Source organism: Anabas testudineus, chromosome 14, assembly GCF_900324465.2.
Source record: "Anabas testudineus chromosome 14, fAnaTes1.2, whole genome shotgun sequence".
Taxonomy (NCBI): Eukaryota; Metazoa; Chordata; class Actinopteri; order Anabantiformes; family Anabantidae; genus Anabas; species Anabas testudineus.
The window spans coordinates 4,320,710-4,557,772 of NC_046623.1; the positions used below are offsets into that span (position 1 = coordinate 4,320,710).

General features: G+C 42.4%; 10 protein-coding genes across 16 annotated transcripts; 7 read left to right on the plus strand and 3 right to left on the minus strand.

The window, feature by feature from the left end:
- The first annotated feature begins 7,791 nt into the window (after window positions 1-7,791).
- Window positions 7,792-49,560, plus strand: atp2a3 (ATPase sarcoplasmic/endoplasmic reticulum Ca2+ transporting 3). Its single transcript, XM_026370418.1, has 21 exons — window positions 7,792-8,186; window positions 19,737-19,754; window positions 20,110-20,192; window positions 24,853-24,957; window positions 25,930-26,068; window positions 30,367-30,447; window positions 30,647-30,732; window positions 30,880-31,344; window positions 36,800-36,888; window positions 37,625-37,727; window positions 38,762-38,893; window positions 40,429-40,545; window positions 40,647-40,865; window positions 41,349-41,684; window positions 42,584-42,804; window positions 42,896-43,098; window positions 43,270-43,355; window positions 43,686-43,819; window positions 44,291-44,408; window positions 45,330-45,447; window positions 45,769-49,560. Exons 1-21 carry the CDS (start codon window positions 8,069-8,071, stop codon window positions 45,810-45,812), a joined length of 3,015 nt encoding a protein of 1,004 aa, XP_026226203.1. The 5' UTR covers window positions 7,792-8,068; the 3' UTR covers window positions 45,813-49,560.
- Window positions 49,561-53,688: 4,128 nt separating this feature from the next.
- camkk1a (calcium/calmodulin-dependent protein kinase kinase 1, alpha a) lies at window positions 53,689-96,537 on the plus strand. Its single transcript, XM_026372514.1, has 16 exons — window positions 53,689-53,950; window positions 68,654-69,102; window positions 73,305-73,352; window positions 74,875-74,928; window positions 78,200-78,251; window positions 79,586-79,719; window positions 81,639-81,675; window positions 82,072-82,093; window positions 84,992-85,080; window positions 86,699-86,898; window positions 88,104-88,157; window positions 88,475-88,548; window positions 89,482-89,569; window positions 90,511-90,639; window positions 91,384-91,487; window positions 93,225-96,537. Exons 2-16 carry the CDS (start codon window positions 68,773-68,775, stop codon window positions 93,295-93,297), a joined length of 1,488 nt encoding a protein of 495 aa, XP_026228299.1. The 5' UTR covers window positions 53,689-53,950; window positions 68,654-68,772; the 3' UTR covers window positions 93,298-96,537.
- Window positions 96,538-97,293: 756 nt separating this feature from the next.
- Window positions 97,294-108,082, minus strand: p2rx1 (purinergic receptor P2X, ligand-gated ion channel, 1). 5 transcript variants are annotated; one of them, XM_026372518.1, is made up of 14 exons: window positions 106,916-108,082; window positions 104,361-104,505; window positions 103,022-103,093; window positions 102,647-102,704; window positions 101,356-101,443; window positions 101,128-101,208; window positions 100,550-100,691; window positions 100,217-100,362; window positions 98,927-99,017; window positions 98,772-98,837; window positions 98,574-98,669; window positions 98,096-98,185; window positions 97,910-97,954; window positions 97,294-97,817 (listed from the first exon to the last, which is right to left on the minus strand). In XM_026372518.1, the coding sequence occupies exons 1-14, from the start codon at window positions 107,053-107,055 to the stop codon at window positions 97,812-97,814; spliced, it is 1,266 nt and encodes a 421-aa protein (XP_026228303.1). In that variant the 5' UTR covers window positions 107,056-108,082; the 3' UTR covers window positions 97,294-97,811. The 5 variants fall into 5 exon arrangements, with proteins under 5 accessions (XP_026228303.1, XP_026228301.1, XP_026228300.1 ...); XM_026372516.1 differs by having other exon boundaries at window positions 97,919-97,954; window positions 102,635-102,704; XM_026372515.1 differs by having other exon boundaries at window positions 102,635-102,704; window positions 106,916-108,081.
- Window positions 108,083-109,744: 1,662 nt separating this feature from the next.
- Window positions 109,745-115,807, plus strand: dhx33 (DEAH (Asp-Glu-Ala-His) box polypeptide 33). The gene is made up of 12 exons (XM_026373030.1): window positions 109,745-110,208; window positions 110,468-110,628; window positions 110,745-110,972; window positions 111,123-111,293; window positions 111,566-111,751; window positions 111,919-112,030; window positions 112,501-112,660; window positions 112,892-112,980; window positions 113,060-113,187; window positions 113,294-113,497; window positions 113,612-113,698; window positions 114,149-115,807. Exons 1-12 carry the CDS (start codon window positions 109,998-110,000, stop codon window positions 114,455-114,457), a joined length of 2,046 nt encoding a protein of 681 aa, XP_026228815.1. The 5' UTR covers window positions 109,745-109,997; the 3' UTR covers window positions 114,458-115,807.
- Window positions 115,808-116,730: 923 nt separating this feature from the next.
- Window positions 116,731-119,457, plus strand: c1qbp (complement component 1, q subcomponent binding protein). Its single transcript, XM_026373510.1, has 6 exons — window positions 116,731-117,114; window positions 117,675-117,825; window positions 118,059-118,149; window positions 118,301-118,396; window positions 118,529-118,654; window positions 118,771-119,457. The coding sequence occupies exons 1-6, from the start codon at window positions 116,862-116,864 to the stop codon at window positions 118,918-118,920; spliced, it is 867 nt and encodes a 288-aa protein (XP_026229295.1). The 5' UTR covers window positions 116,731-116,861; the 3' UTR covers window positions 118,921-119,457.
- A 1,679-nt stretch (window positions 119,458-121,136) lies between these two features.
- Window positions 121,137-137,040, plus strand: LOC113170650 (carbohydrate-responsive element-binding protein). Of its 3 annotated transcripts, XM_026372829.1 has the most exons (18): window positions 121,137-121,698; window positions 122,974-123,080; window positions 123,193-123,275; window positions 123,354-123,443; window positions 123,775-123,816; window positions 127,922-128,096; window positions 129,390-129,470; window positions 131,867-132,024; window positions 132,102-132,183; window positions 132,265-132,714; window positions 132,835-132,908; window positions 133,292-133,544; window positions 133,910-134,004; window positions 134,101-134,223; window positions 134,446-134,573; window positions 134,915-135,038; window positions 135,821-135,950; window positions 136,080-137,040. In XM_026372829.1, exons 1-18 carry the CDS (start codon window positions 121,364-121,366, stop codon window positions 136,241-136,243), a joined length of 2,694 nt encoding a protein of 897 aa, XP_026228614.1. In that variant the 5' UTR covers window positions 121,137-121,363; the 3' UTR covers window positions 136,244-137,040. The 3 variants fall into 3 exon arrangements, with proteins under 3 accessions (XP_026228614.1, XP_026228612.1, XP_026228613.1); XM_026372827.1 differs by having other exon boundaries at window positions 121,138-121,698; window positions 132,102-132,714; XM_026372828.1 differs by having other exon boundaries at window positions 121,138-121,698; window positions 132,102-132,714; window positions 133,931-134,004.
- Window positions 137,041-137,282: 242 nt separating this feature from the next.
- On the plus strand, window positions 137,283-202,304 carry srrm3 (serine/arginine repetitive matrix 3). The gene is made up of 14 exons (XM_026372359.1): window positions 137,283-137,451; window positions 168,185-168,480; window positions 177,612-177,713; window positions 182,283-182,384; window positions 182,863-182,943; window positions 183,451-183,519; window positions 186,717-186,752; window positions 187,015-187,065; window positions 187,678-187,785; window positions 189,186-189,348; window positions 198,199-198,494; window positions 198,594-198,845; window positions 198,923-199,048; window positions 201,108-202,304. The coding sequence occupies exons 2-14, from the start codon at window positions 168,197-168,199 to the stop codon at window positions 201,367-201,369; spliced, it is 1,932 nt and encodes a 643-aa protein (XP_026228144.1). The 5' UTR covers window positions 137,283-137,451; window positions 168,185-168,196; the 3' UTR covers window positions 201,370-202,304.
- A 1,977-nt stretch (window positions 202,305-204,281) lies between these two features.
- hspb1 (heat shock protein, alpha-crystallin-related, 1) lies at window positions 204,282-207,183 on the plus strand. The gene is made up of 3 exons (XM_026370189.1): window positions 204,282-204,766; window positions 205,963-206,026; window positions 206,498-207,183. The coding sequence occupies exons 1-3, from the start codon at window positions 204,376-204,378 to the stop codon at window positions 206,652-206,654; spliced, it is 612 nt and encodes a 203-aa protein (XP_026225974.1). The 5' UTR covers window positions 204,282-204,375; the 3' UTR covers window positions 206,655-207,183.
- A 3,561-nt stretch (window positions 207,184-210,744) lies between these two features.
- On the minus strand, window positions 210,745-222,573 carry ywhag1 (3-monooxygenase/tryptophan 5-monooxygenase activation protein, gamma polypeptide 1). The gene is made up of 2 exons (XM_026373284.1): window positions 222,339-222,573; window positions 210,745-212,942 (listed from the first exon to the last, which is right to left on the minus strand). The coding sequence occupies exons 1-2, from the start codon at window positions 222,423-222,425 to the stop codon at window positions 212,286-212,288; spliced, it is 744 nt and encodes a 247-aa protein (XP_026229069.1). The 5' UTR covers window positions 222,426-222,573; the 3' UTR covers window positions 210,745-212,285.
- A 2,853-nt stretch (window positions 222,574-225,426) lies between these two features.
- On the minus strand, window positions 225,427-231,751 carry LOC113170699 (scavenger receptor cysteine-rich domain-containing group B protein). The gene is made up of 11 exons (XM_026372898.1): window positions 231,616-231,751; window positions 230,936-230,968; window positions 230,022-230,060; window positions 229,218-229,520; window positions 229,056-229,121; window positions 227,920-228,234; window positions 227,419-227,487; window positions 227,069-227,137; window positions 226,653-226,967; window positions 225,842-225,925; window positions 225,427-225,754 (listed from the first exon to the last, which is right to left on the minus strand). The coding sequence occupies exons 1-11, from the start codon at window positions 231,749-231,751 to the stop codon at window positions 225,438-225,440; spliced, it is 1,746 nt and encodes a 581-aa protein (XP_026228683.1). The 3' UTR covers window positions 225,427-225,437.
- Window positions 231,752-237,063: the final 5,312 nt, after the last annotated feature.

Below are 237,063 nucleotides of genomic sequence, written 5' to 3' on the forward strand. Positions count from 1 at the left end.
TACTGGACGCAGACAGGAATACACGCAGCCACACACACACATACACACACAGTGTGAGAGAACAATCTCTCCCGGGATGCCGGATCAAGGATGACTCCCTGTCTGCCATGGTAACTTTGAATTGCTTCCTTGTTAGGAACATCTCCTGCATGTCAAGAGATGTGTTCAAAAACCCTGGGTTCTGTCTTAAAGGCTGAGTGTGTGTGACTTGCATCCTGCGTAGATTCCATCTGCTCAGTATCCCACCTGTAGGGTGATATTGCAGGTGTTTACTCAGTCTAATCCCAGTTGCTTTTAATGTGTTCTGATCTACAGCTAATCTAAAGTACTTTAAATGAGAATGAGTTTCTGTGCTTGACAGAGACTCTTAACCTTCACTGTTCACTTCATGCCCAACGTCACCTGAAAAATAGAACAACCTGGCAACTAGCTGGTGGAGTGGAGTATTTTGCTGCACTCTGAAATAGCCAATCAATGCTAACTAACCAAGCAGAAGAACCAGAAGAAGTCAACATTTGCTTCTCTGAACTCGTTTCTCATTTAAATGAATCCTGGTTGCAGGGTGTCACATGCAGGGACAGCGCGGAGAGTAAACAAACCCAGGCCACGTTTACCCCCTGTCGTAGAATCTGATGTGAAAATATGAGCAGCGGCTCCTCCCGCTCTTATTTATTTGGATTCTTACATTACTGCTTTATGCATCACCTGCTCTTCTCTAACGGCCCCCTCCTTCCATCACGCCGTCTATTTCCCAGGTCACTGATTGGTAATTGGAACTGTCTGACAGCAAATGACAGTCGCCGTTGTTGTTGTGCTCTGTCTGTTGTGATGTGGACAAATGTGTTCATTGGTAATTTACATAAAAACTCTTGGGGGAATGAGCGACCCGGCATTTGATCCTCTTTAATGGCCCAGTCTGTCATTGGCGATGATTATTGTGGAGAAATGATTTGAAGTGGCAGGGGACCCACACTGCAGCAGAACTGACTTTCGACAACAATTATTATTGCATGAAAGGAGTCTAATTCTTTGAACCATCACTACGTGAATTTGTGGCCATAGTGTTCATCCTTTATTCCTGTAACCACAGATAAGTGGGAATTCTCTCCATTTTGGTCGCAGCATCATTTCTGAACCTTTGAAGGACACAGACTTATTCGTGGACGTGCCCATCGCTGCTCTGTCTGTATATTTCTATCAGCAGCTGTAATGTCACGTCAGAGTCCAAAGTTCTGACACCTCTGCACTTGTTGACAGGATTTCATGCTGGAGTTAATTGGTGTAGATGACCTGTCAAACGAGCAGCCTCTGGCTAATGCTGAGGAGCATGGGGGTTTATAGGAGATTTCAGAGGTTGATTATTACTGCTATTAATAGCATTAGCATGCCTGATCCTGAGATAGGATTGACAAACTAGGACAACAAATTCTGAGTGCAAAATTCAATCCACCATTTATTATAAGGAAAATGTCTTTACCTAAAAAAAACGTATGAATATTTGGTATTCATGAACCTCAGTCTCCAACAGTCCATTTGTTGTGTACACACACACACGCACACACACACGCACACATCATTATAACAAGTAAATAAACTGACTGTGTGAAATTTAACAGCGATGGGCTGTATGACTTTCAATTTGTAGATCTTGGTTACATAAAAAAACATATTGTATGATGTTTTGTTTCCAACTAAAAGCAGAAGTTGCTCAGATGCGTAGTCATTGATTAAACTGTTGGGATCCAGTTAATCATTTCTACAATGTCTAAAGTACTTTAGTAAAAACAGGGGCTTTTAATCAGTAAAATGTCTGGGTGTCATTAGGTGCCAGGTGTGCTGAGAGGAGTGCTGTGCCCTCAGGGGAGGATCTTGATTGGCATTGTTGAAGACACTTGGCCAATCTGATATGCTCCATGTTTCTGTGGGTCATCCAAACATAGAAGGGCTGCTTGGCTGCATCCAGTGCCAATTTACCACACCTCCCATTAGAAACCTAACTGCTCTGTCTATGTGAGACACACAGAGGGTGACTAGTTAGTATGTGCAGTTCCAACCATGAAGCGTGGAGGAGGAGGTGTGTTTAGGTGTGTTTAGGTGCACAGGTGGTAATTTGTTCAGAATTTAAAGCACATATAACCAAGATAGCTACCACAACATTCAGCAGTAACACGCTATCCCATCCAGTTTGTGCTTAGTGGAACCATGATTTGTTTTTCCACCAGATAATGACCATAAACACACCTCCAGGCTAAGTTTGGTCTATTCGGCCAAGACGACTCATAAAGTGTTGCGTGAGAAATAACCTAGCCTTCTCAGTCAAACATGGTTTGGGATGAGTTGGACTGCAGTGAGAAGGGAAAGCAGCCAACGAGTGCTCAGCACAGGTGAATCTGCCAAGAGGGCTCAAAGCTCGATCAAGGAAAAAGTGGATATTGTTAATAGTGGAAAATGTAAATTGTTGGATGTTTTCTGTAATAAATGACTTCAATCATCATGTTATCATGAGTTGACTTTCAGTTCCTGATCAATTACCTGATGATTAGTAATATGTCTCAGCATCAGATGGGACAAACAAGTGATCAGTATCAATAATGATCAATCATAAGCATAGTTTCCACCTTGTCCATCTGATCTGTTTACATGTGTGGGGGGACAGTGTCTTCGGCACAGGTCGGCACTGGCCTGTCAATTATGAACGCACCTCATCAGTGACTTGGGTAACTGCTTCATATGCAGCATTTGATTCCATTACAGACAGACTGATTGACAGGATGAGTCTCGTCAGCGCCGGGTGACTCATCCTGCCCCAAAATGACGAGTAACAAACACTCTGCCTGCCTGAATGTGTGTGCATGTGGAGCCCGGCTAGCCTATTTCAAGTTAATATGTTGGCTTTGAGGAGAATAGAAAATGAATAGTGACAAATGTAGAAAGTGAGCTGTCAAAGGTTGGGCAGTTTAATCACATCACACGCAAATATCAGCACTGATCAAGACCAATAAAATACATCCGATTAATTCAAGTGGTTTAAGTTGAGTAATGTTGGTGGAAGAATGAATGACAGAGGCTAAGGAAAGACTCACTTAAACAACCCAAACGGTTCATGTTAATATGTACTTTGAGTTGAATAATTTACACTTTGAGCAGACTTAGCCCCAAACAGATCAGATTAATGTGTCATTACAACTCTATCAAGTGATCGAGTGAAAAAAAAACAGCTCTTTAAAACTCAGAGTGAGCAGTGGGAAGTCGCTTGAGACATCTGAAGTGTAAAAATGAGAAACTTCTGGGGGTGTGGTGTTAAGAAGAAGTGACCGTAGCAGACACAGCCTCTACGTGGGGCTAAAGGCTAGCCAGATACTGTACGTTATCATTTACTAGCACAAAACACAGACATCGACTACATCCAACTCTGTCTGCTGACAGCAATTGAAATGCCTTGTGGGTAATGTAGGCATCAAATAATAAGAAAGTTTGAGAATAATAACGTCCAGAAAAAAGAAACGTTAAACAGACCCCAGCTCTATATTTCTTATGTAAAGGAACAATGCTATAGCCACTTTAAATTATGGCCTTTTAAGATGTAAAATCACATTAAAAACCAAGGCTTTAGTGCCACATTAACATAATTAAAGTAGCATTGTAGCTGCAAAAGCCCTGCTCCTCCACCCTTACAGTGCACACAAGGTCAGAAGATCCCATTTCTTTCATGCATTTGATTTCTTCACAGCACCAAACAGAAGGTGGGTGACGTTTCTCCATCTTCCTGCAACAGGACGCTCTTCCTGATATGCCTCTCTTCATCCATAGATATACAGATGCAAGCAAAGATACACTGTGAATGCTTAGGTACTTCTGTATCAAGCACAGTTCAGGAACTGAACTATATGTCACTACTGAATATTGTTATAATTGGTAGTAAGACGGCGTCAAAGCCGACAGTTCCTCCCTGATATTAAACGTTTCCCTTTTGTGCCTGAGGCTGACAGGCTGTGTGGCTTCCTGCTGCACCACACTGAAATGATGACTTGCTCACAGATGTGCGGAGCCCCCAAACAGCGAAGAGGCGAAGGAGAAAGGGGAAAAGAGGGGAGACGTTTGTTAATGGTGAAGCAGATGGGCGGAGTAGACTTGCCACTTGGGCTTCCTGTCAGGTACAGCTGCTCCAGACAGTTTTTCTTGACTTACGTCACATCTCCTTGATTCAAAGTCAATGGCAGCAGCAGCTGTTTGTGCCCAACATGATGCTCTTTTATGCCGACAGCAGAGACAGAGGAAAAATACCACAGGTGGCTTGTAGTCAAATTCAAGAGAGTCTTAATTTTTATATTAAAACCTGAAGTCAGGTTCAGGTGCACGGAGAATAGCGTGTCTTGTCTCAGACAGGGTGCAATTGGTTTATGATCACGTCACTTGCAAGGTGGATGAACGTGTCTCTTTTTCATACTTCAGAGGCCACGGCTCATTTCCTTATGCAAATGAAAGCAGCAAGAGAAAAGGGAAAGCAAATTCTATTGGAAGGGCGACGGTGCTGTGTGGAAAATGTTGTGTGCCTGGCGCTGAGACCAGCACAGTCCCACAATGTGTGCCACTGATGGGAAAGAGGGAGCGGGCCGGAGATTGGGTAGAAGAGGGGGCTCTGGGTGGGGATTTCCTTTTCATGAGAGCTTTGGCACCAAAGGGGCCCTCTTGAAATTCATGCCACCTGATGATGCCTGGTGTAAAGCCTTTAGCTCGCACATATAGACGCACATGTTTAAAGAGGACCGACGGCGCTGATGACTAACGATAATCGCACTGTGTGTGTGTGTGTGTGTGTGTGTGTGTGTGTGTGTGTGTGGGCAGCGAGTAGAATATGTGGAGCCTGTGACTGTAGCCTGAGTGTCTGCTGGGGATCTGTGGATAGCTGTAGTGAGGTCTGGTTTTTAAAATAGAAATCTTTGGATCTGAATATTGATGCAGAGGCAAAGACAGAACCTCCAAAGCAAGTGAGAGGGCACTTGTAGGCACTTAGCATCTGAGAACCTCATGTAGCCGGCTACCGTCCTTCAGACAGCAGTTCTGGAAGTTACGTAAGCTCCAGATATAAATACACATTTTTTTCACTGTGAGAGAGGAGGCCAGCTGTAAGTGAGGACAGAATTGGAGCACCTTGTTCCTTTTATACTTTGTGCCCAAAGAGGTCCCAGTCCAGCACCAGTGATCTCCCGTTTCAGCGTCTGCATTCTGTGGGGAGATTGTGCTGCAGTAACCTTACACTGAGGATAAGTGATGGGAGGAAAATCTGGAGCACTGATTTCTTTACTTGCTTTTAGTTGGCTGATTCTTTCCCAGTTGACAACGAGCGTCGAACGTCCGCCATCCCCATAGGAAGTTGGTTTCTCTACTAAATGCAGCGTGCAGCCACACAGCAGGACAAGACAAAGGCAGAGACCATTCAGTAACATAATGGTTAGAAAAAGTGAAAGGACATTTGACAAGATGGCAATCATAAAAGGGCGGTGTTGTTTACAAATGTGTGCTGGTCTTACTGGGTGGAAGTTTGGGTGTCACCTACAGAACATGTTGCACGAGGTCATCTTTACTGTTTTCCAGTAAGTTCAATAGGATCCCAGTAAATGACATACAAAATAATGTTTTGTCTACACTGAGAGTAGTGTTGCACTTGAGCGTGATGCTGTGAATCATCAGTGTGAATGTGAGCGACCAGGATGCTTAGAATCACGTGATGTAATGATGATGGGATGCTCCTTTAAATTAATTTCTTAGATGGCCCCAAATGCGTGTGTTGGTCCACAATTAATAAGGGAAGAAAACATAGGATCCATCAGTGACCAGGATGCAACCATGATGTCTTTGGAAAGGAGACATTAAGGCCCATAACAGAGGCCAATGTTCCACACTACACTACCTGTAAATGACAGCTGTAGTTCACATAATAATATCATGTTAAGCTCATAAAATAAGCCCTGGAGGCGTCGGGTTGGAACCATCATGATGCAGATGTCTACAAGATGTTTCCCTCTGAAGTAAATGTAAACTCTTCAAGACCCAAAGAGGTCAAATTACTCAGTTCTTCCACAATAAACAATAATATTAGAGATGATTTCCCCAAAATGACTACAAAGTGAGGTACCAGAATTTGTTTTTCTTTCCCCAACTGTTAAATGTCATCTCATGACCCCTCCAAACTGTTTTGTAAACCCTTGGAGGAGTTCAGTCCTTAGACTGGAAACTAACTGAACCCAGGTCAGCTACAAAGTGAAATGCAACTTATGCAACACTTGTATTTGTCTTTGTTACAGTATAACAACTGTACATATGTGAATAGACTATGCTTTGATGAAAAAACTACTGTATATGGTGTATTTATATAACACTGAATATCATGTTGGATTTTACTGTGACTTAAAATGGACTATTCTGGGGTCAGATCACGCGTCTGCATTCAGCCTTGATCCAGGACTCTGAGGCTGTTTCTCAACACCAGGACAACCAAGAATGGAAGAAGGCCACTGTTTCCAATCCTCCTTGAGAGAACAGTCTGGCCAGGCTGCAAGGACAAGAGCGCAGCTGCCAGTCGGAGACGTTCTGTTGCTGCACAAATAACGTCCAGTGACAGGACGATGTCACCACCATCACGTCTTGTGTTTGTATTACCTTTACATTGTTGTTTTTTTTCCATTTCCTCTTCCACTGCTTTCATTTTGTGTGCACGATAATTGTTTGACATGAGCGCTGAATCTTTTTTTCTGTGTACAACAAAACCACAGTCAGTACCTAAGTACTTGCAAGTGTTTGTGATGCCTCTGCCCTGCATGAGCCAATCTCAAGGAAACTCTTAGCTAGAAAACAGAACAGAAAATGTTACTTCCTCTGATCTTCGCAGCTAACACGGCCTCTCCACAAACGTCTGAGCCCTCCTTCTAACAAGCTGCCACTCGGAGAATTACAAGGCAATTACTGCTTGATGTTCATTTCTTTGTTTCATTAGACAATTGTATTAATATTGTGAAATAACACAATAACCTTGCAATTGCTATTTTATATTAGGGGCAGTGTACATAAATATGGATTTAGATCTAACAAGATATAAAGTACATTTGCTGGCTGCACACAGCTTTAATTCCTTGCTTTGGATGCGTTTCAGTGTATGCAAATGATTGCGAAACACAACACATACAGGCAGAGCGATGAGTTCATGCTGCACACCTCTCTTCTCTTGAACACTGTGGATGAACTGAACAAGTTTACAATTTATTTAGACAACAACAAATGCACACACTCCCAAATGTACATAATACTTGCTGACTCTACACCTCAAACCACAAATTACAAGTCACCTTTTCCACTTGTGTGTCAACAGTGTTGACTTTGTAAAAAAGCCAGGAGGTGGAGAGTTGTTTTTACTTAAAATGCCTTAGCACCTCAGTTTATTTGACTAGTTTGAGAACCACACTTAAGCCGACCTAATTGACTAGATTAAGGTAATCTTTGCGCAACTGGCCCCAGGGCTGATTTGGGGATTGACACGCTGACTGGTGTGTCAATCCCCATATGGAGCGATGCCTATGGACGCATTATAACCTTTATTCATCTGCACTGTAACAACACACGAGGACTAACTGATCATTACGTAGCCTGTGTGTGTTTTGTTTGTTTTTTTTTTTTGTGAGCAGAAGTTTGAAATGTTTGCATGAGGCAGCAGGACCCTCCGCGCAGGTACGCGCAGCCAATGGGAGCGCAGGAGGCAGTGCTCAGCAGCGGAGAGGCGGTTCCGCCCCGGCACAGACACAGCACACCTTCAGATGGAGATGAAGTAACAGCGGCAGTCGATCAGCAGAGCGACGACAGCGACTGTACCGAGGATCCGGAGGTTTTCTCGTCGGGGGGAGCAGGTGACAGAACGAACCGACCGAACCTCAGCCGTCCATCGGTGGAAGCTACTGCTGTTTCACCACCACCACCACCACCACCACCCCCCGCGCCGCGCACCATCCGATTACCACAATAGATGTTACTCAACTACATGCATTTCTGTCTGATCATTTAAGCCCAGTCGTCCAAGATGGAAAATGCGCACACTAAATCGGCGACTGAAGTTTTAGACAACTTCGGCGTGAACGAAAACACTGGGCTGACTCTGGAGCAGGTCAAAGTCAGTGTGGAGAAATATGGAGCGAACGGTGAGTACTTCTGTGTCTTATTACAAAGTGTATTTGCCAGGAAACTCAGCATCTGTCGTTGTAGTTGCTGCCGATCGTGCGCGTAAAAAAACCCCACAATCCCCTTTGGCGCACAGTCAGTGGAAACGTATGCGGCACATGCATTGGTGCACATGTATGTAAGTCAGCCAGCGCACATCGCACTGGGGAAAGTTAACGCACGCACACGCATCTGGAAGAGGAAGATATCAATGAAAAAAAAAAAACAAAAAAACTCTAGTGGATTAATTCATCCACTGCGACTTGTTTCATTCAGGTCCACAAGTCAGGTTGGATTTGAAAGTGTGTCAGGTACAGTTTCTCCAGACAGGTTTAGTCCTAAAGAGAACAAAACCTGCAGCCCAGCATCCACAGTGTGTGTGTGTGTGTGTGTGTGTGTGTGTGTGTGTGTGTGTGTGTGTGTGTGTGTGTGTGTGGAGGCAGACATCCCTTGCTGTCATGCAGGGATCAGGAAGTGCAGAACGGGCAAGGCTCAGGCTACTGGGAGTGAAAGGAGATAAGGTGGTGGATATAATGAAACAGAAAATCTTGAACAACCTGTTTTCACTTTCAACAGTTGTTCTTCACATGCCTGTATACTTTGCAGGTCAAGTTACGAGGTCGCCCAGGGGGAAGCGGATATCTATAAAGTCATTTAAAGTAGATTTTAGGAAGATAAAGACTGAAAAGACAGTCCTCTGGTGAAGATATCATTCTGGAGAACGCAGCAGCTCTCACACACACACGAGCGCCCCGCTGAAAGCCTTTATCTTCTAATACACTCGGCTTGTGTTTGATGAGTATTTTCATGCGGAGCTCAGACCTGACATCACCACACCTTTCCCCTCCTGGCTTGTCATTTGCATGTGTGGCCAAGCTGCGGAGTAGAGCGGCACATTGTGCCAGTCAGACAGTGGCTCTTTTGTTGCAGCCAGCCACTCTGCTCAGGGTCTTGTGATGACTTCATGGAAAAAAAGCAACGTCTTGCCACAGATAACATCTCTTTCGCTTTTAGCTGTGAACTTCCTGCCTTGTGTGAGCATGCTACAGATAATGCTGGAGGGAGGGAATACCCTTTTGCCTTTTTGGGGCTGTGTGCACACGGGTTATCCCACTCCTTCTGCTCTTCCACATGCCAAAAAAGGGGAACAAAACAGCATCAAGTTGGCTTTGGTCTGTATACTTTTTTAGTGAATGTCACTGTAGAATGACGTATGACTGCTGAGCAACTCCTTCCCCTCAGCTCACAAACCACAGACTTTGTAGTTTGACTGCAAGGACTGTGTGTAAGCCTCTGTGTTTTGTTCCTGGAAGCGTCCGTTCAAAGCTGTTTGCGGGTGGTACAATCCCCTCACGCTCGCTTACGTGCATGTGCTGCAACGGTGAGCAAGGTCTGATTGTCAGAAGGATCATTAACCTAAGTCAACGTGTCCACAAACAAAGATGTGCACTGTGTAACCGAGCTCACACGGTCCTCTGTTTGGGAATGAGAGGGTGAACAGGATAAAAATGGCATGACCTGCTGTCATTTCACCATCAACCCACATCTTCGAGTGTCCCCTCGAGGAGGCAGTGACCCGCGGTCTCTGGGGAGGGATGGGGGAGTTTAACCACTGCCGGTTTCGGTTTCCTGTAACCTCTGATAACTGCGTGCTAGCTGTCCCCTCATCATTCATTACACACTGGATTAAACCACACAGAGGTTTATTATTTGGCCTGGTTGTATTTTTTTTTATTCCTGTTACATCATATAGACAGACTGAAACCTGTGATGTTCCATTAATTGAATGAGTTAAGGACAGAATGGGTCAAATGTTTGAATTATTGTCAAATAATTCATTTGAGCTTGTTTTTTTACACAGTAGATTAATACCTTTTGTGATGTTTTAGAAAAGCACTGTGCCACACTGTAGGTGAAGACGGCTGAGACTAGTTTTATGTCAGCACTTTAAAGTGTTCTGACAGAGAAAGCAGCATCACAGTTCCTGATCCTTCTCTGAGATGCTGGAAAAGCGGCTCGGCCGCCACATCTGGATGGCCTTTTGTTACAAAGCAGCCTGTGCTGCAGGAAGAAGGCAGCTGACCTTTTATTCACACCTTCCATTTATGGTCCACTAACTGCTCCATTACTTGCAACTCGGACACACACACACACCGGAATCTCGCTAATTTATTGTTGAGAACATCAAGTACCTCCATTTACAAGACAATTTATTACATTCATTGTGAAATACTTGGTTTTGATGTAGTAGAGGAAGTCACAAGTCCCTCTCTCTCTCCCTGTCTCTCTCTTTCAGACACACACACACGCGCGCACACGCTCTGTGTGTGGGTGCACAAAGAATGTCTGTGCTGTTACATCTTGCGGTGCTCGATGATTATGTTCTGTGCACTCACAACCCCGATTTCAAAGGCGCGCTGCGTTCGTTTTTAGAAAGTGTCAGTAAAAGGGCATATTGTCCCCATGAGCAATCAACTTTTTTTTAAGCAGGGCGACTGACCTAGACACCAATTTTCACAGGAGCTGACACTCAGGTGAAGGAGTGTCAGGGGAACAAGGGCTTATTCCACATTTATTGATTCCCTATTCTTCCTAACAGAATTTTATGCTTTATAATCTCACTAATTCTAACGTCAAGTCAATCAGACTGTAAGATGTTAAAGTATAGTTGAATGAAAAAGCATTTTTAATCAAAGCAAGTTAAATAAATGACTATTTAAATTCCCTTGCACAACTGAAGAGCCCCTTGACACTCCCCGTAGGACGAGAGTACAGTTGCGCAACATATTCAGGTTAAACAACCTAGCAGCGCATACTTTTGCACTATCGCGTTATTGTGTATGTTAGATACACATGTTGCCAGAATATTATTAAAAAAAGCTTTCAGCAGTGTCAGACACATCTTCCTAACATCGACTGATGGCAGTGGACGTCAGCTTTTAAGAAGATGCTCCAGTCAACAGTTTGAATTCTTGCCATTCATTCATTTCGTGCACAAGTTAGTTTTTCCAAAAATAAAAATGCAGCTGTCTGTCACTGATGCAATCTGGAGCCTGTCAGATGTTGCTGCTATCTTTAAAATAGACAATGTTACTACACGTTTCTCACACTTTATTCTGCCACAAATACTAATTACAACTTCCTTTAGTGGGATCTCACTCTGAGTATTGTTTCTCTTCCTGTTTTGCAACCCAACATAAAAGCAGCCTGACTTACTCGCTGCTGCGTTTGAAATACGAGAGAGACGTTGGACTGTTTCCTGCTCCTCCTCCTCCTTCACACCGATGCACTCGTGGTGCCACTTTTCACCACGCTAGTTAATCGGGGGGGTTGGCGGCTTCCACTTCGCTGTCACTTGTTCTGAAACTTTTCCAGTTGAGAGTTGAATTGTGGCAACCGTGTTGGCGTTATGTGGCCAGAGAATGCAAGAGTTAAGTTGCAGAAAAGTCATTTGAAGTCCTTGGTGTGTTGACTCACTTACTTCCCTGTTCCAGTGAGCTCTGTGTGTGCCTGCTCAACTGCCTGCAAAGGAGCTGTGATCCTGTTCTAGCTTGTCACTTGTCTTGCCTCCCACCTCTGCATCTTTCAGTCACCATCGTTCCATTATGGGAAGATGATGTTGAGTCACTGGGCTCTTAATGCGTCTGCTGCCCGGACGCTCTGGTACCTGTCCTGTCGGCCCTGTCCACCGAGTGTACTCAGTGTTGTTTGCATTTCAAGGAGTGGGCTGTGTGTACACTGAACATATGGTGTGCGGTATGTGTGTGCCTTCAGGATATACCATTAAGGGAAAAGGAGGTCATCTAAAGGCACTTAGAGATAAGCTGTGTGCACAGTATAATAACCTGCATGTAATGAAATTGTGTAGCTTTTTAGCTACAATTTAGAAATAGTAAATAAAAGTAAATAGTAGAAAAGTTTGGATTGGATGCTTGTTGCCTGGATAAACCTTTTTCATTTTACAGGGACAGGTGTGTTCAGTCCTTTTAAGTCACCCACCTCTGTGCTTTTTATTCAGCTTAAAAAAAAAAACAGAATCTGTGATATGTTAAGATCATTTTTGGGCAAATACGTCATTAACGTGCTGTTAAATTGGGCCTTTAGCTTCAAAGATTTATTTCCAAGAACTGTACCTGCTGGGAGTTTCTAATAGAGTTAGAGATTACTTCCACTTTTTTGGACTAACATTCAAGATATCGGGCTTCCAAATATTCATTAGATAAGCCTGAAAATATTCACTATTGTCAACAAATTCCATAAATATGCCAGGCCTGTCTTTCCAACCTCCCTATGTTCGTGGCAGTCGACCCTAAGTTCTGCGGTCCCACCTGAAGGTCGGGTCATAAAATATATATATATATATACATATATACATATGTATACAATTATGCTTTTTTGGGCTATTTTCAGCTAACAGTGTATTTGAACAGTAAGACTGTGTATGTGGAACTGACTCAGAATAAACTACAGTGCCTAGGTTTGCTCCAGTTAAGGTGCCTGATACCCTGTGAAACAGTGTTGCTCTTTGGTGTGCTTTTAGTTTTCGGAGAACAATGGAGCTCGGTGACAGCTTTAGGTTCAGGGGTCAGCTGCAAAGGCAGGACAGTTTTAGATGATTGTTGCATTGGTCTTTGTATGGGACATTCTTGATTCCCTCTGGGAAAAACTCACCCAGCTCAGTAAGTCAGTGGATCATAACATCACAGAGAGGAAGCAGCAGATGAGACTGGGAAAACTCGTATCCAGCCCATGGACAGAGCAGAGGTGCTCCACAGGGATGTGTGCTCTCCCCACTGTTCTTCGTCTTCTACACAAATGGGTGCACCTAATCTGAGACGGTCTGCATACAGGTTGAGTGCCTCGCTCTCTGGTGCAGTCAGAACAATCTGGAGCTGAACACGTTCAAGAATGTGAAGAGGACTGTGGCTTTCTAGATGAACCCCCAGCAGTGGTTTCCCTCACTGTACATGACGGTGCCGTGTCAGCAAGGAGGATCCAAAGTGACTCAGAACACAGAACATTGTACAACAAAATGTTTCTATGCAGATGCCATCACTGTTAATGAGTCCGTGTGCCTTTAAATGATATCAGTATAGTAATAAACCTGTGAAATAACCCAATATTTCATTCATAAGTTGAAAATACAAACTATACACTGTATATAACACACCTCCACACCTCCACACGCAGTATAAATGCTGCAGTTTGTATATGATGTTTTTTTAAGGCCGCCTCTGCTTCTCACCCACCTACTTGTACACTCTGCCTTAGTGTTGAGTGATGTTTGTCCAGCCCTGCATATGCTTGTGTGTGTCAATGTGCATCTTTCTTGTTACTGTGTGTTAGTATGAAGAGCCACTACAAAACCAGAGCAAGATTCCTCGTATGCGTAGATACACTTGGCCAATACATTTCATTCTGATAATGAGTTAAATGATTCAGACTTCATAGTCTAGGAACATCATAGGAATATAAAAACTATAATTAAGTTTTAAGTTGGGTATGTATATATATATATATATATATATATATATATTTTTTTTTTAACTATTACAAAACATTTCCAGCTTTCGAAACTTTGACTGGTTTGATCGGCCTCCATTGCTTCAGGGCATAGATGAGTAAAGTTGTTCTGTAGCAGGCGTTTGATTGGATAGAAGTGCCGCTCTGGTTTCTAAACCTAGAATAAACCCTATAAATAGCATGGTGTTAGCACAGATATTTCAGTCAGCCATTGGAGGGATTACTGACTATTTCTCACAGCATTCAGCTTCTGCATTTGGCTACCGGGAGGCTGGACGCCATCATCCTCAGTAGCCTGTTGGGATGTTCAAAAAATGGTTCTTTGCACAGCTGTGACCTTAAAGAGGAAGCTTCAAGCCCCGATGATATATTGGCACAGTGCTAATCACCTCATGCATGTCCTTCACAGTTGACAGGCCCTTTTCCTTTTCCTCTGTCACTTGCTAGTAGAGCTCACCATAGAGTATTGTGAGTAGTAGACTGCCACGTATTTATGGTGTTTCACCATGTTCAAACAAACCTGAATCTAATGTGCAGCAGTATGTGTGCATAGGGACCAGATGTATGTACAGTCAACAATGCATAAACACAGATGTCTTATCTTTAGTAATCAGCACAGCCCCGATCCTCTATGTGTGTGCAAATGGACTTCCTTATGAGACTGATCTAAATGTGTTGGCCAGTCAGTTTGTGTTTATATTGTATTTTTACTAAATGTAGTTTGTACTATTTGTGAAAACATTAAGAATATACTTGGTTGCACCACTATGCCGTGCAACAAGAGAAAGTCAGTCTCTTTTTCCCTGACCACAGCTCGATGATGTCAGAAACAAATCTGCCAATGGGCAGCTGCAGCAGCGACTGGGCTGAATCTTAATTTGTATCTGCCTTAACTGGTTATAAAATATAAAACCTGCACTTTGAAACAAATTCTCCCTTTCTGACATGGCTGTCTTTCAGACATTATCTTAACAAGGGAATTTATTTCAGTTCAGTTTTGACAGTTGATGATCATTTAGGTTTATTAGTTTAGCAGAGTGGTTTAATTTCTGGTTATATGTCAAGGTGTCTTTGGACAAGACACCCACACCCCACAGTAGCACTGCATCCAAGTGTCCATGTCCAAATAACAATTTCCCCAAGGGGATCAATAAAGAATGTTATTATACATGCATCCCATTTTTCTCCACTGTTGTTCTTTTCCTCTCCTGTGCACATTAATGGAATTTGTCTCTCACTGAAATGAAACCACTATTTTCTTCCTTAGTTCAGTGTAGGGAGTCTCGATGTGTCAGCAGGTTGGTTAATGTTAGTTTAGAAAATGTCACTGCAGCAGTTACAGCAGAGACTAATGTTGGTGAACTGATTCAAGAAAGTCTACTGTGGTTTAAAACAGCTTTTTTAACCTGTTGCCATGAAATTGAGACACATTCATATTTGCATCAGGATGAACACATTAACTTTCCATGTAGCACAATTGTCAGGCCAAGATTTTACTTTGATTTGTTTGCAAATAGCATGCATTCCTGTCAGTCTCTCATGTGAATGAATGAACGATGTTGTTTGCTCTACTGCCTATATAATGTACACTAAGTGGTGCACAAGACTCTCAATAATCAGCATCATATCACAGATAACAGTTTGAGCCACGCAATGGTAGATTTATCTTGAAATCGGGGAGCAGTGCATTGTGGGATACTTTCAGTGCACTATCTTGGGTATGAGAATTCTCACTCAACATTCAGACACCTCTACAAAATGGCTGTACAGTGACCAGATATGAATACTGCAGCTTAACCCAGTATCAAACACTTATGGACTGAGAATGACAAAACTATAGTTGCACGTCGGGGCTCCGTGTCTTTGTATCATTATGCTGACGAGAACTCATTAGTGACTTGGTACCAAATCATCCTCTGCTCCCATTCTCATCATGGGGATGGCTTCTCGGAGGTTGGGTTAATCTTTATTTAGTCAAGAAATCCCACTGGGATCAAGCTGTCTATTGAGAGAGAGAGGGAATTTAGTTTGATGCTTAAAGATAGCTGCTGAAACTCACCCACTTCGAATGCTTGTGTAGGACTTTCTTAGAGAATGCAGGGCCTACATCCACATCTGGGTAAATGAAGGAGACTGTGGACGTCTCTTTCTTGTAATGCCCTCTGTGTAGCAAAGATAATAGGGTTAGAGAGGAGAATGGGGTACATCTATATTTCACATTTGATATGGTTAATGCATTCAGACCTTTTCCGGTGGGAGAATACATTAGGAGAGTGAACGGATATAGGAAGCTATAATAGACTATGTCATTAGGGGTTACCATCATGGTATTTATAGGCCTTTTTCACTTTCTCACGGTTAGTGCATGGAGTGGAATCGTGCCCCCTCTTCTTACAGTATGCCTCATAGCTGGATGCGGGTTGTTTATTTGGAGTTGCGTCTGCTTGTCTGCATGCTGCTACTCATGCTCACTGTGTATTAGCAGCCTGCAGAAGCCAGAAATGAGCTTGTTCACATCATCAGAACGTGTGGGCTTTTTGATGCCTGCAGTCAGAGCATGCCGTATCAAGGCCCCGCTGATTGCATAACAGCTATTCTTGGTAAATTTTGACAGACCCTGGCACATTACCTCGTGAAACACTCGTTTTCAAGGAACGTTTCGTGAGCCAAGTTGCTATGGTAACTGCTGAAAACGTTCTCGTGTTTGTAGTTTACACAAGACAGACTGAACTCTCGCTTGTTAATGCTGCTTAACCACACTCAGATGTGATGTTCGGCGGGGGTCCTAATAATCCGAGCTGTAATTTGCCAGACTAGAAAGAGAAGAGGATCGTGCAGTGAGCACTCCTTTATCTGCACATGGCTTGCAGTGCAGATAGATACATGACCAGTTTCCTGCTTTGCTTCCTGACAGTCTTGACATAGAAACCAGCTCCCCACTGTTGTTGGCAACTGTCTCCAGGAAGTGTCTCCCCTCTGCTCGGCACTGCTCGCTTTTCTGCTGTGTGTAAACAAGCTCTTTTATTCATTGTCTGGGCCTGGAGGGAGGAGGGTGGAGGTGGGTAGGTGCTGTGGGGACATGGAGAGAGGGAGCGGGAGAGGGAGGTGAAGTCAGTATTCAGGAATGCGCCTGGGCAAGCCTCGGGCTCGACACAGCCCAGATGACTGGGAGGGAATCCTTGGCTGAGGGAATCCGGGGAACCCCATTCAACACCTCCAGCTCTTTCCCTCCCTCCCGTCTCTCTCTTTTCCCCTTCGGTTTGCCTCATCCTTTCAGTCTGTGTGTCTTTGTCTCCGGCCCTCAACTTGCAGCCAGCGTGTCTGCCATAAAAACATTATACAACCAGGGAGGCTCAGTAATGGGGGGAACAGGCTTATGCAGACAGCAGAACCCACTTCTCCACATTTCTGCTGCTGCTGGCAGAGTTCAGCCAAAAGTCCACTGTGAGTCTAGCTGTGTCCAACCTGCAAATCCTTCACACAGCAGATGAACTCACACGGACTCCTCAGCTGTTATTGCACAAGGCCAGCGATTGTCATTCAAGGAGCAATCAGAGAGACAGAACCTTTGCTTGGGGGTCAGTTCCCAGGATGGGTGTTTTCTAACAGTATCACATTTTTCCCTTGGACCAACAAAGTCAGTATAAAATCAGATGATTTCTCGTTCTTCCAGTGGCCAAGTCTTTTTTTGTTGTCGTTGTTTTTGGAGGAGTTTTAGGAGACTGTGGGCACACGTCTTTCCAATCCCACTCTCCTCAGGGTCACGTTTGCTCCTCGTGTAGCGTGGTCTGGTGAAAACACGCAGAGAAACACGAGGTTTCCACTGCTCGAAGGAGAATGCTGTCATTTCGGGTTACAGCCCACTGCCTTCTAAATATAGCTGCTTTTCCCGGTCGTTTTTATAATAATATTAAACTGTTCATTCCTTAAAGAATAATAATACATTGTAGGGACATTTTCTGTAGCTGAGAATATTTCCTCATGTGTCAGTCAGACAAATTGAACAGATAATAAGCTCTCATCACGTTATGATATCATCTCTTATCCACTGGATGGATGCTGTTGGTTACACTGGCCCTGTTCGATCCTACCGTTGTGATGGACGTGATGAGGACCGGACAAATGCAGTGACTAAGCACACCGCTGTTGCATTGTGGTGACACTGATCAACGGGACTTGTCAATAGGAATGTTTTTAGAAGATGACTGATGTGTTTTCTACTCACACCAGTGACTCATGTGTGTGGTGGGTGTTTGCGTTCTGCTAATCAGTGTGGTTCAAACTCAGCTCAGCTTGTCTCTAAATGCAAAAAAAGGAGCTTTCAACACGATCATGTGAGAGAGCAACACGATTTTATTCTTGGCTTTGTTTTCGTGGGAGCTTACCCACATACTGATGCTAAAATGAAGGGAGTTAGTCCAGGAAGCAGCCTGTGCACTGACCGCTGGGACTGGGAAATAAACACAAGCAGTCTGAGGCTGCAGCATGAATGTCAATGACATCACCACAGTCCTGATTAAGGAAAAGTGTTGCCTGGGCTGGCTAACAAAGGTGACCTTTATTCTGAAAGCCGTTTCAGATAGGATTCCAAACGCTGATTATTTTCATAATTTCTTCATCTTTTATAATTTTTGAATAAACACTAAATTAATTGACATTCGTTAACGGTCCAAACAAGATAAATTCAATATATCTCTACTGATAGACAAACATTGAAAAACAATGTCACGTTTGAGAAGTTTTTGTTGGAATATAAATGACTTACAACTCAATTTTCAGAGTATTTGCTGATTCATTAGCTTTTTCCTATTATAATCCTTTTGATCTGTATGAATATAGTGTTGAGTACAAATCTGGTGTATCAACCATGTGATAAAAACCTTTAGCAGCACAGCCAGTTTGGAATCAGATTCGTATTTCTTCTAGATAAAGTTCTTTAGATAAACCACTCAGACCCTTACTTAAAGCTACAATATGAAACATAAGCTAGTGTTATCATGGAACTCATGTTCGATCCACTCTGCTGGGCCCAGTCGAGACAATATTGTCTGGATTATTGCCCTATGCTCTAAGTACCAAATGCAAAGTGCAGTATGTTTTATTTAGAGTCATATATATGCTGTGTGCACATCACTTCAGTGTTGCAGCTAACAATGGGGCTGCCAAGTATCTTGGAAATTTCCGAGATCAATATTTTTTATTTTCTGCTTATCATAAGCTGTGATGATACATCATCATTCAGTTGTTGATTCTAAATATTACAGTGTAGTAAGCTATAAAATTAATGTAGTGGACTTAAAAGTAGAATATTTGCCTGTAGAAGGAGGATATAAAGTAGACAGGTCACTACTGAATTGAACAACCTAATGATGAAACGATTGATGATTGAGTTATAATAAAATTAGCAGGATCTAGGGGCTGCGCATGTAAAAAACAGAATTTGTGTTTGAAAGATATATTTTGTTCTATTGACAAACCTGAGGCAGTTTAAATTTTCATTTCACAGGATGACCCACTTCATCAAAGTCCAGTCTCACTGGTGATTTGAAACCATCTGCACGCAGGCAGACCATCAGTTAGCCTTTACAAGAGCGGAAAATGAACAGTCAAGTTGGTATCAGTGGCCTTGTTTGGTTTTATAAAGCTGTTTGTTATTACAATACAATGTTTTCTGACAGTCATTATGCAACTGAGTTGACACTGGAGGATTATTTTTCTCAGTAGAACATCCTGGAGTTGGATTGGTAGTTATTAATACAACTGCTGACAATGATCCGCAACTCGAAAAAACAAGTGTTACTGTGCAGCATTTAATCATCAGAACCACGCTGAACCATTCTGCAGAGTAATTCTTATGTGCCTGTGCATCTCAAAGTCAGACTGAATTTATCAAATGTATTAACTGCTCTTTGTCTTTCTTTTCCAATCCCCCGCTCCCGCCCTCTCCCCGCTCTCTCCGACTCGACCAATTTGATTCCCTTACAACCGCCGTGGTGTGACATCCACAGAGCTCCCAGCTGAAGAAGGTAAATATTGATTTTTCCAGAGAGCTGCGATCCTCCTCCCTTTTTACTACCTGATTAAGTGTCTTGAGCCAGGATCTTTTTCTTTTCTGTACACTGAGGGGTAAACTTAGGGAGTGTACACTGCGGCAGCTTTTCCACCCATGAACACACACCACTGCTCTCCTGTAAATACAGGGATTGCCTTGCCTTACAGCTGCTCTTTGATAGTAAAAACCTAGTCACAATACAGTAAATCATGCAGATCCTTTCCAACATTAAGTATACGGACACACTTTAAGCCCTCTACACTGGAAACTTGAAATCAAGAGTGATGCATTAAGGTGTGTGATGTATTTGTGTATTATGCGTATTTCAGGCAAGTCCCTGTGGGAACTGGTGGTGGAGCAGTTTGAAGACCTCCTGGTCAGGATCCTGCTGTTAGCTGCCTGTGTCTCATTTGTAAGTATAACCCAGCTAATGTCAGCTAAAATGCCAGTGGCGTTCAATGTATTTGTTCTCAATCCTGATTCTCACATGTACCCTTATGGGATTCAAGAGCCACATTGGACGCCGGCCAGGAAATTGCCACCTAATAGACTGCTCTATTAGCTTACGGCAGCTTTATTCCCCTGTTAGAACGCTGCTCAGCCTAGTTTGTGGTCCCTTTTCATGTGGAAACTTGTGTATTACAGGCGTTTCCATCCAGTGCTCATATGGTTTCAGTGAGGGGAACAGGCAGCGCACTTCAGCCTGAACTGGAAACAAAACTATTAATCAAAACTCCCTCTGCCGCAACGCCTCTAACTGTGACCCCTGGTTGCAGTCAGAGGGTGGTGAAGGTTGACGAGGGGTGGAGTGGGGGAATCCTGACTGCATAATCACTTTTTTCCATCTATTACAGCATGTCCTCGGTGTCTTGGGATGGAATTGCTGTTTCTATTTCTGAAAATAGGAAAATTGCTCTAAAAATGTATGTGACACAATATATCTCCTCTAACTGTTCCCCGTGTTGGTGAGACGCTTGGAGAGCAGGCGTGGGCTGTAACTGCGGGACTGCGGAGTGCAGGCTCACTTTTCCCCATGTAAATAAGGGTTTCCTTATTTTGAAAAGATTGTTTATAGTGGAACGCAACCCCGTGTTCCACTGCTGCAAAGACCCTAATGCGTTTCGGTGTCATCGTTGCCTGGAGGAGTTTCAGTAACAAAAAGCCCAGTTCATTGTAACTCGATCTGACTTAAAATTAAAAATACATTACACTGCAGTTGTTTAATCACACCACTTCTAGTTACATAAACTTATTCTATGAACTTTTAACACTTCTCCTTGCTTGCTGCTTTTTCACAGCAGAATCAGGGAGTGGCTGGAGCTTCGTGAGTGGGAGCGGAGTAGTCATTTGGTTGTTATTTGGAAAATATTCAAATTAAGATTATTAGCCTCCTGTATCCTTTGCATGACTCCATGATCATATATAATGATCAAACCAAATAGACTACTTTATAATATATGTTGACAACACATTTCAAGCAAAAGTGGGAAGTTTAATTTCCAATATTATATATTTTCATTTTGAAGCAACATGCACATGTCAGTCAACTCGGTGCAGCTTAACAGAGCAGAGCCACAGAAAAGGCCACACTAGTCGCTTGAAACAATCAGTGCACTTCCTCCCTTTGAGTTTAAGGAAGAATGAGAGCTGGTGTTTTATTTGTTTTTCCGCATCAGTACAGTTTATCAAGTTGAGTTAATGCTGGGGAGTTCAGGAGAATACAGGAAAGGACGTAAAAACTGAAGTGACTGTTGAATTAGCTTTCAGACCTCCTTTGTTTTCCTGCTGTTTTTCAATAGCTGACCTTATGATGATGATGACCAATTTGATGTGACGGGGTTTTCCATTTTGCTGGGCACCGTTGATGAAGTTCCAAAACTCTGCAGACAGAGAAATATAATGGGCCATCGGTTGGCATGAGAGGTGTGAAAAGAGCAGCGCATAGAGGCTGTAAGAGAGAGCTTTATATTGGTGATAAAGCTTTAAAATCCCATCACTGAACCTGAGCCGCACTTCGTCTCAGACTGACTTGCAAACTAGACTCCCTCAATAAATTGCTGCACCTAAAAGAAATCCTACTTATCTCTGCATTTGAACTTCAATTCGGCGTAAAAGTAGTAGTTAGGTGTTCAGAGGGCTCACTGAAGGTGTGCTGACTGCGTGTAGTGTCTTTTTTTGAATCATCCTCGCTGAGAGGACTGCCATTGTTGCCCTCCAATCTCAGCTCAGCCAGAGAGAGATTTACCGTCCCAAATGATGAATGATGAGCTATCGACCAGGCTCAGGCTTCTGTGACGTACACTTTTGTGCTCAATACTTTGCAGAGAATAGACTCTCTTATTATTTGATAATCCCCATCAGATCATTGAGAGGTAGATCCACTTCATTTCTCCTTCTCTCCCTGCTGATGCCTTTGTTGTGTCATTTTTGCTTCAGTACTTCCTATTGATAAAATGATAGAAGCATAAGTGGAAAGCAATTTTAGTGTTGCAACGGGGAACTTCTTCTATTATGATCTCCTAAAAATATATGTTGCATGTTATTACAGCTTTGCAGTTGTTGTTCAACTGTCATCTTCCTGCATCTGACTACAGAGAAGCATTAAGGATAGTAACAAGAGTGGTTGCATAGTTATTTATGGTCTCTTTGGATAAATCATTGTAGCCAGTTCTTTAAATTTGAATGGTTTTTGAGTTTACAATTTTTATTGTAGGCTTTTTTATGTATGAAATTACCACTGGCAATGTTAGATTCAGGGCTTTTAAGCAGCTATAACTAATAGTTTGCACAAGTATTAGGATCAGGACCCTGCTTCTCCATCTTTCATCTCACTGTTTTGGTTTTGCCGGCCCGTACCTTTCCTGTTATGGTTCTGCCTTACTGCTGTCCTCAGCACCGACCAGCTGTTTTAACAACAAATCTATACAAGCAGATCAGCTGGCCAGCAGCTAACCAGTAAAGAGAGTGAAAATGATGTGCAAGGAGTGCATCTTCTTTATGTCTGCTTGAAGTATAAATAGATAATGTTTTGCTAACAACTTTGCCATATCGACTTAAAAGGTGATAATATATTAGTGTTGTTGTTTCTGCTGCCTCCAGATGGCTTCGAGATTTGCTCATGCAGGTTTTAGTCATGGTCAGTTTTGCTCTCATTGCTTGTATTATTAGTGTATATGTGTGTGTGTTGGTCCTGAAACTGAGACTGTGACACAACCCAACCAGCTGCCACCGCGTTGCAGTCATCCCACTTCTCTCGCAGTCTCCCACGCATTAATATCCTGGAACTCTCAGTATGTCTTGTCATAAGAAGACCTATTGCTCGACTTTGTGCGCAGGCTTTATGTTAAAGAAGTAACCACGTTTTCAGCAGAGCGCGAGCTGTCTGTCGCGAGCTGCTCTCGTGTGCTGTGTTCAGGGGCAGCGCAGGTGGTGATTCAAAGGACTCCAAATAAAAAGAGAATTAGAGAATTGTTGCAGCCCCGTTAGTTAGCATGGCCCCACCACATGACTGATATCTCTATTAAATATAAAAATAAAAAATGTGAAAATAAAACAAAATGTAAAAAGGAAGGCGTTGCTGCACTTTTACATATAAATGAAACTATCTGGGTCAAGAGCTGAACAGAGTAAGATAATTATGACAAAGGAATATGTTACTAATGCATGATGGGGAGGTGAATTATAGACATTAATTTGGATGATTTTTCAATCACTTGAACTGACTGATGCTAAAAACACCCTGTGCAAGGTCAGACAGCAATTAGCCTTCAGTATCTCAACATTTAGACAGTGACTCTGCACACACACACACACACACACACACAGAGGTTTCGCACCATCAGATATCAACTGCATCTCATCTTATCTCTCAAGACAGTGATGTTAACTCCATCATTATGTCAAGGTCTCTTACTAAGTTATTTTAAATATGCAGGAATATTTGACTAGAAAGTAATTTCATCTTTGGCAGACGTTGTAAATGCTTGTCTTCGTCCTGCAGGTAAATGAACACACTGTATGTTGCCATTAAAACACGTCAGTCATTCTCCATTCAAACTACCCATGGCTAAGGGTCGGGTACACAGACATCCTAACACCACACTGCGCCACCGAAAGATGTAGATCTCACAAAATCCTTATGTAAATGATAATTTGTGTGTGATTTTCCTACCGTCAGGAGCTGTGGATGGGTCTGCTCTGTGCTACACAGCGCTCCTGCAAAACTGGGCTTCCTAAGAATGGCAGTGTTTTAAATTAGCCCAGTTTGTTCTGTGTAATTTCAATGGTGTTATTTCCCCAATGATCTAATTTCCTGCAGGATGTAATTTCTTTTTAGGCATCATCTTGCTGCTCTAGGGATCTTGTCATTACCATTTTTGTGTGATTTTTATTCTGAAAAGTTTTTTTTTAAACATACAGAATTTTAGTTTCACCTGTGACTATGAGTGAACTAACTTACAGACTTAACATTAACTAACACTAACATAACTACTATTAAAAACGGTTTCATTTGTTTTTGCTGTGCTCTGTTGTATCTTGCCCTTGTAGCTATTTTGGAATTGTTTTTAACCTCTAACTGTAGTTAATGAGGAGAATAGGCCTGTAGCTTTACACTTAAAGGAAATGAATTAACTGCAATATTTTGCTGAAAGGCACGGGTTATTGGTTTTAATGTCCCCTTTCTGTCATAGTACTGCACACTTAACTATTATGTCCTCTTCTATATAATAAATGCTATTAAACAACACCCAGCTTTAACTGAACGTATTTGGAGCACTGCAGGTACTTGAAGGGTACTTGGGTTCATCCGGCAGGCCTGTGGCGCCACATCCCAACAAAAGAAGTTGGAACCATAGCAACACACTGACTGGAACTGAGTAGCCAAATTTCAAGCACCGTTTTTCTTTTCTTTTACCAGATTTCTCTGCAACACCATTCAGACATTTTCCCCTCTCAAACACATTTTAGAGAAACATGTCTTTAGAAAATGTTTTTGAGCTACCATGAAGCTGAAGATGTTGCAGTACAGTATGTTTGCCTGCTGACGTCATGTGTTCTACATACCCATACAGGTGCTGGCTCTGTTTGAGGAGGGAGAGGAGACAACCACCGCCTTCGTCGAGCCTATTGTTATTCTTCTTATCCTCATTGCCAACGCTGTTATCGGGGTCTGGCAGGTGAGATCCACTCTCCGTCTTGTGTCTTTGTGTTGTGTTCGTGTAGGACCTTCACGTTGGTTGTGTTTTTGCCGTATTCAAACTGACATCATGTGTTTATACACTGCCCGTCCAAAAAAACTAGAAAGTCACACACACTAATATTTTGTTGTACCTCCTTTAGCTTTCATTACAGCACTCATCCGCTGTGGCCTCACTTCAATAAGCTTCTGCAATGTCACAACATTTATTCCCGTCCAGAGTTGCATTCATTTTTCTCCAACATCTTGTATTGATGATGAGAGTCACATCCCAAAGATTCTCATTAGCGTTAAGGTCTGGACTTGTCTGGAACTGTGTTAGCCAATCCATGTGTGGAAATGATGTGTCATGCTCCCTGAACCACCCTTTCACAATTTTAGCGCGATGAATCCTGACATTGTCATCTTGGAATATGCTTGTGTCGTCAGGGAAGAAAAAACCTACCGCAGCAACCAGATTAACATCTTTCAGGATCCAGGATGTGTCTTTCAACATGGTTGTTTGAGAAACGAAAAGCTACTCACTGCATCAGTTAGAGTTAAATAACTTGTTGTCAGCTGAAACATAATCATCCACGCAGTAAATATCCAATGAGAAGCTCCTACCTATGATTAGTTAAATCTAAGTGGTGACTTGGACGGGCAGTGTTCGAACATACACAAACTACAAAGCTCATGCAAAACACCCTCTTGGCTCATTTATGTGTAACATTACGCAGGAAATTGTGATGTGCCTATCAAAAATAGAGACAGAGCGTCTATCAACTCGTTGGGAAAGAAGATGTTTTGCATCGCTGTACATTTGCACTTGTTTGATAGTATTGTTTAAACCATGTCCAAAATTCCACAAGTAATATTCAAATGAATGGAAAACACTGACAGAGCAAATACTGTGAGCTTGGTTCATTTGAATGAATATAAAAAAAATTTACTTGTCAATCTCCCTACATAGGAGCGTAATGCTGAGAATGCCATTGAGGCTCTGAAGGAGTATGAACCTGAGATGGGAAAGGTGTACCGCATGAACCGCAAGGCTGTCCAGAGAATCAAAGCCAGAGACATCGTCCCAGGAGACATAGTGGAGGTGGCAGGTAAGCTGCGGCTACACCCGGCCAAACTCTTCCTGTCACTCACTGAGACTAATTTATGGTTTGTCTACCTCCAGAGGCCTCTTACTGCTGTCACATAGCTGCACGCTGCTGCCGCCACTGACACACACACAAACACTCACATGCTTCCTTTACCAGCCATTCATGAGTCTGGAAACACTGTTGGAATATCTCAAACTGAATTACATAAGGGTTTTTTTTTACTGTATGTGCAGGTTCCAGAGCAGCTATACAGTTGTGTCTGTTTGTTTGTGTGTGGATGTTCAGTTCTGTGAAAGTGGTTGTGGTCACCCCCTTGTATTTAGTCCAGTTTAATTTTCCACAGCTTTCCCCTTCCCTCTGCTTTCCATGCTCTCAGTCTCACCACCTGGACACTGCTGGGTGTTTGTCAGCTCCTCACTCACACTCCCCCACGATACATGCACAGACACACGGTTCCCCTGCTGTAAACTCGCCCATGTGTGGGCAGCCTTAGCTAAAAATAGTCTTGTTGTCACTGTGGTTCCAGAACATCTGTGTATGCCAGAGTTAATACAGTACACACACACACACACACACATGCTGCACCGAGGAGGTCACTACACCATCAACTTGACCGGTTTTGGGAGTGTAATCCTTGGCTTTGCATGGCTAGAGGTTCGTCTCAGACGGCTAGGAGAGGTGTGTGGGAACGGAGGCAGAGCTACGGATGTGTGTGAGAGATCAGAGAACTCATTCATAATCACAGCACGGAGAGCCACAGAGAGGGATTATACTGTATGTGCTGCACCGGCCACAGTGAAGCCTCAGGTTTCAAAAATGAAAATGAGATTATCCATCTGAATAACTCACAAATCACTCAGGGGTTCTCACACTGGCCCCAACTATCAAGTTAAGTGTGTGTGTTTATGTGTGTGTGTGCTCCCTTTGGAATTTGGGCTTGTTACAGCCGGTGTCCTTGGTCATACATGCGTGCGCACACAGCCAGATGCAGACAAGCCCACACAGGTAGCAAGCACCAGAATGACTTCACTCAGCCCCCGTCTAGCAGCGCCGTCACAGTCGGCACCGACGGCGTCGCCATGACAACACTCCACGCTCAGCTCGTGTTCGTGTTGCTGAAGGTCACAAGGGGTCGAGGTTTAGCGACACCTGCGATGACGGATATGGATCTAAATGAACCATTGGCTGCGTCGATATCACTGCTGGCTGGTCAGCAGCTGCTAGTGGATCCATGTTGGGGGGCAGAGCACTGACGTTTCTGCTCAGTGTTGTTTATCTTATTTTTAGGGTGTTTTAACAGTGTTCATGAACAGTGCAGAAAAGTATTTTAAGGCCTCTGTAAGCATTAAACCATAGTATAGTTACTGCTACTTAACAACTTCAATTTGTTTTCTTTGTGGAGTGCAAGGTGACGTGAAACTGCACTCATCCAAACTGGAATTCCACTTTAATTACAAATTGCATTCGCCGTCAGAATTGACTTTGAGAGGAGGTATGGTATTAGTGTTAAGTGCCCTGCTGCATTTTTGTGAAATATACACAGTCATATATTGAGCATGTTGTTGCTAAGCAGCTTTAAACAGTGGTAAACAGTTGCGGCGCATACTGCAGCACATGCTCGTCTCACTTGAGAAATGTCTGTGTCAGGGATCTTTAAAAACAGCCTCCTCACTAAAATATGTAGGAATATTGCAAGAAAGGGAACAAATCAATATTTTCCTTTCCTTTCCCAGGATTCCCCGTACTTTAGATTAACTGTTTGGGTGTAAAATAAACAGTTTGAAGGCTTCGGAAAAGGACACTCTTGACCACCTTTGAAGAGAGAAAAGAATATATTTACTCAAGTTTCCACCAGAGCTGTCCGCTTGCCTTCTTGTAGGACGGCCTGAGTGATGCCAGCTATGATTACGACACAGTTGTGATTTGCGCCTCCACTGGAACTTTCCTTATTTTATTTTTTTTATTTTTATTTTTTTTAAATAGAGTGACTGCAGTGGAACTCTTAGTGGGTTTACACAGGGCCTGAAGAGAGATGGAAACCTACCTCGAGCCATTCCCACTAACAAGTCACGGTTATCCTGCACGTGTATGAGGACCTCTCTGCCAGTCTGTTATGCAACACGTTCAGATTTAGTTTAAAGTCCAGTTTTACCAAATGGAAATAGAAGTCCAGCTGTCCAAATCACTTGAGATCCTTATTTGTTTTGATCCAATGTGCATGAGTTCATCCATAAATTCTGGGCTGCAATGATTATTTAAAATCTTTTTTTTTTTTTTTACTTACAGAGACAGTCTGACGAATTTATCATATTTATAACGTGTAAAAGAGAGCTTATCTAAACTCAGCGTGTCTGTATTAGGATTTAAATTTCTCCTCTAGCAGATGGAGAGTGTCTGTGGGAGGCCGTGGCAGAAAGCGAAGGTCTGATAGGGGAGCAGGCGTCTGTGGGTAGGCGTTTGAAGAGCCTCTCTTTTCCTGTCCTCGACCAGTCCTGCTAAAGTGTACCTTTAGCCCCCAGCCATCTCCCACACGAACACAATGCACGCTTCTCTCTCCCACTGTTCTTCTCTCGCAGCCCATGAGCATCAGACAGAGAAATGTAGAGAAATACAAAAATGGATGTACAGGCTATTCATCTCTCTCTCTCTCTCTCTCTCTCTCTCTCTCTCTCTGTCTCTCTCTGTCTCTCTGTCTCACCATCTTTGTCCCCACAGGGAAAAAAGTGAAAAATTCCCTCAGCACATTGAGCAAATGTTAAGAGGAGATGATGGAGCTTAGAGAGAACTAGAGAAAGATGAAGAAATGAGAAACACTCAGAAACCTATCAGCATGAGACCACTTTGAAAAGTTTTCACAGTGATGATGTCCGGGTCAGATTTAGTCTTAGTCCATGTTCATTTTGGTCCGATTTGGCCTTCATCTTTTTCACTTTGAGTCTGTTTTGGTCGACAGTTCATAAGAAGATTAGTTGACAAAGCTGACACCTTTAATTAGCATTTATGTCAGACTCCCGCCAACGACTTTCAAAAACGGCGACGTCTGGAAAGACGCAACCACATTCAACAGCAGTGGATTTCCCACAGAGGAACCAGCACGGGGTAATTTGAAAGGTTAACATAGTAACAGCAGGAAATTCAGAATAGTACAAAGAGACTTAGCAAGAAATGCAGCACAAACCAGAAGTCAGATGAATAATCACCCCAGCTTCACCAGCTCTAGTTAACAGAATTAACACCATGATTAATGGTGAGAAGCTCTGACGGCTGAGGACTCTGAGTTGGCATTAATTAGATGCTTATTACACAGAGTAATGCTCGAGTCTGTTGCCTTGTCTATCAGGCTGGAAAGAAACAAGTGAAGACTGTTACATCTGTCTGCAGTGTTGGGAGCAATTTCCCACTCTTCTGCTGTGAGATTGGTGTCACTGACTACATCAAATGATCCACCCTGCTCTGACCCACTATTATGAAAATGTTTTCATTAAATGTTCATTGTCAAACTCTGACAAAGCGCAGGCAATAATAATTTTGTTTTGAGGCATGAGATACTTGGCTCGGGCTAAGAAATACGAGTTTAATATGCAGGCTTTAATAGGCAGCCCATCCTGTGGTGGTGGTGGAGAAGATGAAATGCGTTTTGTAAATTTAATGCGGGATTCATCTGTAGTTTATGCCTGATGTATGTGAGGAAGTGGTGTGTGTGTGTGTGTGAGAGAGGAACAGAAGGAATCATGGAGAATGAACAGACCTCTGTAGTTGTCCTGCGGCTGCAGCCTGAGCCCGGGCTGAACCCACAGATTTTTAAGAATTCAGTATTTGAACACGGAAACACAGATAAGGTGAGTGATCACCTGCAGCTACGCTTGCAGGCACAAGTGGTCAACACAAACCAAATCTAAAACTTCTTATTACTCTACTTATATTCTACACTTTATCCCCTGTTTGATGGTCTGATTTGTCTGAAATGTCTCAAAAACTACTGGCTGGATTACATTCATGGTTCTCGGAGGATGCCATCTAATTACTTTGGTGATCACCTGACCTTTCCTGTCGTCGCTGTGAGCAGCTTGACATTTGTGGTTCAGTTTGACGTGTACACAAGTGCAGACACGCTTTGCTCTGATTTTGGTTGTCACCTAGTTTTACTTTGACTGAATTGTCTGTTGCATGCATCACTGTGAAATTTGCAGTATTTAAGGAAAAAAAATATAAAAATATATATATATATAAGGCCACCACGTTAGAGGTGCCGCTGTGGGCTGCAGATTAAAATATTTGACTGTTGTGTTTCACATTAGTTGGAGACAAGGTGCCTGCTGACATCAGAGTAACATCCATCAAGTCCACCACCCTGCGAGTGGACCAGTCCATCCTCACAGGTAATCCTGCTTCAAGGCATTTCTGTAATCCCTCACTTCCTTTATTGTTTGATCTTTGGGTCCCTCAGCCTCTAAGCATTCTGCAGTGTAGCTTTCTGTGATAGTATTCTTTATCCCTTTAGGCTCCATGTGTAGCTTTGATCTCTCTGTCTTGCAAATCTAATTGTGCCTAATTGTCTTGTTTTCCTTTTTCTTTAAGGGGAATCTGTATCCGTCATCAAACACACTGACCCTGTTCCTGATCCCAGAGCTGTCAACCAGGACAAAAAGAACATGCTATTTTCTGTAAGCACACCCTACCTGCAGCTACTCGGTCAATGTGTATCTTCTGCCTTCTTCTCAGGAATGAATCTCTTTTAACCATTTAGGTCAGATGGGAATATTAGTTTTTATAAATTCACCTCCTCCCATTTATTTCTCGTTTTTCCTCAGGGCACCAACATTGCTGCAGGCCGCGCCATAGGTGTTGTCGTCGCTACAGGTGTCTCCACGGAGATCGGTAAAATCCGCAATCAGATGGCGTCTACAGAGCAAGAGAAGACGCCGCTGCAGCAGAAGCTGGATGAATTTGGCCAGCAGTTGTCCAAGGTCATCTCCCTGATTTGCGTGGCTGTGTGGGTTATAAACATCGGCCACTTCGGAGACCCCGTCCATGGAGGCTCTTGGTTCCGTGGTGCTATCTACTACTTTAAGATCGCCGTGGCCCTGGCTGTGGCTGCCATCCCCGAGGGCCTGCCTGCTGTCATCACCACATGCCTGGCCCTCGGCACTCGTCGCATGGCCAAGAAGAACGCCATTGTCCGCAGCCTACCGTCTGTCGAGACCTTGGGCTGTACCTCTGTTATCTGCTCTGACAAGACAGGCACGCTCACCACCAACCAGATGTCTGTTTGCAGAGTAAGTGGCAACCAGCACACTAATGGTTGTTGGCCTGTTGGCAGCACACTTTAACCCACAGTGTATTGTTGCACTTCTGCATTCATTTCTCTGACACAGTTCAATTAGTTTCTTAACAAAAACTAAGGCTAAGGCTAATACCTTCATTTCCATACTTTGACATTTGACTGACACATCTAAAACAGCTCCTGGGAGTTCATCTAAAACGTGTCATGGAGGTGAATTCTACAGGGGTTTGCTGTTCATTATTGATGCTAATCCTCGCAGTTCAATCATCTTTGACATTTTTCTTTTTTCCCCATGTGTGTTGTGCATGGTGCTGAGAAAAGGAAAATCTTTATGATGTTGTAATGTTTACCTCCACTTGGCAGGTGTGAGGTAGCTGCTGGTGGAGCAGAACCACCTAACATGACCCAGCAAGCACCCATAGCTCCACAGATCTGTTCACACACGCACAGCGAAGGTTTCCAAAATGTCAAGTCACCTGAAAAAACACAATAAGGTTGCACATTTCTGTCCTGTCTCCACAATAGTTTTCAAATGGTGTGTATATGTAATTACATAAGACAACAAACATGGAAAGATATTATGCACAGCTCTTCATGAGTATTCTGTAGCACATAGCCTCACCCTTCCCTTTGTGTCTGTCAGTATGTGTGTGTGTTGCTCTCTTGTCGTCTTTGCTCCAAGCAAAGAGTAAATGCCAGCGCTGCTGTTTGTCTTGGCTCCTTTTAAGTGCACACACACGCACACGCACACACACATGCACACACAAACACACACCTAATCTCAGTTAACACTTCTTGTCCTTACATCCTCCATCTCTCCAGCCTCTCACCTCAGAGCTAATGACCTCAGAGTTACTGGCACGTATGAGTGTGGCAGTAGTCGAGCTGAGTCCAGACAAACCTGGCATCATAGGACGGTGTTGGCAGCTCATTTCCTGATTTCCACTAGAAAAACTGGCTGTTGTGTTTTAGTTTGCTAATTAGTCATAGGAGCGTCACAGGTGTTGGAATCTGTATGTTTAACTCATCGGTCCTTACAATACACTCGAGAAAAGATTTCAGGCTCACCTGGTTTTATGTTCAATATTAAAATGAGAGAGAGAACACCCCACCAGCATGAAGCACTAAACAACTAGCTGTATTGGCAAAGGGCACTATTTAAATAATACTGAATATATATGTATAGTAGATAATAGTCATTTAGTCATTTACTCACATCCATTTGGATGCACAGGTACATCAGCTGTGGCAGTATAGTTAGAACCTAACCAGCCTAATTAGTGTCATTTGGATGTGGACAGACTTTCTGGTCTGATCTCAGCTCCATGTGTCTGGAGACGATTTTACTTCTCCACGGCTTTTTGTCGTTTGTTTTTTTTTTTTTTTTTTTTTTTTTTTTTTTTTTTGAAGAAAAACAGGATTTGAACAGTTGGATGGAGCCTGATTGAGCTCAAGTGGGCTGACTGAGTATTCTAGCCAGAGACAACTGTCAATCAAGTGTGGACACCCCCAACCATACCACTCTTTTTGGTATGTATTGAGCTATTCACTACATGTGACAGTTACAGACAATGATTTATGCCAAAATGCACTGCAGAAGCTGATTGTTCTGCAGACTGAATGTTGGCCTTTGGCTGTGCTTAGACGGTACTTGCTGTAGTCAGTAAGTCCAATTGGAAAAAATAAATACATTGACTACTACTTGGGCACTCTTGCTCTTGCTGTAGAAACACCCCCCCCCCCCCCCCCCCCCCCCCGTCTCCCTGAGATGACATGGAGTATCTGTGATTTGAATTCGTAGCGGCAGGGTGTTCCCACTAGTAGGAGGAACACGGAGGGGTGATCTCACCCAGACAGAAAAAGAGTGAGCCAGGCTGACGTTGGTGAAAATCGACCTTCTGCTTCCACCTATACTCCCCATCCTGCTGCTCTCAGCTCTCTGGTGGGAGGTAACGGGGCACATGCACACTCATTCTCTCACAAAGACAAACTTCCTTTTTTTTTTTTTTTTCTTGGTCACGGTGTTTCCTGGAGATTTGGTCATTTTTATGGTTCTTTAGCTTGTCTTTCCACACACTCTTATATGCACAGACTGCTGTGTTTTTTTTTTTTAATGGATCTGAGAGTGAAAGTTAAGTGTTGCCCAGGCCCGTCCATCTGTGCGCGACAGGGATCGTCATATTGTCAGGATTTCCAGGGATTCCCCTCCTGACACATTCTGACACAGTATTTCCCTTTTCTTTGCAGCTCGCACACACACACACACACACGCACACACACGCAAAGACAGCCACACATATAAAGATTTACTCACCATTCATCCCCACACAAACTCAGAGGAAGTGTGTAGATGAATATAAACTTGTGCCACTATCACTGATTCACATGGATAACACTGTGCCTTGTTACCTTGGAGACCATAGCAGATGAGACAGTGAGGAAAACTGACTGTGGATGGAAGAATCGAGCCTTATTTCATTCTTCTGGCTCTACTTTGTGTGTTCTCGGTGCTCTGTGGATGTTACTGGGTCTCCGAATAGACATTTTCTATTTGTTGTAGAATTGTGGAACAGCGCCGTGAGCCTGCTGACCTTTGTAAAATTAGGAAGCAGTAACTTTAAAAGTTACTTAAAGGAATAGTGCATTTTAATATGAAATGATAAATGATGGATAAAAAATAGTTACTTTAAACATTACACTACAGTAATAAAAGAAGTAATATAGCAAAAAACTAAAAAAATATAGAAAACCTGTACCTATTATGACTTTTTATTTCTTTCCAATGTGCATTTATTAGAGAAAATGTATAAATGTAGAAGCATGTAATGTAAAACAAGTATTTTCCCCACTGCAGGCTGACACGATGCACACAGTTTAAACTTCCACACACGGCAGTGGTCAAAAAAAAAAAAAAAAAAAACAATGTGAAAGTTACAGGAAATACATAATGAATATAACAAGATCTATAAAAGTAGAATAAAAGCAAGGAATCAGTCAACTTCAAATGCAAATCTAATTAAGTCTAATTTCATGCTTCACACGGTGCGAGGAGTTTTCCCCACAACAGCAGGGAACAGCAGTTGGCAACCGCGCTGAGGAGAAGGTGCACAGCCTGTTATTGCTCGCTGCAATATTTAAAAGGCAACCATCTTGTTTTGTAGACAACGTTTTGATGAATCATCACTGTAGGTGCTAAGATGAGACAGATACATCACATGTTGTGAAGGTCACCTTGTGCTTCACCTGTTGAAAGCCTTTAATGTGTGTAGCAGCTCCGGACTCTGGGGGCCCTATTGAGCATGCTGTATCACCTAAACATACTCACCTTGTGTCAGTAGCATGACATCAGAAATAAATAAAAGTATTGCAAATGCAGACATTACCTGTTTGTCTCACAGCGAAGCCTGGACCCAGCTGGTTTTCCAGACTTGGCTAGCAGCATGAGGAGATGTTTATATTCTCAGTAACTTAATAGAGCTCTGACAGTGTGTTAGTACAGCGAATGGTAAACCGTGAGGCTGATCTGAACGAGATGAGCAGCAACAGTTGCGGTTCGGTAGGTGCAGGTTGAATTCTGTGTTAGGAAGGACGACTCCACCACCGGCATTTAAAATGACTATTTATAGAAGTCATCACTAGCCATACTGTAAATGGATTGAATAGCTATTCAATCCAGAGAAAGTGCAGAGCATGAGTACTATTAAAAACACACACATAACCTCAGACCTCCCTGCGTCCCTCCTGTTTATCAGAGTGAAACAAGGAAAATATCAACCCCGCTGATGTCAAAAATTACTAATGCTTAATTGCATGTTCCCACAAACGCTATAATCTCATAAAGGCTATAATCATGATTCACTGTGACAGTTATTTATATCTGTGTTTCATCTTGTCCAGGCTAGACGACATCAGTAGACCAAATGTTGTTAAAGAATAATTACTCCATTAAGTGGCTCAAACGTACCTTTTAGGCTCATTCGCTGGAGGGACTGCAGCTACCTCACATCTCAAGAGTACCATTGATTTAGTGTTCCCTTTTAAATTGATGGGCTCTGACACACTCGCGCTCACACACACACACACACAGACACACAGAGTTTAACTAAATAGCTGCTTCATTAATTCTTCAATCAGTTGGACTTAATGGAGTCTCAAACAGAGATAGACTAAGTTCTGAAGGTGCTTTGTCTCCACGCGTGTCTGTGTGTTTACTGTTTGCTAGAATACATGGAAGATTATTAGCAAAAATGGAATAATAATGAAGGACTGGAGATCAAGGGCGTCTGTTAACCCTGTTTTGACTCGTGTGTTTCGATAAGAGATGCCTTGCAAATTGTTGCGTATCTCATCCTTATTAACCATCAGCCACAGTGTATTAGTATTATCGTCACAGCGTGGACCGCCCTTCCTGGGGGAATTTTAGGAAGAACATTTGCCAACAAAGCAAATTCTTGGGCCGTTCTGGGACTCCAGCTCTCTCTTCCACGTTCTCTGACTCGGGCTTTGTTTTCTCGCGGTTAACTGGTGCGTGTATGGAAGTGCGAATGACTGATGATGCTTTACGTCAAGACGTGAGCAGCGCAAGTCCTGCGTTTGCCTGCGTGTTTGGAAACCGTAAGGATGTGGGGAAGATGGGACAGTGGTGGAAAAGCATGGAGTCCTGGGGATTTCTTAAATGTGGTTTTTGGTTCCCAGCTCTATCTTTCCAGGCAGTCATCCAGTCAAGACAGACTTTACAGCCACTATCTGTTCAGAGAAAGTCAAGCAGCCAGATAAGAATCATTAGTTTTGTAAGCAGCATCCTGCTTCTTAGTATTTAACCACGATGCGACCTTCACTGTTGATTTTCAGGGTGTGTTTGACGCCACGTGTGAATTGGAGGCCGATGCTCAAGGCACTAAATCACTTGGCAGTCGAGCTGCTCAACATCACCACTACAATAGAGCTGTCAGTCTTGTGACAACCAAGGACCAAACAATACAAGGACACACTTCCACATTAAGAGCAGTTTTCACAAAATGAAGAATTAAATCATGATTTTCAGCTGCCTTTGAAGCAAGTTATGAACGTTTTTTTATTTTTACATACATATTATTTGTGGAGATCTTCACACATATAATGGCTGACAGCCTAGGAAACATACTGATGCATTCACTGGAGGGTCAAGTGAGGTTGTGGAGAATAAAGGAGTTTTAGTGTGACTGCTTACTGCTGTTGTTTTCAAATCCATATTTGAGTCCACAAGACACGGTCAGTGGGTTCAATTTAACGTCCTCATTAGCTGTTAAAACAGAAAAGACTGATAGGGATTACTTCATATGTCCAGACCTAAGTGTTCAACAGCAGTCTGCACTCACAGCACATGCCTGAATCGCGGTGCTGACTAATTAGTCGACTAATTAGCTGACTGCACTGCCTCTGTCTTGTTTGCCTTGTCTCCTCTCCAGATGTTCATCGCGGACAAGGTGGAAGATTCGAGCTGCTACCTTCATGAGTTCTCCATAACTGGTTCTACATACGCCCCAGAGGGACAAATGTGAGTATTGCTGTTAATATATTGGGTGCATGTATGTGTGTCTGCACTTTTTAATGTTACTAAAGTGTTTCACGCTGGATTCAAGCGCTGTGAATTGTTACCTGGATGAAAGCTGGATGTTTAACACCCTTGAGCCTCAGCTGGACTGTATTTTTATTGAGTTTCACACCTTCAGTGAGTTCTGCCAGCGTCAGATTTATAGTTGTGTGGTCATTTTGCTCTCCGCTGTGTCGGGGTGATTTGTTATTTTTTTTATTTCAGTAAGTATGTGTTTGTGGGGGAATATAAGTAGGAGGCTAGTCATTATGTAGGAGCAGGATTTCTTCAGTTCATTGTGTTGTTTATTTCACTGTTTGGTGACTACAGCATTGTGACTCCGCATGAACCTGTTGATTTCATAACAGCAGAGTGTGGGTTATTGTGTGGGAGCTTCGCTAGCAACGGTTGCAGTCTCTACTGGGAAAGGATCCATGGTTGTCATGCAATCAGCACTGCTCGTCAGGAACACGTGCACACATAAATGTGCACGCACGCACACACACACACACACAAACAACTATACAGTGTTTACTACTGTACAACCGCTGTTTCTCCAGTCGACTGTGGAATGCTAAACAACTTCCCCACACATAAATACGGATGAGTTCACCGTGTCATTGAGGTGTAGCTATCTGTGAAGTACTTCTCTCCTGTTGCTGTTGAGTGACATTCGTGCGTGTGTTCATTTTCCTTCTAGACTGAAAGGAGACAGGCCCGTGCAGTGTGGAGACTATGATGGACTTTTGGAGTTGGCCACCGTGTGCTCTATGTGCAACGACTCTTCACTGGACTATAATGAGGTCATTACACACACTGCTGCACTCTCACACAGTTACATTTGTGAGGATGTTCACTGACAGAATGCATTAACTAAACTGCTCACTCACACCAACGTGCACACATGGAGCTATCATCTGTAAGTTGATATGCAAAGGATGTAACATATACAGCATTGTGCAAGTCGGGTTTCTTGCAAATGTCCACATACAAGTACACATACAAGGCTTATACTGTGAACACAATGACTCTATGAAAGGTAGCCCTGAAGCACACACATGCACTACAGAAAGTCTTCTCTTTCCTTATTCAGCTGTGCTAATTTTACTCTGTACAGTCGTTTTCTGTGCTTCGGATTGCTTTTCTCACCTCTTTGTTATCACCATGTTATCATGGTAACCATGCTAAAGAGAGAGGCCAGGGATACGGCACTTCCTCAGCTCCCATGTATCCTCCCTAGATTAGCCTGTTTCTGTTCCGCTAAAGTAAATGGTCTTTAGCCACCTAAATGGATTCATCTAAAATTGAGTGCGCCACCGCTTTTGTGCTTTTCTGAATAAGGAGGCTGAGTGTGAAATCAAGGAATGTTAAATCAGTAGAGAGTGAGAGACGGTGGGGGGCAGAGCAGCCTAGTGCTGGAGGGGAGCGAGGTGTTTTATTGCTGTCTGTGCCCGGTCAAACACAAACAAATGATGTGTGGTACACCATTACTGCTTCATCTCACCTACTCCACTTCTCAGCCAGTAAGGACACACATTAAACCACTTGGCATGTACAGTATGACTCAAAGTTTGCGGAGGCAGAGGTGAATGATCTACAGATTCGTACACAGCAGGTGTGCTCTGGAGGCATTCTTGTGTCAGTTTGAAGAGGAGTGTTCATATTCAACAGCTGATACAATGTATAAAGCTGTGCCTCCTCAAATTTGATGAAAAGGGCCTGAATTGAACAACTTAAATACTTTCTACATTTCGACTGTATCGCTTTGCTTGTATAAAACACTTTGTAAATCCCAGAAACACCTCAGCAGCAAGTTTTTCATTCTACTCTCCTGCAGGCCAAAGGGGTTTATGAGAAGGTGGGTGAAGCCACAGAGACGGCACTCACCACCCTGGTGGAGAAGATGAACGTCTTCAAGACAAACCTGTCAGGATTGAGCAAGGTGGAACGTGCTGGGGCCTGCAACTCGGTAAGCTACGCGTGGAGACGTGTGTGTGTTTGTGTGACCTTGTGGTGGTAAGAATGCTGTGTATATGGAAAAATAAAGACTGCCTGGGTAAAGTCTCATGAAGTCCCTGATGTTCTCTGGCTCAGTGTCAGTTTGGACTGAAGACCTCAGGTTTGAAATAGAACACCAACTGCACAGGAGATGACTTGATCTAGTGTGGCCCTTTACACTCATATGTAAAGGATGATATTTAGCATTTGAGCACTGTGGTATCCACAGTGACTTACAATGAGTCAACATCTCACTGTTCAGGGTTCATTGTGAAAGACTATTAAATGAAACGCACGGTTGTTGATGCACGCACATGTTTGACTTCAGGGTGTGAGCCTGTGATTGTTTGGTTATGCGTTAAACATGTCACCCCTATTGTAAATTTAAAAGGTAATTGCTGTAAAGACTGCTGCAAACCTACCTGCTGCACTAGTTTTGGTCAATTCTGCAACGTATCACAAATGAAGTGCTTGTTCTGCTTTGACGAGTTTCCAGGTCCAAGTTGAAAGTTTGGAGTCTGACCTGTGCGTGAGTGTAGCACAGGTGTCTGAAGACCTAATGAGATCACTAAGCTAATGCTGGTGTTTCTGTGCCGAGAGGCCCGTCACCTCTGGTTCTGAGCTTTTCACTCCACTGTAGATAAAGGTCATCGAAATCCCTGTTGGTCTCACTTTCAGGAAGAACAAAGCTTGTCAGTGAGCCTCAGATGAGACGAGCCTCGCGGTGACGGCACTGAATGTTCTTCTGGTTTTAATTCAAACCTCTGAATAGGCCCGGTGCACCTGTTCAGTGGGTAAATGGATTGATAATAAGGAGCATCACCACAATTTAAACGAGCTGACCTTTCCAAATCCTCCGGATCTCAACAGGAAAAAAGTGGAAGTGGATAATTTCCCAGCATGCCATGCCAAACAAACACCCATTGTTACTCTCTGCCTGATGGATAGGAGAAGTTTGCCTCACTGACACCTCTGTTTTAAGTCCCCTGATGGGGCGTGTACATCATAGCCATCTGTTGGACAGACGGCATCGAATCTAAATCTTTCAACAGCACAGACTGAGCCAGAGAGACACCTACTGGTAGAACAAGACCTGACATTACAGGCAGCACATCAGATGCAGATGATATACAGTGTTGAAGGAACAGGGATGTTTTTAGGCTGAGCTTTGTGTTTCTAAATTAAAACCTCAGTGTTTTCTTCTGCAATTCTGGTTACTGTGCAGCTGTTGTTTCCCGTTTTAATTCCTCAGGGATGTTGCTGACCTACAATGACATCAAATCCACTTACACAAAGACTGGTTGCAGCCAGACATCCTGTCAAGCCAGCTCAGTGCTTGATCTGAGGTGTTATCCTTCAGCTGTCAGTATCTCAGTAAAAACTCGCAGTCAACCACCACCTGACAACCTGACATCTGGGCACGAATACAGCTACTTAGCTCTATCTCCTCTTTCTTCTTCTCTCCCGTCATTCTCACTCTTTTCTCGCCCCCTTTTGAACCACCAGGTGATCAGGCAGTTGATGAAGAAGGAGTTCACCTTGGAGTTCTCCCGTGACCGCAAGTCCATGTCTGTCTACTGCACCTCTGTCAGTCCGGGCTCCCAGAGCAAGATGTTCGTCAAGGCATGGAAGAATAATACAGTCAAACAATATCCTCTTCATCACTTCAGTTTGAAGTGATTCATTCACTGATTTCTTCTGTTAATTGCAATCTGTCCCCTTAGGGTGCTCCTGAGAGTGTGATTGAGCGGTGTCAGTACCTGCGGGTGGGAAAAGGGAAGGTGCCGCTGACAACTGCCCTGCGTGACCAGCTGATGTCTAAGATCAGGGACTGGGGCACAGGCAGAGACACCCTGCGCTGCCTGGCTCTGGCTACTCACGACACCCCGCCACGCAAAGAGGAAATGGACTTGGAGAATTCCAGCAAGTTTGTAGAGTATGAGGTAGAGGACCTTGGTAACTTCTGGTCATTTTGAGGCTCTTGTGTACTTTAGCTCCACAATAAGAAAACATGCCTGCTCCATACCAACTGTTTAAATGCTGCAGCGTTTGATGACCTGAGGCAACAGAGGCAAGTGGGGAGGTGCTAAACCATGCAGGACCTTTTAAAGTAGTAATAAACCTTTAAAACCAATTCTCTTACAAGATAAATCAAGCTATCCCTTTAATGTCCTCTTTTTGCCATTAAGCCTTTATCCACTTAAAGAATGAAGCTTCTACACTTGCTTATTTTTTAATGGAACAGAAAGTAATCTGTTTGATGTTTTTTTTTAATGGCAATACAACAAAAGAAGTTGGTAAAATCAATCTCAGAGGAATTGAAGTGAGATTCTGTTTTCAGATAATGTCCTGTGCAAACTAATCCCCCCCTCCCGTCCACCCCCCTCTCCTCTTCTTTCTTTTCCATTTATTTTTTCTCCTTTCAGTTGGGTCTCACGTTTGTCGGATGCGTGGGCATGCTGGACCCACCCAGGAAGGAGGTGATCGGCTCAATTAAACTGTGCAACGAGGCAGGTATCCGTGTCATTATGATCACAGGAGACAACAAGGGCACAGCTGTGGCCATCTGCAGGCGAATCGGCATCTTCGGGGAGGACGAGGACGTGATGGGAAAGGCCTACACGGGCCGCGAGTTTGATGATCTCTCGTCTGAGGCGCAGAGGGAGGCCGTCAAACGGGCGAGGTGCTTCGCCCGCGTTGAGCCGGCTCACAAGTCTAAGATCGTCGGGTACCTGCAGTCATTCGATGAGATTACTGCCATGGTGAGGAGAGAGGATAGAGCAACTTGCTAAGCTCTTACTGGCACTGGCCCCACCCACTTTAAGCATCTTTCCTTCTTGTCAATATGCACATTATATATGTAGTTTGTCCCATATTTTTAAAGCCTGTAGAAAGGCAAAAAGGCACTTTTCTCCCTCCTCCGACAGTATGTTATGTGAATGACTTGTCGAGGATGCATGAGGAGAGGCCAGTGAGGCGTGACATGTTTCAGGTCTCTCCGAGGCTGCTCTCTCAGACAGCGCTATCTAAAGCTGTCATCTCTGGCCCGCTCTGCTGCTTCCTATCTGACACACGTCTCCGCAGAGGGGTAGATCCGAGGGGAAGATGGGAGTGAGGGAGACAACAATATCACCATTTGTCTTTTAGTCCGACTCCACTGTTCACCTCAGTATAAAGCTGCCTTAGGCCCGGCTATGACAGATAAATATCTCACTTGCTCAGATTTAACTTAATCCTGTCTGGATCCGAAACGATAATGAGATTTTGCATAATGAGACTTCAGTTTGTTTTCGATCATAGTTTGTGAGCCGTCACTATTTAAACTATAATCATCTGTAAAAGTGTAATGTCTTCTGAATATTTAAAGTGATGAACTCACATCCCAAGTAAGGCTAATGATATTTTCAATTTGGCTTTGTTGTCTTTACGTCACATGACACTGCTATGTGAAGATATAAGGGCTTTTATCTTCAGAGGTTTATCCAGCTCTTTCATTCTGAATTGATTCCTCCCCCTGTCACAGTTAATTAAAATGATTATCTTCAGTCATTTGTGTAAATATCATCATGTTTTGGGTTGTTTACTGAGCAGAAATCCAAATGTGATCTTGCATGGCAAGCGTTTTGATGCATTAATTCAAGTAAATCTGTTCTTGTCCCAGACAGGAGATGGTGTGAATGATGCCCCTGCCCTAAAGAAAGCTGAGATTGGCATTGCCATGGGCTCTGGGACTGCAGTGGCCAAGTCTGCGTCTGAGATGGTGCTGTCTGATGATAACTTCTCCACCATAGTGGCTGCTGTGGAGGAGGGCAGAGCAATCTACAACAACATGAAGCAGTTCATCAGATACCTCATTTCCTCTAATGTGGGAGAAGTCGTCTGGTGAGGAGCGACACACTATATAACCAACACGTGCTGCATGTTCTTCCATCATGCTCAGCTGATGTTTGTGCGTCTCTCTGTTTGTCTGCAGCATCTTCCTGACAGCCATCCTAGGTCTCCCCGAGGCTTTGATTCCAGTCCAGCTGCTGTGGGTTAATCTGGTGACCGATGGTCTACCTGCCACCGCCCTGGGCTTTAATCCCCCAGACCTGGACATTATGGACAAACCACCACGTAACCCCAAAGAGCCTCTCATCTCTGGCTGGCTCTTTTTCAGATACCTGGCCATTGGAGGTAGTATATTAGCTCTGAGCTGAATTCCTGTTAGTGTTTCCACATATTTTGTCCATGCACTCCTCACAATCCCTCTACCAGGTTATATAGCTGTCTGTCTACTTATAGTAATGTTAGATTTTAAACTAGCATCTTGTGTACACATATGTCTATGACTGTCTTTCTCTTTAGGATATGTGGGTCTCGGAACAGTCAGTGCTGCCACATGGTGGTACCTGTTTGATGAAGAAGGCCCACAAGTGACTTTCTATCAGCTGGTAAGTTACAAAACAGTGTCCTGGTCATTCTGCCTTCTTTTGGTTTCTGCTGCACCCTCCCATCCTTAGAGGAGAGGGTTTTATTACTGTTACATTTCGATGTGCATCACCCTCCATGCCTTCTTTTGGTGATCCCATCACTGTACACAAATAGAAAAGGAAGTAAGACCCATGTGGTTTGACTGCGCACAGGGTAGGAATGAGGCCAGTGTTCTGCAGCTGTCCCCACATCAGCACTGAACTCTATCACAACAGGTCACAAGGGTTCTGGTGACAGGGCCAGACTCACAAACACAAACACTGAGTGCCTGTCTGTCTCTCTCTCTGCAGAGGCACTTCATGCAGTGTACTGAGGACAACCCCATGTTCCAGGGCATAGACTGTGAAGTGTTTGAATCACGCTACCCCACGACCATGGCACTGTCTGTGCTGGTCACTATTGAAATGTTCAACGCACTCAACAGGTCAGTCATACAAGACGCACAACAACACAAACATCCACTCTCTTTGTTGCTGCAGAACATGTTTGTCTTTTTTCATGTTATTGTTGATAACGGTTGTATTTTCATTCTTCTGCATTTTGTTGAAAGTGGCAAATAAATCCAGCGTAGCCGCACATCTTAAGAACAGAAATGAAGCAGAAAATAAAAGGAACAGTGGTACGAAGGGAAAACTCCCTGTGTTTTTGCCAGGATTGCTCATGGAGCAAGTCTTTCAGTAGCTCCCTATAGAAACAAATACTAATGTCTCGTTTAGGAAAGAATCTGTCAAAGGGAAGGTTGAAATAAACGAGAGTGAAAGTGCATGAGGGGACACATGATAGCACCCATATATGGAAGGAGATTTATTGTTATGCATCATTTCATCTTTGCTACATGATAGAATTACTTCCATGTAAGTCTCTAATGTCAGTTTGATTTGTTAAAACTTACCAGTTTGTCTGAGAACCAGTCCCTGGTCAGGATGCCTCCTTGGGTCAATATTTGGCTGCTGGGAGCAATCATCCTCTCTCTCTCCCTCCACTTCCTAATCCTCTACGTTGAGCCTCTGCCGGTGAGTATTCAAGAGGGTTGTTTGGGTGGGTGAGGGCGGAGACTGCTGCTGTCGGTGAGCCGGCATATTATGACAAAGTTACACAAAAATGGCAAAAAGCATCTAAGAATATAGTGGCCCCCCCTTTTTTTCCACTTCTAGAAACTCCAGACTACACAAGACTTTACTTGGAAAATTACCCAAAGAGAGATATAACACAATAACACGGTTCTTATTTTGTTCTTGTTGCATTAGTTTATCTACACAGGAAGTTTTCATAAACCGGAGGTTAGATCATAGGATCATTTGTCATCATCTGCTCAACTAAGTGAATAACAGAATGTTTTTCAAGCTGGGAAATTTAAAATTTTCTGTTTATATGTTATTGGGACCATGTTGTACAGCAGAGTTTACATGATCAGCACTGTTACACAATCAGAAATCGCAGTTCAACTCCACAGAAACACCTGAGGTCCTGTAAGTGGCATCTTGCACTGCATGTCCTCCTCTTGTGGTCCAGCACCCTCACAGAGTTGACTTGAAGACAACAGTGTCTCTCTAACAGTAGTGTGTAAGGCTCATCCTTAGGTCCAGCTTGGACAATTTGGATTTAGCCCAAACAACGGAACTTTACAGGACTCACTAGATGTGTTTGGTGTGTTTATCAATTTCCCTGGAAATGTGAGTCATTTCCACTGTAATGTGCAGCTGCAGGATTTCTGTATTTGGTCGTGTTTTCCCAGTTTGAGCCGTGTTTCTGTGTTTAGGGTTGTTGAGGAATTCCTCTTCCTCCTCTTCAATTCATGTACACGTAGTCCTCAGACTAGAACCATAGGAAGGAAGTAGAAAACCATTTAAATCGCAGTGTGTTGAGCTTCCAGGACCACTGGCTTCATTGTGTCTGCTGAATTATTATTATTAAGAGTGCCCTCTGTGCTGCAGTTGATCTTCCAGGTGACCCCTCTCTGCTGGTCTCAGTGGATCGTGGTCTTTAAGATTTCCATCCCAGTCATCCTCCTGGATGAGGCATTGAAATATATCTCCAGGAATCATCTAGAAGGTATGCCAAGGCCTTTTGTGTTCCACACACTTAATGAACTAGCCCATAAAAATCAGGCTTTGTAAGTGTGGTGAAGCTCATTGAAATCAGTGAATGTTTGTGTTGTAACGCTGAACATCAGATTTCACTAACAACACTCTTCTGCTCTTTTTTCTCTCTCCTGTATTTCTAATTCAGCTTAAATTCTTTTTGTCTCACCTTCTGTGAAAAGGTACACTTTTTCCAACCTTGTCACGTCTTCCCTCTGCACTAGAAACCTGTAGCTGTAGACTCATCACACCAGTCTCTGTGTTTCCTAAATCCTGTTTGTTTCTTTGATAGGTGATGAGGAGAAGAAATATCGGAGGAGATGGCAGCTGAACTGAGACCTCTCCCTCAACACACGCATACAGTTTGACACATGCCTACCCTCTGCCCCTTTTTGAGCTAGGAACCTTCTGTCTCCACTTGTCCTCATTCCCCACTCCTGCATGTCACACAAACCACCACTAGAAATAAGCAGGCCTTGCATGAGAACGAGCGTGCAAGGAAGAGAGCCACGCGGCTTTGCACGAGTGCGTGAGTAAATGGACGCTGAGAGTGTCTGTGTGTGTGTGTGTGTGAGTGTGTGTGTGTCTGTGTGTGTGTGGACAGGCAGATGCAGGCCTGTCTTTATAGCTGCAAGAGCGAGAAACAACAGCAGGAGAGAAAAAAAAAGATGAAACTGCCCGGGCTCTGCTTTTTATAGATATCTGCTTGTTTGTTTGATTAGTTTTTTTTTTTGTTACTTTGAGTGTATAATACAGTACGAACATAGTGGTGCAGTAACTGGACTTCGGGGAAAGGAAGGGAAGGGAGGACAGGAGAATGGAGGTGGTGGGTTTGAAATGATCACAGAGACCAAAAGAGAGACTGAGAGGTGACGCCTGCAGTGGAGGAGAGAGACCGCAGCGAGAATATGGAGGGTGAAGAGTGCCAGCTGTCGACCAGCACACCTGTACCTGAGTGTGTGTCCACAAAACCATGATCTCAAGGTACTGCCCAGGCTTCTGCCATCCACACTACTTTCAGTGAAGTCCAGCCAGCCCCTGCAGGAGCACGGCCTTATCAGCACAACGCAGTCGTATCTCTGGCCAGTTTGTCACAGCGCTGCGCCTTCATCGCTCTTTGTCTTTGCTCTCACCACATCCAGACTCCCGCTGGTCGTACTTTACTCTCCTCTTTTCCCGTCTTGCTCTCTCTCCGTCTCTCTTTCTTGCTCTCTGTCGAGGAGGCAGCTGCAGGGGCTCCTGATTTTGGGGTTGTGGGGTGGTTTGTGCATGTTTGTGTGCGTGTGTGCGCGCGTGTGTGTGTGTGTGTGTGGAGATGTCACTCCACCTAAAGTGTGAATAGCTTTACGTTGCTTGGCCGCTTCCCTCAGCTCTTAATTCGAGGGGCTGAGGTCAGCTCACAGACTTCAAAACAATGACAAGAAATAAAAATGTCAGACAGCAACCGAACCAGCAAACCGAGTAGTGTAGTCGTCAGCCTGTCCACCCAGCTGCGTCCTGTTTAATGTCCATCTGCTGTGTTGCCATCGAAGTTTTAGCTGATAGGTATCAAAATTAAAGGTAGATCTGAACAAGAAAATGATGCTCTGAGACATTTTATGTAGCAAAGTGTCTTGGATCTTCATGCTTTTGTTCCACTTTTCAATTTATTCAATTATTTCTAACCCTGCACCAGCCGAATGTGTTTGAGTGTGGGTGTGTGCGCGCGCATATAGCCTTACTTGAATGAATTCATCTAATTTGACTCAATAGGCTTGTCAGTGATGAAATCGCGCCGCAGATGTAGTTAAAGTAAGTTAAGGAACTGCTTGATTATCTTACCTGCTCATGAATTATTTACATATTTAGCACATTTAACATCCATGCCTTATATAGCCCACTGCACTTCCACATTAAATATGTGGTCCAAATGAATGTGTTTCTGCTAGCCTTTAATGACCCCCCTCTTTTGTTTTTTTTTTACCCACCACCACTCTCAGTCATACGTGCCCTATTCTGATCACTTGAGGTCTTACAGACTCTGAATGTCCACCTGGTCTGAGGCATGTTTAATAGGAAACTCTTTTTGTTGTGCTTCGTGTGCTGCTCCCTCAGCTCCTCCCGCTCTCTCAGTGCTTTAGCGACTCACTTGGGTATTGTTTTATAACGACTAAATAATAATGTATTTGACTGAATGAACTCTCTGGGTTTTGGATTTTTGTCTTTAAGTCTTAATTATATGGGGGTTTGTTTTGGGGCCCTGGTGCTCTGCAGACCAGAGCAGGTGTCTCTTGGAGAGGGAAGTGTGCACATTCAAAAGCCAACTCTGTAAAGGTGCTGGGTCAAACATAGCACTGTATCTCCACACTGTATCAACAGCTTTTAATGAACGCAATCAAACATTTGGTCAAAAATCGTCAAGGTTGAGCTGCAGCGATTCATCAAAGGAAGAACAATTACCAATTAATCCTCCTTTTCAAGCAAATATGCTAAATATTGGACAGCTCCTGGATTCAAATTGCTAATTTTGTGACAATTGTCTTGGTCTTATATTACAGTCGGTTGAATCTCTTTAGGTTTTAGTATTCTAGTCAGACAAATCACCATTTAAAGTGGTCTTTACTGTATGTGGTTAAGGATATTTAGATGTTCGGTGAATCTGTCTGATGCAGGTCTGTACAGTTGTTTTAGCTGGGAGCTATTGCCACAGTGTGCAGATCTTTATTCTGTTTCCTCCCCTTTTCTTTCTTCCAGTGTGTTGCTGTTGTTGTGTTCATCTAGTTTGTTGCCTGGTGATGTTTTTTTTTTTTTGTTTTTTGTTTTTTTTAATCTTACCCTGTAGGGGATAACTAACCAAACTTAGATGAAATGACCTCATCCAATCCGGATATTTCCAGTTTCATGTGCTCTCTGGGCTTGTTCTTGGAAATGTACAGTAGGAAATCACTCACCCGAGCAGACGCTGACGAAGACAATGAATGGGGGAGTGCACTTATTAAAAAAAAATAAAAAAACAACAGCTTGTCATTAGAAAGGAAAGGACGTCATGGTGAAATGCTTTGAACACCACAAAACAACCTGTGATAATGTGGGAGGATTAGAAGGTTGATAGTTTCTTTAAACTACAAACTGGTCTCCACAGTTTTATATACAGCTTTTTTTTTTTTCATGACCATGACAATGTGGCACTTCTCTCCAGACCAGCAGACCCCCTGTCCCTGTCCCAGGTCTCCGTGGCCCTGTAACATGCTGGCACTCTGGCCACCAGGCACTATAGGCCTTGTTATTTACTACTGAATCCTCGACTCTGTACAGAGATTATGATCGCATGGAACCTTGTTACTGTAATAATAACCTATACAGTATATAATATTTAATTTTTTGATAACTTGCATCAACGAAATCTACTTACCAACAAGACAAACTTGCAAGAATAGTTTTTTCTCTCATTTGAGCACAAGGTATCTAAGGACTTTCTTTTTCTTTTCTTTTCTTTTCTTTTCTTTTTTTTTTTTTGTAGAAAAAGAAGTTTGTTTCTTCCTTGTTCCTGTTTGGTTTTTACAGTTGCTGGGGTTTATTTTGTGTCTTTTACTGTAGGGAAAAAGAATATGACGTTATCATGTTAAAGCTAGACAAGAATCATGCTTACGCTAATTATTGATGATGATGATGAGTTATCCAGTGTGAGAATGTTCCAAGAATTTGTGAATGAACTGTGTCTGGTTTACACTGAGTGGTAAACAGTGATGAATCCTGTCTGGTTTATGAAGTTTTCTGACTGTACATTGAAGGGTTCGGTGTGGATGCAGGTTCTAGAGACCTATGACAATCCTTTTGGCATTTAGGATGTTACACAACTCTTCCAGCACAGTACTCCATGTACTTTTCCATTTGTAAAATCTCCCTTATTAACAGTGATGGGGCAATCAGGTTCATATCGATAACATCTGACCAGCTGTCCCCCCTTTTGTTTTTTCTTAATTGTCTCTAGAGCCTGAGTTCCACCTCTGAGAAAAGGATTCTCTGTATTGCCTTGTTAATATTAATTGTGGACACATAATTTTATAAATGACAGACGTGGAAATAAAGATTATTTATCTTGTTATTTATTCATAGGTTGTGTTCTTTCTTATATAGTGGTCAATGAAAACTGTTGATGGTGATTATCCCTATTAGACTCGTGCTTCACCTTCATCACAGCATATCAAACTCCTGTCTAATCCACATTTTTGTATCTTTATTGATCTATTATCTAATATTGTGAACATTACTACTGTAGTGAAATCATTTGTTTTTTAAATGTGAAGCACAGTGATTTATATTTAGGTGATTTATAAAGCAAGACTAGTTCAACCTGCCTTCTTTCTGTAGGTCAGGTTCTTTTCAGGAAATTTGGTTTCCACAGAAACTTATTCAACCAGCTTCACCTCAGGCTTAACTGATTTTATTGTCAATCTGCCAGGATAAGACTGCAAATGTTCTTCTTCAGTGTTATTTTATACACTGACAGTTTATTATAGGCAGATTTTTTGTAGTCCTCAGTATCTGCAAAGGATTTTAATCAAATATGAGTTTAAACAGAGTTAAATAAAGTCTATCTCCTGGATGTAGCCTCACGGGTAGAAACCTTACCAATGGTATTTTCTTGCTATAAAGTAATTTGATGTCTGATGGTTGTTTAATAATTACAATTATCAATTACTATACAACAACTCATGCTCAACCAGGTTCAGCTTGTTGTGTCGAGTTGAGACAGACTTTTCACAATAGGTTTTATGAATTACAGCATAGCTGTAGACCAGTCAAAAGGGCCGCGCGGACCACTGTCCACTACCACATTAAAAGCACCAGGCGGATTGTGGGGTAGAGTAGAAAACTTGAATTCACTGTCTGCACTTGTGAATCAGAGAGCATTTGTGGTATTAGAGCAAAAGTTGGCAAAAGTGCATTATATTAATATCAGGTGTGTATTAAACGTTTTGGACCAGCAGGGGGAGATACACACCACAATTCCTGTGTGTATGAAGCATCAGTACAGGACTATTTCTCCTTCATACTAGAACAGGTCAGTTGATGAAGGATTTTACCTGTGATACCTGATAAACCTGTGTCTACCTGACATTAAACATGTTTACACACACCTGCACCTGCCTGTCTGTACGCCAGTTACTATACATGCTATGTTTTTGCTCATTCTATTTTAGGGCTTCCTCAGATCTCACATGTGACAACTACACACACACACACACACACACACATGCTCTCCAGGGGAAGTTCCCGGGGTGCAGGTAGAATCCCAAGGGCGGCGGGGAGAATAGAAGGGGATCTCATTAGTATTAGGGCGTTATTTCCACCTCAGAGGCCTCAGAGGGACGCAGGATAGGAAAAGTCAGCAGGGCCACTGTCCCAGTGAAACACACACACACACAAACACACAGGCCAGAGGTAGCAGCTGAGAAAGCTTGACGCAATAATAAAAGCAACGGTACCTACACACAGGGACAATGTTGTTGAAATAGATTGATAACAATAATGACATAATGATAATAGACTGATAAAATTCTCACTGCATAAATCACAAGCACTTAACTGAGCTGGATGATTAAAGCATGGCCGCGACACTAATTATTGCTACGACTGATTATGAACCGTTCACCTTTGCAAAAGACAGTGTGCACATGTGTAAAAACTTTCTTCCACTCGACACTTCCAAAAAGATACTATCACTGCTGTGGAACCGGCACAAAGTCCTAACACAAGCTGGAGCTGCAGAGCTTCGATAATGATCTGGTCACGCATGATATGGCCGGTGCTGCCATGAACACAACACAAGTGCTGTACTGTGGCTGACTTGCACGATGACTCATGCGGGAACAGGCAGGGAGCTCTGTGAGAAAACACTTCTAGAGAAGCGCCTTGAGACAGAAGAGGCTGGGAGAGATTTGAAATTTGTGGGGTGATTGTTCTGTGAGGGAGGACATTCTGCCCCTTATCCCATGGTGTCAAACTGTGTTGTGCTGTGAGGCTGAAGCTGTTGCCAAGAAACTAAATGAACTTGCTATGAACTTCCCCCACGGCTGCGACAGGGAAGAGAAAGCACTCTCAAAGGCTTGATCCACCAGTTGCTGCTGGTTTGATATACTGTGCAGCGTTGACAGTGAACTGTGGGATAAAACCAGTGGTGAAGTGCACTCAAACGACTGCGTGGACTCGCTCCGGATGTACACATACAAGTAGGAGGTATTTGCACTTCACTTTGGTGCTTTCTTGTCATGTCACTTTGTCATCAGTTATATTTCTTCACTTCACAGATGCAGGAGAATTAGTACGTGTAATAATATAATACTTAACTTAAAATTAAACCCATCAGATGTGACAAGCACTCAACGATAGCAGCTTCTCAGACATGAGGATAGGAACAAGTCCGTCTGAGCTCTATGAGGTTTTACAAACAATCTCCTTATCAATCAACTGGTAAATAATCATTGTTGATTTTCATTTTAGATTTTTGAATAAATAAAACTGCTAAAAAAGGAGTCTGTGTCAATATTAAACAGATTTTATTCAGAGAGACTGACTCACACTGACACAGGCCTGCTGGAATTGTCAGCACTCGTTGGTCTACTAACATGCAGTCCATCTTCACGCTTGCTTGCATGGAGCAGACTGCAGATGTTTCGACGTCACCCTCATCACACTCATCAGTTATCCTCCCGTTATCGGCCCGTTGCAGTGCGCTATCGTGTGTCACGTCTCTTCTCCATCTCTTCTGTCACACTGCAAAATGAGAACACACAGTACGTTCGTTATTGGAGACGCAACAGAGATAGATTCACCTCGGTGGGTGGCGACGGTCTGTGCAGTACGTCAGGATATTCCAGATTTAACAATAAAGTCCTATTCACACAAAAAAAATTATTTAGTTTATTGTAATGATTGTCACTAAAGTGCAGTGTTTCTCTTAACCCCCATATATCTACAGTTACACTGTTTCCAGAGTCACACCACACATTATTACCTTGCTTTGACCCTTTCTGGTCTCCTTAACTAAATATTAGTCAAATATGACCTTTAATTCTACGCTGTAAGAAATAAATTGTTGTTTCAATTAAAAATGTGAGTGGAAGAGATGCTTTAAATTACACGCCTTGTCATGTTTAAAGCTGAATTCAATGATTGAGGCCATTCGTTCAGTCAAACTTAATCAAACTTAAAGTCAGGAGAATTAAGATTGAAAGGTTCTGATGGTAGAAAAGAAGCTAGATCAGGAAATAGAAATTAAAGTTAGCCTGTAAATACTACATCTTGATATTTACTATAAGGTGGATGTAGTAGTAGACACAAAATTATTATTTTACAAAATGGGCACCAGCAACCCCAAAATCCACAGATCAGTTTATATATTATATATAAATAGTAATTTATATTAGCAAGTAAAATACTGTCACTTGTGGTGTTCACAACTCTCCATTATTGAGTTCAATATAACGTTTACTGCACAATAACATAAACAAAGCAGTCAAGTGGAAGAAAGACTGTGACAGGACTCAGGTGCTCAGCAAGTCAAAAGCATGTCTGAACTAAAGCTTGAACTTAGTTTGGACTATAGATTGATGCATTCATTGCCTACATCATGTTCAGTAACCTGCACTGAACACTTGTCCTGTGCTTGTCTGCACTAATTACTGACAGGATCCTTTGAATTCCCTTTGCTCACATGGATAGTGACATATAAACATGACCAGCAGGGGCGCTGCCTTCACTTGTGCTCCACCAAGTCCCCGTCTCTGTGATCCAGTCTCTACCGGAGGAGCACAGCTGAAGATGTGTCTGTTAAAGGAATAATCTCACTTTAGAGTGGGAACGAGAACTTGTGGTTGTGTGGCGTGGATCAGTGATGGCGGCTTTATTAGTGGTGCTGCAGGAACAGGGCGGATTTTAGGACCCATGGCTTAAATCCTGGTTGAATAATAAAAGTTGGGGGGTTTTGCGTGTGTCGACGTGCGACTAACGAGTCAGTCAGCGTGTGTCAAAGTGTCTGCTCACAGCCCGGCTGCAGCTCAGCTCGGCTCAGCTCGGCTCGGCTCGGCTCGGCTCCGTGCGTGCGCGCTGCACATTGCGGTGGTGCACCAGCAGCCAGCTGCGGGCTGTGCACATGTTCGGCCGCTGGGTGTCTTCTCTCTGTGGCTTCACTGTAGGCAAGAGAGCCTGCTGTTGAAAGGGGGGTGGGGGGGGGGGAGAGAGAGATGGTGGAGGGTGGGCTGGTCCGTCCGTGTTTTCCGGAAGAGAGGGCGTGAAACATGGGACACATCTTAGGTGAGCAGCTGATCCTGCCACACATCCAGCAGAGGAGCCCGCGCGTGTGCGTCCCCGTCCGCCCGTGCGAATAATCGTCTGTGGATAGAGGGAATCAAAGAGGCGCAGCGCGTCTGTGCGGGACACCCCCGTGGATCCCTTTGACTGGAACCAGTAAACGGGACCGAGGACTCGTCCGGGTGGGTGAAACTTTCCATTCTAGTCCATGTTCCTGTCGCCGGGGTGGAAATGTGGAGCAGTGAGGCTGGATGTGCTCCCGTGCGCTGCAGATCGGGCTCGCTGCACGTGTTTACCCTCCGTATCTTAGTGTTGTTCATCGGGCTGCTCACACACACACACACACACACACACACACACACACACACACAAATGCTGAATCCGCTGCAGTTTGTTGCGCTGGTTCTGTGCCACTTTACACACACACACACACGCGGAAACTGCGCTGAAATGCGGCTTGCGTTCACGTCACCACTGTGCCATTTATCTGTGTCATGCACCTGTCATAAAATGATGGGGCCTTACACCTGACTCAAGGGTCCCATGAGGGGCCTGTGTTGGACTCCCCAGGGGCCCCTTTTGATGTGATTGTTTCTTTTTAGTTTTGGTCTTTAGGTATTTGTCAAAGTGCAACGTGAGACATGTGGTTTGAGCTTCTCACCCATGAACTGAGGCACAGAGACGTGTGAGATGTCTGGTGGCAAGCTGGTGTTGAAATGATGACAATACAGTAACCTGCAACATACTTTTGATTATTGATTAAACATTACCCACGTCACTTATCATGGCTCCAGCCTGTCAGATAGGAGGGTTTACATCTACTTGCCACTGTGACTTGTGACTTTGCACGGTTTGGTCTGTTGTGAAATGATGCTGTTTCAGTTGAGAGTCAGTTTAAGTTTCCTCTTTTCAAAAGCCACAGAAACAGCCTTCGCTTCCACTGTTTTCAGTGCGACTTCAGTGTCTGATAAAAACAATGGCTTCACCTCAGCATCAAGTGGTGCTCATTGTACCCTGTTTACAAGGCACGGGGCCCGATCCGTCCTTTCAAAATAAATCGACTCCTCCAGTGTTGCAAAACAATCCGAAAGTACTTGAACGTGCAATAAATAACTGCAGCGTCTCTGCTTTTGTTCTCAGCCCGGCCTAATGAAGAAGTTGAGTCTGTGTAGTGTTTGCACAGCAAAGAGAAAACCTGTTTCAGTGTTGGTTTGTTGACAATATGTTGATTTAGATGCTCACATGATGACATTTAATGACCTCTGCTGAGCAGGTTGGACACTTTATCAGTTTTGTTTTTGTGCACTGGGACTTCCCTCTTGTGTTCCTTTCACTTTTTTCTTTCCTGTAGGCAACTTTATGACTTACATACTGTTTTATGACAGTGCTGGACTGATAACTGCCAATTTTAACAACCCGGATCACAGTGTTGAATATCACTTGGCCCTTTTTTATCTGTGTATTATGGAAGGACAAAAAATAAAACAAATGTGTAAACATACGTTACCAGTAGGAGGAAATATCATCAGTTTCCATTGACCAAACACGTCCTGCAAGTTTGACTTCAGTTTGCGGGTTAGAATAAGTTGCTTTGCTTGGTGTAAATTAGCAGCGGTATCACTTCTGTTTCTCTTTCTCACTGTTTGATGCTGAAAGTGCTGACTGCAGGCTGTAACCCCCTTAACACTTTCTGCTCTCGTGGGCTTTGGTAATCATACCAGAGGCTCAGCTACTGAAAAACAGGATATGTCAACAGCTCCCAGCTCCTTCAGCCCCTCTGGGAAATCACTTGAACATGGCTAGTGGAGAAAGAAATCAACATCACACGTGTTTATGTGTTTGTATCCTTGTGCGAATGCACGCAGGTTAATGCGTGTGCTGTTATGACTGTATTAGTATCTCGAAGAAATGTCATAAACAGTTTTACACGGAGGCCTGGATATCATTCATCCATGTTATGTCAAGCCCAGCTACACTCAGAGAACCAGAGAATAAACAGGGAGTGCTGCTGCTCTACCACTGGTCTGTGTTGGTGGGTGAACACTGCTGCTCCGTCCTGCGTACTGCAAACAATTTCAGCCATTATGCCGATTGATGGTTGAAATTTTAAATCACTGTAGGCCCTACAGTGTAGGGCGACGGAAAACCTGCAGCTTTGATAGAGACAAACCAAAAGAGGGGCAGCACCTCTGAATCCATCTTAGTGTGTCTTTATGTGGCCATGGAGACAATTTGACAGGCACACAAAACAGGGAGAAATGGAAATCGTGCATGACCTTGGCATTGAGGATTTAATTAAAGGTGTGAGTTAAATTTCTTACTGCTGCACTAAAAGAGAGCCTGTAATTAAAATTAAAAAACAGCTAAATTACACTGGTTCCATTAGAGACAATAGCCGTTAATGAGCCAGTTTGGGGGGAGAAAATCATTTTCAGGAGAGTGATGTAAACACAGAATACTTTTTCTTACATATAAGAAATGTGCGACCCGAGGTGTGTTTTCCAGTCTGGAGTGTTGATTCCACAGTGCTGAGAGTGAGAAGCTTTTCTTTTTTTTTTTTTATTTGATGCCTGACAGGTTTACATATTACAGTGTAAGAAAAGAGTAGCGGCTCTACCTGCTGAAGCGTTGCTGTTACAAAACGGCTCCTGTTAGCATTGCATGTGGACTGGATCATCCTCCAGTACCTGGAAGCTCTTAAAGCGTGTTTGTTGAACTGAACTGAACTTGATGCTGATGTTAAGGTGAACGTACAGGCCTAGTACATATTGGAGCTTCGCTCTTTACCGGGTCAATTAAAGAGCAATTGTTCCGCAGGAGATATAGAATAAATGGAAATATTAAGAATGGCCTTTGAAGAAATATAAACTGCAGTGAAACCATGATTAAAATGATGCTACTGTGCATAATTTCATTGTGGCCATTTAATTTGAAACTGTCCTTCTACAACATTTTGCATCTGTGAAGACCTTGATTCCCAGAAGATGGCACGTTTTGTTCATGGTAGTGTCTATAAACACCTGCAGCACACATTATACAGATGAGGTTAGCGTTAGCCGCCTCTGGTTTGATGGTTTGTGGCTGTGGAAAATGGTCAAACTATCAAAACGAGTCATCCCGTAACCTCAGCATCCTGTATGTTACCTGGTAATTTGCATCATGTTACAGTAACAGATTGAGTCGTGTACAGTATGAGGGGCTGACATCACAGTGGATTACAACAGCCAATATTGCCAGCCCCCTGCTGGTTGACTGCCTACGTGGCCATTAGAGCTAAAATGATATTACAAATTCGCTTTTGTGTCTGCCCACACAGGTGTTGTACTAATCATAATACCAGTGGCAACAGTGCCTGAATCAAAAATGCATGCTCCCTGGAGACCACTAATGTCACTGCAGAAAAACAGGTAGAACTTACTTTCTGTGATACCATTTATGATTTCAAAAATGAATTGAAAAGTCAATTAGACTTAAAATAATAGCTCCTGAAGGCCAGGCCAAAAGCCCTGGCGTGGCAGCTCTGCTGCTGTCAATGTGTAACAGTTATGCGACTACTGTAGGCAAATTGTAATGTGGTGTGTCATAAATAGCCCCAATGTTATATTAGTGCAGTCAAATTCATATTTTCCATGACGAGAAAATTCTGGTATGCTTGAGGGTTTCAAAGAATTCATGGCAGTGAATGGCCACTTGCAGGATAATCCATGTGGGAGCTGACTGGAAAGAGTGAAGTGGTTGGGATGAGCCTGGAAAAGGTCAAGTCCAGCTGCAGAGACGGTTTCTCTCTGCTGAGATGGTCAGAGTGTGCCCCAACGGGTGTATAGTCAACATGGCTGTACCTTCCCCTCAGGTGGAACAGCTGCTGATAAGAGGGAAATTTAACACTCCAGTCGGAGCAGGGGAAGAGACTCTCGAGAGTTGTGACAGTCCCAGTCAGAGCAACCAGGGAGAAGCTGGGAAATGTCAAGAGCGCTGAGCAGTGTGTGAGCTCCTGAAGGGGTCAACCCAACCGCACAAGCTTGTACAGCTGCAGTTTTGGCCACTAGTCAAATGCTGATGCATGTCACAATATCACAAGCAGAAACAAAGTTGCATCAGACCTCTGTGGTCTGTTATGCTTCATGACAGTTATGGTAAAATTCAGGAAGGAAATGTTGCCACCTAGCTTCCTTCTTGTTATTCAGTGCTACCTTTTATTTTTTTAACCTTATGTTGTTAGTGTAATGTGAGTCACACTGAAATATCCACTACTGGATGGCTCTGGATTCATAGTCGCAGTAGAAGAACCGTAATAACTTTGGTGACCTCCTGAGTTACAAGTTTATCATATGAACTTGGCTTGACATCTTGATATCAACTGGACTGATGTAAACAGCTTTTAGAAATTCATGGTACCCTGAAGATGAATCCTTAGTATTCTGACTGTGACCTGGGAGATTGTCATGTGGCTGATGTTGGGGCTGCACAGCAGCCTCACAGATCTACTGCCTTGGCTTCAGATTCAAAGCCACTGGAAAGTGGGCGTCCTGCTGTGACTGCATGTTACCTTTTACCCTTGCATTTTCTCGTCATCTTCCAAATCAGATTCTAATTTCAGCTGCGCTAAAAGAACACCAGTTATCCAAGCTGAAGTGAGACAAGTCATTTGCTAATGTTTTCTAGTGAGTGAATACATGAATACACTCACAAGTCCTCATTAGTTCATTCTGTGCCAGGTGTGCAGCCACATCTGCATATCAGCCGTTCAAAGCACGACCTGTAAGGACTCATCCAAGTGCTAGGCTGCACTCCACCCCACTTACACCTCTCCCCTGTTCTCATTAGTCTGCGTATGAGAGACACCAGCATGAATGAGGTGCCCACTGGGAAACTGCACCATTTTATTTCTTTTATCAGAACAGTTTTATTGAACAAGCATGGCTAAGCTGTAGGAAAAAGAAGATGAAGTGTCCATTAACACTTTTCTTTTTCTTGATCGAGTCCTACGTGAAATGTTAGGGAGGGTAATGGGGTTACGCGCTTGTTTTTTCCCTTTAAACAATATGTTCAGGTAGTTCAGTATTAAATTGTGAACAGCATTGTCAGGCTGTGAACGTGTCAGCTTAAGTGACATCAAAGCAGTTTTGTGGTATTCTAGGCCTACGTGTGTGTGCCCCGGACAGAGATCTGGGGAGTCTTAGTCTTTCTATACATCTCTTTTAAATGTACTGCTGCGTTTTTCTAGAGCTCTGCTGCTTTTTCCGAGTGGCCGATGAGCAAACTGAAATAAGTGATGGCTGCATTGACTTTGTGTTCGTCCTCCAGAGAGTCCGTGTCCTGTCCAGATCTCTTCCACCAAAACCCTGACACCAGCTTTTCCTCTGTGACCACTTGTCATCGTGCACTCTTTTGGGTAGACTCTTAAATGCCTTATCGAGAGCACCCTCTTTATCCCACTTAAACATATTTTTTTTTGTCTGTAGGCAAATGCAAAGAGTTTGTTTAAGGTTAAATATTGCATGATTAAAAATAGTAAATACTTCTATCTATATTTTATTTTATTTTAAGTGAATGCCCACACATTCACAAAGGCTTTTGCACCTAACTTGCATGTGGCAACTATCTGATATATACTGTAGCAATGAGATACACACCAACAGATGGTAAATTCTGTTTACATCAGATACGTGTGATACCTGAGTGGACTTATTATTTTTTTTTTTTATTTGAAAGTTTTTGTGTGTTAATCAGTGTGCAACAACACTGTTTAGGTTTGATATATTTTAGGTTCTATATATATGTTCTTTAAATACATATATCCTCTAGAAAACATATGTTACCATGCAAACACGATACTCTCACTGTACAACTAAAGATCGGCATGGTGATGTTAGCATTCAGCCTCCTATAGCTGCTACAGTGAGCAGTAGTAGTAGAGGGGGGAGGGAGGGTTTGAATTTCCAGTCACACATAAGAAGAAGTGCAAAAAACAAATAAACGTGAAAATAAGTTGAACCCTAGTGTTTGTATTAATATATATTAATATATAATATTAAATAACATAACCTTAAAATAATATTCTGACCATACCAGCTATTGTTGGGATTTATCCTGGAAATAATGTCACATGGTCATTTTTGTGATTGGCTGCAGTGGGAGATGCTCGGGTAGGTTGTCTTTCAGTGCAGACAAGGAAGGATTTGGCTCTCATGACAGCTTTGTTATTTCTACCAGCTAAGAGACCGAGCTCGAGCCTCAGCTAAGATCTCTGCTGACACCACTCCCCTCTTCAGCGTCTCTGTATGACATGCTCTACTCTTTCGGCTCAGGTCTCCTTGCAGTAGGCTGGTCCAAATATCCATCTGCACAGATGGCGGATGATGGAATTGCATGAAAGAGAAGAAGTGAAAGCGTTTTCGATAGAATCCTGGAGGAGGGAGAAGCAGAATCTGACCCTGGGCCAGCTAACACCAGCGCTCTCCTTTTGAGAAGGCAGCCTATTTTAAGTGAGCAAACTGTTCCTCAGATCCATTCCAGTTCTGGAGAATCGACCGACCTCAGCTCCCCTCTCCTGGCTCCTGCATCTAAATTTCTCTTTGTAGCTTACACCAGGGTGGAGAAAAATAGACCCTTCAATACTGCGGCTAACATTAATGATGAAGGGAGGAAGAGGCTCCCAGCTCACGGGGATGAAATTCTTGCGTGAGAGTAATCTGACCCTCATACTGCAGGAATAAAAACTGGCACATCAGATGTGCATCAGTAAAAGTTTCTCAACTTCATCATAAAAAATGTAAATGAGCATTTTTAATGGAATGACCTGTAAAAGATGAACATAAATTAACAATCCCGTGTCTTTGGGGAGTAGCATTATTAGGATGAGTCATCAAAGGGCTGCTGGGCTCAACATTTGCTGTATCTGTGATACCAGCAGCTTGCTCTTGGCAATGTCTCTGTAGTCGTCTGCTTGTGACCTTTCCCCAAACAAAGAACACAACCTCAGGTCTGATTTAGTTTCTGAGACTGTTGTAACGTTTGTTTTCCCTGTTTTTTTTTTTTTTTTTTTGCTTTTGTTTGTTTTTTTTTAAGCTACCAAACGCACATTTAGGAACCTGTTCCAAAGAGATAAGAGCTAAAAAGAATGATCACTTTGTTTTTGATGTTTGAAATGCTGGGAGAGACAGATTAGCTGGAGAAAAATGCTCCTCAGTTCCGTGTCTTTGGTGCTGATGACAGCTCTCATAGTTCTGGTTATGGCTCTGGCTGGTTATGTTCGAGGTAGGGTAGAAAAAAACAAAACATAACAGTGACCCAAATATGCGTACGGTGGTCAAAACCACCTCAGGCCACACTCGAGCTCCGCCAGGGAAGAGGTCAAGGGTCAAACCAAGTCCCCGAGGAAACGGCTCCTTAACTTAGTATTTTTTGAGCCAAACATGAAGAATTGTGTTCATTAGAGCGTTATCCTCAGTGGGATCGTGTTAGTCGTGTTGCCGTTTCCGACACCTACTGCATACTACGATTTGCACCTGCGCAGCTTCATGCCCGCGTGCCCAGATCGTGCTTGTTAAAGCATAAAAACCACACACACACACAGACACACACACACACGTATAGATCAACTGAGGGTAAAACACCTGCGGCTGTGTGCTGCGTGAGGACAGCTGGGTTCACTTAGTGTGCCACTGTGGGCTGTGCTGATCGTGTATTCTCTCAAATTCAAACGTGCACCTTCCACAGAATAAGCAAAGGTAGAAGTTCATGGTATGCATAAAATATACATGACTGAAGAAACATAAGATGTCTTCTGCAAAAAAAGAGTGTACATTACATGATCTGTCAGTGCAGTTTTGGAGTTTTTGTTATGTACTGATTTATTTTCTTCCCTCTACATCTTGTGCACTCATCCAGCCTTATAACAGTATACTCCCACCTCCATGTTTCACCGTTGGCACCGTGCAGCCACTGTGCTAGTCACGGCCAGGTCTGTGCCAAACATGCTGGACCCCATCTGATCCAAACAAACAAATATATTTTGGTTTCATCTGACCAAGGAATGTGCTGCCAATGTTCATCAGGCTTCTTTTTGTTTGTTCCTTGGCAAAGTGTGAACAGTGGTTTTCATCCCGGATGATGTCTGTCGAGGTTGACACCATGCAGTGTCTCTCATGCTGTCTTATTAGTCACTGAAACAGCATTTTCCACAGATAATGCTAGTGCCAGGTGATAAGCATTTACCCTTCGCTTTTAAATGCGTGACTATGTAAATAACTAATAGTGCACAGTGTCATTTTTCAAAGATGGCCACTGCATCCATCATACTAAAAATCTAATATCTAGTACTTCCCCTAAAAATAATACAGCTTATCCTAAGATGTTAGAAATTTGAATGACCTCTGCTTGGAGGTACTGTTGTATACTGTCGCCTGCAGTTTTACTGTTCAGTCTCTAATGAGTAGTGAAAGCTGGACTTGTTTTGTGGCTACAGATCACAATTTGCTGGATGCTGAATTAGTCAGTTAAACTGCAGCCAGCACCTGCCTCCGTGCATCAGTCCTGACCTGGCAGCCTGCCCACCACCTGACCACAGTTTTCAAACAGGAGGGATAGAGATCGCTGGGATATTCTAGCCCTCTGTGGGATTTAGAGGGCACCGATTATCAATCCCAAGGGAAAAGACTGATGCCTTCTCATTTTCAGCAGCAACAGATTAATCCTCTGCAGGTTTGCATCATCCCGGATTTCCAGCGCTGCGATACGGGAGGCTTTGAATGGAAATTCTGTGGTCCATCCTTCTGGACTCAATCCGGTGCTACTGACTCCTAAAAATAGATGATCAACTTTAGCGGGTTCAGCGGCCGGACAGCCTGAGCGGTGTTACAAGGACAGAGGGTGGAGCCACCATCAAAGTCCGCCCCATCAGAAAATTTAACGCGTCTTCTATGTCATCAATCTGCAGATCAGGGGTGTGGGTGATCCTGGGCCGGATGACCCCTTGTCAGGCGACGTTTCTGAATATTCTCGGAAGGTCAGCCATGCTGGAAGCTGCAGACTCATTGTCAGTGTGAGTAGAGGAGAAATAATTGGCTCATCCAACTTGCCAGTTCACACTCTTCTATCCTGTGTAATCCTGGGCTTATTATTGCATGAGGCAGTCAACCTCAGATACGGTGGCCCTGGATTTGTTTGGGATTGTCCCAGGGTGTATTTCTGTCCTGTGAGATTTATTGCTGCTCATGGCCTCTGTGTCTGGCCCGCGGAGCAAGGCTGCCCGTATTCTCCATCACTTCACATTGATCGGCTGTAAGAGAATGGGTCTAACAGGTTAAGTTGTGTCTCATACAACTGCCTGCTAATCCTGTGGATTGAATTAATGAGTTACAGGGATTAGACTGTGACAAGTAAGCACGGGAAACTGTTGTCTGCTGGGAAGTAGTGCAATTACGGCGATTGTTCCTGCGGTTGTGAAGCTACCTATTGCAGAGGCGGTTCTGTGGATGGACATGAACAGTCTGTGCTGCCAGTTTTAATTGTTAATCAGCGACAATATAAAATAAAAGAGTCTTTGTGCGAACCAAGACCTGGAGTGTTTTTGTTTAGATTTAGATATTACTCTGAAAGAGCAAGTGAAGCAACTAGGGTAGATTTTTAATTTGAATTAAAGTCTTAAAAGACACTTTGAGGGAGATGTTTTTACTGAGTGGATTGTGCTCTGGGTGCTGTAGTCTGCTGGGTGACTGCTGCTGTGTGATGCAGCGATTACCACTCACTCTGGCCACGCATTTTAGACTCCGACTTGTCATTCTACATCTGTTGGCGCCTCTGAGAACGAGTTGCTTTTAACATATATAAATGTATTAATAAGCATCAGGACGGGGCCGAGATCACAGTTAATAGCTGATTGCTATGCTCTCTCACTGTTATCAGAGGCCCTTAAGAGGCTGCGCACTCTGCTCCATATGAATGAAGCTCGCCCAGTCAAAGATGATGAGGCATAATCACTGCCAACTGTTTGCGAAACAACATGAGGAACATCGGGGCGGAGGGACTGTTTCTGGTGTTCATGTGCAGAGGGGGGATGAAATGTCTCCTATAATCCTTATTCAAAAAACAAATTCAAGTGGGGGGGGTGTGTGTTTGTGTTTGCGTGGGCAGGTGTGTGTGTGTGTGTGTGTGTGTGTGTGGAGGGGGAAAAAAACGACGCTCTGATTTGAAATTAAAAAGCTTTAGATGGATGTGTTGGTTCGGGCTGATTGTGGCCTTTTATTAAACATGGAATGAGAGCCAGTGAGTGTGGTGTTTGGAGTCTAGTCTTACTGCCTAAAAGAATTTGATTAGGAGAGATTTTTATTACCACTTAACTGCATAAATGCTTGTTTCCACTTGGCAAAGACTGCAAATACTTGATGGGGTGCACTGAATTTGAGGGATTTGGCAATTGACTTGACAGAAGACATTGCATATGGGAAGGTTTGTGTTGTTTATTTTGCCCGTTAGCAGCTTCAGCACAACAATATCAGTACTGATTGACTCATTTAAAAAATCTTTACTGGTCAAGCTGTGACACTAATGGGCTCAAATTGTCTATTTAGTAGATTCCATAGTCTAAATGTAATTAATTTGATTACAGTGACCTATAATCACACTCTCATTCCTGATATTAGTTGTTTAATCTACTCTGAATGATGTTTTTTTTAGTGGTGTGGAGGAAACAGAGGAGATAAGACAGTAGCATATAGTATTCAGAGATCAGCCTGTCATTAAGGCACCGGAGGGATCAAAGCTCGAAGATTCAGCTCGTACTTTCAACCCTGCGATAACACACAGGATATTTCATTTCTCTTGATCAGCTGACTTAGTAAGTGTGGATACAAGTTTTCAACAGCTGCAACATGCATATCAGCCGTCAAACACACACAAACTTACATAGTTACAGTATGTTGCATACCTCCTTGTTTCCTGTTACATGAGAAAGTAGCAGTAGATGTCTTTGAGTACATGGATCGCTTTTGTAAAAGATGGACCCCGACCAAGTCTTCCTACTCGTTCTACATCACCATACTCGTCTCGAGAGGAGGTTACCCACTAGGTTTGGACTCGCTCCCACCGTTCTAAAAGAATTTTGTGTCACTGCACAATATGGCGATGATTACAGTGTGAATGTACAGCAGTGTACTGCTTTCAGATATTGCACCATGTCTGATCCCTGCTAAGTTGAATTCTTACTGGTGAATCATCATAGGCATGTGGCCACAGTATGTTGTCCGTCAATATGTGCTCTGTTCCACCTCAGGAGTCCAGCTTGTCAATAGCATCATACAAGCACACATGCTTCTGATGTCTCTGACAACATGACACATCACACCTTTTTTTTTTTTTTTCGAATGCATTATATAAATGCCAAAAAAAAACAAGTTCTGGTTTAACGTCATTGCAATGCAGATTGTCTTCCCATCACACTGCAATCAGTGAACAATCAAAGTTGATTGCCTTTGATCCTGCTGAACAAGGTGGTCGGCTACACCTCACTTCAAATATTCAATTTCACAGTTGACGACTATAGGAGAAGAAATTCACTGCCTCGCATCAAAGGAGGAGAACTCCGAACGTATTCTTCCAGCATAGTTCCCGTGGCCTCTGCTCTCAGCATCTCCCTCTATACTGCAGTTAGGTGGATAAAGACTATATTTTTCAGAAAACATCAATTCCAGTGTATCTGCAAGGTCAAACTAGAAGCCTTTCAGCCCTCTGGTTAATCTAAATCTGTAGATTCTGTGCATGCGCTTTGTTAGAGGAGGTAAAAAAAAAAACATCTAAATAAAAATCAGAATACTCGAGACCAATATAAATGAACAACCACTTGATGAAGGACTTTCTTTGGGTGCATTAGTAAAGTTTGTTCCAGAATCTCTCCCTGTCTTTGTTCGCAGCAAATAAACGTTTTTTTTTTTCATTTCGATTCTGGCCTTGGACATCTCTATTTTCTATCCGCGCACAACAGAACGATGGGAGAGACAAACAGAAGCCGGGTTAAGGATGAACGTGCTTTACTAATGGAGGCAAATGGATTCATTTGTTCACCCTCTCCAGCCCACTCTCTCCTCTTACTGTAATTGGCTCTGCTGAGGCTTCTTTCCCTCTAAACTAGCTGAAAGATGGCAGCTATTGAAAGCACTTCATTCAGATGTGCTCCTCAAGGTTGTTGCTGGCTTCACTTATGTTTCCTCTGTTTATTTACCTAATTAAAAAGAACATGTTGCACAGTAATGAGCTTGAAATTTTGAAATAGTGTCTTAATTGCTTCTATTAAGAACAGAATTATACTGAGTTCATCTTATTCCAATGCGGATCTCTCTCTGTCTCTCTCTCTCTCTCTCTCTTTAAATGTATCTGTTAAAAAACTAAATATCTATTTCACGTACAATAATACATAGAATTGGGTGCTACTGATGCAATCAATACCCACAAGAAAGGAGCGCAAATATGAAAGTCTTCAATGATTTAGTCTGTAAAAACAAACACAGACACACACACACACACACACACACACACACACACATACACACATCAAACCATTTTTCTTCAGGGCCAGAAGATCCAATTACACACAAGAATTCTCACATCCTGGCTTCCTCATCACACCTGCTCAATAGAGAAGCACTATGTCACAGATAAAAGCAAAGAAAATATGTACGAATAAACACTGTGTCAGGCAGCGAAAACTAATACGGTTGGATATGAAAGGCAAAAAAAAAAAAAAAAAAAAAATGCACTTCATAAAAATGATATTCAATAATGACAATGTGGGGTGACCTGCTTTTGTAAACAAATAGAAGTGCAGCTGAAATGAATAACCAGACCACTGCTGCTCCCCCCCTACATCTACCAGGATATTGCTCACACGTGGAGGGGGTCGAATGTTGCTGCAGTGGAGAGAAACCCGTTTCAAGAGGCAGATAATCACTAGTTGTGAAAAGAATGAACAAAATATGACAGTTCTTCTTTGTTTTTGCTAAAACGAGTCAGGAGTCAAACAATGCTTTTCCCTTTGCTGCTGACAGCGAAATGGTTTTTTCCTGCACTCTTAAATAACGTGGTTTGAATAACAGTCAACTAAAATATGCAAATGAAAGTGGGCAAATGATGAGTGCCGCGATGAGCAATCGGTTTCCCTGCCTCCTCATACGTACGAGGCTCCACAGACATTCATGACATGATCGTTCTTGAATGAGTACAGGATGGAAACTGCTCGCCTGGTGCATAAAGTCGGAATGGTCCCCACTGCGCGCCTATACAGTTTCTCTTTAGGTTGGTCTATGCTGTAAAGGCATGTTAGCATTATCGTGGGAAAAATAATTGATGCTTCCCCTGCAAGTTGGTGCAAAATTCTGCAACTGTAGCCACGACACTACACTAGCTAGACTAAACATGTGATGTAGTGCAGTTGGTTTTGAGTCGTCGTTGACTAAATGGATGAATGAGTGCGACCCACCTGGACAATATGGAGCAGTGTTATTTTTGAACATGAAGCTCTACCTGCCTGACACATTTCTGAAATAGCATAACGTGGCCCATTTACCGAGCACCTCCCCTCCAAAATAAAAAGCACATAAGTGCCTCTCTATTTGGCTCCATTGTCTCCCTCCAGGCTGTCGCTTCACGGCGCGTACACAGACCCAGGTGGCTCCTCTGAATCGAAAACAGCCACCACACCTCTTCCTCTTGATTCCTGCTGTGACATAGATGGAGACTGTTTGAGGATTAGGGATTGAAGTGCCCTTTTCTTGGATGGCCATGCTAGATTCCATTTGCATACAGGATCTGTGTTCTTCCACCAGCACAACAAAACCTGAACCAGAGCATTGAAACTCCCCGTCAGTGATAAACCGTCAATGATTAGATTTTCTGTAGAGATGGAAAACAACAGGTAACAAATGTGTCTGGTTTGTGCCAGACATTTAGTTATGGTTCATACTGTCCACACATATTGTATGTACTCTTTTTATGTGTGCTTTTCTTTGTGTGTGTGTGTGTGTGTGTGTGTGTGTGTGAGTCCACCCACAAGCATTTGATGGGGATACAAGAAGCACTGATCAGAGACATAAATCTTAATTAGTTTTCCAGCATTTCGTTTGGATTTATGGCTGCATGTCTACTGTAGGTAACTTGACCCACCCGACCACCCACACAGGAACACATGACATTTTCTCATTTTTTCCCCCGTTTGCTTGAGCATGTCTCGCTACAATTGTCATGATAAGACAATGATCTTTACCAGAAGTCAGAGTTTTTTTATTGAACCTATTTTTCCACATTGATTTGGGTTACATATATCTGTTTAGGAGATTGCTCATAATTTGGAAGGTGATGATGTTTTTGCAGACCATAGTAACAACGTGAGCATGTTGGCACACTAATATGAACCTAACCTTACAGAGGAAAGCCACACACAGACCTGTGGTAATATGGTTTATGGTAATGTGGTTTATTGGTACACCTGATAGTCCAGTTCAGTTTTTTCAAACCAAAATCACTGTTGACATTGATTCAAGTTTATTTCCTTAAGAGCAGTTTTTGGCCGCCGGAATTCTTTGAGGTTGTTGAAGACGTTTTCACCTCTCTTCCTCTCATCTTCTTCTTCAGGTCTGATTGACTGTTGGAGAGATTCGGGCATTTACCTTCAGGATTGCTGAAGTTACATGTTAATGACTCTGCAGGGGTTGAATGCCTGAATCCTCCCACCGGCCAGTTGGAAGTGAGGAAGCCTTTCAGATGAGAAATGAAACGGCTTTAAGAACCCTAAGTAAATCCAGCTGCCAAAAAAAATCACACTTAAGCGAATGGCATGACTGAGAAGCTCTAATGTGATGACGCGGAGCTCACACTCTTCTCTTCTGCCTTTCCAGCTCTGGTGAGACCCTGGACGTTGCGATCGCAGCCTGGCCCAGGTCACTTTGATGCTGGTGGGCCCCCCAGTACTCTCCCTGCCACCTGCTCCTGGGCCGCTGCCACCTCCCCACCAAACATGGCCATGAGCAGTGACCCTGGCTGTGAGAGGCTGGACGCCGACTCTGACAAACAGACCAGCGGTCTCACAGACCTCATGGCCGCCATGACGACGAAAGAGTCAGACAGCTCGGCTGCCAATGGCGTGAGGAATAGCGGGGCTCAGCAGGAGGGGGCTCAGGTCAAGAGGACTCGTCCGTTTGCGCCTCACCTGACTGGAAGGAAGCTGTCGCTGCAGGAAAGAGGCACCTACCTGTCAGGCTCTGGAGGAGGCTACACACACATCTCCCCTCAAGTGGCTCGCAGGCCCACGGTGGAGTCTAAACGTGTGTCTATATCAGACTCCCAGGTGAGGAAGTTGTTTTTATTCATACTTATTGAAATGATAACTTTCTTTTTTTTTAATTGGAGCACTCTAGTCTTTTAGATACAGTCCTCTGGTTTTTGAATTGAAGGCATGAATATCTGCAGTTGGTGTGACAGGTGGTACCTTAGCAGGGAGTGACTCAAACTGGGGGAAAACAGCTCTGTTGTGCTTATGAAAGCAGTTGTCATGACTAGATACCAGCAGCATAAAGCTCAATCTACAGCATATCTGCATAGTCACCAGAGAAGAGGAGCAGTCAGTGGAGAACATGGCAGGAAGAAGGAAGCATGAAAAGGTGTGTACACTAGTCTCCCATTAGCCTGCACACGTATCTGGAGAAGTCGCATTATTTGTATGGCATAGAAAACATGCAGTCGGAATATCAAGCAGGAAAATTAGCAGGAGTAGCCTACATGATGTCTTCAGTCTGTGGCTGAGACCTGCATTTCCATTTTCCTCAGACTTTTTCTCAATTCAGAGTGAACATTAAAAATTCATGGCATCTGCCAGCATGCGGAACCCCCCTGAATTTAACAGACTCCTGCCACAGACTCGCAGGCCTGTCATTGTGTCCTTTCCTGTCTGGAAACGGAGTTGCAGCTCTCGCGCTGAACCGTGAAAAAAGGGACTCGTGTTGCTTCTGTTTCCCCTGCTTTCACTGGGTCTCCAGCGTGACACGGTGGAGAGGCGGCGGCGTTTTGGCGCCCGCACAAACATCGCTAATGACTGACATTTCTTAAAGCCTGAGAGGAACGAGGAGCGAGGCTTGTTTGGGTTAGAGCTGATGTCATTTGTGTTTGTCCTTGTGGAATTTCAGTCTGTCCCTCTCTGCAGTCTGTGAGGGTACTTCGAAGTGTCCATATATGTCACTGTGAATCTAATACACATAATATGACAGTACATAACACAGTTGAAGAATGTATAGGAGTGAATTATGGGTTCATATTTCCATAAATACAACAAAATGTCCAACACTGGGGAAGTCCTGTACTGTGTGTATATAAGCTTATATAATAGTTTACCCGCAGCTCTTACTCCTGTTGTTTTCTCTCACTCTCTTTATGTGTTGCATCAAACTCTCCTTCGGGTTTTCACTCCAGGCTTTCTCATCGTCTCTCACACAGTTTTGTACACATGGCATACACATCATTTTTCCCTACTCTGAAAAGCGTGATGAATTTTTTGGGGCTGAGTTGAACACAATAATGTGTCTGTTTTTTTTTTTTTTTTCCCTAAAGGATAACTCCTCCCTTTTCTTCAAGTATCTGGTAAAATAGTTCAGCTCGTATGGATATTAAAAAGCGTTGGTTGCTTTGCTGTTTTCCGCTGAAGCCCCCTGTTATGTTTGGCTGAGCTTTACATTTTTAGCACAGAAATAGAGCAGGGGTCTATACTGGAATCACTTTAGACGATCACATTGACCACTGATGCTTTAAATGTACATATGGCCTCAGTGATTGTTGTTTAGGACTTAAACAAAAGTGAACCTACAGTTTTCTTTGGTGCAAACTAATGGACGATTTATTATTAAGGGACCCACATAACAAAAATCTGTATTCCAATGTGTCCAGATGGGAGCAGAGAGTGGGCACCTAAAGAATAAACACTGTACTGTACTGCTGTACTTTGCAGCTTTCTGCAGATGAGTGTCCCTTCTGCTTGTACCATTATCTTTGTAGGCTCAAAATGATTTAATCTAAAATACTGTATTTGTTTTGGACAATATTGGACAAAACTGGAAAGAACAGTGAACTGGCTGTGCTAACTGTGAGTGTTTGGTTTGCATTATTAAGGTTCAAGTAATTTGGCATTTACAGATCAGTTTGTTTTTTTGTTTTTTGTTTTTGAAAGTTTCTTTTGACTAACTGTAAGTTAAAGTTAGCAGCAGACTCAGGCGGCCCCTTGAGCAATAATTAATGCTACTATCTGTTCATCTTCACAGTACATTAGTACAGTAAATGATGTGATTATCATTATTCTTATCTTGAGTGGTTAATGCTAGACGTACACACAGGACAGAATGTGTATGTGTATGTAACTTTTTTTTTTTTTGCAGAAGCTCCACACTGTATCTTCATGTGGAGAGCTGCTGTCAAAGGCGTCTGTGAGGCAGACACTGGTGTTATCTTTTCAGGCCCATTTAGTCCACTTGTGACAATAAGTTTTAATAATGAGTCTCTTCCATTGATATATGGAGAACATTTTTCCTTGCATTACTGAGACAGACGGGCATAAAAACAAAGGTTTTCACAGAAAAACAAGAAAAGACAAAATAAACAAACGCAGTTGAGGAATTGGAATTTATGTCTGTACCATCTCTATTACATATTCACCAGCAGAGAATGGGTAACAGATGTCGATTCGTCATGTTTTATAGCATTCTTATTTATTTTATTATCATAAGACTAATAACTGAAGGGCTGGGTGGAGTGTCGCTGAGCAGGAAGGAGGAGGGTGGATTGATTTCCCGTCTCGTGGTGCCACTAGCTTGATTCTCAAAAGTTGCACGTAGCTTTAATAATTCACCTATTAAAAAAAAATGAGGCGTGGCTGTCATCATTCCTGTTTTATCTGGTGCTGTTTTGTGGTGCCACATTTCTTCCATTTGCACCAGAACATATAAAACAAAACAGAATGAAGTAACCTCCTCTGCAGTCGTCTGATTTTCTACAGCCATAAAGTTATTCTACCAAAATCAATTTCACAATGACAGGACAGGGAAATAATTTTACACTAACGGGCTTTTAAATAATATTAAACACAAGTTCCTTATTTATTATGGACTTCCTGAGGAGGGCATCTGCATTATTCATCATTAGAATGAAATGCGCAGTCATTGGTTTCGGATAGCACAGAGGCAGTGATCTGTCTGATATGCAGTGATATTGATCAGTTGTTGAGTAATGCATGGGGAGTCTGGGAGGGATGGGCGTGTCGCACACTAAAGGAAGACAGTGCAGCTGCACTGTTAATGTAACGCAACAGCATGACGGTAAAATCCCTGTAAAGAGTGATTGTAGCCCAGGGGAGAATTTGAGTTTAATTTATGTGCCTGCGTGTGTGTGTGTGCAGATGTGTGCAGATGTGGTTAAAGCTGTCTGCGTGGTGGCCCTCTTTATCCATCAGCCCTGACAGAGCTATTAACTGCAGTGCAGTGCCCACTGAGCATGTGCTGGCAAACTGTGAACCCAGTGGAAGTCCTTTCAGGCAATCCCGCCTACTGCTCTTTTCTTCGGATTCTCCTCATTTGCCTTCCCCTTTATCCTTCAGTGCCCTATTTTCTTTACTTTATCTCTCCTCAGCCAATCAAAGTGATTCTTTAGGAGTTGCATGGTTTTGCTTCACCTCATGAAACCCCATATTCTCTTCTGTCTCACCCTTTGTTACAGGCTCTGCCCACAGAGCCTCACACCACCCTAACCCTACAGTACGCAACCCTGCTCACATCTGCTGCTGAACAGCTATTTTCAGTACAAGCTACATAACCAGCGTGTTATAAAACTCTCTGTGTAATGTCTTGTTTTCTAAAATACCTTGCTGAAGTCCTGCCCTTACGCCCTGAGTTGTTTCTGCACTTTCAGTCCTTCCACGGTAGTCTGGTGTGTTTCATCTGTGTTCTCCTACCTCCACACATCCTGTAATGTAAACATGTTCCAGCATCAAGCCTCAGGCGCTGGTCTGGTTGACAGTAAGTCACCCCCTCCCACCCCCACTTGTAATGAGAGAACCACTTCCAATCCATTTTCCCCACGGCTCCATCCCCGTCTCGTCCACACAGACACCTCTCTACATCACTGCTCACTTTCTGCTCATTGACTTTTTCTGCCTGTGCCTTCCCCCTCCTCGACCATCCCCTGTGAAAATTCTCCCCAGCATCAAACTCTCTCTCTCTCTCTCCACCTCTCCTCCCTCCTCTCTGTCCTGCTGTGGTCTGCTCTCCTCTGCTGTGCCCCTGGCTGACTCGGTGCTGTAGCGGTGGTTGCTATGGAACTGCAAATCAGCCATTTAAGCAGTAGCACTCTAATGGATTTGCAGACAGTAAACAGAAACTACAGACTGCATCGTTACCTACATCTCAGAAATACATGACGTTCGACAAACACACTCACGCAAATGGTAACCATGTTTATGTCGATGATGCAGTTCCTTACTGTCCCCACTCTTTCTCCCCCCCCCCCTCACAGGACTGTATCCAGTTGAACCAGTACAAGCTGAAGAGTGAGATTGGAAAGGTGAGTTCATCGATGTTCTGCCGTATGCCTCTGTTCAATTTGAAGTGGTTTTGGAAAATAGCTGCTTCTAAAGGAAGAATGACTCTCTGCTCAGTGGGGCTGGTGAATGAGAGAAAGGGCACTGAAGTCATTCACACCTTTGCACAGCAGAAGTCGTTCCTGACGCCACTGCTTAATGCTACAGGTAAAATATTATCATCGTCATGTAAACAGGAAGCCCTGCTTTTAAAAAGCTCATGTTGGTGCTATATTAAAAGGCATCATAGAAGTCGTTGGGATTCATGTTTTGGGGACAACAAATGTAAATAGTTTTATGGCAATCTGTCCAGTGGAGATCCAACAGATTCACACTGAGAGAGATTCAAAGTGTCTTGAAGGAACGAATCAGCGTTACAGACACACTGAGCTGCACCCCGTGTCGTTATGAAATCTGACAGCACTCCAAATCAGTTCACGTTTTGCATTTCAAAAAGCAGCGCTCTGAACCACAAAAGTGTTGACACTTGACACCTTTAACAGCAGCGGAGACAAACACTGAAATACTCTTTAAGATCAGGAACATGCAGAAATGTTCCTCTTTAGAAAATGTATTTGAAGGACTTGCCCTAGTCCTGAGATATCCAGGCTTTCAGAAGTGGTGTCAAACTGTGTATATTAGACAACATAGAGGTGTTGGAGGATGTTTGGAAGAGTTCAGTCAGTCAGGAGGAAGAAATTGTGAGTAACTTGTGATCAGACAGCTGGCAGTTTGATGTCAAAGGTAATATTAATCCTATATTAAAAGTTGAAGTGCGTGTTTCATCCACTTTCCAAGCAGCTATGTACTTATTTGCACTTGGCAGAGGACACTGAGGGATAAAGGACTATGATGGTAAACACACATCCTGTGGCAATGTGTGTGTGGGAGGACCCATTCTGTGCTGTCAAAAAAATAAAACTGTTTTTGAATGGAAACTGTGCAGTCTTCAAAACATTCTGTCGGCGTGGTACAGCCGTCTGTTTTCAAAGTGATGCTTCAGGAATCCTAGCACCAGTTCTGCTGATCCCCTACTTTGTCTTAATGTGTGTGGAAAGTTTATGACATATTAATTTGCGACACTGTTGAGGAAAACTCTGCTTATAAAATGTTATTTCATCTTTTATATTCTCATAATAGCGTTTTATATGACCTCAATTTTATGCCATATTAGACATTTGTATTTCATAATGCTCGTTTCCAGAAGCCTGCTTTTATGTCCTACTGGCGTTTTCCCAGTAACGCCTTATTTTCTGACACTTACTATTTAATGTCATGTTTCATAATGTGACATTACGCTCCTGCCATAGGGATGTACATGTATTACAAGAACTGGAAACTGTCTTAACAGTTTAATCTGTTGTTTTACTGACTGTAATATAGAATATTTATAGTTTTAAAAAGGTGGAGATGAATGAGAGGATTTGGACATATAAGATGGATTTATTGTTAAATTATGTGTTTGTGACGATGATGATAATAAGTGTCTTTGTTGCCCTACTGCAGGGCTCCTACGGTGTGGTCAAGCTCGCCTACAATGAGGACGATGACAAACATTATGTAAGTCAAAGCCATCACTTTGCAGCGTGACATGCAGTCCCATGCCTCACAGCCCCTGCTCTTACTGTTTTCATCCACTATTGTCTAGACAGAGGAGCTCTACAGGATCACCAGTGCTATTGATTTTTTTTTTTCTTTCAATTTCACCTTCTTGCTTAGCTCTCCATCTCCTAAAATTGCATCAGTTGGCTCAGTTAGAGGAAACTTGGAAATGAAAAAGCCTCCGGGTGCCACTTATGGTGCATCCAAGACTTTATTATGTATCTTCAAAGCAGGTCCGCCGCTGCTTTGTATACGCTGTGACTGCTCTGAGGTCAGTTCACGAGAAAGAACCAGGACAAAAGCAAGCGTGCTGACATAATGTCATTTCAGGTGTTTGCGTGAAGCTGATTTCTTCCTGTAAATGCTCAACAACCTCAGCTCCTCCAAACGTAAGCTTTATGTTTCAACATAACTAAGCTGCTCTGTAGAGTAACAACAACCCGAGTGTTTGGATGAGTCATGTAGACTTAAGCCTCCAACTGTGGATGGATATAAGATCTGCTTTTGAACTGGAGCCTGTGGAAGATCAGTGCTAAACGTGACAGCGCTTTAAAATGTGAGCTAGTAAATGGTGTTAATGCAGAAGGGCAAACAAGAACAGGCCTATAAGATGACTGAAATGTTAGAGCCATGGAGCGCTTATAATAACTCTCCATCTGGAGAGGAGTAATGACAAGCAGCTCTAAACAGTATCACCCTGCACAGCTGGTCAGACGTTCAATTTGTTGCCTAATATTCATCTTACTATTTGGATGCTCGGTGGAAAAGTGTATCCATTTTATTTAGCTTATATTTGGAAATTGTGGTTGAACTTTTGCTACATTTGGAAAGAATCCCACCACTGCATGCTCCTTCCCGTTACTGGCGTGTGGTCCATATATACTGTTGTATATCTAGCCCTTCCCACAGTAGGACAGATTTTACCATAACTTTGTCAGCAAAACATATGAATGGTGCATAAGCACATTTTGTTGGAGGCTGTGTTGCAGGGAGCAAATGAGGCCTCAGAGTTTTTCTCTTAGTCAGAATCTTTTTTTTTTTTTTTTTTCATTCCTGTCTTCCCATCTGTCTCCCTTAATTTCTGCATCTCCATAAGTTTAGTAAGCTTTCATTGCTGCTGTGCACGTAAGCTGTTCGAGTAAGCTGAATGACTTACTGTATTTTAGTTCTCAGCCTTGACATCAACACAGGAGGTAAAAGACTGTTGAGGAAGAAGCAGTGGTCAGTTTTAAGATGAATGAGAATGGCACAGATATCGACTCAACGAGCTCAGAATAAAAATAAAATGATGACTAATTCCTGCCAGTGTTGCGTATTAACACAAAAACCTTTTCCAAGTGAGTGTTGGAAACCAAAGTTTGTCAGCAGATTAGTAAAGGTCCTTGAATCGTGCGTATGTTGCAGCGTTTTCTGTTGTATAATTATCGCGCTCACAACTTGACTGGCAGGTGTCCAGTTCAGATGATGCCACTTACCCTCCTCAGGGGGCTAAAAGTAAACCTAATTCACGCAGCGCTCGCTCGACTCAGCTCAGATTGGAGGAGAGGCGAATTTAAAGAGCTAATTATTGGCGCACGCTTGCGTCGCCGAAGCAGGAGCAGAGACTTGAAGTTGCTTTCATTTGCTTAATGACTGCCTGTCTCTCCAGATCACTTACAAGAGAAAACTGGGGATGCCGAAGCCCAGTGTGCACACGCACGCACGCAGACACACACATGCAACAGCTTCACATGGTGGGAGTATTCTGGAAGATAGTTTTTGTAAAATGGACATTAAAAGAAGAATCTGAAACTGCCATTATGTCATCACGTCGTTATACTGCATTTACTTTCAATACTCACCTAAAATATTCCCGCACTGGATTTATAGTAAATCCAGCTCCAGCGGTTCACTGGAAGCAGTGCAGCTCGCACTCCAGTGCCGCTGTTGGTGATTTCATCTCGCTGACACCAGCCTCACTGTTTACCATCCGCTACCCTACAGCCGCAGGGCTCATTTCCTGCTGATGCCGCTTCTCATTCAAAGTGTTCAGTAGGTGAGAAGGTGCGAAGCAATCACGGGAATCGGGATGTATTTATCACAGAGGTGTCAGCAAAACAAGACAGGATGATTTTCAGCTTTTCAAAATCATTTTTTTATGCGGATGAGTTTTGAATTCTGCTCAACGAATGTTTGTAGCACTGTCTTGACTAGATCAACACAACGCAGTCCAACGTGGCATTTCCAATGTCATATTTAGTAAAATTCATTTCCAGTGGGTAAAACTGTGATGACGCACACACACCAACCTCCACAGTTTGAATTTAGCTTTTGGGAAAGAAGCTACTTACTGTGGAGCCCCACCATCAATCCCTGATTCTGTTATGAGCTCTGCCCATGATTAATGTGTGTGTCAAGAGCCTGTGTGGAGACGAGCACAGTGTAACACAATAGTAATTCACAGTGTTCCTAGATGAGTTTTAACTATTTAATGAATCTGTGCTTGAGAGATGCTTTCTTTCCCAACATTAAGTACCCTCCCACAAGACTGCACACACACACACACACACACACACACACACACATACACACACACAGGCAGCACACCATGGAAACTGTGTACAGGGGAGGATCTGCCTTCTTGCCAAACCTGCACTCTTTTCAGTCATAGCCATGGCGACCGCAGTTTTTAAAAGAAACTACAGAGAGCGCTTGTGGTGTTGCAGTAGTAGAAAATGTTCCACCTTGCCATGAATTAGTGAAATCACACACTCACTCTGACGCACCGGTGCAAGAATTTTAGAGAGACGCCTGTATGTTATTTATTTGCTCTTCTTCATTGCATAACCAATTCCTTGTAATGAGACGCCGTCGTTACTTGCAGTTCGTTCACTCTGTCTTTCTCTTTCAGCCTGTTTTATTTTTCTCTCTCTCTCTATTTCTCTCTCTCTCACACACACACACAGACACAGAGCTGTTCTTAAGAAACAAATAGAGGCTCTTTTTTATGAAAAATGATGTTGCCTCAGCTCAGATGTATCTATTCAGAAACTCCCTTGGCCTTTTACAAAGGATAACAAGAAGAAGACAAATCCACTGACACTAAAACCGTCATGTTTCTTATTTGGATGTATGTACATGTTAAGACACAGCCAAAGGTTATATCTGCATTTGTTAAGCCACTAAGGTTTTTTATACATTTACAGCTATCTGCTGGTACATCTGTCTAAATCAGTTTTCACTTTCCTAGGCCATGAAGGTGGTGTCCAAGAAGAAGTTAATGAAGCAGTGTGGTTTTCCACGTAAGTGCTATTCTATTCTATTCTATTCTAACAGCAGAAATTCAGAACTGAACTTTGCCTCACAGTCATGATTCGATCTTAAGCCCTAATGTCTTCAGTGCGCATAAGTCTGAATTTACATAACCATTATGCCGCATAGCCTATGGAGGAGTGTCACATTAGGTTGTATGCCATTGAAAAGCATTTGTCAGTCAGATGTCTGGCAATCAGCCACATTGAGATGTGTGAAGAAGCACGAAACGGCTAACAGGGTTCCAGAGAACAGACATTATGTGCATCAGACTGCAGGTGATTTACTGTGTAAAGTAGAGCAGTTACAAAACCGTCCAACAGGATGGACAAATAGAGAATGTAGGAGGCTGAGCAGTACTGCTGCTTCTGTAACAAGGTTTGTTACTGTAAGTGAAAGTTTATTTTTTCTTCAAGTGTTATTGTCCTTCCCTTTCTTTTTTTGTTTTAGCTTTTTCGTGTTTTGAATGTTTCCGTATTGATATAATTTCTGATCACAAGTAGTGTTGGACGCCAACAGGAAAAAAAGGTACAGCATGTGGTCAGTAAGAAGGATGTTAGTTTTGGATTCTGGATTCATAAACATCTGAAATCCAGACGCTGAGTCAACATAATTAAATATAGATGCACAAACGAAATCAAACCACAGCTGTAGGACTTTTCGTGATTTTAAAATCACATGAAAATGCATCATGTTACAAAGAAAAGATGCTGTATTAACAAGATAAGTTGGTTTTGTGAAATAATTAGCATGTATTGTAATAATTGTCTTGGGATTAAGATGATGTAATATTAAATTTCCTAAAATTAGGAATTCTCACAATAGGAGCTTTAAATTGGTCCAAAAAAGCAGCAGAGGCAGAGATATCCCAAGTTTTAGTCTCCAAGTATGGGTTAATTTCTATTAACATTACCCATGATGCAAACAGAGGTGTCTCTTCCATATCCAGTTCTCTCAAATCACTCAAACTCAGGAAAGCTCCCTCCAGAGTCAGATTGTGTTGATGTCTTCCCATTAATCCTCAGTTTCTCAGGTGCTCATCTGAAATGGGTTTCAAATTAATTTTCTTTTTTCCTTGAGGCTGAGAATAATCATTTTTAACTGGGTAATGTTAGCTCATGTCAGAGCAGTGTGTCTGACACTGCATCTTAGGTAAAAAAAAAAAAAATCAATATTGTAGCAGAAGGAAACAAATGAACAAAATTGTATTCATGTAGTTGTTGCTCACACTTTAACACAGTGGAATATCTTTCTGACTGTGTTAGAGTAAAAAAGAGAAACGTCTGTATCTAAAGTTGTAAGTGGTTTGTGTTTTGGTCTGCAGGTCGCCCACCTCCAAGAGGACCGAAGGCAGCCCAAGGAGAGCAGCCTAAAATCTTGGGACCTTTGGAGAGGGTCTACCAAGAAATTGCTATCCTTAAGAAACTGGACCATATCAACATTGTCAAGCTGGTGGAGGTGAGAGCGTCGCAGTGAATTGTTGCTGTATTTGAGAACTTACTGTACCAACAGTTATATTCCTTTCAGGCTTACAGTAGGATTTAATATATATAAAATAGTATATTAGTCAAATAAGGTAAGATACACAAAATAACATCAAAAGGACATTGTATGACTAGAGAAAGACACAAAGTGACCACAAGGGGTACAGCTACAACTGCCAAGAGTAACAAAACCACTGCAAAGAGATGCAAAACAACATCAAACTGGTGCAAAACAACCCAAAAGATACGTATAACCACCACAAAGAGGAGCAAAACAACTGCAAAGAGATGCAAAATGGCAGCAAAACAGACTGGGGAAAGCTGAGAAATATGAGATAGTTTTACCCTCCAGCACATCTATCACACAGATAGATTCATAACAGCCAAAGCTCGAAAACTGAACTGGGAAATTTCAGCGATGGATGGACGCTTAGCTTCTACAGAGGCTGTTACCTCTGAAATATGATAGCAGATTTTCAAGACATGAGTCAAGATGCCTGCCCGCCGCTCCCTTGCGATATCATCAGAGTGTTTTTCAATCTTGGCCAGATGGCGCGGGGCACCGTCGCTGTGGTCGGGACTTAAGCTCAGGGAGTCAGTCAGTAGGAAAGCTGTCTGGCTCGCTTGAATGTAGAGTGTGCCAGAAATATAGAGTTTTTAAATAAAAGTTGAGCACTTGTGCTCCTATGTGCTCACTGCAGCAGAGGAGACACACACACACACACACACTGCTCTTTTCCCTTTTCCGTCAACTCCCACTCTCATAATGGGCATATGTGTGCAATGGGGGGGAACCTGCTCTCCATCTCCATCTCTCTCTGTTCATCCATTTAAATGGGCTGTGCTCAGGTCAGGATCACATTCATTGTGGGTATCCAACTGATTCCTATGAGGCTGCTGTCCAGTTCATCTAATTATGAAGAGACTTTTTCTGTCGTTTGGAAACATTAAAGCCCACGCCGAGTGGAACAGATTAAAACTGATGAAAGTGATATGGTCGTTTGTCACAGATGGTTGGCAGGCAACAGTAAAAGCGACCCCACACTCGCCAAGGCGTGCAGTTGTTATGTGAGCAGACGCTTTTATTAAAATCCAAGCTCAATTTATGTGATTTCTCCTTAAGTCAAGATTCGCTTTTAATGCAAGCTGTATTAGTCCCTACATCAGTCATCATCTACAAATAAAATGGCTGGGCTGCTAATGGTTTGCACTTTTCATTTACTGTTTGTAGCTTGTTGTTAGAACAGGGAGAAAAACGGTGTGCAATGCTGAAAGGACAGTATTTATTTAAGCAAACAAGTCTAAGACAGGTTGAGGAACTATTCACCTAATCACTCCTTCAGGCTCTGACAAAACTGATGTCACTGAACAGCTCTCCTGTGTCTGGAGAGGCGATTTCCTGGCCTTGTTTTTCCTCTTCTCTGTGTCCTTGGCAGATGTTTCTCTGCTTCACCGTTATTAATTTGAATTCACCACGATTCTCTGGATGGATTGCGTGTCCCACGGTTTGTGGGAGCTGTGAGCTGTTGCACGGTCCCACGCTTTGCAGAAGCAAAATAGCAGTTCTGTGGGAACAAATGTTTTTAGTCTGGATTATTGACAAGGCAAGATGGCCAAAGCCCAATGCTCCAGAATCCTAGGCTCCACAAAAGCCTCATTCCAACGTGTACTCCGCTAATTTAGCAGCACGCTCCTGGAACATTGACTCATAACTCATCACAGATTAGTTAAATAATTAAATGATCCAAACGTATGTAGCATCCATTCCTCTGTGCTGTATTTTAGTCCCTAATGCAAGTGTTTTAAACTCTCCTGAACTATCATATACTCTGTCAGTTTTATATGGTTCTCTTCCATGTGTAGTGAATCATGATGATGACGTTAATGTTGCAGGTGCTGGATGATCCTGCAGAGGACAACCTTCACATGGGTAGGCACACTGTATATTCTTTGTCCAATTCTTTCACCCTGTCTTCGCCTTCTCTCTTGCTTTTGGCACCTAACACACGCAGCTTGCCACCAACAAGCGTAGGTATAACTTATTCATGATTCAGATCATCTTTGGCATCACCTCGGGGCTCTCGCATTATGCAGAAATCTTCCATCAGCAGTGCCAGGTCACACTTAGGACACCTATTCATGTGAAACATCAACTCTTTATGCGCTTAATGCGGCACATTCAGCTAATTTAATGCTCTTGACTATGAATAATGTGATGCTGGGGTATTTGCCACAGCGGCAGCAGTGGTCAAGCCAGCGAGATGAATGAATGAACAGTTTGCTCTCATGTGTTCTCATTTCCTGTCCCTCTCTTTTTCCCTGACAGTCTTTGAGCTGATGCGTAAGGGGTGAGTACAGAGAATGTTTTTTTTTTGTTTTTTTAAATAATTTAAGGCTCGTCCCCTCTGTTCCTCTACCTTCACCGTCTCATTTCTTCATCCCTCCATCCCCTTGGTCTCTGCAGTGTTCTCCTTCATTACTCCAAGCTGACACAGTCTGGGTGTTTGTTCCATTCCAGGCTTCAAAGGGATTCATAATGTTCTTAGGTTTTCACAGTTATTACCAGCGGTAGTCAGCCCTGTAAGTGTTTCACATCCTGATGCATGAGCTGTTCCATCCCACAACACTAGAAATTTGTGATGATCTATAACCTGAGACCTTTGGTTATTCTAAGCAAACGAAGGTGGGAGGGCAGAGTCAGTATTATTTCACATACAGTATATGCTTTAAGAAGTTATGTTGTAATATTCTGTAATAGTCAGACACTGTGAGTACTAATTGCTGTTTGTTACCTTATTTATAATAAGAGAAACTGTTCTCTCATAACACAGCTGCTGATATCAATCATAAAAATAATAACCTGTTCACACCTTTTTTAATACATGGCGTGCAAATTAAAGTGGTAGTACCACTACAGCACAGCTTCCATATAAATTGCCAGGGCAACAACTAATTACACCATCTCTAATACACAGTACTATATTTGTATTGTTGCAAAGGTAGGATATTGGTTACTAGTATTAGTATTACTAGTATTAGTGCTCTCTCTATTTATTGCTACTGCAGTTCAGTGCCTGGAAATTATTGATGTCAGTCGAGCCACAGACAATTTTGATGAATGTTTAATCGTTGAAGCAATTTCCCATGCAAATATTTCAAACAGTAGTTGATTTCAGTTTGAGAAATTTGAGAATATGCTTCCTTGGTTCAGTTATGTCTGAATGTAAATCAAGCCATTTGAGAAGGATTAACAGGGAGGTTTGCTTTTGTTAGCATCAGCTTAATATTCACAACAACTGTTAGACAATTGCTGCCAGTTTATTTTCTGTCAATCAAGTAATCCGCACATAGAGTTAATCTACCAGTTATTTCTGCTTTATTATACTGGTTGGTGTCCAGATATTTGTACGTAAACCAACTTAAACTCATAAAACGTGAAGCAGCATTTTTCAAGCAGTCTTTTAGGTTGAATGATTATTTGGATTTGGGAAATCTCAGTAATATAAAGTACATCTAACTCTGTAGTTTAGTAGAATCTATATGAAAAAAAAGAACAAAGCAGATTATCAATGATTCTATATTCTAAATGTGTTTTATGAACTGAGTAATTCCTGTTACTCACGTGTTTATAGTCTTTAAAATATTGAACGTTAACGTTCTTACAGTTGCTTTCAGTTGTGCTACAGCATTTTTAAGAATAAATACAGTTCACATAAAAATATTCATGGGACAGAAAAATGTAATTTGATTTATAAATGCCCCAAGATGCAATAGCCCACATAATGGAACATTAAAGTAAAAGTGCATTACACAGCCATGTTTGATTATGTAAGTTAGATTTTAGTTTTAGCCTCAGTGTCTTGGAAGTCTGTGGAAATCTGACAGAAGCAAAGATATTGGAGCTATCAGCTATTGAATTCATACTCTCTTAGTCAGTCCGAACATAAATGTACATGATTGCAAACAACAAACAAACGTAATCATTTAAGCGCTGCTTTAGTTTTTCACTTGAACATATGAGGATTGCCAAAATATAGTAGACACTGCAGTGCCAATAATCAGAAGGCTCCAAAAACACGTCGATTGCACCAATGCCACAAGCTTTTAGCTGGAAGATGCTGCAGTAGTTCACTGCTATGGTCTGAGTAGTGGCCTGGAAGCTATAAAGACCTAAAACAAGTGGCTGTGTGTGAGTCAAGCTGTAGCAAGCCAAGGACATGGACTGCTAAAGGAGAGGTACCTGGTCCTTCCTGTCTAATGAATACAACCCCTCAGTACCTTTAATTAACTGAAAGCTCGTTTATTACAGTAGCTGGATCACACTAAGGTGGTTTTAACTTTAGAACTTAATGTCACAGTATCTGCTCTGTGTGCGACTGATCCACAGCTTCAGTCGGGACTGTTGTTACGTCTGCAGTTTGGCTAAGACTCCAATAAAAATGGTGCGAAAAGAGTTCTTACATGCCTGACATTCCTGGGAGACTGTCTGTAAATCTTGGGAGACTGACTCCAACAGAGAATCCACACTTTCATCAACAGGTTGCCATAGCAGCTATTGATTAAACCATCTCATTGAATTATTTTTATCGCAACTTTTTAGCAGAGTTTCAAAAACACAGCAACACGTTGTAGTCCCTTGTATCTTAATTAGTGAAAAATATCATTTATTTCTGCTACAAATCTACTTTAATCTAATTTTAAAAGTAGGTAGTAGGAACTACACAAGTAAAGTAAAGAGCAAAGTGTGGGAAAGTAGCACAAAGGGGCCCAACAATATGCTTTTGCCCCAGGGCCCCCCTAGGAGGTTGATCTGGCCCTGGTTGAAGCAGATCCAGCTTGTTCAGCACACACTGTTCTCATGACATCCTCTAAATGTTGCAGCTTGCCTAAATTCATACTGTGCATAGGTAAAGGTGCACTTACTTGGGAAGACAGTGTAACTGAATTAAGCATAATTAAACCAGGGGACTGAGCTACAGACTCACTAAGTGTTAATAGTGATGCATAATGAAAGATGGCATTTAGTGTAGCAGTCAATTCATGTGCAGTACACGATGAACTACAAATGGTATTTGCTGTAAGATTTAGATGTTGTTTAGATGTGTATCTCGTTTCATAGTCTTCACATTTGGAGTTTAATTCCAGTGCTAACAGTGAAACAGTGGTTCACACAATCTGTGGATTTGTCTGCTGTCTGTGTCTCTGCCTGTTTTCTACACTGCCCGTCTGCCTGCATCACTTTACAGTCCGGTGATGGAAGTGCCTACAGACAGCCCTTTGTCAGAGGAGCAGGCGAGGTTATACTTCAGAGACGTCATCCTGGGCATAGAATACTGTAAGTAACCTGCTCATGGAGGCAGCATTAATGGGTTTTTGAGATATTTTGTTATGGCCAGCAAAATGATAGTGTTTTCCTTTCTAGCTTATGGAACAAAGAGTCTATGCCCCCTGGGGTGTGGCTTGTTCTCAAGCTCTGTCCTCATTTTCTGTGCTGGATCCCTTTCGCCAGGCTCTAGCCTAATGATTAGTGATTAATCCTGCCTTTTCCAGGGCTATGAGGCCCATCGTGAACATAAGACCAATGACGCAGTAATCACTTCCTAGATTTTTTGATATACATATATATATATTTTCTTTGGATTACAAAGTGATTACGCTTTGTGATTCATAGGTCATGGCTGAGGCTTGGCTACACTTCCTGCTGAAGGGCACTTCAGTAGGGCAGCTGAACTACGTTTGTCTGATTGAAAAGCGATTTTCAAACCACTTAGCTTTTATTTCTGACCCTCTTGAAAAATGCAGCCATGGACTCTGCATGAGGAGTACATTCATATGAACAGTGCAATATGGATGCACAGTTTTAAAGACAGTTAAGTCAGTCACAAGCTATGGAACCTTTAAAGTCCCACATAGAAAGAATTGTGTGGTAAAAAGTATAAATCATTATTTTCATTATTACGATAATAATTATTATTCTACATTAATAATCAGAACAATAATGGTTTTCATATTATGAAATGCCATTTTATCTTTTATATTCATAAAAACTGATGTTTTATTTTATGACTTCTTCGTTTCATTTCACATATTGTTGAGTTTTAATTTCTTAAATTATTACACATATACTGTAGTTTACATTATGTATTTATATGACTATTTATTTGAAAACTGTGTATTTAATCATTTATTATTTATCATTTATTATTAAACATTTAGATGATACAGTACAAACCTCTATATAGTCATTGTATGACTTTCTCTTGATTAACTTCTAAATTATCCTGAATACTAAATATGTGCAGTCATTCTATACTGTAGCTCATTGGCTTGTTTTTAATTTGAGTATTATTAGAGCTAACATTAATTGCTAGGGTCTCTGAAAAGTCAAGTGCTTTGCGTTTTAATGAGACTTCGTCAGACAAGAAGGCACCACTTATCCAATCAGTGAAGTGTTCGGGGCTTAAACTGCAGACAGCTGTTAAGTGGAATGACTTAGAGATGTACTTAACGTGCAGTTTTAGATTAACTTAGGTTCACAGTGTTCACGTCATTTTTACACTGCAGCAGTCAGACCGAGGTCAAAGCAATGATTTCTGAACTGCCACAATCCCGATTTCTGTCTCATACGTGTTATTTAGAAAAATTGGAGCTCTCTCTGTATCTTACCAGAGAAAACGGTGTTCTGCTGTCTTCACTTTATGGATTTGAATGCATATTAAAAATGTGGACACAAGATGATGGTTGGTCTGCTACAGTGGTTAAAAATCAAAAGGACTTTTTCTTGAGTATTTCTCTCTTGTGGTAATTTAGCGTTATAATCCACTTCACTTAGTCTTTAAATAACAGCTGCAGTTAAGTGTGCAAAGGGTTAACAAAATGATCCAGATATTGTTTGTCTACTTTTATTGTAGTAGCTCTAAAACAAAAAATGACTTCCTCTTCTGTATCCTCAGTGCACTACCAAAAGATTGTGCACCGGGACATCAAGCCTTCTAACTTGTTACTGGGCGACGACGGCCACCTGAAGATAGCAGACTTTGGAGTCAGTAACCAGTTTGAGGGCAACGATGCTTTGCTCTCCAGCACAGCCGGCACGCCCGCCTTCATGGCACCGGAGACGCTGTCAGATAAGCGCAAGAGTTTCAGTGGAAAAGTAAGTTAACGCTACACTCTTCACAGAAAAGTGAAGAGCTGTGTGTGTGTGTGTGTGTGTGTGTGTGTGTGTGTGTGTGTGTGTGTGTGTGTGTGTGTGTGTGTGCCTGACGTGGTCACAGCAGCTGCAGGTTCAAGCCTAAGCCTTAACCTCATCATTTGACAAGGAGAACCAATAAACCAAGATGAGTTTTTAGACCTTCGCTGGCCTGTTAATCCAAAGAGCAAATTGCCATGGTCCATCTTTTCCCCTGCGTTTAGCTGGTTTTAATAACCAGGACACGGTAAACAGAGGTGGAATCGATTTGGGAATGTTTCACATCATTACTGACCGCAGTTTGCTCTCAAATAATGATTGTCTAATTATTTGCAAACCAACTTATCGCCAAGTTTGAACTGCACTGTAGTTTTAGTATGAGTGACCTGTTGAGGCTTTTGAAGCCACCATTCCTGCTGATATATGAATAATTAGCAACAAAGAACCCCCCCCCCCCCCCGCCTTTTCCAACGTCAACCCTGACATATTCATAGCCAACTCTGTCTGTACTGGTCATGTTCCTTTCTCAAGTGTTAATCACCAAAGGCAGGGTGATGGATTTGCTCAAGGAAGGACATTGCGTGTGCATAAAGAGAGGCCAGAATAGAATATTTGATTGCAGGCAAAAAGCAATGAGGATGTAAGAGCCATTCAAGTGCCTCACTCTGCTGTTTTCTCGAGCTTTCGTGAAAGACGTAGTCTTTGCATCCTTTTTTCCTCTGATTCTCTGAGCCTTGAGTTCGTTCTCGTCTAAGTTATTCAAGCCCCCTCTCCAGAGAGCCACATGACTATTATTCATCAACATTTGGGATTTTGGTGTGGTGAAATATTTAATATCTGACACTTGTATAGCACTTAAACCCTCAGTTGTCGGTCCCCGGTAGCACAGCATGCCATTAGAAGATGGTAGTCATATAGCAGTAGGGACAGAGAGACTGAAAGGAAGACAAACAGCCTGACGGATAGTTGAAATGCCTCTGCTATCTTATCACACACATTCTCTGAGGTATTGAGATGGTAGACGTTCCTAAAAAAATAAAAACAGCTTGCAAGGTCTCATAAATCGCAGTGTGTCATCTGGATTGATTTTGGTCACCGTGTTTGTTAATATCTAATTGTCTGTTTGCTATTGTGCTGCGTTTAACATCACTGCGGCCACTTTCTTACAGGCACTGGACGTGTGGGCCATGGGAGTTACGCTCTACTGTTTTGTCTTTGGGAAGGCAAGTCTGCACGTTTTCTGTCTCTCAGACACTTTCAGCCAAACCTTGTCCACAAAAGGTAGAAGCAAAGGGAGGAATAAGTGTTTGTTTCCTTGACTCCCGTGCTTGTTAACAGCACCCACTGGCACTTGTGCTGGAACATCACTATCTATTACCACTTTTTCTTTTTTTTTGTTGTGCTTGATGCTGCAGCCATCTAGTGGCATCATTCATTTTAATGAGAAAATGTTTTTATTTTACTTGGTTGTCTTCTGGGATACAGATTGTCTCTGGTGCAGTAGTACTTAAACACTCTCTTTCCCCTGCTCCACCTGCAGTGCCCCTTTATCGATGAGTACATATTGGCTTTACACAACAAGATAAGGACCAGGCCTGTGGAGTTTCCCGAAACGTAAGTCCTTCCTTCCCTTTTCCTCCACTTTATTAAAAGAGACCGCAGTGAAGCTGCAGCCACCTCCTGTCAACAGCTGTAGCTGCTACCTTCTCAGCCACACCGCAGTCAAAAAAAACATTTTATGTTCGTTTCCAGCCACAAATTGCACCCACAAAATTACAAACAGTTTGCTGCAGCAATCAGTGGCGGGTATCGCCGAGGAAATGTCACCTGCATGTGATCACACAAAGCACCAAAAACGGAAACAAAGAGGCATCAGCAGCCTGGACACATATGAGCTGCTGTGCTTCTATTATCTTCCTTTTTTGCTGAAAATTTACAGGAAAAACCGGGAGAGCTTTTTTGGGTGAATAATGCTGAAATGAAAAGGAAAGAACAGGAGATTTAAAAAAAAAAAAAAAAAAAGCCAGGAAGAGGCTGAAGGAATACACAGATAAAGTATAAACACGGGCAGTGTGAAGGGGCTCTGAGTGGCAGTTGTAGTAGCCTGTGTATCAGTGCAGGGTGTCATGTTGATAATGATAAGTGTCTTCCCCCAGCGGGCTCGAGAGACTCTGCAGCTGTGCAGGAAGCCTGTTCATTAGACAAGACCTGTTGTCGGCTAGGATGGGGCCGCTACACTGTTGGTGGAGTGGATTTAACACTGCCACGGTCGTCATCATCATCATAATGACCTGTGCTGCAATCATCCGTTAGTTTCTCATTGTACTTCTCTTTTCTGTCAGTGAAATGCGGCACTGACATTACTCACTGCTTTAAACATTTGACTTACAGTAAGTCGAAATGTCTGGTTACCAACATTACCCCCAGAAGCACTGTCACAACTCGGCAGCCCCTTCATCAATGACATCGTCTGTTTGTACAATTGATCCATTATTTTTTCCTACAATATGTTCTGTATCCTTATTTTTTTCCATTTATTCAATGCAGACCTAATATCGGTGAAGAGCTGCGGACTCTGATCCTGCGGATGCTGGATAAAGACCCAGACACAAGGATCACAATCCCTGAAATCAAGGTACGGTCGACAATAAAGAAGATGTTAGAGACCATAGTGTTAGTCACTGATTGCTCAGGGTATGGACAGCTAACATGAACATGATCACAACAAAATTAGTTCAGTGAATGGTAAAAAAAACTGTGCAGTGCAGTGCATAGAGTAGGGTTCATTAGATGTGCTGTGTTGTCCCAGAACATGATGAAATCCCAATGAAGAACAGGTGTGAGACCGAGCAAGTCAGTATCAGAGAGGCACAGAGGTCCAGCACTGGCCAAGGACAGATGACATTACCGCTACCCACCGTGTTTCTATGACACAATCTAATCATGTGGCAGTGAGTCATTTTCTCACCAGGGACTGTTTTTGTGTTTATGGAACAAGAGATAATTAGGCTTCCTGGCGTCATGCATGTCCTTGTGCGGAAAAAAAACAAAACATACACAGACACATTTGTAATTGACCCAAGTTGCACGAAGCAGCTCGGAAAGAGCCATAAAAATGAATTGTTGTTTCACTAATAGGTGTGTGTGTGTGTGTGTGTGTGGTGTCTTCCTGGAATAAAGTGATTTCTTAAGTGGATAATGTCAGAAGCAACAGCATGATTTCTGATCTTAATAACTGATGATTCAACATGTGATGTGTTTTTGAGCCAGAGTCTCTAATGCAAGACTTTTTTTTTCTGTGATCTTGGAAGTCCTGGATGTCCAAGCCTACCAATGTACGTGTGTGTGACCTTAGCCTTTGACCTCTAACCACCAAAAACAAATCACTTCATTCTTGACTTTAATTTTGTGCCAAATTTGAAGAAATGTTTTTGAGATATTGTGTTTAAAATAGAGGGACGGATGAACAGACAATCCAAGCACATAATCACTCTGGCCGCGGCTATCGCCAGTGTGGAGGCATGAAAGCTGGATCCAGTGCTCTGAAACTGCCGTATGTCGTATCTATGTGCCTAGGTGGACCAGTGGGTGACTCAACGAGGCACTGACCCCTTGCCCCTGGAGGAGGAGCACTGCTTTGCGGTTGAAGTGACAGAGGAGGACATCCAGAACTCAGTCAAGTTTGTTCCCAGTCTCTCTGCAGTGGTAAGAACCACTGATTGACCTTTTATATTTTAAATGGGTACATTCAGTGGGACTCAGCATGCCTGTTTTAGGACAAGGCTGCCTCTAATCATGATTCAACATGAAATTCTACAAACCTTGAAGCCCTCTGCTTTACTAGCGTTTATTCCTGCAACTTTAAAAGCCTTTCTCTGCCCACTGTTTAAAATAGTAGCGTTCAGGCTGTACTGTAGCTGTAGGGACCGTTCACATCAACCATTATCGGTGATTCAGGGACGTAGCAGAAGAACCACTTTCCTGCATGTGGGAAACCAAATTTGGCAGCATGTGGTCTGTTGAGTGCCATAGCGTTGCACTAATTTGGAGGAATTCACAGTATGGCAGTGTCTCATAAAGACCACATTTCACATTATTAATGTCCTTTATCCTTTCAATCACAAAATGAATGAGTGTATTCTTAAAGAAATCTAAAACCACTCTAACAAGCAAGTAAAACATTATTTTAGAGGTGAATCTGTATGCAGGACCTAATATATTATAATTGGTAATATTAAAAAATTGGTCGGGTAGGTACACTTAAGGGTTGAGGGGTCAGTGTTTTGTCCTAGGACACTTGAAATTTGGTGAGTGAGACCTGAATGTACTACCTCAGTGCTCTAACAACTGAGCTAAGAGACCGACCTTATCCAAGGAACCAGTCTCAGCCTCAGAGGGCAGACATGGTGGGGCGTCCTGGTAATTGTCTTTTGTCTGTGAACGTTCCAGATCTTGGTAAAAGCCATGCTGAGAAAGCGCTCCTTCAGTAACCCTTTTGAGTGTCCAAGCAGGAGAGAGGAGAGGTCCATGTCTGCACCTGGCAGCCTGCTCATGTAAGCACACACCGTCCAGCCACCCTCTACCAATCAATAAATATCCACAACACACACCAAAAAACATACATTAAAAGCACATAGGTTTAATCCTGTTGTCGACTTTGCTCGAGATTCTGACATAAATTGCTCCTTCACACCTGTCTCCTCTTTCTGCTGTATCAGGTTAACTAGCACTGACTGCGGCAGCAGCCGCTGCGATTTTGTGTTGCCATAGCACCATAATTCATTCTTTCATTGTATGCAGTGGAGCTTACATCTTTTATAAGTGTTTCTTTGTGTGTTGCTTTCAGCTTTTAAAGGTAGGACGGTTCAGAGTGACAAAGAATGATACAGATCCAGTGCCTCAGGCTGGCCTTGGTTTTTCTTTTTACATGGATTGAAAGTCACTGAGGAAATGAGCCAGTCATTCTTTCCCATCATGCAATTTCAACATATACAGCCAAGGGCAGATTAAAGCATCTATAGCTGTTTCCAGCTGTGCTGCGAGTGCCCTCGGGACAGTAATCTGTGTTATGTGTCCAGCAGACTTTGTCATGAAGACGAACCACTGCTGCGCTGAACGTGGAGCAGACTCTAATCTCATTTTGTGAAGGGTTTTAGATGGTTTCTTCTCTATTTAGGTCAAGGTTTCCCCTGTTAGTCTCCAGGCTGTCAGAGCTGCTATCTAAGGTAAACGTGTTTTCAGATGACATGCAGTTTCAAGCAATACTGCCCCCAACTGATAAAACAGGATTTTTCGTCTAGGACTAGTATTACTAGCACAATGCCATGAACCAGAATGTCTGTATAGATACTGAGGATTGGATCATCTCATCTTGAAAAATAAACCTTGTTAATTAATAGAAAGATTGTAAGACTGTGAACAGCATGTAGCTTCTTTTTTTTTTAAACAATGTGTAAGAACAATACAATTATTCTGATATCTTTAATATTATGTTTTTCTGACTCAAATCAAATCCCATTGTTAAGAAGAAGGAAAACAGACACATTTAGAAGCAGAAACTGGACTTAAAGCTACAATATGTGACTTTTTTCAAATGTTAAATAAATGTTTTTATAAATGTATATAATTTTTTTTGTTAGTTAAGACATGCTCTATAACTCTTAGTGTGGCGAGGTGCTGGCGGGAAATATTCCCTAATAAAGAGAGGCTGGTTGTGTCAACACTGAAATGTAAAGAATCCTCCTCCAGCTTCACGTGGAGGCAGAGGAGCAGATAGTGGGGACGTCATCTCCACCAGCGACCGTGTATTTGACCTCCTGAGGTGACCTCTGCCTCTCTCTCACCTGTGACTTTTCCATCCTTTCTCCCACTCTGCTGCAGGGACTCGTGGCCCTTCCGGCCCTCTTTTAAACTTCACCCCTCACTCAGGTAACACAACTACAGCACAGCTCGCTGTCTGTCTAACATCTACCAGCCGCTGTCCCCATCATCATCTTAGACTCCTCGTGCTCTTGCTTAAAACCCCATCATGAAACGTGATGGAGCAGCCCCTCCCCAGCTGTCATCTCAGAGTCAGAGTCATCTCCCCGCCGCTGTCACTTAACGCCGTGTTTCATAGACAGCATTTTGTGTTTTTCACATCCATCAAGAAGGAAAAAGAGCTGGAGGTCCTGCTCCATTTGGACAGATGATGCATATGCTTAATAGTGTGATCCTGCACATCCCTGTCAAGCTTCAGACTGTCCACAGAAATTCCAATTTTGACTTCTCTCCTCTATCTGTTCTTTCAGAAAGAGCAGCACGGGCGATGGGCCCAGAGAGGGAGAGCTGGAGGACCTGCATGAAGACGAGCCCTCCTCTTGAGTTTCCCGTCAACAGAGTCTTAAAGTCCGTTATCTTTGCGTCTTTTTGCTTGAACCTCTGTGCGTTCTTTTCATCCACACATTTCAAATGAGTATCACACTACAGGCTTGTTGTTTTGCACACTGAGGAAACTCAACGTTTTAAATCCGATACAGTGCTCGCTCAGGTTTGCTTTTTTATTTATTTTTTGCTTTTGGTTTTTCTTACCCCAGTGTCCCTCTCCACTGTGGAGACTTCCCAGGCACTAAATGTGATCCTCATTGTTTCCTGTCTTAATTGCTCAACCACTTAGAGTTGTGATTTGCATCAGTGAACCGTTAAGAGGAATTGAACCAATTCTCTGGATCGTTAACTGTTCAAATAATTGTACTGGGAGAAGATGAGAACCTGCTTGTCAGCTGGCAGCACACTGTGAAGAAAAAAAACAGTTAAGATCAGATTTAGTTTTTTGTTTTTACCTGTGTGCATGGTGTATAATTATGTCTTATCATCAGACTGTCTGCAGTCACCTGTCACAGTCATAGCCTGCATGACGAAGAGAAAAGATCTGTTCAGTAAGTATCACAGACTTCAGCATGTAAATGACTCTATATTATCTCATTGGTGAACTGCAGCTTTTCATTTCTGATCAGTGATCAGTCATGTTAATATTATACATAAATTAAGTATCTCACAGCCCTATTGTACAGCACATGTGCCATCAGGAGTTTTTATTTTGAAGCAAGGATTTAAAGGCTGAAGTCCTTTGCTGTGCTGCCTTCACGGTCCTGTTTGAACGTCTTTTGACATGAAGAAAAAGAAAATCATCCATCTCGGGGTGATCACACAAGAAGGACAGTGACTTATAAAATGTCGAAACACATTTCAAAGTGATTTTTTTTCCTGCAGTGTGTATTTATTTTTGTGTAACAAGTAATTTCGCGCTTCGTCTCCTGTTCTGTTATGAGTCGTTTTGTCTGATGGTTTTGGTTCTTTAACACTGTTTGATTCGATGTGAAATGGCTGCGAGAGCATTTCAAAGTGCATGTCGTTTGATGGTCAGTCAGACAGACAAAAAGAAGGACGTCAACTTGCCAAACAAATTTGAGATGATTTCACCTATTTAAACATTTCTGACCAGCGTGAAAAATATTATTCTATAAAAATATGTATATATACTTATGTTATTATATATATATATAGTGGAATTTTTTATGCTTTGCCTTTTTTAGTTGAACAAGCTGTATAAATCCAGCACTACAGATTTTTTTGAGGAGTTTTTTTTCTAAGTCAAGAGAAGGGATACCCTATACACCCTGCTAATTTTCATACAGTCCCTAAATACCTTGCTTTGTTAAACCTGTGAGGTCTCCAACCAGCCACGCAAGATTTTATCTAAGTGGATCTGTGGAAAACCTACAGTACTGACGTTGGCTGGCATGCTAACCCAGTGGGACCTCAAATGTTGGGTTAATGGATTAATGGGAAAAAAAGCTTCATTTTTGTGATTTCAGTCCTTTGTTTGTCATTCAAGTTGGTTGACTGAAAAAAAAAAAGAAATCTGTGGGTTGATTGTCTCTGCCGACTCGAATCATTGAGAACATTTCCGCCTCCACAGCAGCTCTGCCTTAGATAAATGCTTATATAACTCCATTTTGATTTCTTTCCTCCCCTCTTTTGCCGGCCTGGCGCGTTGCCCCTGTCAAGAAAGCATGTGTGGCTGGCAGAGAGCGCCGATCACTTGAACCGCAGTGAAAAGGAGCATTTCAGTGTCATGATTAAGCCCAGGCTGCCAACAACAACAACACTTCCCCATCCGCTTCAGTGCCGTTCACAGTGCAGCTGATTAGTGCAGAGCTTAGCACTTCCTCAATTAAGATTGCCCTCAGTGGGAAATCTTTTTATGCATATGCATAAAAATCATTTGAAAGTCAACTTCACTATCATGTGGGTACAGGGGAATGTAAATCTTTATATGTTTTATTGTTCATGAAACGGTTGGTAAAGGCTCTGTACAGGATAAATGCACACTGTATGTCTTTATTTGTAATTATCTGAAACCTTTCTGCGCATGCCGTTTTAAAATAAGGGTTGTATCTCTCATTTGATGATGCTTTTCTCTCGTTTTCATTGCTTCTCTCTGCTGAGGGTGACGTAAGTGAAAAATCTGTTTTGAGGGTAACCTTCAGTGAAGGGCTGCTTGAACCAAAAAGTATGAACCGGTGCGTTACATTTTGATTTCTCTGTTAAAGCAAATGTTCAATCCACGTAATATTCTTCATGGGATTAATTTAGGTGTTGCTGACTTAACATATGTGTGTTTGTACAGGCATTATGTCACTGTCAGAGGTGCAATATTGCTGTCGTCTCAATCATCCTTGCATTATTGGCTCTTTCTCCTCCCCCTCCCTTGTAAGAGCACTCAGGCCATTCATCCTCTTGAGTGTATTGAACTTGTTCTTAATGAAAGTTCGGATATAACCGCTTTATATTTAACTATTTGCACTTTTCCACTTGCAAATGCATTTTAACATTGTTGCGATTACATAAAACACTACTGGGACCTGCCAATCATGAAAACACTGTACAGTCCATGATCACGAAGACAAACTGTCTTTACAGTTCTCACTGTTCCCTCTTGCATCTTAATTTGGAGGCATGTCACAGTACGTCTGCTTTGAAGATTCTTACCAATGAAACCCCTGTATGTTCCCCTTTTCTAGCAACTTATCTTCCTGTCTCTGTCAAAATGCTGTAACAGCTGCGGCAACAGGATTGGTTTTAAATTGCTGTTGTTGCTGTTGTTGTTGTTGTTGTGCATTTGCATTTAATGCCAGAATGATGAGTGTTATATAACGGTGGCACTTCTGGCTTTCACTGCTCAAATGATGCAGAAGCTGGATCCATAGGAGCAGCCTGAAGTGGCAGCTTCGTGTCATCGAGACACTGAGGATCATGGATGATCAGTAGCTTGCCTCAGAGAAGAAAATGTTTGACCTTCCAACTGCAGAAGTATAAACTCCAGCAACACACTTAATATAATATAAAGAACAACTGCACTGTCAGACCTGTGTGTTTCAGTTTGGGGCCATGTGACACTGATGACGGCCACAAGCTGAAACACATGACGCTGTACTTTATACTAATTTAGTGTTGCCAGAGTTTATACCACATTAGACTTTTTTGTTTCTTTATAGCAATTTGACGTTTTGCCAGAATTGTTATTTAAAAGTCAATAAACTTTTTTTATATAAATGATTACGTCGAGGATTGTGAATGGCATTTTTGCGACGTTTGACAATGGACTAATGAATTAAAGAACTTCAATTTTTGCTGCAGACAAGCTGCATAACAGTTAGTGAGTCAAACATAAAACTGAAGAAGAAAAAATGTTTTTTAGTCATTATATTATGTTCCCCAAAAGTTGGCATTTTCCACTTCTACTGCATAATAGCAGTTCATACAAATATGTTCAGAAATGTACAGGGTTGTGCACCCTTAATGCTTTGTTAGTTAATGTTGTTACAGCAGTGAAAAAAGGGGGAAAAAGGCCATCCCAGTGTGGTGTTGCTTCAGCTGCACACAGGAAGTAAGTGGCAGGAATAAATTCTCATGATTTCAGGTCGTAATTATATCCAAAGACAGAGGACTGTGCAAGAGTGACTCTGTAAATATGGTGTCAAGGAGATTTTTCCACTGCTACATGTCTGATGAAGCTGTCCTGATGTCCTGTGTGTTGAAGGTGTCTGCTCTCTGTTTGTTTCTGGATGTCAGTCTTGTGATGTCTTGTGCATTTCCCTGAATGTACTCGCTCGCCCGCATCCGTTGCTTATATAAAACTGAAGCATGATACATCCCTATGGAATGTAGTTGTTACCATGTAAATATGTACCAATCTCTATAAAGAAGCTATTTTTTGCATGCTTTTTGTACACCTAGACATAATCAAACAATAAAAAAAGAAAATGTGAATGCTATTTTGCCTCTATTCCTGTTCAAGAAAAAAAAAAAGCAGGATTATTACTGTACATCTTTTATTAAATTCAATCGTCGATCACAAAGTGCACACAAGGGTGAATCACTGACAGTGGCACATCCACGCAGGTAATGGATGACTTATGGATGATGTGTTTGCACAGAGGAGCACTGAAGTGGCAGAAAAAGTTTGTGGTTTTTTTTTTTTTTTACCTCACAGTGATGGAGACAGTGAAAGTTACACCCACAGTATGAACAAAAGCAAACTGAGCTACACCCAAAAAGGTACACACACTATACAGCTGAGCTACGGCATCTGTGGCTGACACACAACAGCAAGAGTCACAGTCGCACTGGGACGCCTGGAAGAGTGGTAGAGATTTAGAATACGAGGACGTGAGGAGCATGTCACTTGACTCTGTCCAGCCTGAGTCCCTTTTCAGTCCATCGAGTGTGTGTGTGTGTGTGTGTGTGTGTGTGTGTGTGTGTGTGTGTGCAGGGTTCCAGTGCAGTACACCTGAAAGGTAACGTTGCCATTGACTTGAAGGTTTGCTCCCAGGTCACTTCTGCACAGGAGAAGAGGAAAAACAGGACATGAGTCATCACCAAAGTCGTAGCAAAATGGCTTTATTCTTCTAAAAATGCACAAATATCTTACTTTCGATACCTCAGTCTCCATGCTACCTGCCTCTGAATCAGGATCCTGCAGAATAAAAGCCAAAGCCACAGAATAGGAGGCGATTAGACATCTCAGGTGAAAGGATTCTCCTCGTCAGCACATGTTACAATACATGGAATAAATAAATAAATCTACTCTACTGTCTAGACTTCTACATGCACTCACGTTGGACTGGTCAGTGCCATGGACTTGTCTTGCATTTGCCTCAAAGGTGTATTTGATGCTTGTGTCTAAACCGAGCGACTCGCTGTCATGCTGTAAATACAAAATGCCCTGCCTGTTTCAGTTAAAGGAGGAAGCTGTCTGGGTGCCACTGGTGCACATTTCATCTTCTATCGGACAAATGACTGCGCTGCAGTGAGCACAAATGGTTCTGCACTGGTTTGTGAATGTTATGGGAATAAACACAGATTTAATCTGATGGCTGATGAAGGTGTGATTGCCGGTTCTAATATATAGCTATCATGAAATACATTCAATATGTATGTGTATATACAGATCTAGATTTCTACTGAATGGATTTTCTGTCTGTCTGGACTGACTGTTGTCATTGTTAAATGTCTCACTGCTGCCACCGTGTGTTCAAACTGATCACAGCAGAACTAACATCCAATTATCACTTTGCACACTGACGAGATCTTACCTGTATCGGTGTATCTGTATATTTGAATTTCATGTTCTTGTAAAATTCTCTTTTTGGCAGCAAATAGAGCAACACCAAATCACATACTACAGTTGCCTGGAAATGATTTAAGAAACCACACTTGTATTAGTAGCAGAATGATTCCAATGACATGAAATAAATGATTTGTTTGAAATAAATGATGCAAGTACAGCATACCACTCCAAAAATGCCCACTCCAGAGCCTATGGCCGTCAATGTTGGGATGATATCAAACTTTCTTGCCTGTGAAAAACAGAGTACCAGTGACTTAACATTCCCTCTTAACTCAGCAATCCGTGTAAATAAAACTGTATGCTTTATGTAGTACTTACCAGTGACTGAACAATGATATCAAATCGGATCCCAAACACTTTGAGAAGAGTTCTTTTCTGAACACTGTTCTCCAAATAATGTTTTGCGTACCTACAAACAGGCATGTGCAAAGTTAACCAGATCTGACAAAGCACTTCTAAGCATCTCATCTATTTTTAATTATATTGTTTAGGAAGATGCAAAACATGTATCAAATGAAACTAAAATCATCAAAGAATAAATCAATTATTTATTGTTACTCACAAACTGTTCTGATTATGCTTTAGCCAATTAACACTGCCCTTGTATAAATAATGCTAATGACTGCGCCAACATGTATGTGTGAGCACAGAGAGATTAAACTACCCTCAGAACAATTACCACAAAGGCTAAAACGAAATCTCTGAGAGCTACGTTCATCTGTTCTACTGAAGCCAAGTAAACATCATAAACTTCAGTCTGCGTCACAGATCAGGAGCCAACGTTGGGTTCAGGAAAAAAACAGTAAATACTGGAAATAAAAGCAAAAATTTCTATCAACTCTAATTCTTAAGGCACTGAATGCAGACACGCTGAAGCGAACCGTTTGTTTTCCCTACAAGAAACAGGAAATTACTAAACACTGTAGCAACATAGTATTAAAACCTCTATTTAAGCAATTGCTAAATGAGGTAATATTCTTGCTGAGAGAACAGTGAGAAACAGTCTAGAAACAGTTGGCTTGGCCCATAGTGAAGAGTGAAATCCAGCTTGATGCTTCAAGCACCGACATTAGACGTGTCAGGAAATAATAATAATAATAATAACAAACAACTGTCATTTTTGATGGTAGAAACATTATTTGTTTGTAATTATTTGTAATGATTGTGATTTTTTTCAGCCTCGGGTTTGGTAAGTTCTTCTTCTTCTTTATAATAAGAAGCCAAGTACTGAACCCACCCACTGACACCAGGGGTGCTCAATCAGATTCCAAGGGTGCAGGGCCACGCTTGGCCACCCTTGAGGCCACACCGCCTTTAGACGAATTCTTACTTTACATCACACTCTCAAAAGTCAAACTATAATAGCACAGTAGCTAGAGCATATACATGGTCCTGTTATCTGCAGTCTAACATCTTAATTCAAGTGGTTCTTCATTTCTGTCGATGAGGCAAAAGAACAAACCACAGCTTCCAAAATGACTCTAAAAGAGTTTGAACAGCAGCTGAATGTTATTAACTTCATGAAAGATTTATTGCAAGACTGTTGTTTTAGATTATATTTGTTTTTCCTAGGTGTGCCTAGCAACTGGGTGTATTTACTGTACACACCTGAAGTTGTAGCCCAATGATGGTCTGGTTTGGCCTGTATCGCTAGGGTTTCCATATAGTCCATGGAAGTTGTACTTTGGTTTACAGTGTTTCACAGCCACATCAAAGTTACATGTCCAGTCAATCACAATACCAATGGTCCCTCCCTGTCAGGACACAAGCACACAATACGTCATGCATGTCTCTATTACCCCCAGGAGGGACAAAAGAGACAAAACAACAAAAGATAAATGATGTACAACTGTGAGTGGAGGAAATGGGAATGTGCTTAACCACCTGGATACCACTGCAGTCCATTTAGTGTTGAGCAAAGGTCCCATGCACCAAACTTACCTCTTGGGCTATTGTTTCAAAGTTGAAGCCAGATAGTTTAACTATGTCTCCCAGTCTGAATATGGGACACAGCGGTGCGTCCTCTGGATGATATAGACATTTGTTGATGTAGTCGGCATCAATCCCCTCAACCAGGTTACTCCTAAAAACACAATTAAACATTTTAAAGCAAACCACTGCTAAAAAATACTGTTGCCTCAGAGATTTGCAAGAGACAGCTTAAAGCTACAATATGTAATTTTTTATTGTAGTGTAGAAATCTGCTGTATAATATGCAGGGATAATGCTGCTGCTTCTAAAGGATTTTTAGTGAGGCTCACCCGTCTGACCAATCACAGAATTTCAATTATTTCTGCTTTATTATTATAAAAGTCTTGTAGTTTTTTTCTTCCTCTTAACTTTTTTAACAAGGTACCTGACTTTCACGTGTAAAACTACCATTTATACTCATTCAGCTACATTTTGTAGTCATAGCAACATATCATATGTCAAAAAATGACTTATTGATATTTATGTATCTAGATTCTGCAGAATATCTGCAGAGCTCAGCTTAATGTGACATGAAGAAAGTTCATCACCTTGTGACACCAAAAATGGGGAAGGTTACAGAATTTTTGATGAACAGTGTGTAGTTCTCTGCAGACATCAACAGAGGAGGACTGGGGGGGGGGGAGAGCAGAGAATCCAACATTAGACAAAGGTGCTTCATACAAATATTCAGCATAAATCAGTATGAGTGGTGTATAAAACAATCCTCTAAGCGGCACAGAATCCTAACTTTAGTATTATTCAGTGATTCTACATACCTTGGTATTATGCGATCATCCTCAACAGGGCACCAAGCCAACACCTCACAGGTATTAGTGGTATTCACGCAGACTCCCGTCATTTCCCCTTGAAACAGAGACAAACGAGAGTTCATCAAAAGATACAGAACTTAAAAGTAGAGCAGGCATTAGTTGTTGCAAGCAGCAGCAAAAATAAAAAAAAAGTATTAAAGCTATTCTAAGCATTTTCTGCCTCCACATTTCATCTTATCTTGAATTAGCATCAACAGCAGCAGACAAGATATAAAAGAGAAGCAAAGCAAACGCTGAAGTAGCCGTTTCCTTTATCTTGCCCAGATCCTAACATATAGTTTCTCTCTGTTTGATTAGCTTTGTTGGTATCAGTGTCTCGGATCATGTGCCGGATGAGTTCTCCAGCAGGCGTTTTGTCACCGTCACTTCATTTGACTGCAGGGGCGCCTGGACATGTTTACTTGTCTATAATCAAAGAGACAGTACACATCCCCTAAAAGGGACGCTGGCACCTCGAGGTGCATTTGACTGGTCTGAAACAGACAGATCTAAAGCTCGGGCTAACATCACTCGTATTGAAGTGGAAGTGGGACACAGAGGACTTGAAAGGCTCAACAAGCAACCCTGACACAGACGGAGGACAATAAACTGATTTAAACGTAGCGCTCTTTGGACTTGCAGTGGATGGTGACTACTGTAGCTCCAGTAGGTCGGGACCTTTTTAAAACACATCTCTCTGAGTGACTGATGATTTTAACGTGTGTGTGTGTGTGCTTATGAGTTATATCATCTCACGCACACACAAGTTTCTGTGATGGCTGTGCTCACGCTTATATACACACCAGTGTGTGTACTTGCCAAAGACAAGGTTAGACTCGCAAGTACTGATCAGCAGGCCAAAAACACACACACACACGCACACACACACACACTAAATGTTTGGCTGCTAAGACACATTATTGATTCTAATCAGTTTTTTTCTCAGAGTTAGAGAAGAGCAACACATGACTTCAATCTAAATGTTTACCTTAGCAGTGACTGCTGGGTTATAGTTTCTGCTGCGTGAGCCTATCCTGTGGCAGCCACGGCCCATTTTGCAAATAATGTTTCTCCACAACCTGACATAATCCTGTATCTCGCTTGCTACATCTCATCCCTGCCTGTGGCTTAAGTAGGCTTTGGTCTTTGTTGAAACAAGGTCATAAAAACATCGGAGCTGAGCTGAGTTAGGCCACAGACGGTTACTCAGTGAGGACTGCTGAGGTCACACACTGTCAGGATTTACCATGTCCCGTACGTTTGAATCTCCCTCCTTCGCAGTCGGCGTCCGACTTGCAGTTGTGCTTGTCTTTAAGCTGTTAGGATCAAGAGACTGAAGTCAGTGCATTTACTCGTGGATAGTTTCAAACATGCAGACTAAATGACGACGTGACCATAGAAGCTTGTACGTCTGCACCACACAGAAACAACTGTTTACAACCAGGCTTATTCTCCTCTGCAGTTCACCAGCTGCACAATTACCCACTTACACAAACAGTCCTGGAATGAGGCACAATTTCCTTTTTCGTTTTTACTGTTTATGGAAGTGTATGAGGGAGAAGGAGAAAACAGAGAGGAAGAGAAAGAGAAAGAGATGGAAACGAGGAGGAGGAGGAGGAACATTTTCACGTACCTCCGGGCACGTTCCCATCTGCTGACCTTCGGTTATGATGTAGTTTGTCATCACCACAAAAGATGAGTCTCCCTGAGTGTTAGGAGAAAAAGAAGGAATGTGTGTGTTTAGTGTTTAATGTTTAATGTCGGCGGCCTGTGAAACATTAATCAGCTGCATCCCACTGGTGACCCCGTGGAGGCCGTAAATCTCTTTCATCCCAAAAATATTTAACATTTAAGATTTAGAAAGAAGATAGAAGAAGAAATGAGCGGCTTCTCATTTCTTATCGGGAGCTAGTTAACAAGATTGATGCCACTCTCGTAAACGTGTTGTAGGTATAAGCCAGGAGCCAGGAGTAGAGTAGCTGCAAAAGACCCTCACAGGTGCTGTGAGAGCACTGTTAGGTGTTTCTCCTGATTACAGCCTCCATGCTCAGCTAAGCTGACTGGCTCCCGGCTTCAGTGGTATCAGTCTTTTCATCTGTCGGAGTGTGTCTGTGTGTCAGCCTCCGACTGAACCCAGAACACCACACGGATCCTGTTCTTTCCCTCTCCCTTTTTTCCCTTTTCCTCCTTTTTTCTATCTCATCTTTGCATCAATTTCACACTTCCTCTGGCGCATTAGTGTTAAATTGTGTGTTTCCTCTCACTTTGTACTCACGCTACCCCTAAGATTTACTTGATGCCGTTTCTGAACACAGTATTTCTTGTTACTTTTGGAAAGACCTGTTTCTCCCCAGCTTCTCTCACCCTTCAATACATGAAAACGTGTTGAAGTGATGAACCTGAGTAGTACCACATCCACTGGGAGACTGGATTTCAGAATACAGATGAACTTGCACTGGACCGAACGTAATAATAATAATAATAATGGATTTCTTTTATGTAGAGCTTTTCAAAGATTAAAACTTAAAATAGACCTGACAGTGTTTAGAGCGGGAAAACTCACTGGGAATTAAAACAGGCCACACCCACACCTCAGAGCTCACAGGACACTTGTCATTGTCTTAATTTCTTTCTCACAGATAACAGGACCCATCAGCGTTTTACTGTAGGTAAACAAAGCAATGTACTGTATTTGTATTGTAATATATCACTATCACTTTTGGCTGGTTGTTTGCTCGCTTCTTTACAGGATGTGTAACACGGCCTTTGGGACACGCAGAGACAACTTGATGTTGCCAAAGCCACATCGTCACCAGCATCAAACATCTGTTTCTGGTGACATCTCTTACTGGATGTGGCATAACATTAGTTAACCTCAGCCGTTGTCATGGTGATCCGTGACCTCCGTTCTTCAGCAGAAAAGCATCAGAACTCACGCAGACTTTGTGACATCACGGCAACATGACACCAACCTGAGGAGGGAAGACGTAGTCTGACACGTCCCACACTCTCTCAACTCCATTCACGTTGGTGTAGCCCACTCCCTTCATTTTGGTGAAGACGGAGCTGACGGCGATGTCAGTGGACTGGTAGCCTTTCTCGTAGATGAAAACCCACCTACGGGAGACACAGACAACATCCTGTCACATCTGTCAGCGCTTCAGACTCCCACTCCACCCCGGCCAACCATGTTCGCAGGCAGAGGCGTGTACAGGACATGGATGATTTCAACATTCCCGCATTCCAGCAGCAGACGTCACAAGAAATCATGTTCAAATGATTGTGTAATAGATTGATTACATTGAATCTTCTTCTTCTTTTGTTTCTTTAGGGCTTGTGTGTTTAACATGTCCGCAAGTTGTTAGCAGCTCCATTAAATAGACATATCCCCTCTACCCTTTGACATGGTTTAATCTCAGCAACTGTTCCTCAAACAGGTCAAAACGATCCAATAATTCACCATATTTGTCCATCTTTTCTCTCCCATTAGTCATCTCATCCTTCTTATTTTTACTCATGCAGAAAACCTGCCTGCCTCTCCCACTGCTGGTTCTAATCTGGAAGGAGTCTCGAGATCTACAGCAGGACATTTTAACCACACACGAGGCCTAATGGAACATTTAAAACTGAAGTTACGTCGAGTTCAGTGGATTAACAAAAAGTGCCTGAATCCTTTCTCACATAAATGAATTCCCATTATGCAAAAGCAATCATGGCACTCAAGTGCATTTTGATTTCTGCTGAATGAAACTTCTCATTGTGTTGCTCTGCAGTGGCTGTGAGCGTGTGTGCACGCCTAAGAGGTGCGGTTAACAGCTGGTGTGCACTGGGAAGACACCGTATGTACACACGCACACACATTGGTGCATGCAAAGCTATTTTATATAGTGTGTATAAAGCAATTATCCCATGGCAGAAAGCCTACGGGACAGCGTCTATTCAGTGCACGTTCATTTGTCTGTGCACAATGAACACAGTGACAAAAGAAGAGAAGCATCAAACTGCACAATAAGCTAAAAGCCACAGTCTCTATCAGCTCTGCTAATCAAATGATGTACGTCCGCACTTAGGTGGAGACGAAACAGAGTAGATTTACGGAATAAGTAATGAGTAATCAGTGTGAAAAGCAAACAGCGATGAGACGAGATTCAATTCAAAGAACACTTGTTTGCTACAGCTGCTGTTTCCTTTAGGTTTGTAAAAGTATTAAGAGATTGACTTTAATTGATATATAAAAGATCATGGAAATCATTAATGTGGGGTTTCTGCTTTTTGCCTTTCTGCTCTGTTTCCTCCCAAAACAGTGGTTTAAGGATGCACTGTTTTTTATGGAATTATTTGCTTGTTAAGAGAGCAAGAGCACAAAAACACAAACAGCTCATTTGTCTGCTGTGAACTAAAAACTACAGGTTTGTTAAGGTGAAGTAAAACTGTGGCAAGTGTGAGCTTGAAATTCCATCTAAAATTCCTGACAAGGCAATCAGTTCACTGCCGGGCGGACGTCTGCTCCGACCTGTCAACTTGCTGCCTGAATCCCCAGGAGAGAAATCTGGGCAGCTTTACAATCGCATCTCCTCTCATGCCCGGTGCCTGCACGGAGCAGGTGACGGGCGGGAAGGAGGCAGAGGAGTGAACGCTGTCAGGGAAGCACTAAAGAGCCTTGATACCTATCTTTCTATCTTTCTGTCTTTTCCTATGTCAGAAGCAACCTTGCCATTAGCAATAGAGGAAGTTCCTGAATGTGACTTTTTTCTTTGTGGTCGCTATCGCCATCACCAGCTGAAGGTAACGTCTCTGCCCCGTTTGGCAGTGAACTGGGCAGCAGTTGACTGTTATCTGTGTTAGCATCTGCCTCAGCGTGTTCATCAAGCATTCCTCCTCAGGTTGTGCTGCTCAGGGGTGCAAAGACACAGTAGAAAAAAAAACACACACACACACACACACACACACGTGCACAAACACACACTAAGTCTCATGCACATGCAACACCCCAAACTAACAACAATGAAAACCTAAATGCCAAGCCGTGACAAGAGGGAATTAAGAAAAACAAACGAGACTTCCTTATTATTTCCAGTGAATGACTCCAACATGCCAAAACAAGTGTGTGTGGAGGTGTGTGAGTGGCTCAGTATGCGTAAGTTAACAAGCATGTTGTTTTTTTTTGTTTGTCTGAACTTGATAACAGCACAGGCTCTGTCTGTTGAGTGTGTTCGTTTGCGGGGCCCCCGTTTGTTTAGTGAATTGCACCTGGAGACTTCTGCCGTGTCCCACACCCTCGGCGGCACCGTCCGTGAGTACTCGATGGATTCTTATCATGCTCTGCTTCAACAACATGTCACACGTCACTCTGCCAGTCAGAGCTGTTGGAATGTGCAGGGTCACTCGCAGAGGTCATTTCCCATGGATTCCAAGCACACTGAAACATGCGAGATATTGTAAACCCTGCATGCTTTCAAGTCTGCCTGTTGGCCCTGTGAGCAACACACACACACACACACACGTAGTTACAATATGTGGGTCTTACCCGATGATGTAAACCAGGACCCCCAGCTGGATCAGGCGGCACACCACTCCCACCCTCCTGTTCCTCACCAACACCTGGCGCGGGGTCTCATACTCGAAGAAGAAGTCCGAGAGGGCGCTGGAGATTTGGCTCTTCTTCATCTTCTCTCATCGGCTGACCCACAGAGAGGAGGGTCTCTCTCTCTGTCTCTGTCTCTCTCTCTCTCTCTCTTCACCCCGCTTTCATATACACACCTTTTCCCAGAACTCCACTTCCCCCCTGTGTCCGGTACCTAGTTCCTCACTAGTGGCTAAGATCAGCCTCTTCTCATAGGTGACGTCTAACTCGCTTCATGAGAAGTCCTGAAGTGTTGGACTTCCTCCCTCCCACACTGTTTTCTCTCTCTCTCTCTCTCTCTCTCTCTCTCTGTCTCTCTCTTCACCCCACTTTCATATACACACCTTTTCCCAGAACTCCACTTCCCCCCTGTGTCCGGTACCTAGTTCCTCACTAGTGGCTAAGATCAGCCTCTTCTCATAGGTGACGTCTAACTCGCTTCATGAGAAGTCCTGAAGTGTTGGACTTCCTCCCTCCCACACTGTTTTCTCTCTCTCTCTCTCTCTCTCTCTCTGCACAGGGTCACTCTCTCTCTCTCTCTCTCTCTCTCTCTCTCTCTTCTCTCTATCTTCCCATTCACCTCAGTGCTGCAACTTCTGGATTTCACTACATCTATCTTCTCTCGGTTGTGTTATATACGGCACACTCAATTAGTGCCGTACAATGTTTTTTATTCAATCTTGAATGAGTTGCAACTTCAAATGACTCCACAGCTGCCACACACACACTAGACCTCCTCCTCTCTTTATACAGTCAGCCCTTATCGTCTCCACTGACACTCTCTTCCTGCATGCTAGGTCAAGATAGAAACCACATAAGCTGAACACAAACAAACATTTAGTATGCCTCAGTTCAGCTTCTTTGCCTCCTCTCATGTCTCTATTTTCAGACGTTAAGCCTTCTTATGTTTTATCATCACTTTGTGTAGGGGTAAGAAACACAGAGGGCTTCTTGCCCCATTCAGCAATTCACTTTCTCTCTCTTCATGCACTACGCTTTGCATTTCTTATCTTCACTCCTGGAGGAAACGAAGCAGCAAACGCATAATTATTATAAAAGTAAACCGTTCAGTCTCAGTGTGAATGAACGGAAATATTAAGAATATTACATAAAAGGTTTTGCAGCAAAAAAAAAAAAAAAAGAAATATCTTTCTCACTCTTGTATGCAGTGCTTTCTAATCTCCAGAGATTAGAGAACGGAACATCTCATTTTGGAATCATGTTTAAAATCCAAATCTAAATCTGATTAAGGTCTATTGCAAAATATGCACTGGAAATTGCCACAAAATGGCCATTTGGTAGGATTGCTAGGGTTTGTCAGGGTTGAAGGACTAACTAAATGAAAAACGCTCCAATATATGTGCCTTACATTGCATTTAAAGGCAGGATGTGATAAGATATCATAGAAACTTGTGGTGTGTTTAGCTTGAGTTGCCAGACGAACTGAAAGTAAGTTGATACCTTTGTTGATACAGACAATCAGTGGGTTAGCATTAATGGTGGAGTAAGCTGGAGATTAGTTCAACTGGCCTCCAGGTTATCTGTGTAGTGCTGCATCAAACTGACAGGTCGTCTTTGACGTCTTTATCACTGACTATGTACTGATCAACTGAAGGTTACTGAGGTTGCAAGAGTGAGTGGCAAATGGAGCATCTGTTTGAGAGCGTGGGGAAAAAAAAAAGGAACAACAACAACAAATGATTTCAAAATGCAAGTCGGTGCAGCGGCATTGTTGTGAGTGGAAAAGAAAAGCAAAAGAATGGGCCCTTTTGGTAGTTTGTCAAATGCAAGCCATGCAGAATAACTTGTAAATCTTCTTTCTATCGAGATTTTATTCAGTCACAGCAACGTTTAAAAATAAATGAAAACTTTATACTTTACTTCTTTGTTCTGCCTCAATAAACTGTCAGTCTCATACAGAGTTGCAAACCATTAGTTGCATAATTTCCTGTGTATTGCAATTTACATAACCTTTTACTAAGATCAAAATGTTGCTTTACCTGTTCCACCAATCCTTTCAAAATGATAAAGATAGGGTGTGTCGCACAGCCCGGACCAGTACGAGGTATTTGACAGTCATCCCACCACCACCTACTCCCAAACCAGCTCCACATGTGGAGTGACCAGAGGCAAGAGAAGGTGATAATGACATGTTTTATAGCTAATAAAACTAAAAAGACATGATTTCACTGTTCACTGAATTCCCATTACCTCTGTGAAGTCTCTTTGTATCACCTAAACTCTTTTCATGAACTATTGCTGTAAACAGATTGCCATTATATGTTGGAGTGGATATCTTATATGTTTTATGATTATAAATCAGACCGGCAAAAAATGGTAGTAGATTTTTAGAGGAATCAAAGACATGTGGTGATTAAATAATCTTAAGGGGTCCTAATTTTACTGATGGTCCCATCAGGCAACAACTAAGTAGTCCAGCAGGCAAAACCCAGCATCAAAAGGTTTATTTCAGTCCAGTAAACTGTACAGAGACACAGACAACCAGACAGTCTGTCTGTATGATAAAGTCCCCATGCTAGTTTTGGCCATACACTGTATATAAATCATTTTATAGTTTTCTGGTTTTGACAGCTTCAAAACCAGAAAACTATAAAAATAATACATGCATTTAGCAACTTTACACACTTCAAAAGTCAATACATTTTTGTTTTAAGTGCTTCAGACAGTTATGAGTTATATTTCAGAAATTATTTACACTGACAAAATAATAAACAATAGTTTTTTTTAAGGCCGTCCGGCCGTGTGCCTGTCAGTCTCCACTCAGGACACATTTCACAGGAGACAAATGACGTCAAACTTCTGCGCCCGAGTTTCACCACGTGGGGACGTTTTTGCAGAGGTAGCAAAACATCCGCAGTGACGCTGTCCAGAGACCACGAAGAAACTTTTTCTTTCTTTTGGACATTAAAAGAATCCTAAGAAAACGCTGTGAAGGTTTTGCTATAAGGGCCACTTCGTCTAGACCATGCCCCAGGACCCCGACCCTCCTCCGGCTAAAAAATTCAAGCCGGGGTCAGTTTTTTTCCGTCTCGAAAAGAATAAACCTGGAATGCTGCTGCCTAGAAAGGGAAATGTAACCACTCCGATAGACGTGCAGAGGAAACAGCTTCCTATCTACCAGGCCAAACCTCAGCTACTGAACCAACTGAGACAGCTTCACAACGCTGTGCTGATAGGTAAGATGCTCACAGCTGCAGTTAGCTGGTACTGCTAAGTTATAGCGTTAGCATCTGCTGTGCGACTCCAGTTAAAGGGACAGTCCGCTCTGAAATACCATTATATCATCAGCTCCTATACTGTGTAGCAAACTTTCAGTTTGTGATTTCTAACACTTATAATTCAGAATAGTAAACACATTTAAAGTGCAGAGAAAATGTCTACTTTATATTCCTAATGGATGGATGGACTATGCCTAACTCCTCTGTCATGTGTCAGGTGAAACAGGTTCTGGAAAGACCACTCAGATCCCACAGTATCTGTATGAGGCCGGCATCGGACGCCAGGGCATCATTGCCATCACTCAGCCTCGCCGAGTAGCTGCCATCTCACTTGCAGGAAGGGTGGCGGAGGAGAAGAGGACTCAGCTTGGAAAGCTGGTATGCTCGGTTGACAGGTTTCTTCTGAGACTAGGCTCTCAAAACATGGTCTTAATTTTCAGCCACAGCCTAAGTCTCCTGGGCTGTGCATAGTAAGTCATCAAACCTCTTTGCAGGTTGGTTACACGGTGCGTTTTGAGGATGTCACCTCCTCTGAGACAAAGCTGAAGTTCATGACAGATGGCATGCTTCTGCGCGAGGCCATAGGAGACCCCTTGCTTCTGCGCTACACCGTGGTGGTCCTGGATGAAGCCCATGAGCGCACGGTGCACACCGATGTGCTGTTTGGTGTGGTTAAAACTGCTCAACGCAAGCGCAGAGAACTCAGCAAGATTCCCCTGAAGGTAGGAGGACGGGTCCAGCTGCTGTTGGGTTAATAAGATATTTTGTAAAAAGCACTGGATTAATCCATTTACTGTGTTCTCTCGAGAGATAAAGTGCTGCTGTTCTGCTGCTGATCAGTTTGTTCTGTTTTATTTTTCTAATCCGCACAGGTCATAGTGATGTCGGCCACTATGGATGTGGATTTGTTCTCTGAATACTTCAACAAGTCACCAGTACTGTACCTGGAGGGGAGGCAGCATCCCATTCAGATCTACTACACCAAGCAACCTCAGTCCGACTACCTGCAGGCTGCTCTCGTCTCTGTCTTCCAAATCCATCAGGTAGCTTCATTTACCCTCAGCTGCAGAGAGACTTGTTGGACCTGTATAGTGATGTCTTAGTTCTTCTGATATGATGGATTCTCACTGCAATTGAACACAGGGAAAATACACATTTGACCACTTACAGGCACCTAGAACAGTAGAATCTCTTATGTTTTAATATTATACAGAACACAGACCTGTGAATAAGCAGTGACCTGGTTGCATGTTCACATGCTGTGATGATTCATGTTGACACTGGAACAGAACACGGTCGTCTTGTTTACACGCAGGAGGCACCTCCGTCCCACGACATCTTAGTCTTCATGACGGGCCAGGAGGAAATCGAGGCTCTGGCGAGGACGTGTCGAGACATCGCCAAGCATCTGCCTGACAGCTGCAGTCCCATGGTAGTTATCCCTTTGTACGCATCGCTGCCTCCAGCACAGCAGCTCAGGGTCTTCCAGCCAGCTCCCAAGGTAAAGATACCAATAAACATGTAGACAAAACAGAGCTCTGCAGAGCAGTATAGAGAAAAGGATGTGGCTGTTAAAACAATAACCTCAGAATGTCTTAGATGTGCACGACTGTGCACGGCTGTTCTCAACAAGATTTCTAACATTCATCATGTTTCAATTATTTCCAGGGTTGTAGGAAGGTCATCCTCTCAACTAACATTGCTGAGACGTCAGTTACTATCTCTGGGATCAAATACGTGATAGACACGGGGATGGTGAAGGCCAAACGCTTCAATCCTGGTAAGATGTTCTTGTCTTTATGCTACATTTATTGGACCGTTATTAACACTGGTTACTTTTCAGATGATGAAATACAACATGTGGTTGAAAATTAAATCTGTGTTTTTCATTGTCTTTGGCTTGTGACCAATCAGAATTTAGGGCTAATGCTTTAGATTGCTGTGAGTAGTTAACTACTAACTAAAGTTACCTCACTAACAGTTTTATTTTTTGTGGCTTGAGCTGCATAGCTGACTACAGTTACCTAGTTAAATATATATTTTTCTCAATTCTTTACCAGACTTTCCAAGACTTGATCGCTGTTTGGGAACCAGTGTTTTCAAATTTGCTTCTTCTTTTAACTGATTCCTTTTAATTACAGCTTCCATAGACCTGAACAGCAGAAATCAAAACTGTTGTACTTTTAACATGAACAGTATCTTGTTGTTTTTCATTCACTTCTTTTGCTCTCATCTGGTTGTGACTCTCAGACAGTGGTTTGGAGGTGCTGGCAGTGCAGCGAGTTTCTAAAGCCCAGGCATGGCAGCGAGCAGGTCGGGCTGGCAGGGAGGAATCGGGCTCCTGCTATCGTCTTTACACCGAGCAGGAGTTTGACAACCTCATCCCTATGACTGTGCCTGAGATCCAGAGGTCGGTGGTGGTTTGTTTCGCTACATAGAGTTGGTAAAGCTCAGTGCAGCATGATGTGGATTTATTTAGGTCACTGTGATTGAGTGGCCCATTCTTCTGTTTTCTTTCCTCTGTGTGTGTGTGTGTGTGTGTGTGTGTGTGTGTGTGTGTGTGTGTGTGTGTGTGTGTGTGTGTGTGTGTGTGTGTGTGTGTTTGTTTGTGTGTGTGTGTGTGCGTGCGTGTGTGCTGCAGGTGTAATTTAGCTGGTGTGATGCTGCAGCTCATGGCTCTGGGGATTCCAGACGTGATGAATTTCGATTTCATGTCCAAGCCTTCTCCAGGTAAGATGCCACAGATCGTGACCCTCATGCCACACAGGAGGATTCGTGTGGTGGTTTTAATGTGTTGTGTTTATCCCAGAGGCCGTTCGCTCTGCTGTGGACCATCTAGAGCTGCTGGGAGCTGTGGAGAGGAAGGAGGGGCAGGTTTTCCTCACTGCTCTGGGAAAGAAGATGGCGAGCTTCCCTCTAGAACCTAGATATGCCAAGGTAAAATGTGCCTAAGACAAATGCATAGGTGGTGTAAATACAGAGGTTCTCTTTAAAGGACAACACAAAGTGACAGCCTGTCTGCCGTGTTTGCTGCGTCTCTCAGACTATCCTGCTGTCGCCGGACTTCTCCTGTTCCGAGGAGATTTTGTGCATCGTGTCTCTGCTGTCGGTGGACAGTGTACTGTATAACCCTCCGGCCCGGCGGGAAGAGGTGCTCGCAGCGCGGAAGAAGTTCACCTCCAGCGAAGGAGACCACATGACACTCCTCAACATTTACAGAGCATTCAAGAAAGTCAGTGGTAACAAGGTGAGCACATCTCGATAAGTGTCGGGGGCAGATGTATGTGGCTGGGAAAAATACAGTTAGTCAAAGATAAGTTGCTGAGCTACCTTAAAATCCAATGTGTGTCCTCTGTTAAAGGAGTGGTGTCGGGAGAACTTTGTCAACAGCAGGAACATGGGTCTGGTGAAGGAGGTCCATTCTCAGCTCAAAGAAATCTGTCTGAAGGTACACACCTTTAAATCTGTGCTGTGTGACTGCTGGGACCAGGCAGGATGACATCTAATGATGCAACACCTTATTAGACAAACTGATTGGTTATCAGAAGCTTCTCTTGGGAGCTGCAGCAACAAATCATTTACATTTTACTACATTATATGATATGAGGTATTTATTAAGCTTATTGGGCTGTAAGCTGGAATTAGTCCTGACTTGTACTGAACTTTTTGAAGGATCTGCCCAGACAATGATCTGTGTGCAGACGTGACATGAACACACCTGTGGTTTCAATGTATTTGTTGCACAAGTGTTAATGTCCTGAAGTATAATTGTGTTGCAATAGATGGCATCAGTCTATCAAGTGTCCTCTCACTGGCAGCAGTTCAGGGATAGCAGCTCTCATGTTGGATCGCAGCCTGTCTGACCTTATTAATGACTCAATATTTGTTGTTTCACCAGCTGAATTTGAAGCTGGAGTCGTGTGGGGCAGACACGGGGAACGTCCGCCGCTGCCTCGCACACAGCATGTTCATCAACGCTGCAGAGCTACAGCTTGATGGCAGCTACTTAGCCCTGGACACCCACCAGCCTGTGGCCATCCACCCATCCTCGGTCCTTTTCCAGGCCAAGCCAGCATACGTGGTGTTCAACGAACTTCTGCACACCTCCCGCTGCTACATGAGGGACCTCTGTTTGGTGGATGCTGACTGGCTGTTGGATGCAGCGCCGGAGTACTTTAGCCGTAAACTCCACCTCTCAAAGAGCTAACTAACAGAGAAACGGGCCGAATATCTCGTGACCCTCACGTAGTCCTCTGCTGCTGAATGTGGATTAAGTGCATAGAAGTTCACTACCTCCCAGTTGACATGCTGGTATGTCCCACTGAAGCAGACGGAAATCTGCATCCAGGGGCCTCACAGCTTCGACCTCTTACTTACTGCAATTCAGATTTTATACACAGTGTTTCTGGTGGCAGGGTGGTGTGGTGGTTGGCACAGTCACCTCACAGCTAGAAGCCCTTGGTTCAAATCCACCAGCCGGGTGCCTTTCTGTGTGGAGTCTGCATGTCCTCCCCATCCCCGCGTGGGTTTCCTCCCACACTCCAATCGGTCTAATTAGTGACTCTAAATCACTCGTACTTGTGAATCTTTGCCTATCTTTACATGTCAGCCCTGTGGTAGACTGGCGACCTGTCCAGGGTGTGCCCGGGCCTCTTGGCCAGTGACAGCTGGCATTGGCTCCAGCACCCTGAAAGACTTAAAAGGAAAAACAGTTATGAATAAACTGTGTTTCTTCTGTCTGCAAGTATTTCACTTTGTCACTCTGCCACGTGTTAAACACCCTGAAAGGGAGATACCCTCTTCTAACATTTGCATGCTTTTATACAGCACAGATGACCTCACTGGAGCACACTTCTTTATTAGCATTGTCTTGTTCTGACAGGATTCGTTGTATTCTTTATTCAAAATGAAATCATAACAGAGTTAAAATGCTACTCTCCATTTGTTCATTTCACTTCCCATCAAGTTAATTCAGAGAGCTGATGATACTGTCTGATCCCTGTTTGAAAAGTGTTAGCTTTCAGGAAGCTAAAAGAAGCACTATGTAGTTTTGTGTTTATACAGTAGATTTATCTTAATTCATAAAAAAATATGAAAAACACCAAAGTTGTTAAACTATACTATTTTAATATGTCACAGTGACATGATCTCACTTGGTTTACTTGCAGGATTTGTCTTGCTGGCCGCTGCATGCCCTTTTTCCCCCCTCACATCTTACGATTGTATGCCCATTTTCCCAAACACATGCACGTCAGGAGAAGTAGCATGCCTTATTCTCCAGGTTCTACGTTTCACAGATCCTTACTCGGCCATACAGGCTAACAACACAGGTATGCTGAAAACAAATGTATGCAATGCATGAAGATTATAGTCAATGATCTGATTGCTCAGGTCTTTCATACTTTGTAGAATCACACCACGTGGAGGATTAGAATGGATGCTCCTCTTGTTTGTTTGTTTTTTTACACTGGACTCAGGATTGTATAATATATTCTGTAATCTGAATAAATGACATAAGCAATTTGTAACTCTACTAAATATTAAACAAATGCATCAAGATGTGTATATTCAGTGATTAAATCTTACAGATCATACGGTTCATTAGTTTTATTTTTGAAGCAGAACATTTAAGATCTGTGTATACCATTAAAAAGCTCAAGACACACCATTGATTTGTTCATAATGGGGATGTATAACATAACGTGTTATGATCTTACATAACCACAGTTGTTATTTTTTATAAAACAAGTCTCCGTGTGGAGAACAAAGGGTAAAAAAAGGCACAGGGGCATTTCCCACTGATACAGTAATAGTCTCAGAGATCTGTGGGGGTCTTATCTGCAGCTCGACATCAGACCTGAAAGCATGTTAAATATCTCTGGATGTCATAGAAAGCACACTTTCAGTATCAACTAGTATAATTTCAGTCATCTTAAAAATGGCCTATTTCAACATTAAGCAACATGAAATTATCAGAATATTTCAACTATAGTGCAGCACCTTGAGTTAAAAAGGTCATGTGTGTATTTATAAACAGTATCAGTGAGGTCAGGCTCTGGGTTGTTGGAAAACAGCGCCATCTTCTGGCAGCGTCACATCATTGAGCTTTAAACGATACAACGGATTCACCACATGCCACTAAAATGTTTTTGTAAACATGTTGACCTCCTGTTGACCTCCTGTTGACCTCCGTGTGCATCAGTCTCACAGATCGTGTCCTTATCTTCTATCGTAAGTAGGTATTGATGACATATAAAAACTGTAACCTTCCAGTCATTACTGAGGTCAAAACTGCTCTCACCGAGCGCTATTATGTAGGATTTACATACTTTTAAAACTCTATTTGTCCACATTATCAAATTAGATTACTTATCTATCGGATAATACTATTTTATCGTATGTGAGGATTTGAAACGTAACAATTATTGTATTTATTTTTTTTTCCGCCTGTAAAATATTATTTCCGGTGCAAAGGTCATAGTTAAGCTAGGTCAATGTGTCCTTCCACACGTGTTTCTTCCAGAAGCAGCAGTAACAGGAAGCTAGCGGCCCGTCTCGTGTTGTCAGATTAATTTATTTGTTGTTACATATTAGAATATTTACATACAGACATGCTAAAGTCCGTTGTCCGCGCCGTAGGAGCCGCTGTCCGCATTTCTTCAGCCACCACGTCCGCAGCCCGAGCTCTGCCCCGTAGCTGCCCGATGCTGTGCGCTCCAAGTTCGGCAACAGCTCGGCCCTTCACCCGGTCTCTCTGGATGCTCAATAACAACGGAGCCTCGTCAACATACCGGCCAAAACTGTTTAGTTCAAAAGGGTTAAATCCATCGGTATCGTGTGGATGTGGAGGACTGCACACAGAAGGTAAGTCAACGCGAGTCCTTGCTAGCTGAAGTTAACTTAGCTAGTTTCAGATAGCATTATATCACGAAAGAGCAAGTTTGTTGTATAAAATAGAACTTAAACTAAATATTGTTCCACTAAACTGACCTATCTCCTTTAAAAACACATTCATTCATAATAAAGTCGGTTCTTGCAGCATCGTTTTACTAGTTATCGTAACGTTAGCACTCACCTTGGAATAAAAAGTGATGCAATAAGGGGTAAAAGTATAGCACATAGTAGATCCTAAATGTGTGATTAAATCTAGTTAAATCAGTTATCAGCATGTGTCTTTTATCGTAATAGTGCAGTTTATTCCGCTTCCGTTTAAGTATTAAAAGACAAGCTTAAGGTTAGCAGCTGTGTTAGCATCCCCTGTGTAACATACAACAGTGACAGGACATAATCTAACAGACAGGACCAGCTTGAAAACGGTGTATGTCGTAGAGTAATTGATGCTGTTGAGGAATAAACTTTACCAGCCAAGGCACAGAAGAGCAACAAAAAAAATTGTCATATGACCTGCTGTATGTTTTAACCAGGTGACAAAGCATTTGGCCAGTTCCTGTCTGATGAAATCAAAGAAGAAAAGAAGATCCAGAAAAACAAAACCCTTCCCAAGATGTCTGGAGGATGGGAAGTGGAGATGAACGGCACAGAGGCCAAACTCACAAGGAACGTTTCTGGAGAAAAGTAAGCGACTTGTTGCCGGCAGCTGACGTATGGAGACTTGCCGCTTTTGTTAATAATTATTTTCTGTAACTTAAATTAGATGTAAATTAAATGTATGAAGGTCACATATGATGCAGGTGAAATGTCTGTCTTAACAACAGTGGTTTAAAATGTCCAAGTGAATATTTCTGATGCTACAATCATGCACGTGTGTGCGTTGTACACAGATTAACATATTGTTTGTTTTTCGACAGAGTCACTGTCACATTCAACGTCAATAACAGCATTCCCCCAAACTTTGAGGAAGAGGTAGAACAAGGACAGCAGAAGTCGGCAGAAGAAGAGGTGAGATGACAGATAAATCTGGTTGTATAGGTTTGATGCATGTAAAGGGGGAGGAGGGTCCTTTATACTAGGTTGTTGGATTACTGAAATGACCAAATGAAATGTGTTAATATTAAAATATATATACGTACCATCCTGTTTCTCTCTACAGCCAGAAATTGTGTCAACACCCAACTTTGTTGTTGAAGTAACAAAACAGGCTACAAAACATTCCCTGGTGTTCGACTGCCATTTTCCTGAGGATGAGGTAAGCAGAGCAGGATCCATTTCCACAGAAATCTACATGTCAAGCGGATAATATTGTCGGCAGCAGCGTGTCTAGGGCTTTTTTCTCAGATAGGTAGAAAGTAAATATTAAGGCTGGGTTTGAATTTTGCAGATGGGTCACGGTGAAGGAGAAGAGGACAGCGACATCTTTGCCATCCGCGAGGTCAGTTTCCAGCCTGAGGGAGAGTCAGACTGGAAGGAGACCAGCTATACGCTCAACACAGACTCCCTGGACTGGGTGAGATTTGAGACACTAAACAACAACAAATTATTTCATATACATAACAGTTAATGAGGCAGAGTATAGTTGTGTAAAAAAGGTGGTTTTAACAATGATTCATTGTTATTTTCCAGGCCCTGTATGATCATCTGATGGACTTCCTGGCTGACCGCGGGGTCGACAACACCTTTGCAGATGAACTGATGGAACTGAGCACCGCCATCGAGCATCAGGAGTACATCAAGTTCCTGGAAGACCTCCAAGGCTTTGTCAAATGTAACTAATGTTAGATTTACGCTAAATGTCACTTTGCCGGCATGTGTATTGAAGAGAAGTTGGAGGTAAGACTAAAGCACTGAATGACCAACACATTAGAAGCTCTAAAGAGACTGGTGATGGCGTCTGTGCAGGTGAGCCTCATTGCCAGCAGTTGTCACACACTCACCTGCTTTGGTAAAATGTGACCTTTTTTTTGTCTGTAACTTAAATAAGATAGTTTAACTTAAATAAATTAAGGCCACAAACAATGCAGGTCAATGGCGATCACTGTAAGACATGGCTCTTAATTTTAGAGTTCCTGATTTAACTGCAGTGGTTTAAAATGGTTCAGTCGCAGTTTGTGTATTTGTGAATGTTCAGTTTCCATCAATACAGAAAATGGAGAATGTGCCAAGATGTAAAATCAAAACAAAATCACCAACAATTGGAAAAAAAATCAATCCTCAGTTGAACATACGTGACAGCTTCTGGTTTTCCAACCTCGCAGTCCTGTTTTGAGTCTTACTTCTAGCTGGCTTGACAGGGGAGGCCATGTTCTCTAATTGATTTGACAAAAATAAGAAGTAAATGGCATTTGAGTGGCATATACCAGTGTGTGTGTGTTCTGGAAAACAAACATCTGTGTCAAATAAAACAATTTAATATAAATAAATTCTTATCTTTTTTGTTTCTAATGTAGTTTAGACCCTATCCCTTCACCAGAATGTAGAAAGATGACTGGAAAGAATCATAATAACCCTCTCTGGGTTCTCAACAGTTTTTACATCTGTAAGTTTTAGGGCTCGACTATAACGGATGAGGTGAACTGTTGCATACAAAATACCATGAAAGTGCATTAAATTAAATTACTTATAAATTACTCTCCAGTCACAGAAAACATACCAATGTTCTGTAATGGCTCTTTTAGTTACTGATAAATCAGGGTGAAGTCTCCTATGGTGCACCTCTGTATGTGACAGTTTGAAATCAAGTGCTCTCTGATGCTTCTTTTGTTGACGTTAATGTGATTCTGCTCTGTACCCCACTGGAGAAAACACCGTGAAGTGCTCTTTAAATGAAGATGTAACGCACTGCTCCGTGAGTTGCCATTGTAAAGAGGTGAGCTGGACGGTCTGTATCGGCACCTTTTAGTGAAAACAAAATGGAAAAGTGCCATTTAGGCTGCTTTTAAGTCTAATATACCGAAGTACAGGATTTAGCAGCCTTTAAGTGCAAAACAAAGTGGCCTCCAGTAACCCTGTGTGTGTGAGGAGTCTTGCTGCCATGCCCTTTAAAAACAGGAGATCCTGCGCCACAGGAGATGGTGTGTGATGGAGAAACCTGAATCTCTGGTAGAGATGAATTGTGTTGTTCACGCGAGCTGACCATTAGGAAAATGAAGCGTGTCACAAATCAGTTACAATTTGATCTTCTCATCTGTCCCAAAGCGGATACAGGTTCACCAGCCTTTTATACCATAAATTAACATATTATTGGATCTACGTGGATCTGCAGCTCATATGAGAGAACACAGCACAGCTCACCAGTTACTGTGTGTGCATCAACACGTACAGAACAGATCACTTAAACTATTTGTGGACTGTCTGATTAAGAGAAAGTTAACATTAACTTGGATCCATCAGAAGATGATTTTTAACACATGGATGTGAAAACGTATTACATTTTGTTGTCTGTGTCTGTTGCAACCAGAGCACACTCCATTAAAGTAATGATTCATTTGTTTCAAGACTATTATCTGAATTTAACAGACTTTATCTAGTTTAAAAATATAATTACAGTATGCATTAGTAGGAGTTTTCCTACCATTTTCCTCAGTTTCCAGTTAGTACAGTATACTCTTCATTAGTGCTGTCCAGAGGAAACATGAAGCCGGAAGAAGCTGAGAAATGGATGAGAAATAAAAAGAGAACATTGTAAATTATAGAAAACTCCAAAGCTAGAATGTTGTTTTCATAAAAACTTTTAAAACTCTCTCAAATCAAATTAATTTGTGTAGGTATTTATTTAAAATAAGTTTAGTGTGTCTGACCACTAGTAAATAATCTTCATCTTCAAGAAGCTTTGCCTGAAAAAAGTTATTAATATATTCTTCTTCAGTTATTAAAACTGATCATTCTTCCTGGTTACATCCCTTCAAACAACCTAAAACACGGAGATCTGTGTGTGAAGTGAGTGTGATTATTTCTTTTTTCTTACCTTCTATGTTTGCTCCATTAATAATTAGCCCAGCGTGAGTTGTTACGTAACGGAGCTCGAACATGCGGCCGGTCCAGAGGTGTGTTGTTGTGGAGGGACACGGTGCGTGTCCGCACACAGCTGCGGGGCCTCGCTGCTGTTCGCGCCGCTGCTTGGAGGCAGAAGGTCCTGGTGGAGGATCTGATGAAGACGGGAGGAGGGAAGGTCACTTGAGGATAAAGTTCACAGCTCTCTGGATAAGTCTGCTCCGCCATGGCGGCCAAAGGGAGAGTTTGTTCGGGCGGAGACGGCGAGCTCCAGGACAGCTCGGACTCGGACTCGGAGCCCGCTCGGGTCCCCGGTCTCGGACCGTGCGCCGGCTCCTTCGCCCGCACGCAGGTCATCCACAGCGGACACTTCATGGTGTCGTCGCCGCACAGCGACTCTGCGCCGCGCAGGAGAAAAAGCAGCGGCTCCCTGAGGTACGACTTCGACACGGTGAACAGGACGTGGTGCCAGACGTACCGGTACGGGCCGCGGAGCTCCGGGAGCCTGAGCATCGACCCGACTCTGACCCGCCTGTTCGAGTGCATGTCCCTGGCCTACAGGTGGGTCTGCACAGCTGCTCAGTGCATTTCATTTGCTGCAACATGTGTAAACAAACTGGACTCATTTGCTTCTCACAGCTACTACTGGTTTTCAACCTGCAGGCTATAACTGGGTTTTTAAGACACACACACACACACACACACACACTCCACTGAAGACAGAGTGTGTGACTAGAGATAAAGATGATAATAAAAAAACTTTTTCAGACTCTCTCCCTGCTTGTGTGTGAATGTGTTGGAAGAGTGATTTTTGCAGTCTCTTGTGCAACAGTTTAGAAAATCTTGACTGAAAAGTGGACTTTGATTCTAGTTGGCAGCACCGAAACGATTACAGTGTAACTGAGGGAAAGGAGAGAGGATCCTGAAACGATGCCCCTGACCTTTATTTCAAATCATGTTGATTTGATACCGTCGCTTATTTTAGGTCAAGTGTTCATATTACACACAGACACAGCGGAGTCCTGCGTTGTAGTTTTACTCCCTGGATAAGAAACGCTTTTAAAATGGAGTTTGACCTCAGGCTGCTCCAAGTTTGTGTGTGTGTGTGTGTGTGTGTGTGTGTGTGTGTGTGTGTGTGTTACAAGACAAAGTGACATATTTGTACGTACTTCTGTACGTCTGTGAGAAAATATCTCTGCTGCAGTTCTTAAAAAAAACAAAGTTACTATCAACCTTTTCCCCAAAGAAGATATTTTTCCTACAAATAACTTTGTGCTAATTTAGTATTTTTATAATTTGACAGTGGTTGCACAACAAACCCTGTGGCAGGGATGTTTACCAGATGTACTGTATAAACAGTTTTTTGTGGAGTAGGCTGATGGTGCCTTACTTGTCATTAATCACACTGGTGTTGATTAGTTCTTGTCCTAATAGAGTTTTTCATGCTGTCTCTGTTTTTTGTTGTTTGGCGTGTGTGAGATGCGGTGATGCTGCGCCGTTAAAAGCATGTCGGAAACGATCCTTCGTCGCTTCCTAGCAACTCTCCGAGCACCTTACATTAGGAGGTCTCTTCGCAGCACTCAGCAGGATGTGAGACACTGGAAAAACGTGCAAACAGCCTGACGGTGTGCTGGTGAATTAGCTGATTGAGCACCATTAGTCAAAATCAGGACAGGTTTCCAACAGAGGCAGCTGCAAGGCTTCCAGTTTGCACTCCATCCTCTTTCTTCTGTTTCTACATGATTTTTACATAAGGAAAACACAAACATTCCCCGTTTTCCACAAACAAATCACATATTTTTAGGATTTGACAAAATGTCCTTTTGTGTTTTGCAGCGGTAAAATAGTCTCGCCAAAGTGGAAGTCTTTTAAAGGTCTGCGGCTGCTGTGGAGGGACAAGATCCGTCTGAACAACGCCATCTGGAGAGCTTGGTTCATCCAGTGTGAGTTACCGCTCCTCCATAGACGTGACCAAACATCCTGTGAATCAAGAATAGACCAGGAATCGAGTTCTAATAATTACACGGTAACAAAGTGTGTAACTGTTGTGTTCAGATGTGGAGAAGAGGAAGAACCCAGTGTGCGGGTTTGTCACCCCACTGGAGGGCTCTGAGGCCGATGCACATCGGAAGCCTGAAGTGAGCGTTTGTTTTCTAAGGGAACATATTCTAAACTGAGTTGATTCAGTCTCAGACTTGGTATCTCTCCGTCCACAGGCGATCGTGTTAGAGGGCAGCTACTGGAAGCAGCGCATTGAGGTGGTGATCAGGGAGTATCACAAGTGGAGGATTTACTATAAGAAGAGGGTAAGAACTCCTTTTTGTAGTTAGTTCACACCCAGATAGCTCAGAATGAATGTAACAGGGACATTTATGATCACCAGAGGATGAATCTCATAACTTCAGTGATTCCCTAATCTTTCCAGCCAATGCCAAATGCCAAAAAGCATTGTTCCCATATGATATTATAAATCTTTTGCTGATCTTCTACCTTATCCTAGAGTCCACTTAAGGTGAGGCATTTGTGGTGCAGGCATTCATGTTCCCCTCATAATGAACTTTAAACCCCTTGGTGATTTCAGTTGAAATAAAATAAAATTAAATTAAAACTTACGTTCTCTCTTTTTTTCCTTTGCAGCTTCAGAAAAAGAAGTATGATATTCTTTCAATGCTACAAGAGGTATGGGAAAAGACGAATCCTGCTTTAATAATATTTTAACATGTATGGATTCTTTCTTTCTTTGGGGAAAAACATTGACATAGACAAATTTTGGCCCTCGAAGACTGAAGCTGCCCGACTGACCTGGCCTTCACCCTGCGTGCCGATGACCTGCTTCGTTTGCTTTTAAATCCAGTTAGAGTTCAATATATGATCATCAAACTCCTCTATGTGTCTATTTTTAACCCGTGGGTTTAGCAATTCCCCAGTCACCTAGAGACAAAGGAGAAGGATGAAAAAAAAGAGTAGACCCGGGCAAAACAACATGCGTCATGGTCGGACATTTGCAGGCAAATAGTGCATATTGATCACCAGAGCAACGGAAGTAGCGCCAACACACCTTCGAGTTTTATCTTTATTCAAGTGAAGTAGCTGCAAAATTCAACGTCACTTAATCAAATCTGACCTAGTTTTAGCAGTGCTTTGTTAATGTTGAGCAGCAGAGGGGCAGTGAGTGTATCAGTGACGTCACAGAGACAGACAAACTGTCAGGACAGGAGACTGTGGGGAAGCACCTCATTCTTCACAGCATTCAAATGTGTGTGAGAGTAACATGTGGCCTTGGAAGTCAGAGCCTATTCCCTCACCTTTGTCATCATCATTCCCCCGTTTCTATTCAGATTTTCTGTGTAACTAGAACTAGAACCCACTTTTTATTTAGGGTCAAAATTAAGACCACTGTAATGATAATAATGTATCCAACTGTCTTTGGCTCACATTGTTCCTGTGTTGTGTGGCACTTCAAAAGACAAACACAATCAGCGTGAGGTCAAAGATCAAGAAACCAGGTTTTTATGCTCTACAGTCCTGAAGTGCTGTATCGCCTTACTCTTATCAGATTACATGGTGTGACCAGGAAAGACATCTTAATAGAAAATCCAGTGTTGATGTCATATTCTTTATATCAGTCTCCAACTCCGCCTCCTAACTCCTAATTTGAACTGTACAGTCATGTTCATAATTATAGGAACAAAGATAGAAAAACAAGGTTTGCCTTAAGTACTTGGATGACAATTCTTTCTCAATGACTGTCTGAAGTCTGGAACCGATGTTTAGGATCAATTAATTTCTTCCATTGCGATGCTTTGCTAGGTTTTTACTGCAGCTGCCTTCAACTGCTGCTTGTTTGTGGGTCTCTCTGCCTTCAGTCTTATCTTCAGTAAGTGAAAAGGATGCTCTACTGGGTTGAGATCAGCTGACTGACACAGCCAGTGAATAATATCCCAATGTCTTAGCCTTTAAAAACTCTTGGGTAGCTGTTGCTATATGTTTTGGGTCATTTTCCATCTGCTATATGAAGCGGCGTCCTATCAGTTTGTGCAGTATTTGGCTAAGTCTGAGACGAGAGTATAGCCACATTTCAGAGTTGGTCAGCAGTTACTGGTCCTACCAACCTGCCCAGTGTTTCTCCTGCTTGTTGTTGTGGTTTTTTGTTGCCTGCTGTTCTTTTCTCTCTTCTCCTTCCACTTACCCCAACTGGTCGGGGCAGACGGCAGCCCGGCCTGAACTTGGTTCTGCTGGAGGTTTTTTCCGTTAAAGGGAGATTTTCCTCTCCACTGTAGTTTAGCACTTGCTTAAGTGGGATTGTTGGGGTTTCTATATCATTTTGCATACAGCTATTTTTTAAGGTCTTAAACCTTTAACACTGTAAAGTGCCTTCAGATGACTTCTGTTGTGATTTAGCACTATACAAAGAAAATTGAATTAAAAATTGAATTGAATTTATCCTGGTACTTTAATCAGCAGGCAGGTCATCAATGAGCACCAGTGACACAATTCTATTGGCGGCCAAACAAGCCCAATTCATAACACTGCCTCCGCCATGTTGGACACATGATGTGGTCGGCTTTGGTTTCATCAGTCCAAAGAATCTTATTCTTATTCCTATAGCCTCTTTATTTACATTGATAAACCTTTCTCTTGTTTGTAGATTTCACACACCTACAATACCTTCTCAAGAGGGTTCTTGTCTTGACTAGTTGTTCTTCTTCACAATGGACAGAATTCTCTATTCATCCACTTCAGTTGTCTTCCACGGTCTTCTAGGACCTTTGCTGTTTTCCTTCTTTTTAAAAATGTTCCAACTGTGAATTTGTTATTCCAAATATTTCTGCTATCTCTCTGATGGGTTCACTGTGTTTTTTTTTTTAGCCTAATGATGGCTTCCTTTACTTGCATAGACACCTTTTTGGTCCTCATGTCAAGAGTTCCAATAAACAGCTATCAAATGCAAATGTAACACTCAGAACCACGTCCATGCCTTTTACCTGCTTGATTAGTCAGTCATGGACTAATGAGGGTAAAGGCTGCTCCTGGCAGCTGGTTGTTAGACATTTGTTCCATTATTTATAAGCCACCAAAAGGGGATGTGTGTGTGTGTGTGTGTGTGTGTGTGTGTACTAGCTATAATGACTGAGTAGTTAATGGCACAGTTTTGTCAAACCTCTTAAATTAAACCTAAAAGACTTGACTCCGCTCACAACTTGAGTGCTTGATTTCAAATTCAGAGCGGTTGTCTACAGACAACAAATCATCGCTCCAATATTTACGAACGTGACTGTAATTGGCTGTATAATTTCAGCCTCAGCTTCATCCTCATACATCCCTTTAATGTGATTTACACACAGGATGTTGCTTCTTTTCTTTTTCAACCTTCATCAGTCATTGTATTTAAGAAGAACTTTGCATACAAATCCATTACAAACCCATGTTACTTTTTGGGCACCTACAGGCACAAAGCAGATATTGCACATTTACAAGAGACATCACACACCCACACACGAGTCAGTCCAGTACAACATCACTAACTATGATCTTAATGCTAAAACATATAATTGAATTAACGCCTTTATTGACAATGTCAACAAATACTGAACATTATAGGCGTCATAAAAGTAGATTTTATGGCAGCTGTATCGCATTATATTAGATTACGAAGGCATCCCTACATAATATTTTTTTTATATATATACAAAATGGGTTGGCACAGTATTTGGCACATGAGGTGCACAAAGAATTGTTGATTCTTATAGTTTTCCCCAACATTACTCTGACATTTGTGGTTTTGAATAAAAAGAATGAATGTTCTCCTCGGGTTGTGGAAGATTCCCTGAAGTTCTAAATTTAAAAAAGTTCATTTTTTAATTTGACATTGTTCTGTAGCTGCTTTAAACACAAGAGCACATGAATGATCTACCACAGATCTCTGCGTATAAACTTGTGTAAATCTCATTTTACATTATGATTATGATATTCATTTAGTTAATTATCTGTAATGTACCACTTGGTTGCAGGAAAACATAAAAATGTAAATAAGGACCATTTGATATCCTCATATTATATATGCATGCACATATTTCTTTGACACTGAAGCAACAGCAGTTTGTGTTTTTAGGGGGCCTAAGGTTCTACTGTTTGCCTGCACGTGAATGTGTCTGCCAGAATTAGGTCAGGGACAAAAGGCTGCTGCTCTTATTGAAATGGTGAGACGTCAAAATAAAGAAACGAACAAAGGGGACATAATGACAAGCCATAAGGGGCTAGTGTTTTTGAACAATATGTCAAAAATGCTTTTTCATCATGCAGCGCACACACACATGCATATGCACAAACAATCTTACCTCATTTCTACTTGTACTCACTTATATTCTTCCTCAAAGAAAATAAATCGAGAGGCAAATACAAGAGGGGGTGTCGTGCGCTTCGACGTAATCAAACTAGTTTCCGGCTCAGTCTGGGCTTCCCTATAAATGTGGCCCCAGTCTTTGAGGTGCAGGGAAAAGACGAGAAAATCAGGGTAGAGAAAAGCACCTCAAACAGGGGGACAAAGGCTCGGTCCGAAGCTTCGTTGTCTGTGAGTTTTTTTTAACTACAACATAACGATGTATTATATTATATGTATACTTTACAGTATCAGGTGGCTGTTTGCTGTTTACATAGATTTTTCTTCCAAATGTTGGATGTACACAGGTGGAGAAAACCAAATTCAGTTCTCTTTGCAGGGACATAGACTGGGGATTGTCATAGATGCTGAGTTTGGTTTTGAACTCTGGTTGATGTGCTCCAGGGTCAGATCTGCCAGGCCAATCCGGAGAAATGGTCCAATCAGATGTATCAGGAGCCTGAGCCCGCGCCGGTGGAGGCCCACATGTTTGACCTGGACTGCCTCCTGTCCGACATCTCCGACACCCTGTTCACCATGACACAAAAGCCATGTCCCTGGGCTGGTGACCGACACAACAGTGAGTTCTCATGCATGACTTTGCACCTGTCTCACACGCAGTAGCATCAATTGATTGAAAGCCATAGTAAGAATAGACGGCTGCTCGTATGTGGGCTGCATGACAAGATTCAAGCCAGTACATTTGGAGTGTGTATTTGTCTTTTAGCTGCATCATGATGCTGAAAATAACTTCCTAGTTCTCTTATTTATTTATTTATTTAATTTGTTAGTCAGATAAATGTCAAAATTGAGCTTTATTTCATCTTTACAGTAACCTAGAGCTTAAAGAGACAGTATCTCACTTTATTCAGATATCATGACCACAGTCCTGTAGAGACATGACAAGAAATCAAATTTAACTCTATTTACCGTAGCTACACTGTCCCAAAGTAACAAAACTTTCCACATGCTAAGATGAGAACATCATCCCAGAGATTATTTACTGCTTTGCCGCCCCTCGGCCTGGACAGCTTCATTATCAAGGGCAAAATTAATTCCTAAGTTTATCAAGTTATCCTTGAGGATAATTTAAAAGTGGCTTTCCGCCAGCTGAAGTTGAGTAAAGTTGGGTGAGCCAGTAGGACAATGACCCTAAACACTGTAGTAAATCTACTAGAGTATGACTTCAAACAAACAAAGTACAACGCGTGTGTGTGTGCATTTGTGATTTAGATGACACTTCTATCCCATTTTAAAAGAAAACCATGTCATTTGACAATCTTGGTTTAATCAGAACACCGAATCTTGTTCTTTACAATCTGAGAGTACTTCAGGTTTTTAGTTTTTCTTTTTTGCAAACTCTAAGCAGGCTTTCGTATGTTTTGGACTGATGAGAGGCTTCTGTCATAAAGCCTAAAAAGGATGCGATGATGGAAATTTGTCCCATCTCCACACAGGAGATGGATCTCAGTAAGAGTGACTATTGAGTTCTTGGTCTTACTAAGGCCCCCTATTGCCCCCTTTAGCTGGGCGACTAGCTCTTGGAAGAATCCTGGTTGTGACAAACCTCTTCCATTTGAAAAATATGGAGGCCACTGTACTTTTGGGAACATTTTAGTGCAGCAGAAGGTTTTTTTTTTTTGCACCCTTTCCTAAATCTGATCTTGCAACTGATCCAGCTGATGGTCACAATGACCAGCCAGTCAGTAACCGACACTACAAAAAAAGAAGTTCCCAATAATGAAAAATGACCACAAACACCTTTCTCTCTCTCTCTCTCTCTCTCTCTCTCTCTTTCTCTCTTTCTCTCTCTCTCTCTCTCTCTCTCTCTCTCTCTCTTCGCATGTCTAATTGTCATTCCCTTCCTTTCCAGCCTACACTACTAATGCTGATATCATCCAGCCAGGCCTGAGTCCACTGCAGCCCAACTTGGAAGACTTCATGGATATACCAGGTACAGTCCACCCTCTGTCTTTCAGTCTGTCTGTCTGATCATGTTGTCACAGCATGGCACACGAGGAAATATTCCCTATAATTTAGCTTCTTATCTGATCCATCAAGTTTCAACTGCTCATTCAGTGCAGTAAAATAGATTTTATGGCAGATGGACAGTGTCCGAACAGTTAGACCTACGCACTTCCTATCATACAATGATTCTAAGAACTTATTCTGATTTGTTTTTCCACGGAAGCAGTTACTTCATGGAGATAGCTTTATGTTGTATTTTCAGTGTTTATTGTTGTTGTTTTTGTTTTTTGTTTTTTGTTTTTCATACTAGCCATGCACCAATATGCTGTGTCTGCATTGTATTGTTTAGCTTTCAGGAGAAAATGAAAGGATGGGCTGGGGGAGGGACTTTCCTTCTCCTAAACGGGCTCAGGTTCACCTCAGTGCAAAATTCCAAAGAGTTTAAATTAAATTAACCCACATCGATGTAGTGGGGATCTTAACTCTTTCTTAACAAACCTTTCCTGTGTTTGTCCACCCTCGACGCTGGACTGTCCTTTTTTCTTTTGTTTTAGCTCAGGGGGCTGATGTTGAGCAACCCATTTTCTAAGATATTGCTTGTTGACGCAGTCAAGAAGCTGCAGAATAAGAAGCTAGCCCACAGCAAGAACGTCACACAGGAGAGAGGAAGCAGGTTGGAGTTTGGTTTCTTGCTCAGGGGCATCATGGCTGCTGCTGTTTTGGCCTTTATGCTACTTTCAGTGAAGCAACCCAGCAGCCCCCTGGCAACACACCAGCCAAACTAACTTCTGCCCGCTGCCATATGTGCTTGTCTGTGTGTGTGTGTGTGTGTGTGTGTGTGTGTGTGTGTGTGTGTGTGTGTGTGTGTGTGTGTGTGTGTGTGTGTGTGTGTGTGTGTGTGTGTGGCTTCAGGACACAGCATTGGCAGTGTCCTGAGGGATCAGCTGTCTGCCTCTCTTTTGGTCACAAGGTCTAGTGAGTTAGCGAGTGTCTGTCAGAAAGACATTACCATGTATTTTATTTAGACACAATTCTGCTTCACTTTATCTGAAATGTGGATCAATTGTCTGAGGCAACATGTTGGTTTCTCTTCGCTGAGATGGAAACAGAGATAAACTGGTACGTAATCTCAGATTGTGCAACATTTCAGCTGTGTGTCTGCAGTGCTCGTATCATGCTGGAGACTGAGTACCGTGCATGACAGTGATAGTCGTTCGGTTCCATAAAGCTGGAATCAAAGTCTCGTTGATTGAAGTGAGTTAATATTTGTCTGCTTAACTGGTCAAAACCTGAGCTGCGTCAGATGTGAAGGAAACTGCGTGTAGTCACAGCATAGCTCAAAAAACAACAATAACAAAACAACGTGACAACACATACAGACGACTTTGGAGTATTTTGAGCAGCGAGTTGTTGTTTTGGCTCGAAGCTCTTGTTTTCTGTTGGTGTTTGAATTTTACTGATTTGTAGCTTCTCTTATCTAAATTAAAATGACACCATTTGTGGTCAGTGTGGGTAACGTGTGCCAAATGAAACTTCAGTTGCACAAGTTTGCATTGAGTTAAACGATAAAAATTCAGACATTTGGTAATAATAAAAACATTTGACATCCAGTGTTTGCAGTGAGTAACTTTGTATGTACGTATGAACCAATGTTTACCTAAAAACAGATGAGTGGCATGCTCACATGCACGGTTAACTGCAGCCGAGCTGATTGGGAGACAGTGGAACAGCAGAGCTCGAGGGGAGGGGCCCCGTGACTAAGGTAGATACAGTATTGAGAAAACCAGAACAGAAGTGTGACACCCGTTAAACTCTGCTTGTTTTATTTATGCCATCATCTTGGGTAAGATATGTACAAACCCCATTTCCAGAAGAGTTTTACTAAAAAAGTTTTTTTTAAAACGACATTTTCTTATTTGTTAATTTGCTTGTTTATCTGACGAATGTACAACAAAAATGTATTCTGTGTTTTTACTGACCAACTTCAATTCCATGTAAATATAAGCAAATTAAAATCAATACACAGTTACCACTGTGTTGCATCACCTTTCCTCATATTGACAGTCTGTCATGTTCTGGGAGCTGAGTTGTTGCAGATTTACAGGTGGAATATTTGCTCTTTCTTGTTGGATACCAGATTTCAGCTGCTCAACAGTCGGTCACCGTCGTCTGATTCTCCTTTTCATGAAGCACCTCAGAATACATTACTAATGTTTGTGTTGGAGAACTCTGATAAAGTTTGATAGATGCTTAAACTCCTCAGCTGTTACCAGTTAACCTGCTAATCATCCTTAATGGTGCTTTTCAGTCTTATTTTACAAACTCATAAACTTGTTGAGATTTTGTGTCATTTATCTTTTTTATTGTGTGGGGTTTTCTCAGACATCTTTATGAACTACCGGAGCCTGTCTACTGGAACTGAGCAGACTGGTTTTGCTGACTGTGGCTATTTTGAGAGCTCGCCCAGCGCAGCGTTTGGTCCAGCTCCCTCCCCTGTGGTAACAGCTCCTCAGCTTCTCATCAACACGCAGCTGGCTCAGGTACCGCCGCTGTTACCACCTCGTCCCGCTGCAGAAATATTTAATTAAACATAATAGCCTGAATCTTTCTTTTCCAGCCTGCTCTGGCATGCGACGACTTGCCCCAGGCCTCGTCTTCTAGGACCCAGCCAGAGCAGACCAGATCAGGCCAAGACTGCAGTGAATACCACACGTCCAGCATCATATCCACAGCCATGCCATATGGTCCTCAGTCTTACTCTGACCCACCTGTTTCTACAGCATTCACCAGCAGCATCGCACAGCCGGCCACTTCAAGCGTTCCCTTTTTGTACCCGCTGCCGTGCAACAAGTTTGGTTACTATGCAACCACCAGCGCGACCTCCACTGTCATCACTTACACTGCCTCCACAGCGGGAGCGCAGAGCTCTGTGCACCAGACTCACAGCTACCCTCACACACAGGACGAGTATCCCCAGATGCCGTACCATTCTCTCGGTTACCCGGCTGGGGTGGCTGACCCAGTCCATCCACCGCCGCCCTCTGTCAGTGCGGGCCACTGCTTCTCAGTTCCAGAGCAGGTGGCTGTCAGAGGGGTCAGAGGGAAGCACAAGCAAAAAACGGGACGAGAAAGGACAGTTAGGCCCACCGTGGCCTCGGCTGGCCCTCCATCCACTGACCCCACACCTAGTAGCTGCCTGGCTAAACTGCTCTCTTCCAGCACCTGTGAACGTGAGTCAGCTCGCCCCTTTGTTTTGTTTTCAATAGTACAGTAGTTAATAAGCAGACAGATGTTGTGGTGTGGGAGTGTTTCTGTGAAAAAAAAAAGTTGTAATTCTTTCTCTGCTTTAGGAAAGCCGACAGTGGGATTTGATACTACTTTAGTGACAGCCAAAGGTCAGAGGACATCATCTCCCAGCTCCCCGGTGAGCCTCTCATTCACCAGCAAGTCTTGATGCAATAAGAAATTAAGGAGGAATAGAAAAGAATTATTTGAAGTTTAGGAAAATCTGTCTGTATGGTGAATCTGAAGCTGTAGTCCATTAACTGCTGGCTGTACCGTCATCTCTGTCATACAGATGTCAGTGATACCAGCCTTCTCATCCAACTCACTGCACAGCACCAGCACATTTAGTCAAATTAAAATTAGAGAGCTAAATTTTCATATAATTTTTCTTCATTAATAGCCCCCACTGTGGACTTAGTTAACAAAGTTAACATATTGACCATGAAGAAGTCAGTTAATGATATTGTTTACACATACAGCAGACAAACACGCAAATGAAAGAGCGTCTGTGTTTTGTATCAGTCGAGCAGCAGCACACGTGTTGGAGGAGCGTCGTCACAGCTGCACCATGAAGCTGCGTGGCCTGCAGCCATTCCAGTTTTAACGCCTCTGCACAGCCAGAGCAGTCATAGCGGACCCAGCACCAGCGCCGCAAGAGGCTCGTCTGCCCTGCTCAGCCACTGTGCCCCTCAATCCAGCACAACCCTTCTCATCCCCAAGACTGAGAAGCTATCTCCCGTCCAGCTATACAGCGTGGACAGAAGCAGCCTGACTGGTAGGCCCTCGTCACTCCAGTAAAACATTTCTCGCTTTTTGTAAACGTACAGGAATCTCATCGAGTAAGAAAAGGAAAATGTCTACTGCTGAATGTTTCAGCGATGTTGACATATTAAGTATCCAGGTGAAAACAGAGTGATCCATGTGTCTCTAGTAGACAGGTGGCTTTAGATTCTTTTGTCAGTTCTTTATTTAGCAAACTCTGTATCTGTGATGAAGTTTCTTTTTATCTCTCAGCGAACAAACCTTAAAGGATTTTACTACGTCGTAATTGTTTTCACACAATATTTTATATATCTAAGCACAGTGTCTATTTACAGTGTACGTTGTGTGTATGCATATTGTTATTTTTGTTTACTTTAGTTCATTTTCCTGGACATGCAGGCCAGACATCCCCACCACACCCTTTAGACAAAGCCTCCAACCCAGAGTCCGGACATAAGATAGAATCCAGTAAGGTAGGTCATATGGTCTCATTAATTACCACATATCTGTGTTTTCAATTGGTGCATTGCGACATTTGCATAATGTCAATGTCAATGTGCTTTCTGCAGCAAACACAGACCAGGAGGGTAACTCACATCTCGGCAGAGCAGAAGAGGCGTTTCAACATCAAAGTGGGATTTGACACTTTACATAACCTTGTGACAACGCTCAGCTCTCAGCCAAGCATAAAGGTACTGTTAACAGACATTTAGCAGCGTTAGGGGGGGATGTGCTGAAAAGTGGAGGCAAAGGGGATCACAGAGGAGTGCCGATGAACTGATGCCTTACCTTTAGAAATGATATGATGTGTAAATGCAGCCAAAGACACACCTTCCTATTAGGAATGTAACCACACTAATCTGGAATATTTGTGTATAATCCCTGTGGTAATCCCCCCTGGTCTGCTGGCACAGATCAGCAAAGCCACCACACTGCAGAAGACGGCTGAGTACATCAGTAAGATGCAGCAGGAGAGAGCTCAGCTGCACGAGGAGGCTCAGAGGCTCAGAGAGGAGATCCAGATGCTCAACTCTGCTATCAAGTGAGACCTTTAGCTACACTTCACTCCTACATACCGAGTGTATACAGTATGTGTGTGTATTTCCACTAGGGCCTGGTGCAAATCTAGGTTTAGCATTTTATCAAGGTGACACTGTGGATGTTCACATTTTTTGGCAGTTGATCAGTCTCCAATCCCTTACACTGGAAGATTATTTAGAAAGTATTAATAATCTGATTGATCATCTAATGATTAAACATAGTTCTAACAGATACGTGACTTGTTTTACTAGACTTATTGAAATGTGTTAACATCAGATATTTACCTGCTGATATGAAGATGCACTGAACGGTTTTGTTCACTCACCATGTCGGTCTATGCAGTTCGTGCCAGCAGCAGTTACCAGCTACCGGTGTGCCCATCACGCGGCAGCGCTTTGACCACATGAGGCAGAAATTCCGAGAGTACGTCCAGGCACAAACTCTGCAAAACTGGAAGTTCTGGATCGTATCCTTTAAGATTGTAGATCAGCACAGCAGTGAACTGCACACTCTTCTGGCCTCTTCGGTGTTTGGAGGAATATCAAATTGGGTTTTAACTCATGAAACGTTTGACTGAAACTTTAAATCCACGAGCTGATAACACAAGACACTGCGCTAATCTGGACAGATAAAGGGAAAAATACTGCTCCTGAAGCATCACAGGGAAATTTATCCCTGAAACGGACCTTTGGTACAGCACATATAGTACATTTACAAACCTGGGTTTTGACAGAGTCAAGTATAACACTTTAGTTTTAATGCAGAAAAGCACATTATTCATCTGAGGAATCTTAGTGTAATCAGGGAGATAAAAGAAATGTATGTATGTTACATAAAACAGCATTATGTAAATTTTATAAATAACTTTACCCTTAATTATAACTTAATCCATTACTGCTTCCCTTATCTTGCAGGCGAGATAAGAAGATTAAAGTGTGTTTTTTATCAAATGTATCTGTTGCACAGAAACACCTTGAGGGTGTTCCCTCTCTCTCTCTGAATATTAAGGTGTTTTCTATGGTTCCTCTAGAAACTGTGATTATATCTTTATCTCTTATGATGATTGGTTTTCCAAGAGGTTATGTTCTCTTTGCACAAAGTGAAGAGAGCAACCAGATGTGTATCCATCCACAGTTGAAAATAGTGCCAGACAAATCCACAGTTTACTTTTGTTTGTGTGTTTTTGTTAAAAACTACAATGACCGACTTTAGACTGGAGACAAAGTGCTCTCCTCAACTCATGAACAGTTCAGTATCATCATTGAGCCACTGTTCGAGTCCTATAATGGAATGGTGTCCACTGCCAGCATGGAGGACCTGTGTCGATCCACTCTGTCCTGGTTGGACCAACACTGCTCCCTGCCTGCTCTAAGACCCAGTGAGTCCAGTACAGCTGGTTCCTTGAATGAATTCTCCACAGTGCTATAATGTTGCCGTCGCTCCATGTGTTTCCCGTTTTCCTCTCACCTGTGACCTTTGTTGCTTCTGTGTGTGTGTGTCCACTCAGTGGTTCTGAGATCACTTCGTCTCCTGAGTACCACCACTGCCATCCTTACAGACCCCAGCCTAGTGCCAGAGCAGGCCGCCCTCGCTGTCACTCAGGGCGACCTTGAAGCAGCCCTGGAGCACCCTTTACAGCCCACCACTCTGGACAGCACACACCACATATGACCATTATGAACAGACTCAGTGGAAACGGATCTGGATCCCTCCACAGGGCACGGGAGAGCGGGGGAGATTATTAAGAGAGACTCAGCACTAAGCTCGGAGATTATTAATGAATGATCGCTTCTGAATAAAACTCATAACCTGCAAAAGGAATGTGTAGAAAATGCACAACATTATATTGAACTATATTTTATATTTGCTGTAATTACGATTAAGGTACATTATAGTTACACATGTAATTATTTCTCAGTCTGAAAGTTTTCACACAGACATTTTGACTTGTCATAGCAGGAGACGTTACTAATAACTAACAATGGCTCTGTTGTATTCAGCTGTCACAGTACGACCGGACAGTGAGTCAGTACGCATACTGCACAGCTGTGCAATAACAGCATTATTATTATCATTATTATTATCATTATTCATTTTTAGATGTAGTAACAAAGCACATTTACTCAAGAACTTGTAATTTACTGGAGTATTTCCAATGTGTGTTACTATTATCCAATACATTTACTTTAGAGCTTTAGAATTTAAATTCTAGGCTTTTAATTCTCTTTTTGCTAGTTTTCACGTCTGACAGTTTGTTGAACTGTTGAACTCTTAAGCAGCACATTTATGAACAGCATCAGTTCAGCTCTGCATTGTTTTCTCAGTGGAGTACTTTTAGTAAATGTAGAACATATACTTAACACCTAGTGGCACTTCTGTTTGTATGGCTGCTTAGAGTATTGAGTGTATATGTACTTCTAACACTTTTCCTACCAGGACAGGTCAAAACGTCCAATAAAAACAGCCTTTTTGTCTCACATCAGTTCCATCTTAAAAGGTCAAGGCTCTACTGTAGTACATCAGAAGCACTGCGGTGTCACGCCGCTTGGTGGCGCTCTCCCAGTGCGCTTGACCGCCCGTCGCGGTGCGCTGCACACGCTCCTCCGCTCCGACAGGGGGCGCGTTGCCCGCAGGCGGGGCCGGATGAGCTGAGCGTCGGGTTTTTGTCCCCGGAGCTCCTCGGTGCGCTGTCCACTTCAGCACCACAAGCCGAGCGGAGGCAGCGGGGCTAGCTAACGCTGAAGAGGAGCAGCTCGACACAGCGGCGCAGCATCAGCACCGACGCCGACTCGAGTCCAAAACCCCCCAAATTACCGACAAATACCCGGTGATATCAGCCAGAAACGCCCACGACGACGAGGCTGAGCCGTGCAGAAAAGGTAAGAGTTTGCGAAGAAGCTCAAATAGGATCAAGTTGGTGTAGAGAGGGATGATAACGGGAACCACCGCTCCTCTTCCTGCTTCATAAATACTGTATGAGGGTGGTGTTTGCTTCGCATTTGGCTTTTTATCTGCCCCCTAAATACCCACGCTGCTGTTAGTTGATTAGTAAAGGAGGGCAGCACGGAGGAGGAGGCGGCTGTGGCGGTGTTTTCTCGGGGAGCCCGTGTTCGCTTTGCAGATGGTGTTTTGTAACTCGTCCGTTTCCGCTGCTGCACCGCGGCCAGCTGCTGCTTCTCCATCCCCAGTGTCGGCTGCAGCGGGACACCCAATATCACCGTCCCATTGTATCGGTGCCTCTTTTGTGAATGGATTGGGGACCGCATCGTGTCGGTGTTTATTTGTGGATTCCTCGGTTCATATACAAAGCCTGGTTTAAATTAGGGGAGTGGGAATTATGTGGAATAGGATTTACACACTTGATAGATGTTTTAATTATCACAGTGCGGAGAGTGCTCTCCTTCATACTGACTGTTTGGTTATGTGGCTGTGTTATTATTAAAGTACACACTTTGTTATGAGTCACACACACACACACACGATTTTTGTGATGCTGAACTTTGGCAGTTTAACATTTTACAATTAAACTCATCCGCTAAGTTTGGCTCAAATGTCAGGTCTCATGAGAAGCCAAAGTGTTTGCAAATATTTCCAAAATGTGCTCTGGGGGGATGTTAGCGTTTGCCGTGTGAAACTTTGATCCATGCACAAAAGCAAAGAGCAGAATTATGTTGAGCTGCAATAATTAGTTCATTAATCCATGCATAAGTCAGTTGTCCAGGCAAATCTAGATTTTGTTTCCAGTCTTACTTGAATATCTTTGGGTTTAGGATTGATGCTCATACAACACCAGACATAGTATGTCATTGTTCACTCTTCACATATTATTTTATAGACAAAATGGAAAACCAGATAATATAAATTGAACTCCCGTGCTGTGTCAACACATTGTGTAAACTCCCAGGATGTATTATAACGTATGTGAAAACAAATGCGTAGGCATCTTATATCATATAATAATGATGCATTTCATAGCACATGTTAAATTCCCATGTGGTGGTTGTAGTGCCTGTGACTCCTCTCCTAGAGCACTGATTGTTATATTTTGATAATAATAATAATCCCACCAAAGCTGAAACAATGGGTTGCTGAATCCATTAGTTGAATGACAGAGATAATTAGCCACCGCTTTGCTAGTTAATAAATCAAGTCATTTTTCAATGCCAAAATGTAAAATTTGTTGTTTCCACCTTTTTAAAATATATAGTATACATTATTATTATTATTATAAGTATAAGAAATGTGGAGATTTGACGGAATAATGATGAATATTTACCTTTTGCTGACAGTATATGAGCAAAAACTAGTATTATTGATTAAGGGAGATAAACAGCAGATGAATCAATAGTGAGAAGAATTGTTGACTGCAGCGCCAGTTCATCACAAAAACACACAACCCATTAAGCTGTTTTAAATTACACCACGACATGCAGCTGTGTGACAAAATTCACAAATGCCTTCTGCAGTCCATGCCCACATAGCAAATGTGTGTTTGGCTCAGTGCTTATGAACACCCTGTGAATCAGTAATCAGCGTTCAGCTCGTGACATGCTGCTCGGGGAAAAAGGAAATGTCAGCAGGAGCTGCGTGAGTGACAGGACAGTGACAGTGCTGACCAAATACTCAGCTGCATGAAACGTGAGTACCACTGTGCCGGCCCTGCAGAACTAAAATACCGAGTGTATCTGGGAAAAGCAGCCTTCCATTTTGTGTCACCGCACCGCCATTGGAGAGATAGGCCCAGGTGAGGTAAGAGGCTGATAGAGGGATTAGCTTGTATTAGGATGTGGTGTGAGAGACGTGCCAGTCACTCTCGCTCTATCTTTCTCTCCCCGGCCGTCTCTCTGCACAAAGCGTCTGTCACCTGCCTGCTCTGCATTCACATTGTTCCTAGATAAGCAGATACTCCCACTCTTCCCGCTTTGCAGGATCTCAGTGGTTCTCCTCGCTGTCCCTCCTCACTGTATGCAGCCACTATCACTGCGCGCCCTGCCTCCCTGCGCTCTCCTCTCTTCTCCTCTCATCGCGATGGCAGATACACACCTCTCCTCCTGTCCTACGTCCCTCTGCTCCAGCTCTCCTGAAGGGTGAAGCCTTGAGGAGAAGGGGGACAGTTGAATGGGTGGCAGAGAGAGCATGGCTCATAGCTTTTACCAATGCACAATAGTCAGGCACAGTTTCCCAGTGTGGTCCCATAGAGTGTTTAAATAAACATACAAGCACAGCAGGGGTGTCCCTGCCAAATAGACTCACTTTCTTTAGAAACAGGAAAATCAGCTGGAACATTTCTTTCTGATTCTCCTTGAAACTGCACTTGGGCTGGCGGGCTACACTGTATGTCTCACTGCAGGTGGTAATGCCTTCATGTTTTATTGAAAGGTTGTGTCAGTTTGTGTCTCAGATCCACTTTGGGACTATTTCTAGCTAAAGATCTAAGTTTTACTGCTTTATCATTTGGGTAGTACGTGTGTGAAAAGTCCTTTTAAGGAAGTTGTGTTTGATTTTGGCCATTTCTTTAGCAAACTTGTCACGATGAGAAGAGTAAAAAATTGAGCTGAACACCAGTGGGAAATTAAACACACTCAACATTTATTACAGAGATAGTTGAGACATTTCATGCTGATAAGAAGGCTCAGTTTGTCAAATGAATATTGGTTTTCTTCAATCAGTTGTCTCTGCAATGCCGGCAAAACTTTTAAATTGTTTTTTTGACCCTTCACATCATTTTGAAACTTGTCTGTTTTCCTCATTATTCAGTCAGTGTGTTCATTAATGATGGTCACGATAATAACTAGCTGTAAATGATCTCTCACAGAGGCATGAAGCAACTATTTTTTCACCATCTGACTTCCTGCTAATATCCTTTGTTAGTGTCACACAGAGAGAAATGAAAAATCTAAATCAAAAACTGACTGCACAGACCCAGACTCTTACAACATGTCCACATGTTGGGGAAGTAATGTTATTACAAACTTGAAAATCCCTGTAAGATCACTTTGTTTGTTCCAGTCAACTGTAATGTTTTATTCTAGCTTAAAGCAAAGGTAACGATCAAAGCATCCATATGTTATCCTATTTGCTTTTCCTGTTAGGTCTCCGGGGGCTGCTAGAGCCTATCAGCTGTCTCTGGGTGAGCGGTGGGGTGCATCCTGGACAGGTTGCCGGTCTATCACAGGGCTGACATAATGACAGACAAACATTCCCACCTATGGCTAATTTAGAGTCACCAATAAACCGAACCTACACGTCTCGGGATTGTGGGAGGAAACCCATGCAGGCAGAGGGAGAACATGCAAACTCTACACGTAGGGATCTGTTAGTGGGCACTAGTACACACCGGAGGGATTATTACTGCAAACATAACCTTTTTACAAATGGGCGACTGACCTTTAAGACAGATTTCAATCTTTTAATCACAAAAACTGGTCAAACAGACACATGTACTGTATATTTACTCACATATCACATTCTCCATTACTGTACTGTCAGTGCAGATATGAAAAGGACACAGTCGCAGTGGTTTATTTGAAAGATAATTCACATTTAGGTTTCACTTTCTACCCCATCACTACAGGAGACATCCTCATGTTTTAAGCTCCAGCCATCTTGTATTTGAAGAATCATTAGCAGCTGCTGTAAGACCACTGGTCTGGATAGAGATCGATAGCCAGCACACTCCACTCTGGCTGCAGTCCTCAAGAGGCTGTTATGAGCTCCGTGCTGTTGTTGATGCCGCCATCAGAACCTGCAGTGGCCCTCTCACAGGCACAATGCAGCACCTTCCTCTCTTTCATTGAGCTTACCTGAGATTAATCACCCTCCTCCCCTCTCCCCCCGTACCAAGGAGGCTTGTGTCACAGCTTTCAGACTGACAAAATAGCTCACCACACTTCCCATGAAAGCACATCCATTTTTAGTCCTCATTCTTTAAGTACACACAAACAGGTGCACGCTTTTTTAAAGTCTGACTTCTCACTACCTTACAATAGAGCACATGTTGTCATGTGTTTATTTTGTGCCTCTCTCTATGTGAGATTGTATTATTTTGCTTCCACTCGGCATCCCCGCGAGTTTGAAGCTTGCACTGCAGCCACAGCAAATATCAAGCAGGCTGGTATGACTCATTTCAATAACCAAATCACTCTGTGAGTCGGTTGGATGGGGATGAAGATGCCAAGATTAGCCTTGTGTCATTTTTTTCGAGCCCCTCCTCCTTTCCTGTCCTCTTTAAATCACACCTAGCGCTCAGAGGTGATTGAGGGTTTCTTTCGATAGTTTGGATTTGAGATATGTGTGCCTGTGATGTAACTTTAGGTTCCACATCAGCCTCTCACTGTGGAAAGCATTTAAGCAACTCGGAAGATCAAGAGAGCGCCTGCTTCATCTCCTGATCAAAGAGAGCTTAGCCCTAGATTCATCCCCATCAAGAAGCAGAAAAACAATAGCTAAAATTTAGATTAAGCACGAAAAACTAAATAATTCAACCCAACTTTTCCTCTTGTGTGTGTGTGGGTGAGTGTGGTTTTGGAACTTTGCCCTTTGCGTGCTGATAATTGTTACATAAGACAATGTTTTATTCATTAGTATCCTCACATATAGCATTGCTAAATTAAATATTTTCCTTATTATCCATTCAAAGTGGTGCATTCTTTTCTACTACACAGACCTGTGTTCTCGGATGTGGTGTTTTGTGTATGTGCTAATCAGTGAGTGTGTGTGAGAGAGAGAAAGAGAGAGGCAGAGATGTGTGATAAAACAGACACACAAAATTGCGTTATTGAAGTCAATACAATCATGAGAAACGGTTGCGCTCTTTACGAGTCTGGGCCCGTTTGAAGCTGTCACCCAGTTACTGCTCAAAGGGCGCTGTTTGACTGCTTGTTAGCCATCTTTGGGCTCTGTATGTGTGTGTGAGAGAGAGAGAGTGTGTGTGTGTGTGTGTGTGGTACTGTCCCCTAGGGATCCCCTTCTTCTATCCCACTGACTTCAGAGCTGCTTTGAAGTTCCTTCTCAGAGTAGAGGTGAAGGGTAGAGAAGAGAGAGAGAGAGGAGTGGAGGGAGGGAGACAAAGTGGGGGTGGGGTATGAGGAGGGAGAGCAGCGGAAATGTTTCATTTTTATTCCTGCTCATCTCTCAGCCCCTTTTTCCCCTCATAATTCAAAAATGATGTCACAGTGTGCATGGTGAAAACTAGCTGGAGACTAAGTCCAGAGACCCTGGTGATGCCAGGACTGAGCTGTGTGAGGAATCTGCAGCATGTTAGGGTGGTCATGTAGCCGCTTTCGGTCCGCTGATGAATAATGGAGGGGATCAGTGTCTGGTTCCATCAGGTGATCCCGGTGTACTTTTCCAGAGTGCTGTATGTATGTATGTGTGTGGGTGTGTGTGCATGCGTGGGTGAGTGGGTGGGTGTTTGTGAGGGTGGGTGTGAGGGTGAGAAGAATGGAGAGAGGCGCAGAGAGAGCAGCTGCTACGCCAAACACACCCTCAACACAAAACCATCTGCCGTGCTGACTCCAGAGTAGTAGCATGCACGCATACACACACGCTGCCCCTAATTCTCCTTTTAGCAAGCACACACAAAAAGAGACAGTTCGACTTCTTGTACAAAATTAGCATCCAGTGCATATTTATCTGTTATTTTGTCTGTTTGCAGTGAAGATAAGAAGTTAAATATTATTACTCTCAAACTGGATTTGTTTAAAATATAATTTGATTTCAGCGATTTTTATATGAGGTCAGTAGAACAGTTCTCCCTGCAAAAAAATGAATAATATATCTAATAATATATCTAATTAACCTCTGATGTGTGAAAGCTGTGGAATAAATGACTGCACTGTGTTTTAATTAGGAAGTTTGCTTTATCCAAAAGCCACAATAGACCAGAAATTTAAATGAGCAGCCCAAAGCCAAACTTGAGCTCTTCAGCTTTGCTGTGGGAGATTTACACACACACACACGCGCACACACACACACACACATTTGCAAAACACACATACGTTAAATGCTTTATTGATGATGCTTTATTGCAGTGGAGGCTGAGGGACAGTTGTTTTTGCTTCTCAGCATGCCTCAGGAAACCTGCTAAATCCTGCAGCGGTGAAAGATATTGTAGATAAAGCAAAAATAAATAAATAAATAAATAAAGTGAGTGGGAGAAATGATCCTCTCAGCAGCCCACCCTGAGTTGTCATAATCCCGAGTGGGTGAGGTGGCGGAGAGCATCGGGTAGATGATGGCTCGAGGAGCAGCTCTCAAATGAGGAAATGAGACACAGCCTCAGTACTGGCTTGTTTGGTCAATTACTAACCTCTCAACCTCTCCCCCATTAAAGCAGTGTGCTTAATATAATCCCCTACTAGGTCTCAGCTTGCAGTTTTTCTGGTCTATTTAAATCACGCTGAGTCTTACTAACATTTATTTGGATTACATACAGTCTTTTGAATAAACACGACTTTAATTGCTCTGGATGTCACTGTTATGTGATTTTGTGTAATGAGTGACGCGGGTTCGCCGCGAGGGAAATGTCATCAGCGCTGAGCTGCGCTGCATGTGTGCCAGAATTCTGTTTATTTGCCCCAGAGAGACAGAGAGGAAAAAAAAAGGCCAAGGACGCAGATAAATAAAAGCAGGAAAAGGTGACGCTGTGAGCAAAAAAGTGGGCTGAGAAGATGAATGCAGGCTCTGACCTTTTCTATCTATTCTTTGCTGTACATACAGGGAATTCAAATCAGCCCTTCCTGCTGTGGCCGTCGTGCCGCCTTCTGCTATTTAGAGCAGACCAGACCTAAAATAACAGTTTGTTCTTTTAATTGTCAGGAGCTGGTGTGCTGGGCTGATTGGCCTACTGTATTTGTAAAATCCATACCTGCACCAAGACTGGTTTATTTTAGTCTTTGTTTGTTCCAGTGGCGTGTTCAGATCAGCTCATCAGTTCTCTCCGCCCTGTCAGAGAGCGTTATACAGCTGTTATGTGGGAATCAATCACGTTCTCGCTCTGTGATTATGTAAAACAGTGTGAATGTGTGTGCATGTGGTGGCTGACAAATGTCTCTCTCCCAGGATCAGTGTACGCTGAATGATCATCCACCCGATGCCTCCACAGTCAGGCTTGTGACTAAATGGTTGTTGTAAGTAATAAATAATCTGTTTAGTAAAAAGACGAGTCGCAGCTGCTTATCCAGCAGCTTGACTTTTACTTTACGCTTTGATTACGCTCATAACTTATTGACTGGCCACTTAGTGGCACATATGAAAATGAGAGCAATATTACTCCAAAATACAGTGAGCTAACGACCAGACTTTTATTTCAGAATTATACCTAAGAGTAGTCTGAAGAGACATGTTGGGAGTCTGTAACAAAACCACATGTCTGTGGTTCAAACCCGTGGCATCCTGTGAAGTTACCTTTTGTGTGGGTTTTACCTTCTCTGAATGGTTAGAATGGGGGTGCCTTGCTCAAAAACCTTTAGAAGATCTCTGCACTACTGCCAGCACTATTACACACTGTAGGTACATACAGTAGCTTAAACATTTTCTCATTGTGTTAATGAAAATATATGCAGTCTCAAATTAGTCCTGTCACTTCTAATAGACAGGCTTGTTTTCTTAGCCATCAGCTTATAGCACAGGTACCCTTTGCCTGAGCTTTTGATGAACGGGTATTGTGGCTTTAGAGTCACTGTAGAAAGAACAACAAACGAAAATGCTGCACTAGGCCTATTGATATTACTACTCCTATTGTTCAAACAGCTGTAGTTTCAGAGTCTTCATACAGGCTTGATTGGGTTGTTTTTTTAAAAAAGCATCAGCCAGTTCCTTTAAATAACGAGGCTCCCTGCTGTGTCTGGGTATTCACATGATACGCCAACTGACTTTACTACCAACTTTTGTGCAAACACAAATTGGCAGCAGGCACGAGTTAAATTGGGCAAAATAAGTCACTCACAGTCGATAGAAACAAAGCGAAGGCAGGACGGAAACGACAGCTGTTTGTAAAATCACATCAGTATACTCTGAGTTTTTATAAAGGCAGACACTGAGAGATGGCGATCCCCTTTAAACTGCATGGTAGCGTGTGTGTATCTGTGGTAAGTCTTCTTCTACAGAGAGTGTGTATGTAGGTAATGGACATGGATAGCAGATAGTGAATTATTAAGGAGCTCCATCAGACAGTGTCTGCCAGACACAGCCCCAGACGGAGAATTCAAAGCTGATATCAGGCCGATATGCGAGGAGAGACAGATATAAGGTGGCAGCCCCCACCGAGCCCTCTATCTGCTGCTCAGCAGACCCTCTCAGTGGAAAATCCACTGTTGTTGAGAATACACAGTGCAAACATATTTTAGTGTGATCATACTAAAGCAATTACCACTATTTCTGATTAAGTGCTTTTATTGCTACAAGCATCTAGAAGTGTGACAGCACAACTTAAGGCATAAACTCTGACTATAAATACTGTGTGTGTTCAGGTGCCATCTGGTTGGTTGAAGGTAATGAGGTCAGATGTGGTTGGGTGTTATTCTGCAGACATGTTAGAGCAGATTTTGTGAAGCAACACATCACTGGTGTCAATACAGGACAGCGTCTCGGCATGTCAGACTGTCACCTCCTTTTGTTTCTCCAAACCTCTGTCACCACTTTGATCAAGCCACCGCAAGCAATTACTCAGACTAATTGTATCCACTTTACAGAATGAGGACGCTGGCAGCACGGGGAGGCCTGTTCATCAAGACCCCTGAGAGACACACTTCTAGTACATTTTAGCAGTGTTGGTGTCATATATACAAAGACTTGGTTCAGCACAGTATGTGCTAACAAATACATTAACTGAGTACTACTACTACTCAGTCAAAAACTAAGTAATTCACATTTCTATTTCTCGCTGCTTTGGATTTATGCTTTGCTACAATTTAAAGGAAATAGACATATTGTACGATACTCCATTAAATGCAATCCGTAGTTACTTTAATTTAAAATGATGGTTAAAAAACAGATGATGAGGGTGTTTAACCTTTTTGCATAGTCGGATCCAGGGGTTTATAAGCAAAGACACATAATGTGGAATTGTCTCTTTTTTGGTCCACATCAAGATCTGTGCTTGTAGCATTACCTCATGATTTTGCCTTTTACAAACGTCTCACGCACCGTGAAATTCACAATTTGCAGCTGAGCTCAACCTGGGCAGGTGCTGCTCAGAGTACAATCTCAGCTGCTATATCATTACTCAGTGCGTTGTTTCATTTTGCTTCCCCCTGTGTGTGTGTGTGTGTGTGTGTGTACGCTCCCTTATAAATAAAGGAAGCAATTGTGTGGCTTCAGCTCAGCGCTCACAGTTTTATCAGTTTTAAAATGAGTACAAAAAAAAAGAAACAGGAATTCCATATCTCATTTTTGCAGACTAAAACATTTATTCTGAAGCCATTTTGCTGATATGAGATCACAAACTAAAGTAATTGCATTTTTGTTTCTAAATCAATTTTTCTTTCCATTTCCAGCTACTACCTGTCCAAAGTATTTTCAGTCATCTTTTAGCGAGTTGTGATGATGGCTTTGCCTGCAGGAATTCTATAGTATACTGTTCATTTTACTCTTGTGGTATTACTAGCGGACTCATCATATACGTATATTTTTCAGTTGTAAATCACTGCTTTTCTCTTCACTTGTGTTACACACACACAGACTCTGTAGAAGCTCTTTTATGGTGATTTTTGAACCTCACCCTTCATTTAATAAGCAGTTTAAACCCCTGCAATCAGTAGGATTTATGCTTCACTCTGAAGTAAAATTATGTATTTTCCAGCGCTTTATACCAACAGGCTGATTAAACGTGATGAAATCAGCTTCCAGTTGAAGCTGCAGCCGAAAAAGGCAGAAAGCCCTTCAGTGCCGTGCACATACCTACAAATATTAGGCTCAAGAGAGTATGATGCAAAAAGAAAAGCGTGCTCATAATGAGCAAGCCAGCTAGAGACAATAAAAGAAAGAGACTACAGTTCAAATAAAGAAGATAAAAACTGTTCTGGGAGCTCACCAAGGCCAAACACCAGCCGCGTTCGCTAGTAGTTCATACAGCAGATAGCCGGGGTACATTATGGACCTTGGCTACCATTTCTTTTTGGGAGATGTTTGCTTTCATCGCTCCCTGAGGACCTTTGCTGGAAGAATTAGAAACGGGCATGTTGTCGGAGGCTGACGCAGAGGATGGTGGGGTGAGAGGATGTGGAGGTGCTGCTGTCCAACGAGACTGCTGCTTTGCCCTTGTTACGTGGGCCGTGATACCAGGCGGCAGTCTCAGTGAGAAGATGGAGATAAAGTGGGACATTTTAGTATTGTATTTGAGCCAGAGCAATTTGCACCGACAATACACCACCGCTTTACCACAGGGACCCACTTATATTAAACAATCTGATAAAAGAGATGCACTGACAGCCCCTCTTTCTCCGAGGCTCCTAGTATCCATAAAAGAGCTTTTGTTGACTTACATTTTGAATGGTGTTATAGTGAGGACCGGCTTTATGGCAAAAAAGAGGTTACAGGCTTTCATCAGCAGTGTAGATCTCATACTCTGCAGCACTGTTATTGTTTTGTAACAGTTTTGTAGCAGACAGAGCACAAGGCCAGGCTCATCTCAGAAGAGTGGGATGAATGATTCACAAGGAAGATCTGAAAGAAATATAAATGTGTCTCAGAGAAGCACAGTGTTGAAACTATTAAATAGATCTACATGAGTTTTATGTCAAGCACTATCTCTCTAACTGGAGGAAAGGATTCAGTGTAAGTGGGTGTCAGCTGGAGATCTTTTCAAACATGTAATTGGCTTGACCAGCATGAATTGCTGGACAGCACTTTAACTTCTCTGTTTATCTGAAAAGTAAAATACCCAGAAATAAACAAAAGAAAATCCAGCATGGTTTTCAAAGAATGGATTTCAATAACAAATGCAGTGAAACAGAGCTCCAAATAACGCTGCCAGTGATCTTTTAGTGGACTGTGTTGTTGAGGTGACCCTGGCCTCCTCCAGAGCCGCTCTACAGGAAAAGCGGCTGACCTTTACTCGCTCAGCGAGGGCAGGTAGTCCGTAGGTGCCAGGCTGGGGCTGAATAAATGCCAACAACACATTGCTCAGCACACTGGTAGTTTTTTGTCAAACTGAAAGCTTCAATTCAGATGTGTGGCATCCCAAAAAGCAGGCATGAATCACACACATTTGAATCTTGAAGGAGTGACTTTCCTCTTCTACACATCAAACTCAAACATCATCTGTATTATATCCAGTCCTCCAACCCCATCGATTAACAGCATTGTGTAGAGCAGATCTTTTGCAGGGTGTAACGGGGTCAGCTGTCAGGGGAAATTTCATGGCCATTGCCTTTTCCATTAAGGAGAAACAGGAGAATCTACCTCCCTGGGGGCATGCAGGTAGACGTTGTGGAGCATGAGTCTCATAGGCTCTTTTAAAGCTTCTGTTATGAATCAGAAAGCATGTGAGGTCATACAAGTCACTAAAGACAGATAGCAAGCAACTCAAAGGTCCATATCCAGCCTCTCTGCAGCCCAGTGATAAACATACAGCTCAATGCGAATACACAGCAGTCCAGGCTATGGCCCACAGCCTTCTAGCTTTGGGAGATGTGCAGTTGTTAAAGGGGTAGGGTTTGTGAGGATGTTAGCCATTTATTCAGTGGGAACAAATCTGATTACCAGCAGAATGTGGGAAGTGTGAGAGATGGACAGGATTAGATTGAGTGTGTGTGAAAGGAATGGATCTGTGATTTTTAGGATAAGTGTGTTAGAATCTGACACTGTATTTATGCTGCTACTCGTCTTGCATCACTACAGCCTGTGGTTACAAGTGGCTGTCAGTAATTTAAAGAAATAGAAATGTTTTGTTTGCTGAGACTAAGGAGAAGATAACAACAGGTCTTATTCCTGTATGAAAAATATTAAGATACAACCAGCAGCTGAGTGGCTTAGCTTAGCACAGAGACTGGAGATGGCGCTGTTCAAATTTAACAAAATCCACTTAGCAACACCTCTAAAGTTCCCTAATTATCAGACTTTTATCTTTTTTATTATATCCATCCAAAATTGTGACCATTTTTACAAGAGGTTATGTGCTAGACTGTTTCTTTGCTGAGAGACGTTGCCAGGCAACGATTCCAAGAAGTTGCTGCTCTCGGCCAAGAAGTAGTCTAGCATCCACTCCCCCGTAAATGGCAAATTATTACACTTTAAATGCAGATTTAAATAAATCGTGCTAGTGGGCTGTAAAGTTCTGGTAGGTGGATTGTTCAACCACTCAACAGGGTCAGGCTAGGTGTTCCTGGCCTTAGAGCTAGGCTAGGCTCCAGTAACTGTAATAATCTGACAACACACTTTGATAGAAGTCATCTTTCACCATTTTGGAATTTGTTAAACACAGTAAACTATGTGCCTCTTCTAAACCCCTACTATTAACCATTTGAGATAGTCCAGAAAAAAAAAAGTTAAAGTCCTGGAAGTTATTTAGACTAACAGCCTCATTAAACCAAGTGTCAACAAAACAACCAGCCATGTGCTTGTCAGTTTTTTCCTAGAAGTACACAATCGTTCACTGAAGCGTGTACTTCACTGCAGAGGCGTAGAGAGGGAACGTCCTGAGTTGAGATGAGAGGAGCTGCAGTGAGCTCGCTTCATAGCCGGAGCAAATGACCAGAGCAAACTCCCTGTCATGCTGGATTGCTAACAGAGCCCCAGGGGACATATGGGAAGTGGGAGAAGGATTTGGATTTAAAAAAAAAAAAAACAGCTTCGTTATGCAGAGTGCACATGACCCATTTTCTATAAGTTTATATGATATATATATATATGTGTGTGTGTAAATTCTCCACCTAGAGTTGACAGTTTGAGTTTTGGCTCCCACAACATTAAACTAAATAAAAACTATTTGGATTTTCAGTTTTTCTTTTTTGACGTTTTCAGTTGATATCAACCAGAAATCTTAAACTCACAGTTCACAGTTCTTTACTTACGAAAATCATAGTGGACCCCTGTTAATGTTAAGGTGCAGCATGTTTAATATTCTAGCATGATGACTGTACATTTAGAGCCACAGTGTGAGTGTGGTGTCTGAGAGGTCATAATGGCTGATTGGTGCAAATTTCCTATGTAAAAAGAGCAGGAGAGACTAAGGCTCAGCAGGGACTTAAGCCAGAGAGCTGGGCAGGAAACAGATGGCACTGGTGGAGGGAGTGGGGGCGGGAGGCGCACACATAGATGCCGTGCCTGGCCAGAGGACATTACAGTGATTTTGGACACACTCATCTTCTGTCCCCTGCCTCTCAGGGGAATAATAAGCCCATCATGGCAGCTGCCCATATGGGGAACCACAGAAGAGATGTGACACTAAGGAGGTGATACTGTAAGTGGTTAGTAGTTTTGTTCTCTAATGTCTCACTTTGACTCACCAGTGTTTGTTAACTGTGTTACTGTTGCAGATGTTATATTTCAGTCACTCTGTCAAGCAACAGAGGGCAGAGAGTCAGACAAAAGTGAGGTCCACTGACCTCATCTAGAAGCATCATTTGCTGTAGGTTGTTTTTTCACCAGCACAGGCAAACAGGTGGCTTATGACTGGCATAAATTGGTCTCTGCAGGACATTTAAGCTTCCACCTTGTCTGAAATGGTTTTCTAACAAAGGCTCTAGCTTTCTGTGTAACTGCTGCTGTGTCGGTATCGACTTTGTCTGGAGCTGTATTGGTCTTGGTGACATTTCTTGTATTCATCACCTCTGGTGCAGCTGAAGCTGTATCTAACCTTTGAGGCGCCAAGTTATAGCCCAGTGGAATCACAGCAGCCAGCTCACATGACCTTTATGAGTGCTTTCACGGTGCCCCCACCCCCCCCCCCACTCTTCCCCTCACCCGACCCCCTCTCTCTAGCCATCCCTCAGTCTGCTGGCTCCTCTAGACCTTGTTGCCTAGTGCTGACAAGCTGTATCTGCTGCTGTCCTCGGCTCCCGTGAGAGCCGGCTGGTCTCCATAGCCTGTCTCTGGGCATAGGCGACAAAGATGGCAGAGGAGAGCAGACAGTGCAAGTCGACTTCCAGACAGTGGAGATAGATAGTTTTACTGCAAATAGGCCAGGGACTCCTCTCTCTTGGGCTATGCTCCACATCACTGTCACTGTGTGTGTGAGTATGCGCATGACAATCAACATCCTCTTACACTTTTGAAAAAAGTCTTCCATCACAACAGCTTTCAACATATGAAACCAAAACTGAACATCACCACCATGTCAGTATTAACACCCATACAGTCTGCTAAATGAATACGTTTCTTGAGGAGGAGGAAACTGGCTTTACTAGTCTCACTCACTGACCAATTAAAATGCATTAGATTTTCTTGGAAAAGCCCGTTTTCTAACCTCGCTCCACTTTACATCTATAATAAGATGTTATTCAAATGACTTTGAAATTGAAACTTCTGGCAGTAACAGCAGATATTCACTTCCAGTGCCCCTTACTGAAGCGATTCACAACTGCTTCTACTTCCCAATCTGTGTATGAATATACAAACTGTTGTTTGTACAGAGGCTGAGGATTATAGCAGGATGCCTCCTCTTGAAAGGTGCCTTAATCCTGCTCCCAGCTTGCAGATTAGAAGCCTCTGCTTTTTGAAGATTTTACTCAATATCAGCTTCTTCCTCCGGCATGTAAACACATTTGAACACTGATTATCCCACAAACATTGCTTTGGACCCTCGAAAAAAACAGCCCTTGTGAGATATTTAAGGCATAACTGCATTCATATATGCATGCATGTATCTTTTCCAGAGGCAGTGCAGTGGAGCCTGTGTTATTGCTGGAATATCTGCTGCTTTGTAGCCCACTAGCATGTAGTTCTTTCTGACAGATGGCCAGAGGAGATGTGGAATCTGGGCAGGCAGAGAGAGGTGGGATGTCCATTGTGGCATTATGGTCTGTCTCATGTTATCTGCCTTTTGCCACTACCCGGTGGCTTCACGCATGGCTGGTGGCACGGGGTGCCACAGATTGAGATGTAAAAGCACAAAGACGGGTAGGTGCAACACAGCGGAAAGGGAAGGAGTGACCGATCTCACCTTGACAATTTGAAGAAAGCTGGTAAAATCCATTTTTGTAAACTCTCCAGCTCCAGGGTCGATGGCTGCGTACATGACTGCACGCCTGCACCCTTCCTGCGTGACTCTCTGTGGGGCAGTGACGTGTTTGAGGAGCTGATGACAGATGGTCATCATCACTGTCAGAGACATATCTGTCAGTGTGTCCCTGTCTCCACCCCTCCCTCTGATGGAGGCCTGTTTTTCTCTGTTTTCGTCTTACAATTTAAAGGTAGGGTTAAGGTCACAGAAGACCACAGACAACAGGGGTCTGTCTTCTAGCTCTGATTAATCAATTTCTCATTCACAGCACCTCCTATCTGACATTCTCTCTTAGACATCCTATCTCTTGGTCTTCTGCTCTTTCTTTTTAGTCAGTCAGTATCTGTGCCAGATTAATTTTGTCCTCGTCTGCACCTTGTCCTTTGGTGTTTGCCTGCGTGTCCCATTATAAGCTTTACATTTTTGGTGGGAGCCATTACTGAGAAATCCTGTCAAAACGGGGCTTTTGGCAGGTTGACCTTGATTCAGTGGAAGCTGTCTGTCCTCTAGCGTTAGTTAATCACTAGTGTGTCTCCTTGATATGAGGCGAATGCTTCCTTATCATGACAGACAGAGGACCTGCGGGTGATTTTGAGGGGGGGGGGCACCACAACCACACATAGTGTCCCAAAAATTTTAGAAAAAATAACAAAACCTTCCCTATTCACTCTCATGCAGTGCATCATCAGACAGTGTTCCTGATCTGTCAGCTATTTGCAGTGCGGTCCTAGTGGACATGCACCACAGATTGCCATGCCATTCCCCATCTCTACAGCATGAAGTAGAAATAGATGTGTACACTGTGAATGCAGCAAGGATAGAAGGTGCAGTGCACAGTTCCCTGTCTCTGCTGTGAATGAACTGCCTGCAAGACGGCTCAGAGATCAGAATGTAGGAGTAGAAAGGTACATTTGTGTGTTGGATGTGTTTGTGTGTTAGCATGGTGAGGAGAAGGGCGGTGTATGACAGGCAACACAGTATAATCCCTCTGAAAAGCCTCCACCACTGACACTTGTCCTCTCTCATATCTGTGCCTGCTCTGTTACTGTTGTGGAAGCCAGGAGCCGGAATCTAGCTATCATCAGGCGACAACTCTAGTCGGAGCTCGCATGGACATGATACCCCTGTTTATTTTTTTTATAGATGATTACGTCCACAAGCAGTCAGCTGTGAAATAGAAACCACTGCACTACAAGGTGAAGCTGGTAATCTCCAGATAATTTTAATGGACAGGTCACACCCTGCGTTTATCACAGGGCTCTGTTCAATGTTCCTCACACCGAGGGACTTCTACATAACCACAGGTACCACACAAGCCTTTTAGCATCATCATCAAGCAACCGCAATTAAATAAATTACTCACTAGTTGATTTTAGGAAACGCACAGTGCAGAACAGTCTTTAATAGACTGACATTTTGCCCTGTGTCTTCTCTTCCCCTGGAGATGGTATGAAGCCTTCGCTGTGCGCTCAGTTTGTAAAAGCACCACTGTCCAAATTAATTTGAAATGGAATGTCAGGGTTGCCTTGGAGACACGCTGAGGCGGAAGCCTGCCATTGTAACTCACCTGAGCTGTCATAGGAACAGCCACCTCTGCGTTTTAAGAAATAAAATAGTCATTTCATTGTGGGCTGTGGGTGAAGAGGGTGAATAATAAATGAACATAGTTAGGATTTATCATGCAATTGGTTTCTCAAGGCTCACTCTATGTGTACATACTGCCCACGTTGTAACAGAACATACTTTGTGGACACCAATTTAACAAAGCATGTAACAGAATCTCACTGGAAATTATTCAGAGGCCGTGAAAACATATTTTCTCTGATGGCTTATTACTAGTGATGGAACGCAACACAAGATAATCACCTGGCAACAATTGTGGCTGGAGGCAGTTTTAGGGTTTTTTGTCTGTCCATATATACAGTATGTACTGTGTCAACACATATCTCTGTCTTGAGGGAAATTCATTCATGAGTTAATAAACTGATTAGACTTTGCTGTTCAGAGGCCATAGGTCAAGGTCACTGTGATGCCACATCCGTCCCCTTCTCATGAATGCGATGTCTCAGGAAGGCTGTGACGGGATTTCTTCAAAATGATCACAAGCACCCACTTGGATTCAGGGATGAACTGATTAGAGTATGAGTGTAGTAGGAAAATACACAAGTGTATAGCATGTATTTAAAAATCAGAGTCAGCAAAAATGGTGTGCACATAGTTTGCAGTTAAAGCCTTTCTAGGAAGGTAAAGGAATTAATTTAGGCGACACTAGTCCAATGTGCTGATCAAGGAGGCCTGCCTAATGAATCATATAGCGCTCATGCTAATTAGCTCATTGTTGCAGCATTCTTTATCTCACCACTCTCTCAGGCTCTTCAGTCTAATTAAGAGGAAATGCAAGTTCAGCTTGTTAGATACAGGGACCAGTTCAGTCTTTCTATAGTAGTTGGTCAGTGTTCCAGATGTTAAACTCATGTTGCAGTCTTACCTTAGCCTGCTGAGCATCCTGTGTGTCGCTGCATTGTCTCATCAATTAACTAGCACTCTTGCTGGTTAATTTTAAAAAGCAATGTGTAAACTGCTTTTGTCAATACTGTTTCAACAGCAATAAGCTCCTCTTTTTTACGTTGCACTGTTCCCTTTTCTGTAGCAACCCCCGACAACCTATCTTTTGTTTGTGTTTGTCTCTTTTATGTGTAGTCTTTCTTTTGTTTAGCACACACCACTGTGTGTTTTCCCATTATCCTGTCTTCTCTTTATCTGGAGCAGCCTGGTGGATCATCCTGTATGCTGTGCTTGTTCGACTTTGTATCTTTGGCCAGTGGACTTACTGATCGTCAGCCAACGTGGGCATAACCTTTCAAGTACCCACTTTTAGCTGCCTCTTTTTCCTTTTTTATCTCCTAATTTGAGGTGGAGAAAGAACTGCATCTGATTTGCATGCAGGCACATGGCTCTAGAGCCCTAGGCTGGCAGCTGTGAATGCCATGACTAAGAGGACAAGCCAATAGCTCATGGCTCTTATGAAGTCTGATTCACCTGCTGAATAGAGCGGCAGCAGCCATCAGGGCATCTGTGTGTGCCTGTAATGAAATGAATGGCATTCCAGTAATTTCTGGATTGCAGGATTAAATCCATCTCAATAAAGGCTGATGTGAAAGTTGAATTAATCTCGATGGAGCCATTGTTATGATTAAGGAAAAGATCATAACATGAATGTTGCTTGAAACTGCCAATGAAAATAAATTTCTAACTTTCTTTCTCACATTTAGTAAATAATACATTGTTTTTCAAGCAAAACTCGTGTTTCTTCCTAAAACTATATGTACAAGAAAATATTTTTTTCAAGGCAGTATGTGAACATTTTCACAACCAAAATCAGATTTTCTCTTGTAGTGCTTTGCAAATACTGCATCGTAACATTCATGATTTTATTACTATAGCAACCAGCACACCAATTTAATTTCTAAGCATTAGAAAAAAAAACAAACAATGTGGAAATAAATAGCAGAACGCACAAAGCATAATTATGGCTATCATTACAACTACAGTCATCAGATACTGTGTTTGTCTCTAATCATTCCATCTGTTATATCAAGTCCGTCCTCCAAAGCTTGTCTTTTTTTATTTGTTTTACAATAATGAAGGTACAATATATTCTCTCCTCTTTTAAAATGTGATAGTGATGGCCAGTAGGCACTTTCTTAACACCTTCACAAAGAGTGTTTGTTGATAGTGGTGTGTAGTTGAACATGTCTAACCTGGAAAGTCCGTGCTCCACTGCCTAACGAGAACCTGAATGGTCATCTGTTCATTTAGAGCGTAGGTAATGAGCAGATGTCACAGACACAGAGAGTAGACACACACATACATATTTATTTAATTTAAAATTTAAAAATGTAAAATGTCATTTTAATCATACAGGCTGACATTGCGATTGGCATTAGGTTAATTATACAGCAATAACATGCTCTTATAATATAATTGATTTGAGGGATTGGCTCATAAATACTTTGATGCAGCACAACTGCCTTATTTATTGTGCTGCATCATTATTGTATTATTTATTTATGTATTTACTCCTCTTACAAAGTTAGTTATGATCATTGACAAAGCTTTGGACTTTATTCACTGGTCTGTGTTTCAGTCTGTTCAGTGCTGTACATTACAAACAAGAAATGCTTATAACGATTTTTGGTATTCTTCATTTTCCAAAATGTTAAGACTGAAAGTCAAGATTTAAGTTCCAGCTGAAAACAGCTCAATAAATCGATGCCAACACTGAGATGACTCCAGATGTTGCAGTTAGAGCTGAAACGTGCACATAATATATTTTTGTAACCTGCAAATCAGTTTTCAGCTTTAATGTACTTTGCTGCAACTGGCTTTGACTATGCTAAGTATACCAGCCTGGAAATGGCAACAGAACTGTATCTACTACTATATAATATAATAAAATTATCCATATGTATTTTTCTATGATACACGTGGCAGTAAACTAGGTAAGACAAGAAAACTGGATATTATTAAATCTTGTCAACATGTCAGAGGGCCAAGAAACCTTCTAATTAGTGGGTGCAGGCAGCACTAGTACATACTGTATGGACATGGCACATATGGCTGTAACTATAAATAAGAATTCACTGTCTTAGTCAACATGCCAGATTTAATAAGAACGAAATTGCATTGTTGGCTCTGCTCCATTTGGAGTCATATGTTATTCTCCAGCAGCAGATGCAAGTATTACAGTCTTGGAACTGGATGCGTCTGCTGTCAACTGGGAGCAGGAAGTAAGAGGGAGAGGACCTGATCTCAATGTTTTGCTTCAGTTTAAAAGCTTTAGTAATGAATGGAGATGAGTTTACCCTCAGCCATAGAAAACCCCTACCAGTGTCCAAGATCCAGGTTTGTAATGATGCAGCTCTATGGATCATAGTGTCAGTCAATCCCCCACTTTGGTTCAGGCTGAAATAATCTCCACAAATACTGGTTAGTCAACCTCCAGACACACAATAACATACAGACATCTTAGAAGATTGTTTGGTGGATCACCATGAAATGTGGTGCAGACATTTATGTCCCTCTTAGTATGACTTAAAATAACTTTGGTCAGTTTTTATTTGTTGCCATTAGGTCAACATTAATCAGCAGTACATTGACACTGACACTGTGAGCCTATATCTAGTTAGGATTAAAAAACTTATTTGATTTGTATCTAGATGGCAGCAGAATAGTGATGTTACACAGAGCCATTTGCATGACTGTAGACTCTTTAACAGCCTTTTTTCATTAATTAGGACTGGTTCCTATGGTTATTAAATGGAAGTGACCACAAACAAGCAGCTTCAACTTCCTTTTAATTTTTAAAATTAAGGGAACGAAAGCAGTCATACAAGGAAGATTTACTGACAGGTTTCTCCGTGTCAGTAAATGTACTGTTGTAATGTACTCGCAGCTCACATTCACCACAGTTTATATAGGATCTGTTAGCGTGGTGTGTTGCTTCCTCAGTGATATGCTTCACATTTTAACACGATGTTAGAAACCTGCATGTGCAAAGTGTTTAATCTAAACAGGCATAGTACAACCATAAAATAGCTTTGAGAGTCAATAAACCGGCTTTGGAGTGTCCTTTTACATCCCAGCTGTTAGATGTGGAAGTGCTTCTCAAAGCAACAGAGGAGTGCAAACCAATAAACACAGCTGGGTTTCTTTTTAGCGCGTTGCCTACTTATCTGTCCTTGCTTCTCCTCTGTTAGTAAGAGTGTGCAGGGGATCATTCTTCACTTAATGAACTACAAGCATGTACAGTAATTTGGGCCATTCATGCCACATGTGCAGTTATATTTAAGGATATAAGGAAAGTGATTGTTTAAACTGTGAAAAGACAATGAAATGTAGCTGACCAGAGCAAGAATTTACCTAATGGTGAGGAGAATCACTACAGCTATAAACTGCTATTTGCCATGATGAATGACAAATGCCATGAATCATTTACTTGCGGTTTTCACTAATCAGTTGGAAAGATGTGGGTCAGAACATCTGAACTAAAACAAATGAAATTTGGCATTAGCTGGTTGGGAACTAATAACAAAATCATTTGGTTCATTCGCCTGGAGCAAAGTGACAGAAATCTCAAGTCCCGAGTGTAATTAACCAGCGGTTTGAGCTCATTACTCATCAGGCTGCATAGTATTTTTTTATACGTAAAGCTGTGTGTGATGCAAGTGGCTGCGATCCAGGAAAGGTGCAGGCGGCAGAGTTGGATTTTGAATGAGCCCTGTAGCTGCACCCAGAAACATAACACCTCCCAAAACTCCTGACAAGTTTTATGAAAAGGGTTATTGTCTGAAAGTTTGAGAGATTTTGTTGTTGTTGTTGTTTTGCTGTCATTGGCAGAAGGAGGTTGTTATGTGGGATGAAAGCAGCTGCAGCTCTGGCATAAGTAGAAGTGCTTCTGTACAAGTCTTAGCGGGTGGAGGGTCTCTACAGTCCAGGGGTGATTGCAGTCAGACAATAAATGTGTGCAGCTAACTGACAGGCATCAGTTTGTATCAGGAAGCTGATCGCTCTGTGCTCCAGAGTGCTATATCAATTAAAGAGCAGCAGCGCAGGCAGGTGGAAGAGAGGACAGCCTCATTTTTGTGCTGCAGCAGTCTGGAAATTGGCTTCAGATGCTCGACTATTCGACTGCCTCTCTCCTTGACTCAGTCACCCATACACAGCAGCCTGGTGAATAAGACAGCGATTTTATTCATATCAATACCGTGTCTCCTGATGTCTCCAAAGCATATAATACCATGAAATAGGTGGAGCTCTGTGGATTGTTGTAAGAGTTCTTCACTATAGTTTTAAATAACTGGACTGGAATCAATGTTCATTAATGTATATACGTATATGTAAGTACATATAGGAACCATGTGGATTGGAAAGAGAGAAAATATGGCAAAGGTCATACTAATGGAATTTACAACTCCTCTTATCTTTGGGGGGTATAATCATACAAGCTTTGGAAATACCGTTTCCACAGTATTTGGGAATTTAGGTTATGTAAACAGGAAGTATAACTAGAATGCTCCCTGCTTTTGCCTGTATTTGGTACATAGTATAGTTGTTTCTTTTTTTGGTACCATTAAAAGTATGCCACATAATTTTTGAGCAGGCTACCCCTGTGTATACAGACGACTACCACTGGATGAATTTCAAACCTCTTCTCTCTAAACTTCAGTGCTCACACTGTAATACTGACTTCTCAGTGGCCTTTCTATGGAGGAACCTCAGCCACTTTTAAGCCACTTTATACCCAGAGCACTCTGGTTCTATTCTACTCCAACTTTTTAAATTAGATTTTCTTTTTAAAGCTGACCATCCCATGGCTGTTAAGAGCAGTCCAGCATGCTTTCTACTTTAAGAAACCTACTTTCCTGTTGTGTCGAGGCAGACGTTGCGGTTCATTTTTGATCGTTATCATACGGGACAGTGATAATTCCATGAAAATATTTGCCTAGCTGATGGGTTTTGTGAAGTCATGAGTTCAGCCATGGGGGAATTACTTCAGTTCAGAGGAAAGAGGAAAATACTTGAAAATTAACATAATAATGTTGGGAGATCAGTTGGAATCGTGAGTACACATCAGCCTCCGACTACATGCACAGAAGCCCTTGCTAGTGTGGTGATGAGGTAATTTGGCCCTAGCACGTCTGCTGGACATTCGATAAATTATTTTAATGAATGGTCAGTTTGGTGAAAGCTAATCTCTCTCTGACATTCCCACCATGAAGGAGAGACACAGAAGGAAATTGCTCTTATCTCCAGCCGGGGATAAAAGACGGTACTTTTTTATGCTTAACTTCCGCTGTCCAACTTCTGCTGTGCTCTGCTCTGCAGTAACATGGAGAAGTCTTACACAAGTTTTTTTAAACACCATTTTATCCCTCTGAGATTGATTTACCCTTTAGAATCGCAAGGTTAATTCCTTAGTTAGTTTTGCTTCTCATTGACAAAATGCAATGACTAAGTCTGGAAAGAGGTTTTCATAAACAGTATTATGTTGCAGCAAGATTTTCTGAATCTTCAAAGACGCACTGTAATACTATCAGAAAAACTGCTTGGCTGGCTAAAAGGACATTGAGCCTTATTGTAATGGAACCAAAGCGGTTCATGAAACCTGAAGTGCAGTTTCTGCTGAGTAAACAAGAATACATAATAGAAAGCTGATCCATTAATCATTCAAAAATCATTCACTTTTTGTTCAACTACTTATTTAAGTTTCTTCTTCAGCTTCACGTGGCCCTGAGAGGAAACTTTCAGGCTGCACTTTTAATGAGATCTGCTCACTTTTTGTAAATTGTACTCCAGGGACAGCAGGGGTTATTATTCGTGGCTGTGTGGAAGACTTTGTTTGAAATGCTATGTGCAGTGCGTGTTTGTAGACCTAACACATTTTAATAGGCAGACGTGTCTCCGTACCAGAAGATGAGATATTTAGTTTGTGAACTTTTTACTGATGTTAATTAGCAGCAGCTCATTACTGCAATAGAAAACATACCGTCTTGACTTATATATTAACGTCTTCTTGGTCACGCACCACTTTCCTAAATGTAAATCGCCAGGTTCCATATCTTCTCTCTTAGCCACATGCTTATATACAGAAGGTCATGAACAGCCTAAAAAAGAATGGTGGATGGTGACATGACTTTGCGTATTGGTCATTCCAAAATATTACCCACTATTACCCTGTTATTAGTGAGCCATAAAGTGCCGTCCTTCCTAGTTTGCAGTGGTTACATTTCATTGTTAGTATAGTGAACCATGTGAATTCTCAGTCTCACAGCTGCTGGTGTATATAAGAGAAACACCTCATTCAATACAGTCATACTGATGTTGATGCCATGTGTTGCTGTACTATATAGCACAGCTAGACAGTTAAATATGCAATATTTTTAAGAAGTGTTTCCAACATCTTGCACCATAGACAGGCGATGTTAAAATGTTCTTGACAGGGTATTTGAGAAAATAAACCTGTTATGTGCCACATTTTCCTAAAAAGCCAAATAAACCTAAAAATGAATAATCCTACATTGCCAGCTTGACTTTACATGCCCTTCCCTAGAATTCAGCTCAGTATTTCCTCTGAAGAAGATGTGTTGACTCAGGCACACAGACCTCAGCCCATCCCTCCCCTGCCAGTGACCCACCTAATCACATCAGAAGCAGTCCTGTGTTAATCATTTCTCCCGCGAGACACTGCACATGGCAACACAGTGGCGTTAATGTGTTTTTGCAGTTTGAACGTGGTTATGCCATGAGACAACAGGAGCAGATGTAAGTCTGGTGAGGAGTTGAGGAGAGATAAAATAAAATTAAAAAAAAAAAATTTAAAGCACCGTTTGATCCCTTGGGTGCAAAGCACAGCAACTTATTCAAAGCCCTGTTCTGAGTTTAAGCTTGTATTCTTCCAAATTGTCAGCCCACAGCTGAACTAACTGTGTGCCACAATGTCATCTTGTAGACAGCATGTCTGTCTTCCTCTGAGGTGACACGCATAATTCTCTCTGTGTTGAAAATGGGACAGGGTGGTTTATTTCTGGCACACTGTCTCTGAGGTTGCCAAGGATGTTCCCCACCAAGGGCCAAACATGTTCAGCCATCTCACTTAAACTCACTCATTAGTTCAGAGTAGGCTAATGGTAGATATTGTCATGCTATTTATGTTATCTGCTCAACTGCAACTGAGTAGTTTTCCTCATGAAAGTGTAGTTTTTGCACCTTAGAGAGGAGTATGTGCAGTTTGTAAATGCTACCTCTAGAATTCTGCACCGAACACCGACCAGGCTCATTCAGTTATTCCCTTCTTTACTTTAGCCCTCTCTTACTTCAGGATAGAACGAAAATCTCTCTCAGCTAAGTCGAACTCTTATTTTACTCTGTGCAGCAGCACCCAAAGCACCAGCAGCAAAGTAAGTGAAGTTCTTCACAGAAACTCATTCTCAGTGTAACCTCATGTCTCTTTAATAAAGTCAACTCACCGGTGGGCCGTGCTCGAGCATGAATTTACCAAATCAGAGCAGCTGTTTGTTGAAAAAGTGCCGAATGAAGACTATCGCTTATGTAGTGTTTAGTCTGGTTTCACTGTGACGTGTTAAATTGCAAAAGCACAAATGGCCCAGCTTGGGTAAACAGCTGCGAATAAGAAATAAGATGTGTCAGAAATTCTTTTTCTTATTCTGCTTGCTTTTCTATTATCATTCTTCAGACCACTACTGCTCATTTTGTATGCACCTTCCATCAGACTACGATTAAAAAAAAGGAAAAAAGAAAAGTTGAGGCTGCTTGTTTCCCAGCACCCAACAGCAATCCAACGTGCCTGGAATGAAGACAGCTGACCTTGGGAGAGCTAAACACAACCACTGGGTGCCAAAGTGCAAAAAAACAAAACACAGGCTTTCAGCCAAGGGGAAGATTATTTTGGAGGAAAGGTGTGATGGAAAGCAGGAGACAGAAGGCAGAGAGAGAAGTGGAGCGTTAGTTGGTGAGATACCGAGACATGTGCACTGAGAATATAACCAGAACACCAGCTTTGATTCAGAATATGTGTCTTTTCGCAGGGGAAGATTTTGAGAGCTAGCCACCCAGGATGTTTTTACAGCTTGTCTCTGCCAGCCTCAGTTAAGGTCAGGCCCCCTGTTACTGCCACTCTACAATCATGGAAGAGGTGCAGACACCACAGAGAGAGGATCCAATCACTGAGGCCTTTGTGCACAACACAGTGATGGTTAGAGAGGGAAAGAGGGTCAACTTTTAGTTATGAATATGGCCCCAAGGAGACCAGAGTCTGTAGTGTAACAGGTGGAATAGAACCCACATAAACAAGCCCAAGAACCAGAACTGACAAGTTGAATCTGAAATTATTCTTGCATTGAAATTGTTGCAGTACATTTTTACCTTCATTATGGATGTTCTGTCAGTGGTGTTGTATGGATGATATACACATCAATGCTGGCTGATTTTTACAGTCAGGTGCAGGCTGTAAGCGAACCACTACTGATGTAAATTCATCTATGGCTGCAGAGAATATTCAGAATGAAACAAAATCCCATACCCAATCTATAGGCTCTTTCTCTCTTTGGCATTCTCCAGTAGTACACACAGCACTGTACAGCATGTGCTGTATTTACTTTAACAGGTTTATCCAGACTAAACGTACAGATGGCCAAACATATGTTCTGTAGTAAAGGCCCTGCTGTGTACATTTACCATGTAGGAAATGTACCATGCTCTTATAATAGATAGATAGATAGAAAGATTAAGCTGTGATTAAGTTAATACATATGTGCAAATATGAAAATAAATATGCTAAATTCCCTCTAGCGCTCAGTTTCATTTAGGTATTGGTTTATAGACAGAAATGCTACATTTCATACCTATGTTTGTTTCCTGCAGAGAGTCTACAGTCAAAGTGGCTGCTCTATGAGGCACAGCAGCGCTGTGAGCTAAATGCTAAGAGCATGTTCATGTTGTTACAGTGACAGTGGTGGGTGTGGAATGTCATTTTTAAAGATACATGTATCTCATCATAAACTAAAGCATTGGACGTAGTAGAAAAAGTAGAAACATTTTGCAATTGTGAATTTTAGCTCATGGAGCCAGAGCCTTGGTGGCACTGAGGCTGGGTGGTGTTGTCATTTATTGTTTGTAGATTTATTGTATCGTAGTTTGTTTGCTTTTATTGATTGAGAGGAGTTTGGACAGCATCCTCCTCTCAGCTACAACATGTAGAGCGTCCAGCTCCACCCCGAGGACAGAGCCACAGCATGGTGCTGCAGATGTTGAAGGACCTGAGCCTCCTCAGAAAGTACATCTGGCTCTGAGCCTTTTTGTACAGTGCTGATTAGTTCTTTGATCAGTACAGTTTGTTGTCCAAGTTCACTCACAGGTATTTGTACTCGAATATGACCTCTTCCCCGTCTATAAAGAGACACCAGTCCAGGCCGGATGGTGTTGAATGCACTGGAGAAATTTAAAATCATAATCCTTACTAAGCCCCCAGGCTTGTCTGGGTGGTTTTAGGTGCGCCTACACCTCCCTCCAGATGCAGGTTGAGGTTGAAGATGTTGGAGAACACCACATAGCTAAGGCCTTTGTGGGGTGAAGCCAGTTCAGCTCTCTCCTCACCTGATCTGCTGAGATGGACATGTATGTGGGTGGTGGCTGAGTAGTGTGGAGGATGGACGGAGGAGCCTGGAGGGATTTGTGGGCCCAGCCCATATTCCCCTCAGTCACCTGGCTGCTGGACTTGTAGCGAGTGATGGTCCTCATGCCTCTCCACACCTCCCTGGTGTTGTTATGCTGAAGGCTTGTCATATGGTAATCTATCCATCTAAATATCCCTGTATATAAAGTAGCACATCACAGGAGCTGCAGAGTGTGGTACAAATTATATCATTTAATTTATGATAATGATATATTTACATATAATTCCTCATGAAAAAACCCAACACTATAATCACACTGTGGCTTAGGTCCAGTCAGTCCCCCCTCTCTAATGTCTCATTAGCCTAATGCTACATTAAATTGCTAATGAGTCTTTTTCACTGCGTGGCCACAGAGAATGATATTTTTATTAATGGTGTGTGCGATCCATCTTCTGGATGTACCAGATGAGTTGGCCCTGCGTGTGCTGCCAGCACCCGTGTAATTGAGAGATCATGACGCGTGCATGGAAATTAAAGCAAATTTTCAACATCTAGTGCACCGTCCACATCCATCATGATTGGCTGTTTTTTCTACTCCACAGGCTTGTTTTATTGGATAAGCTGTGATGTCAGCAGAAGACTGGCTGTGGTGCCGGCACAGCGCGGCATCCAGTCGAGCAGATATCATACATGTAAGCATGGGCAAAAGTTAAGAACGGGCAGCCAGAACCGTCTTTTTTTACTCAAACCATGAGCTAATGGCTCTTTTATTTCGAATGGTGTTAAGCGTCACTTCTCCAAAGTGGAATATTGAATGTAAGAGCACATTATCTCTTTGTGATTTAAAAGTGATGGTGAAACATCTTCACTTAGCATAATGACACATTACAAACAGTGTTTGTTGGGGCGTGACAGTCTTATACGCCCTCACAATATAGCAGAGGACGCTGGTGCCACCATTATTACAGTAGCTGCAGATAACCTTCAGTCCCCGTGGAGGACTCATACACAATTGACTGTGTGCTCCGCTCCTCTTATCAGCTCACTGACAAGTCTCCTTTTATGCACAGTTTTTTTCACTACACAGTTAAATGATTTAGTTGTTTTAACTTAAAAGAGAACACATTTTTGCACTACCCCTCCCTTCATTGGAACAAAAGGCATGACTGTGGAATGAAGCATTAGTATAATGAGATGGCTGGATATTTACAGCTTGGTTTAACACAGACTGCCACTTGGCCTTAAGCTTTTGACGCCCCACATCTGGTATTGTTGAAATCTTGCATTTCAATTAATTCTGTGATGGGAGGGTCTCTTTTTTGTTCAGATGATATCTTGATTTTATTTAAGCCTGTTACAGCTGATTTTGAAGCAGCCTTTTTGTGTTCAGTCAGGTGTAAATCATTGGTTTGCTCCAAAGAGCAACCAAGAGGCCAAAGCATGATGTCCACTATAATGGGATTAACCATGGTCGTACCCCCTTGGATCCAGACCTGAGCACTCCAGCTCAGGCTTTCACAGCCACCGGCCATCTGGTCTAATTAAAACAAATGGGAAGACAAGAAGCAGGAAGAGAAGCCTATTGTTTCTTCTCCAACATCCTAATAGAAAGTCAATGATATTAAAATTATAAATTGATGTTTAAAATGCTTGACTTTATCAAGAAAGAAATTAATGCTACCTATTAATTATTAAATTACTTTTATTCTGTAACCTGTTGGGATAGAGTTTCAACTAAACAAGTTACATATTCTCTTACCTGCCTTCCATCAACAAGTTCTTAGGTGCATTGTTCATCTTCTTTGCAGACCAGCCCCTTTAAAGCTTACTCAAAGATTTTTGAATTAATCCATCACCTTTAAGAAAACAAATGTTAATTTCTTCTTTTTTCTCTCATTTCATTAATACCAACATTTCGTTTTTCTATTTCTGCTAAAAATGAAGAGGCACACTTGAAAATTATGAATGAAACATGGCTCTCAAAAAGATTTCTAAGACAGTTATTTTAATAGACTAGAAAGTCTTACATTCTTGAAACATAGATTATACAGGGTCAAATTTAGACATTTCTCTAAAAATGCGTGCAGCGATTTATAATTGATTTACATCCATGAATCATCCACTCAACCTTCAGTAAGAACCTCCTTCCAAGCTGACATAGTGGCTCTTTATGTTGTTCCTGTCTACCCGAAAGAAGTCCCTTCTGATAGATGAGACCTTTTCTACCCAGAATTTCTCTCAGACAAGCGTGTGTAGATGAGAGATTGCTGTCATGGAATATCAAGTGCTGATTTACTGTATAATAGATTCAGCGATGATACCTCCTGCTGTCCTGCCACCTGTTCTGTCAGCCGAGAGCCGTGTCGCTGTGCACAGATCCACGGCTCGTTTACCAGCTCGCAGCTCTTCAAAAACAAGCACATCCCTATTAACCAGTCAGGCTTTCAGAACCAGCTCCAATGGATAGAGCCTGCATGGCTCGAGCTGCTCCCACAAAGAGATGAGATGTAAATGTACTTCTGGATGTTTGTCCATCCAGCCTCAGTATCATCCTGTTGCCATGTGTGACAGTGATAAAGTGTTTTTGGCTCCTCAGTGAAAAATGAAGCCATTAGTTGTGGAGGGAGAGGAGCAGTGCTGGGCAGCCGAGGCTAGTGGGCATGTGAAGGCCTTCCTCGCTTCCCGCATGTTCTACACTGGCCTTAACAGGACAATCCATCTTAATCAGAGCCAAGCACACAGCACTTGTACTAGACGGCTTTTCATTCACCAAAATGACAACCTCACAAGTAAACGAGCAAGAAAAAGAAAAGTCGAGATGGTTGAAAACAAAGAATGCGTTTATGCCAAATCCAGATAGATAAGTTCAGATAGTGCAAAGTACTTTAAGCTGCTTAGTGTCTTCCACTCTTTTCCTGTATGCATTGTATATCAACTTGGTGCCCTGCTTGGTCCTGAAGATAGTTTTAAAGAGGACTCTATGGGCTACTAGGCTGTTGACTCATGGAGCAGAAGTTGCTGTCAGTGCTGTCGCTGGCAACGCATGTCTACATGTACCTGAGATCCAAAGTGGAGCGTGTGTGCATACAATATGTATATATGTATGTAGTGTGGATGTTTGCAAAGTGTACTGCTTAGTTTGTGCAGAAACACTGCAGCCTGTCAAAAGATATTAATGCCATAATAATAAACAGCTCACCTTTCAGTGTGTGTTGCCCAGTCTCTAAATTCTCTCTGTCACCCATGTCTCCACAGAGTCCAGTCATCATGTACGATGCAGCAAGGGTACCATCTCCTAAAGATAGTGCAAATGGGATGGCCCAGTCGGTGGTCCCTGGAGCAGGAACAGCTGCAGGATCAGGAGGGCCCACGCCAACTGCAGTCCTACAAGCTAAAACTGAGGAGGGACAGCCTGGTATGGAGGAGGAGAAGGAGCCCAAAGCAGAGCCTGTCCTGGTGAAGAAGCCACACAGAGAGATTCTGGACCATGAAAGGAAGAGAAGGGTGGAGCTCAAGTGTATGGAGCTCCAGGAGATGATGGAGGAGCAAGGGTAAGTAGATGGGATGAGCTACCACTGAGGGGTAACACAAGCGGCATAACCACTTTCACTTGCTGTGTACTGAATATAATAGTGATAGAATAACCACATTACTTGCCAAAAGTAATAAATTAAATATGACTAATTTTTCCTTTATTACAAGATATAAGTTTACTTAAGTTACTTTTAAGGCTGTAACATTACTTCTTATGTTGTTATTGTCTTCTCGTGAACCAGTTTGAACCAAATTGCTAAAATGCTAATACTTTTATGTCTTTAATATCTTTAATGGTGTCTTATAATGCTTTTTCACAGCTGATTAAGAACATATCCACTATAATGGTCACACCTAGGTTTAAACTAAAAAATATTGTGTCCTACTCAGAAAGCCTGAGTATTAAATTAAACCAGCTTAATTTATAAACAAATTTATCCGCTCCAGTGATTAGGTTAGAGTCCACCATTAGTAATAGCTGCACATTTTCCAACAGATAGTCACCTTACATCCATCAAAGACACTGTTTATACTGACAGCAGGGTTTTCAAGTTTTGCTACTTTACCTTTCTGTTGTATGGAGACATCAGTGTCTCTCTTTAGGTGTCCAGCGCTGTTAGTGTGAGTGAACAGCAAAGCAGACGAGACCACGTAACCCTTGTGTGGTCTTAGGATTCTGTATATTCAGAATGACCAAATGACCTGGTCAAAAATGACCTTCACTTAACCTCTAAAATAAAGCAGCCAAATATCATTTAAATCTTCAAATTTATATTGCATAAACAATCAACTTCATCATTTATTGCAAACTCTGTGAATGTCTAGGCTTTCTCTCCTCAGTTTGGGCTACTTAATCAGTATTTCATCTGTGGGCACCACTTGTATTTTACTAAAGCACGATTAAAGTTTTTCTACTGCTAAAGGTACCTGCATAGGTGAAAAACATTTTTAGTAAGACTATATTCATAAAAGTTAGAAATTAGTTCTAGATGCATTTTACTAAAGAGAAATAAGCAGCAACTACAATAACAGCATACCGACTATAAATACAGCTACAGTACAATATCTACCCACCGTTTGGCAACACATCTGACCAAATTTGCACATGTGGAACACGTTTTTCCCTATCCCTGACTTTTTTCAGCATCTAACTTCGTGTTGGACCAGTTATTCCTTATTTCTGTTACAGTACAGCGATTCTCCAGTGACATGTTGTTGTCTCAAGTGCTATGGAACAGGTAGCCCTGTGTTTATTATGATTATAATGGTCAGATCTCATGAACATGCACCTCCATACAGTAAACAAGTGTGAATTTACAAATACATTTTGATGAATCCAGCTTAAGACAATTGCGCACAATGCTCACAAAAAGGATAAGGATAAAATTCTTATATGACACCTAAAATTTATTAAGCAGACAAACATTGCAGTTCCCTGAAGAAATGTTGTTTCAACAAGCAAGTAATACAGCTTCACTGGGTATTTGATGTCAGGCGACATTACTGTGAAGCACTAGCTGGTTATATTTCTTTAAAATTCAGTTATTGGGATGCTGGCTGAAGTGCATGCCGTAAAAACCTTCTGTGCGTAGCAAAGAACTTCACATTGACAGGTATGTACCTGTAGGGGCGTCGGGTTCACAACTGCACCAAAACATTCCATTCAAAATTCTCTTAGCTGCCAAAAGTCATTTTCATTGCAGTATTGGGATGAAGAACAAAACAAGCCCATGCTGAGGAGTGGCGCCAACGGAATGAATTACATTTTTGTTAGGAAGTGGTGCACAGCAGATGTATTTTGGCGATATGGTCATTTTTGCAGCATTGTATGTACAGTAAGTGTTATGAATAGCTATGATATGTCCTCCTAGCCCAGTTAAGCTTTTCTACTGAGGTGTTATGATGATTTTGTGAAAGAGAGAAAGATGCAGAACTGCCTAACCCAATTAAAGTAATGCAGGAGGCAGCTTTGGTCCCTAAAATAGCTGTTTCCCAGAATAAGAAATACATGCATGTTTGGTGAAGGGCTCCACAGGGACCATTTTTGTGGAGACCTGGCCAGCTGCCCCAGATAGCCTAATTGGCACTGTTCACAATTAGCAAGCCGGTGAAGGATCATGTCCTCGGCACTGCCCTAGTAGCTCCTTTTGCTGGTTGGGTGCCTTTGGAGGAGGTTTTGAAAAGCTTCACTGTTATGTAAAAATAAACAAATGGCGCCTATATTTGTGTCAGGGGTCACTATACTACGGGAATCTGACCCTTAATAGTAATCAAAACATTTAAACAGGCAGATATTTTAAAAAAAGACACAACTTTTGAGCAGGATCTTATTATGTGCCTGGCTTTGGAAATAAGTTTGCACCATAGCATTGCATTAATACACATTTTCAGGATTTCAACTTCGAGATTCTGCGACAACTGTTTTCACTTCAAAAATCTTTTGTATGTCACATAAGCTGCATTATTCATGCTTGATGTTGTTGCTGCTAGCACTTGAATGTTGCATTAATGACCCTCTCCCCAACTAAGGGTTATTAGTGAGGTTGCCAGAGAGAGTTAAGAACACAGGCCGACCCAGCATAGTGTGTTTCATTAGCATGATATGTATCCTCTAGCACAACACTTTTGCTTTAAAGCTGCATCCATTGAAATTGTAGTGACTGCAGTCTACCCTAATCCACAATCTAGGGAGTTCTTCCAGGCTGATCTGCACACTCACACACACATTCACACACATACACATACCGCTGCCTGAATAACCACAGCTCACAGGCAAACTCCAGGCGAAGTCTAATTAATGACAAGCTCCGTGATCCTGTGTTGGTATGGAGAAGACTCACTTTCTCCGTGGTACCTGCAACTATGTAATTCACATCACTTTTCTTATTTGTGGAAAGCCTGCTAATCCTTCATATATTGGAGAAGTGTGGTTTAATTGAAGCTAATTAGTGAGTTTTTTCTTTTAAGGCTAGATATCGCCCAAACTGCAATGCCAGAAGCGGAGTTTTTTTTCTTTCTTTCTGTTCTGTCCTCTCTAGCAGTGGTTGACAAAACTACCTTTCCTGCTGTTGAGTGTGCCATTGTAGAATATAGAGATGAATTAAATCAGCACTCCAGTGGGGGTTTTTGAACAGATGGAGATGCATTAGACTTCCTTTTCCTCCGCTCATTTACCATTCCCTCCTTCCCTGAGCATGCATGGGCTTGTCATGCACCAGGGCCCCATTAAGACTGCAAGGTAATGGTGGAGCTACGGCAGACTGATGTAGCTAAAAGGGAACTGCTGGACAAAAAAAGAAACAGGGGGCTTACTGATGCCATCTGTCAAGGTCCACTCATATCCTGGCCAGGAGTAGTCATAGCTCCTCCTCATCTGAGTGCAATGTAAAAAACCAATGAAGTCTAGTGCAACAGTGTGGTAGCAAGCAGCAGCTCAGCTAATGATGACAGAATACAAGAAGACCAGACACCCACACTGACCAGCTCTACTCACTCCTCAGACTGCCTGGGCTCGGCTGGCAGACAGTCGCACTTGAAGGACAGTGACCACTCAGCTGAGTGTTAAAGCTCCGGTTGGACTCGAGTCCTCTTGTTATGCTATAATAAAAGGAGAATCTCATTTGCCAGCTTGGCTCGTAACAGCTCCCCCTGCCTCTCCAATTTCTAATGTGCTTCTTTAAATGAGAGAGTGGGTGTGCATGTGTGCAGGATTAAGGGATAGAGCAGGGATGAAACAGGGATAGAGAGGGGAGCTATGCCAGGCATTAGATACAATTAAGATGGTAGCTGGAGTCTGTTTTCATTTGTTGTGGGTTGAAGCTAGCAGGTTCAGCCTTTACGTCACCAGCGACTCCCCCATCCTGACTGACGCCTCGTTGAAGGATTAGGCTAGGGGGCAAGTTGGACACCAGCCTTCCTCTTTAACTACACCAGCAGACACCCCCCTCCCGGGTCCAGTCATGCTCTTCTCCAGATATAAGACCAGGATAAATAGTCTGCCATGAATGATGGCCTCACACTGGGAGCCAATTAGACAGACTCAGCAATTAAAGGAGTCTGTTCATTTAGCCATCCAAGGCCTGGCACCATCGTCCATTGGTACATTGAGTGCTCTGCCACTGCAGGGAACATTGCTCTTTTATCTATACTAGTTGGGCTTAGGTTACATATGCCAGGCCATTTATACGTGTCATCTGTCCGGAAAAGCATGAACCACGACTTGTTAAAGCAGCTCTTTGAGGAAATGGCATGTAACAATAGCACCATCAACATCCTGAATGTTTTCAAAGTCTGCTTTTGTAGAGTTAGCTTTTAAACAACTTTGGGCACCTTATAATGACATTGCTCAGTGACTGGTTTTGAGCTTTAGGTCTGCCCTGCATGCAAGCGTCCAGACTCTTTGTCACAGGTGTTTTTCCACACTAATTGAGCCATAATAATTGTGCATGATTCAGACTCCTGTAGCGTCTGAGCCTTTTTCCACCTCTTTAATGAGCTCTCTTCACAGGACCTGACTCAGTCTAAACTGCAGGCTGCAGGTGCCTCCCCTTTAAACACCACGTATGTGCATCTGCAGAATGTACATATACATACACACACAAACACACATACAGGTCAGGTTCAGAGAGGCAAAAATAATATTGTCCATCAACAACAAAGTGCTTGCTAGACCCTTCTATGGAGTGCATAAAGTGGTTTGTGCCATCAATGGTTTTTCAGAAGTTTTTTTTTAATTCTGCTGTTCCTGCTTCACCAAGCAGAAATATATTTTTGTGTGAGTACTGAAAAATTCATATCTGTTGTTTTAAAGGTGAGTAGATAGGCGTAGCCTGGCACAAGCAAACATGGCAGCTACACAGGGATGCCGATGTGAATTTGTGCATTTACATGTACATAAGGGCATACGAGAAAATCAGTTTGAAGACAGAACAGTGAATTCAGGCTGAAAGCAAGCTAAACTGCTGCACTGTGGCTGCTATTGCTGTGGCAGTCTTTTAGCAACATCCGACATCTGCAGTGACACTTTTTGAATTGCAAGAGATGTGCCTAGCAAGGTCTTTTTTTTTTAAGGGAGCTGCTTCCATAGCCTCTAAGGCCAGAGTAAATAACTATCTCGGCTCTGATGGAGGCTTTCCTGCAAGCCAAAGTCTGAGTCATAAGACGATAAGCCTGTGTCCTATAAGACTGAAAATTTGAGGGGAAAGCATCTCAGGAACAATGACCCATTTTATACATTGTCACTGGGGGGCTGCCCAGCCAATATAACAGCTCTGTTGTTAAAAAAGCACAGCTTTAAAATGCTGTTGTTACAGGGGGTCTTAGAGTAGATGAACATTCAGAAAGTAAAATAATGGCAAATTGTTTAGCTCCAGCCATTGATCTGCTTACACTGTGGAGGAGGTGAAAAGAGCAGCTTTATATAGGGAGAAAGGTGGACACTTTGTTTGCTGCATTGTGTCTGATCCATCAACTCTGTGTTATTTAAACAGAAAGTCCATGACTGTAGACAACTGCAAATCCTCTACACTCGAGAGTTATACTGTTTCACTGTGGCACTCTGTAGGTCGTTTTAATTCTGGCCCTAAAATAGAAGTATGGGGGTGTTCAGGTTTGTTTTCCTATGCTACAAGCACCTCTCAGTCTTACTCACTACATTGGCATTACTCTGCCTCTGTACTCATTGCATCGGGATTGATGGCTGCAGAGTTTCACAGGTGTACAGCAGCGCCTGGGGATGACTTGTGGAAAAAGGCTCTGTAGACAAACACACCCCCACACACACACATGCACCTCATCAAATCAATGACCATCAGCGTAAGGATGATCCCTGGGACACAACTATTCATTTTCCAGGACCGGGAGTTAATGGCAGAATCTGTGGGTGCTCAGAGCTGTCTAATTACTCCAATCAACTTCTTTAATCGAGGTGATTTTTCATGGATGGGGTGGCTGCAAGCCCCTCACTCTGATCGATGTCCCCTGTCTCTCTTAGCCCAAATCACTAAGACTTTGCATGCTGTAGGCAATGGGCCTGGACTAAATGTCTTTCATTTGGCTCCACTTGGCTAATTCTGGTCAAAGAACAGCCCCATCTTATACACAACCAGCACACACACTCTAACACAGATATACAATGGCAAAGGCATTTTAGCATTGATTGTAATTTGAATTTAGTGTTTCCCAGCCTTGCTGAGAGTGACCACTCCAATCTGTCCTTCCTCTACAATGTTCCAGAGTAGAACAGATGGTGTGTTAGGAAGAAAGCAGCTACCTTTACAGCTGCAGGAAGCACTAATTAAATGAGCAGGGGAGATTTGTATTGTTTTAGTGCGCTCATCCTAATAGCTTCTGACAAACCAATATGTGGTAATTTACACGGACTGATTCAGAGCTCGCTGTGGATTTGTGTTAAATGCAACTCTGAGGTTTGGTCATCAGCATTTTCAGTCTTATATAAACATCCGTCTTTAGACTTATTTTTGTTCACTGTGGCTCAGTTAAACCATTCGCCAGGTTCCTGCAGGCATTTAGGTGCTGTGGAGGATTCTTGAAGTCCATATTAAAGTCCAGGCTCTTTACTGAAGCAGCACTACCGCTGAGTATTGTGCTGGAAAAATACAGCTGTGACATGTTTATGTCCTACTCTGCTTACCTTCACCTCACCACAGGCATACCCTCTCTGAGTTTGATTAGTAAGCCAGACCAATCAAAAAGAACCCAGCTTTGCTGTGCTTCATGCAGTGAAGCTGTGCTGAACTTGAGAATCAAGCAATTCAGTGGGAGGACAAAGAGCCAAGAGGACAAGGAGCAGAACGAGCAGATTCTGTAGGCCAGGAGTCAACAAAGGCTTTTTAGCTCCACAAGATCTGACCCTGCTTCTCTTGCTTTAGAAGGAGTGTCAGCAGAGATAGCTGCAGGCACTAACACCCTCGCCATCATCAGCACAATGTAAAGGAAAAAACCCTTCAGCCATGTTTGGCCAAAATGCATTCATTTTCACAGCCAGTATCCTTTCTGAACATTCCCATCTTTTTAGACTGTACGCTGTCCCTAGATCCACAACAGCCAGCTTAAAGCATGTAGTGGCTGCTGTGGAGCTGTTTGGAAGTAGTTGTGCTGTAGTAATAGCCCCTGTGCTGTGTATGGAAAGCCTTGAATATTAGAAGTGTGGGGTGTGTGTATTTGGCCTCCATTGTGCCGAGTTGACAGCGGCCAGGCTGAGAGATTGCCGGGCAGCAGGACCTGACACTTTAACACCTTCTGACTTCTTTGCTGTTGGACCATCTTCCAGCTACTTCAGTTCTCCTAAACTCTGTCTCCACATTATCAGAGAGCTGCAGTGGTTCAGAATACACAAACTGTATATCGGTGGCTATATTTAATTGGAGAAAGGTAAACACCCTTCAGATTAATTCCATTTCCACCCTGAAGTGAGCCACTGGTTCGTTTACCATCCTGCTTATAGAACCAGCCCTGTCATGAGCTGCAGTTAAGGCAGGAGTCTATATTTCAGCTCAGAGCGATGGACCCCCTGTGCTTTCAGTCCCACTGGAGCTCACATGGCAGCAGAAAGTACTTCTTAAATGGGAAAATAAATTACATGGTTAGAAGGATGTGTCCCCGCATACATGTAAGTTATAGTCTGGCGCATTTATAGTTTGTTTAAATCCCTTTGTTCCATTAAAAAAGTTGTTTTTATGCTTTCTCCGTGATTCTAGTGTTTTTGCTAAGCTAAGGTAACTGTTGCCTGGCTGTAGCTTGATTGTTAGCATACATATAAAGGCAGTGGTACTCTGATGTGACTCTTTGGAAGAAAACAATAATGCATATTTCTAAATGTTGAACTGCTCCTTTAAAAGAGATAATATGATTCTCATCATAATAAGTGTCTGATTCACAGTTGAACAGCACTTTTATTATCACAAGTAGAGCCTGTATTTTAGATGTTATCACTTAAAAAATGAGTATAAATCACATGTGAGCATGTTGGAAATATGATGAGATCGAGACACTTCATTGTTTTTAGTATTTCTAATTTACTGTGTATGCAGGTCACCTTTGTCTGTCACCTGTCACTACACCTGAACATACTTGAGTGCTATGTCCCAGACATCCCTCACAATACGTGCTGTTGTTGCTCAGTTCGATACAACTATTACAGTGTATTATTATTTCTAGAGGCTTCCAGTCAGTCTAACTATGATGCCTGGCTCCTGGCCACACATTCACAACTTTATCATTTCTTTTCCTTTTCCTTCCCTCCTCCATCCTCCACTGGATGGAGGGCATTCTCTGCCTCTACGGCTCATTACAGCTCGTTTTTACAGAGCAGAGTGGTGTGAATATGCCACAAGATCACCACAGTGTGTTGACGAAGCCTTGTACTGTTAAGTTCACAGACTTGAATAGCTGTCCTGTGAGAATCTGTAGAATAGAACAGGACTTGTTCAGACAGACCGGTTGAATTAATAGTGTGTCCTTTGCTGAACTGTCACCACTCCTTTAGTTACAGTGGTGAGAGGCTCTTACTTATGTTATTCGGAAAGTGGGAAGATGTAGCCCAAAACTTAATGCATAAAAGTTGAAATTGTGTTTGAGTTATTCGTTTTGTATAACTGATCACTTTCCTGTTCTACTGTTGCACACAATGTATCTGAAGTGAAAATACCAAGATCTTGCCAGTTACCAAATCTGAATGCAGAGCTATAGCTTAATACAGACAGTAATTTCTTTCATGTGCCACTGCAGGGATCTGCAGGTTTCTGCCTGTGTCAGCTTTTTTCCTCTCAACTCAACAAGTTATATGACGCTCACTTACAGAATAAAACATGACATGCAGTCCGGGCCAGAGCACCAAAGCCGCCAGGTTTGGGAGAGGCTGACAGAGAGGGAGAGGAGGAGGGAGATAATTTGGCTGACTGTAACTTTTTGTCACAACATGGTCAGAAGACATTTGTTTGGATTGTTTGTGACAGCAGGGGATGACATGGCTCCTGCACGAGCATCTGGCAGTCACGACAGATGACAGTTAGCCTGACCAGTGCCCCTTGCTGCATGCTGGTGTTAAAAAGCTGCTGCTTGAGTTTGCAGAATCTTCACATTTTACAGTCTCTGCTTAATACTCTCTGTCTTCATTGTCCGTCATCAGGTACACAGAAGAAGAGATTCGACAGAAAGTGAGCACCTTCAGACAAATGCTGATGGACAAAGAGGGAGTCATCACCAGAGAGGGCTCACACACACAACCAATGTAAGTTACCATCCAGTGTAAGTTACCAGTGATGCACTGATCTTCCCTTACAGCACTCATAAGCATGCATGGTTCTTCACCTCACTTCGTTTCCTTGCTTCACTCTCGCATACATACACTTATCATTTCAGCTGGACCTTTGTGTCTGTCAGTTATAATTTAATCTGTAGAGATTTATAATCAGTTCACAACATTGTTGGAAGCCAGTCAGGCAAAGATTGGCATAATAGTTGTAGATTTGTTGAGTGTTGGCATGGCATGTATGGCACACCATAGCTTTGGATGCAAGGTGAGAGGGACAATGTCTTATCTGAAGCTGGTGTTGATGGAATTAAGTGAATCAAACTGAATTAATGTGTGGGTAGTCTTCGTGCAAATCATAGCAAGACACAGACATTCAGAGAGGCCACCACCTTGGAAATTATGAGAAACAGCAACAGCAGGACGATGTGGGTGTGGTGGCCCGTCTGAGTCAGTCCATCACACCGTATGGGGGAATAATTGAGAGAGAGTGTGTGTGGCGGTGTGACCTGCTATCTGTGAACTAATGACTGTAATGATGCTGATGCTTCCTGTCTCACAGACACGACTAATGACTCTCTCTCCTCTGTGTTTGACATTTAACTGGAATGGTGAAATAAGGAGAATGGCTAAGGGAGGGAGATGTGCAGGACTTTGATTGTGATTGTGGACAGTAGAATCAACATAAAAACAGAGAAACTACAAAATAGCCCACTACTAAAGCAAATTGTTTAGCTTTTCGCATTAGTTCTTTCTCAAGGGCACTTCTGAGTTGGGTCAATTTACGTTGTCAGAGCTGGCCTCAAATTCTGCAACTTCCCCTCTGCAGAAAGGCCTTGATGTGGAAAATTGTCGAAGGTTGTAATTTACAGGGTTGTTATCCCCCCACTCCTTCACATCTCCACATCCTCTACCTCTCACAGGCTTTTACACACACACACACACACACCACACACACACCCACACACACACACACACACACACACACACACACACACACACACACACAACTGGAGACCTCTGTCTGAAGTAACCTACATCTCTCTGTCCAAATTAGCAGTTTTCCAAGTGAAGGTCATACATTTAAAGCATCATAGCAAGCATGTCTTAATTAACTTATGGTTTGGACCCAGGTCAAAACAGTACTGTAGGCACTAACTTAGTGATATATGTGGGATTTGTTTTGTTTTGTTTTGTTTTTCTAAAATATGGCTCTAGGCATGACCATGTTAGTCTGTCAGTTAACTGGTCGACTGCAATGGTCAACTTATCAACATTAATGGCCAACTATCTCCACAAATACTGGATAGAGTTTTACACAGACATTTATGGTTCATGGAGAATAAATCCCTCTGTCTCTGGCGATCCAATGAGCTTTCCTATAGCATCACTTTGAGGTTCATATTTATGGTCTTAAGGGAAATATCATAATAGTTATTGGATGGATTGTCATCAGAAGTGTTCCTGTCCCCGAAAGGAAGAATTGTAATAACATCTGTGAGTATCAATAGATTTAGTTTATGATCAAATACTTGTGAAAGTAATAACATTTGAACTACTGTATTTAACCTTACTTTTGTGTTGTTATGTTTGTCAGCATATTGGTGTTGAATTAGATTAACCTATTGCATTGTTTTTGGCATGGCTGCAGACATTTAGTTCTGTTTAATGTAGTAGTTTAGTGCATAAAAAACTTTGCACTGTTTATACATTTCTTATGTCTGTGTGTATCTGTGGATAGAACCTTTATTTTGTGACACCTTCAAGCAAAAGTAGGCCTTCATTGCTAGATGCAGATTTTGATTTAGTTAGAAATAAATCATAGCTCCATCACAACCTCAAATACAAAGCTGCCCCCAGTATGTTTAACTTAGCTCAGCTGGGAGGTTTCATTCTGATGTTTTTCACAGCGACTAATACTATTGACAGGCTAGGCCTCAGCTGTAGGCTACTACTCTTACATACAGTAGCAATAAAAGGCCAGCAGTAAGCATGAATGTGCTAGCTGATAACTCTGTTTACTGATATCCCACATTGATTTCCTACAGAATGGATGGGAACACAGAGTGAGAGAATGAGTGCAGTGTGTAAAGCCTCTCAAAGACATTTGGTCTTTAACAGTGATCAGAGCTGGACCAGTTGTAAAGTTCACTATGGACTTCACATAGCTGTCTTGATTTCAGAGAGTGATGGTTATTGGTTAGAAATATATATTATTTCAATTAAAAAAAGAAAATTCTGGTGTCTAATCAGGGTGCAGACCTTCAAGATTTTTCTCCATGATCACGTAATCGATCAACTTAAACCCCCAGCTCAGTCAGTCTTTCATCTTAATATGACTACCATAATGCAACTGCTAGATTTGCCCCAACCCTTATAGTGAGGAGTAATCAATCCTTCAACCCACGGAATAACAAACTATATCTGTCTGCAGCAGGGGAAATCTATCTGGGCGTCAGTGGCAGAGTGGCTGTCTGAGTGGGGATATGAATGAGCTGCACTACTTTGCCCTGCAGCCCTGAGGAGGGCCTTGGCCATTGTCCATCACTGCCAGGTCCCAGGGACAGTAGCTGAATTAGGGACCTTTTGCCTCGCCAGGGCACCATTAAGGAAGAGACACTCACTCATCTGCCTGACAGTGACGCTGTCTTTAGCATGACCAGACTGGACAGATGTCTCCACCATACTGAAGCATGGCATCAATTAGAACAATAGATACAGGATAGTGAATCAATTGATTGATCACTAATGACTCAGATAGATGGTTTCAGTTGTTGTTAATTGCTCTTTTTACGTTTTTACTTTAAGAATTGAAAGAACGCCATTTCTGTCATTTTACATTTCAATGCTGGCTTTTTTTTAGTAAAGTATTAACTTTAAATGTTATTAAACTAAATATAATGTTTGCTTTATTTGTGTAGCAATGTTTCCAGCATTTGCTCATAGTGACTGCAGGCAAAACCCAGGACCTTTGTCTCATCCAGACTTTGACAGTTGGACAGTAAGAGGATTCTGTTTAAAGGAAAAGGGGGGCAAATAGATTTTTCGCGACTGCAGGGTGCTGTGTCTCTATCCCTCTTTTCAGCTCAGAATTCAAAAATGATAAAAATAAATGCCATTAACTTGCAGTGTATACGCTTTTTCTGAAATGTCATCTGTATATTCACTCAAAGTCAGTGACAATTTACACCCACATTGCCTACAGCTGTTTACTTCCCTCCTCAATTGATCCTGTTTTCTTACTCTGGTTTTAGACGCTCAAGATCAAATTAACGAGATTTCATTCATTATTATTTATTTAAGTTTATTCATCAGAACAAGCATTGCAAGTGTGTGTCTGTGTGTGTGTGTGTGTGTGTGTGTGTGTGTGTGTGTGTGTGTGTGTGTGTGTGTGTGTGTGTGTGTGTGTGTGTGTGTGTGTGTGCGCGTGTGTGACTCAAATGCTTTTTTTGATGTGCAGAAAGGGTTGTCACTGTGAAGTGGGGTTGTTTTGCTGGTACTTGGCATCCCTGCTGTGCCTAGTGGTGCTTGGCCAATTAAGGGCACTGTTGCCTCGTCTCCTCCTAACAAAGCTTCAGGCCTGTGCCCTGTTCAAACCTGCTCCACACACTCCTTCCAGACGCTTCATACCATTTATTTTCTCTTTTTCCACGCCATCCCTCTTCTCCTGATCTGATGTAAATTTTGCTCTGATAGTGTGACCCGTGACCCATTATTTATCTTTTTGCTAGAGATGCAAGAAGATGCATCTTTTTCTTCTCTCTCTCTTTAACGTCTTTCCACAAGTTGCTTCACCCTCTCTGTCCCATTAATTCTTCCTGTTTTAATCTCTCACTAAATAATAGACACTCCCTGGTTAGTCAGTGTTATATCTCTCTCATTATCACTCTAATCCCAATATAGTATAATAAAATATGTTATATGAAAAGAAAAACACTACAAAGCCCAGAGCATGACCTGCTGGGATTGGAACAATACCAGAGCATGACAAGGTCAGAGAGATGGGACTACAGGAAGAAAAACTGTGCTGTGTTTTTAATCAGTTTTTTTTTTTTTTAGCTAACACACAGTCAGCTAGGCCAGATCTGGTGGATCAGAGAAGGCCACGTAAGGGGTTAGCGGGTAATGGGACAGGGAGGATTAGGGCAGAGGCTGCAGCCATCTGTCTGAATGTATAATACAGTTATGAATCCCACAAGCTGAGCTCGAAGAGTGGCAGAGGAGATGATCTTCTTACTCGTGGGGTGAGGGAAAACTTGAGCATCAAGTTTGCACATAGCTGACTTATTGTTTTTGTCAGTTTATTTAGTTAAGTGTCAGATGGGTCAGTGGAGACATATTCTACAAGATGAGATCAATTTTTATTTCCTTTAGTGGTGGCAGTGCTGGTCAGTTTTTTTCTGTTGTCACAATAATATTTACAATCTATTTATGAATAAACACTTTTTGTATTTTAGTCTTTTCTGTTCTGAACTGCACAGCTGCAGACTTATTACACCTTTAACTCACACACAGGCTTCACGTTTATGATGTTTAACTGTTTTTCAGAGTCAACCACCTGCACTATCATCCTGATGAGTATGAAGAGGATCCTGAATTAGTTGGCTATGAAGATGCCGACTATGATCATGATTACCACAGTGACAACAGGTATATGTTTTACCAAACACACACACACAAACAAACACTGGGTGGTGAATAAAATAGACCTCTCCATATCATCTTTATGATCTCTTTAGAGGCTGTAGCTTGTGATGCTGTAGAATTTGTTTTGCAGTAACATTTGTTTCTATAATTTTGGCCCCATTTTTATCAGTGAGGCTAAATAAGAGAAATACCTCTTTGGATAATGAAGTACAGTTCATCAGCAGCACAAACTACAGCCTCTAAAACAACCATAAGGTTGGAATAACACAAGCGTGTGTATTGAAAAAATATTGAGTGTTATGACAGAACTAATTGAGGAAATGAGAAAATAGATGTGTATTGCCTTGTTATTGGCACAGCAGCAAATAACTATAATCAGAACTGAATTCTTTCAGAAAATAATTATAATAACAATCACTTGAAAATGATTTCTGCCTTTCTGCCATACCTCTCATTCTCTGTGTTTCTGTGGCCAATTCAGAGTAAAGAGGAAATCAAGCAGCTCTCCATCCCCCCGTCCAAAGAAAAGGAAGAAGAAGAAATCTGGCCGTCGAAGGAGCCGGTGAGTGAAAATGGCTTCCACTGATGAAGTGGTGTGATTTTTATCCATTTTCCTTTTTTTCTAGCCTCATTGACAGAATAATTACATAGTGGTTTTGTGAAATGAAATTCCAATTATTTTGGTGTGAACACAAACGAGCCATCAGATACTGCAGTTGTGAAGATGGAGGAAAATATCTTTAGGGAGTGATGAGCAAAGCATAGTCTCATCTTCCATTTTCTTTTGACAAGGTCAGCAAAAGAAGGAGAGAGAGGGACTCTAAAAGGGCGCATGTGAAGGAAAAAGTACATTGGTCTTAAAAAGAACAAAGAATGAGATGAGAAAGGCAGAAGGATGAATGGAGCTGGGCACAAAGAGAGCCACGGATTTTATGCCGAGCTACTAAAGGATGACACCTTTGCTAACAAAGATCCTCTCTGAGGTGTAATGTAATGTAACACAATGATGAGTGAGGCTCATTTTGCAGTCACGGCATGCACATATTTCCATATTTCTCTCCATCGGCAGGTTTGGCAGCTCCTCACCCACACGCAGAGAGAAGAAGAAAAAGAGTGGGAAGAAACACAAGCGAGACAGGTGAGTGTGTGTATACATACTGTGTGCGAGCGTCATCAATGACATTGTCACAAGAAAGAGACTCCTTACTTTTCACAGGTTTGTCAGCAGTTGTCCTCACAGTGATGGCTAGGGGTGTGCCCTATTGTATCTTCCACAATATATTAATCAATATATAAATCTTCCCCATGTCATAATGCAACATTGACAATAAAGTTGCCTAAGATGTAAGTCAAATATGTTATTTGCAATATAGTAAAATATCAGTGTTATAGTTTTAAGTTTAAAGCACTCGCCGCTAGTGTTGGATGTTCGTAGAAGTAGTTACTTTACATTGTGAGAGGAGACTCTGGACTCAAATGCACAACAGACATAAGAGATAAGCAGGCACATTTGTAGGTGGAAAGGATGAGGAGGAGGATGGGCACAATAACTAGTCTTCTGGTTAGAGGGTTCGGGTTGTTTCCCAGAGGACGAAGTGAAAAGTCTATTGCAGTTTCCTCTAGATTCAGTTTGGAGATGTAGGAAGTGGACCATCAGCAGCGAGTGGTGGCCGTTTCACTAGAGGGTAAGGGCAGCTTTTCAGCTGCGGGAAACACCAGGTGAGTAGAGTTGGCATTGCAGCACAACAGAATAGAACAATTCTCTTGTTCAGTGAAGCATAACAAATCAGAGAAACAGCCAGCTAGCTGAAGGTTATACACAAGGATAGTGATAAAACCGTCCAAAGTCTAAACCCAGAAAACACCTCAGACTTATGGTGCCTAAGGAGTAGGCAGAGATCAGAGTTCTGATGGAGAACTGAAGGTCCATTAACAAGTAGGTTCAGGAAACCAGGAACAGAATGCTGAAACACAACACAGGAGCAGTTAACAATCTGGCACAAAGAATAATCACAGCACAGCTTAAACAGGTCTGGTAATTTGCCACAGCAGCTTATGATCAGAGAAAACCCAATGGACAGGGGAAGTCAGTAAGTGAGTGGCAGCAGTGAGGTGGCAATCTGCCATGAAAACAGGAAGTTGAATTCTCCAACTTGACATCCATGTCTGTCTCACACTGATGCTAAATGATGATGCTGTGCCTTTAGAGTGGATATGCAACACCAAAGAATGTGACTGTGTATCAGTATTAAAGGCCCTTGGAGTATTTAGGTGCATCTTGGTGATTAGTTTACAATTAGTGTGTAAGAATGAGGAAATACGACTGTGAAAAAAGTGGAAAGAGGGGAAGAGAAGGGAAGTATTGAGGAAAGCCAGAAAGAATATGAAGATAAATGAAGAAAGACTGGTTACTGGTTACTGGGAGAGAAAATCTAAAGATGGAAAGTCAGAATGAAAAGGAGGGGAAGAAGTAAATAAGAGAGACAGGAAGGAAATGAAAGAAAATGGAACAAATGCAGATAAAGGCAGGGAAGGACAAAACGAGGAAAGAAAAGAGGAGGAAAGAGGGAGAAAGACAAATAAAGAAGAGCCACAGAATGACAATAAGACAAAAGATAGAGGGGAAGTAGCGATAAGTAGAAAAAGAGCAAGAGCTCATCAACAGATACTTGTGCACTGCCTTGGGATATCATAACGACAATAAGCAATTGTAGAGTGTCCTCCTCCTCCAGTATCTCTTGGTCTCTGCCTGACTCGGGGGGGGGGGGGGGGGGGGGGGGGCTAAATGTGTTGCTCTAATAACCCAGCCTGAACGTGGGCACCCAACACAAGAAAAATGAGCCTCTCACCAAATTGCTGAGCATCACTGCACTGCCCCGCTCTTGTTTCCCACCTCTCATCCATCCACGCACGTTCGACCCCCCCATCCCCATGCCTCCCTCCCAGCCTCACACCAAAGTTGCGCTGCATTGCAGGTACTGTTGATATATGAATAATGTATACGAGTCAGGGGTAGCAGCGTACAATGTTAGTCCCCGGAGTCAGCCTCCTCTGATGCTGCTCTTTTTAAGGTGCACTTTTGGAGAGAGATGGCTGAGGGGTGTGGCAGCGACTTTCATACTGTCCTGCTTATATTCATGTTGCTTGTACTATACAGCTCACTTTAAAATAATAGCTCCAGGTTGGGCTTCCCTATTTGGATCCATATTGGTCTCACATATAATATACATGTCCTTGTAATAGAAGAGGGGGGTCTTAGCTGTGACCAGAGTGTGTGGAAAAATGCAAAGGGCATTGAGCTCTCTACAGTATCAGAAGTCATATGAAGATGTCCCCAGTTTATTCCTATCAGTGGGGAAACATAGGCTGCTATTTGAGCCACAGTTGTGAATAACAGGTCAGCAACATACATTAGAGGGACAGCTTTATTACTTCCCTTTCAGTGAATCAACACACTTTGTGCTGCTGCTCCCTTCCACTCCACGCTGCCTGCTGTAGGTGTGTAAAACAGCAGGGGAGATGTAGGGCTCTTCAGGAAAATAGCATCAACTCTCAAAGACCGGTCTGACTAATCACCATGGAAACTGCAGTGAGGGTGAAAGTGATACTGAGGTGATGTGTCATTCGAAAGCTGAGGACTGGGGAATGGCCGAATTCTTTGCAGTTCTACTCAGTACGTGGTTAGTGGAAAACTGAGTCAGAATCTGAGTTTATTATCCGTGCTTTGTCGCAGGGAGCAGCATCTTCTACAGGCAGAAAATAAAGTGTGACATCAAGAATAATACCAGCTACGAAAAACCTCCTGTGAGAGCCCCTGCAGGCATCCCTGTATATATGGATGTATTCATGTGATTCATGTTGGTTAGCAAAGAGGGAGCTCACATATGCACAATAAGAGCTGTTATCTGTGTCCTTAATGTAAAAAACGCTGCTGCTAAATGAAGCTCAACTAAATGGAAAGGCCACACACCTTTAGCAGCTGTATGTCATCTCAATAGTCTCTGGAGGCGAATTTGAAAGTACGAAAAAAGGAAATATGAGAAAAGGTGCTTCACAGGTTGATAATGGCTTAGATTGCATTTTGAGATGAGCCTCCAGCATTTGTACCTCTGATGTCCTAAAATGTATTCCAAGAAGAAGGCTTAATAATTCACAGAACCTGGTAAACCCGAAAAACCTGGATTATTAAACCAACTGCTTCTCGGAACAGGCCCCTGATCAATACATAGCTTACTTATTATGAAATATTCAGTTGAGCATTGTGTGATGTGACTATGATATGATCATTATAACAATTATGTTGTTTTTTTTTTTTTGTTTGTTTGTTTTTGTCAGATCTGGATCTGCCTCCAGGAAAAAGAGGAGATACAGGTGTGTATGACAAAAAAAAATTATGTGACATGTTGTTAACAGCCTTATTTATGACTATGTACATCAAAGCAACATGCTGCAAATGATCTTTCTTATTCAAGATGTGTGTTACTGTCATTTCTGCCCATTGATTACTGTTTGTTAAAAAAGCAATGCAAACCATATGGCTGAACAGTGAGTTCAAATGTGTGCATGTGTTTTTATTGCTGTACTGTGCACAGCTTCATTGTCTCACCTACTGTGCCTGCGACACTTGTTTCAGATCGGGCAGCCCAAAGAACAAACACAAAGACAAGAATAAGCAGAAAAAGAGGTGAGACAGACAGAGAATCACTCAAAGGCCATTTACATGTTGAACTAAAGAAAATGTCAGTACAGTAAATGTCCGTATGTTTTCACAAAAAATGTTTCACATTCACTATCTGTGAAGTTTGATGTACACATATAGTATACAGTGTGTTTTTGCTCTGTGTTGTCTCAGTACCATTTGTCCTCTGCATACAGTGAAACAGACAGTGAGCAATAGCCTCAGTCCTCCACAATGGGTACAATTGGAATCATGTTAAATCTCTCATAAATTTAGATTGCTATTTCACACCCATTATCTACACACAGAGAATGTTAATGAGGACCTTCTGAGCATTATGAGTGAGTTCAACACAATTTCCATGCCATACATTGCGCCCACTTTTGATTAGAATATATATTGAAAATGTTTGGCAGTGCATGAACTGTTTTACATTGAGATTGACTATTGAGCTCCCTCTGGCATGTGTGTTTGGTATATACATACACGTGGCTTTGTGTATGTATATGTGTGCTTATGTGTGTGTGTGTGTGTGTGTGTGTGTGTGTGTGTGTGTGTGTGTGTGTGTGTGTGTGTGTGTGTGTGATGTGTGTCTGTCCATGCTTTGTCATCCATGAGGTCCCCTGGTGAGACTCCCAGCAGGAGTTCACAGCGTCAAGGCAGCTGCTGTAGCTCCCGTAGTGCCTCACTGTCCTCTACTCGGAGCACCTCCAAATCTCCCTCCAGGTAGACCCACACACACACTCACGCACACAATCTATTTTGTCACACACTGATAATACTCTACTGATGGTTGCCCTGGTGCCTGTCAGTCTCTGTCTAATTTGCACATGGCCCTCGGGGGATAGATTAGGATACAAACGGGGATCCTCAGCATGTCTTATAACAACCTCCATTAAATGACTGTGATATCTCACTCTGCACTCATGTAGTCATTGTTGGCAACACTGTTTGTTATTTTACGTAGCTCTGAACACCATGGTCCTGTTTATAGCCATATTTAAAGCTGAATATAGTGCACATTCAAATAAGCTGAAATGTCTTGGTTTAAGTTTTCTTAGATATAGTGTTACTATAATTATGCTGGTTGAAACATCAAACCATTTTTAAACATACTGACATATTTAGAAAATGTTTCAACTACTTACGGCAAAGAACAGCACAAACTGACAGGTAATAATATTCTGCTGTGCAACATTTTATCCCTCTACGCTGGTGTCCATTCATCCTTACACAGTTCATCAGTCTCAGGGTGCCTTGAGGGAATTAATTAAAAACTGGCACAAACATCCACTCAAGGACGAACCCATTCGCTGGTTAAAGGTCAAAGGTCAAGGTCTATGTGACCTCATGTCACATGAAGTCTCAGGAACGCCAGGAGGGAAATGTCATTACATTTGGCTCAAATGTTCATATGGACGTCAGGATGAACTAATTAGAACTATGTAAACTGTAATTTGATTGGTTGGCTGAGGAACACAAATATGAGTCAGTAATTTATTTATTTATTTATTTTTAGACTCTGTCTGGATTGTGATTTGGTTTGTGGGCCTGTAGTCATCAAATTAGTCGAACAGGAAATTAAGATTCGATATAAATCAAACATTTTCCAGCAAAATTCAAACTTTTCCTGGAGGTTCAACATCTAATTTGATGGTTTATGATATTATAAATCTAACATCTTTGGATTGTGGAGTGTTAGTTAAACAAAAATAGACCACTGAGGACATCACCTTGAGCACTGGGAAATTATGTTGAACACTTGGTTTATAAAGAGTTGATTAATTAAATGAAAATGATTTGAAGATTAAATTAAAATTGAGTGACAATAGCAGTCATAGTTCTACTTTCAAGGAACAACTAATAGCAAAACTGGTTTTCACTGAGTGTGAACAATAAAAACATTGAAACATTGAGTTTCTTAAGTGGGTGTTTTTAAGTTGAAAACAAAATTGATAAATTGCTTTTATTGTTCGGTGAAATTCCAACACTTAAGCCCTCACGTGAGTCAATAAAATCACAATTAGATTTTATTTATGAGTGTGACCCTAATTTACTTCTCACCAGGAAGATTTTTACAGACTATGCTTTACCTAGTCTGTTGCTGTGTGCCTCCACTATTCCAGACTGAACTCCAAGCACAAGACAGACGGACAAAAGGCGTCCGGCACCTCGTTTTCCCCAGGCACCAACAGTCCTACTGCATGGCACAACGGGGACCATACCCAGCGCAGCCACAATGGCAAAGCCGGCAGACTCAACCACTCCGAGGGCGAGAAAGGGCACGATGTATGTAATCTCTTCTATTTTGCTCCCACACCCCCACCCTCTTCCCACCCACTGCAACGGTATCTCCAACAGTCTTTTCAAATGAGTTGTATCTTGCTCTTTTGTGTTGGTTGACATGAATTCTCATCTCCTTTGATACTGAGAGTTTTTTGCCCATTCTTTTATCAGTTATTCTAAGCACAGTTTTTATGATTATATATTTAAACGTGTAAAAGACACTCCTTGTTGTGTAAAAACGTGTCGCTCCTGCTGCTTTTCTGGCTCTCTTTGACTCTTCTGCCATCTTGTTTTGTTTTTTTTTCTTGTTGTTTGCTGGTAATAGAGAGAGGGAGCCAAGTTAAGAAAGCTTCTATTGTTTCTGTTCAGTACACACCCTCTGAGTGAGAGCACAACATTAACACACCGCACCTCAGATGAAAATATGAGCGGCAGTGGCACACAATATTTCTAAATGAATGTGCAAAAAGATGTGTTGTTTCTCCCGAGCCAGTGACTGGTAAGGTGTAAGAAAAGCTAGGAACAGGTGTAACTACTTCAAACATTGGCTCCCCTACAAAGGTCCATATCTGTGAAGAGATATCAAAGAAAATGTGGACATGAACAAAAACTTCTATCGATAAAGTCTTAATGAGCCAGTGTTGTCAGAGTCACGATCAGATGTCTGACAGTGCTTTAAAGTTATGATAATCTGCGGTTCCTCCTTGAACTGACTAATCCAATTACTAAATGCAAAGTGTGAACTATAACAAAATACACTGCCTGTCCAAAAAAAAAAAAAGTCACATACTCTAAAATGTTGTTGGACCACCTTTAGCTTTGATTACAGCACACATTCATCGTGGCATCTTTTCATTAAGCTTCTGCAATGTCACAACATTTATTCCCGCCCAGAGTAGCATAAATTTTTCTCCAACATCTTGTATTGACTTTTTTTTTACGATTTGAATTTAGTGTATGCTGATCATGATCATTCAAGATTTTTTTCCGACCACATTTCTTCCTCAAAGATGATGGTTCACCACTATCCTTCCAATTCTTGAACCAGTTTTAGTAGTTTCATCAATCTCCTCAGATGTTTTCTTTGCTTGATGCTTGACCGCACTAAAACAGATTAAAAGCTTTTCCACAACCACAGGATGTGTCCTCTAATATAGTTGTTAATTATTGGCTCTTACCTATTTCTTTGGTTAAATCCAGGTGGTGAATTTTTTTTTTGGACATGCAGTGTATTACTATTAACAAGGTGAAGCTCACCATTCCAGGTAGGAACTGTTTCTGCGGGAGAGTATGGAAGATTTAAAATGTCTAAGTAAAAAGAAATCAAACAAAGAAATAAAAGGAAAAACACACTGTATTATTTAATTTAATTTATAATTTATTCATTCCTTCAATGTATCCATTTATTTAGTCACAAATTAAAAACATATGTTTTTGTCTTTAATTACAAAAAAAAGAAATATGTGAAAGAATTTTCAGTGTCTTCACAATGTTTTAAGTAGCACACAAACAGTCTAAACATGCCTCCATCACTTATTCACAGAATACTACACTGACATTACCACTAACCATTATCACATACTCATTAACTCGTCTCAAGTCTTTCAGCACTTGTAAATACATCTGGATGCAACAACCTCTGCAGTAAAGCAGTTTATCAATCCACCACAGCAATACAAACAGTAATTTTTGCAGACATCTCACCTCTTGTCCTTCCTCTCATCTTGTTTTAAGTTGGAAAAGTAACACAGCATAGCCTTAACAGCCTCTCGTCAAATCTGGAGGTCTTTATGTGTGACTAGTTTAGGGACAGTAAAGAGTGTAGGTCAAGTTTATCAAAATTGCGAGATTGCCGATTCCTGGAAGAAATACATAGTAAAACTTAAATTACTGTCCTTTTAACATGTGTTTTTCATTAGTAGAAGAAACATAACACAGCATTTTACATACATTTAACAGCCAGTATTCTGTGTTTGTTTTTACTTAGGGCTTTTATATCTTCCCTAGAGGTGAGCTGTGCCCTAACCTGAATATTGAACATTATGTGTTGCAGAATGAGCCTTTTAAGTAATAAAAGGTGCTACAACTCTGCTCTTTTAAAATAAGAATCAGCCTCATGTACTGTCCACAACAGGCTCCAAAGGCCCAGAGTGTCCTAAATGTCACTCCTTTCTCCCAGTTCAGCTTGGAACCGCTCCTGTTTGTCTTGGCTCCTTTGAAATCAACCGACGGTGTTAGTCTCTGATTAACTAAATGACACTGTCAGTGATGATTTCTAAATGACTTTCTGCCAATATGAAAACAACCTTGCTCCTCCATAATGTAAATTGTTCATTAGAGCTGCAGTGGGATGACAGCTATTATGTTGGGATAGAACAAAAGGCATCACTTAGACAAGAGGATCGCTTGTGAAATTGTCTTCTTCTGATAAACAAGTATCTAAATGGGCTGCAAACACTCCCTCCAGAGAACTGATGTCTCTTATTTTCTACTCCAGCTTGCATGTGTCTGTGAGGTCTTATCTGATCTCTCTCTCTCTCTCTCTCTCTCTCTCTGCTTATTTCATTCATTATTGTTTATTTTTTTAAACTTATCAATTTACGTGGTATTTACCCATGCATAAATGCCCAAATCTTTCTGTCTCATTTATATAAAAAGCACTCAAATGCTTTGGAACTGGACCAAGTAGGTTAACTGGGTATGTGTAATAGTTTCTTCTTGTCAATCCAGTTGTCTTTCTTCTCAAGCACATTCTCTGCTCAGTGATAGATCCTCTTCTCCTCCAGGTGTCTAACAGCTCCTGCCAAAGCACCAAGGGTTAAACATGTGCTCCTCTTTATATTACCATGTTAATATGCATGATTTCCTCGAGGTGGCAGTATATCTTCTGTCCCTGACGTTTTGTTTCTATTCTATTTGTTCATGCTAGTAGAGAATGGCAAGGAAGGTTTGTTAGATCCTGTACTTTTGGGCCATTCAGATGGGATGTAGCGTAAAGGAGCATTTAATTGGCTCTTATTCTCAAGTAGCCATTTTTTTAATGTAAGGTGAAGTTGCCACTCTTGTTAATCTCCACCAAAAACTAAAATGGCATTATCATAGTCCTCAAACTGCAATCTCTGCACACGATGATGGTTATGTGACACAGATCCTGGATCTAAATGAAATTTCGATTTTACTGCAGCAGTTGTGTGGTTTAGTTAATGTTCTGTGTAGCAGCTCTGGTTCTCTATCTGTCATCTCAGTTTGTGTTCCTGTAGTTGTCTTCAAGCCCTGGTTGGGACTGTCTCGTCCACTACAGAGGGGACAGTTCTGGATGTTGGATGCTTTGCATTGACAAACCTAAGGAATCATTTATAGAGGTGGGAAAGTTAAGCAGACCTGTATTCGCCTAACCAACCTGATAGGATGAGGTTATGTCTGTATCAGTACCCATTCCAAACTGCAGTGCTGGAAGACAGAGAGGGGAGCCTGCCATTATAGGTAGGAAGAGACAGTTTAAATTGAAGAATGGGAGTAACGCCACATTTTCAGACAGTCGGCCCTCAAAGGCATTCAAAGTGTTACACTTGGTTGTGCACACTTCTTAGTTTCTCACTTCAGCACAGCTGCCCAATCAAGGCATGAAAAGGGTGTGAAAGTGGGATTGTCAGTTTTCAGACAGTTACAGAACTCACTGAGCTCAAGCCTCCCAGTCTATAGTTGGAAGTGTGTATGTGGTGAGGGGGTTTCCAAGACTGTTCAAGCATCCGTTCTCCTTGAAACCCTGACTCTTGAAACACGGTGTTATGAAATGCTTCCAATGAAGCACAAATCTTACCTGTGTGCTGCTTGGCCAAGTTTATTTTCAAGCGTTGCCCATAGTGCCCAGTGGGGAAGAAAAACACCCACTGAAAGCAGAACACTCACTAGCGTACTTTAGCTGCAGTAGGAGTTTACTGCTCTCTGGCTACTGTGGGCAGTAATGATCTTATTATAATGCGGTGCACCATGAGGCAACGAAGCAGCCCCGTTCAAATACATATTCAAAGATGAGATTTAACGTATCCATTATGAAAAGTGTTCTGCGTCTTTTTCAATTTAGATATTAGGACCCAACTCTACATAGAGGAAAGGAAAGCAGCCAAAATTTAAGTTGTATTGTACATTTTGGAATGGGAATAGTCCAAATTCAATTTGGACTATTCCCATTCCTATCACAGAGTGAATTAACAACATAGAAAAGCGCTAATACTATGAATTCAATAAAAAAAAAAAGAAATCCATATGTGTAATGGAACACCTCCATATTCACTCTTTGGAAGTTAGACACACCTAGTCCACACTGATGCTAGCATCAAAAAAAGTATTATGTAGCTTTTAGAGTAGGGTACTGTAGACATGGTCCAGTCCAGAGGTAGCTAAATGAGTCACTGAATCACTTATGAACTGAGCTTTGTACGTTCAGGGGCAAAACTTGTCAGCTGCTCACATGAAATTGCAGCCGCTTCCAATCCCAGCACATAAGTACATAAGAACTATGCCGGCAGTGTCCTTTTTAGTCCTGCAGGCACTCCTCCAATCACGAGCTTCCCAGTGAAAACAGACTCGGAGAAGTGCACACACCGGCCAAGACCGCATCACAAGGCTTCAAGGATGAGGACTGAGGGTTCGGTTTGGAAAATGCACATCTGCTTAACCTCCCCATCACTGATAAAGAGAAGTGTCCCTATGGGAAGCATCTGAAACTGTTTCCCACGCAGTCGTTGAGAGAATCCCAAACGGGGCTACTCGCTCATTATTAATGGATACATTCAAACACTTCAAACACAAGTATGTGGACTCTTCAAAATAACTAGGACAACTCCACACATTTATCAACATGATTGTTATTTTAAAGGGACCCAAGCCATTTTGAACGTAGACTCCCTCTTCACGTTAGAAGAGCAGATTTGACAAAGCTCCTCGCGGCTGCCTCTCAGCGCACCTCTGTTTACATTCATGAATGAATGTGGCCTGGCGGAAAGTAGGGCTGACACCCAAAACCGGCCCTCGCTGATAAGGACCCAGGCCAAAACATGACTGGGGTCCCTTTCAAATGTGCTGAATCTCTTAGTTGTCCGTCATAGCGGTGATTGTCCCTCCTACACTCCTCTCCCTCCTCTCCTACCTGTTCATCTGTGTCCTGTGTGACTCACATCTCTCTCACTCTTGGTGTCCTGGCATTTTTCTTCCCACATATCTTTCACATTAGCCAGCTCTGCATGCTACCCCCTCCCCTCCCTCTACCCATTTCGCTCCTTCCTCTCTCCTCCATTGAGCTCCACTAATATGACAATTAACTCTATAGACTCACCTGTATCCACCCCGTCCCCCACACCCCCTCAGTTTTGATACAAATATGGTTGCATTTGTACAAGCGAAAAAGACAAAGCAAATCATGTCGTTTCTATTTTCATCCTTTGTTTCAAATTTTAGTTAGATTTTGAATTTCCATCTGGATTTATTTATTTTTTACTTTCCTCCCCTCTGTTTTATTTTTTTCTTTTTTTTTTCTTTTTTTTGGTTTGATTATTTCTTCTCAGTCTCTGGACTAAGTATGTAGCTCTGATACTAAAAGAGGTCATTGTCTTTTTCCCATTTCGCTGCGGAGAACATTCCTTTCTCCTTTTTTCTTTTTTCTTTCTTTCCTTTTTTTTGTTGATATTGCATACGTGTCACTGATTGAAATGGAAGGTAGGTAATGCTTTGCCTACGCACGTGATCTTTATGCAGATGAGAATGTGACAAGCACCCTAGCCTGAGTGACGTCAATGTTTCTCTCTCTCTCTCTCTTTCTCTTTCTCTCTCTCTCTCTCTCTCTCTGTTGTTTACCAGTGGTATTTAACCAAATTAATTTGACTTCATCAATTATGATTTGACTCTTTAATGATTGGATTACATAGAGCTCTGGTTTTTCTCTTTCCTCCTTAACTTCAGTCTGAAGTCCAATATCCCGCTCTATCTTCCAGGTCCATTTCTTTTCATTTCTTTTTTGTTTACTTTCTGTTTTGGTAGAATGCATTCCTGTTTGTCCAGCATCTCTCTGTTTGTTGGTGAATTAGTACATTCGTCCTTATGATTTCCACCATATTGATTTCTCATTTCTAACAACTGTCATAAGCACCAGTGGTTGTGTGTTTTCTTACTATACCGCTTAGTTGTCTTCTCTCCAGTAGAGAACGGCTCTTCTTCTTTCTGCAAGGACCAGTCGGTGCTTTTGCTGTATCTTAGATTACGAAGCAGCTTAGACAGCACGTGATAATGCATGCGGAAGAGCCAGCTGCACTTGGTTTCATACCAAACAGCTTTGGGAGATTTACAGTCTTTTTTATGACATGCTTACAAAGAGCAGCTGTGCATCACACTTTTCAGTCCCTAACTCATATTGGTTCACTTAGAGAATAAATAGAAGTTTGTAATATATCTTAGTTCATGTTCTACAGTGCACACTTTAAAGGACAAGGCTGTTTCTTGTGCTATAACAAATCCCTTGTAAAGACCTAAACCAACAATGCGTTAGTGTGTCAAAGCCATCTAGCCTCACTATCAGGGTTAGATTTTAGGATATGTGGCTATAGTTTCACAGCCTTTTGGAGATCTACTAAGTATTTACAGAACTAGGACAATCCACGAGAGCATATCTTGCCTCAAAATAAACATTGCCCATGTTCATGCTGATAAAAGAACAGCCAGTCACCCAGAGCAGCAGCTGCTGTTGCAAAATTGAAGTCGCAAAAGAGTTCAAATTAACATTCAGCGAGTGTTCATGTGGGAACCACTGAAAAAGTATTAAATCGACCATTTTTAAAGAGATACAATTAGAAACACTGTGTTATTGTTACTTAAGCTCTTACAGTTTGACTCCACAACGTATGATAAAAACACTAAGTAGGTGTTTAAAGTTCAATGGTCACCAACACAGAAAATCATGTACTCAGGTGATTACACTGCCAATAACAGCTGCACGGTGCAGAATTAACTAATTAGAGTTTAACTGGAGAATCTGTTAGTATAAATTTTCTGTTATCCATGTGAAACAAAGACCTGTACTTTTCCTTTAGCAGAGACATTAAATTGGACAAAGCACAGTTGTCTTGTTCAGTCTCAGTATCCAGCAACGCTTTACACACACTGCTGATAAAGTCACAGCATCTAATATAATGTTTAGCACGCTGGATGTCATTTCACACTGAAATGTGTGGGCGGAGTCTAATTCAATCTCTACAGAGTTGAACCAGCACTGCTGTGATCAGCTCAGTCAAATAGCTCCAACATTGAGCAACATTCGACTATAAATGTGGTTAAATTACTCTGGGAAAAGTTTCGCTCTCCAGTTTCAGCTCTCTGTGGCCCAGAGGAACAAACTGTCATCGTTGTGGTAGGACAGGTTATTTGTTGGTTTGGTCTTTTCAAGGGATGTGCTGATAATGTGAGAGATATATGTATGTTTAAACACTCTCAGTCTTATCCTTAATACAGGGATTATTGTGCAGAATGCTACTACTTAGTAACGAGTTATGAACTCAGTAATGTAATTTAAGTAATGGACATTTTATGGCACTGAAAGTAGCTTTTTACTTTAAAATCCCAAAGGATCCATTTTCATTCTTACTGTTTAGTCATTCATTAATCATTCAACAACCAGCTCCTTTTGAGATTTTCTTAACCCAAGTTAGTAATGAATCAATCTATAATTACCTAACACTCATATATAGCATACATAGCATCAATTCTTCTAAGTCAACAGAGGCGTGTGTCCTGTACCAAGCAGCTCATGAGCACACACACTGATAGTAAGCAGTGAAAGCTAAGGCAGTTATCCTATAAACATGTCAGACAGTGAGATAACACCTTCCCCGTGGTACCCAGATACTACAACGGAGAGAATAATAAAAGGTAAAGAAAATACCTTAAACTCTCAACCGCCTCTGACGTTTAGAAAGGTGACTGGACCCAGAGGATTTACTCTCTGTGTGAGGGATTCCCTGCACATTGTGGTTTTCCTCTTTTGAGTTCTTTTCCATTGATTTCCATGCATTGTCTCATGAGTCACTGGCAGGGAAGGGTTTTGTGTCTTTTTCTCTTGCATTTTGTGAATCTAATGATGCACTTATGTTGCCCCACTTTTCCCTTTTCTTCATACCTTACCTACTAAAGGAGGGAATACCACTTTATTGGTAAGTGGATGTTAACCAGAAGGGAGTTAAACAAGAGTAACCATTAAAAAAACAAAGAAAATGGGTCGCTGTTCACATCTCAGCAATTGTCTTCAGGAAAAAAAAAATCCAGAAAGAGAAAATTGAGTAGCAGATGATTTGTTTTCTGATTCAATTGATTCAATAATTGTGATCTTTATTTTGTTCCTTCCATTTCTGTGATGTTCTGTCAAGTTGTCTTCTCTTTCTGTTTTGTTTCTTTCTTCTTTATTTTTTTTTTAACCATTACTAAAATAACTGAAGAAGTCCTCTTGTTCTACTCTACAAAATCTGTAGCTCTGTACTTTCTGCCTCTGCTCTTAAACAGTTTTGTTTTGTTTTGTTTTGTTTTTTACCTCTCTTCCTCCTCTTCCTAGTTCTTTTGTTTGTTTTTGCGATTATGATTTCTTCAACTCATTATGGTTTTGCATGCCAAGTATTGCATGCGCTGCACCATAGAGGACTATCTATAAGCCATATGGAGAAAATCTAGATCTTTTTCTTTAAGATGTTGACCTTCTTTTGGCAAGTACACCGTAGCACTCAATCGCCAGCCTGAAAACAGTCTAATGCTCTTTTTGTCCTTTTTTTCTTTTTTCTTTTTTGTTTTCCTTTGTTGGTGATCATTTCTTTGCAGAAGCTCCATCTGCTGACTGCAAGCTCTGCAGGCATCCAGTCCACTCTGCTGAAAGAGCACAAGCTCCACAGCGCCCCCAGCAGGAGCCAGACGGGACTGACGTGCGCTGCAGCAGAAGCCGGGAGTGTGGACGGCAGGAGTGCGGCTGTAGGGAGCTCAGTAACCCCGGCACCAGGGAGGAGAGGGAGTCAGAGGGGCCAGAATAAGAGCTCCCACTCCCCTGCTCACAGCAGCGACTCAGGCCACTCCCAGCACAACCACACTCACAGAGGGAGGACCTCTCGTCACCAGAGAAAGTAAACCTTCTATTTGACACTTTTGAGCCTATACCACTGCGAGAACATTATGCCAATCGCCACTTAACATTTTCTGTATTATACCTCCGATTACCCCAGGACAAAAGCTGGCCACTCTTCCAAGCGTCACCACCACTCCAGTCGGGGTCAAGCACACCATCGGAGCCCGTCAGCATCTCCACAACGACACTCGCACACATCGGGCAGGAAGAAGGAGGAATCGCGAAACAAAGCCAACCTCCGACAGCGCAGCAGCTCCTGGAGCAGCGGCCATTCATCCTCTCACTCCGCATCCAGAGACAGGGGTCCCAGCAAGGCCAAGTCCCCACACAACAAACAGAACACTTCCAGGTGAGACCTCGCTCTCTTGTGTTACACTGTTCTGTTAGCTCATGATTCTGTTCTCACGTTTTCCCTGCGTCATGCAGAGAGAGGGACAGCGCCAACCGCTCTGACACCGACAGCCGAGCCCGCCGCCGCTCACGCAGCTACTCACCCATTCGCAAAAGGAGGAGAGATTCACCCAGCTTCATGGAGGCTCGCAGGATCACCAGGTAACAAAGCTGCCCAGAGTAACATTAACATTCCCATGTATTCACTATTTGTCTCTGGTATGGTTTGTTTCAGTAGAATACCAGAGTAATTCAGACTCCAATGAGACAGTTTGTCTTTCAAATGTAATAATAATGTAAAATATTGTATATTTTTAAACTTAGATCCCTCAAAATAGCCACAGTTTGCCTTGATGACAGCAAACTATTGGCTATATTGTAACAAGCTTAAGGATGTAGACACCTGAAACGGTTTCAGCTAACAGGTGTCCGACTTATCTGAGACCATCTGCTGTGTTGTGCCAAAGTAATGGAGGTACAGAGGCAAACAGGACCATTCTGCTAACATAGGAATCCATATCACAGCGAGAGCTGCTCCACTAAGTAAAAAGAAACAACAGTCATCATTAAAATTTTGAACAAAGAACTTCAGCTATCATGACGAAACCGGCTCAAATATCCTGCAAATCACTTGCTCTTTCTTCCGTTCCAGACGGATCATTATGAAGTTGTTTTTAACTCCTCTTTTCTTGCATTTGTGAGCTGTGGATCAGACAGAGAACATTGCTTAGGGAGCTTACAGTGACTAAATCAATGAGAAACCATAAATGTGTGTTAATTGCCATTGGGAGATACAACACTGGGTGAATATACGAGACACATACAGGCTAATTGTAATGAATGTAAAAATGTAAAACTATATAGAGACAACTTTTTTTCACGCAGCAGAAATAAAACTTTTGTAAAAAACATTGGAGTGAAAAGAACATTTAGGGAAATATTTTTTAAGACTAAGACATTATTGACATTATTATTGACTTTTACTGTCTAGTTTTAGCATTTTGAACAATAAATAATACATGAAAAGACTCTATGTACTGAGCTCTTGTACATTTATTTATTTATGTTATTCACTGTATCTCTACTAAATATTGTTCTGTTGAAATTTTGTACCACAGCTTCGGGCTTGTTATGTCTGCAGCGTCACCTCTGTGCCTTCTCATACAAATGCAAATAGCCACGGGTGAAATGTGTGTGTATCTTGTCATCTTTCACTCCAGTCCTAAAGGTCGTGATGCCAAGACAACGAGACGCTGCTGAACGAGCTGCTGCAGGCTAGTTACCCTGGTAACAGTTGCCGTGCAGTAGGACCCCGCTTGTCTGACTCCTGAAGCTCGGCTGAACGGCAAACCATCAGAGCCCCCCCTGAGTAAACCTGGCCTCCTCCTGTTCTTTTCTGTCCGCTTACCGCTCCTTCATCTCGTCCCTGAAATGTACACAAAGATACTCACACCAACTCTAATGCTGCGCCCCACCGAGGCCGTGCACTAATGTTGTAACACGGGGATAAAGAGATTAAAATGCTATCAAGGTTTATTTAAGTGGATACCCCCTATTGCACTCACTGCGTTCTCCCATGGCAGATATAAGACAAAGCTATGGTGGAGTTATCTACATCACTGCTGAAATGACATGGTGAATCACACCTCGTGGCAGAAGGGATACCTTGATAGTGTTTGTCTTGCCCCACTGTTGACTGTTGATTTTTCTGGGTGTTGGCCTCCATTGAGAAGAAGATGTTCTTTTGGGAGCTAACAGCTAATTATCTTACAGGAAGCACTTCCAGGGTGGCTATTAACAAGGCAATCTATGCTTAAGCTTAAACTAACGACATTGTAGTGTGTGCATGTGTGTGTGCGCGTGTCTGGTTATGTGTGAGTGTGTGTGTGTGTGTGTGGGTGTGGGTGTGTGTGTGGCACTGGTTGTTTTAACTCACGTAGCTGCTCTCTTCCAGATCCTGTACTTAAATCTTAAATCTATCACTTTTGTATTCTAACACTGGTTTTCTCTTCACCAACCAAATCTTCATGTGTTGTCCGGAAGTTGATTTGTGTCAGCTGGACTTCTTTCATGAAAGAACTCCAGCTGCCACCTGGATGACACCTGACATCATGTGTTTTCCATCAGCATCACGTGTAAATATGTCTAAATCAATATTTAAAAACCTGTTTGTCTGATGTAGCTGTGTAACACTCCCTCCTCTGTTTCCTCCTCCCCAAAGTGCTCGGAAGCGGCCCATCCCCTACTACCGGCCCAGCCCTTCCTCTTCCAGCTACGACAGCAGCCCGTCGCGGTCCAGCCGCAGCCGTAGCCGCAGCTACAGCAGCTACAGCCGCAGCAGGAGCCACAGCCGGAGCCACAGCAGGAGCCGCAGCCGCAGCTGGAGCCGCAGCCAGAGCAGGAGCTGGAGCCGCAGCAGGAGCCACTCCCGCAGCCACCACAGTTACTACAGCCGCAGCAGCTACGACAGCCCCGGCTTCTGAACGCAGCAGACAGCACAGGAGGGAAAAGAAACACAAACAGAGGAGACTTCCTGTTCAATTTACAGAGCAGCGGCTTAGAAATGATGAATCTCCCTTGACAGCAGCCGCACTGCTGCACAGTCTAGGGCTCAAACTCCTCAACCCGTGACCATAATCCTTCTATAATACAGAGCCTGGATCAAAGAGGAGAAACGTTTTTTGATATAGTACATTACCATGAAATTGGCTGTCACCATTCATGTCTTCACATATCTAAGGTATTTAAGGACATGGGTCGCCACTTGTCAAAAATGAATTTGGTAGAGCCCAAAGATCAAATGTTGCTGTATGATAGCACTTTCCTTCTCTTCCTCCACAAAACAACCAAAAATGAATACATTAAAAAACTGTATACTATTTAAATATATATCCTAAAAATAGGAGCTTAGTAGAAGACAAAAGAGGACACATCCACGTTTTGCTGTACATTCTTTTTCTCTTATCATGTACTCATCTCCCCAAAGACGTCGTTTCACCGGAGCGCAGAGATCAACAGAAGTGAGAACAAAAGAAGTCGGTGGAAGAAATGGGAAGCAAAAAAAAAAAAAAAGGAACATTTTTTTATGATAAAAATGGTATTGTATAGGTTTGTCTGTATAGATACAAACTCTTTTAAGTTCTGGCTTTGTAAACTATGCACTGTATATTCCATATAGTCTGAGGAGGTTTGTTTAGCATGATGCATCAGGAGAGACGTGCTGCTCGTAGGAGAGTACCTGGCCCATTTGAAAGGTGCCAGGGCGCATATGTGCTCCCCTCTGACCTATATAGTATGTCAGATACCTGTGTACACAGGTGAATGGGGTGTGAGGGGGGAAAAAAATCAACGTATTATGTACTTTTACTCTCTTCCCTGTTAAAATGATTATGTTGATTCTGCTAATCCTGTGTCAGAGTGTGTGTGTGTGTGTGTGTGTGTGTGTGTGTTTGCGTGCGTGGGCGTGTGTGTGCACCTCCTCTGCAATGACCAGTGAGGTATGTTACACATGTCCTCCGCTGTAGCCTGCGTTTAAGGCTGCTGTAAGGTACTGTACAGGAAAACCGTCTGCAAAATGTCTCCATGCACACGTTATTTTGACCACAGCTATTTATGGGTCGACTCTATTTATTCCTTTATTTATTTCCTTATTTATTATGAATTTATTTATCATGTTTGAAATGAGCTGTAAGGCAGTCGGAACATGCTTTAAAGGTGAGATTGCTGCATTCCCGTTCGAACACTTGATATGTCACATTTTCACTTTGTAATGGTGGCGAAGGCTTGTAGCAGTGTGTAGAGTCACTGCAGTGTTTTTAAGATGCTCTGATTTTAGCCAGTGGGACTTAGTTGTTGCCCACAGCTACCCCTACGACTGCCCATCATGGCATTCTGTCCTATTGTAATGGTTTGTGTTAACACACTGTGGCTCTGTTTGGACTAAAGAGCGAGTGATCGGCCTTGAACCATGACCAAATCATCCCTGTGTGTTTCCAACCACCACTGGTTACCATCTTCAAAACGCAGGCTGTACAGTGTGTGATGTAAGCTACCATAGCAGGGTCAAGGACAGGCTCTATTATGCCTCCCCTTGTCTCTATCTTCAGTAGTAGACTAAGCAAACTGGCGATACAATCAGGGATCACCCTAAGTCTTCCTTACCATTCGTCCAGTCTCATGTCGCTCACACAGTGTTGCATTCCCAGTGTAACCAGACTTAACCCAACTATGTTACTCTGCAAACTTGTTGATTTATTCCAAGTATAGCATTGCCCCTTTGGTTCTAGTCATTCTTTGTAATGTACAAGTTATTATACCTGACAATAAACAGAAACAAATGTGGAAAGGATGATACCATTGTGTTTTGTTAATTTCCCAAACATTAGATGCAGTTGAAGTCTCAGTACTACTGCCACTACTACATGTATTTACCTACAGATGGCACCGATGAGGACTGATCACTTCTTGTCACTCATGGCTGATAACTTGAAACCTCACAAAATGAACTGGAATGTTCTCCAGCTCTTTTGTAACACAGTGTCCACTCGCAGCTGTTAGAGCGGGACTTAGTGGAGCGTTATTGGAACACCGTGTATTCAGGCTATGGGCCTGTATAATAAAATCTTTCACGAATTAAATAAAAGCAAACGAAAAAAAAAAAAGAAATAAGACGGTGAGGAAAAATGTAGAAAATGAAAATAAGCGCAGGGTGACGAGGTGCAGGAGCCTTTCTCAAAACACCAGTGAGAGGTTGATGGGAACACATCTGTGACGCTGGCAATAAAAGAAGAGAAACCACAGATTATTCATTTCTCAGTGGTGACATTAATCACAGGGAGGTGGCTGAAAACGTCACAGACACTGATCTGATGTCATTCAATTGTAAATAGTTTGTGCTGGATGTTGTGTACACCAAGAAGTGGTTCAGCTCTGTAAATACCTTCTGTTTGTTTGTCTGTTTGTTTGTTTGTTTGTTTTGCTTTGTTTGTGCGAGTGGACGTTCATTTGTCACATGACATTCAACTTCTCATTTCACGTGAGGCTGCGTAACGGCACGGCACTGTATCACATCACGGCCTCTATAGAGCCATATTAGCATGTTAGACTCTCTGTCAGGTTGACTTCCAGCAAGCTCCCAGATTCTTCTGGTTCTTTGTGACGTCCACAGTGAGGAGGGGCGCATTACACACAGCATGAGGGAAGGAGGTCTAACGGTGCACTGGGCAGCTGTACTGGGGACGGCCTTCCTGTTGGATTCCAATCCTGTGCTCTGTCTGCTACAAATAGACATTCTGGTGCTTTCCATAAATGAGCTGGGGGTGTGAGCTAAGGGGCACTGAGTCAGAAGGGAGGGCTCTGTTGACAGGGGTGGTGTCAGCGTATATAAAAGATCTCAGCTGAGAGGCACCCAGCACGTTTGGAAAATCTTTTTCTGCAGCCAGCAGGTGTCCACTATAGCAACGCTCCTCTGCCACCTCAACACAGCAGCCATGGCCGAGAGACGTATTCCCTTCACCCTGCTCCGCACCCCGAGCTGGGACCCATTCCGTGACTGGCACCAGAGCAGCCGCATCTTCGACCAGGCCTTCGGCATGCCGGCCATGCCAGAGGACTTTCCCACATTCCCCACCACCCACTGGCCTGGGTACATGAGGCCTTCCTTCTTTGCCCCAGAAATGGGCGCCATTGCGCCCCACACCCCCATGCTGTATCCAAATCCCATGATGACCCAGCAGGCTCGTGCCCTGTCCCGCCAGATGAGCAGCGGGATGTCAGAGATCAAGCAGACGCCAGAAAACTGGAAGGTGTCCTTGGATGTCAACCACTTCTCGCCTGAGGAGCTGGTGGTGAAGACCAAGGATGGTGTGGTGGAAATCAGTGGTGAGTCATCACTTCTCCTTCACTGATCCCATTTGGGCTGCACTCTCAATTAATGCATGCTGATCTAACCTCACAGATTCAAAGCAGAGGTGATGGAGACTATTTCTAATTACCCATCCAAAATGTGTTGATGCACGGGGGCAGAGACACAACAGCGTGTTGTGTGTTTAGGTTCAGAGAAACTACTGGAATATAGAACAAAGAGATAAAAAGACAGGGAAACATTCAAGGTCAAGCAAAAGGCAGCTGCATAATATGTTACGTAATATGGTGAGACACAATACTGAGTTCCAGTACACTGGAGGGCGGGGGCTGTTGGATGCACGCCTGCTAGATGAGCAGAACAACAAACGACTGAACATGTGGGAGTCGACTCACAGACAAACACAGTTCAACTGTGCAAACCCGAAAAAGCTGCTGCACGGACCTCATAAGAACTTCTCTGCATCCGTGGGCTCCCTTGTGTCTGAGTCCCCCTCAGCCTCTTTGGCTGATGTTTCATAAAGAATCCCATTCTTTAGCCCAGTGTGTCTGCTACTTTAAAAGGACTGCTGGATGTTGTCCAGGTCCGTGTTCTCCGGCCTGAATATGGTGAGACTGGACGCTCAGGAACAACAGGGATAAACAGAGCAGGGGACTGAGTGCAAGTGGAATTTGCCACCTTGTGTGTCACCAGAGAACGAGGATGCGTTTGAGAGAGACGTCAAGGGCCTCACCCAGGACTTGTGAATACACACAACGGAATTCAACCTCTCTTTACGCCACAGACAGCTCCTCTGCCATCTTCATGCATATTCAAAACGTGGTCCGCTTGGCCCCCGGTCGGACACCGGCCGTGTCGTCCTGTTGAAAAGAGGACAGCTCCCAGAGGAGAGCGACCTTTATCAGGCCGTTGTCATAACAAACATATCACTGTAGCGCCAGGCATCTCAGGAGAGAGGGGCAGACTGCAGGCTGTAACACAGCATTAGACAATCAGAGGTAGTTAAGGGAAATATGTTTTTAATGTTATCTCTGCTCACCTGTACATAACCCGACAGCCTTTATTTAAAGGAAGTGGGTACAAGTGCTCCATCCCTCATCACATTCATGTCTATTTCTAATGCATTTTACATATACACACTGTGGATAACTGGTGCACACGCAATGTGACCTTTTACTTGGAATTACAGTTTAGAGGATGTTGTTGTCCACAGGCAAACACGAGGAGAGGAAAGACGAGCACGGTTTCGTGTCCAGATGCTTCACCAGGAAATACACGTAAGTACAGCAGCTCATCGTTAGAGCAACAGTGAATGAGGATTGAATGAGGATTAAATCGAATCCAAATGAGTTTCATCATCTATCAATAAGTAAAGTACGGCATGTGGTTGAGATAACAGGATGCTCCATGCGATGCAATATGTCAACAACCATTTTCAAAAAGACTTTGTTGTGGTCGTTTGATGGCATACTCGCTCTAAATTCAGCTTCCCATGATTCATGATGCTTTGCAGCCTGGAGTCTCATTGGTTGTAGCCTGGTCCGTCCGGCAGAGGGCCGGCTGCCGGGCTGCTGAAAGCTGAATTTCATGCTCTGAAAAGCAGCAGCAGCAGCCTCCAAGTGTTCATCCTCCCTCTGTCTGAGTTTTACTCTGGGCTCTGCTGCCATCCAGAGGCCACAGCACACACTGGAGATCCTGTTCAAACAGAGGAAACACAACCTAACCCTGTTAAATTTCTTTCCCACCAGTCTCCCTCCAGCAGCCAACATCGAGAAGGTGACTTCCTCCCTGTCTCCCGAGGGGTTGCTGACTGTTGAGGCTCCTCTGATCAAACCGGCCATCGAGTCCTCGGAGACCACGATACCTGTAAACGTGGCCGACAAAGGTGGCGTGGTGAAGAAGTAGGAGGACGACAGCCACACATTCAGATGAACACTTTATTCCTACAGACTGCTTGTAGAAAGATGAGGAAGCAGATTACGGCTCTGGCTGAAGCAGGCTTGTTCACACACACTAGAGAGAGGTGGTGTTTCAATCTCTCATCTGTAAACACATCTGCACCAGTGCCACATACAGTAGCCTGCCTGCTCTCTGTGCTGTAATTACACTTCATCTGAACATAGGAAATCTCAGCTTAGCCCCGCTTACAGCTTCTTCACACACACACACACACACACACACACACACCTCTCTCGCTCATGCTGCCTTCACAGACGCACTAAAGAACAGTAAAGTAGACTGTAATAGCAGTGATCTTGCAAATGAAGGACTCGAGGTCCCAGGAGAGTGTACACACCACCGCTCTGTGTGCAGAATAACGCCTGTTAGCGATCACGCTGTGGTCTCCCTGCACTGGAAATAGGTTTCTTCTGTAGTCGCCTTTAGAAACAAACTATTCAGCCGTGCAAACAGAGAATAAAGAACAAACAACATATGGAGTCTGCTTCTCTGTTGTTTATTTGCATGCTAGTGGCATGACATCAGTGGTTTCCCTCTTTTTGAAAGAAGCACCGTGAAGCAATGTGTGTGTGTGTGTGTGTGTGTGTGTGTGTGTGTGTGTGTGTGTGTGTGTGTGTGTGTGTGTGAGTAAGACTGAAAACAGGAAGGTGAGTGGGAATGCTCGGCTCCTCAATGTTGCAGTATCTCATGCTAAATTATACATCTGATGATCGCTGGAGCAAAAGAGAGCAAGTGAGACATAAGAGCCTCAGAAGAGATGGAGGCAGCTCGTGCCCAGCAAGACGCTCCATCGCTGCTGCACAAACATTAGGACAGGTCCTGTGCACTATGTACGGTTTCATAGAGCCACTTATATCAAATTGACAAGCATATAGGCATTCGTTATTGAGAGGTTGTCCCACATTCTGTGTTACAACGCTGCATAATATCTGCTGCACAGGCTGCACGTCATGATGAAGCTACTGGACAAGAAGCAGGTTAAACACTGCGTCTAAATGTGTCACTGTGAAAAGCACAGAGACTAAGTAACATTGAATAATTGCAGCTTTAGGAAAATGGAGAGGCCTGTGGAGTGAGTCTGCTATTTCAGAGTTTCCCTCTGCAGCGTGGCTGACGCTCTGCAGGAACTCTGGTTCTCCTCACTGTCGGGACGCCTTAACAAGACTTACATAACTGCGATTGCACTGATTCGGTTTTTATGTGTCCTTTCATTCAACGTTCACCTGAATCAAACTGCTGAGATGTGGATTAACAAGGGAAGTTGACAGTAACTAACTAAGCTGCACGTTCTCACATGGTGTGGTTGTGTAGTAAGACACGTGGTTGTGACTGAAGTAGAGGATCTAGGTCGGCGGCTGCAGTAGAAACGTTAAGTCGAGGGGCTCTCTTGTGATCAATACCCCGCTCAGCAGCGTGGATGCAACAGTGACACCCCCCCCCCTCCCCCCCCCTCACTGTGGGGTGAAGCGATGAAGCAGCCTCACAGCTGATGACGGACTGAGTGGCTGGCTGCTGTCATCACTTCCTTTTTCTTCCTCCCCATCAACTTCTAGTCATTCATGTTGCACGCCAGCCCACTAATGCACGCACTAACTCTACTCTTGACTCCAAAGCTGCAGGGGAAATCTATTTATAGAGCGCTGCGCTATGCACTGAGCCTCCAGCATGTTGTATAGTTACACAGGGTTGGACGTGAGCTGGTGGAGGGTCTTCTTTCTAAGCTTCCAGACCTGCAGGGACTATATATAGGCTGTTGATCTGCTATCATTAGCTAAACTCTGACTCTAATACACACATATAGAAGTTCAGTGTGCACATTAAATGCATTTGCACTGTACATATGTAGAGTCATGTACAATCATATATGCTACACGGTGAGCTTGGTGGAAGCTACCATTCACAGGAGCCAGGCAGACAGTGACGAGGCGGCCCTCTCTAAACCACTCAGTATTTCAACCTTTCCTCTTCCATGAGTCACCACTTCCTTCCGTTTTAATGCAGGCCTAAATTATTCATTCCAATCCCCATCAATTCAGGAGTTATCCAGCCCATAAAGCAGCGAAGTGCCTTTTAGCTACCACCATGCTGACTGGACTTCTTCTCCTCAGCTCTCTCCATCCTTCCCGCACTCAGGCTGACGGTGGGTGAGTGTACCTGTGTTGTCACGGGATCAGACCGTGTGCAGGATCTGGATGTTCATATCTGCACGCTGTACTCGTGGTCGTGATTCAACTTATTGCTTCTTATCTCATTTCAACCAGTAAATATGAGCCCTGTGTCCACAGACAGGTGGTTTGAGAGGTGTAATCTGCAGCAACAAGGCGTCTCTATCTTTCAGATGTAGCACTCGACCACTGATTTCCCACGATGCACTGTGCTCATTGATAGTAATTGCGATAAGCTCTTACTACAGCAGGACCAGGGAGCAAAGTCCAACAGAGGGAGAAATGAAACAACAGTAACAGGTGGGGATCAGAGCAGCAACAAATGATCCTCACCTATGTGGCATGAACACAACACCATCACCTCGACTGTCTTTATTAGCTGTTCACTTTTGAACAAATCTGTCAATTGTGTTTCTTTAAAATTAATTTATTTGATGAACTAGTGGGAAAATGTTTGTGGTTGCATGAAGCCCATGAAGTGAAGTAAGAGTATGTTGAGTTCACCATCAAACTACAAAAACACAAGCAAATATTTACGTCCTAGAAGCTGGTGCCAGCGATTTGTACTTAAAAATTCCTTAATCAATAACTAAATCAATTAATTAATCAGCTTATTTTATCTTCAGACTCTCTGTCCCAGTCTCATCACGGCATAATCTCAGGCACAACCGGCCAGTCCAGTCAGGGGACTTGGATTGGCCGTTGAAAACACCTTTGATCGATGCCATATGAGAGTCATCATCGCCTTTCGGCCAATCACACTCACTAGCTGTTTCTATAGTAACCATTAATTATCCTTCTGTAAGTGAAGATGTTCACTTGACTGCTGCTGTTGATGTGTGTGTTTCAGCACCGACAGTCCTGATTTGATGGTGGTTTTATTGTGCCTGGGAAGATGTTTTTTTTTATGTTTGTTTTTTTGTATACTTACCTTTATGGACTTTTCAATATTTAACAAGGACAATTTATGTGGATGGGTTGTGGCTAACAGTGACCAAGACAGTAAAATAGCTGACACCTCCTTTTATTACTTACTACTTATTACTTCCTCAGATAATATCCATTTGTATCGACTCCATACTTCATCGTTTACATAATGTGATTTTCAACGTATTGAACATTATCACACCTGAAGAACAAACATTCGGTTATGATGCCTCCTCCATGTCCCGTCTCCGACCTTGGAAACAGATCTGTGTCACAGCCCAGTTTAAAGACCTGGACTACTTTTAGTTTCTCTTCAGCTCAGTTGTTGCAAACTTGTGTTTTATCAAAACATTTTCTTTTTCACCATGGGTCTATTGTGTACAGTAATTAACATTAAAAATATTAGACAGGCCGGTATGAATCCATCACAGGAGGACTGTGAGGATCATTATCAAAGGCTGCTGAACAGAAGAAAAAACCTACAGTGGGGACAATTTACTTTATGAGCTCATGTTGTCCTGAGGCCTCTGTCCAAAATCTCCATGTGTTGCTCTGTATTGATTTCATTATCTAGTGTATAAACCGTCTCTGGCTTGGTTTAAGAAATCAAGTAACGCCTAAATTATCAGTAACTAAGTACATTTACAGTACTCTGTACTTTATGCAACTCTGAGGTAGTGTTCTTTAGTTTTACATGTCTTTATTACTGAATAGTTCCTTCAACTCCATTCCATTTATTTAACAGTAGCAGTCGCCCTGCACTCACACAGACGTTTACAGGTACTGAGCAGTGTTTCACAGGTTAAATGTATCTATGTATTTACTGGTTTTACTGGGTGGCTGCTCAGAGAACAGCAACACCCTCCGTCTAATATCCCACAAGCCAGTGCGTCGTCCTCCGTTTCTGTCGCCCTCACCAAGAACTGCATGTCAACATGGCGATGTCCATAACAGATCAATTTATTGTTAACAATCACTGTTTTGGTATAGCGTACTTCAGCAAATGGAGTAAAGAAAACACAGAATAAAATAAGATCTAGCTAACAATCGCAATAAAAAGAAATAAATAAAAAAGAATCCGATTAAGGTCAGGTTCATATGAATACATAACATCTACAGTATAAGTTAATAAATTGAAGCTACTGTATAAATACATCACCAGCATGCACAATATTGTATTATGGAGAATATTGGAGCAGTTATCATCTTACACTGAAGAAACAGTATAATAGGCAAGTGCATTTCTTGACCAAGAAGAAACTGAAGACAAAGTAAATCCACAAACCTCAAAATCTGCTTTTAGAGCTTCCACTTAACATTGTATGTGCTCTGTCCACAAATTATACTTAGTTCACTACTTGAGTCTGTGGTTCCAGGTGCCGTTTCTGAGATCTTACAGATCGTTATGAAGATAGCAGAATTGGAGAATCTGGGGGGGTGGGACTTGCTAACTGGGTCATTTCTTTCAATTCCCATTGGTTTCAATTGGCTATCTAAGTTCGTGTGTGAATCAAATCGTTTCCTCTAAGCATCAGGAGGCGATATAAGTTGTTGTTATAGTAACGACAATACTGACGATAAGAATTAGGTGTCCAAAAACAGTTAATTTATTTAATAAAGCACATCAGCACATGAGAGGGACAAGCTGCACTAACTTTACTTTATGAATTGGTATTTTTAGTTACAGTATGACTGTGTGACTGAGCTGGACACATACCTGACACAATGCAAACAAAAACGCTTTTTTTTATTTCTCCTTTCTTTTTTTTTTTTTGTTTTTTGTTTTTCTTCAATAACAGAGAACCTGTTTCTCACTCAACGATCATAGTGTGGTGCAACTAAAAGATGCCGGGTACGTTTGAAGTTACACGATGAAGTCTGACACCCCCCCCGAAAGCCTGTCGTCCGTCTCTGTAAGCCACCCGCTACCTCACTCACTCCCTGTCCGTCTCTCTCACTACGCAAGGTCATGACATTCAAGGTTGCTCTAATTTTCTCGCTGCTCAAGCGTCAGAACTCGATTTCTGAATGCTCCTCCCCTCACCAAATACAATAAGACAGCTCAGCTTCATTTGCGCGATGAGACCAGTCTCTGCCAGTGTGAAGGTACAGCTACCCAACAGTCACACTGTGATGATTTACATACCTCTTGCTTCTAAAGTGGTATTTTGGCAAATGCTGCAGAGGCTATCAAGGAGAGGGTTCATTCTTTTGTTATTATTATTGGTATTATTTTAATCCTAGGTTATTTCTCAAACTAAAATGGTCTTCCCTCCTCCTGCTTTTTTTTTTTTTCACTTTTAATTTGTGGAAAAATAAAGAACAGCAGCCGTGTTAGTACCATCGGCTCAATTGGCCACCGATGTTCCACCGCCCCACCACCCCTCCCTATTTTTAAATTTCTAAGAATTTTTTTAAACTATTATTATTTTGTCATCATTTGTGAGCGCGCGTGTTGTTTTGGCAGAATGAGGTTTTGGACTCTTTAGTTGTTGCCCTCTCCTCCCTCGTCGTCCTGCTGGTCGCTCGTCCACAGCGTCAAGTTGTCCCGTAGCAGCTGCATGATGAGAGTGGAGTCTTTGTAGGAGTCCTCATTGAGGGTGTCCAGCTCGGCGATGGCGTCGTCGAAGGCGGTCTTGGCCAGGTGGCATGCCTGCTCCGGGGCGTTCTGGATCTCGTAGTAGAAGACGGAGTAGTTGAGAGCCAGGCCCAGGCGGATGGGGTGGGTGGGCTGCATGTGCTCCTTGCTGATCTCGTGGGCCTCGCTGTAGGACTTCTCGGAGGACTCCACCACCGAGGCTCTCTTCTCCCCCGTGGCCACCTCGGCCAGGTAGCGGTAGTAGTCGCCCTTCATCTTCAGGTAGAACACTTTGCTCTCGTGCTGCGTTTCGTTGCAATTCTTGATCAGGAAGTTGTCGAGGAGGTTGAGCACGTCCTGGCACACGGCCTCCAGCTCCTTCTCGATCTTTTCCCGGTATGCCCGCACCATCTCGATCTTCTTCTCATTGCCGTCGGCCGACGTCTTCTGCTCAATGCTGGAGATGACGCGCCAGGATGAACGCCTCGCACCCACCACATTCTTGTAGGCCACAGAGAGGAGGTTCCTCTCTTCATTGGATAGTGCTTCATTCAGCTCTGTGACCTAAAATCACAAGAATAAGAACAGTGGCTGTAAGAATTAGCAGGAGAACTTGATTTAAATGTTTTTTTATGATATAGGAAACAAATAGACAGACAATCATCTGCGCACATGTCTCACTACAGCATTAACAAGGTGTTGGACAACACAACAGAAATAGAAAGCTACAACTCTGACAAACTGTCATCGACGGCTCTGGACAAGGTCTTCAACACCCGACACAACCATCGCTGCATACAGCAAATTAACCACGCCTCCAGCCCTGTGACGTCATCCCCTGAGGTGACTCCTGATTGGCTGCACCCAGCTCTGAAAGCTCGTTTTGTTTGGTTTTGACAGGCCTGTGTCTGGCTGAAGGATTTAATCCTTTATACCCCACTGGGACTGTGCAGCAGGGGCATCTTTACAGACCCTTTCTGAGTTTGAGAGTGAGCCTGTTGTTACTTTCTTTTTCAGTAAGGATCCATGAATATACCAAAGCGAGGGGCCTCAGCTATTCACAGTGCCTGTGAGCGCTGTAACAGTCGGCATGCAGCTACATTCATTCTGAGTTCATTCTGAGGCTGAAGGGACTGTGTCAATACTTTTTACACATAGAAATAGTAAAATAAATCGTTTTATTAGTTAGTTTTAATTATATACGAAAGGAATAATGACAACATCAGTCAGATACTGATTATGTTAACTTTTTATACCCAAGACACAGAGAGAGGCCTGATCCTTACTCAGAAGTGGTGACACTGCTACTGTGAGATTTGCTTTGACCTAATCTAAAATTAAACAAAGTACTTCTCCTTTTCCAATAACAGAAGATCTGCTTCCCTGTTCCCTTCCCCTTCTGATAAACACGAGAAGAGTCTATAGCCATGGTGGCCACTCCACACAGCTGTGTTTGCCTGCATGCGCTGCACAGAGACAATGGCCACGTGCACTTTGTACCACGTCCATCAACATATGAAGCATCTTTGAAACATGGTGGAGTTTCAGGGTGGTGACACCGCTACTTGCTACACTCTGTAGAAAGCCTAACCCTGTGACCTTTGTAAGTATATCACAGCCACTGTGAGCTAACAACTGTGTCACTCTGCTTTGGTTTGAATCCAGGTGCACACATTAACCCTGTTCCAGTTGTTACTACAGTTGACAGAGAATCATGTGTTTCTATGACACATAGATAAGCCAAAATATACATCTAGCTGCAGCACTACACATGGTGATAACTGCAGACAAGCCACGGGCACCCTTTCACAATTACTGCCTTGTTACTGGAATTTTGGATTTGTGGTTGTTGATGGCTGCTGTGTCTATTTACTGAACGCATTCATGCAAAGGATGAAGCGTTTACATTTCGAGGAATCCAGCACTATCAGGTTAAGCTGTCAGCTACTGAATAAATGGAAACGATTCATTTTCCAGGATTAATCCCGTTGACTTTGGTAATCTCCACTTTCCTGTAGTGCTACGAGAAAGAGAAGTTGTCCTTACTTTTCATTGTAATGAACAATGCAGCTTCCAGGGGGGCACCAGCAGGGCACTGGACGTGTATTATATTAAGGTGTAAGGTACTAGTAGAGTAGGAAGACAGGTGCACAACAAAGATGATATCCATGGTATAAAAATCACACAGCCCAGGAGAGAGTCACCCTGGCTCCCAATAGTCACTTCTAAATCAAAACCGCAGCTCTATAACGCTCTGGGCCCCGGCCCATTAAAATGCAATTAGCACCAACAAGTATCTGACATACAGCGAGTGCAACAAGCAGAGTGGATCAACGTTAGAGCAACAGAGAGGTCAGAAAAACAAGGCCTAAACAAGCCCTCTGTAAAAACATGGCTGCCTTTGTTTCCGAAGGCTGCAGGGCGAACAGAAAGCCCTGACGGAAGCTCTGGTGCGGGGATGACAATAGAGCTCTGTCTACTCATAAAGCTCGGCAATCGTGCCCGCTCTCTCGTGACTCATCCTTACACAAGGCATTCAAACTACCAAACAACTGAGTGTTAATACAAACAAAGGCTGGGCAGGGCAATCAATAACTTCCCCTTATGACAGCTCTCTGCATGGCCATTAATATGCACAATGGAGACACGGTAAGAGCTATGGGCCTCCAAGAGTGAGAGGCTCTAAGAAGAGGCTGGGTTAGAACTCCGCCTTACATTTGCACTTAATAGGTTACAATTCACATAATGAAAGCTTGCCATGACCCCACAGAGCCCCAGTTTTCTTGCTGCTCCATGTGTTGTCTGTTCCTTGCTCCCCAGTCTATCTTAACCTGATGTGACAACCCCCCTCCTGACCCTCATTCAAGCAGGGGAGCACAGAGGCGCCGTGGACTACTTGATGCCACTGACGGTGCAAGTAGGGCTAGCTGGTTTTGCCAAAGAGAGCCTGGTACTGCACGAGGAGGAACGCGAAGCAGTGTTATCAATGTGTTTTAGTGACAGTAGTGGTGATAACGCTTCAAGTGGCTCTTTGTTGCTATGCTACCACAGACAGTGGCTTCAGAAAATAGTCAAACCTCTTCACTTTTTGCCCACTTTGCTATGTTAATGATTCATTTTGAAATGGATAAAGCTACCATTGTTGCTCATCCATCTACACACAATAACTCGTAATACCAAAGTGAAAATATATTATTGTTATTTTTGTTAAAAATCAAAAATTGAAATCTTTTCATTTACAGGTAGGATGCACCTGTTCAAAATGAGCTCACAAAAAGGTCTTTGTGAGGAAGGTGACCGAACCCCCTACAGTCACTGGAACAGAGCATCAGAAGCCGTGGCTGAACACGCCAGCAACACCCAACAAAACTGCCTAAAATGGTAAGTTCATCCATTTCAGATTAAACCAACAACACAATAAATTGTGCAAATAGTAACTTTTTTTTTTTATTTAAGCCACTGTACGACAGTATATGTGATATCCAAAAATAACACACGTCACTGAAAAGGAATGAGAAAGATGTGTAGACTTAATTAGGTTATTAGACTGGTGTGGACAGAGGCAAACTCAGAGACGAAGAGAGTGGAGCAGGCAACACACAATGTTAAACAAACATAGGGTGAGGACATGTACATGTGTCAAATATAAGTAAGTAAGTAACAGACTGCTGAAAAATGTTGTGGGTGTACACTACCAGATAGATGTGCTCAAAGTCCGAAGTGTCAGCCTCAGAGGTCAAAGGTGGATAATGACAACTTCACCCATTCATTTACATTCTAATATAGACAAAGGACAGGATAGGAGAATACTGTATTTCAGTGCTACTTGTTTGTAATAATGGTTAACAGCTACACATTGCTATTTTATTATGGTGCTCTAGAAACACGAGATAATGTTGGACGAGCGTGGTTCAGGAGGTAGAATGGGTCATGTATTAACTGCAGGGTGATGATGGGTCGATACCAAGCTTGTCCTGTTCATGTTGAAGTGCCACTGGCTAATAAAAAATTTTTTTTAAAGAAATCACTGCTACACCTTCACATTTGAGAGTCACTGAGTCTAATCTCCTATTGACTAATAGTATTACTAACAATGACAGTGCTGAAATACAGAATTAGTAACAGCATTACTAATACTTGTTCACAGGCTGACATTAGTTCAGGGACGGTCCATCTTACAGTAACCCAGACCTTCATTCCTCTCTTCGTTTTCCAGGTCTTTAATAACCCTGTAAACTCATTTAGATACATGAAATCCCCAACAAAGAACCCTTATTATAGTGCCAGAGCAATAAAACTACTTGAAATGTGGTATCAAGTGACATTTCACTCCATGACAAAAACAAACATGACAACACAAGAACCTGGCCAAAATAAAAACAGGGAAGTGCAGTACAAAAGACGGAGTCAGACCACATCCAATTCCTTGCTTGTCTTGTGCAAACTTGGCCAATAAAGCTGATTCTGATTCTGATTCTGATTCTATTACTGAAGCTGGAAGTTGGAAAGGGTGCACAGATAAATATTTAGTAAAGCTTATGATGGTAGGATAGACCCTGCTGACCATGCCAGTACGCAGAAAGCAAAAACTTCTGATCTTAGGAGTTGTTGTTCAGACCAAAAAACTGCCCTAAATTTAAATGTAATGTTGCTTCAGGTACTGGTGAGTCAATAAATTACTAACTAGAAAGTACTGACTACTTCTAACATCTGCTTGTTTTAAAAAAGGCACCCTGAGTAATGACTAACTGATGAGCTAGTCTATGATATCACTGTGCCTCATGTGTTAGGTTAGGGTTGAGTGTTTGTGAGAGAAAAACTTCTTCTGTAATTTGGTATCAATAAATGTAGAGTTTTTTTGCAAAAGACAACACAAAGTCTGGAGTATCCTGCCAGCAGACACCAGAGGTCAGTTTTTACACGCCATAGTGTGAAAAGGATTTTAGTACCTCAAAAGTAGCCACATACATATTTTCTCCCTACTTATCCTTTGCTGCAAATGAAAGCAAGACGCCTTAGATGTTGTGAAATGAACCTGATAATAGTGTGTAGGTGACTATGGTGGGTGTTTTTTGTAGTGCCTTTGTGACTCACCACTGACTCGAGACTCATTTCAGGACATGCTGAAGTGGCCAGAGATGACATTGGTGGCACTCATAATTGGATTGAGCTTCACGAGTAAGTTCATACTTTAGAAATAAAGAAACAGATGTGGGAAGCTTCATATGCCTCCTGGACAAAAACTGCAAGACGAGGATGAACTAGAAAACAATAAATTAAGACGTGGGGGCTATAACCCAATTTCCTAGTTTAGTGCACTGATTGTATCTAGGTGTCAAATTAAAACGTCTCGCTCTTCCATTCATGTCATTGGCACATTTTGAGACTTTACATCACTTGATCTTTCAGATATATCTCCCATAAGATTCACCCTCCCACTCCCGCCCACTCCTGTGGAGATTTTGATCACTCCAGCATGCAACTACATTTTCTATTAAAACATACACTGCCTGCCCAAAAAGAAATAAATAAAAAAATAAATCACACACTAATATTTTTACCTTAATTACTGCACGCATTCACCATGGTATCACTTCAATAAGATTCTCAGTGGGGTTAAGGTCTGGACTCTGTTTTAGCCAATCCTTGTGTAAAAATGATGTGTCATGCTCCCTGAACCTCTTTAACAATTTGAGCCTGATGAATCCTGGTATTGTCATCTTAGAATATGCCCGTGACAAAATAACTCAATTGATGGAACAACCTGGTCCTTTAGTATATTCAGGTAGTCAGCTGACCTCATCCTTTGGGCACATAACTTTGCTGAACCTAGACCTGACCAACTGCAGCAACCCAGATCATAGCACTGCCCCCACAGGCTTGTACAGTAGGCATGATGGGTGAATCATTTTACCTGCCTCTCTTCTCTTCCTGATGCAGCCATCACTCTGAAACAGGGTAAATCTGGACTCATAAGTTAGGGTTAAAGAATTTGTTGACAGCTGAAACATAATCATCCATGCAGTATTTATCCAATGGGAGGCTCTAACCTATTTGCTTAGTTAAATCAAGGTGGTGACTTTTATTTGGACGGGTACTGTATGTCCGGCAGTAAAATACAACACAGGTAGTCCAAGGATTTTGATTTAAGCAATGAGAATTTCAAATGGCTAAAAATATTATGGATCAAGTCCCTGTTTCCTCTATTAACTTATGTTGTTTCCCATAGCAACAGACAAATCAGATGGTGAAGTGTCAGACTTCAGAGTAGCAGTGATGGCGTTTTTCTTTACACATCAGATTGGATCAAGAACACATTGTCTTCATGTTTGGACAGTTAAAGACATCAACATGGATATTTTCTTTAGGTCTGTCATATGTTACATATCTGCATTCATTCTGCAATGAATGATACAACCACTCAATCCCACCCACAACGTATTCTGCACCCACAGCGTTTATGGTGGGTCACTTGGGACCTCAAGAACCACTAACTATTGATACAGATAGTATGTGTGTGAATATACACGTGCTAAAATGTCAATTTAGATAACAGGCTGATAATTAGCTGCACTGTTATTATGATACTGTATATATAAAACACACACACACTGCATGGAGCAGCTGCAGAACAATGCATCTGTTAATGCACTCAACCGAATAACATCGGAAAATAATGTGTGAAGGAAGCACCCGCTCTCCAACTGTATGTATGTGTCAGAGAGTCCTGCTCACATCACATGGGAAGAATGGTAGAGGTGGAAAGATTCCCATGTTCATGGCATTCAAGTGTTCTTACCTTACCTTTGATAATACAGATGGTTGTGTGACTGCAGAGTTGTATGAGTGAGGATTAAAGATACTATTTAATTACAACATATTACTGCAGTCATTAACTTTTTGACTGACATGCATTAAGGATTAAGGTGAATATGAGTAGTGGGTATGATTGATTATTATTCCCTATTATGGGTTATCTGCTTTGGTTACACTTTAAACTACTGATCAAGACATAAACTGTCCCTTGGCTGCTGTTGCTATGGGATTTTCGATACCAGCTGCTGGGGATGCTTCTCTCAAAACCCACATCCACAACTGCTGTTTATGACCTAGTTAATTTAACAGCTAATGAGAAAGACAGAGGGAGACAGTGAGAAAATGAACTGAATTTACCATTTATTATACAGGTACTTTACATAATCGAATTTGATGTAAAATGTAACTCTGTGGTTTTGCAGGCGTTTGTATGGAACCAAAGTGACAAACTGAAGTCTACATGAACACTGATGCTCAGGGATCACTGTTAATTACTGCACTGTTTAATTAATGCTATAAAAAATAACTAAATTCCTCAAACTAAGAAACACTAAGTGCTGACATTAACCACATTTTAGATATTTGAGTAAGTTTTAGTCTAAGAAACGTTTACTCAACAATTACAAAGCACAGTTTAATGATTTTTTTTATTTCCTAACTCTTGGTTCAAACCTCCAACAGAAGCATACTGTAAATGTAAGGTCCACCCACACAACTGCATTTCATGTTAGCTGCAGCTGGGTCTGCCTTACGGATCAGTTCCTGATCACTCATAGCTGCTCCCGAAAGGCAGAAAGAGGACAAACAGAATCTAAGGCTGCTCCCAAATCAGTGATGTCACACATACAGTAGTTCCTAAATATGATGTGAGAGACCTGTTATTATTTTTCTGACGCCACCAACAGTAAAAATCTGTCACAATCTGTCATGTGAAGCTTTTTAAGGCTCCCGTTAGTGAAAAGACTATCTCAGTTAATAGGAATAACTTCTATGTTCTTCAATAAGTCTGATTCCCTTTAGCACTGACTCCTCTATATTTAATGGGAAGACATTGTGTTCTGATATCTGCTTTACAAAGTTATTTTCTGAAGGTTGTAGCGGGAACACAGCACTAACAGCAGCCCATCAACATGTTCACTGGTCCCTGGCTCTGAAGCGTTACCGTCCTCCAGAGGATGGGTGCAGCATCTTGTTCTATGATCTTGGTTATTTGGTCCCGTTGCCACCGGGGTGGTTACCATGTCTGCAGTGGCAAGGGATTCCCCTCAAATGATGGGCGAGGCAGCAGACACACCCGGCTGCCCAGTGCTGCAGAGAGAGAGTGGCTGGGTGAGGGGCAGCACTCCCTCTGACTCGGCAGAAATGAGAAGGGGTGGAGCCGGGCCCCCCTTTGGCATTACCACTCCAGCCTGGTCCTGGAGAGCAGCACACACTATGGCCTTTAAACACGCTGACAGCTTACTTGTTGACTCTTGCAGCTGATGCTGATGCAGAAAAAAGTTTGCTTTCTCTACTGTTAAACACTAATAACCAGTAATAATAAACTAATAACCTATACAGCATGGAGCAGACTTCTGCTGCCAGGGCTGGACTTGTTAACAAAGCAAACATATGACTTTTAAAGAAATGTACAAGAAAATATGATATTAAATACAAGTAGATGCTAGATGTTACTCAGAATCCATACATGATCACTTAGAAGACACCAGTGGCAACTCCAGACACAATATGAGCCTCCACAGGGATATTATGGCTAATTGTGGAAATAAAAGGGCAGTGGGCCTACATCACACCATTCTTTGACCACTCCTGCTACTTTGCCCATTCCTCTGTGATCTTATTGTCCAGATAGTGATCATCCAGTGAGATGCAGCCTTTGTGAAGCTGTGATAAAACGCTGCCTATGAAATGGTGCACTACGGGTGGGCCTGTGCTGCATCTTGGCAGATGCTGCGGCACGCCTCTGTGTGGGAACCTGCTGTAAGAGGTCGAGGACGCAGGGATGCGGCTGCTACACAGCATCGATTATTACAGTCAATCCGTCAGGAAACAAGTTTGTAGACCAAAAAAAAAAAAAAAAAAAAAAAAGAAGAAGACGAAGCAGCAAGCAGTTGGTGCAATGTGACATCCACAGAGCATTCTGGAAAGCTGTCCGTCCACCAACACCCACGTCGGAAAGGTGAACGCTTCGGATTTTTGTGCGCCGCTTCTGCGCAAATCGATTGCATCAACCTTCAGCCAGCATCAGCGTCTTTCCAATGCGCCAAATGTGCAGCAAACGACACGGGACGAGTGCCCGAGCCGTTTCTGCACACCGGCCTAAAGAAAAGCGGCGTTTCACTCGAAGCCGACGTCTGGTCGTGTCGTGCTCGGCACCATGCAAACCGACACACGACCACCACACTACGATGTCACTCTCATCGCCGCGGTGCCACCGAGCTCGCCCTCTGCTCCGCCACTATGCGCATCTTTCGTCGTGATCCATGTGACAGTCGGCTCGTTGCGAAGCCCACATTTGATCCACACGGCCGATGGGATCGTGTCCTATCGCTATTTACGCGCTGCATCTCTTGGCTCGCGTAGCAGCCGGGGAGCCTGGTCTATCATAAAGGATCCTGGTGAAAGGCACCGCCCCAAGATCAAACAGTCCGCATATGAGACAGGCACCATCCACCGCAGCACACCGCCAACCACACCGTGTCCGTTTGTGCTTGAGCTCGTTTTTATCACCAGGATCTGACTAATGGGGCTGAAATGTCCAGAAACGGCTCAAACGGGACCACACGGGCTCTACGGGCCTCGCAGTCCGTCCTCCGAGAGGAGATGCTGCCCAAACCGTACTACGGCAGTGCGTTACCATGCTCCCCGTCGAGCCTCGGTGATAACCCATCACCTTTACTCAGATGTTTCATACACCGATTTAACGCGGCTCATCCGCTTCAGTCGAGACGGGCTCGGACACAAAAGGCACCGTGCGCCGTGTGCGCATTCCTGCCCTGATGCTACGTTAGCCACGGCGCTCACACACACACACACACACACACACACACACACACACACACACACACACACACACACACACACGCTTCCCACCAGAACAGGGTCCGAACCGGAGAAGGTCGTTAGACAGAGGAGCCCACTTACCGACTTCATGGCAGCTGCCATGTCGTCGTACCTCTCCGCCTGCTCGGCCAGCCGGGCTTTCTGCACCAGTTGCTCGCGGTCGACCATTTTAGATGCCGTGCGTGTGTCGCTGTCCTCTGCGTTTCGGAGCTAAAAGTCGGACTGGGAGTGTTTCACCACGGACTAACGGTACCGGCTCCTCTCGCTGCAGCTGCTGCCTGCTGTCTGTGCGCCTGCCGACGGGACACCCCTCCCCCTCCGACCACTCTCCCTCGGTTGTGTCACCACCCAAAAAGGCGTGTCTTCACCGGGTGATGTAAGGAGCCTGGCAGCCCGCGCCCCTACTGTCCAGCACTTCAGAGTTCAGCCTGCTTTTTTTTCTATATGTGGTGACATATGATGTGTTGGTATTTGGTGATGAATTGCTGCATCCCTGATTCCTCATGCTAATGCCAGACGAGTGCCAAACAGCCCCATGAGCCCCTTTCCATCTGACCTGGGCCTTCTGCTGCATCCTGAGTCCATGTGTTGAAGAGATGCTCTGTGTCAAAGTCTAGCTTTAAGACATGAGATCACACTTATGTTGATGATCACAGATCAAATCATCTGCGAGGCCCGTAGAGCCCGTGTGGTCCTGTTGATGATCACAGATCATCAGCTCACGCTGTCGTGCTCTGGCTTTGACCTGAGCAGATATTGCAGGGAGCAAATGATCAGGAAATCACCTGAGCACGTTGTAGCAGCACTGGATTCCTTTTAACTGTTGCCTTGTTGCTACTGTTTTGTTCCCATTTTGCTCTTTGTGTGTGTGGATGTGTGTGTAGTAATTGCCATAAGTGGGATAAATAAAGCTGTATTGTTCTGCATTGTGCAAAGGTAAGTGAGAGGGGATGAACAGGGGACCAACTCCCCTCTACCCGAGAGCCGCCTATCCAGTCATGGCTAACAATACACGCCAACGTGCACGATAGTGATCTCACACTGCATGAACTTTGCTCCCAACAATACACTGCACCTTTCATGTGGCGTGTGGAGCGTAAAATGTTCGTCCCAGGAGAGACACAGACACCGTCTTTTTGTGAAACCTCAAGAGCCTTTAGGCAGCGAACCAGCAGATGCACATTTGTGAGAGGTTAAATAACAATACGTGGGTTTTTACAGTAGCCAGTGCAGTTAATGAAACCCATTTCCTGCGTGCACGGCTGATTGGCTGAGTCACCATCAAATCCTGTGCAGATGATAAACAAAAGACACACCTCACCTATCTCCAAAGGAACAGTTCATATCTAACGTTTGGCCTAAATGCAACAGAAGAGAAAGATAACAGCCTGTTATCCCTTTTTTTTTTTTTTTTTTACATTTCTCAAAACATTTTAAGGTTTTGCTTTACAATAATACAGTTTTACACTCTAATATAATTCATGAAGTGTTTATACATTCACCTCAGCAAGTATAGCAGTAAGTACTACGTCCTGATCTTTGTGCTGATTGAAGTGATTGTTTGGAATAAGCTCGTAATGCTGATGTGCTGAGTCATTTTGCCATGAGTCACCAAACACGCCCTGTTCCACAGGCCATTCTCTTTCCCTGTCTCTGGAGGCACCGGGTGTTTATGACATTGATCAATCAGTTGCTACTCCTGAGCCTAACAGTCTCTAGAAAGCCTTTCCAGCTGGTTTTGCTGTTTGCCACACTCGTGCATATGTCTGCAATGTGTTTCTCATGCTATTCATCTGTAAATGTATATCACTCCATCTTCATTCTGATTGTAACACATCCTAATTCCTGCTCAAGTAAGAGATTATTGACTTAGTTAAATATAATTGTTATAAATATAATTGTGTTAGCTGCAAATGCTGAATGACTGATGGAAGGAAAGAAGCCATCTAGAAAAGTAACAAAGAATAAAACCTGATCTTGGCAGTTTCTTTAGCAGCTGTCAGTTAATCTCATCTTTGTTCATGTGTAACTCATTGTCATTATTACTGCAATCATTTCTTTGACTATTGAGATATGCATGTCTATGTAACAATTATGGCTGTAAACACGACTCTAACGTGAACCTTTGAAAGAACAGGTTCTCCTCATAAAATAAAAGTTGAATTCCTCACAAATAAAACATTTTCATTACTCCCTGGTGTTGTGCTGCAAGACTTGGTTACATCAATTTACACCAATACTGCTCTGTAAGTTACATTACTGGGTCAGCTTGCTTATTTTATTCTCTGCTTTTCAACTTATTTGCATTTACTATTATTCTGTATTCATTTTGTGGCTGCAGTGGCCTCTGTTAGAGTCATTTAATTTGACAACCGAAATCTAATGATATGCAACTTAAACTAGTGTTAGCATGAGATCTGAAGATAAGAGCATACAGTGTATCCGCTAAAAAGATAAAAAAAAACAGGCCAAGTCTAAATCGCAGTCTTCCACATTTGCTTGTGTTTGTGCAAGAATAAAAATATAACAATATGACGCACACATTTGGTACAAATGCCAAAACTGATTTAAATATTGTTTTACACTAAAAATGTATACTGAAAAATAATAACTTTTATTTTGTCACATGTAAATGATTACAAGTTACATTTATTTATATGATGGCTTACAGAACACAAGTAACACGTGATTTATTTGGTGATGTTGAGATACAGTATATTCACAAGATAAAAAACATTAATTTATGAATGGTTCTGCGTTTTTCCATTCATTTCTGTCCCTTTATATTTCTGTTTGTTGTATTATATATATGTGTGCATTGTGGTGCTGATATCCTCCCTTGTTCCTTGTAGAAAAATGTCTCATTTTATCCACATAATGAACCATCAGATGATTTGCTCCAGTATATTCCTTACTTCATCATCAAAGTATACATACACTGTGAATATTTAACATTTTGGGGCTTTGTATAGTTTTGAAAAACTGTGTACATTGTATCTTTTAATATAATATTTATTTATAAAGTGCATAATAGGCTTAGATAATAATAGTATATCATTATATAGTGTCATATTAATAATTTGGTATGTTGTTGGCGGTGGGGTATTCCTTCAGCAAACCTGTTATTTACATGATGTTTACAAGTCCCATGGGGGAGACGGGAGTGTGGGATTACTGAAATCACAACAGTGAGCAGGTGATGCCAGCATCTTCAGAGTGGTCACAGTTATGCACGTTCCAGGATATATGGGAGCACAGCTTCAGGGAGGTTTCTGCCCCGCTGCACTTCAGATTGTCCAGTAGGATTGTTCCTGTCCCAGGCCCAAAGAAAGCCTGTCCCCGAGCTGCTGTGGCCTCTCCACAGCCCAACTGGCGACACACGACCTTGGCGTCGGGGAGGTCCCAGGCATCATCACACACTGTGCCCCACTCAGAATTTAAGTATATCTCCACCCGACCCTCACATCGGTGCTGGCCGCCCACCACTCTCACCGCGCCTTTAAAAAACACAAAGAATAGTCTCATGAATTCAGTCTGAATTGTTGAGACTCAGTATAAAGGGAATCAGGCTCAATTAGACTTACCATCAATGGGCGGTGGCGTGGTTGTGGTGGGTTGGGCTTCTGTTACCTTAAAGTCACGTCCCATTGCAAGGTAGAAGTCAAAAGCTGGGGAAAGGAGAAGGAAGCAGAAGAAATAGTAATTATTCTGTCTCCTGGGCATTCTCAGGAAATATGATGTCACAAAAGCATTAGCAGGGCTCACTCTACTGATCAATATTGGAAGATTGCTGCTTGGTTGCTACTGCCTCTGTATTAGTGTCATGATAAGACACTAATACAGAGGCACAAATGACAGAGACAGATGTTGAGCAATTTCAACTTGTTTTCAAAAAGCAATGCTTCTACAGTAGTCTTTATAATCCTCTGTTGCTGAAGGGATAATTACTCAAACACATTTATCAAAACTGTTGTATTTAGAAAACAGATGTACTGTGTACTCATGTTTTCATAGCAACCTGGAACCAAGATTTTTTCTAAGTACAGGGGAGTCTCTATGTGCTTTTGATTTAGCCGCAAAGAAGTGAAAATGTGCCTGTGGGCATGCAGTGATGTTGATGCTCCTTGTATTTTTTATGCTTTCTGGGCCGTCTCCTCCTCAGAGTACTACAATCATACCCTACAACCAGACAGCTCAGCAGGGCAGACATAGATGAGTGGACAAATAGGAAGTATGAGCTTTAAGAGACGTGAATGGATCAAGATACAGTTATGTGTGTTTCTAGATACAGGCATTGCCTGTGTTCAGTATTGCACATGTCCATGTTATAAATAGAAGCCTACTTGAGCCTGCCTTGACCCCAGATAATGTTATGGATGTCCAGTCAAGCCTTACGTGCACAGATAACTCCAGCATCCTCATGATGGCCACAGTTGTGCTGACCCCAGCCCAGGTTGAAGCACTGGGACAGTGCCTCTTCATTGCCGTTACATGCTACATTGTCCAGCAGGATGGGACCAGTACCATAGCCAAAGTAGGCCAGGGTCTTAGCCGCAATAGCCGGGCCACAGCCAAGCTGCCTACACACCACTTCGGCGTTGGTTATGTCCCAGTCATCATCACACACTGTCCCCCAAACGTTTTTGTAGAGGACCTCAACACGACCCTGGCAGCTGCTGTTGCCGTTCACCACACGGATGGCTGCCTTGGCTGCACAAGAATAAACACACAGGTAAATCACTGCAAGTCATTTTTCTAGTGAAATCTAAATGACTGATAATTGCATTAGGGGCTTCGTTCGATGTTGTTACCTTTTGCCTGTGTAGTTGTGGAAACAGTTGTTGTTGTCTGTGACTTAGTGACAAAAACCTTTTCTGTGACTGGAGGAAACACAGTGCATGACAAAATTACTCACTGGCTCAGTACAGCACATTGCCTGTTTGTAATGATATTGATGAGGTAAGTGTGTTGCACACTTTCACCAGCATGCTTTGTGGCACTGTGGTACAGGCCAATGTACAAAAGGGAGATATGGCTCTCCCTGTTGGTCACTTGACAAAAGTGCAAACTTTATTTCTACTATGTGTGGAAAGAATTCCAGCAACACAGATGGGAAATACTGACGTAATGGAGTAATTATCAGAGTGTGATCATTGGATACCTGTAGTGTCGAGTGTTCCCCAGAGTGATTTCTGGTTTTGCGTTGCCACAGGAGGCACAGTAGTGGATCCTGCAGTCGGTAGAAATGGGAACAAATTCATTTTTATTCATATCAGTTCAACTTGTACTAATACTTCTACTGCTTGTTGCCAACACAGATACTACTTCTTTAGTTTATACACCCTAACATTACTAAGTGACTTCTTACCTTCTTAAATATGGTCAAGTTAAATATTTCCAAGTGTTCCCTTTCCACTATTTCTACTTGAATTTTCTATTGTCATCTTTTGTGCACCATTTGTTAAAGTTACCTCATTAAATATCTACTTGCTATAATTAGCATTCAGCAGCTCTCTGTAAATAAATAAATCCTGTCAGAGCAGTTCTGCAATATCTTGTAGGTACTTCAGATTTGTGGTTTCCTTTAAATAATTATAATAATTGCTGCCTCACACTTGTATTATTTTTGTTACTGTACAGTTAATGCCGGACAGCAGCGTACCAGTGCAGGTGACTCCAGCATCTTCATGATGGCCGCAGTTGTGCTTGTCCCAGCCCAGGCTTTTACATGATGCCAGCTCAGTCTCAGTGCCATAGCAGTTGACATTGTCCAGGTGAATGGGGCCAGTACCATAGCCAAAGTAGGCGTTGGTGTGTGCATAGACAGCAATACCACAGCCCGTCTGTTGGCAAACAACCCGGGCATTGTTGAGGAACCAATCATCATCACACACTGTCCCCCACTTTCCCTGGTAGTAGATCTCTACTCTGCCCTGGCAGGCAGTGTGTCCATTCACCAATCGGATGGTGCCATCTCCTAAACGAGAAGGGAGGAGAAATTTAAAAGGACTAATGTCAAATATTTCTCTACATCATATATTTAGACTACAGAGGGTCGATATGAGGGAAGAAACCATTGCACCTCTGACAGAGGCAACAGATGTTCTCATGTGTCCATCACATATAGGACATAAAGCCATTACTGGGTTTAATGGGTCAATAGGTTCTCACTCATCATACTGAAGAATGAGCTAGCTAGATCATTTGCTAACAAGTAGTAAAAAAGTCTGACTGTGTGTATCCTGCATTTTGATTCCACGCAATGACAAAATAAGCTACTTAACATTGTTCATTATTTAATAGAACCTGCCCTTGCAAAACCTCCCCTTTTGTAGTAACATCTGTCACACCACCTGTGTGTGTGTGTGTGTGTGTGTGTGTGTGTGTGTGTGTGTGTGTGTGTGTGTGTGTGTGTGCATAAAAAAACAGAAATGCTGAACTGAACTTTAATTAATTACTCAGCATATTTTCATTTCATCAGAACTTTTTTTTATTTGTTCTAATATACAAGCACGTGATACTGGATCAAACGCTTATACCCACAATAATAGATTTGTTTGACCTCTTGAGGGAAATGTAAACATATACTGTTGTTTCACTGGCTCACTGGTTAAATACATCCTGCTTACATAAGAACTCATTGTCACACAGTTCCTAGTTTATGATTCACAATGACTGTATCTATTTCTGGATTTTGGCTATTTGCTTTTATGCTTTTTTTATAGGCACATTCATCCCTCTGTCATCTCAAGCTGGCAGAAGACCAGTCTCATTTAGATAAAAGCAGGGGGCACTTACGTAAACTGGAGTTCCTGGGTGGTGTAGTGAGACTCTCAAAACCTTTTGACCCCACCACTGCTGGTTCTAGCAGCAAAATGAAAAGGGAGCAGAAATTGAAATGAAAAAGAAACAGGAAGTCACCACTACGTCAGCTAAGTTCAAGGTGTATAGAGGCCTTACCTCTGCAGGTAACTCCCACATCCTCATAGTGGTAACAGTTGTGGACACCCCACGGCAGACTTCTGCACTGGCTGAGGTTTGTTTCATTACCTCTGCAGTCCACATTATCCAACTTTATGGGCCCTGTGCCCTGTCCAAACTGGGAGCTGGTGCCTACTGCCACAGCCACGCCACAGCTCAGTTGCCTGCACACCACGTTGGCATCCACCATGTCCCATTCGTCGTCACACACTGTGCCCCATGAGTCGTTGTAGCGCACCTCCACTCTTCCCTCGCACCTGTTACGTCCATTTACCAGTTGTACTTAAGACAGACAAGTAAACAGTTTCTATCAGGGCTTACTCGTGTACACGTGGGTGCTAAAATACAAGCAAATTCTCTGTCCTTCAGTGAGGTGAAGAGGTTCATGTTTTCATGATTTAGCCATCGCTCTGAAAAACCCTCATAAAAGCTCTACTGTCTGGGGACAATTTAACAACATGGTTGTCTTTTGACTGGCATGCCCCGAATGTAATGATGGTTAATAGCAAGACGAAATCTTACTGGAAATAGTCTAATCCTACCAAGTTAAGGCCCACAATAACCCACCTGACTGTGAGTGCAGTGGATGCAGGAGGGTGGGAGGATATGTGGCAAATAAGTGAGGATTAGGGAAATGCGACCTTTTTTAAAATCCCCAAGAGCTGATCTTGCTTCAGCACTCTCTTTCCCTGACACTCAGCCAACCACTGATGTGGATGCATACATGTTTCTAACTGGGCATCATTGTGTGGGCATGGATAGATTATTGTATTTAATGCCTACCTTCATATTGTGTCTTCGTTGGGGTTTGCACGCCATTGGCTGATACAGGAGGCAGGAGGAGACATGGGGGGGGAGAGACAGAGTATGGTCAAATTATTTGTTGAAAGGAGGCTCTTGGCCTTCCATAGTTACTGTACTCTATATCTACTATATCTATTTTCCTGTAACACTAGACACACAGTGAAACCACAACAGGAGGCCTGTTGAGAGCATGTACAGCATCAGCTACGACAGAAACATGTTAGTCTGGTCCTTTAATTAGTCTCTTTAGCTATTTAGGGAAAGCCAACAATCATCCAATGGATTGACATTCATGGTAGCATAACGCAAACTAAACATGACAATCCCCTGGCTTTTCTTGTAATTGAGAGCTTTAGTTTGCGACTAAACACCTAAAAAACGAATGACATCCTCATCAGCTCCAGCTGTATTGTGTAGAGTGTGCTTATTGACAATTAGCATGCTACAGTATTTCACGAGATGATTCCTAGTCGTACTACTGTGGATGAAGATTTTATTTTTAATCAGAGCAACTGATAGTTTTACTGTCTGCAGAACATAGAAGATCAATGTTAATTTGGACTATTGACCCATGCTTGATACATTTCTGAAGAGAGAATGATTGTTGCGTACATGGAATATGATTCTAGATATGTAAGGAGGGCATACTGGGTCCTGAAGACAAATTTCTCAGGTTTCAATAACTCACAAAGACACAAGGGGGGTTTTTTTCACCCATCTCAACCAATGTGGGTCAATTCACAGGCTTCTCTTAACAGTCTATGCTACTGTATTTAACATCAGCACATACAAATACCTATTTCAGCTTCAGGGGCCGGTAACACACCCGTGTCACGTGCAGTTTACACTGTGATTTCTGTAAATGTGATTCACTCAGACTAAATATTACTTACTGGGTAGAGTCCTTCTGTTTATTTTGATGTCTCCTGAAATTAAAATACAAAACATGTCAGTGAGGCACACATTTTCATATGACTTGGCCCTTTCCAGACAAATAACGAGCTGAATGGATCCTGGCTCGCTTCAAAATAAGTGCAGAGCTTTTATTCAGTTCTCCCACTGGTAAACAGTGGGCAGACAGTAGCTGTGTACACAAAAGCTCTCATCTACAGGGAGTTCACACGCGGGTACACCTAGTTCTTAGGCATTATGAATGCCTCAAACATGTGGTTAAGAACAAACACACAGTAACAGTCAAGTTATTTGTCGCATTCTGTTTAACTTTATAGGGATGTTAACATTTTCCCATGCAGCCAATCTTTTTAAATATCTCAAATATCTCTAGTCAATAGAAAAAGTGTGAAATGTAATGGATCACAATGTAATTTAAAGGCTCATTTAACACAGTGTTTTTTAAATGCACAAATAGCACCAAAAATTGTCCTTTGGCCATTTCAAAACAATGTTACATGATGCTGTTACATATTACTGCATGTAGCATTTCTAACATACAGAACTAAATAGAGTATTCGGTAGAGAGATAGTGTTCTATATGGCAGAAGGGTATGTTGGATGTTGGATGCAATTTGAACAAACATTGCATCCGACATCCAGCACTGAATTGCACACTCACCAAATCGCAGCAGCACACTGATGGCCACCAAGATTAAAGATCCCAGTAAGGAAACCAGGAGGCAGATGACCAGGTTCCAGCACCTACACTCGCTGTCCACCACACGCTGGCCTCGCATGGCTGCCTGCCTGACCATCCGCCTGTGATACACACACAGTCACACACTGTCACTTTCCCTCACAGTGTGTAGGACACACTTCTCTACTGCGGATCAATTATTTTTGTCCTGGTCCAGAGTAGCCTAATTATAGCAGTGGATTGTTTTTTGTAATGGACCCTGGAGCTGTTTTTCATGTGCTGTATAAGGTATTGATGACAGTCTGGGAAACATCAAAAAGAGATCATTCCCACAAATGTGGCGCACATGGCCCCCAGTAGACATAGAAGGTCTGGAAGGAAGTTCTCATGGCATACAAACACTTCTTGGAGCAAACCAGGAAAAGACTATAAATGTAAAATTCCCCCCAGTTCCCCAGACATGGGCATGTGCCACCAGTTTGGCGCACCAGGAACACAGTGTCAAGTTTCATTTCTTAGCACAAAATGGCTGCCTCACATCCTGGGGGCAGGTAACGGAGGCCGCAGGAAGACAATCAGACCCAGGTCTTGTTTAGATCAGAGGAATGTTTGTTTCCAAGCTTCATAGCATCATCAACAGCTGAGGAAGGCTTGTGTTACCCACAGGCACCTGCATTGTGTTTCTCTAGGGGATTTTCCCTCAGACAATATTGGGATTCACTGACAATCACTCAATAATCAGAGTTAGATAGTATTGCAGCAGATACTGAATACCCTACATTCTTCTCAACTGAGAAACCATCTGAAACTCTCTCTTTCTTTCGCACTGAGAAATCAGTCGTGTGATTTAAAAAAAAAAAAAAAAAAACCCTGGAGGAGGCTGAAATGATGGATTCAAAATCGCACATGTTGTTTTTGCACTAACGCTCCGTGAATGTGTTATTAAAAGCACAGTGTCAGTAGAAGACCAGAATATGCGCTATAACCTTGGGTGGTTCGTCTCTGCGCTCGTGCAGAATTCCCCTCTGACCTTCCATAGGAATGTGTATTAGGAGATGATGAGGGGAGAACTTGATATTGGCCCCTTGAGATAGTGGACATTCCGGACTCAGGGGGCACAAAAAGACATTTCTGCTTTCTGTGGTCCCCATCGTCAGGCATAAACGCTGCTTCCTGCAATCTGTCACTAGAACCCTCCAAAACGCTTAGGCAGCTGATGACACTTGTGGGTTCTGGGGCGCCTCTCGTCTCCTTGGACAGCAGCAGGAGGGAGGGGGTGTTAGTATCTTGAGCTACAACACATTATGGTATACGGACAGTTATCTTCAGCCTGTTCAGGTAAACTAACCACATTGTCACTCAGTCACTTTGTTAGAGTTTGACCCTTTGGTCCCACAACTCAGGACAGTTACATTTCTTCACTTAAATCTTGGATCGCCTTTACATTGTAGGTGCTTTACAGAACACCAGATAAATCCAATTGGAAGGTGGGGATTTTAACACCAGCACAGCGCTCGAGAGATCCACAGCTGCCTCATTTGCAGACTGTACCGACAAACCACTCGAAACTCTGGGACAAATGGCTCAGTTATGAGGGATGAAAAATAATCTAGTCCCCAGTGTTATGTTTTTCAATACTCCATTCATAGAAGGATGTAGCACAGATCCGCTAGGGAATAATGTTGCCTTTTGTGTCGGCTCTACTTCCCCTCCCTTCTCACTTCCCAGTGCTGAGAAATAGCTGAAAGATCTCGGCCCCACAAAAATACCCCCTAATGCCTGAGATAAACCAGAGAATAACACTGTCAGTCCCTTCAACTGAGAGACGTTTGTGCCATTTAAACAGAGAATCGATCCATTTGTCTGCATGTGTGTCTATCCATGGCTGTTTTTTTATGAGCAATGCTCTTCTTCTGCCAATTAGTTTTTGTGAAATGTGACATAATAAAACCTAAAATACAGCCAATTATTAATGTTGAACACATTTAAAGATGAATAGAATGAATAGAATCTGCATCTGGCATTGTATAATCCCAATTAAACTAACAACAACATTGCACATTATGAGCTTTTTTCATATTGTGATAAACACACAATAGTAAGGCAACTGTAACAGAGACATGGTAGATTTTAATCCACTTACTGATTTGTCCGAGAACCAGAGACATGATGAAATAATTGTCATATAAAGTAAATACACAAACCAATTTAGCATTTTGTTTAAAAAAAATACATACCTGTGGTGAAAGTATTTATTTTCACCCACAATAACAAAAATCAAAATAAAACAGCTTTCCTCCTCCAAAAAAGTACTTAAACAGTGTCCTCGGGGCTCGAATAGAAGGCACTTAATTCCACAAGTCACACAGAAATCACAGAAACTGTGTGCAGAAGCGAAGGCAGGGAACTCAGAGCATCCAGCGCTATGTGTTTTAGGTCTTTCATCTCCTTAACCCTGCATGACTATGAGTACCTGGCTTCAGTGGCAGAGATTATGTAAAGCTAAATACCAGAGCATTGTATGGTAATATTCCAACACCCCTTACCTGTCTACACTTAAAAGGAGCAGGAGGGGCAAAAAAAAAAAAAAAAAAATACAGACAAAGCCAGTGAAAGCTAATCCGTCACTGGTATCCCTGCATTTCCAGTTTCAGGTAGCGCTCACAGAAGGTGCGGTCCTGCTCATCTCTGCACACACATGCAAAGGAAGATGGTGCTGGGGCTCGAGTCCTGTGTGCGTGTGTGTGTGTGTGTGTGGGCGTGTGCACATGACTCTTCCACACAGAAATACTGTGAGGTAAAAGACATTATGATGCAAAAAATGTACATATATACATGACAATCTTGTGCACAGTTGTTCCCACTTTTCATCAGCTGATTTAACAAATAAATTGTATAAAAGATTGAAGTGATTTTTATGTTTTACTAGCAAAAAACAAATATTTAGTTTCAGAAGAAGCCTAATAGGTCTTAACCTGGTCCTTTTACAGACATATAAGATATTCTATAGTTCTTGTAATTGCTGATCTCCTTATAAAGGGAGAAGCCTAGGGCCTTTCTGAATTGTGCAGCAGTCTAATAACAATTGCTTCCATACGCTAATCCTTCCTGAGCTGTGCAGGAACGTGCAGGCTGTCCACAGCCATTGATAAGATAGTCAAGGACGGATGCAGGCTTTCCTCTTGAGGTGTCATCGCGTGGTCTAGGCAAAATAAACCTCCAGTCATGTACCAGCTAGCAAGCTAACAGTACAGTAATTAGTCACATGTTGATGGTACAATACATTATGCAGTATTTCCTTCTCTCTCCATTTTTTCATGTGACAGTAACTGTCCGTGACTAGTAATAATGTATCAAGCAACCAGTTGCAGCAAACAGTTTATACTGAAAGGAGACATTATTGTAAATGATGAATCCACTAAAGTCTTATTCTGTTATTTATAATGAAATACAGCACTTATACTTTAGTCTAGAGATCAGAAAATATATTTATTTCCCAGTGACTGGCACTGCTGGCACTGCATATGCACTGTGCACCATCATATGAAGGAGGCTGCAAAGTAATGAGATAAACAACAAGTGTTGAAACAAGTGAAAGAGTATAACAAAATCCTGATGACAAAAAAATCGAATTAATGTAATTTCAAGCACACAATAAATGTAATACAATAGTAAAAGTAGTACATAAGAATGGTATATTTAATGGATTGTACTATACTCATTAACTGTTTACTATAAAGAAAGACAAAGCAGACATGTGTGGATTATTAATCAAAACCAATGTTAGGAAAGAAGATTCAACACATTATATTGTTCCCCTAGGGTGGTGATAAATGTGTGCACGTCAGTACGGTGACCTCAGATGTTTGTGCTGTTCTCTTCTACAGTTAACAGGGCAAAGATGAAAAGGAACAAAGCTACTGCAAACAAAAGGCCCGACAGAAGAAAAGGCTCAAGGAAGACCAGCCCGCTCATCCCCCAGATGAATTTCCGAGCAAAGACACACACAAAGTGAGAAAAGGGGTCATTATGAATAATGAAGTTTCTGGAATGGATTCCGTGTTAACATCCTGTTGATTTGATGAGGTCAGTTACTGGACAGAAGTCATCTTTAATTTGAATGGTGCAGACTCTTGTATAGAAAGCACTTGCTTTATACAAAGCTGTATATGATTTAGCAATCATTTCCTGGACAAAAGGTAATACTCTATCACGTGCGGAAAACTGTGACACACTTCACTCATATCATGAACACATGCTAAGACTTTTAGATCAACTCCTCTAAAGTAAGGTAGTTATAAAATTCAGATGAATCGAGACATGTTTCAATGATGAAATACAACTGGTGAATACATAACCTTGAGACTATTATATTTATTTAATACTTTAAGGAAATACAAATGTTGTACAAGGTTATTGTGTGAATGTCAGTGTCCTATACAATAGGGAGCCAATGTGTAACCGGATGCACACCCCACTCACGTTGCTCTTGTTGAATTTGGCTTGTGTGAATGAAAATATTTTACACTGATTTTGCTTTTTTAAAACTAGTTTTCCTTTCCGGGATTAAAAATGTATGCGTGTACACATCAGAACTAAAGCAGATGTAATGTGAAGTCCAGATCAGTCTGCCACACATGAGTCGACAGCAGTGATTAGAGATGGAAATGAGAGAGGGAGCGGCCCAAGGACACCCTGATATCAGAGAGCGCCATGCTGATTCTCTCTCTTTCTGTTCATCTCTGTCTCCTTCACCCATTCACAGTGAAAACAAACCATTAGAGATGCTCTGAGCTAATGCGCTTGTTTTACTGGTGATTGTACAAATTGAATTTGTAAATTTCCTGGATGCATAAAGGCAGAAAGTTGTTTGCTGCTAAATGGAATTAAGGCAAAAAACAACGTTTCTGTTTACACCTATACTTTCTTTATCAGTGAATAATAGATGTTCTTTATGTGTGTCTTCAGTGAAAAGGGAAAATTACAAATAAAGTAGGACTATTTAAGGTACAAGTGAATATACTGGTTTGGTAAAACCAGCTGGACACAATGTATAACAGGTCCAAAATTCATTATTAATATTAATATATTCCACTCATACCTAATTGTATCTGTAAATTATTTTTTCTCTCAGGAGATTTGTACACATTTACCATGACAATACAAAGGAAATAATACAGATTGTGTATGAATCTCAATCAGCTGACTTGAACATCACTTAGTGGAACAATTAAGACAATAAGCAAAAAACAATTTGAGCAACTTTTTTTTTTTTTTTATCAGAATGGTGAATAAAAGACAACACAACTCTCAGTTAGGTCAGTGTCTTTTAATTGACCCGTACAACAGCCAGCTGAGCACTAGCAGCCAGCAGCCGCTAGTGGTCGTCCACCTCACACAAGTCGGAAGGAGTCGATGCTCGAGTTGCCT

Bases quoted from the DNA above. Each gene is read 5' to 3' on its own strand.
- atp2a3 (XM_026370418.1), top strand. From the start codon at position 8,069: ATGGAAAATGCGCACACTAAATCGGCGACTGAAGTTTTAGACAACTTC. The intron at 20,193-24,852 runs GTAAGTATAACC...ATACCCATACAG, and splicing joins TAGCTGCCTGTGTCTCATTT to GTGCTGGCTCTGTTTGAGGA. The intron at 31,345-36,799 runs GTAAGTGGCAAC...TCTCCTCTCCAG, and splicing joins ACCAGATGTCTGTTTGCAGA to ATGTTCATCGCGGACAAGGT.
- camkk1a (XM_026372514.1), top strand. From the start codon at position 68,773: ATGGCCATGAGCAGTGACCCTGGCTGTGAGAGGCTGGACGCCGACTCT. The intron at 79,720-81,638 runs GTGAGAGCGTCG...TTAATGTTGCAG, and splicing joins ACATTGTCAAGCTGGTGGAG to GTGCTGGATGATCCTGCAGA. The intron at 90,640-91,383 runs GTAAGAACCACT...TGAACGTTCCAG, and splicing joins TTCCCAGTCTCTCTGCAGTG to ATCTTGGTAAAAGCCATGCT.
- p2rx1 (XM_026372515.1), bottom strand. From the start codon at position 107,055: ATGAAGAAGAGCCAAATCTCCAGCGCCCTCTCGGACTTCTTCTTCGAG. The intron at 101,444-102,634 runs GTAAATCCTGAC...CTCTGTTTCAAG, and splicing joins ATTCAAACGTACGGGACATG to GGGAAATGACGGGAGTCTGC. The intron at 97,955-98,095 runs GTGAGTGCATGT...TTTATTCTGCAG, and splicing joins ATGGCACTGACCAGTCCAAC to GATCCTGATTCAGAGGCAGG.
- dhx33 (XM_026373030.1), top strand. From the start codon at position 109,998: ATGCCCCAGGACCCCGACCCTCCTCCGGCTAAAAAATTCAAGCCGGGG. The intron at 111,294-111,565 runs GTAGCTTCATTT...GTTTACACGCAG, and splicing joins CTGTCTTCCAAATCCATCAG to GAGGCACCTCCGTCCCACGA. The intron at 112,661-112,891 runs GTCGGTGGTGGT...TGTGTGCTGCAG, and splicing joins ACTGTGCCTGAGATCCAGAG to GTGTAATTTAGCTGGTGTGA.
- c1qbp (XM_026373510.1), top strand. From the start codon at position 116,862: ATGCTAAAGTCCGTTGTCCGCGCCGTAGGAGCCGCTGTCCGCATTTCT. The intron at 117,115-117,674 runs GTAAGTCAACGC...TGTTTTAACCAG, and splicing joins TGGAGGACTGCACACAGAAG to GTGACAAAGCATTTGGCCAG. The intron at 118,655-118,770 runs GTGAGATTTGAG...GTTATTTTCCAG, and splicing joins ACACAGACTCCCTGGACTGG to GCCCTGTATGATCATCTGAT.
- LOC113170650 (XM_026372827.1), top strand. From the start codon at position 121,364: ATGGCGGCCAAAGGGAGAGTTTGTTCGGGCGGAGACGGCGAGCTCCAG. The intron at 132,025-132,101 runs GTACCGCCGCTG...TTTCTTTTCCAG, and splicing joins TCAACACGCAGCTGGCTCAG to CCTGCTCTGGCATGCGACGA. The intron at 133,545-133,909 runs GTAGGCCCTCGT...TGTTTACTTTAG, and splicing joins GGACAGAAGCAGCCTGACTG to TTCATTTTCCTGGACATGCA.
- srrm3 (XM_026372359.1), top strand. From the start codon at position 168,197: ATGTACGATGCAGCAAGGGTACCATCTCCTAAAGATAGTGCAAATGGG. The intron at 182,944-183,450 runs GTGAGTGAAAAT...CTCCATCGGCAG, and splicing joins TCTGGCCGTCGAAGGAGCCG to GTTTGGCAGCTCCTCACCCA. The intron at 187,066-187,677 runs GTGAGACAGACA...GTCATCCATGAG, and splicing joins AAGAATAAGCAGAAAAAGAG to GTCCCCTGGTGAGACTCCCA.
- hspb1 (XM_026370189.1), top strand. From the start codon at position 204,376: ATGGCCGAGAGACGTATTCCCTTCACCCTGCTCCGCACCCCGAGCTGG. The intron at 204,767-205,962 runs GTGAGTCATCAC...TGTTGTCCACAG, and splicing joins TGGTGTGGTGGAAATCAGTG to GCAAACACGAGGAGAGGAAA. The intron at 206,027-206,497 runs GTAAGTACAGCA...CTTTCCCACCAG, and splicing joins TGCTTCACCAGGAAATACAC to TCTCCCTCCAGCAGCCAACA.
- ywhag1 (XM_026373284.1), bottom strand. From the start codon at position 222,425: ATGGTCGACCGCGAGCAACTGGTGCAGAAAGCCCGGCTGGCCGAGCAG. The intron at 212,943-222,338 runs GTAAGTGGGCTC...TTGTGATTTTAG, and splicing joins TGGCAGCTGCCATGAAGTCG to GTCACAGAGCTGAATGAAGC.
- LOC113170699 (XM_026372898.1), bottom strand. From the start codon at position 231,751: ATGGTCAGGCAGGCAGCCATGCGAGGCCAGCGTGTGGTGGACAGCGAG. The intron at 230,969-231,615 runs GTGAGTGTGCAA...TTTTAATTTCAG, and splicing joins CAGTGTGCTGCTGCGATTTG to GAGACATCAAAATAAACAGA. The intron at 226,968-227,068 runs GTAACAACATCG...ATTCTTGTGCAG, and splicing joins CACAACTACACAGGCAAAAG to CCAAGGCAGCCATCCGTGTG.